Source organism: Vulpes vulpes, chromosome 9 (genome assembly GCF_048418805.1).
Source record: "Vulpes vulpes isolate BD-2025 chromosome 9, VulVul3, whole genome shotgun sequence".
Taxonomy (NCBI): Eukaryota; Metazoa; Chordata; class Mammalia; order Carnivora; family Canidae; genus Vulpes; species Vulpes vulpes.
In genome coordinates, this window is record NC_132788.1 from 21,382,419 (window position 1) to 21,645,247 (window position 262,829).

A 262,829-nucleotide genomic window follows, 5' to 3' on the forward strand; every position below is an offset into this window, starting at 1 on the left:
AAGGGGATTGTGAGAGACTTCCACTATTTCATCAACAAACAGCCAATCAAATTCTGCTGAGAGAAATTTCATCCTCCACTAGCAGAAGGAAGCAAGGAAAGAGAGGGCGAATGTGAACTTCAGTGTGGCCAAAACATAACTGGTGGCCAACATGGGAGTGACAGGAAGCCAGGGAGATCAATGAGAAGACCTTCAGTTATCTCCTTTTGGTGTTTCTCAAGCATGCTTTCAGTGGCTGCTGTCATGAAGTGCTCGCTGTGGGACAGTGCTCACAGGCATACTACATCAGACCTTTAAGAGGTGGGAATTATCCTCATTTTTACAGATGAGGACACAAGCTCAGGAAAGTAAAGAGTGTGCCCGTGGAGACAGCATGTACATGGCAGGACCAACATAACCAGAATTGACAGTATAATAGATGTTAAGGACATTCCAACCAAAACAGCCAGCTGAAAAACAAAAACAAAAAACCCAAAAAAAAACCAAACCAAACCAGACCAAACCAAAAAACTAGCCAGCTGGATGAAGCCAGGCAGCAGGATGAAGATGTCCTAAGAAGCATGGGCTGGCAGGACCTATGTTTTTGTGTAGCGGAGCAGGAACTGGACAACAGAAGGAGAGCTGGGTAATGACGAGCTCCAAACTCTGCCCTGGAGAAATGTAGGACAGCTAGGAGTGGGGTCATCACAGTGAGGTGTGACAATGAAGGATGGTGCTTCTGGCATCTACACATGGGATGGACTGAAGGTGGGAGAAGCTGGAAAAGGGGAGGCTGCCTTCAGCCTAGATGTAGTAATGAGGAGAAGACTGATGTTGGGACGGAAGAGTAGAAGGCAAGGGTAGGAGAGGGTTCCAAAAAAGAGGACACTCGCGCACCTGTCAACAGGTGAACTGCCCCATGCCTTAACCCAAATACAAAAAATTGATTTACATACCTGGGCTTTTATATACCTGGGCTTAAGGGCAGTGTCGAGAGGAAGATTCCTATGATGCACAAGTAATGAGAGAAAAAATAAGACTTGACATCATCTAAGTTAAAAACTTTGGTTTCAAAGGCCATTGTCAAGAAAGTGAAAAGACAACCCACAGAATGGGAGAAAAAAATTTGTAGATCATGTATCTGGTAAGGGACTTGTATTTAGAACATATAAAGAACTCTTACAACTCAATGATACAAGACAAGTAACCCAGTCAAAAAATGGGCAAAGGAGCTAAAGACAGTTCTCCTAAAAAGACATAAAAATGGTGAAGAAGCACATGAAAAGCTGCTCAACATCCTAGTCATCAGGGAAATGCAAATCAAAACCATAATGAGGTATCACTTCACCCCCATTAGGATGGCTAAGTTAAAAGACAGACAACAAGTGCTGACAAGGGTATGGAGTGAATGGAACCCTCATGCGCCTCTGAGAAGAATACAGAATGGCATAGCTCCTTTGAAAAATAGGCAGTTCCTCCAAAGGTTAATGAGAGTTCATGCATGATCCGCCAAATCCACTCACAGATATATACCCAAGAGAATGGAAAAACATATGTCCCCACAAAATATACATCCACACATTATTCATAATGGCAAAAAATAAAAACAATCTAAACATCCACTCGCTGAAGACCGGATAAATAAAGTATAGAATATCCACACAACAGCATATTATCTGATCATAAAAAGGGAATAATGTCACATTCATGCTACAACATAGATGAGCTTATGCTCACAAGAACACTGAAAGGAAAAGGTCAAAAGGAAAAGTGATTTTAGCTCAAATATCATTTTTATTTTTTAAAAAAGAGGCCTAGGCTATCCAAATTATCCTATTCAAAAACCCCTTTCCAATAACCTAAGTTGGAAATAAAAAACATTTTAAAAATTTATTGTAACTAACAAAATAATTTCAGGTCAAGATGATCATAGAGATTATATTTGGTGAGCTAGATAAATAGAGAACGCACATTGGTGTCAGATGTGTTGACCGCCAAAGTGCCTTGAGCTGCCACGTGCCTGGGTGCCTTCAGACAGGACCTGCAGATGCCCATGTGCCAATATTCCAATCCAGTCCCTTTTACCCAGTGGCATCTCCAACTGCGTCCCTCTCCATGGCCCCTCCCAATTGTACATGTCACGTTTATAACCACTTCATAGTTCTGAACTGTGCTTTTTTTTTTAAAAAAAAATGTCCATTTCTGTGAACCTGGAGCAGAGGCAGGAGAATGTATATGAGCCCTCGGTCGGGAACATCCCCCTGGATTAGACCACCACCACCCCTACAGGACAGTATTTCCTTTCACCCTGCTGTTTCCTGGGACAGGACAAGCTGACCATAAAGAACCCTCTGCAGGCATGTGTGGGGAAGAAAAGATGGAGGTACAGGTCCATATGTAGGCAGGGCAGGGTGGGGGCAGAAGAAATTCAGATGAAAACACAAAAGGCAATAGAATAAGCAGGTGGAGGCCAGCAAAGGCCAAGTGAGGTACACCTCCCGTCCTCCTCCCTCCAGGCACCCCAGTTCCTACCTCCTGAGTGAAAAGGATCCCTCTCTCATTATTTTGCAAGAATGAATCAGAGCTGTTTCTTCCACAGCAACTACAGGTCCATAGAAAGAACAGGTCTAAACTGTGATTTTTAAAATTGTGTTTTCTAAGTGAAATAGTCCAAGAAATGTAAATAGATAAATCAGAGCTGACCTCATGGGAAGCTTTGCCTCTGCCAGCAGGCTCCAGAGGGCTCTGTGGAGTAGTTTTAAAATACTGGTATTAAGTGACAGAAAGTTGAGCCTGGGCCCTATCCCAAAGTCACAGCAACAGTTCTGTAAGAACCAGATTGTTCTTATTTTCTGTATTTTTAATGCTCTGGCATCTGGGGTCTCAGTGACCACGAGAAAACTGATCCTCCCAGGACTAACCAATTTATGAGAAAGCAAACTCCCCTGGGAGCATGCCATGCCTTCCATATGCAAACCAACTGACCCAGAGCTAAACCCCCAGTGGCTTCCTTTACTTGGCTCTCACATGCTGAGCCAGGGTGCTCCTGGCCATCCCTGACAACTGGGGGCAGCCCCTATGCTCCAGAGCTCACCAAAATGATTCAAACTAGCAGACCCCTAACCTGTGTACCCACAGCCCTGCCTCACCTGGTCCTGTCACTACAGTCTCCTACCTGTGCTTCCCCAACTCCCTCTGCCTCCTAAGGAGCCCTCTGTGCTTCCCCAGGCAGCCGCTCTTCATGATGCTCCCCATGGCATGGCGGTGCCCTCCTCCTGGGAACTGTAAATAACAAACTCTTTCCAACTGCAGCCTCTCTTGATCTGAGAGAAAATAAAACCTACATTTTAAAACAGGCCATTCTAGAAGCAAACTTTATCCCTAGAGATCTGGGAATTAGGATTTAGAAAATTCACATCCTGAAGGTGCCATGACTCTGGAAGTGAGGTATCTCCTGGATGATTTTCAAGTGCGAGTGAAGAAGGGATCAGAAATGAAGGAGGCGGCTCTCCTGGAGCCACAGGAAAAGGATAAGAGTGGTCAGCAGGAAGATCCTAGCAAAGAGGCAGATGGTTCAGAGGTTACTGAGGTAACATGACTTGAGGAAGGACAGAAAGAAAGCTGGACCATGACACAAGTCCCAGGCACTGTCCGGCAGGCCCCGGGCTGGCCTCAGCCATCCAGCTCCTCCTTGACTGTGATGCGCAGGGGGCAGATGCGCAAAGGCTCGGGGGGCCCGTCCCCCCGTGTACCCCCCAGGTAGAAGTAGGGCCGCACCTCCCCAAAGCGGGCGTGGAAGGTGTAGAGGTGGCAGTGGCTCTCGGCATCATAGAAGGACAGCTCGCCCTCTTCACACTCCAGCTCCACGCGCAGGCGGCGAGGGATGGCCGGGACCAGAGGCGATGTGGCTGGGTCCGAGGTCACGCAGTGGTCCCCCTCCACCCCCTGCGTGCGGCACACGTACCAGAAGCCTGAGCGGGTGTTGTGGTAGCAGCTATGCGAGTGGCCCTCGGCACCGGCGTCCTGGCGCAGCCGCACAACGCCCACCCGCCAGCTGGCCAGCCCCCCCAGGTCCACCTCCCAGGTATGGGAGCCCTGAGAGAAGACTCGGGAGCCCAGCAGGCAGGGCGCTGAGGAGAAGCGCTCCGGGTTCTCCACCTGCACTCGGTAGCCTTGGTTGGTGACACTGGTGAGGTCATCAGACACAGAGAGCCAGCCGGCTGCTGTATTGGGATCGAAGCTGAAAGGCACTGCAAGCAGAGGCGAGAAGTGGGGGAATATCAGCAAACCTCATGTGCCGCCCTCTGTCAAGCCAGCTGATGCCTCCATCCCTCCAAAGCGACTGACCGGGTCCCACCTGGGCTCAGGGGGCAGAGGGAGCTGTCTAGGGCAGAGGGGATGTGTTACTGACTGAACCGTGTCCCACCAAAAAGATGTTGACATCATAACTGCCAGGACCTCAGAAGGCAGGCTTATTTGGGAACAGGGTCATGGCAGATGTGCTTAAGATGAGATCAGACCTTAAACCAGTATGACTGTTGTCTTTTAGCAAAAAAAGGACAAGAGACACAGACGCGGGAGGGGGGAAGGCCAGTTGATGACAGGGGCCGACATCACAGGGCTCCAGCTGCCCGCCAAGCACTGCCGGCAAACATCGGAGCTCGCAAGTGGCAAAGAAAGATCTCCCCAGATGATTCAGAGGGAGCGTGGCCCTGCTGACACCTTCATTTTAGACTTCTAGCCTCTGGAACTGTGAGCAAGTAGATCTGTCATGTGAAGACATCCAGTCCCAATCTGCAGTCCTTTGTTACAGCAGCCATGGGAAACCATAGACACGGGGGTCCCGGATGCTCACATAACTGACGAGTTAGAGAAACACGTGACATTCCTCTGGGTCACTGCCCTTCTCCTCTTCTTAAAACCATGATGTCTCAGTCAGCTTGGGTTGCTACATAAAAATACCACAGATCAAGTGGCTTAAACAGATGTGTCTTTCTCATAGTTTTAGAGACTGAAGTCTGAGACTGGGGTGCAGTGCCACTGGGCTTTGGTGAAGCCACTTCCTGGCTTACAGATGGCTGCCACAGGAGGGAGAGAGGAAGAGGAAGCCAGATCTCTGGTGCCTCTCCTTAAAAAGCCACTCATCCCATCATAAGGCTCCACACTCAGGACCTCATGTAACTCAAATCATCTGCCAAAGGCCCCACCTCCAAATGCTATCACATCAGAGGTCAGGGCTTCCACATACGAATTTAAGGGCACATAAACACTCAAATAGGTCGTTTCGTTATCCACGCAATACAGTTCTGCATAGAGAGGGCAGCCAGTTCCTCTTTCTGCAGAGGTGGCTGAGCGTCAGGACCCAAGAGGAAGGAGTTTTGCCAAGAGAGGTTTAAGCGGTGGGGCAAGGGGTGTGGAGGGCACCAAGGGACCTGTCTGACAGAGGCTAAGGAAGGTCCGACAGGGTGGGAAGCTGGAAGAGATGAAGTCAGCTGGCTCTCTGCCTGGCATGAAGTGCCACCCCTTCCTGGAACCCCTGCCCACACCCCCCCACTCACCAGATTCTACAGACGTGACCATCTTCCTCCAGACGCGGTACTGTAGGGAGTCTAGATACTTGCAGATGTCAATGAGCATGCCAGGCTGGATGGGCTCAGGCTCCATGGTGCAGAAGAGGCTGGGAAAGGAGAAGTGGGCCTGGTGGGCAGGGCCAAAGCTGTGCATCCTGGCCTAACTGGGTCAGCTGAGAACAGCCAACAGGACTTATTTCTGACCACCCTATGCATCCCTGATGATCAGCCAGGGGCCAACTAGGCTGCTCCAAGCTCCTTGGCATCCAGTACACAGACTCCACCTGCCCCAGTGGTGATAAATATAAATAGGAGGTTCTCAGATACAGTCCCATCCTTGTGGGCAAAAATCTCACTTATACATCTGCACATGGGATGTCTGAGTCAGAAGGGTCTTCTAGTCCCAATTCTCAAGGTTTCATTGGCCTTGGCCTGAAACACTTCCAGTGACAGGAAATTCACTATTCCCCTAAGCATTCTCTTCCCCCATCCTTGTGCAGCTCTGACTGGGATACAGTTCATCACTGTGAACCAAAAGACATCAACACAAACCAGTGTGCCCTGAGACTCTCAGAGGGAGATGTTAACCAAGAAACAAACCTCAATGTTAGGAGGACCCACTGAGAAATACAAGCTGTGTGCAGGATGACACATCCCTTCTCTGCACAGTGCATGATCATTTTCTACACACAGGAAAACAATACTTCACCAGTGCCAATCGAAGTGTCATGCCTTAAAAGAGGGCTCTCTCTACCTGGCCAGCCCCTGCCACTCCCTCTGTATGACACCCAGCTGGCATCATTACCTGCCTGGCCCTGGAGCCACTGCAGCTGGCACCCCTGGTATTTCTGCCTGCTTTTCCCCTCCCCTCCACCAGCCTCGGCAACTTACCGGCGTTTTCGGTTTTTGTGTTTCTAAAAGAGAAAAAAAACAAAAAAAAAAAAAAACAAAAAACAGAGACATAGACACAAGAAAAAACAAACAAAAAAAACAAAAAGCATGTAAGCTTCTGATCTCAAAAGGAGGCCTACATCCCATGTTCATGGATCAGAAGACTTAATATTGCTAAGATGGCAATACTCCCCAAAGTGACCTGCAAATTCAACAAAATTCCCATCAAAATTCTAGCTGGCTTCTTTGCAGACACTGACAAGTTGATCCAAAAATTCATATGGAAATTCAAGGGACCCAGAATAGTCAAAACAATTCTGGGCAAGAACAAAGTTGGTGGTTCCCATTTCCCAATTCCAAAACGTATTAAAAACAACAGTAGTCAAGATAGTGTGGTACTAGCATAAAGACAGACATAGATCAATGGACACGGAAGGTCAAGAAGTAAACCCTCATATTTACTGTCAATTAGTTTTCTACAGGGTGCCAAAACCATTCATTCAATGGAGAAAGAATAGTCTTCAGTAAATGGTGCTGGGACAACTGGATATCCACATGCAGAAGAATAAACAAGGATTTCCACCTTGCACTAGATACAAAAATTTTAAAAATTAATTCAAAACTTTAAACAAGGAGCTAAGCCTATAAAATGCATGACCTTGGATTAGGCTATGGTTTCTTAGATATGACACCAAAAGCACAAGCAGGAAATAAAATGCAGATAAACTAGACTCCATCAATGTGAAAAGCTTCCATACTTCAAAGGAAGTTACCCAAAAAGTGAACAAATAACCCACAGAATGGGAGAAACTATCAATAAATCATATATCTGATAAAAGTCTAATATGCTTAATATAGAAAAACCCTTATAATTCAACAACAAAAAGACAAGCAACCCAATTTAAAAAATGGACACAGGACTTGAATGCACAGGTCCCCAAAGATATATAGATGGCCTGAAAAGATGCTCAACATCATTAGCCATCAGAGAAATGCAAATTAAGGTCACAATGAGAGACCATTTCACACCCTTGCAATGGCTATTAGAAGAAAAATAAGAAAAGGTCAGTGTTGGCAAACATGTGGAGAAATTAGTCTTCACATACAGTTGATGAGAATACAAAGTCCATGTAGTTGCCTGGAAAGCAGTCTGGCAGCTCTTCAAATAGTTAAGTTACAAGTTACCATATGATTCCGTACATCTATTCCTAGGCACATAATCAAGAGAAATGAAAACTAAGTCTAGGGGATCCCTGGGTGGCTCAGCGGTTTAGTGCCTGCCTTTGGTCCTGGAGTCCCAGGATCGAGTCTCGTATCGGGCTCCAGGCATGGAGCCTGCCTCTCCCTCTGCCTGTGTCTCTGCCCCTCTCTCTCTCTCTCTCTCAAATAAATAAATAAATAAATAAATAAATAAATAAATAAATAAATAAATAAATAAAAAGAAAATCTTAAAAAAAAGAAAGAAAACGTAAGTCTATACAAAAATGTGCACATGAATATTTCCAGTCGTGTCATTCATAATAGCTTAAAAGCAGAAGCCACCCCAATGTCTGTCAACTGAAGAATGGACACATAAAATGCAGTATATCCACACAATGCAATATTATTCGGCCATCTCCTGATGCATCCTGCCACAGGATGTGGAGTGAAAGAAGCCAGTCACAAGAGGCTACATATTATACGACTCCATTTATGGAAATCATTTATGCAAGTGTCCAGACCAGGCAAATCTTTAGCGTTTGCTGAGGGCTGATGGCAGGGGCTGTGGTGGTGATAGCTAGAGGGTGTGAGGTTTTTTGTTTCTGCAGCGGATGGTGGTAATGGCTATACATCTCTGTGAACAGAGTAAAAAGCACCAAATTGTACATTTTAAAGGAGTAAATTATATAGTACGTGAATTCTATCTCAATAAAGCTGTTACATTAAAAAAAAAAAATTTCTGAAAGCACACTGGGTACTGGACCAAGACGACACTCCCAATATCCTAAACAGAAACAGCAAGGAATCTAGTTTTTAGAACCTACTAAATGATTTTGTCATCAGGGGCATTTTGGGGACAGGAGACATCATTGTTCAAAGCCCTGTATCAGGCAGAGAACCCGCAACAGTCCCTAGCTAGCATGTGACACCTGGCCTCAATGGAGGACATACCTGTCCCTTCTCAACCCACTCTCCAAAGTCTCCCCTTTCCAGACAGTTCAGCTGTTCTAAGTAGAGGAGATAGCTTGCTACCCTGACTGATTTCCAGCTACAGAAACATCTCCATAAAGACCCAGTGATTCATTGGAGGGGGAGAGGGGGAGGGAGGGCAGGAGGTGGGGGAGGGGCTATGTGAAAAAAAATTTTTTTAAATGAACTAAATATATATTTTTTAATGAGACAATGGAGTCATCCTCTTAAGGAAGCAATAGAGAATACCAAAACATCCTATTTAAATTTAAAAATTAAAATTAATTGTATAATTTTAGAATATTCCATTTTGTTTTCTTTATAAAATCCTATAATCCCCGTCTACTCATGAGAAAAACATCAGACAAATCCAGAGTGGAAAAACACTACAGGCTATCTGGCCAGCACACCTCAGGACTGCCAAGGTCATGAGAAACAGAGAAAGAATAAGAAACTGTCACAGACCAGAGGAGACTGACAGACAGGACAACTAAATGCAATGTGGGTCCCTGGATTGGATCCTGGAGCAGAAAGGGGATATTAATGCAAAAATTGGCAAAATCCAAATAAGTCTAGAGTTGAGTTAATTATAATGCAACAAGGTCAAGTTTCTACGGGCAAATGTGCCACAAGGCAATATAAGGTGTTAACAATGGGAGAAACCAGGAGGAGGGGTATACGGGGCACCCAGTACCACCTTTGCAACTTTTCCACCTTGTTTAAAAGGTACTCCATTGTATTAAGGAGAAGAGAGAGAAGAAATGAAAAGAGAGAGAGAGAGAGCAAGAGTGTAAGGGAGAAAGGAAGAGGGAGAAGGAAAAGAGAGTGAAGCAGAGAGAAGTGAAGAAGCCCTCAGGAACTCCGCTCTGATGAAAATCCCAGAGAAAAAAACCCTCTTGGATTTTCATCCATCACCTCTCCTGACAAGCAGAGCACCTCCTCTGGGGGCTCCTCTGGCCCAGCACCCCAACACTATGGGAAGACTGGGTGGGCCGGGGCCGCTGGTCTCCACCGGCTCCTGAACACCTGCTCCCTGTCCCTGAAGCCAGACGGTGAGCCCCTCACCATGAGAAAAGAAACATCATCCTCCTTCATCTCCACCTGCAGCCGCTCAATCTCACGGGCCAGAGCTTCCGTGTCTTCTGCCAGCTGCTTCATCTTCTCCTCCACCAGACGCTGCTTCTGCCTTGCCTCCTCGGCCATGGCGTCCAGGATGGCTTGCTCCTCTACTCTCAGGAACTCACGAAGTTTGTCAAACTCCTGCCGGATTCGCCCTTCCAGCCAGGTGGCTTCCACCTACAACACAGGGCAGGACAGAGCCACGGAGGGTCAGGTTCGGAGGGAATCTCGTAGGCAGCACTTGACCTCAGAACTCTCAGGTTTCTAACAAAAGAGCTCCATTTTTAAAAAGAAACTGTGGGTAGAACCTCAATAGATAAAATATGCAGTGTACTAGCACAAATCTGTAAGTTTAAATCACACAGCGTAATGAGGTCGTCTTGATAAATTAAAAAATCAGATCAAATCTGCTTATAGAGAGCACCTGTCATCTGGATCTTTCTCAATACCATGTTCTGTATCTTGGTTCAGTGCACAAGAGCAAGGGAAATCCTGAATCACAGAAATGAGCTGTTGCAAATAACGACTTTTAAAAATTATTTGCCTTCTGACCTTAGGACTTCAAATCCGTCTGATCCAGAGGCTTACCAAAAGAGGACTAGGAAGTATTTATTTTAAAACTAAAGCATTCACAATATATCATAACTACAAAAGGCTTTTAAAAAGTTAAAACAGGGGCACCTGGGGGACTCAGTCGGTTAAGGGTCTGCCTTCAGCTCAAGTCATGATCCCACCTGGGATGGAGCCCCACATCAGGCTCCCTACTCAGTGGGGAATCTGCTTCTCCTTCTCCCCACTTGTGCATTGTCATTCATTCTCTCTCTCTCAAATTTTTTTAAAAAGGTTTAAAAAAAAGTTAAAACAAAACCATAAATACACTCAAAGAAAAAGCAGAGAAATAGTTCTTGTCTTGGAATGAGACCTTTTGTAATAAAAAAACAAGAAGCCTCAGAGAAAAATGAGACCATTGAACAGACATAAAAGGAAGTTTTGAATTGCAGGAGTCTATTAATAAAGTTAAATACAGGGATCCCTGGGTGGCGCAGCGGTTTGGCGCCTGCCTTTGGCCCAGGGCGCGATCCTGGAGACCCGGGATCGAATCCCACATCGGGCTCCCGGTGCATGGAGCCTGCTTCTCCCTCTGCCTGTGTCTCTGCCTCTCTCTCTTTCTCTCTGTATGACTATCATAAATAAATAAAATTAAAAAAAAAAAAAAAAAAAAAATAAAGTTAAATACATAAATACAATTTCAAGAAGACCACTGGGAAAACAACTCAAAATTCGTGTTATAACAATTATTCTTCTTACATACAAAGCACTCTTATGAATCCACTAGGAGAAAAGGCAAATATTTCAAGAAAAAAAGCATGCGAGTTGGCATTCACAGAAGAAACACAAATGGCTTTATATTTTTAAAAAGTGTATAAACTAACAGTCAAAGAACTACAAATGAGAAGGGATGGATGGCACTGTTGAAACGTCAGGCCTAAAAGACTGACCATTCATGGTGGGAAAGACAGTGAAATCTGGGATGATCTTTGTCCCACAGGAAGATAAAAAACAGCAGGCAGGAAAACCCTGCCAGTGCAAAAGTTAAGTCCAATCATCCTTCCTGCTGGCAATAAAGGAGTAAGCTTTGGGGTACCTGGGTGGCTCAGTGGTTGAATGTCTGCCTCCAGCTCAGGTCATGATCCCTGGGTCCTGGGATCGAGTCCCACATCGGGCTCCCAGCAGGGAGCCTGCTTCTCCCTCTGCCTGTGTCTCTGCCTCTCTGTATCTCTCATGAATAAATAAATAAATAAATACAATCTTTAAAAAATAAATAAATAAAGGGGTAAGCCTCAAAGCTTACTCACTTCCCTCATCTACCTGCACTGATTGGATCTAGGGGAGAAGCATGAGCACATGGGAATCCTGGAATCTTTACACCAGGCACATCAGAGGGCTACAGTGCTTGGGACAGGCAGACAGGTGCTATCAACTGGACATACGGACATGACCCAGGCATTGCCACTGCAGTCCCACACAAGGCCAGCCAGGTGAACGGGGCTGGCCACAAAAGGAACTCAAGTGACAGAAGTGAAGCTCCATGATTCCATGGTGCCTATAGGGAAAGAAACAACATGTGCTCTGGCCACGACAGGCCAGTCACTTCATGTCTGGACTAGAAGCTCAACATGTGCTATGGCTCTGACAAGATGACAAAATGATTCATTGGAGAAGTGAAAAAACGCCTCTCAAATCAGTTTTTTGGTCTGTAAGACATGAGAAATGGCGAAGGACATGCATTAACCTCAAGGGAACATTTAAAAACTTCCCAATAAGACAGAATTGTCTTTTTTTTTTTTTTTTTTTTTTTAATAGATGAGGGGGTTAGCTTGGAGTGGGTAACGGATGTGCCTGGAAAACAAGGCTTGGGTTTGAAAGTAGCTCTGCTTTGCAATTTCTGCCCTGGCCATCCCAACATTTCACACTGGCACAGGTGGGTCTTAGCTGAGCAGTACTTAGTAGCAGTAGTCACCCAGGGAGTCACAGAGCAAAGCCAGCACAACCGTCAGAAACCCAGCTGCCAATACACACAAGACTCAGAGGAAGAGACCACACCAAGGTACAAACAATGAGAGTGGGGGGAAAAAGGGAAGTCCATTCATTCATTCAATTTACAAACATTTATTGATCACCTATCATGTACCAAGAACTCTCAGATACTAGTGTAGCCTGCTTTCATTATATTCTACTGGGAGTAAATTAAAAAATAAATAACAAAAAGTTAATTGCAGGTAATGAAGTATTCTGAAGACACCAAAATGGGTGATACAAGAGCAAGTAAAGTGGAGGACTACTTGGGTAAGATGATCAGGGAACGTTTCTCCAAAGGGATGTCTGAGCTGAGATCTTAAGGACAAGCTGCTTCTTATGGGAGATCCAGGGAGAAGAGACTTAGTTCATTTGAGGGAAAAGAAGAAGGCCAATGTGGCTGGAACCAAGCATTGGAGGAGACGAAGCCGAGGCGCAGGTAGGGGTTGGATCAGGGCCTTGGAGGCCATGGTGAGGAGTCTGGATTATGAGGGTGATGAAGCCACGGGACAGTTGTAAGCAGACGACTGATGCGATCAATGCATTTTTCTAAAAGATCAGTCTTCTCTGTGGAGATGGACTGCAGAACAAGAGTGGAAGCCTGGAGCCCAAGTAGGAGACCAGGTGAGAAACAATGGAGACATGGCCAAGATGGTGGGTGGTGATGGAAACAGAGCACTGTTGGGTGGACATGATGCATTTCGTAGTTAGAGAGGCCAGGACTGCTGATGGAGTGGACCCGGGGAGTAAGAAGGAAAGCAGCCTGAGCAGCTGGATAGATGGTCAAGTGCAGCACGTCCTGAAGTTATTCTGAAACCATAGTGCAGATGGCTTAAGTAACTTTTCAAGGCGCTGCGCTGCCAGGGCTGCTGGTATGGCCATGCCCAGCTATATATAGAGGCCATAGTGTGGCAGTGACCTAGGATGTGACTATATGCTAGCTCCCACGGTTAGGGAAGGCTGAATCTGTGTCAACACCCACAGCCTGGGCCAGCCCCGCCCCCCCGGCCTCCCCCACCACCATCTCCCCACCCAGCTGGAGTACTCACCTGATTGTGCTTGGCAATGGCCTCGTAGGAGCGCCTCATGGCCCAGAAGGCCTTGGCTTTCTCCCGCAGTGCGTGCTCCATGTTCCTGCACTTGGCCTGCCGTGAGGAACAAGGAGGAAATCAGAGCTGGTGACCAGGCAGGGGGAGGACATACTCCATTTGCAACTGGAGTCTCACTTCACTGTGGGTACAACTCCACCACATTTACTCAACCGGTCTGTCCATGCATTGTAGCACATAGCCCTGGCTTTGAATCTGGTTGTTAGTCTAAAGCCCTCTCAGACACCTTCTAAACGACCCCTTTGTTTTTTATACCTGGTACAGATGGGGAGACAGGGCCAAGGAAGTAAATGATCTGTTCCCTCTCAAGTTGGGCACAGTATGGCATAGGTCATCCCACTCAGGCCAAAAGCTGGTCCAGGCTGTCCATGAACCCCTGAGCTGTGTGTCAACTATATAAACAATGCACGCACAGGCTCCCTTTATGTCTTTCTAAATTGGACCGGCCTGCAGTCAGTAATGAACAGGTCTGATTATAGGGCAATCCAGTTATTTCTATAGGGCCTTATTTAAATGACATGTCTCCCACATCACCACCTTACTGCAATATTCCAATAGTGCACGGGCTATACAAAATACTTTAATCGCTGCTTTAATCAAATACTTTTGACTTCATAGTTTTGTTTTGTTTTGTTTTTTAAACTTTACCATTATTGCTCTGATCTCCTTGGACTCCTTGAAGAACCATTACCAGGTTTAGCTTGGACTTCTACCTTTTGTGTTCAAGACCTATCCGCTTCTCTCCATCTTTATCCTTTTCTCTCCTCATTCTGAGAAAGCCTACCAAGTGTGTCTTTGGAAAAATAGTAACAATTCTAATGGTGTTAATTATAAATGACTAGCATTTATTGAGCATTTACTATTTGCCAGGGAATGTGCTACTTATTTTACAAATTATGTCACTTCATTGTCACTTTATCCCTATTAGGTAAGTAATATCATTAGCTTCATTTTATACATTAAAAAACAATCACAACAACAAAACCAAAAACACATAAAAAGGAAGTGACTAGCCCCAGAGCCCACTGCTAGTATGTGGCAGGACGAGGATATGAACTTAGACAATGATGGTAGGCAGCCCCTAAGATGGCCCCTGGGGATCCCTCCCTCCTATCCAATAGCAAAGTTTATTGCTTTAAGATTCCAAATTTGAGGGCAAATTGTTATGCAGCAATAGATAATGCAGATCTGTCCTGAAAAGCCTCATCCCTACCTGGACCTGATTCAAATGATGAGATTTAAGAGCTGATGCTATAGTGGGGTAAGACATTGGGGGATCTTGGGAGGGGGTGAATATATTCAGCATGCTGGGGGGACAGGAACCACTGGGGAACAGATGGCAAGCTTGAAGGAGGCAGCCTCTAAAATGGTCCCAGTGATCCCCACCTCTGGGGGTTCATGCCCTGGTGGAATCTGCTCCCTGTGGGCTGGACCTGGTGACTTGCTTCTATCCAGCAGAATGTGGCAAGAGCAAAGGGATATCACCTCTCAGGTGAGGTGCCTAAAAGTCGGTGCACGCCCCTGCTGGCCTTCCACTGCTTGCCCACTTCAATGGAAGCCAGGTGCCACACTGGGATCCAGCCTATGGAGGGATGGCCGACAACCAGCAGCCCATGAGGACTGTCATCCTGCCAGCAGCCACACGAGGGAGGGAGCTTGAGTGGCGATCTTGATCCCCTTGAACCTTCAAATAAGACGGCAGCATTGGGGGAGATGTGAGGCAGACACACCCAGTTAGGTCATGCCCCGAGTCCTGACCTACAGGAACCATGAAATAATAGATATTTCTTGTTTTAAACCACGACTTTCGGAGGTGATCTGTCATGTGTCACTAGGCTGTTTGCCTGCTCCAGACTATTAACTGCTGTACTCCAGAAAATGACGACTGATTTCATTTTTCTGCAGGTTTTCTCTTCTAATCATTTTGGCTATTTTTATGATGTTGAGAACAGATTTGTTTTGTTTTCTGTATAATAGTATCTCTAAGGTGCCTCCTCAATAGCAAAATAAAATCAGTATGACTATCTCACAAGACCAGAGAAATCTCATCCTCGATGTTTTGTGGGACGAGATGTTTTGTTACAAAATCATATGAGAAAGTCCAAAACAATCCTGTGATTTGCCAAATAAGCATGGATGAGAGGAGTAAAGCCGCTGCCCTCACACATTACTCAGGGGTGTGCAGCCCAGCCCAGCCTTCTGCCTTCAACCTTGATGGCTTGGGTGTTACAGGTGGACGAAGATGGGAGGCGGGGTCAATAGGCCCTGTCCTTTCCCAAACTCCTGATGGAGAGTTCTGGTGTCCTACAGCAAAGACCAACCCCAAAATGAGGTGTGAGTTGATGAGATCCACCAATGATTCTATTAGTGACAAGCAGTCATTACTGTGCATGCACTATGCATCACATACTAAAGTACTTAAGAGGTATCACGTTATTCAATTCTTACATTCTTGTAAGGCAGGCACTACACTCCTCTTTTACAGAGAGAAAATAAGGCCCAGAGGAGTTGAGTAACTTGCCAAAATTATACAGTTAGACTTCAGCAGACCCGGGATTTGTATTCAGAACTGTCCAACAATAAAGGCCATGTTTTTTTTTCCTTTTTTTTATTTTTTATTGGTGTTCAATTTGTCAACATAGAGAAGAGCACCCAGTGCTCATCCCATCAAGTGCCCACCTCAGTGCCCACCACCCAGTCACCCCCACCCCCCTGCCCACCTCCCCTTCCACCACCCCTAGTTCGTCTCCCAGAGTTAGGCGTCTTTCACGTTCTGTCTCCCTTTCTGATATTTCCCACTCATTTTTTTCTCCTTTCCCCTTTATTCCCTTTCACTATTTTTTATATTCCCCAAATGAATGAGACCATATGATGTCTGTCCTTCTCCGATTGACTTATTTCACTCAGCATAATACCCTCCAGTTCCATCCACGTCGAAGCTAATGGTGGGTATTTGTCATTTCTAATGGCTGAGTAATATTCCATTGTATACATAAACCACATCTTTATCCATTCTCTTTCGATGGACACCAAGGCTCCTTCCACAGTTTGGCTATTGTGGACATTGCTGCTAGAAACATCGGGGTGCAGGTGTCCTGGTGTTTCATTGCATCTGTATCTTTGGGGTAAATCCCCAGCAGTGCAATTGCTGGGTCGTAGGGCAGGTCTATTTTAACTCTGAGGAACCTCCACACCGTTTTCCAGAGTGGCTGGACCAGTGCGCATTCCCACCAACAATGCAAGAGGGTTCCCCTTTTTTCGCATCCTCTCCAACATTTGTGGTATCCTGCCTTCTTAATTTTCCCCATTCTCACTGGTGTGAGGTGGTATCTCATTGTGGTTTTGATTTGTATTTCCCTGATGGCAAGTGATGCAGAGCATTTTCTCATGTGCTTGTTGGCCATGTCTATGTCTTCCTCTGTGAGATTTCTGTTCGTGTCTTTTGCCCATTTCATGATTGGATTGTTTCTTTGCTCTTGAGTTTAATAAGTTCTTTATAGATCTTGGAAACTAGCCCTTTATCTGATACGTCATTTGCAAATATCTTCTCCCATTCTGTAGGTTGTCTTTTAGTTTTGTTGACTGTATCTAAAGGCCATGTTCTTAGCCACACTACACATCCTATCTCAGGGAGCTATTACTATGTTTGTCTGCCTGCCTTTTATGTTTCTGAATGTGTCAGCTTATTCCTGAATTTGTTGTCAGTTTTCTTTAGTTCTAGAAAATCAGCTTATAATTCTGTCAATACTTTGCCCAATTCCTTCAATAACCTAGCATGTTCATGAATTTTCCTTCCACAAATGGCAAACTAACACATTTTAAAAACTAATGGATATTTCGGGCATCTGGGTGGTTCCATTGGTTAAGCATCCAACTCCTGATTTTTGGCTCAGGTTATGATCTCACAGTCCTGAGATGGAGATCCTTGTCAGGCTCTCAACTCAGCAGGGAGTCTGCTTGAGTTTTTCTCTCTCTCCTTCTGCCTCTCCTCAGGCTTGTGCGTGCATGCACTCTCTCCCTCTCTCTCAAAATAATTAAAATCTTAAAAAACAAAAACTAATGGATATTCCAAAACTGGAAACAAACCAAATGCCCATCAACAAGAGATGGATGAATAAATTATGGTATATTCGTATAACAGTAAACTACTCTGCAATAAAAAAGGAACTGCTGACACATGTAACAGGAGTACACCTGTGTGTGTGTATAAATTTTGATGGAAAGAAGCCAGATACAAAAGAATAGATATGTATGTGTCATTCCATTTATGTGGAGCTCAAGAACAAGCAGCATGAATATTTTCTGACAAAAATCAGAAGGTGGTTGCTTCCTGGTGGACTGACTGGGAAGAGGAGAGCTCTCCAAGGTGAGAGAAATGTTCTATAGTTCCTTTGGGGTGGCAAGTATAGGGTGTGGGTGACACTCAGAACTCCTCAAACTCAATAGTTAAGATCTATGCATTTTATTAATATAAATTATACTTCAAAATTTTAGAAGCCTCTAAAATGAAAACTTCAGCAGTTTTAGCCTTTTCTTATCATTTACCAAGAGCGTTCCTTCCTCAGTGAAATCCCTTCAATTTCTCTCGGGTTTAATGAGTTGTTTTTACCTTTTAATCTCTTTTTGTTGGCAAATTTGCTTTGGCATAAAACATAAACGTGCCTTAAATACACAGAAATGTGTCTTAAGTAGTTATAAACTGAACACCTCTGTAACCACACTCAGGATGTGTCCCTTCTCAATCTTTATTCCCTTTTTCCTTTTGAAGAAAGCAAAGATCCTAATTTGTATAACATTTCCTTGCTTTTCTTTATAGTTCTATCACCCATGTATGCATCCCTCATCTAAATAATATACTTTAGTTTTGTCTGGTTTTGAACTTTATATTAATGGAGCCATTCGGTATGCATTCTTTTGTGTGCTGTTTCCTTTTACCTTAACATTAAAGTTTGTAGGATTCAAATGTTATTGTATGTAAGTTCACTATTCATTGTTGAACTGTAGTCCGCACACCACAATCAATTCCCTATTCTGGTGTTCATGGACAGTTGGGTCATTTACAATCTTCAAGTAATACAAATAGCATGAATCTTCTTATAGACATCTCCTGGCACACGTGTACACTTGTCACTGTGCAAAATATTTCTGGGGGCAGGAATGGGCCACAGGTGTATTTTCAACTTCAGTATATCATGACAAACTGTTTTCGAAAGCATTTGAACCAGTTTATACCACATAAGCGATGTTAAGAAAAAATGTTTATTCACCACTTGTATCTTTATTTTTAAATACCTGTTCAAATCTTTTGATCATTTTTCAATGGATGTGCCTGCCGTTTTCCTACAGGTTTGTAAATTCATTATAAATGTGCAATGTATGTCTTTCATGGGTTATATGTATAAGTATGTTCTATTGTATCACTTATATTTAATTTCAATATGGTCAAATTTATCACTCTTTTCCTTTAGAATTAGGGCTCCTTGGTTTTGTTTTAAAAATACCTCCTCCCCTCCCAAACTGCTAAAAGAAACCCAAAAAACAAAACAAAACAAAAAAACCCTCTATATCCTAGGATCAAAAAGATAATCTCCTATATTATTTATTTTAAGCTCTATGACTTTCCTTTCTCACTTAGGTCCTGCATGGATAACCTGGAGTTTATCCTGTGAGTGGTGTGAGCTGGGAGCTCCCTGCCTCACAACCATTATTTGGAGTACTAACATTCCCCACTAACATACAGGCCATCTCAACCATATATCAAACAGATCTATTTCCAGTTCTCTAGTTTGTTTCCCTGGCCCAACTGTTTGTTTGTCCTCTGCCAACATCACAGAGCCTTAATTTCCGTGGCTGTAAAATAAACTAAGAGCTAAATGTCTCCAAAGAATGTTTTGGCATTCATTGGCCCTTTGAATTTTCATGCAAATATTAGAACCAGCTTGCCAAATTCCATGAAATATCACATTGGAATTTTGATTTGCATAGTACTGACTCTACAGATCAGTTTGGAGAAAACTGACATCTTTAAATACTGAGTCCTCTCATCTATGAACATAGTATATCTTGCCACTTCCTGTTTGATGTCTCTCAATGAAATTATATATTTTTCTCTGCCAGATAGTTGCACTGTTATATTCATTGTTAGATACCCAATTTTTATACTATTGTTTTTTTATTTTTGCTACTAATACAAAGAAATACAGTCAATTTTGGTTGTGTAAACAGCATTCTTCTAAACTCAGCTACATCCATAATTTATCTGTAATATATTTTTATTTTCTCTGCAACATAAATTTCTATGCAGATATATGCAATCATATTATTTGTGTATCACGCCAAGGTAGTTTCCCTCTTTCCTAATCTTATACCTTTTACTTATGATTCCTGACTTACTTAATTAGCTAGGATCTTTAGTACAAAACTAAATACATTAGGCCATAATGGGCATTTTTGTTTTTTTTTTTTTCTTGAACCCAATGAGAAAACTTTCAATGTTTTTTTTAAGGATTTTATTTATTTATTTATTTATTCATGAGAGACACAGAGAGAGGGAGGGAGAGGCAGAGACACAGGCAGAGGGAGAAGCAGGCTCCATGCAGGAAGCCCGATATGGGACTCGATCCCAGGTCTCCAGGATCAGGCCCTGGGCTGAAGGCGGCACTAAACTGCTGATCACCGGGGCTGCCCGAAAACTTTCAATGTTTTACCATGAAATACAGTATCTGCTGTTGTTTTTCAGTAGGTATCCTTAATCAGATTAGTGTAGTTTCCTTCTTTTCTAGTTTGCTAATTTTTTAAATCGTATACTGAATTTCAACAAATGTATTTTCATCATCTATTGTCACATATTTAAATATGTGACATTAAATATTTAAATATGGTTAAATATTACCATATTTAAGTAGCACAGAACTGGGTTGTTTTCCTATATGGCAACTTTTGTCATTCAACTGGAATATTTAACATAATTACTCAATACATTTGCTTTTAAACCTACCAACTTGTTCTGTGCCATTCGACCCACTTGTTCAGTTCTTCCTTTCCCTTTTTGGGGATTTATTATGCATGTTTTATTCCACCTTTTCCCTTTCCATACATTTAGTAATTAATCTAGGAAATACTGCACATAAAAAGTGTAAATTCAAATGAATCTAAACAATACACTTTTCATGTTTGCTTTAGATATTCTGATTTTAAACATACTTGTAACCACTTGGACGGACCATTCAGGGACTGCATGTAGTCCAGAGTGCCCCGAATGAGCAGAAACTGCTGGCTGACTAGAGGGAGCTCTGGTGTGAAGCCTGTCAGGACAAATATGGATCATCACTGCCCTGGATGGAGCTAAATGGCCCATGACACATGTGGAGCATCGCCCAGACCCCAAGCCCAAAACACCAAATGAGCTCTGATTTTAGTTTCAAATGACCACACTCAGGATTACTTATCTATAAACATGCAAAACAGAGAGTTTTTATTTACACTAAAGGATTCTGAATGTGATTATATAGTCTACATTGTTTATTTTAAAAAATTACAATTTGATTCCTTAAGCAAAATTTTCCAATAGTATATATAATACCCTAAGGATTTTACAAAATTGTTTTATCCAAAATGTCCATTAACACAAGTGCTACGTGGTATAACAGAAAATGAGACAGGTGTAGATAAGAAAAATAATAAATATTATTTCCCAAGATTGTCATAGCACCCCTGCGGTACCTATCAAAGTGCTAGTCATGTCTGTAGTCAGGGCTGTCCAGCCGAAGACAGGTTTTCTGTCCTCCAAGGCCCTACTACATATGCTGTCACTTCTGACCAATTCCCGTCTGCACCACCACCCGACTATCTCAACATGGCCTTGAAAATTCAGCTCAGGCTCTTTTCACTTCCTCCAGAGAGGCATTTTTATCTCCCCAGTAGAGGTCAGGTGCATCCCAAGGGCTCTCACAGTTCTTAGGTACACCTTTATCGTCCCACTTAGTACCCTAGGTAATCAACTCACTTCCCAGGAAAGGCTTCAGGCTTCCAAGAAAGGGTAAGTCCTCTGGGCCAGCAGAATGGTGCCCAATGAACCTTTGCAGAAAGAAAGGACGCTTGCCCTGCAAGGGTAGAAAGTGTCCTATCCATGCATCTCCCCAGGTCTCAGCAGAGTAGATGCTCAACTACCTAGCCACCCAATCAAGAAGTACATGAAACGCCTGTGTTGTTTCCCCTATACCACACTGCCTCCTGGACTCAAAGTTAGGAGACCTGATTTATACCTTTGTCTTTGTTGTTAACCACTGGTGAGAACTCTGGCAAAAGCTTGTTCTCTCACTGGCTCGCAGTCAGGCTCCATACCTTAAAAATGAAGTTATGAAAGGTTCTACAGACTCTTAAACTTCACCGTAAAGATGAAGAATGCAGTTGTCTGTTCATGCTCACCTAAGCCCATCACCAGGCTTTCCAGGATCTGCCTCTAACCATTTTTCCTACCTATTTCAAACATTTGTTTTCAGGCAAATTGACACAGCAGTGAAGAGCTCTGGCACTTGGCCTCCCAAGTTCAAATCCCCACTCCTCTGTTTAGTAGCATGTGATTCTGAGCAAATTCCTTCCTCATGTGGGCAAGACAGATGAGACTACCTAGCGTGCAGGATTGCTGTGAGGTTCCCACTGGTCCATCCACATAAAGTGCTTATAGGAGCACATCAGGCATGTTTTGGCTCTCACTACTATTAAATGCCACTTGGTGGTGGGTAATTTCTCTCTCCTACTGGTTATTCTCCAGTTTTCTTAAATGGATAGCATAAATGCATCCCAAGACAACTTGATCTTGCCCAGGTCCCTTTCTTATCCAACTCCAACCCAGTCTCCTGTTCTCTCTTTCCTCCTTGGGGTTCAGGCCTCCTCCTGAAGCAGGGGTCCAATACGATGCCTAGTGCCGGGGTCCCCTAACTCAGGAGCCTCAGTGAGCAGTGTTCAGTAAGCTCCCACCCCTGCCCCCTGGGCACATGCCTTATTAAGCAGGCAGTAAATGTCTTCCACACAACTTGGATGTAGTAGTACCCAGAACATAAGCAGGGGGATCCAGATGGGAGTGAGTTTGGGGGAAAGAAATGCCAGGAAGGTAGGGAGGAAAAACTTAAGGAAAACATGGAATATTCCTGAGGTAAGATTCAGCCAGACTAATTTTAAGAAGGGAACCTCAGATGGGGAATGGATTGGGGTTGGTACAGGAGGCTGGAGGGCAGAGATTGGCTCTCAAGTCACTCCACATGAGGAAGGGGTCTGGACAAGGCAGTTCAAGGCCTGGGATTTGGCAGGGGTTCCAGGCAGCCTTGTCTTCAAGATGCGAGGCAGAGCAAACGCCAGACTGGGAGTCAGGAAATACAAGTTCTGATCCTAGATGTACCCTTCCCATTCCCCACCACCACCATGAACTGCTGTATTTCTCCAAGTTTCTGCCTTCTCACTAGTGAAATGGAATCATCTCCCCACAGTGCTCCATGGCTCCGGGCTTATGTATTCGGGAATCTCCAAGTTTTCCAAGGAAGTTCTCAATTAGTGTTTTCATTCAATAACAACAACAAAAAAACCCGAAACTAAGGTAAACCATTTCCGCATCACCTTGTAAACAGTGCTGACACACGCTTTCAGTTCCTCCAACTCTGGTGCCAGCATTTGTATTTGTTAACAACTTCCTTGACACCAATCTATACTACTTTCATTGTCTTGGTCTAATAAGCAAAGAATGGAAATTCACTTAATGCGTGAAGGAGGTGCTAGATCTAAATGAAGGCCAAGTGTATCACAGGAAAAGTTTTGGATGTTTAATGAGGGAAATTTAGGCTGCCAAATCAAATAATCACTTAGAAGACAGTAAAGGAGTCTCACAACTATTGCCAGACTAGCCTCATAGCCACCAAGAGCAATGCTTTCATTTAAGCAAAATAAAGTCTTGTGATGAGTACTTTAGACCTGAATTGATTTTAGTTTTGTTTGTGCTTAATCTCAACTTTTGTTGTCACCTCTGTGTGCAACGAGAGGCATTTAAACTAGTTTAGTATTTATATGTACGGAATATGCTTTAAGACGCAGCGTTGGAACAGGTTTTCCTTTAAGAAGAATGGGTACATTATTCAAGGTTGAGAAACATGTGCTAGAAGATGTCCCTTCAAGCTCCAACATGCATTCCAGTGCTCTGGTTCAACCACTTTGTGCTCTGGTTTGGATATCTCAGCAGGTCCTTCCCATCAGTACTTAGGACAAAATCTCAGATCTTTAACATGGCCTGATGCCCCTTGGGATCTGCCCTGGACACTCTCATTCCTTATCCAGACGTCTCTGGACTACTGCGTACCCTGCCCTTGGCCCTGCACCCGCTGCTTGCTGCCCCTCCCTTAGCCAACTCCTCCTGAACCTTCTGGTCTCTGAAAATCACTTCCCACCAGACAAGAGTGGGCTTTCTTGTTACAGCAGTCTATAAACTCCTACACTGTCCTTCACAAGATGTCGGTGTGAAATTGTAAAACTAGTGGGATTATTATTTAGTGATGCCTATCTGACTCAAAGAAGCCAGGGGCTTCTCTACAGAACCTACAGTGCCACACACACACAGTAGGATAGTGGTTCCTATCCATTCAGGCCTCTTCAAAATCCACACATCATCAGTTGCCCTCACAGCTACCAGAACAGAGAGCCAGGAGGGAAGGTTTTAACCGGGGACCAGAGAGGTTTCTCTCCAAGTCCATGACCAGAGTAGGGGCTGAACAAGGCCCCAAGGAACTCTGTTGTACTTGCTCTGTGACTCTGGACAAGTTACTTAACCTGAGACATAGGGTCACTGTCTGTAAAATGGGGGAAGTAGTACCTACCAGTAGCAAGCTGAATAAAGATGTCCACACCCTAAAAGTTAGAACCTGTGACTGTATTATTTATATGGCAAAAAGGGACTTTATAGATGTGATTACATTATGGATTTTAAGATGATTATCGTGGATTGTCTAGGTGAGCTCAATGTCATCAGAGGATCCTTATAAGAATAAGTCAGTAGAGTCAGTCAGAGAAGGCAATGGACAACAGAAACAGAAGTTGGAATGATGTGCTTTAAAGACAGAGGAAGGAGCTTCTAAAAGCTGGAAAAAGCCTAGTCTCCAAAAGGCACATAGCCCTGCCAACACCTTGATTTTAGGACTTCTAACCTCACCTCCAGAACTATGAGAAAATATGTCTCTGCCATGTCAAATTGACATGTTTGTGGCAATTCATGACAACAGCAACAGGAAATTAATATGCAACCACATCGGGTTTTTGTGAGGATTAAATTTGTTGATGTGTAAACACTCAAAAGCACCTGGCACACAGTAAGTGCTCAAAAAGTGCTGGATAGTACAATTACTCTTGCTGGCTAGTATGATGCCTCTTTTTGTCAAATTCCTCACATGATTGCCAAACTGATCTTTCTAAAGCATGTCTCCTCACAAAGTCCCTATTTAAAAGCTTTTAGGGACCACCACGGCCCAGGACGGAAGCCCCTCCGGCCTCGTCTCATCTCTCCAGCCTTCTCATACTGCTCTGTGCCCAGTCACGCAGAACTACAACTTGTCCATATACTATCTGACGTCCCCTGCTATCCTATAAGCTCCACAGAGTCAGGGCTCCATCTTACTTCAGCAGCCTCAGCGCCCCTAATAGGTCCCAGAACACAACATAGCACATAGTTGTCTATCATGCTGAATGAGCTGCACCCTGCATCAGGCTGAGCACACTTGCATTCTCCTTCAATCTTTTAGGACTAGACTCCCCGCGTCTTTGCATGTCGCCCTGGGTGCCCATCAATCTGACGGCATCATAACCCTGCTTAAAAAACCCTCCTACTGGGGATCCTTGGGTGGCTCAGCGGTTTAGCGCCTGCCTTCAGCCCAGGGCATGATCCTGGAGTCCTGGGATTGAGTCCCACATCAGGTTTCCTGCATGGAGCCTGCTTCTCCTTCTGCCTGTGTCTCTGCCTCTCTCTCTTTCTCTGTGTCTCTCTCAAAGAAAAACAAATCTCCTACTGCTCCCTACAGTCTTTAGAATAAAGCCTGAGTCCCAGGCCTCATGGCTTCTTCTGCATTTCCAAATTCTTAGTGCCTAGAAAAGCAAGCCTCCCAGTTTCTGGACCTTTCATATGCTGCCGCCTCTGAGGCCTGAAATACCCTCCCTCAACCTCTTCACCTGGCTAACACCTCCTCAACCTTCAGGCCTCTGCTTGAAGTTCCTTGAAGGTATGAATTGTTGTTTATCTCATGCCTTGCAGTAGCCCTGGGACCTAGCAGCACAAGGCATCTGCTGAAGGAACATGAAGTTGTCATTAGACCATATGCGCTTCCTGACACCTGACTCGCTGATCTTAAATTCTGGATTAGCCAGGCCTGGGGGTTCTGCCTTAGTGCTCTTGGCCTTGACCCCTGCCCATCGTCCTGATCTGTACCTGTGCCAGCCCCATGGTGATCAGTCATGACTTGATCCATGGTGTGCCCCCCTACCTCGGTCCCAGCCCCCAGAACGCCCAGCACTTACTTTAGCTGTCCCAAATCAGGACCTGGCACTTCTGCCAGTGGGAATGGGGAAAAGCATTGTTATGGACCACTGTTAAACAAATAAGGCAACAGGAGTTATAGGGTCATCCCTTTGGCAAGCTACTGTAGTAATCAAACATGCATATTGGTGGCATTCCCCTTCACCTGAACTCTGTCAAGATGTCCATGAAACTCTAACTTTAGATATTTCTTAAGAAAAGCATTAAAGAAAAAAATGTCTGGAGACTAGGCATTAAGGGTTCTTGCAGTGCCTCCTTTTCAATACACTCAGCTTCCTACTAGCTGACCAGCGGGTCTGACCCAAGCATTAGTAGGTGAGGGAATAAATTAATGTCTCACATTCCATGCAATTTTTTAAAATAAAACAATACATAAATATAAAATAACAGAAAATGCCAGAGTACAATAGACATTTTCACAGAATTCTTGTTTCCGCTGATACTTACATTTGGGTGTTCTGGATCACAACGGAAAAAAAAAAAAATATGGTCTAAAGTCAAAATTTTTGAAAACTCCCAAGTTGGCAAATCCTTCTTTTCTGACCCCTTTTCCTTCGTATACCAAAGTATTCTCCACGTTACTTTGCCCTGTAAGTTGCTCACTCTATTATAGCCACAGGGGCTAGAGACATCGGGCGCTGGGAGTGACTCAGAATAAACCAGCTGGCCGAGGCCAAGAGCCTCTCCACTCCTGCACAATCATAGGGCCGGCTTGGGGAAGTACGTGACCTCTTCTGGGGACATCTTAAGGCTCCGCATCCCTGGCCAGGTCTGGGACTCCCACACCTCTAAAAGTGCGAAGCTCCAAGATTCCCGGGCGTGGCCCACACCTGTCCCCCTCACGCCGGCCGTGTCGCACCCTGCTGGCACTAAGGGCATTGAGGGTGCGCGGTCTCAGCCCTTCAGAAGCGGGTGGGGCCGTCTTGGGAGCATCGGGTAACCCGTTTCCACACTTCCTGCTTACGTTCTTTCTTCCCCCATCCCAAGCCCCCTGGGCCGGCCCCTCTGCGGGGCGCTGAGGGTCCCGGCCGCGGGGGTCAGGGCGCGGAGATCCAGGGCGGCCCCGGCTGCCACGTGCGCGCTCGGCCACCTCCCGCGCTGCCGCTCTTACCCGAAAGTCGTGGGCAGTGTCCTTCACCGGCTGCACGCGGTGCCCCTGATGCCGGGGGTCGGCCTGGCACGAGCAGCACAGCAGCTCCTTGTCGTCGAGGCAGAAGACGCTGAACTGGCCGCGGTGCGGGCGGCAGAGGCGAGGGGAGCGGGGGCCCGCCCAGCGCGCGCCCTCGGCCTCCTCGCGCAGCAGCTTCTCCACCAGGTTGTTGAGGGTGTGGTTGGTGCGCAGGTCGGCGAGGGCCGCGCGGTCCTTGCACACCGGGCAGGTGGGCGCCACCTGCACCTCCCAGCAGCGGGTCACGCACCCGCGGCAGAAGTTGTGGCCGCAGCGCAGAGTCACGGCGTCGCGGAAGGGGTCGTAGCAGACGGCGCAGAGCAGCTCCTCCTTGAAGGAGCGGGAAGACCCGGGGGACACGGCGGGGCCCCGCTCCATAGCTGCGGCCCCCGGCTCCCAAGCCCGCAACTTTCGCTCCGGCCCCTCCCACCCGCCTGGAAGCTCCGGGACCCCGCGGTTAAGCGGAGCCCCGCCCCTTCCGCTCGGAGCGCTGAGCGACGGCGGCGCCGGCCAATCGCGCGGGGCGCGCTCTGGAGGCCCCGCCCCAGTTCCGCTCGGCGCGGGAAAGCCCGGAAGCGCGGGGTGGATCCCTGCGCTCTGCGGTCCGCGCCGGTCCCCGCCGGTGCCCGCCGGTCTGACCCGGCTTCGGGAGGAGGAAACTCCCCGTTTGTGCGGTTAGGGCTTCCGTGTCACCGGAAACCTGTTTCCGATTTGGAACGCGACGTGAAGTTCTGGAGCCGCCTCTTCAACCAGTCCCGGGAAATTTCATGTCCGCAGGTTGGACAAGGGCGACCCGCGCGCTTCGTGGCTGCGAAGTAGAGGCCGGGCCTTGAGGACCGGTGCCCCACCCTGGCTTTGGCGGCTCCCCGAGCTTGGCCGTCCTGGCCCTGCCCCCTGGGGCGAGGAGCAGACAGGTGAGAGGAGCGGCTCGCGGGGAGACCTCCCAAGAAACCGCTTCCCCGCCCCGCGGCTGCACAGGTGGGCAGCGCTCAGGCTCTTCCGAAGCCGTTTCCTAGTGAGTAAAACGGTGGTCGTGCCTCGTCTACGTGACGTGAGGGTGAGGGTGAGGGTGAGGGTGGTCCCGCCACGGACGCCCCGTTCAAACGGAGGAAGCGCCTGACGTAGGACCCAGGCCCGCGGCGCCCCAGCCCCCGGCGCCCCAGCCCTACCTGCCTCGCTGTGATCTCTCCGCAGGTACCGGGCCTCAGCCCTGACGCGTCCGCGTGCCCGGAGTCTGTTGGAAGATCGTTCTCCATGTGTCGTTCTTCCCTCTTTGAGCCCGGACTGCCTCTTCTTGGAATATCGCCCTCCAGGCAAAGATCTTTTTTTTTTTTTTTAATTCATTCATGAGACACACACACACACACACACACGGAGAAGCAGGCTCCATGCAGGGAGCGCCGACGTGGGACTCGACCCCAGACTCCAGGATCACGCCCTGAGCCAAAGGCATTGATTTGAGATCATTCGTCCTTTTTTTTTTTTTTTTTTAAAGATTTTATTTATTCATGGGAGACACAGATATATATACACACAGAGAGAGAGAGAGAGGGAGAAGCAGGCTCCATGCAGGGAGCCCGATGTGGGACTCGGTCCTGGGTCTCCAGGATTAGGCCCTGGGCTGAAGACAGTCACCGAACCGCTGAGCCATCCCTGCATTCCCTCATCCGTCCTTTTTAATGCAGGCATCACAGCTATCACAGCTATAAATTTTCTTCTGAGCCCAGCTTTTGCTCTTTCCCATAAGTTCTGGTATGTTTTGTTTTTGTTTTCATTCCTCTCAAAAGTATTTCCGTGTCAGGCTTTCTTGAGGACTTTTTCTATCGGTTTAATTATTTTTTAAAGATTTTTATTTATTCATGAGAGACACACGCAGAAAGAGAGAGGCAGAGACACAGGCAGAGGGAGAAGCAGGCTCCATGCAGGGAGCCCGACGTGAGACTCGACGTGGGACTCGACCCCCCGGACTCCAGGATCACACCCTGGGCTGAAGGCGGCGCTAAACCGCTGAGCCACCCGGGGATCCCCTGATCTGGCCGACTTAATCCCTGTGATGAAAGAATGAGTCTCCCTGACCTTCTAATTCCTCTTGTATGAGGCAGCCTGCCATGGCCCTCATCACATCGGCTTCTGGGAATCGGGGCTCAGAAAAGTGGCCCCAAATAATTCTCGGATCGCCATTGCTTATTAGTATCAAGCTGCTTTGTCTCTGGTCCGGGAGTCTCCCCTACCAGCATTCTTGAACCTTTGACAGGCTACGGTGTCAATTTGCAAGCAGGCCAAAATCTCAGTCCTTTGACAGGTCTTGACAGTTGTCTTCCAGACTTTTCCTCAGAGCAGCCGCTTTGCCACAATGCCAGGGGGATGAACACCACCAATTTGCTGCCTCCTTCAGTGTTTCTCACACCAGGTTCACGGCCCTCCTGCATTACCTGGGAGCTTTCTAAAAGCGCAGATTCGTGGGCCCACTTTGATCTACTTTTGACAGGCTCTCCAGGTGATACCCGCTTGCGGCCCATTGTTCTAGATCAGATCTGGAGTTAATAGGGACTCAAAAACTAGCCTTAGAGGCAGTGTCTGAAACGGCCACAAGATGGGGCTATTAACCCTGCACTCCAGGTACCTCCCTGGGAATCACGTTTTCTAGTTTCCCTTTCTTTCACTGAGTTCTTATCTGTGTATCCCAGTGCCCTGTCCATCTGTTTGCTGTCTCTGTGTTTCATTATGTTCTTGCATGGTTTTACCTGTTTGTTTTGTCATTGTTTTGCTCACACTCTTAAGTGGGGCCGCAAATCACAACACGGGTGAAAAATAGAAATTAGGGCAGCCCGGGTGGCTCAGCGGCTTAGCACCACCGCCTTCAGTCCAGGGCCTGATCCTGAAGTCCCAGGATAGAGTCCTACGTAGGGCTCCCTGCATGGAGCCTGCCTCTCCCTCTGCCTGTGTCTCTGTGTCTCTCATGAATGAATAAATAAAATCTTAAAAAAAAAAAAAAAAAAGTAGAAATTAAATAGGTTTTATTTTCTTTAAGCACAATACAAAACTTAGCATTCAATGAGAACCAATGAGGTTCTCCAGGCTTTCTGGAGATCAGAAAGGACTTGGTTCTATTCCAAGCCCCACCATGAGCTGGAGGGATGACCTAGGGCACTTTTCTGACTTCCTCAACCAAAAAAAGAAAGGTCCAGATAAATGCTCCAGTGGCTTAGCGCAGACACTCTGAACTTTTTTATTCTTTGCATAATTTTGGTATAAAGGGTGACTAATACTTAACCCAGAGACCAGAAAAGAGAAATCTTGGTGACTATAAACAATCTGTATCTTCTTTCAGTAGAAAGGAACTTGCCCAGAGGACCTTGTGGTTCAGGTCCTCTGTTATACCTACTAAATTAATGTAAAAGTCCACTGGCTGTCCCTGACTTACTCCGTCCCATACCCCAGGCATTCTTGCTGGGCACTGCCACTTTCCTGACCCCTGCTATAACCATGAAAAATGTATGTAAGGAATTACAACTATTCTTTTTTTTTTTTTTTATCATAGTCACACAGAGCGAGGCAGAGACATAGGCAGAGGGAGAAGCAGGCTCCATGCACCGGGAGCCTGATGTGGGATTCGATCCTGGGTCTCCAGGATCGCGCCCTGGGCCAAAGGCAGGCGCCAAACCGCTGTGCCACCCAGGGATCCCCAACTATTCTTCAAATGTTGTGTTAGAGAAAAAAATTCCTAGGTGCAGAAAGATAGGTGAATTCTTTTTTTTTTTCTTTTTAAATCAGACTAGAAAGCGACTCTTGGAAATAAAAGACAGAGATTAGATTAACAAGATTAGATTTTTAAGAGAAAATCAAGACCCAATTGTATGTTCCCTAAAAAGAGCCCGCTTTAAATATAAGCATACATATAAGTTAAAAGGGTAGAAAAAGACGTACCATGTTAATGGGGTCAAAGCTGGAGTGGCTCTGTTAATATCTGAAAAGTAGATTTCATATCAGAATATTACAGGGATAATATTATGTACAATGGTCGCTGAATGCAGCAGTTGCAGAGCTGGCAATTGCAAAAACCACTTCCAGAAATAGGCAACCAGAGATGCAGACATGATTGAACTTATTCAACAGAAATACCATGGAAGTCTTTGAGGATATCACTGTAGTCTGATGCTTGATGTGGGCACCAGTGATGGCCTGGGACTTCTCTGAAGCCTGAACTCTGGGGAAAAAAGGAAGAAAGGGGCTCTGATTTAGTTTGAATAATGCAAAGAGAACTTCTATAAGAAATAGTGTTCGTGTAAGCTATTAGGCACACAGCTAGGGTAGTAAATCACCTGCCTCTGGGTCAGATTTTGTTGAAGACTTCTTTTATTTGATCCACATATTTTTCCCCTCTGTATCATTTATCATTTATGACCTAAACTCTAACTTCTATTTTTTTGTTTCAAGTTTTTATTTAAATTCCAGTTAATGTATAGTGTAATATTGGTTTCAGGGGTAGAATGTGGTGGTTCATCACTTACATACAACACCCATTTAGCCTGTCCCCCTGCCCACCTCCCCTCCAGCAACCCTCAGTTTGTTCTCTATAGATAAGAGTCTGTTCTATGGTTTGCTTCTCTGTTTTTGCCCCCACTATGTTCACGTGTTTCGTTTCTTAAATTCTACATATGAATGAAATCATACGGTATTTGTCTTTCTCTGACTGACTTAATCTGCTTAGCATAATACACACTAGCTCCATCTACATCATTGCGAAAGGCAAACTTTCATTCTTTTTATGGCTGAGTAATAGTGATATATATATCACTATTGATATGTATATATCAACTTCTTTATCCATTCATAATCAATGGACATTTGGTAAGCCTCAACTTTTAAAATGCAACTCAAAATGATTAAACAATAAGAGGATGGATAATCTTATATAACCGAATCTTATATAACAAAGTCTAGCAGTAAGAAGGCTATGTCCAACCCAAAGACAGTGAGACCCAGATTCTTTCCATCTTGAATGTCTGCCTATAGCTTCCTTTCGGTTGGAAAATTACTGCAACAGCTCCAGGCATCCTATCCTGATATCAGCCAATGTCCATAAATGGAATAGGGCCACTTCTCTCTAGTATGTCTCATTTTCAGAGCCAAGAAACCTTTTCTAAAACCCTTCAGAAGACTTCTCACATCTTGTTGGTCAGAACTGGGTCACACGCCCACCTCTGAATGCATCACTGGCAAGAAGAATATGACCACTATGGTTGCCTTGAACCAGTCAGGATTTACCTGAGTCATGGAAGTGGAGGGATGGTCACTGAGATGTATTTGAGACTTGGCTATTTATTATGAAAGAGGGGAAAATTGCCATTAGGTAGGCAACTTTAGGTTCAGGACAGTTGGAAACATTTGCAAATCAGGAGATTTCACATTAGTCAGATTTCTACCTTTGCTTTTTTTTTTCCCCAGTTAAAAAGATTTAATTGTGCTAAAAGAAACATAAAATTTACCATCCTAAACATTTCTAAATGTACAGTCCAGTAATGGTAAGTATATTTTCATTGCTCTATAATCAGTACCCATAACCTTTCATCTTGCGAAACTGAAACGCTTTACCTATTAAACAGATCTTGTCCCATTCTTCCCCCAGCTCTTGGCAACCAACCAGACTACTTTCTGTCTCTATGAATTTGATTATTCTAGGTGCCTCATATAAATGGAATCATACAGCATTCGTCTTTTTGTTCTGGGTTATTTCACTTAGTATCACGTCCTCAAAGTCCATCCATGTTATAGCCTGTGTTAGATTCTCCTTCCTTCTTGAAAGCTGAATAATATTCCATTGTGTGGATAGAACACATCATTGTTTATCCATTCATCCATCCATGGACACTTGTGTTGCTCCTACCTTTGGCTCTTGTGAATAATGCTGCTATGAACACGAGTGCATAAACATCTCTTTGAAGCTCTGTTTTCAATTCTTTTGGATATATGCCCAGAGGTGGAAGCTGTGAATCATAAAGGTAATTCTACTTCTACTGTTTTGAAGAACTGCCATACTATTTTGCATAGTAGCCGCACCATTTTACATCCTCACCAATAGTGCAAATGGGTTCCAGTTGCTTCACATCTTGGCCTCCACTTATTCTTTTCTATTTATTGTAGGCATTCTATTGGATGTGATGCTGATTTTTAAATTAGATAATTTTTTGTTGTTGAGTTGTATGAGTTTTTTCTATCTTCTGGGTATTAACCCCTTATCAGATATATAACATGCAAATATTTCCTACCTTTCTGTAGGTTGCCTTTTCACTTTGTTGATTTTGATGCATAGAAATTATTTATTTTGATGTAGTCCAACTGACCTATTTCTACTTTTATTGCCTTTTGATGGCATATCCAAGAAACTATTGCCAAATCCAGCGTCATGAAGCTTTTTCTCTAATGTTTTTCTAAGGCTTTATAGTATTTGGTCTTACGAATAGGTCTTCAATCCATTTTGGATTAATTTTTTTTAAGATTTATTTATTAGAGAGCATGCATGAAAAGGGCAGAGGGGGAGAGAGAGGGGAAACAGACTACCCACTGAGCAGAGAGCCCAGTGCTCCCTAGGACCCTGGGATCATGATGTGAGCCAAAACCAAGAATTGGACCCTTAACCAGCTAAGCCACCCAGGAGCCCTTCCATTTTGAATTTCTACATATGGTATAAGGGAGGGGTCCCCTTTCACTTTTTTGCATGTGGATATCCAGTTTTCCTGGCACCATTTGTTGAAGATCATTGAATAGCCTTGGCATCCTTGTTGAAGATCATTCAACTCTATACACAAGAGTTTATTTGAGGAGTCTCTCTTCTCTTCCATTGGTCTTTATGTCTGTTTTCATGTCAGCACCACATGTTTTCATTATTATACTGTAATAAGTTTTGAAATCTAGAAGTGTGAGACCTCCAACTTTGTTCTTCTTTGTAAAGATCATTTGACCATCAGGGTCCCTTAAGATTCCTATAAATTTTAGGATGGATTTTTTTTCTTGCATTAAATATTGTTGGGATTTTTATGGAGATTGCACTAAATCTGTAGATCACTTTGGGTAGTACTGACATCCTCACAACAGTATCAGGTATTCCAATCCATAAACACAGGCTATCTTTCCATTTATTTGTGTCCTGTGATTTCCTTCAGCAATGTTTTGTAGTTTTCAGCATGCAAATCTTTTGCCTCTTTCATGAGGCTCATTCCTAAGTATTTTACTCTTTTGAATACCATGGTAAATAGAGTTATTAATCTCTTTCTGGACAGTTGATTGTCTCTTGCTTTTAGAAAAAGAAAGCTCTTGCTTCATTGCTACATTAAGCATCTTCTGCATGGCAGTAAACTTGAGCTGAATAGCAGGTGCTCCCTGTAGGAGGGACATTTGTTCTCCAGTTTGCCACAGACCCTATCCAGCTAACTTCCCTCATATTCCCTGCCTTGCTTCTGTAGACATTCAGGCCTTTCAACACCTTATATGGATGTCCCCAGTGAAGGCTACACACTGCTGCTACTCTGTGAAAGAGGTAGGGTGGTAAAATACTCTAGTACATACAGGCAACAACTTGGTACTTGACAAAATGAAACCTAAATGGATTTTTCCATGTTCCTGAAATTTCTCTTTAAATACCCAATTATTTTATTGCAAATATTTTGAATAGACTTTTTATAAATGTGTGATTTTTTCCCTCTAAAATATAGGATGCAGGACATAATTTAAACTTCCCTTCATTAAAAAAATAAAAAAAAAATAAACTTCCCTTCATGACTTACCAAAATAGACAATAATTGCTGTTCTGGGTAAAAAAAGGGGCACCCTCAGGACTTAAACAGGATGTAGGGTGGTTTCTCTCTGTTCTGTAAATGGCCACAGATGCCTATGTTTTAAGGGTCCTTGCATTTGCTAGGCACTTTATTATTATTTTTTTCTTTTTTAGACCTTCTTACTGCTAACAACCAATCTGCCTGTAGCAGCCTGCTCTCAATTCCACTTGATGCTTCCTAGTGTGGGCGAGGCACAGATAGCCAGCCACATTTGTTAGAATTGCAGATGTCAATAATGGCAAGACAAGGCTCACTCACACAGTCATGCAGTTGCTTCAGAGCTTATCCATCACCTGTGGGGACCTGGTGAGCTCACTCACAGATGGGAGTAAGGGATTGAAAGTCAAGAAGGCCAAAGTCATAGAAGGCATGTTGCTGACTCGAAGTGGGCAGGGCAGCAGGGCAGGCTCTACTTCCACACAGGCACTCTGCAGGAGCACCCACAGCCCGCTGCCCTGCAGCCACCTTGGGGAGCTCTGGAAACTGCCTGGCCTCTGTGGCACTGAGGCTCTGCCTATTGACTTTAAAAGGAAAATAAAATTCTCCTGACTTCATCTTCTCTCTCTATCTTGGGTACCCAAAATTAATTTCTCAATGGATTTAATATGGTTTTATTTTTCCCCAAAGAGATTCACTTAAGATTATTTCCAGGAACACATTTCTTTTTCCTCTATGGAAAGATTTTATTTATTTTAACTTTTTCACTATGAACATTTTCAAACACAATATGAGAGGGAACAGCATAATTAACCCCCATCTACACCAGTAATCAAATTTGCTATTTTGGTCTCATTTCTCTCCTCCACATTTAGGGGGATGGGTGTGGTGGAGTATTTTAGGTAAAACCTTCCCCTCCCCCCTTTTTAAAAGTTGGCTCCACACCCAGCATGGGGCTCAACACAGGACTCCATCTCACCACTCTGAGATCATGACCTGAGCTAAGATCATGAGTCAGACGCTCAACCAACAGCCACCCAGTCGCCCCAGTGATGGAGGATTTTAAATCAACCATTATTTTTATTTCAGGAATACATTTTTAAAAGTTACAACAGGATATAATGTCTTCCAGCTATGAGCCATGGCACTAGCAGGGAAATTTACATGTATTATTTCTAGTCCTTCCGACAACCCTGCAGCAAATTATTCCCATTTTATAGAAGAGGAAATTGAGGTTCTGCCTTCATTTATAGACAAAAGAAGATAGGCTGAATGATACTGTATTAAGATACATTTGAAACTATGGTAACAGAAAAGGCCCAAATGCAACAACCTTAACAATTTAAGTGTTTCTTTCCTTCTGTAAAAGTTCAAGTTGGCCCAGACCAGGTCTGGACTAGCATTGTGGTGAATGGCACTAGAGACCCAGACTTCATTTCTCAACACCACAGACCAGGATGACTGCTCCAGTTTCCATCGTTCGCTGCCAGTGGAAAAGGAAGTGGTAGAGGTTTGCCCATTCCCTTGATGGGCATGATCTTGAAGCTGCACACATAACTACCACTCACCAGCCATTGCCCAGAACTTAATCACATGGCCATACCTGCAAAGGAGACTGGGACATGCAATCTATGGCCAACTAAAAACCAGGGATTCTTTTATAAGGGAATAAAGGACAACCAGCTGTGCCCTCATGGATAGAAATAGAGTCCTTTCGAAGTCAACAGTATGGTTTTGGAGGTTTGGGGTTATTTTTTGTTTGTTTGTTTTGGGGGAGGGTGGCCTCAACTGTGATCCATCTAGCAAACCCTGTGGTACTTGGTTTCATTAGAGGTAGATACCCTTTGGTGATGAAGGATTTCAGTTACTTTGTCTTTGTGCCTATGACTGTTCATTCATTTTTTTGTTCAGAACACTTATTCTTTTAAAAGAATACTATTTGTACTATTCTTTTAAAATGAAATGTATTCTGGTTTTGTTTTTGTTTTTTATTAAAGTAGGCTCCATGCTCAGCATGGAGCCCAGCGTGAAGCTGGAACCCATGATCCTGAGATCATGACCTGAACCGAGATCAAGAGTCAGATGCTTAACCAACTGAGCCACCCAGGCACCCCAAAATGAAATGTATTCTAATAATAAATGTACATTATGTGATTTCATTTCATTATCAATAATAGACCCCAGTGAATTACCATTATGTGCCAATGATGAGTTTAGATTTAGCCCTGCTCTTTCCCATATGGGTGGCTGTGGACAAATTGTTTACCTTTTCCAAGCCTCCTTTTCCTTTCTACAAAATAAGAATACTGTAATCTACCTCAATGAATTGTTGTGAAGGCCTATTAGATGATGGATGAAAGTTATAGTCACACAGTGAACACTTGACAGATTGTATAACAGATACGTATGTAATCTCTCCCCACTAAATGTGCCCTATTTAATTCCTATTATTATTATTATTCTAAGTAGGCTCCACACCCAACATGGGGCTTGAACTCACAATCCTGAGATCAAGAGTCACATGTTCTACTGACTGAGCCAGCCAGGTGCCCCTAATTCCTATTATTTCTAAAAATAAAATCATAGAATGTTATAGCATAATAATCACCATAGTATGTATATTTTCATACCTTTTTAATTAAATTTTAATTATTTGTTCATGAGAGAGGCAGAGACACAGGCAGAGGGAGAAGGAGGCTCCATGCAGGGAATCCAATGTGGGACTCAATCCCAGGGCTCTGAGATCACGCCCCAGGAGAAAGGCAGGTGCTAAACAGCAGAGCCGCCCAGGGATTCCCTATTTTCATACCTATCAATTGGGGCATCATAATACCTTATGAAATAGGTAGAGCAGGTAGTTCTTACTCCTTTACTCCCCTTGGTTAGGAAATACAAGCTCAGAGATATGGATTCATTTGCCCAAGGTCACATCTTCCTTTTTGACTGGATCCCTCCTATGTGCATCTAAGCCTTCTCTACTGGCTTAGACAAAGTTTAGAACACACAATGATCCATAAGTAGAATTTTTAAAGAGCATTTACACAGAATTCTAGGCTCCCGGAAGCATTTCTGAGAAGTTTATTAAAAGGCCGGTAACAGGCTGACATGTGTGACCCTATCACCTTAACTTTTCATGATCAATCCTTGACAGGACATAGGGGAGACCTATAGAGTATCCATCCCAGAGAGTTTCCCAAGGCTTTTATTCAAACAAAACAAAACGAAAAACCTGTTATCCTGCGATGCTAGGAGCTAGGTTTCGGAAATTTAAGGAAACATCTCTGAAGAATTCATTCAACATCCTCTGGCATTTTTGAGTATCTGAGAACTTTTCTCAAATTAGGGCCTGGCGAGGTTGTAGTTTATGGATTTGGCCACATGGAGGCAGCATACACAAACTCACCTTTCCTTAAACCAGCTTGGATTCGTTTTGCTTCTTAGTTGCCACTGCCTCCAGCCCAATACAGACCCTCAGTAGGTAGTGCAAGTACCCAACCTTGAACTGCTCAACATTCATCTCCTCATTCCTGTGCACAAGAATACAGGAGGGCCCCCATTTCTCAAGGCCCTCTGACAATTTCCTTGTGCGTCAGTTGGTCCCTTAGTCCTCCCAGATACTTTGCCTGCTAACTTCATCAGTTTACCCATCACACTTGCCTTATCACACCAAACCCTAGCCAAGTTTTCCCTGGACACCTTCTGACTGCTTTGCAGGTTGTCAGCATTACTTGGTACTAGGAACAGCATGAATGGGTGAACGGGATGGACAGGGAGGAGCTCCTGCAGTTGTGGCTATGAGCTCCTATCCAATGGGTTGTAAGTTGCCTTGGTTGGGATATGGGCCTCAGGCTCAGAGATTTTGATTGTCAGTTAACCTGCAGTGGCATCCAGGTATCTGCATTTTATAAGCTACAAGTAGTTTGCTGGTCACACTTTGAGAAACATCGACTCTCCAGCTTTGTGGCCTTGGACAAGTTAAGTAATCTAAATCTTTATTTTCTTTTCAGAAAAATGGGGGAAATTCGATGAAATCATGTAAACTGAATGCTTTCTTAGCAATAGTGGTTGGCATTTAGACATGTTCACCAAATGCTGGATTTTTCTATTGTTCTCCTGGGGTGGCTGATCCACTGAGTTCAGGGTTAGTGAGTGAGGTAGTGTCAGGGAGGGCCATCGTGTCTGCTGGACTGTCATGTGTGGCTGCACAACTCCAGGGGGCGCCATCCTCAGAGATGACCCTGTGAATAGCATGTTCTAGAACTGTGAGAGATCCCAATCCTTCACAGAACCCAGAATGAAGAAGTTTTGGGCAGGGGCTCTGGAGAGGAACTTTGAGGATGTGGGGCACATTGAGGACAAACCAGCTTTCTGACCTTATGCTAGGTCCAGTTCACCTCCTCCCACTCAGGGGAAAGTCTGGAATCTTTCTAGCCATAGGGGAAAAAAGGTTTCTAAATGCCCTTGAATCACTGCCTTGAATTTCACTGTCCAGCTGGCCTGAGTAAAGAGGTGAACCAGCCTCTTTGTTTGGGCAGCGAAGTCAGCTGATACGGGGATGGGGCTGGGTAAAGGCTGCCCTGCTTCTGTGACAATTCTTGGGCAGCCATCGGGTCCTCCCTCTCACAGCACAAGCACCTGGATCAGTTCTTCCAAAGCCCCTGGTGACAGTTCCCCGATCTCCAGGGGAGAGACCTGGAGGGGCACAGGTGCTGAAATTATGGGAGCCAGGTAACAGTCCCCCGCTCTGAAACCTGCCTGGACGCTGGAGAGGAAACCCCAACCCCTAAGAGTGGCCTCCACAAGCCTGCAAGTGGAGTGGGAGGGGGGGCGGGGGTGGTAGCCATCGGGAGGGGTCAGCCGCTCCCAGGGCTCGCGGGGCCGGAGACCCCTTCGCGGCTCCGGAGATGGGTCCCCAGGTGGGCACGTGCAGCCCAGGGAATTGGTGGCGGCGTCTATTTCAGGGTTTATGGTAAGAGGCTGGAGCAGGCACACGCTCAGCGCCACAGACAACACACCCCACCCTTTAAGGAAGTGAGGAGGAGAGCAGCAGGGGTGTGGTTAGCTAGGAGGAGGAGAGGGGAAAACACAAACCTGTCAGCCCTGTTACTCAGCAGAGGCCTCCGGAGCGGCCGCGAACCCCTTACCTGCCGCCGCCCCCGACCCACCTGTACCTGCCGCGGCGCAGCCGGCGCCTCACCTGGCCGACGGGGAGCCGGCGGAGTCGGCGCTTCCCTCCGAGTGAGTCCGCGCCCGCGGTCCGGGCGGAGCGCCCAGCCACAAGTTGGAGGCTGGCGGGGCCGGGGGGGGCTGGCGGGGCCGGGGGGGGGGCCGGGGGGCGGGGGCGGGGGCGGGGGCGCTCCCGAGGCGGCGGGTACCTGGGCGGCGCGGAGTTCCTGGAAGGGCAGCTCAGGGGGCGGGCGGCGGGCGGCGGGCGCCCCGCGCTGGGCTCGAGGGCCTTCCCCAGGGCACAGCACGTCTGTTGGGGAGTTACTTGGACACTGAAGGGTTTTCTCCGTCTTTGTCCTCTTACCGTATCCCGGGAGGGAGGCCGGGGTGGCGATGAGAAGGCACGGACCCGCCACCTGCCTCCAAGGGTCAGAGCGCCCAGCAGGGCTTCCCAGTCCAACTTCAGGTGCTTCCTCGGAGCCGCTGCCTGCGTCCCGCCCTGTCCCCGTCCTCGTGCCCTTCAGCACCCCACCCTGGTCCTATTCCCAGCACACCCCACTGCCCGGGCATGGACTTCCTGCCCTCTTAGAGGGCATCTTCCAAATCAAGCCCCGACTGGAAGCAAGCAGGGCTCTGGGAGGGGCACAGAGGCGCAACTCCAGTGTGTGTGTGTGTGTGTGTGTGTGTGTGTGTGTGTGTTTGGGGGTTAAAGTTCCCACTGGCTGCTCACTGGCTCTTTGTGAAACTACCTTCCAGATTCCACGAAAGGGTTAAGTTCTGTGCTGCCTTCTCCTGCTGTCAGGCTGTGCGTGGGCAAAGCCTTGGGTGGGTGAACAGGGAACATATGGGTGATGTTCTGAGCCCACCGAGCCCCACCACCTGCCCTAACCCTCAGCCATCTGACACTGGCATCTCCCCACACCCCAAACTTGGGGCCCAGTCCAATTAGGCTCTCTTACAGGGGCCAGAGGTGGGGAGAAGGGGAGCAGAGTTTGCACACAGAGGGGGCACGTGCCCGGAGGATTTGGAAGCTGAAGAGAAGTTTCCGCTGGCCTGTACCTAGAACTGAGCCCCCAGGGACAGTCGGTAGGGCACGATCAGGTAAGGGGCATGAGGACACCTCTCCTGCCTTGGCTGCTCTCTCCTTACCTGAGTCCTGGCCAGGACAAGTGGTTGTGGCCCCAAGCTCCAGCCTTTCACAACTCTGAGGGAGGGAGAGATGAAAAAGTGAGTAAGGATGGGAGGGAGGAAGGAAGTAGTTGCATTCAAGAGCTCCAGCTCTGCCTGGACACTCTCTAGCCATCCGTTCATTCATTCGATAAGCATCTGCTGACTTCCTACCTGAGGCCACGTGCTGGTGCTGGGTGTGGGGGCCCAAGGGTGCCTGTGACCCACCCCCGCTCTCTGGAGAAGCACGGTGGATGGTGAATGCAGCAGGCTGCGATGGGAGGGGGCAGGCTTCAGGGTACCGGGGAAGACTTCCTGGCAGAAGTGACGCCAAGTGGGGACTCTCAGGATCAATAGGAATCAGCCAGAGAGTGGGAGAGAGGGAAGAAGACAGGCACAGAGCACAGCGAGTGCTAAGAGCTGAGGCCAGAAGCAGCATGACACATTCAGGAAACTGAAAGTAGCTCAGCATGTTTGGAGCATGTAGAGGGCAGGGGCGAGGTGAAGCTGGAGAGGTAAGTAGACACAGCTCCAGAAGGGCCTGCTCAGGCTGCCATGGCAACTCCGGTTGGAGCAACACTTGGGACCAAGAGCCAGGCAGGAGACTTCCCAGCATGCCTCTGACTCTGGGAGGAGGGGGGCGGTGTTTGCCAGATTTAGCGAATAAAAACACAGGACACTCCGATTTGAATTTCAGATAAGCAATGAATATTTTTCAAGTATAAGTATAGCCCATGCAATATTTGGGACATACTTATACTAAGACATTATGTATTGTTTATGTGAAATTCAAATTTAACGGGATATCTGGTATTTTATCTGGCAACACTCTTCTAGAAGGCAGGTCAAGATGCTACCATCCTGGGAAGTGAAGGATGAGCAGTGCCCAGATGCCACGAGAACAGTCTCAGGGCATATCTATCTTGTAACCAATCCTCCTGCTTTCAGTTTGGGACTCCTTCACTGACTGACCAGGTTATTTCTTAAAAAAAAAAAAAAAAAAAAAAGTCTTGGTCTGCGTGTTTATCTACACAGCTGAAGGACTGTGATGCCTCAGAAAGAGATTGGGCTCTGGAGCCTGATGAACCTGGATTCAAGTCACAGCTTGGCCACTCGCCCACCGCAAGGCTCCATGTAAACCACTTAGTTCCTCAGAGCCCCCAGAATCTCTTTTCTGAAAGAGCACAGGAATACCTGTTTGTCCAGGTTGTTGAGAGCTCCGTGAGAAAGTATGTAGATGTGGTGAGTGCTAAAGGAAAAGTGGCAGAGAGTAATTTTTGTAACACCTTCATGGGGGTGACCAACGCAGCATCCACAGAGTGCTTAAGGCTCATTGATTTCTGTTTCTCTTTATCAAGCACTCAGAGGTCCCGGGGATGTGACCCCGGGTGTCCTGCTTCTACTGAGAGAGTAGGTTAGCTCCAGAGCAGAGAGGGAGAGCCTGAATTGGCTGTTTGTTCCTTTGTTTCCCAGCTTTACCTCTCCCTTCCCATATGACCTGCTTCCAAGGGAGGAGATACCCTGCTCTCCTCTTGGAGGAGGGTGGGTGGGGGAGAGGTGGTGGCTCAGGGCAGAATTAACTGAAGGGAAATATGAATGAATTGCAAGAGGGAATCCACATAAAACACTTAGCACAGCACCTGATGGAAACAAATGTGCTGTAAAATTTGGCTGCCATCATTCCATTCCCATTTTTTATGAGTACCTTATTAGAAAAATAGACTCATTTCAAGGGTAGATGAAGTAGGGGTGTCTTGTGAACCATGTTTTGACTTTATTTTTTTTTTAAGATTTTATTTATTTATTTATTTATTTATTTATTTATTTATTTATTTATTTATTTATAGAGACAGAGAGAGACACACACAGGAAGAGAGAGAGGCAGAGAGACAGGCAGAGGAAGAAGCAGGCTCCATGCAGGGAGCCTCACATGGGACTCAATCCTGGGTCTCCAGGATCACGCCCTGGACTGAAGGCGGCGCTAAACCACTGAGCCACCAGGGCTGCCCCATGTTTTGACTTTAATGGGAGCATTTGTGAGAGCAAATTAGCGGACTCCTAAAAGGAAACCAGAGGGAGTTAAGAACTTGTTAAGAAAAAGAGGAAATGGAAATTGGTTTCCCCTTTGGGGAGATCATGGAGTTCAAAATGGTCCCTTTCCAATAGCTGAATCTCCCCATCCCCCTGCCGAGTGGTAAGTGCTTTGTCCCCAGCTCTTTAGAGCAGCATTTGCCAGTGTTCGGAGAAACTCTATGCCATGGGATAGTTATTGGTGTTCCATTGGTGAAATGTTCAGATGAGCAGGCTTTGGGAGCTTTCTCATGTGTATTTGTATGGTCAACATCCTGCAGAAAAAGACTTCTGTATCCCTGGGTCTTCTAGCATTTTGTAAATTTGACTATAGACCCCTGGCAGGGGTCGGGGAGAAACCAATTATTGTCTCAAAGGAAATAGCATTTCATATCTAGTGACTGTTGATGTGGGTGGAATTTGAGACCAAGCAGGTCTTTCAGGGGACATTATTCATCCCATAACTCTAGCCAAGAGGGATCTAATTTATCCTAGACTCAGCAGTGTCCAACTTACAGAGGATCTTCAGGGACTGAGTGCTTGTGTACAGCTGTCCCGGCATCATATATCCACCATGGACACCAACCTCTACCCATGTCAGCCAAAATCTTCCTACTGCACTTTATACTCCTTTCTCATTGTTCAGAAAAGCCTGGAAACAGTATATCTCCTAGCGAGGGACCTCCATGGTGATGGCAGTATCTCCATGCGTCCTGAATACTGCTAAGGCAAAAACAGCTGGTGGTGAAGGAAAAGAAGGGAGGGAGCATACCGTGGGGGTAGACCCCGAGTGGTAGATCCCTAGATATCCCCCTGCGCTGGAGTCTTGAGCTCTGGACCATTTGGCCCTGACCTCCCAGATGAATGGAGCTCTGAGGTAGTCACACATGCTTGACTGGGGACCCAACTGTTGGCATGCTTAGGGCTGCAAGTATGGTAATTAAGAGAACTTCTTGCTGGCTCAGTGATTGAGGGTTTCTCTTAGAGTCTGAGTTGGTTTAGGATAAAGGGGGAGGAGTAAGGATGGGACAGTGGCCTGTAACCCTAACAGGGCCAGTAGTCTAGTGATCAAGTGCCAAAGCGTGGAGTTAGTTGCCCTAGGTTCCAACTCCAGCTCCCAGATTTACTGCTTGATGTCAGGCAAGTCACTTGGCCTTGTCTTCCTCATCCATAAGACAGTGGTGCTAGAGGAGGCAGGCACGCAGGCAGGCAGGGGGCCAGGGTGGCAGGCATGTACCAACCGGCATGGCCCTGTTTCAATATTTTAACATTCCAGATGGTCTTAAGCACTAGCTTCCTAATAGCCTCAACAGTACACAAAATTTCAGTCCTTCAACAGGCACATGGTAGACATTGCATAAGTGTGTCTCTCCTCATCTTTATATTTTTACACTTAAAGTTAATCCAAGCTGATGCAGAAGCCCCTGAGGAAAAAGGCCATCTTCTGAGGGGCAGCACTCGACTCAGGGCTTCTCGAGCATGCTGTCTCGTTGACAGGCAGCACGTCTCCAGCAGTAGGTGCTTGTTGCCCCGCGCTCCACCCCCAATTCACTGCACTGGATGAACAGCCAGGCCTAATGAGCTCTTTAGCTGAAGAGACTTCCTATGACTGCCCAGCAGACACTGGTCACTTAGGCTACGAGCCTTCACCAGCTGGCGGCTTCGTTTTCCAGGGTTCTTAGCACCCTGAACAAAGCTCTGAGCTGTGCGAGGGGGTGGGCGGGGAGGGGACCGCTCTTTGAGTCATTCTGCTGTTTCCCAAGGGATAATTATTACTCATGATGACAGTTTGATTAAGAGAGCAGGCTGGAGGCTGCAAATTCCAATGCCCTTTTTACCTAGACACAGCGGGTGGATGGGTGGGAATGCAGGATTTGTTTTGCAGGTAGGCTCCCGGTGGGCGGCAGGAAGGGACGGTGGGCGGCAGGAAGGGACGCTCCTCTGGTTCCCAGCACCTTCTCCCCCTGCTCTTCCCTTTCCCCAGCCCTAAGGGAATTGCTGCTTTCATAAGGCAGCCGGGCAACGGATTAGAACTGAGATCAACCACTGCCAACATCCACGGAAGGGCGATCCTTCCCCTTTTCTATCTCGACAAGTGCACTAACACTTTCTTCCTCTCCAATGCCCTTCTTGCCTTCTCTGTCTTGAAATCCACCAGCAAAGAATCTGGCCACATCACTCGCTAGCCAGGAGGGCCCACAGGAACACACCGCGCCATCTGTTGAGAACTCAGCGCTGGGTTTAGTTGTTGACTCCCTTCTGGTTAGGCAGATCCTCCCAACAACTTGGAGGGCCTAGGACTGTTCCCCCCTTTCCTGTGCCCCTTCTTTCCCTGAGGATCTGCCCACTGCCCGGCTCTCTCAGACTCCCCCAGCTGTTGCATCCCTACTGGGATGCCCAAAGGTCCAGGAGACTCCTCCAAGTCCTGCTGGGAATTCTGTCCTGAGTTTGGGCTTTGCTCCTGGAGGATGAGGAGGGGCAGGGATCCATTAACCATCCCCGAGAGAACAGCCCCTTCTCTGGTCCTGGCCCCTGGAGCATCACATCTTTTCCTGGTTTCCAAATTATGCAGTTGGCCCCGCCCCCTACTTCCTCCCTAGCCTCAAGTGCATCTTCTTTTTTTTTTTTTTAAGATTTTATTTATTCATTCATAAGAGACAGAGAGAGAGAGAGAGGCAGAGACATAGGCAGAGGGAGAAGCAGGCTCCATGCAGGGAGCCCGATGTGGGACTCAGTGCCAGGTCTCCAGGATCAGACCCTGGGTGGAAGGCAGACTGTCAACCACTGAGCCACTGATGTGTCCCTCAAGCACATCTCCTATCCAGGGGCATTTGTGGTGGGACCTTAGCTCCTCTCCCTTGCTTAGGTTTCTACTTTCCTCCCTCCCCATTCCTGCTCCAGGCAGGTTCTCGGAGATCTGACACTCAGGTACCTCAGAAGGTACCCTTGCTAGCAGCCAGTTACCTCCCTCCACTATTTACAGGAACCTGGGAATCCCTCCATACCTCCACCGATGTACAGTGACATCCATCTAGGCAGTGAGGTCCATCTAGGCAGTCCGAAGTGGCTGTGTGGGGTTTGAGTTCCCAAGCCCCCATTGCAGATAAGCTGGGGGCCTGGGTTAGTGAAAAGAGGATCAGGAGTCAGAAGACATTGCCCCAGTTTAGATTTTGCCACTCACTAGCTGCATGACACTACAGGTATGTTGCCTGACTTTTCCAGACCTCATTTTTCTCACTTGAAAGTGAAGAAAAAGTATAGTATCCCTGGTGAGGGCCTTGAGAGAAATCCTTGACATGTATGAAAATGCCCTAGAAAGTACCTCAGACACTATTCCTGGAGAGATGAGTGTTTTGGGATTGGAGAGAGGTGGGTTTGAGCCTTGACTCGGTCACTTTCTACCCAGGTGACATTGCCACACAGAGCCTTAGTTTTCTCATTTGTAACCTGTTCTAGAGATTTGTCTACTCTTTCTCCCCTCTTGACCTCCTTGACTCTCAGGGTCAGTCTTTCTTTACCTGTGAGGGACGTGATCTGTTCTCAGTAAGGTTATAGCCGGGCCAGGGAGGTAATAAATAAAGATACGTAACTGTAAGATGAGATGGGGACCTGCAGTGCCATAAAAGACACACCCATAAGATGCGATGATGTCAGAGGATAGGGAGCTTATTTCTGTCTGGGGAGTCTAGGGATGCTTCCTGGAGGAAGTGGCATTTGGAAAAGCTCTTGAAAGGGCAGGTAGGGGATGGCCATGGAGACTTGGGATGGTGCTTGTGGTCAGAGAAGACTGTAAATAAAAGCAGGGAGGTAGGAAGGCCTAGTCTGAATGACTCATTTTGGGCGGAGCTGAGGGTGTCAAAGGACAATAAAGATAAGGGTAGAAAGTAAGGTAAGTCATGAACCTGGCAGCTGAAGAGTTTGGACTTTATTCTGAAGACTTCAGAGAGCTGCCTAGAGTGAAGGGGCCCCTGGTCAAATTTGGGCAGTAGCGGGCTTGACATTTCAGGAGGAGCCAGTAAGACATGTTATAGCACTTCATGTCTTGAGTCTGGATAAATTATGTAATTCAGGATGATTTGGGGGTCCTGGAGATGTCTGTTAACTAATTAACTGGGGACTTCTCCATTCTCTGTGTTGAAATTGGTCCTTAGTTGAATTGAAAAGATGTAGGGTTGGGGGTGCCTGGGTAGCACAGTCGGTTAAGCATCTGACTCTTGGTTTCAGTGACTCAGGTCAAGCCCAGTGTGAGGCTCTGCACCGAACACAGAGTCTGCTTGAGATTCTCTCTCTCTCCCTCTGCCTCTCCCGCTCATGCTCTCTCTCTCCCTTTAAAATAAATAAATAAATCTAAAAAAAAAAAAAAAACCATAGGGTTTATGGGAACATCAAATTATTTAGGTTAGATCCACAATTTGCCATTCTCCTTAATCCTCTCCTTCTTCCAAGTCCTTGATTCACGGATAAGCCCTTTCCCGCAGACTTCATCTTTGCCAGGTATGCGCTAAGTGCTAGCCTGTCTTCAGGCCTAATAACAACCTCTGTACGGCAGCCTCCTCGGGAATCAAGGAGCAACATGCACTTCGATCCGCTGCCCCCCATCCACCCTCATCAGTTCACCTGACTCCTGGGCTCTACCTCCAGCCACACCTTCCTCCCTTCAGCTCCTCCTACTTCCAAGAGTCTATATATAGGGCATTTCTACCCGAGTAATTCACCTTAAGCGCTATATGTCTCAGAAACCAAATACATCTGTTTTTCACACCAAACCATCTCTTCCTCCAGGCAACCCTCCCAATAATGCAGTTGTCATTCTCCTAGAACACCCAGGTCAGATACCTTGAAGTTCTCTTCCCCTTCTCCTCTCTGCTTGTCTCTGCTCATATCTTATCTGTCACTAATCCTAGCTGTACATGATCTGCTTGTTGGGTCCCATCAAATCTTTGTTCAAGTCCCATTTTCCCGCCCAAAGCCCTGTCCACCTTCCCCAACCTGACTTTCCCAGAGGCTCCATTCATGACCTGCCCTCCTGGGAAACCTGTTGCTCCCACCTCAGCCTCAGGACTTCTTTGCATCTTCTGATCTGCAGGAATTTATCAGCTCATCCCTAGGTGAAATTCTGGGGGCAGGGAAGTGCTTTTCATTTTGTTCTTCTTAACTGCCTCTGTTTCCCAGGATAGGAGATCCTGTTTCCATCCTTCCCTACACACTGGTGCTTGGCTCACCCAACCAGGTGTCATTTTCCTCCTTCCCAGTACTGGTATCACTACTACCTATTGCAACAGAGCAAGGACCGCATTCTTCCCAGGGGTCAGGATACACTCCTAGCCTCTTCTGAACATAGAGGCTTCCTAGAGCTCAGGGAGAGGAAGTCTGGGATTTAGAGCAGGAGCTCAATAATCTCTATAAGCTACTCCTGTGTCTTTCTAATCCATGAATCCTTGCCTTTCCCTTCTCCTTTATCCTCTTGTGTGTTGAGTTCATCTAGGCCAGACTGTACGATGGGAGAAAGACAGGGTGTAGGGAAAAAGGTAGGTAGCCTTGATAGAGGGGAAAATTGCTTTGGGAATATGGAAGAGAGATTTGCAAGGCAGAAGTTGCCAGTTTTTAGTAACCCAGACCTCGACCTAACTGTGCACAGGCATAGGGCTTACCACAGTAACTGCACTCAGAGAACTTTTGGGATCCTGCGGTCCCAAGATTTGAAAGCACTTAGTACACATTGGCTCCTTTATCTCCACAGAGAGTGGCCCTCCACTGGTCTGAGTGTACCTCTGAGCCCTCTCCTTCTTTCTCTACCTGACTTCTGGGTAGAAAACCCCTTCCAGCTCCTGTTTGCTAAACACTTAGCCTCCAACCTGTGTTCAGTCCCAGGAAGAGGCATGAGGGAGAGCCCTGCTCTGGGCTGGAGAGAACTGGGTCTGGTCACTGACTGCTCTATCACTGTCCTGCAGCATGATCTTGGGTGAGTCACCTGGGTAAGCCTTCCCAAGTCTCAGGGTTTTTCATTTGTACATGGACTAAGGAGGTTTGGGGAATTGTTAACTAGTAGAGAGCTTTCTTCAAAATGGATCTCAGGCAAAAGCCCTATATTAAACCAGGTAAAAGTAGACTCTCTCGGGGTGGAAACAGGGAGGCAGATGCCTGTGGGGCCCTCAACCCCTCACACAGGGGTCCCTGGGCCCTCCCTGTGTCTCCTGGGGCCTGGGTCTTCTTGAATCCTTTCTGGGCCTCTGGTGCTTGAGGTCCTGATTGTTTATGTGTTTGGGGGCCTAGAGAATGGGTCCAGATTCAAGTAGATTCCATAAAGAATGATCTCAAAATAAGGAATCCAGAGTGGGGTGTGGCATGTGTATGCGTTGGGGTACCAGGGTACTGTGTACATGAACAGCCTGAGAGATGATGCCTAATTTCCCCCTCTGAGCAAATGTGCATAATTATGAGGAAAAAAGAATTAGTAACCCAGAATTTCACCCGAGCTCCAAGGAACCAAGGACACCCTGATATATTAGGAATGACCCATGAGGTTTTATAATCAGTTTTACAAACTTTTCATAGAAATTACTTCAAAATTGAGCTTTTAATCTAAATGAATGAGGCTGGAAGCTCTGTTGAGGTCAGAACCATGTCAGTACTAAGAGTCGGTGTTATATCCCAAGGACACAGATGGTGCCTTACGTACCGCCGGCATTTGATACGTACAATGTGTGCCTGAAACTGACCATATGTGTGCCTCCCAATAAGGAGGATTGTTTAAAAAAAAAAAAAAAAAAGCTGATGTGAATATGTAAATGTTTTAAGGTAATATTTAATATATTATTTTAGTGACATGTTTTAAATAACATACTGTATAAAATAATACATTAAATCAATATACTGGCTTTTCTCCAACTCCCCCTGTTACAAAACATTCAACACCTCATTCCAATCTTTGACATCAGTTTCCTTTTGCCACTGGAACCATACTCACATTCTAGCCTTTATCGTTGTCCCTATCATTTATCTAGTCTAAAGAGAGTTGGCTGTTTCTTTTTAATAATCCAGAAAGTGTTTCTTTATTTTTCAATAGCGGCTTTCTTGAGACCTAATTCACGTACCATAAAATTCATCCTCTTAAAATGTGCATTTGGGGGGTACTTGGGTGGCTCTGTGGGGAGCCTGCTTCTCCCTCTGCCTATGTCTCTGCCCCTCTCTCTGTGTGTCTCTCTCATGAATAAATAAATAAAATCTTTTTAAAAATTTTAAAAATAAAATGTATATTTGGTGAATTTTGGTATATTCACAGACTTGTACAATGGATGCCACTGTCTAATTGCAAAACATTTTTTTAAAATATTTTATTTATTAGAGAGTGAAAGAGTGCATGAGCACGTGTGAGCAGGGGTGAGGAGTGGTGGAGGGAGAGGAAGAAGCAGATTCCCCACTGAACAGCTGAGCAGGGAGCCCTTCATCATAGGGCTGGATCCCAGAACCCTGGGATCATGACCTGAGCCCAAGGCAGACACTTAACCAACTGAGCCACCCAGGCACCCCTAATTGCAAAACATTTTTATTGCCCCATAAGAAAGCTCATACCATCAGCAGTCATTCCTTCTCTCTGCCCAGCCCCTGTAACCACTAACTTACTCTGTTTTTATGATTTTATTCGGGACATTTTATATAAATGGAATTATGCAATATTGTGACATTCTTTGACTGGCTTCTTACACTTACCATCATGTTTTCAAGGTTCATCCAAGTTGTAGCATGTATGAGGACTTCATTCCTTTTTCATTGCCAAATAATATTCCAGTGCATGGATGTGCTGCATTTTGTTTATCCATTCATCAGTTGATAGACATCTACCTTGTCTCCATCTTTTGACCATTGTAAATAATGCTGCTGTGGAAAGTACATGTACAAGTTTTTGCGTGGGCATATGTTTTCATTTCTCTTAGTTATCTACCTAGGAGTGGAATTCTGGATCACGTGACTTATGTTTAACATTTTAAGGAACTGCCAAACTACTTTCCACATTAGCTGTACCTTCTTGCTTTCCCGTCAGCTTTCTCCTGATTCTCATCAACACTTATCATTGTCTCTAATTTTGATTTTAGCTATTCTAGTGGATATAACGTGGTATCTCATTGTGGTTTTCATTTGTATTTCCCTAATGACTAATGGTGTTGAGCATCTTTTCATGTACATATTGGTTATTTGTATGCCTTCTTTGGAGAAAAGTTTAATCAAATCCTTTGGAAGCCTTTTGATATAGATGTTCGCAATAAAAACATTTCATGTATTGCTTTTATAAAAGACCTTTTAAATGTTTTTGTTTGGTTTGGGTTTTAGTAACAGAATTCAGCACTGGTAATTGTGAGGATATACCCTCAAGAAGAATTATTGAATCTATATTACAGTGCCATGTTTCCTTTAAAAAAAAAATCTATTAGGTGGCCTTTGTAAGCCTTCTTTTGGAGGCATTGATTGAGGTGGTATCAGGCTAAAACTTTTTCCCAAAGAGTATATTTTTGTTCAAAATAGGGTAACTGAGAGGGCAGCCCACACTATGAAAGATTCTGTAAGGACTAGAATATATCCTTCTTTTCTGACAGATAATTTGGGGAAAGGAGGAGCTTTGCCTTATATTCAAGCATATATGATATATAAAAATGGATGGATGGATGAACAAATGGCTTTAGGAATGAACGAATAAACAGAAGAAGGACTATAAGTTAGTGAGTCAATCACTTAAGCAGCCATACCAATCTGTCCCTCTTTATTCTTTCTTAATTCCTGCTGAGAAAACCAGCACTGGTCATTAATTTACACTACCAAGAACCAAATATAAGATTATTGGGAAAAAAAAGTTTGCAGTTACAAGCTGGAAACAAGATACTGTATTTTCTGTTGCCTGGAATATCTTTATCAAGGGTCTTTAAAATGGGGGAACCTGAGTTCTTCCCAGTATCCTGGACGTGGTTGAGAAACCTAAAGATCATGTGGCATGACCACAAGATTTGATTCAAGGTTGTAAGTTGTTGGAGCAATACCTTTAAGGATGTGATTGTATACTCAGATTCCATCAGGCCTAGAGTCCACCACTCCCCTTTAATCAAGCATGAGGACTTCAGGGTTGCTGGTACCTCAGGCAAGGGCCTGTCACTGGAGGCTTTGCCTTTTCCATTCTCAGGGATGGAACACACCACAAACCACACTCCCCAGTGATTCACCAGCCAGTTCCACAGACAGAGACTGCCTCTTCCATTCTTCCCCTTTGGTCCCCTCTCAAGAAGACAGTGTGAGCTGGAAAAGAGTACTCTGGAGTTTAGGGTGAGAATAAGGCAAGGAAAGAGGAAGAATAGCATGTAAGAGAGCAAGAATGGAATGGAAGTTGTGACCAGACCTATGAAGAAGTGATGGAGACATGGGTGAAGGCTGAAGATGTGGCTTTTAAAGACTCAGACCCTGGAGAGGGAAAAAGTGACAGATGATATTGCTCTTTAGAAAGACCTTCATGGGGGCACCTGTGTGACACAGTCGATTGAGCATCGGATTCTTGGTTTTGGCTCAGGTCATGATTTCAGAGTTGTGAGATCAAGACCCATGTCAGGTTCCCTGCTCGGCAAGGGGTCTGCTTGTCCCTCTTCCTTTGCTCCTCCCCCTGCTCATGCTCTCTCTCTCTCTCTCTCTTTCTCAAATACGTAAATAAAATCAGAAAGAGGAAATAAAGAAAGAAGAAAGAAAGAAAGAAAGAAAGAAAGAAAGAAAGAAAGAAAGAAAGAAAGAGACAGAAAAGAAAGACCCTCATGGTAGCCACAGAAGGGCGGGTTCCTACGATGTCTACTCTGGAGTGTGTGGTTGGAGTTGGGGGTTAGGAAGCAAGGGGCAGTGAAGGGTGAAGGGAGGTGTTGACAGATTGACATGGCCTGGAGTTCTTGCTGTAGGCTTGGGTGTCACGTCTGCCCACACTGCTAGTGTCCAGAGAAGATGGTTGGAGGGCAGGCCCCCAGAATCAGCCCACTTCCTGCTTTCTTCTCCTTACTTCTCCATGCGGTGAGGAGAGGGAATACAGAGAGGTGCTTGGCCAGATAAGCAGGAACCAGCTTGCCTTGGGGGTGGGAGGAGTTCAGAGGATGAGGTGATGCTCAGTCTACAGGAATGGGGAATCTGTGAAGGGGACGCCTACTTGGAAAGGAAGAGGGCAGACGAGCATCAGGTTTTGCCTGACGGTACAAAAAGGGTATATCACAGGAACTATGAAGCATGTAGGATATTTAGGACTCGAAAAGTCTGGTGGAGGGAAAGGAACTGGGCATAGGACAGACACTCACATTCCACCTTCCCCAAGCACCCCTCCTCCAGAGTTCTTGGCTGTACCATCCGTGTATGCCAGGAACATGTTATCTTGAGATAAATTTATTTTTCACAAGTACATGCCTTGCTAATGGAATGGTAGAAGGCAGAGACCTTGTCTTGTGGCTCTTTGTCTCTTGATCCTATTCCAGCTAATGTCAGGATGTAAAACCTGTACTCAGTAAACATCTGTTCAGATCTGAGGAGGCTTTAGGAAGAAAAAGTGCTCATTTAGAGATGGTCTTCAAAACCTGTGGGAATGAGGGATATCAGAGGGATTCAAATAAACAAAATGCTCAGAATCTCATCAGCTGCTAAAAGACATGAGTGGGCAGAGGACTTCCTGATACCAGAATGAACACACTTTGGAAAACGTTCTAAGAGGAAGCAACCTAGATCCTCCATGGAGGCACAGAGTCATGCCTCTCCAACATCAGTGCCATCAGGATCACCCAGAAGGCTGAACACACAGATTATGAGGCTCCAACTCTACAGTTTCTGATGCAGCATGCCTGGGGTGGGACCCAAGAATTTGCATTTTGGACAGTTTCACAGGCACTCATAATGCTGCTGGCCCAGGGACAGCACTTTGCCAACCACTAGTATGAAGCCAATTCTATAACTTAGGGATGTGTATTAGCACCAGCTTCTGTCTGCAGCCAGAGTCAGGCAGCTATTTCCTCCTCTTTAGGTTTTGTTTTTGCTTTGTTCTTAACATGATAAAAATGGTTTCACCCTCACCCTGGGGGAAATCCGTATCTTGTCTCCATGGACTCAATCATGAAGCCCAACCTTTCATCTGCCCAAGGCTCCCTGAGAACTTGGTGGATTTTCCCAGCCTCTGGCCTTTTTTGGTGGTCTTCTCTCTCAGGACTGTTTCTCCTGAACTTCCCAAACTTACACCTCTCAGGCTCTAACCTGAGCACCACCCCTGCCAGGCCCTCAATCTGACTCTGATGGGATTTTCCTTCTGCCTCATTTTATTGTTAATTTTATGTGTGCCTCTGCCTTCTTCAGTGCAGACTGCCATAACAGAGTACCATAGCTTGGGGGGCTTATACAACAGACATTTATTTTCCCACAGGTCTTGGAGGCTAGAATTCTTAGATCAGGGTGCCAGCATGGTCTATTTCTGCTGAGGACCCTCTTCCTGGCTTGTGGACTGTTGCCATCTTACTACGTTCTCTCATGGCCTTTCCTCCATGTGTGTGTGTGCAAGGAGAGAGAAAGAGAGAGCTCTGGTTGCTCTTCCTTTTTTCGTAAGGACACTAAGTCTATCAGGTCAGGGTCCAACATTATGACCTCATTTAACTTTAATTACTTCCCATAAGGACCATATGTCTAGACACCACAGGCTAGGGCTTCAACATGTGGATTATGGGGAGGGAGGGGTCACAAACATTCAGTTCATAACATCATCTTTCCCAATTAGACTATGAAAATCCTGGCAGTCACATGAGTCACAGTGCCTGAATCCCCCCTCAGTGGGTATAGTGGAGGAGGTGTTCAATCAGTGTCTGCAGGATCATAGTGAAGGGCTGAAAAACAAACCAAAACGAACCAAGACCTGTTTCTTTGGCCCTTACTGGCCCCTGGTGCTTGAAATGTGTGTACAAAGGCCGAGGAGATGGAGAGGAGAAGGCATTTGCTGAACCCCGTCCATGGGATGCTGTGGCTGGGTGCCAGAGTTGTCGTGGGCTCATCAGCCTTGAAAATAATTTGATTACTAATCTCTATCACTCAGGGAACTACCACCCCCAGAGCTGTATTAAGAATGTTTTCCTCAGGCAAAAAATGTGCTGCCTTTGGAATCCAAGTCAGACTCAGGAATTTCATTTTATGATTGATCCCCCTTCCTGCTCCTTCTTCTTCCTGTAAGTCTTCCACATTCCGTTCCTTCCAGATCTCTCAGTTGATGCACAGCCAGGCCCTTACTCTGCCCTCTCCAACACTCAAATAACTTCCAAAAGTAGTTTATTTCCCCCCAAGGTTGCCTTTTAGTTCTTGCTTTTAACCCCATGTCTGTCCAGTGAAGCCACCAGGCTGATGGTATTCTCGTAGAAACCCTAAGGGACCCAGATACATCTCTGGGAACTCCTGTCCTCTGCTGTTTATTTATAGCTATTTAATGACAAGGTCCCAGAATGTGCCTCAAACAGGTCACAACTTATCTTCACAAACGTGCCGTTGATAACCGCTCTCCAACCTCTACCATATTCATTAATTGTGTTGCCTGCCTTCTGGGCTTCTTCTGTGTATGTGTGTGTGTATGTGTGTGTGTGTACCCTAAGGTTGGAGAGAGGACCCCAGGACTCAGTTCTTAACCCCACCTTTCACTTTCCAGGAAAATGGCAAGCACCTCAACCTACTTCTATGTGTGCCATCCCCCAACCCCTTATCCTTCCTTCACCCGCTCCTCTCCTCGCAGCACAAGCTTGGGCCTGATGGTTTTGCTCCTTTGACTATGGAGCAATCCAGTCTCCTGGTGGAGGCAGAGAAACATCCGGCCTGCACACAAACAATTCACAATCTATCAGCAGGCAGTGTTCATAGTGGTTGGGAGCCAGCACTCAAACTCAAGGTGTGGCTCCTTACTTCCCAACCACGTGGTCTCCAGCACATTCTTAACCCCTCTGATCCTCAGCATCCCCACGTCCAAATGGCAGTAACAGTAGTGCTTTTCTTAAAGTGATACTGCAAAGATTACAAAGAGACCATATATTTATGTATATAAAGCTCTTCGCGTTGGTGCGTCGGACGAAATGAGCTCTCGATACATTCGCTGGATATTATCAGGGCAGCAATGTGTGTTAACTGCAGTTTTGGGCGGGGCCCCTGCCCCTTGTCTTGCAGTGAGGCCTGGCAGAGACTCCTCTCCACAGCCTGTGGCAGGTGGCCCAAGGTCCTGTGCCAGGCTCTCTGCCAGGCCGGTTTCTAGGGTCACTTCCTTGTGCTTCTCGCCACCTTCATGCTGCAGATCTTGTTCGGTCACATCACACCACGCCGCAGAACTCAGCTCCTTCACCTATTACCCCGAGTAGTCTAACCACACAGAACATTTATAGCAGAATTAGAGGGAGGAAGATGAGTGTTATGAAGAGTATCATTCTACTCTTTCTCTGGACCCTTCCTCATCCTCCTTTCTGTCCCTCCCCCTTCCTTTTCCAGAGCAATGAACAAATAAATACCTGCCCGGAGTTCCTTGAGCCTCAACCCCTAATTGCAGTGATTTAGTGGAGTGTTATCTGGGTTTACTGGGGCCGCTATAACAAAAGACTATGGACTGGGTGATTTATAAAAGACGGCTGTTTAGTTTATTCCTCATAATTCCAGAGACTGGAAGTCCAAGATCAAGGCACCAGCAGATTCAGTGTCTGGTGAGGACTCACTACCTGGTTCATGGGCAGTATTTTCTGGCTGTGTCCTCACATGGTGGAAAGAGTGAGGGAACTTGGTGGTGGTGGTGGGGGGGGGGGTTCTTTCATAAGGGTGCTAACCCCATTCATAAGCTCCACTGTCCAGACTTTATCTCCTCCTAAGGGCCCACCTCCTGAAACCATCCCCTTGGGGGTTAGGATTTCAACATATGAATTTGGGGAGAACACAAACATTCACACCACAGCAGACATATTCCTAAACAAATACAGTTTTCTTCCTGGAGGAATTCTTTTACCCTCTCCTAAGGGAAGAGAAACCTCATCATCTTTGACATATGTTTAAGGAAAGAGGCTACCTCCTTGGGACAGGATTGCCTGGGTTGATATCTGAGTAACCCTGAAAGTGAACAGCGTGGTGAAAGTGGGGAGCTGCCCTCCACTGAGCGGACAGTGTGGCTGTTCCACACGAGGGTTTTAATGGCCTGGAAAACAAGGTCTGTTGGGAAGAGAAGCCTGTTTCCCTGCGAAGGCAAACTGAGCCTGGGCTGGGTTTTTACTGCTTGTGAGGGAAGCTGTTGCTTTCCAAACTATAGACCTGACCTCCTGACGGTAGGGTGTAAGCACTGATTCGACCAGGAGAGGTGGACATATTGCACACAGTTGATTCAGCCACAAAAAAAAAAAAAAAAAAAAAAAACAAGCAAAACCTATGACAGGGTTGATACAAATGTGGGAAGATGAGTCAAGTGAAAACACATCCTTTTGTGGAGGAGACCAGGAGCTCCGGAGCCCAGGGGTACGGTGAGGGTTCTGGGCTCTGTGGCCAAGTTTGAGAACCAGGGGAGGCTCATACCAATGGCTGCAACGTGACCAATCTGTCATGCACCAAAGGTGTCCAAACTCCCCGTTCCCCCAGATGAGGCTCACTTCTCACACCTTTGCCTGGAGAGCTCTGTGTTCTCACTCAAATGTTCTTCATTCCCTCTGGCCCCTTCACATTTTTGTTCTTCCTTTGAAACCTTCCCCAGCTTTCAGGGTGCCACCTCCGTGAGGCCTTCCTGATAGGCTCTTGCCTGTGGCCAGGGTAAGTGGGCTGTTCTCGCTGTTCTCCCAGCACAGCGCCTTGGGTGACGGTGGCCACCCTCCTCCTTCCAACTCCCAGTAGGCCCTGTGAGATCACCTTCACTGACCTCAGCTTGGAAGGCCTCTGGCCTGCAGGAAATTCTCCATATTATCTTTAAAAATCCATTAAGCATGCCATTAGGGGCAGTTCACTGCAATCCAGAAGCAAAGGTGGACCTGATTCAGCTACAAGTCTGGCTGCTCAAGACCGCAGCAGGTGTTAGGTGTAGTTTGCATTTCCCATTCGCAGGTGGAGGAAGAGAGAGCCCAAGAAAGAGGTTCCATGGATCCTTATTTTTACTCGATTCTCATAGAACGACTTGCTCTCTGCTCACCTTGCTGCTTGAGAAATGGAAGAGAGAATGGGGAGTCTCCCTGGGTCACAGAAAAGTGGAACTTCCCAAAGGACCAGACCTGCCTCCATGAACACAGAATGGCTTGGGAAAGGAGCAAGTGGACAGATAGCTCAAGTGACCTAGTCCAAACCCCATCTTATAGAGAAAGGTCTTCTTTTCTTTGGGCACCTGTGAATAGTATCTCATACAGAGAACTCATCAGTGTTGGCAAACTGTTATTGCTAGAAGGTTCTTCCTTTCACTGAGCTGAGGTCTGAGAGGGGCACCACCTACCTATTATTTTCTGATCCAGGCTCAACATGAAGAGCAGTTTTCCCTCTACCTTGCATGGTTCCCAGATGCCCTGCCCTCCTGGCTCTCTACCTCTGCATCAGTGATTTTGTCACCATTTTAAAACGTTTACAGCCAGCAGTAGACATGGCACTCCACGAGAAACAAACCCCCTTCACTGCGATCCCTACTCTCTTCATCACCGTGGGCATCTCTCCCTTCTATCTTTTGTTGAGAAATATTTTGCTAATTATACTTAATATGTAAAACCACTACAAATGCCTTTAAGCTTGAATTCTTCTGCCTGGCTTTCATGGTGCCAGGAGTCCTCTGCGTTTTGTCTCTGGTCTCCTCCCCCAGCCTTGCTTCTCATCATTCTCGTGTTAGTCAGCTCGGGCTACTGTAACAAATAGCACCGACTGGGTGGTTTCAACAACAGACACTGATTTTTCTCACAGTTCTGGAGGCTGGAAGTCGAAGACCAAAGTGTTGACGAGGTTGGCTTCTTCGAAGGCCTCTCTCCTTGGCTTGGAGATGATCCTCTTCTCCCTGTGTCCTCACATGGTCTGTTCATGTCTGTGCTCATTCCCTCTCTTTATTAGGACACCAGTCATTCTGGAGTGGGGTGCACCCTAATAACCTTACTTTATGTGTCTCCCAACACAGTCCCATCCTGAGGTACTGGGGGTTAGGACATCAGCATATGAATTTGGGGGGAATACAGTTCAGCCCCGTAACAGTCTACTTTACCTTCATGTAGCTAAGCTGATTTTACCTCTTCTTCTCAGAACACACCCTTTACTTTCATCTCTCATGCCTCTGTTCCCGCTGCTGCTTCTCTCCTGGCTTCCCCTCCTTCTCTTTCGAGGTCATTCTTCCAGGAAGCCTTCATGCCAAGTGGTTGTCCAGTCCAGTTTAGACACCCACAGGGATGGGGAATTTCCTTTCTCCTGAACCAGCCCACTCTGCTTGCTTCAGTAACATTCCACCTTAGCAATGTGGACCTAGGAAAGGCCTCAGGTTTCACACACACCAAAGGTGTTTTTCCTTTCATTTCAGATAAAATGATCTCCAGATAAATAAAATTATCTCTAGATGAAATGAGCATGGAGTAGCATCTGGGGAAAAAAAGCTTGAAATATCCCGGAAGTTGAAAACTAGGGAAACCAGCTGCCTGAAACCTGTGTACTCTGAGGTACTCTTCTTGGGGAACAGTTTTAAACAGAACTTGGTTGTCTTCCAATATTGTGAATACTTAGATGTTTCCTCCTTTGTTCCCCACAATCCAGGAGTATTGCAATCTCCTCCTTGTTCCCTCTGCAAGACAGGGCTCTTCTTAACCTCACCTGCCGAGATCTCTCAGTCAAAACAAAATCAACGAGCCTACTTTCCTTTCCACTCCACTCTACAGCTCTTCCCCAGCATGCACACCCTCCACCACACACACCTCCTAGAGCTTCAGCCTTGTACATCAGCTTAATGCTGTTGCTTAGCAACCAGTAAGGGAAGTGTGATCACACCTCCCAGCACTGTCCATGGAGCACTGCAGACAATACAAACAGTTCCCTGGCTTCTCTCTGCAACTGAGGAAGGTAACTGTCAGAGGTGGCCAGCATTATGCTCCAGAGATTGGCTCATCATCCGGGGGCCCAAATTGGTTGCTGCGTAGCTTTTACTTGGCATTGGGTAATGTCTTTGTGGGGGTGGCTGGGTAGGTGGTTCTTGAAGGGCCGGATCTCTCTGCTTGCACTTGTTCTCAGGATGCCTGTGATGCAGGCAGGGCAGCTTGCAGAATCCTCTCTGCTCCCACGCAGCCCTGCCCTGCACCAAGCCTGCATCCCCCCAGCCACCAAGCTCCCTGCATTCTCTTCCATTTAGAAGTTGTTCTTCAGTGTTCTGGCACTGTCCTGCCCACCTCTCCCCACTTAGCCCTCTTGTTCTTTCAGTCCCTGGACCCTCTGCCTCTCAGATGCTCCTCTCTGGGACTAGACAACCCCAGCTCCTCAGATTGGCCATGTCTCTGCCCCATCTCTGTCCCTTCCATTCCTTCCATCCCAGCCACAGACCATTGGGTCAGATGCCACACAAGTGGACTGAGGACCATCTTCTGCTCTCAGTTGGTGTCCTGATCAGAAACTGGATGATTATGACTTGGAATCCCTGGGTGTCATGGAAAATGAAACGGTAGAGAAGGCAAGAGAGTATGTAGTCTGAAGACATATATTCCAGATCCCCTTCCCTTTTTTGTCATTATGGGATTTAGGTCAAGTTTTTTCAACCTAAGTGTTTGTTTCCTACAGGGATTGGAATATTTGCTTCACCGGGCTACTATGGCAATTACATGAAATAACGAATAGAAGGAACCCAGTGAGATGTGTAGTATGTAGTTGGAGCACTGTAAGAGCCTTCTAGGTCTATGATCTAACTCTTCATTCTACCTTTGGGATCTGCTTCTTCCTTGGGTGAAAACCAGTATGCCCATTAGATTCTGAAGAGGCAGTGGCATGCAATGACAAGAATGCTAGGCACTCAGTATCTCTGATCTTGGGTCCTACACTCGACAACCCTGAAGCTTCTTATGTTCATCTGTATAATGGAGCTAAGAGCACCTGTTTTGTCTAATGCACAGAATTATAGTAGAGCTCAAAGGAGAAAATATGTGTCAGTATCTTACACATTTCAAGATGTTTTACAAATTATAGAATAAGAATTATCTTGGACAAAACCAGTTCTATTTCTTCTCCTATAAAATGAAGGAGTTAGACTCCAGAATATCTAAAACCCCCTTGACATCCTAAAATTGTAACAAACTGAGGCCTGACAGTCACTTGCCCTCCAAAGGCTTCATTGGACACAATGGAATCCTTTTTCAGAGAGAGAGAGTATGTGTCTTGTGACTATAAGAATACATTGCCATAATACTTCCATTCCCTTATCCCTGGGGCCCCATGACCAAGATGGCTGCTCATCACCTAGTCAAAACCTCAGCCCAGGAATGTTCTAGAGGTTTCTTCTAGTTCTGGCTTGGGAATGTATATAGCTCTGTTCTTTCAATAAGGAAAACAAATGAGTCAAAACTTGCCCAAGGCGTGATAGAGGTACTGGGGAAGCAATCACTGGTGTAGGTGTTTGAAGTTTATGTCATGGATACTTCCATGATGGTTATGTGTTTAGTAGTGGCCTGGAAAAGAGCTGAATTTGCAAACAGAGGATAGCTGAAACAAGAGATATTAGAGTGTGTAACATCAGGAATTTACAAGTAAGCCAAATGGAAGTATGACCAACAAATAGAATTTGGATATTGCTGAAATCCTAAAGGTTAGGAATTTCACAAAGGATGAACAGACTTTTAAGGCACATTAGCATGGCCTTCAGTGAGACTCCTCCAGGCCATTATAGGGTCTCCTTATAAAGGAATGCCAACAGGAAAGATAGGTGTTGCTGGCAGCTCTCAAAGCTCTGGCTTTGCTCGGAAGATCTATTTCTGAGCCCTTTGGGGAGGAATGGGGACCTTCACTCAGGGATTTTGCTGTTACCCACCCTCCAATCACTGGAGTTCAAAGGAAAGAATGAATAGAGTCTTCTATTATCTGTTAAGGAGTTGGGAATTCCTGCTTCATAATAAAGTTGCGAAAGGTCAGATATAAGATAAGTGTCAGTGGTTAAGCTCATCATCAATAACTTCTTAAAAATATAGGTATCTGGTGGAGAAGCACTGGGGAGACAGATATGATCTATGGTATGTCTGGACCCATTGAGTAATTAGTCATAGAATGGGGAGATGGTTATGCCAGAGGGACCTTGGCAGTGACCCAGTCTAACCGCTTTGTTAACAAATGAGAAACATGTTAACATGTTAACAGTGGCTGATTTGGGTTTGTGGAAATGCAGGTGATTGTTATTTTCTTGATTGTTTCTTTCACTTTTCAAATAAAAATGTAGACATAAGAAAAGGAAAAGGTGACTAGCCTGAGGTCCTGTAGCCATGTAGTGGCAGAACTTGACTTGCTCCCAAATCCATTGACTTTTTGTCCTCTGCCTGTCCTGGGGCATTGCTTCTGAGGCTAGGATTAGGTTTCCAAAAAGATCTTTTGCAATAAGAATGCAAATCATGCTGTTTATCAGTCTTCACCATTTAAAATTTAACTTTAAATTATCAGTATTTTACAATTACCAGGATAATTTCATGAACAATTTTCTCTCAATTAAACCTAGACTTATTCTATGGGGAATGTTAAAAATAAAATGTCAATTGTAAGTAAATCTCTCAAAACACACCTGATTCTACAGAGTTAAAACCGCCCGCTGAAGAATAATGTGAAAATGGAACCTCTGTTTGATTTTCTTAACCCACATCCCACGTAGCCCATCCACTGGAGGAAAGAGAAATGCTGTTAATGGAGTGGTAAAAGCAGTGTGAATGCCATCCCCCGCAGAGGCTCCTGTGTACAGCTTTTGTTCTTGTGGTCTCTTCAATAAATATGACTCAGTATGCTGTTTGGGGCCCACTTCCCCTGGGCAGGGAGCTAGCTGACAGCAGTGCTCTGCTGTGCCCATCATGGGTGACTCAGGGGGCCTGCTTGGGGCCCCACTGGTCCAGCTGCCTGCCTCCCCCTGGCTGACCACGCTCCCTCTGCTCAGCACTGAGATTCCTGACCCTTCCCAGCTTGCAACATGCTCACCAATTAATATGGGTGGAGGCTTCCCACTGCCCCATTCTTTTTTAAAAAGTGCCATACACTGATCTTGACAAACTGCCAAAGTGTTTTTTTCTCCCACCTACTCATCAATAGAGTTTGTGGTCTCCAGCATATGCATGAAACACAGAAGGCCAAGTAAAGGTCAGAATGTGTTCCTGTGTACAACAAAAACAAAAGACAGGAGAAGCCTCTCCTCCTCTAAATGCTTGTTAGAGCAAGAATATTGTATACTTCATGTGTATAGGGGATGGATCATCTGGGCCAGCCCACACTTGTGAATTGGTTTTGGCTTAAACATCAAGATAGGAACTTTAACTTATTTGGATGCACATTATTTTGATGCACATTATTCAAAGAGATAGTAAAATGCCCCAGCATTTTCTATGACAAGAATAACAGAAAGTATTGAATAAGAAGAATTGGCTCTCTTTCCCCACAGTCACCTCAAGGAGACAGAGAAGCAGAGAACTGCATGCTCATGGGATTACCAATCTAGCCTCAAGATTAAGTGGGATTTAATTCCAAAATATACTTATTTAGCACTGGAGAAGAGGCCTAGAGGTCTATAGCACAAATTTGCTATGGGCTGCATGTCAATGGGGTCATTGATGTTGGAGGCTGTGTTCTATAAGATGCAGAAGATAAATGCAATGGGGCAGGTGGAGGGAGAGCCACCACATTAGGCCAGTGAGTTACCCTTAGTCTGGAGGATGGCATGCCCTGTCCAAGAAAGTGGTGTCTTTGCCACAACACCTCAGATGCAGTGCCTGTTGCTTGCCAATCCGCTGTAGGATTTTTCTCCCTCATTCTCTTTTCATCTCATGAGATAGGAAGGACCCAGTTTGGCCTGGTTGTACATGTTGACCTATGCTCATGAGTAACAGAGCTTCTAACTCATTCACTCACAAGTGCTCTCTCTCCCTCATTTTCCCTCCCATCCCCACTGCTACAGGGATGTACACACACACACACACACACACACACACACACACACCCCTACACACACTCATGTGTGCATGCAATCATACTTTGGTTGCCACAATACATCCTTGTATCTACCCTATGATGGCAGATCAGACAAGACCAATGCTGGAATAAATGAGGCACCTTAGTGATAGGATTGTTCTAGGGGGACAGGAGGCTCCTGGGGGGAGGGAGGTGGACATGATTTCCCACTGTTCATCTGCCTAAGGATGAATGGGAGCACCCATTCATTAAAACTTCAGTCACTTAGACCTGACTAAGAGTGGCTTTGGAATATGTTTCTCCAGAGCAGAGAAATAAAGAGCATCAGCAGAAAAGAGCCTACTATTGAGAATGAAATCAAGAGAGGAAAGTGTCACCCTTTTTGTCAATGACAGAAAGCCAAAGAGGGGATACACTGGCTCACATACCCATACTGAGTAAGATTGGGAAGCAGCTCAACTCAGGAACAAATGGAACTGGGATCTTAGACATGGCCAACTGTCCCCGGGTCTTCCCTTCTGTCTTTCTGGCCCTCACTGCATGTTGACTTCATTCTTCCAAAACAACTTCTGCAAAACGCAGGGGACATAGGTGTTGATTGCTTCCAGGCTCTCACCTACGGCCTTCTTACCACAGGACAAAGCGTGTTTCCCTAGGCTAATGTTTAAAAAATGCCCCAAAACTCAGATTCATTTGGCTAAGACCATATGTCTATTTCTGGACCCATCCCCCCAACCCAGGCCAAGAAGGTGGGGTGCCATGTTTGCCCCAGCTTGAGTAATATGTTCCATGCTGTGGTCCAGAGCAGGGGGAAAAGGTAGAAGAGATGGTCTACCACAATGGGCAGTCCCCACGAGAATGACTCAGTTGCTGTGGAAGAAGGAGTAGTTCCCTGCAAAGACAGCGAGTGAAATTCTCTGAAGAGGAGGAGTAGGAGTTGCAGGCAGACCAAACCATCAAGGGCCCCTGCTTACCATTTGCAAGCTTTGGTCCTGTAGCAGCTTGTGCTCTGTGGCTAGCAGGTGTGCCTGTTGGGAGGACTGTTAAACTTGAGAAAAAGAGGGAAATGGTGGCATCTGTAGTGCTTGGAAATTGACGAGGCATAATTATGTTATGGCTAGAACTAAATAAAACTTCGCAGAAAGAGCAAGCGGCAAGGTCATGAATTACACATCAATAAATCATTTCCATGCTGCTGGACTGTTTGATAACAGTTAATATGTGAAAGAGATAACTGAGCTTGACTTCCTGGTCATGCTGTCCTGCTTATAGGATTTAACAGACCAGTTCATGGGTTGTTGGTTGTTCTTTCTTTCCTGGGCTTAGACGCCATGTCAACATCAGTGGCAATCTTCCCACAGAATCATCCCTGATTTTCAAGAATGGTATTTTTATTGAACTGCGTGTGCCTACAATTGAAAGCCTGCCCTGCCCTTTGGTCTTGAGTGAATAGTGTTCTTAGGGTAAATGCCTATATTTTTACTCTCCCTCTTAACTCTTCAGGTGATACGTTTGTTCAAAAAGCATCTCAGTCCTTTAATACTTGGCAGGTGGGTGTCCAATAATGGCCTTTCAGAGATGTATCTGTCTTCATCCAAAAATCTGTGGCTATTAACTTACGGGGTGAAGGAGACGTTGTAGATGCGATTAAGGTAAGGGTCTTGAGAGAGGGAGATATGCCAGATTATCTGGGAAAGTGGTGTGGCAACAGAAGGAAAAGTGACAAGAGAAACAGAAGTCAGAGAGACAGAGAGAGAGAGTTAAATATTCTGCTGACTTTGAAGATGGAAGAAGAGACCAGGAGCTCATGAATGCAAAAAGCTTCTAGAAGCTGGAAAAGACAAGGAAAAGGATTCTCTAGAAAGTCCAGAAAGAACACAGCCCCGCTGGTACCTTAATTTCAGTCCTTCTGATCTCCTGAACTATATGATAAATTTGTGTTGTTTTAAGCCACTCAGTTCTGTGGTCATTTGTCACAGCAGCAGTAGGAAACTAGTACAGCCACCTTTCTGGAAAGCAAGTTGGCAGCATGTACTGCGAAATATCAAAGATCTTATGCCTTTTAACTCAGTCATTCTACTTCTAGGACTGTCTCTTATGACACAATCAGATATTCAGAAATGTCCTTACATATGAAGATGCCCATTACAGTATTATCTCTAATAGCAAAATCTTGGAAGTACCTGAGGGCCCTCCTGGTGGCATTATCTTTATTATGGTTAAAACAGTGCTTGAGTAAGAAATATGGTCCATCAGGCGATGACCATCCTCCTTTATGACATTGCTTCAGGAATGTGTTGTAATCACAGAGAGGGATGGCCTGCTTTAGAAAATGACGATGGTTGTGAAGAAAGAAAAGACAGGGACACCTGGGTGGCTTGGTGAGTTAAGCATCTGCCTTCCGCTCAGGTCATGACCCTGAGGTCCTGGGATCAAGTCCCATAACAAGCTTCCTGCTCACTGGGGAATATCCTTCTCTCTCTGCCCCTCACCCCACTCATGCTCTCTCTTTCTCTCTCTCTCTCTCTAAAATAAATAAATAAAATCTTAAGAAAAAAGAAAGAAAGAAGAAAGAAAGAAGAGAGAAAGAGAGAAAAGAAAGAAAGAAAGAAAGAAAGAAAGAAAGAAAGAAAGAAACAAACACAAACAAACCATGGGACTGATTCGATGTTGCCTCTTAAGCATACTGATCCTGAGCCAGAGCTGAGGATACAGAGGCAAAAGACACATCAGGGATTATGGAGAGATGTCGGAGCCTGCCCCAGGAGATGGTTATCAACACAAAAACTTCTCAGAAAAGGTGATGTTCCACTTAAAACTTGAAGGACCAGTAGAAGTGAGCCATGGCTGAAAAACCAATTCCTGGAGTGCAGTTGTTCCCCCAGTCTGGGCAGGCACGTCACTGAAAGTGGAGATAGAGCCTGGTTGTTCACCAGGAATTCTAAAGGGTCTAGCCACCCTCTTGTGAAAGAGCTACAACCAACATCCAGAAACTGGAAACAACCCAGCATCCTCCACTGGGAACTGGTATATCCATACAATGAAATATTACTCAGCATTGAAAAGGAACAGACTGTGGGTGGATGGATCTCAAGGGCATTGTGGGTCATGAAAAAAGTCAGTCTCAAATCCTTCCATTTATTAAGTAACATTCTTAAAATTATAGAGATGGGGGACACATAAGTAGTTGCAGAGATGGGGGCAAGTGTGACCATCAAGGGGGTTCTTTCATTGTGATGAAACTATTCTGTGTCTTGGATGTGGAGGTAGTTATGCAACCATATATATGAGATAAGATGGCATGTGACTACACACACACACACACACACACACACACAAACAAATCCATGTTAAAGGTGGTGAAAATGGAATTAGGTCTGTCGTCTCATCACAGTATTATAGCAATGTCGGTTTCCTGCACCACTACGGGAAGATGGGTCAAGAGTACAGGCACTCTGTGTGCCATTTTCGCAACTTCCTATGAGTTTATAATTATTTCAAAATAAAAAGTTAAAATCGCAACAGAAAAAAAACTCCTCCATCTGATGACACTTTTTTGTCCCCAAGAATTGTTTCACCACCCAAAAGTTTCAGGTCAATTTCAATTGGTGTTTAAATATCTCAGTTGCCCCCTGCATTCTAGACACCTGCTAATGGCCATGCAGTATAGGGAAGTGATGGTAGTCCCTGATGACAGAGGATTCTCCCCCCAAATCTCCAGTGCTTTGGGCCACCTGGGCCTGCCTTCTCCCTCAGCGACCATCAGGAACATTTCTTCTCAACCACCAGCCTGTGAGGAAATTGTGTTCGTGAGACAACCTGGATATGTCGTGGGAACCTGGCTTTCTTCTCTCTCCTTTGTCAACTCTGGATAAGGAAGGGGCACTGGCCAGTGAACAGGCTGGAGAAAGGAGGAGCCTTTGTGGGAGGGGAGCTTTGGGTGGAGTGAAGAGACTCCAAGATTAAGGGTGATGGTGGAGCAGGTGCTTTGGCGCGATGGGAATGGCACAGGCCGGGAGTATCTGAATTCAGTCACTTAGTCAGCAGATGTCTTTGGGTTGCTGTAACAAAAATGCCAGACACATGGCTTAAACAACAGACATTTATCTCTCACAGTTCTGGAGGCTGGAAATCCAAGAACAAGGTGCCAGCAGATTCTACATCTGGGGAAAGGTTTCTTCCTGGTTCATGGACTGTCATCTTTGGCTGCGTCCTCACTTGGTGGAAGGGGTGCTCTCCGGGGTCTCGTCTCTAAGAATGCTAACTTCGTTCATGAGGGTTCCACCTTCATGACCTGATCACCTCCCAAAGGCCCCACCTCATAATACCTCCATGTTGGGGGTTAAGATTTCAACATACAAATTGGAGGAGGGTGGAACTCAAACATTCAGTCTATAGCAGTGGGCATTTATCAAGTGTCTAATCTATGCTAGGCCCTAGTTTCACAGACCGAGAGGACAGGGAGAAAAACAGTCCCTGACTTCATGGAGATTACCTTGGATGGTCTGAGTTCATTCGCTATTGCTCACTAGTCTTGTGACCTCTGGAAAATTACTAAATGTCTTTGACTTTTAGGTTCTTTTCTGTAAATTACAGTTACTATTCCAACCTCTTTGGATTTCTGCGAGGTTGCATAAGATGGTGTGTTAAGTGCCTAGCACAAGGTCTTAAATGTAGTGGGTGTTGAGTTTTTCCATTAGTTCTCCCTGTCCTCCCTCTTTACCCGCCTCTATATCGATGGCTTACAGCCATCTGAGTCCCACCAGGGCTGCACAGGGCTGTAGGCATAGCTCAGTCTCGAAGGTTCTGTTGAATTGAATGCACTCTACAATTCTGTAGCGTGCAGGCCCAAGTGAAGTTGGGAAATAGAAACTTCATTTTTTACTTCCGTTAATATTTTGCTTTACATTTTGAATTCTTTGCATTTTGGTTACTTATTATTATATCTTCTTGGCCAATTTATCCCTTTTAAAGTCAATTCCCTATAATCATGTTTTTATTTTATTTTTTTCAAATTGAGTTTGTTGCCTTAGATCTCTGCATCAACTCTCTCTTCATTTAGTGATTGTCTGGCTGATACTTTTTTACCCCCTTATTTTCAACTTTTCTATGTCTTAATGTTTTAGGTTTGTCTTTTGTGAACTATAGAGAGCTCGATTTTCAAAAAAATTGAGCCTGAGGTCCTTTGTCTTTTAACAGTCAATTCAAGCTTTTTAAAATTTATTAAGACCTTTTTATTTATTAAGACATTTCTGCTATATTATTTCATATTTGCCTTTTTTCCTACCTTATTGCTTCTCAGGAGATTGACTGTGTTTCTTTTATTTCCTTCTTTTCGCCCTCCTGACTGAGAAGTTATATATTGCAATTCTATTATTTTAATTATTTTGCTCATTCTTGGCACATGACTTGAAAATCTCCCATGGTCAATATTGTTGCTCTTCTCTCCAAGTGGAAAGACCTTATGAGGCTCTGACTGTAATCTTTTTCCTTCTGTTTTCCAAACTACTGTTAGCTCGTGTTTTCATGTTACCAACTTTCAACATCCCCCTCCCCAATGTACCCATGAGGATCATTAACTTGGACTTCTCATAATATTTTTTTTCTCTATTTGAATATTTTAGATATACTTCCTGTAGTCCTGGATTTTTCTTTTTTTCCTTTTAAAAAAATATGTTTATTTATTTATTCATGAGAGACACAGAGAGAGGCAGAGACATAGGCAGAGGGCGAAGCAGGCTCCCTGTGGGGATCCTGATGTGGGACTCCATCCTAGGACCCTGCAATCATGACCTGAGCCAAAGGCAGACTGTCAACCACTGAACCACCCAGGTGCCCTAGTCCTGCATTTTTCTATTAACTTCAGTTCTTGATTGTCTAGTCTATAATTTCCATCTGCTGAGCTTCCCTCAGTGATGATTGCCTACCTGAGTGGTTTATCATTCTGAATTGTGTGTGTGTGTGTACATGAGGGGGGGGGGAGGGGGCCCCCTGTACTTCTTCTGATTAAGCAAGTGTTGTGCGGAGTTGTGCTTTTTCAGAGGAAAAATCTGAATCACTTGTTACCACTTCTGGATTTGTTTTTATTTTAATTGCTAGGGTTAGGCTTCCCATCCCACATATGTAGAATGGCACAGGTTTGGGTTTTTAATTTCTTTCTTTTTTTAAACTGGGCCCTGGTGGACGTCAAGCTTTCTCACCTCCAAAGGCTGGTGAGCAGTGTTTCTGGTGCCCTTCTCATAATCACATCATCAAGGCAGCTGTTCATTCTCTGTGCTGAGTCCCTGCTTCTTGAGGATCTGCAGCTGGATGACACTACCCACGCATGCATCAACCCACAGCCCCAGCTCCCAAGGTGTCCATAGCCTTAATTTCCACTCAGTGCTCTAGATGTGAGACCCCTCTCTTTTCTAATACCTGCAAATTTCCTCTTTCCAGCTCTGGTGTAATTGCAATTATTTCTGTTATGACTTACCCAGCATTTCTAGATGTTTGGAGTGGGATGGGCCTCAGCCACATTAGGTCAATTTCTCACGGTGACTATAAACCACATGTTTCCACACAGGTGGAAGGTCACTTTTATTTTATCAATCAGCCAATGTCATCGAGTCAGCTAGATTCTAGGGTGAGAATCTCACAGTGCTGAGTAAAGAAACTCCATCTTCCCTGCCCTCCCAGAACTTAGCATCCAAAGAGAGAGACCAACTTGTGTCCAGTAGTCTAATAAATAAACGTAAATTTGCAATTCTGGCAAATGCTGCTAAGGAAAGGCGCATTGTTCTAAGGCAGTAGATGCTTCAAGCAGGGCCTAACTCAGCCATCAGTAAGGAAAGAAGAAGTCAAGATATCATGAAAACCAGAGGACAGCCTAAAAGAGGAGCTCATTACCAGGGGCAGGGTTGTCCCCAGGGCTCTCCCCAACCCCCACCGTTGCTGTATGAGCGTGATGACCTGGGAGCCAACTTTCTAGCTCAGGGTGATTAAACCTATAGGTACAGGCTACAGAGGCAGGGGTAAATGTGGGGGTGGGTATCAGGGGCAGGATTTCCCCTGGCTGGATGCCCTAAAGCGCTATGCACTATGAAAAAAAAAAAAAGGATGTGAAAAACTTGTGTGAAGACCATTGCACCTGGTATATTTTGACTAGCAGGAAGGAGGGACAGAAAGGTCAGAACTGTATTTCTTTTGCCCTCTGGGTCTAGAGAGGGGAATTTCTTCTTCCAGATGATAATCAGGAGGAAAGGGCCCCTCATTATTCTCTAAATACAACTTTTGGTCATTCAAATAGTCAGCGGAGTGATGAAGGGAAAAGTGATGAGGATTTGGCTTTTTAAAGGAAAAGAACCCTGGGCTGGGAGATGCAGGGCGCTAGCTCTCTCTCTGACTGCCTGGTGGGACCTTGCATAAGGGGCATCTGCTCTGGAAAATTAGAAGGTTGCTCTAAGGGAGCTGGAAGGACCCTTCTATCTCTGGGATCCAAGATGGGCTCCCCAGGGGGCATGGGGTGTTCATGAGGCCCCAGCTGCCCTGTTTTTCCAGGGTTCCCAAAGAGCTACAGCTCTGCAGCGCCTCTATACTCAGCTACCCTGGGCTTTGGAGGAGCCTCCCGCTCACCTCCCCACCCCTTACTTCCTGCCACTGATAACACCCACGATCCAACACCCTCCCTCGGGAATCTTTCTCCTCCTCACATCCATCTCCACAGCCAGCTCTGCCCAGTTGTGGCAAGAAAATGCAATCTCTGCTCACAAAACAAGAAGTTGAGTGTGCATCTTTTTGTGTTTTTGGTGTTCACTCGCCTGCCAGGATCAGGGTGGAGGGGAGGAGATGCCCAGATCTCCCTTTGGAACTTCCTTTTATGGATACAAATTGCTATCCAATCCGTGGTAGGCCTGTTCTAATCCAGGTCAGGCCCCGAATCTCCTAGAATCTCCTATCCATTCATTGACCGGGTTCATCATCCGGGAGGCAGGGCCAGTGGGAGTGGAAAAGGTAGAGCCTGTGGCAGTGCTGGGAGCCTGCAATTCCCAGGGTCTCGTCCCTCCTCCCCTCTCCCTCCCTCCTCCCTCCCTCCTCGGGGCCAACCTGATCTCTCCTCTCCACTTCCTGGGCGTGATTCACCCTCCGGCTCCTCCTGGCAGGTATGTGTCATTTCCTTATGCTGGTAAAACCTAGACTTCCAGGGCTCCCCCCTCCTGCCCTGCTATTACTCTAAGTCAGATTGAAAAAGCACCGAAACCCTGAAGCCCACCTCACCATCCTATTAGGGATTTATTGATGGGATGGATTTATCACCCTCGAGGGAGGCTTTCTGTGTATTCACTTAGGAATTTGGGAGGAGCTGGGGCCTTAGACTGTCCATTTCATCCTGTTTACTGCCACCCCTCCCCTGCCCCCCAAAACTGTTCTGCTCTCGCCTCACCTTCCCCCCATCAATGCTTTGGCCTTACAGGTCACCCCTTTGCAGCAGCCTGCCCCTTCCTGGGGAGACCGGTGGGTGGAAGCTGAGCCCTGGGATTGGGCAGGAGGGCCCCACATCGCGAGGCCGGCACTGCCATCCAGGTCAGGGCTTCTCTGTCAGACCAGAACGAGAGCCAGTGGCAGGCAGAGCTATTCGTGTGTGAAATCTAGAACCACTAGATGGAAATGAGGTTCAGTAAATGTTGGCATGTCACTGCTGTGCCAGCACTGACCCACTTCTTTGTGACAGAGCACACCCACGATGCCCACATGGCCAGAGTTTGGCTGGGAATCCTTGTTATATCAGCTCTCAAGGCAGCTCATCCAATAAGACCACTCCTGGTCCCTTCGTGGTGGAAAATGAGAGAAAGTACAGAGTATCCCACTGGCCCTGAGAGAAGAGTCTCCCTATTGGGGTAGGGACTGGGAGAAGAGACAGCTCATTCCATCAGGCCATGGTACTTCTGTGGTCTTGGATGCCACTCTGAGGGCACCATCTTCAACCAGTGGGACGGACCCTGCTGAAAGTCTCAAGGGGATTGAGGGATCTGAAGATCTTCTCTTGGGAGAACTATTTGAAGAACTGAGTAGTTTAGAGTAAAGAAAACCAGAAGGAGCAGAGAAGCAGTTTCCTCATGCTGATGGGCTCTTAGGTGAAAGAGAGATGTGTTTTGTAACATGTGTGTCCAGAAGGCAGTCCCAGGAAGTCACAGAGAAGTGTATTTGGGCTGAATATAAAGGAAGGCCTTCTTATCATTGGAGCTCTGAGCAATGGAACAGGCTGCTAGCATTTTGAGACAGCAAGTGCCTTATTACTAGAAGAATCCAGGGGAAAGGTGGCCGAGAGGGCCTCTCCTGCATAGCACTGAAGTCTGGACCACCTGGCCTCTGACGGCTCTTCCCACACAAACTAAGCCCGTGGAGTTTCTGATTCCCAGCTAACGCTGCCCTCTCTCCCAACTCCACGATGCTCCCGGAGCACACCTTCATCTTTCTCATCACAGACCCTCCCTGAGCAAGACAGAGCTGGGCTCTGTGCCTGGAGTGGGCTGTGTGATGGCTTTTGGCAGAAGCCCAAAGGGACCCCTGGCTGGCCCAGTCAGAAGAGTGTGTTGACTCTTGATCTTGGGGTTGTGAGTTCAAGCCCCTTGTTGGATGTAGAGATTACTTAAAAAGAAAATCTTTAAAAATAAAAAAAAAGAAGAAGCCCCAGAAAGGTCTACCACGTGCTGAGCTGGTACAGCCACTAAGGAAAGTGTTTCTGTTACATGTTTCTGTGGATTCTTAATGGTCATCTCACCCACCCCCGGTCCTGTGGGTCAAGATTACTCTCCCTCGTGCTGCAGAGGAGGAAGTAAGGAAATAACCAGACCACTGCAGGGCTAAGATTAGGCCCGGAGCCTGCCTTCCTGTTCCCGGCCATGGAGTGCCTGGGTGCCTTCAAGCTGAATCCTTCAGGCAACTCAAATAGCTGCCCATCGTTGTCCCATTTTACAGAGAAAGAAGCAAAGGCTCAGAATACCTGGAACTGATGCTGGCTGGCCAGGTCCGAGGACCCACAGGGGTTCCTGCAGAACCAGCCAAGAGGATCCCTGGTTGTGCTGTGCACAGGATAGAAATTAAATGCGAGCCAGCAGGAGGTGAAGGCAGAGTTGGCTGAAATGAGAGAGAGCGCTGGGACAGAGTATCTGGGAGACTCGGAAAGAAAAGGAGGGAGTCTTGTCTTTGTTCAGGGTCTGGGGTTTTTCTTGAGGATTGCAGGCTGGTGTACATGCTCTCTCAGGCATCCAGAACCAGTTAGAACAAAGACAAGGGCTCAGGTGCCCTTGGAGCCTGGGCATCTTGGTGTTGAGATGTCTAGTACCAGTGGCCTGGAATATGCCTATGATCACTTCCTCTGATCATTCTCCCCTGGTCCTTCCTTAGATGATATCCATCCTAGAGAAATCATTAGCTCCTTACAAGGAGTTATTGTTCTCCCTTACATGGATGACGTATACCGTTTACATCATGAGGCATGTATAAAGTGGGGGTGCGGTCCTAGAATGAACAGAAGCAGGAAAAGGAGCCCAAAGCAGATTTTTATGGAGTCCTTCAGTTTCCTTCTCTTGAGTACTGTGTTCTGTGACGCTCTAGTAAGGGACAGAGCTATGTCATACCTCCTCCACCAGGAGCAAGGGACATCCCACAGGCATGCAAGGAGGGGGCCCCATGTCCCCACAGAGCATGTGTACTGGGGGACTGGACCGGGGCCATTCGATTCCATACTCCTGGGTGAATGATGGCCAACTCCTTATATTCTAGTCCCATGCTAAATACATAAAAAATAAAAGTGTGTAAAAGGTATCTTCCTGGGAACCTGGGTGGCTCAGTGGTTGAGCGTCTGCCTTTGGCTCAGGGCGTGGTCCCTGGGTCCTGGGATTGAATCCCACATCAGGCTTCCTCATGGAGCCTGCTTCTCCCTCTGCCTGTGTCTCTGCCTCTCTCTCTGTGTGTCTCTCATGAATAAATAAATAAAATCTTTAAAAAAAAAAAAAGGTATTTTCCCAGTTTATAAGGAGCCTACGGTCCAAAAGAGTGAGCATAGCATGCTCACAATAAGCAAGGAAGGAAAGCTTTATGACACAGATGGAACTGGAAGTGTCATAAATTCACTCCTTTTGCAAAAAGGAGCCTTAGATAGGCAGACATAGGGGGACATGGATATAAGAGTCATTACATTCTGTGCCTCAGGCACCAAACAGAACTGCACCCATAGATTCTTGAGCTCCTATTAAGCAAGCATGATTAGCCCTCCCACTTTCTCTACCTATCCGGGGATGGGCCAATCCCAAATAGAACTTTCCAGCCCAACTTTTTAATCCTCCAACTTGATGAAGAGCCTCACCAGGCTCCAGTTGACTGGTGAAGGTTGTAGGTGACATGGGATTCCCCGTCCAGCAGCTACCAATTCCCGTGGATTCTATCTCAGACATCTCCCTTTGTCTCCTCTTTATTTTTTTATTTTTATTTATTTTTTAAAATTTTATTTATTCATGAGAGCCACAGACAGAGAGGCAGAGACATAGGCAGAGGGAGAAGCAGGCTTCCTGTGGAGAACCCGATGCAGGACTCCATCCCAGGACCCCAGGATCACGACCTGAGCAGAAGGCGGATGTTCAACCACTGAGCCACCCAGGCGCCCCTATCTCCCCTTTATTGTAACCTCCTATCCTGGGCAAGACTTCACTTCACTTTTTACCTGTTTGCCCGCATTCCCTCTCAATTTTGCTGAGACACTCCCTGCCCACCTCCCCCTTACAAACCTATCCAAACATCCGTGCTGCCCTCCCCAATCAGATGAGGGTACTCCTTTCTCTCCGACTGCTCCCATGTGTGTAATTTGATTTGTGCCTCTCCTGTGGCACTCGCCACACTCTGCCCTGTGGAATTCATCTATGGACGCAGCTGCCTGTCCAACTAGGTCCTTACGTTCCTGCCTCAGACTTTGCTCACCTTTGGATTCTTTGTCCTGTCTGCCCAGTTGGCGGTACTCACTGATGTTTGTTGACTGATAATGATCACTGTCCTTGTACCTCAGCCTCAGGCTGAGGGAGGACAGAAGGAGACCCTGGAAAAGTAGCTGACATAACTTAACCCGAGGCGGGCGTGATGAAGCACATGCTTTCTATGGGGGGAAGAAAAAAGACAATTTCGAAAGAAGTGGGACCTGCCAAAGCCCTGGCTGCTTTTCCCCACAATCTGAAAAAGTCCTATGTTTCCGTGAAAGATGGTGTGGTGTGCTGGGTAAGGAAGTACTGGTTGATGACAGATGTGCCATTTCCTAACTCTGACATTGAGAGAGTTATGTTAACTTCTGTATGCCTTAGTTCCCTCATGTGTAGCATGGCAGGAGAATATAGGACTGACCTTTCTGTTTTGTTTTGAGAATTAAGTTAGTCTTTGTGGCTAGTACATTAAAAAGTCCTGAGAGATGTCTATTACTGTATTGTGTTGTATAAGATATTATTTATTTGGGAGACAGAGAGAGTACAGGAAGAGGGAGAGGGAGAAGCAGATTACCTGCTGAGCAGGGAGCCTGATGTGGGGCTCGATCCCAGGACCCCAGGATCAACCTGAGCCGAAGGTAGACACTTAACCAACTGAGTCACCCAGGTGCCCTAGATATCTATTATTTTAAAGTTATCATTACTAAAAGCTTACGTCTCCTAGAAGGCAAGAGGCACACATCTGAAAATTAGGGAGGCAGGAAATGCCCCTCATAATGGGGACCGTTGGGCCAAATGGTTGGAAATCTACTTTCTGTCAAAGGCCACAAAATGACCCCCTGGAAGACTGAGATACGGGATACAGGAATGAGAGGCTGCAGAGTCCAGAGAGAAGGATTCCATTCCAAACAACCACCCCAAACATGCCTTATGTTTTTATAGTATTCCCCGTTGATACTGCCCCAGGAATATGAGAACTCTGGCCATCACCCCTGGCAACACCTACCACATCTCTTCTTTACGCTGCCTCGTTCCAAACATTCCAACGAAGCTTCTCAGATGCTTTTTCAAATAAGACAGTGACCCACCTGACATTCCACTTCCTACCATCTGCGATCTGCGGGAAATATGAAACCCAAAGAGGCAGGTCAAGACTAGGAACTTGAGTCTTAAGGATTATCCAAATCATATTCTAGAAGATCTCCGGGCACTCCTTTCCATCCCTGACCCTAGAATTAGTGCAGCCTCCCTGAGGACAGGCACCCTCTCAGCGCCTCCTACCCCCTTAAATCTCTCCATCTGCCACAATCTGAATGTGTACCCCCCTACAAATTCATATGCTGAAAACCTGCCTCCCAAGGTGATGGTGTTAGGAGGTGGGGGCCTTTAAAAGGTTATTAGGTCACAAAAACAAAGCCCTAATGAATGAGACCAGTGCTCTTATGAAAGAGACCCTAGTGGGCTCCCCTCCCTCACAGAGGACGCAAGAAGGAAACTGTACCCTGGAAGAAGGCCCTCATCTGACCTTTTTGGCACCCCAATCTCAGACCCCTAGCCTTTAGACTGTGAGAAATAAGTGTCTATTATGTATAAGCCACCTAGTCAATGTATTTTGTAGTAACAGCCCTACCATCTCAAGTGTTCTCGGGCAGGTCCACCTGCCCCCTGGGGGAGAGGCTGTTTACTTTTTTCCAGGGCTTTGGACTAATTCCCATCCCTCCTCCTTCCTAGCACCGCAATGTTTTCTGCTAATCTAGTTTGTTTCATAGTAAAAGGTACAGTCTCAGCAGGCAATATCCAGCTTCTAGATTTGGGTGCTCCGGGTCTTGAGGTGGCAGGCCAGCCTTTGCCTGGTTAAGTTGAGGAAGTCTTTCTACTGCCTAGACCGGGGCCTGCCAGAAATCCTACAGGGTTCATTCATTGTAGGCCAAGTTCAGGGCAGGCAGACTTCTAACCTCCTGCATTTCTCCCTCTGTTACCTAATCTCACTCCTGAGGAGACAGTTCCTGAGCAGGAGGTTCCTCTGCAGGTCATCCTTTGCAATATGCAAATAGCTTTGACTGAGTCTGTATCCCCAAGGGTGGCAGGAAGTCCCATTTGAAACTTCTGAGCATGTACAACAGAGGCTGGGAAGTGGTCCTGCCAGTTTGGGTGGTCCATCTCAGGTCCATCAGGGGGTCTTTTTGTTCATGGGTGTGTGTGTGTGTGTGTGTGTGTGTGTGTGTGTGTGTGTGTGTGTGGAGAAGAGAGGAGAGGATGCTGCCGGGCAGGAAGTGAGCTCAGGGACTGTGCCAAGGGGACTGGGTTGCTACTTTTAGTAACACTGGGTGCACAGAAGAGGGAAGGCGAGGCTAGATGGCAGCTTACTGGCATTTGAATCCTCAGTTCAAAGGGGTAGAAGTTCCCTGAAAACAAGATTGGAAGTCCTCTGGATTAAAAAAGAAGAAATATCAAAATAAGGCGACAAATATCATGATGTATTTTAAATGTTTATTTTCACCAGCTAATAATTTTAAACACACATACACAGAGTGTCTTCATGAATGGACTCATTAGGAAATAACATCAGGGGCCCTTTATCCTGTGTGCCTGAGCCCAAAAGCCCTTGTAGGCCTTGGGAGTGACCCAGGCCTCTCTGAGAGACCCTGTCAGAAACATAGGGAGGCTAATGGGGGACCTATAATTCTGACCTGTTACAGAGTCCAGAGCATGTGTTCTGGAAGGCAGAGATGGTGAGGGGCTGAAAGAATCAACCATGTGAGTGTCTGGGCTTGTCCAGGTGTCCCTTCTCAACCAGATATCCAGCTAGGCAGAGACACTTGCCCCTGCAACGAGCATACAAGGCATTGGTGGGGAATCTCTCGGCAGGGTCTTGTTGACTTCTCATGTGGAGCTGGGGGACTAAAGCAGGTCCTGCTGAATGGGACATGGTGGAGTCAGGCTCAGGTTGGGCCTCCCCGGTGGGTGGGATTGGCCTTTCTGTGGATCCAAACCCACACTGTTCTTATTACTAGGTGTAGGGAACTGGAGACCATCATCTCATCCTGGTGGTTTTCATGAGGACTGATGCCTGTGTTGGCTTGTTTCCAAGGGAGATAAGGAATGGGAACAGCTTTTCCCCCAAATAACTGATCTCTCTGCTTCCCTCCCACTGAGCCCTCTTCTCAGCTGGGCTTTACCCTTAGCCACTCATCCTTGGCCTGCCATGCTTCATTCTGTGGGAGCCCCCCATCCCTGACACCTAACCAAGTTCCTCCGGATGATTTTCCATCTGCTTATCCCCTTACCTTGCCCATTGGCTATAAACCCCCAGCTGGCCCTGCTACATCCAGAGATGAGGTTAAACTCCCTCCCCTATTACAATAGTACTGGATAAAGTCTGCCTCCTGGCTTAACTTTATCTGGTGCATTTTTTTTCTTTGTGACTGCACCTGCATTCACACAAACTGTTAACACAGCATGCTTCACAACACTGGTTCTGTTGGGTTGTCTCATTATCTCTCCTGTACACTGAAAGGCTGCTGGGAAAGGCTACTCAGGTCTGAGGAGAAGAAAGCCATCTGTCAGACCCGGCCATGGAACCTGCTTCAGGGAAGAGCTGAACGTTGTCACTGAGGCAGGCTGCAAGTGACTGAGGGGCCATGCTCTACTCTGCAGCCAGCCAGCTCCGTATTATGTCCTGGGGACTCTAGAAAGACCCACCAACTGCCTCAGGCTTGGAAGATGGAGGAAGGGAACTGGCAGGGTGAGAGAAGAAAGGTCCCCAGGAGTGTCTCCCTTCTAGGCTCTTCTCTGCTCCTGTCCCTTGGCAAGGGCTGTTCTAACCTTGGTTCCTGCAGAAGCACTCTGTCATTAGAGGCGGTTCTCAGCATATCTATTTTGGAGCTGCAGCTGGTTGCTTCTCAGAATAAACAGAGCTGTGATATTGGGATAAAAGAAGAAAGGAATATCTTCTCTTTATGCCCGCCCTCTTCTCAATGTTTTCCAACCTCCACTTCCCTCTTCTTGAAGGCCTTGCCCTGAGGCCCTTCCCCTTCACTCCCTGACCAGTGGCTCCCCTGCTGCCATCTTGTAATCATGAGATCCCCCCGTCACCAAGCACATAGGGGCCCCTGTTCTGGCCGGTCCCTGTGCTAGGCTCAGGGGCTCCAGGGCCTTCAAAGAACTCAATGTCGAGCAACACAGAGTTCATGTATTAAGGATTTGCATCAGAGAATGTAAGAGCTGGTCTAGCCCCAAGTGAGGGTTTGGATGGAGCAACCAAGATCCGTGCCGGGGGATGTGCTGTGCTTGGGGTCTCAGAGCTCCTGGCAGGTAAGGAAGGAGCTGAAACATTTTGACCATGCAGCTTTCCTCGCACCTTTACTATGTCATGACCAGAATGGTCGTGTTGTACGACAATCACTGAAATGGGAGCCTGATGCTTCAAGGACAGAAAGAGAAATCAGACTATTGTTTGTTTTGGACAAAACAGATGTGTATTTTTGGACTGAAATGGCTTCCGTGTGGGAGCAAGGCAATCAGGGATGTTTTCCAGATACTTGGGTGTGGAAGGGTCTGGTCATTAAGGAGCAGATGAAGAGACTTGTGTATGTGGCCCCATTCGACATCAAACTACTAATGGTCCCTCATTTTGCCTTCCACCCCAAGTGGGTTCCCATGATTCCCCACATGATTGTGCAAGCTCTCACCTCTGTTTTGGTCTCTTTGGAACCCTTCCTTCACTGCTTTTATCTGTCAACCTGCTGTGTGGTTTGACCCACATGGGGTTACAGAAACAGGGTGTAAGGAGGTAATAGTCTGCAATTTGTGCACGTTTCCTCAGAAAGTTCTTTCCATTGGGGCCAAGAGCAGTCAGCTTCACGTCTGTTATACTGACCTCTCAGCCTATGTGTGGGACCAGCTGGTTTCCCCTGTTACCTGAAGCAGCTCTGAGGAAAACGGGGTGAACCAAGATGGCTGTAGTGGGTTTCCTCTCTTGCTTTTGTCTTTATTTTTAAAGATGAAGCTGTGGCTAGACTCTCAAATTAGTCTTTAAAAACCTCAGTGAACGGCTTGGTAGCAGAGCTGCCAATGTGGGGGTGGGTGACCTGTTACCTAATTCTGTTTCTTTGGGAGACTATTTAGGACCAGGAAGGAGCTCTGCTCTGGACATCTCTGCTGGGTGAGAGAGCTGGAGGTATGAGTGTCAAGGCCAGGCAATGGAGAGGGTCCTGGCTCTTCCATGTGCAGCAGAAAGGGGCAGAGGACCAAGAAGGGGAGTTTCAAACTGAAGTGAACTTAGGCTTGTGACTCAACTCCATTTCTTACTCCTGTGACCTTGGGCTGCTGATTTAGTTAGTGCCTTTGAGATTCCATTTCCTCATGTGTAATAAGGGGATATTAATAGTACCTATTTTTAAAAAAATAATCCATTCCTTAAATCAATGCATAATTTATTGAGCAGCTCCTTGTGAGTACTGGTCCTGGGTCAAGCTACAGTGGTGGGAAGGCCTCTGTCCTCATGACACTCATGTCTTCTGGTAAGGGTACAGGGTCTTATGTTGACTATAAGAGAAAAAAAGTATATATATATATATAAATTCTTATAAATACATATTTATAAATCTATATAAATATAAAACATCATAAATATTTATAAATATATAAAAATATATTACTTTATATATGTATTTATTAATATATATGTTTATGTTGTATAGATGTTTACATTCTTATATATTTATAAATTTATATACGTTTTATAGATATAATATATAAAAGCATATTTATTTATATATTACTGTATAATATATAAATATTTGTATGTAATATATAAATAAATATATTTTATGTTTATATTTATAAATATATTTTATATATTTGTAAAATTTATGTTAATTTATACATATACATAAATTCTTTTTCTTTTATTTAAAGATTTTATTTATTTGAGAGAGGGAGAGCAGAGCAAGAGAGAGGGAGAGAACACGAGTTGGAGTGAGGGGCACAGGGTGAGGGACAAGCAAAACACCCCATTTAGCAGAGACCCCAATACTGGGCTCAATCCCAGGACCTTGAGATCATGACCTGAGCTGAAGGCAGACATTTAACAGAATGAGCCACCCAAATACTCCTGTAAATTCTTATAGATATGTAACTTAACACCATGCTTGAAACACCAAAAGTGCTTGATAAATGGTAGTTATTGTATTCAACACTGGAAATGTGGTATAAATGGTCAGGCAGAGAACAAGAAAAAGTGTTTTCATTTGATATAATGTTTAGTTTCTTCCTCAAATTTATAGCTCTCCTTTGGTTAAGGAGAGTGTTAGTCTCCCAAAGAAACAGAACCAATAGTATATATGGATCTGCAACAGCAAGCTGGAGACCCACGAGAGCCCATGGGAGAGTTTCAGGATGAAGGCCAACAGGCCCAAAACAGGAAGAGCTCAAGTTTTAATCTGAGTTCAAGAGGGAGGGAACTGTCAATGCCACTCTTGAGAAGGTGTCAGGCAAGAACAGTTCTCTCGTGTTCAGAAGAAGGTGAGCCTTTTTGTTCTAGTAGACCTTCCCCTGATTGGATGGGGCCCACCTACATTAAAGAGAGCAATCTGCTTCACTCAGTGTACTGATTCAAATATTAATCTAATCCAAAACACCTAGAAACACCCAGAATAATCTTTGACCTAATATGGATACCCCATAACCCAACCTAAGTGATACATAAAATTAACCAGCACAGGGAGCCATAGTCAGAGAATGCCAGAACTGAGAAAGCCCTTGGTGGTTGGGGTGGGTAGTTGAGCAACCACCCTGTCCCTAAGGGAAGAGTAATCCTGGCTGGGGTTGGCACTTGTGACGAGATGCAAACTATTTGTCCCAGTGCTCAAGGCATTCCAAAGACATGTTTTTGTTAGTTTATACTATGTTTTGTAGATTTATGACAACATTTAAAGTTAAAGAGTTCACATTAAAAATTTGAATGTCTAGCTTCTCAGGAAATAAGTGGGCATGTGGGGATCAGGTTCCGCTCTCACATGGCAACTATCAGCAGAGGCACCATGAATAGTAGTAGGAAAACTCCATCACCTCCAACTAGGGAGTAGTCAAGCTGTCAGAAGAATTAGCCTTGGGTGAGTGTCTGGAAGAGGACCAGCAGCTCCATGTACCTATCATGTTTTATAAGTTTGTACCAACATTTAAAAATTAGAGATTTCCCATTCAAAATCTCATGAAAAACTGGAAGTGGTCACATGGAGGTGAGGCATCCTTTTACATCAGGGTCCTATATTCTCCTTCAAGTCTGACCCTCAGAAATGGGCCTTAAAATGTGATCAATCTTCCAGAGCCATGGAATCATGAAAAGCCTGATTCTTAACTTCTGGGGCACAAGAAAGGAGCTGGGGTATTTAGACAGGAGAAGAAATGCTCTAAGGGAACCAAGAACTGCTTTGAAATAGCTGAAGGGTTGTCATATTGAACTGGGATTGAGTTCATTCTGAATGTCCCCAGAGGCTAGAGTCCAACCAGAGACCAACAGCTGGAGGAAGTCAGGTTTGTGGTGAGCACAATGCAGACTTCTCTAGCTCCTTAGAAGTAGAAAAGCCTAGTGCATAAGACAGTAAGGCCCCATGGCTGAGGGGCTCATGAGAGCTAAGAGAGGCATTCCATTGTCAGACTGCAAGTTGACTGGGTCAGAGGTTCCAAACCTTTTTTTATGGGTGGTACACAGAGACAATGAAAATGTTTGTACATAACACTGGGAGATAGACAGAAGGAGATGTGACCCCAGAAGAGGTTGCTCAGGGGCCGAGAGGTAAAGGACATGGTAGGCTTGATTTGAGGAGATGCAGGATTTGTTTTAAGAAGGATTTGTTTGAAGGTGGGCACTTGACGGGATGAGCACTGGGTGTTATTCTATATGTTGGCAAATTGAACACTGATAAAAAATAAATTTATTAAAAAAGAAGGATTTGTTTGATAAGACACACAGACACAGAAATGATTCATGAAAGAAGTTTATACTCACAAGCCCCAAGAAACAGGAGGCAGAGTGTGCCAAGAAGGACCACATAGAGAAGCTCCAGTGTAGGTCAGGAAGCCCAGGGAGAGGGGCAAAATGTGGCCAAGAGCTTCTAGTGTGGTTTCCTTGGGAAGGGATGTTGAAACAGGAAAGGCAGGTCTAGAATTAGCCAGTTGGGATCATTTGGCAGGCTCTGGGGCACAGAGGCTGTCCCTAGTAGTCTGGTACCTGGCCCTGGGGTGATTAGAGCAGGTGGTGGGTAGCCCAAAGAGTGAGACTCCAAAAAAAGGAGGTGATCGGGGGTTCTGGGGGCTCAGATTGGTTGGTTTACATACGAAAGTCATGCTCTCCAGTCCCTCCAGGGTCACCAGCAAGGCCCCACAGGTCAAAGTGCTAAGCACAGAAACTAGAAAACATGGTTATGACAGGGCCCTGCCCAGATGTCCTGAGGGGGATCCATTTCTCCAGGTGCACCAGGAAGATGTCTCCGTGGCCATCCAGCCTCAAGATGCTATGGTCAGCACATCCGGCCAGAAGCAACCTGAGAGTCCAGCCTTTCTCTCTCTCTGTACAGGAAGGACTCTAGGCTCAAAGAGGTGAAGTGACTTGGTCGCAGTCTCAGGGTTAGTTGAGAGTGACTGTCCTATGAGGGGAAAGGGGCTGGAAGGAACAGGCACAGAGTCTTCACTGTGAGCGTCCAGGACAGTATGACATGGACTAGGAAGTGCCTCTAGCCTGCAGCACTGGGGTTCCCAGGGCAGTGGGAGTGGATGAGCAGTGTAGTCCCTGCCAGGACAGCTCTCCCGGTTCCCCCCATCCTGCCCTGGATGCGCAAACAACACTTAGAGCCAGAAACAGCCTGGGTGAGGAAACCTCACCTATGTCCCAGATGCCCAAGCACCTGACTTGAGCAGCTCATTTCCCTCCCTGGCATCAGCCTCATCGACTGTGATGCATTCGTTCTCAACCTGCAGTTAAAATAAGGATTCCCATTCCATTGTCCCCACCCCTGACCATTTATTCTGATGAGTAGATCTTGAGTAGGCCTCCTGTATTTGCATGCCCCTGAGAAGCATCCGGGGTTTGGAAACCACCAGACCAGGTGATCTCCTAGACCCCCCTCCAACATTAAATCCTACACCATTCTGATCCTCTGGCCTGGTCCCTGCAGAGGGATGATGAGCACTGCACCAGGAAGGCAGTGGAGTAAAAATGACTTCTCAGAGTTTACAGCTACCAGGTAGGGGAGATGTGGGAACTAGAACCCAGATCTCCTGCCTATGTCAGGCTGCTCAAGCTGTGCTCACAAGATACCGCAGCCTCGGTGACTTAAACAGCAGACCTTTATTTCTTGCTGTTCTGGAAGCTGGAAGTTCAAGATCAAGGTGTCAACAGGGTGGGTTTCTCTCGAGGCCTCTCTCTTGGCTTGCGGATGGTGGTCTTCTCACTGTGTCCTCACACAGTCCTGTCTCTGTTTGCAGCTGGCGTTTCTTTGTGAGTCCAGGTCTCTTCTTTTTATAAGGACACCAGATTGACTTAGGGCCCACCCTAATGGCCTCATTTTACCTTAATCACCTCCTTAAAGGCCCTATCTCCAAATGCAGTCAATTCTGAGGTCCTGGGGATTAGGACTTGAACATGCAAAGCCTGGAAGCCTGCCTGGTGGAGCTGTGTTCTTTGCTCTGTGTCATGTACACCTCCCCTCATGGGTCTCCTTTCCCCCACTCTAAGTGACACACTTGGCACTGCTCCCCACCTTCAGTGAACCCTACACCTACCAAGTGTACCATGTCCATCTGTGTCTGGTGCAGTCTTCTGCCCATGTGACCTGTTTGTTTCCAGCAGGGCCATGGGCCAGGGCAGCAAGCAGGGCAGCCCATGCTCTGGGTTCTTGGCACACAGCCATGTGCAATTAGACACTTGATGATGGTGATACTGATGGTGATGTTGACAACCAAGAATAGAACCCAAGAGTGGGAGGTTAGTCTGCTCAGCTGGTGCTGTGGGGACCAAGGGGGCTGTGGTTGCCAGCCCGGCGCAGGGATGAGCAGGGACCAGGGTTCAGAGTAGACTGAGTGACCAGTCAGGAGCCACATCTATGATTGTAAGACTAGGGGAGAGCATCTTGGGGGATGTACCTTCAAAGCCTATATGCAGCTCTAAAGTCCTAAGAACCTAAGACTAGACCCCGATAGAGGGGAGCTTCAGGGCCAGGTAGGCCTAGGCAGGCCCAGGGAGGCTTGACTGCCCCCCACCCAGTGCTCCCGTTGGAAGACTGAGTAGCCTCTAGAGATGTCCAGTTGCCATCACTGATGGCAGCCTAGTTCATCCAAACTGACTAATATGGGTTCCTTGAAGTTGGCATTAAAACGTGTGTGAACAGCAGGTGGTCTCCTCGTATGGAATGATCTAGGAACACCCCATCCCACCTCAAATTATCATGTTTCTCTGCAGTCTAGTGTTTAGAACCAGGACTGGCTGTGCAAAGCAGGGGTGAGGGGGTTGCAGCTCATGCCTGGCAGCTCCGGAGGCAGGACTAGCACCTGCCAACAGCAGTTGTAGAAAGACTCTTTTTTACCACATCATAGGAAGAGACTCTCTGATACTAAAAATGGTTCAGAAATGGAACAAATGAGTTGTATTTGATAAGAACAAGTCCCTGTCGTTGAAATGTTTGTGTAGACGCTCGAAGCAACCAGAGGAGCACAGACAATTTGTGACCATGACCAACACTTGACGCTAGGGTTTCAAAGTTTGCCAGGTGTTGTCATGTACGTTATTTTTGTGAATCTTCATAGCAGTTCTAGGGAGGATATAGTATTAACACATCCAACTTCTGTGAGTGAGCTCTCTGAGGTTAGGTTGGTTATGGGATTTATCCCAGATGTGTGGATTGGGCAGGATAGCCCTGGAAGATGTGCTTCTTCTACTCCTAGTGTGGCACAAACTTGCCCCTTCTGGAAGTCTCCTTTGGCTGCCAGTTGAGAGGCCTCAGTTCCAATCCTTCTTCTGTATCCTGTTGACTGTGAACCTTCACCTTTTCTGAGCCAGCGTCCCCTGCCCTATGAAGGGGCAGTACCACCTCCAGAGAGAAGAGGGAGGAGACAAGGTATGTGCTTTGTGAACTGCCACTTGCTACTGCATGTGAGGGAAGATTGTCTACTTGAGGCCACCACTGAAAGTAGACGTCCTGTCTACATTCTGGGCAGGCAAGCGTTGGGCTCAGGTTGGAAGAAGCCTCTCCCAAGACGGCAGTCCATGGTGGGCAGGGTGAGGTAAAGATCAGAGAGGTATTAAGTGTGGGTGTGGAAGGTTCTAGAGAACGGAGGCCTCCTCCTCTGTGAACCTCTGTACCTGACTGGTGTCCTCTGCTTGGTCAGTATGTAAGGGACCACTTGGACTCTTGGCACCTGCCAGGGGATTTACTCTGGGTAACAGTGCTACCAACAAAGACTTCAGCCCTGTGGTTGTACCCTTCAGGGGGGCCCCTGCCCTGTTCCCCACAATCAAAAGTTCAGCTCTGTATCTTTGGGGAAGTCACTGAGCATTTCTGGCCTCATCTATAAAACAAAGGACATAAAAAAAAAAAACAAAAAAAAACACAAAAAACCCCAGATCGTTTATAAGCCCCTTCAGCCTTTGACTCTCACCAGTGATGAGTTTGTCATTTCTGTTGCCTTGTTTTCTCTGATAATATCTCTGATAATATTATCTTTGATAATATCTCTGATAATATCTTCTTTTTTTTTTTTTCTCTGAGCTTCTAATTTCTCCTCCAACAACCCAGGGGCTTTGTGTGGCCAATGATTTTAGACCCCAGAATTTGAGATCCAAGCAGGCACTTTGGGAAGCAGCTACTCTGGTCCTGCCAGCTTTACCTTGCTATTCAGGGTCCCCTGAAAAGTGTTTTGGGGGTTCTGCAAACATTGAAGCATTTTCTGCCAGACAATGCAGAGTTAAACCACCTCAGGAAGGAGGCTATCACGTTTAGCAGTTTGAAATATTCATGCTCAAGACTGTGTTGGAAACACATTCCTATCCCCTCATCTCTTCACTTTCTCTGATGAGAAACCTGAGGTCCCCGCAGGTGAGGGGACTTGGTCAAGTTATTAAAGGATCATTCTGGCATTGAAGTTGAATGTGATTCAAAGGGGTTAAATATTATCGTCTTTGTGTGTGTGCACATAAGGAATGAGACCCAGCTGTGGACACAGGGCCCTCCGGCCTCAACCCTGTGGGACGGGAAGGCCCCAGCGCTCCCTCCCCCTCCCCTCAGCCCCTCACCCCCTCCCTGTCCTCTGACACTGAGCACTTTCTGGGTTCTGCTGCGCTCTCTCCCTCCTGCCTCAAGCCTGTGGTAAAGCTGTGGAGAAATGGGTTGCTGTTCTTTTTTCTGACTTCCTGTATGCTTCGGAAACCTCAATGAAATAAGATTCAAGGCAGAAAGGGCTGTAGACTGTTAGATCAAACACAGACTCATCCCCAACATGGCGGGCAGCCAGATTCATGACTTCCACAGGCCCAGAACCCCAGATGGAGGCTCCCCGCTCCCCACCAGGCTGCCGGGGAACACCCTTGGCCCAAAGTAGGTGGCGGGCACCTCATTCTTTTCAGGTGTGGCTCAAATACATCTGTTCAGGTAGCCAAAGTGACTTTTGAGAACTATGCATCATTGAGGCCAAATCAGTTTAAAAGGAGAACTTAATTACCTTTCTAGTACAGCTCATTTATTTTCTCTATGTCTCTCTGCATACAACCCAGTGTCAGCCATGGCGGCGTATCTGTGTAGCAAGCGTGCGTGCGTATAATCTTCAGAGTGATTAGACCACTTGGGTTGCCTATGCCTGAGTGGTCTCCTTATCAATTACCTTTCAGGGCAGACAAGAATCAATTTAGGAGTAGAGCTCTGCGCCTCAGTGACAAGGCAGCAGGCCTATGGGGCAATGCCCTGCATTGCTTTTTTCTTTTTCTATTCCTTGTTTTTTTTTTTTTTTTTTTTGATGGCACATTGCTGAGCTCATAAACCCCCATTCTCAGGGCCTCCTACTCAAACAATGCCCCACAGTGGAGCCTACAGGTCAGCTCTTCCCCACCCCGCCCCCAGCCTGGCCACCTGGCTGAGTTTCTAAGCTTGACTTCAGGTGCATGAAACCTTTCCCTCCATAGCTCTTTTAAAAGGATCACAGTAAAAAAAAATAAATAAATAAAATAAATAAATAAATAAAAGGATCACAGTAAGGATGCCTGAGTGACTCAGTGCTTGAGTATCTGCCTTTAACTCAGGGCATGATGAGGTCCTGGGATTGAGTCCCTCACTGGGCTTCCCACAGGGAGCCTGCTTCTCCCTCTGCCTGTGTCTCTGCCTCTCTCTGTGTCTCTCATGAATAAATAAATAAAATCTTAAAAAAGGGATGGGGGTCACGATAATTTTGCCTTCCTTCAGGCTCAGAAAATTTGGGGTTGGGTTTTCCCTTCATGTTTTATTTTGGTTTTTTCTAGCCGGGGAAGAGAAAGATCCTCCTCCAGTTGGAGTACTGGCTGGGAAGGTAGCAGGAGAAGGGCTCTAGGGTGGGGGTTTCCTGCCACTATGCTCAGCATTCTCAACCATGGCTAGAGCTCTAAAAGACCAGAGGTCCCCCCCCCCAATTTTTTGAGCTCTGAATAACTGAAACCACCTGTTTTTTCCCTTTCTGTCCATTTCCCAATAATGGACTTGGGTAACAACAAGAGAATGAAACAGAAACCACTACTGTGCTCTGTCTGAAATGGGAGCCTCAGAAACACCCAGGACAGTCCTGTATTTGAGAACCGATTGTGGGACGCCTGAATGGCTCAGTGGTTGAGCATCTGCTTTCATCTCAAGGCGAGATCCACCGTCCTGGGATCGAGTCTCCCATTGGGCTCCCCATGAGGAGCCTGCTTCTCCTTCTGCCTGTGTCTCTGCCTCTCTCTCTGTGTCTCTCATGAATAAATAAATAAAATCTTTAAAAAAGAGAAAGAGAAAGAACTGATCGTAACTCTGTGTGACCTGTCCTGGTAGTGAGAGGCCCACAGCCAGGAAATCAAGAGACCTTGGTCCCAGCTGAGAGTCCTCCCATGTCGGCCTCTTTGAGACTCCATTCTCTCCAGTGAGACAAGGGCCAAACCTGCTTTCTCCACCTGCCCTCCTCACCCCTGCTGTCCACAGGCGGCTGGACCCAGCCCCAGAGGTCTCCACTTACTTGGGTGGGACCGAGCCTTGCAATATATCCATCTATTTATGTCTCCATGGTTACAGAACAATTATTCAGATACTTGCTAAAGTGGTAAGACAGACTTTAAGAGGACTACAACAATGGGGTTTTGCAGTAGGGGAAAGAAATAGAAAACAAGGAGAAGTAGGGATTTATAGCCAAGGAGCAGGGTAGGGGATCAGTGGATGGAAAATTGCAATGAGTGTAGGTTAATTCTTCTCTAAATGGACCTAATAAAATTGCTGCTGAAGGCAGGCCAGGGTAATCAGGTATTACCAGGGGGGTGGGGATGGAAGGGGTAAGAAATTTGATCAGATATTAAAATGATCCGCTGTAGAAGGTGGGGAGTTCTGGCGAGGCCCACCTACCAGGATTCTTGCTAAAGATAAGCTCCATGAGGATAGACATGGAAGCCAAAGCTTAGGCCTAGTCAAGCCGAGGACTCAAAGGAGCCTTCCTGAAATTTGGTCAAGGAGAGAGTCTTTGTCAATATATATATACTGATCCATGTGCGCACGGCCAGAGTGAGGAAGCCATGGGACCAGGCGCTGTTTGAGACCATGTCTCAGGTCCAACAGTCCATCCTTTACATGATTAGAATCTAGAGCCTCAGGGGACGCCTGGGTGGCTCAGTGGCTGAGTGTCTACTTTTGGCTCAGGTCATGATCCTGGGGTCCTGGGATTGAGTCCCTCATTGGTTCCTCGCAAGGAGCCTGCTTCTCCCTCTGCCTATGTCTCTGCCTCTCTATGTCTCTCATGAATAAATAAATAAAATCTTAAAAAAAAATCTAGAGCCCCTAAGGACAGTACCCTGGGGATGTCTGTGGGCTAAGCGGGCCTCCTTCATGGGCAGCCTGGGACCCTGCAGCAGGGTATGGGGGCAAAGAGCCTGCACCCAGTGCCCCTTGGGACTCCATCTGAGCCACAGCTCTGCTCTCTGCTGTGTGGACTTCAGGAAGTCACTCCATTCAGCCTCACCTTCCTCATCCCTGGGATGAAGGATAACCATACCTACCTTTTAGGTGTGTGTTAGGATGCTCGTTATGCATGTGAGGTGTTGGCCCAGGGTCAGTCTAGGAAGTGCTGTGAGTTCTCTGAAGGGAGCCCCTTGGTGAGAGCGCAGAGCTGGAGGAAGGAAGAGGACACACGCTCAGGGTCTCAGGGCGCAGCGGGGCAAGGCTCCCAGCAAGACTACTCTCTTAAAGGATTGTCTGCAGCTAGAGAAAACTCTCTGTAAAACTGGGGTTCTCTTGGCAGATTATATTGACATTTCACTCTACACGATTCACCCCAATACTGACTGTAGAAAGGACCCAGAAGTCTGGATTTCCAGGGCCTGTTTGCTTTGGGGCCAGAGAATTGGCCACTCTCTGAGCTACATGCAGAGTGCAGAAAGAAGGACTGTGTCACACAGGGAAGTCGGAGTGGACAATGGAGAGAGGACTGGCTTCCAGTTTTTAATATATTTAACCTATTTAACAGAAAAAGAGCTGAAGATCTTTTATCTCTTTGTCCTTCTAAATATAAATGTACTTTGGGGCACCTGGGTGGCCCAGTTGGTTAAGCGTCTGCCTTTGGCTCAGGTCATGATCCCAGGGTCCTGGGATCAAGCCGCACATGGCACCCAGCTCCCTGCTCTTTGGAGCACCTGCTTCTCCCTCTCCCTCTGCCTACTGCTACCCCTGCTGTGCTCTCTCTCTCTCTCTCTCTCTCTCTCTGTCAAATAAATAAATATTTAAATGTAGATGCATTTTTCTGTCATTATGACCAGTATATAAGCTTCACTCCCTGTAACTGCATATTTTTATACAAATATTTTCATGTATTTCTACTGCTTATATTTTAATCATAGAGTTGATCATTATCGATAGTGCCTAGAATACCCTGTACCCCAAGCAGTGCCCTGAGGATTTTGTTCTGATTTTACTATCTCACTGCTATAAATAGTACAGATAAGAACATCTTTGTGCAAATGACCCATGCTTTCCCCCTTTAGATATACGGGTTGCATTTCCCAAAGTTGGGAGACCAGGTCTATATGTGTGAGTTGCTTTATAATTAACCAGCTTGCCCCCAGAAACCCAGTTTTGAAGCAACAGGTAATTGTACCCATTTCATTTCAAGGCCATAAACATAAGATTTTATTATTTTCTCTTGGTATCTTGGCTTATTTAGTAGATTTGTAGTGGTACCTCAGAGTTCTCATTAGCATTTTTAACTCCTGAGGATTTTTCCATCTATTTTTAATTTCCTCAAGTCTTTTCACACACAAGTGGCATCCTGTTTGCTTGACAGGGCACCTAAATTGCTGTTTTATCCAATTCACATTAAAACGATAGCTGACTGCTGCAATGTACAGATGGGGGCCATCATCGTGTTTAACGGTTTTGCTATCTGTTTACATAAAGCAAATTTGTGTACTGGATTTGTGAAGAGGAGCAGATTGGGGTTGGCAGGTGGAGAAGCTTTTTCAAAAGGATGTTTTGGCTGTTTTCAAGGTAATAGATGAGGGAGACAATTGTTAGTACTGGGTTTGTCCTTTCTGGCTGAAAAAAAAAGTGCTCAATTTTTTTTTTTTTACTGTCAATTACTATTATCAATTTTTAACCTGTTTATTAAATGTGTCCTAAGAGATAACTTAAAAATAAAAGTTGACATTGCCATCATTATCACATATTAATATATCAAAGGTTGCATGGCTAGGAACTGATGAGCTAACATATAAGTTTTTGTTTGAGCAGAATAGTAGGCCCACACAGAAAAGCAGTGTTCATCTGAGCTATCCTGTCCGGCACAGAAATAACCTGGATGTGTGCAGACAAAGCCCAGAGGGGTGGGTTCACTGATGGAATTTGAACTGTAGGCACAAACTTGCATTTGTTGGGTTAAAATGGGAAATCTGAGTTCTGATCCTGCCTCTGCCACTTAAGAAAGGTGAGCCTAGACAAGCTGCTCAGTTGCTTTTTCTCATCCTCCAAATGGGAGTGACTTCTGCTTTGGGAGATACCAGAAAGATAGCAAAAGTGCAGTACTCTGGAAAGTATATGATCGACACATGTAAAGAGGATCGACACATCCTCTTCCTTCCCGTCTGTCCGTTGCACTTTTTTAAGATTTTATTTATTCATAAGAGACACACAGAGAGGGCAGAGACATAGACAGAGGGAAAGGCAGGCTTCCTGTGGGGAGTCCGATGTGGGACTCGATTCCCAGGACCCTGGGATCACAACCTGAGCGGAAGTTGAGTGAGTGGTTGTGACTCAACCACTAAGCCACCCAGGAGCCCCTGTTGCACTTTTTAAAATCCTTGATTTGGATGAAAGAGTTGGGTCCATCTTTTGCATGGCAGCCCAGCAACCATTTGGAACCAGCATCCTGTCCTCACTCCACAGGACTCCACTCTCCCTTCTCTTCTGTGTCACATGACAGAGTCCTCAGGCTCCCAGGGCTCTGAATGTCCTCCCCCTAGAATGTGGCCTCTCAAACCTCAGGATCCCTGGGCCAGTAGTGTTGTTGATGTGTGCAGAGCCCCAGAGAAATCCACTGTCCTTTTGGGATTTTCTAGTAACCTCAAAACTGCACTGATCTTTTTTGCAGCCATTTCATAGTGACTAGCAATGAGTTCACAGATGGCCTAACCCCCGTTTTTGTTTAACGCATGCTGTTGCTAAACCACATCTTCCTCATCCCAGATTGGGGAAGATTTTTTATTTTTTAATCTATGTGAGGAACTTCACATTTATCTCATTTAGCCAGTTGTGTTTTGTTACCCATGGCATGTCTCACCAACCTGTGCAGATTTCAGGGGTCCTCCGTGGCCTGTGATTAAAGTCACAATCTCTCCCAATCCTGTGCTTAACCCAGAGTTTCTTGTCTGATAACCATAAGCTCTTTAATGCCAAATTAAAAGGTGTGAACAAGGACCAATTAAAATAGCAATCAGTCCCCAAGTGAATATAGATGCTCCATCAGCAGTCGATGGAGAAACCACCTGACTGCTTGTGAATTTGCCTGCTTGTCATCTGCTCTCCTCATTAACCTCTCAAGAAAATGGGGAAGAACTTAATAAAATACCCAACTGAAGCCCTGATTCGTCACGGTACCAAATTTCCCTGCTCAACAGCTAACTCTGTCATGCACACAGATGGGGAAATGAGATTAGCTGGCGTCAAAGGCTGGGAGAAAAGGAAAAAGTTGAGATCATGACTCAAAGTGGAGAAGCTGGAGAAGAATTTAGTTTGGGGTTAGAGATGACAAGAATGTGGTTTTGAAAATTACAACCTTTAGGAGAGGGGAGAGTAACAGAGGCTCCTTGGAGGGAGAAGCACATCTTAAAACCTCATGCTTCCGTGCACCTTGTACATTGCTGTCTTGAAGTGCCAGGTGGGGAGATTGCAGGACCGGACGTGGAGGGTCAAGGGTCAGGTTGGAGGCAGGCTGGAGGCAAGTCCTCCGAGATATGACTCTGAAATGAGCCCCACCGCCCCTGCCCAACCACCTGTTCAGGCAGATGCCAGAACCAGCTCTCACAATCTGACAGCACCTATTTTTCCCCAAATCTACTTTGGGCAAAGTCCCACTGGCAGCTTGAAGTCAGCCATGGAAGCATTTACACCAGGGACATTGGCAAAGGCCACAAATCAGGTTCGCCTTTCCCCTGCCTTACCAGCTGTGTACCAGGGACCAGGGCTTCATCACCAGAACTGCCCGCTGCCTCCCAGGGCACACCTGTGCTTCATCCTGTTGCCAGGATTATACCTTTTAAATGACAATCTGCTTCTCCACCATCTTTTTTTTTTTTAATTTTTTAAAGATTTATTTATTTATGATAGACAGAGAGAGAGAGAGAGGCAGAGACACAGGAGGAAGGAGAAGCAGGCTCCATGCCAGGAGCCCGACATGGGACTCGATCCTGAGACTGCAGGATCGCACCCTGGGCCTAAGGCAGGTGCTGAGCCGCTGAGCCGCTGAGCCACCCAGGGATCCCCTGCTTCTCCACCATCTTGACTCATTTCCCAACACCCGTCAGCACCCTCCTTGCCAGCCTTATGTCACGTCACGTGACTTCTGATCTTGCTGTGTCACATTTTCCTGAGATCCCAGGGATCATAAGCAAATGCTCCTCTGTGCTCCTCAAGCACCAAGTGTGGGCCCCTATTAGACCTCATATGCTGTGGCTATTTTCTGTTCATCTTTTTTCTCTTTATTGGATTATGAGCCTCTGCGGGACAGGGACCCTCTTCTTGCTTCTGTTTATCTGCATATCTCTGGAGTCTGGCAAGCCTCCTAAAACATAGGAAGGCAGAAAGGTGGGGAGGAAAAGGGAAGAATAGGAGAAGGGAGGGAGGAAGGGGGAAGGGAGGAGGAGAGACAAAAGCAGGCCAGCCAAGATCACTCATGAACTGGCAAATAAGGAGCAAGGTGCAGGTGATTTTATCAAGGCTTGGGGGAGCCGTGGAGCTGAGAGGTCACACAGGAGGTAAGAAGAACCTGCCTAGGAACATCTGGGTATCTCAGTGGTTGAGCGTCTGCCTTCGGCTCAGGGCATGGTCCAGGGATCCTGGGATCAAGTCCCACATTGGGCTCCCTGCAGGGAGCCTGCTTCTCCCTCTGCCTATGTCTCCGCCTCTCTCTGTGTCTCTCATGAATAAATAAATAAAATCTTAGAAAGTAAAGAAGAATCTGCCTAGCTCGAGGAATCCAAGTCCTTGAACTAGCAAGAAGAATAGGAAAACGAAGGGCAGGGTAATGCATCTCTGCTGCTCTCCGTCTGCCCCCCTGACAGCCAGTCCCACGTCAGCTGGCCTCCGGGTTGGTAGGTGCTGGCTACAGAATGATCCTGAGTGGGTAATGTGTGGGGGTGGCAAGCTGAAAACGTGGTCGAGTCTCAATAAATGCTTTTTGAATTGCATTGAATTATAGCTGAGGATAATCACAACCTTTCTGGTTCCTTCCTTCCAGAGTTAATGGGGAGGGATGCTTGGAACGAAGGGAAGGGATTAACCAAGTGATGGATTGTGCAGACCTGGAGCAGGCACCACGCTGGCCTCCTGGGAACTGGGGGCTGAAAGGGCTTGGGCTCAGGGGGTGGGTGGGCGGGAAGGAGGGAGGGCTTGCATTGCGTGTCTCCAGAAGGGACCAGCTTGCCCAGAAACGCAGGCCTGGCTCCCTGAGACAGCAAGGTCACTGCCAATTAGTTAAGTGGCTGCTCTCAGCAGGCCTTTGCAGAGGAAAGGCATGTGTTCCCCATTTCGTTGATGTAGAAACAGCGAGAGGAAGTGACTCAGAGACAGAGTGGAAATAAAGTATGTCTCGTGACATTCTGGCTTCTGTTAGATCCCAAGGGCTTGTATTGTGACAGTCTCTTGTGAGGCTTCCCTTCATGCTTCTGAGGTGTTCTCAGGACAGAGGATGGCCCTATATGTGTACAGAGAGTGGTAGGTAGGGGTGAGCTTTCCAGGTGGGCAGGTGGATGGAGGAAGTTGGGTGTTGGTGCAAAGGCAACATCAGAGCAGTGGAGATGGAAGGAGCTGATCCTGGATTCACTGGGCCAGTCTCATGTTTGGCAAGTAGGGACTGGTATTGAGTTTCTGATTCTTTCTTCGGTCAAGTCACAGGCACTTAAAAAAGAAAATACACATGCCAGGGAGTTTGCAGAAGCAATCTCTGATGCTCGAGAAAATTCTGCAGGATAGGTAATGTTAACCTGAACCCCTAAGAGAGGAAACTGAAGCTTAGCAAGGTGACTTTGTCTGAATCACACAAACAGGCAGTGACAGAGGCTTTAAGACCACTGTATTGCCTGACTGAAGTGCAAAATGGCATGGCAGCCCGAGGACATAGTTTTTTGTTTGTTTTTAAGATTTTATTTATTTAGTCATGAGAGACACACAGAAAGAGGTAGAGACATAGGCAGAGGGAGAAGCAGGCTCCCTACTGGGAGCCCGATGGGGGACTTGATCCCACAACCCCAGGATCACATCCTGAGCCAAAGGAAGATGCTCAACCACTGAGCCACCCAGGTGCCCCAGGACACAAGTTTTAAACCCAGGTTTGATGAGTCAGGTGAGCAGATGAGCGCACCTTCTCTCTGACAGTATGCCACCTCTCTGACTAATGGTCCCTTCCCATGCTCCCTCAGATCCTGGGCAGAACCTGTAGTCCTTGAGACAGTGCATTTTATGCTCAGGTTTCCAGCATCTGTGTTCACATCTGATTCTCTGAGAGGTCAAGCTTCAGTGTCATTTGCCAAAGACTGTCATTGTCACTTGATAAACAAATGAGCATTGGAAAACCAACAAGGGTAGAAAGACGTAATGTTAGAATAAAAGCCTGCCCTTCAAAAAGAATACATGGAGCTTTATGATAAATTCTCTATAGTGTCCTTATTTTTCCCATTTCTCCACGGTCACTGGAAAACATCGGAGGCCCTCATCCACCTACTGACTGCTGTTTGGGAACTCTGACCTATCCGACCTGTTGTCTTGAGACCTCAGAGCCAGTTGCTGGCAAAGCTGGTACCCCCTAAGCATGATGGCAGGACATGACACCAACCCTCTAGTCTTTGGCATTTAATATGGAAACTTGGCCTCTCAGAGAATCAGATGTGAGAATGGATGCTGGGAGTCCTGAAAGTCAAATTCACTATCTTGAGGATTAGAAGTTCTGCCCATGATCTGAGGGAGCATGAAGAGGGGACCATTAGTCAGGAATGTGGGATGATGTCAGGGAGAAGGCACACATATCTGATTCACCTGACCCTGAGATTAAAACTCATGTCCTTGGGGTTTCCTCGCCATGCAATCTGGGGTATTACTCCCAATGGACTTCAGAGTGAGGCAACATGGTAGCTTTATGTCTCTGCCACTTACCAGCTGTGTGATCTGGACAAGGTCCTCTCACTAGTTCTGAGATTCCCTTTTTGGGGGTATAAGGCTAACATAACCTATCCTGCAGAATTTTCTGGAGAATTAGAGATTACTTACACAGTTCCTGACACACAATATGTGTTCAATAAAGGCACAACATTACCCTACAATGGCTTGAAGTGTTAAGGTTTATTTTTCTGTGATATTGATGCCTCTGACCTTGTCATCTTCTCCTGCTGGGAACACAGTCCTGGGTCCAGTGGTAACTCCAGAGGATCTAAAGGGGCTTAATCCTGCTTCAGGACCCCTTCCTTTCAGCAGGTGAATGTCTTGCCATTCAGGAAGAGTGTCATTTATTTTCTTCCTGAAGACTTTTGGGACTCAGAGATTATACAGCCTTCCTGGCTACCCTTTCCAGATTTTGGCTGAGACATTCTTACAGCCAATCAAAACTTTTCCTGTTTTAATTTAAGCCTATTTCCTTATGTTTGTTGTTCTTTGACTAGGACTTGGACAGATCCGAGTTGAAGGGGAGCTGGAGCCCACGATGGCTCAGAGCCAGGGTTTCCGCTGGTGCAATGGGACTTTCTCTCCTCTGACACTGCTCACGGGGCCTGGGGCAGGCTGGGATGCTGGGAGGGACTGCCAGGTTGTGCATCCGCATCTGGACTGGATAAAGGAGCAGCACTTTGGTTCACAAATTAAGAGTCAGAGGATTTAGGGATCATTAAAATAATAGAGACAAGCAAGTGATGAGAAACTCAAGTAATTAGGCAAAATCTGGAGATCTAGAAGACAAGTTCTGTTGTCAGAAACAGGAGCTAGAGTCATCAGATTGTTCTCGTATCTTCTCAACTCTGTGTTCAGTAACATATGCTGGTGGCTTGAAATTAGCCATAATGGAAATATTTACACCACAGAAATTGACAACTGCTGCAAATCTGACCTTTCTTTTTTTCTCTTTTCTTTTATTTATTTTATTTTATTTTTAATTTAATTTAATTTTTTTTTTTTTTTTGTCCCTGGGGAGCCATTGGCAGGGGGAACAAGATATGGGGAATATAGATAGACAAGATTTTGGAAAATAGGCAAGTGATAACAATGATGATAAAGCCTTCTGTTTGTGCTCAGCCTTATTGCTTATAATGTATTTTCGCTTATGTTTTTGCACTTCATCCTCACAAACCTTCTGTAAGGAAAATAGGGCAGATAGCATTGCCCCATTTTATAGGTGAGGAAAATGAGGCCAAGAAAGGTTAAGTAGCTGGCCCAAGGTTTTAGCGCTAGCCAGAAAATGAGCTAGCTAGCTCTCACTGTGACAGTGAGAGAAGTCTGTCCGTCAGGTCAAGGGCTATGTTCTCCAATTCCCCAAAGACAAGTGGCTGCAGCGTTCCTCACACACCTTTTAGTTACTCTGCCCCAGAGAGTTTTGGGGGATCCTTTAGCAGTCCATTGCAGATCAGTGCTGACAGGTGGGAGTTTGGGGTGCCCTTGAGGAAGTTGCCAGTGTCAGTGGAGATGTGGCACCACCTTTCTGGACCCCGGTCCTTTAACCAAACATATTGAGTCCTGCACCCAGGGACTCTCATGACTGAGTCCTAGCTTGGGGAAGGTAATGCTCCTTAAGCCAGAGGACCTCAGGATTCTTCACAGGCTGGGGATAGTCAGTGCCAAGTTGACACATTCCTCCTTGCATGGAGTCTGTGCCAACCTCAGTAGTATCAAGAGATAGTGCCTTCTTCAAAGGCAGATGGGAAAGTGGGAAAAACTTTGCACTTGAATTCAAATCTGCTCTGGGATCCAAGTTTGCTACTCAACAAGCAGGAATCCTTGACCAGATGGCTTCAACTTTGTTACATTTTCTCATCTGTATAATGGACACCGTCTTCCCTGCCCATCTCCAAGGGTGGGTGGTGCTACAAAGCACTTACACTTCTGGAATATATAGCCAGAGGTTACTACTGCAAAGGGTTAAAGACAGACCTGTGGGACTTACCTCAGGCTGAAGGTAGAAGGACATCTGGACACCTAGGTGGCACAGTTGGTTAAGCATCTGACTCTTGGTTTTGGTTCATGTCGTGAGCTTAGAGTCATGAGATCAAGTCCTGTGTTTGGCTCCGCACTCAGCATGGAGTCTGCTTAAGATTCTCTCTCTCTCTCTCCCTTGACTCCTACCCCTCCAGCCACCCCAACTCCCATGCAAGCTCTGTTTCTGTCTCTCTCTCTCTCTCTAAAGTAAATTAATAAATCTTTAAAAAAAAAGTAGATCCTGAGCAAACAAATGATTTTGCAAAGTTCCTACATGGGCTGGACACTGCATAGTCTGGGTAAGAAGGGATCAACTCAACAATCCCGCTGTGGCTTCTCATCATTACATTTTTTCTTAACAGACTTTATTTATTGTCCCAGTTTTACGTTCACAGCAAAATTGAGGGGAAGGTACAGAGATTTCCCATATACCCTTGTCCACGATCATGCACGGCCTCCCCCACTGAGGACATCTCCCACCATAGTACATGTAGTAGTAGTAGCAGATGTGGTACATCCATTATAATAGATGAACCTACATTTGCAACTGCCCAAGTAATAACTCTATTGATAACCCTCATATCACTATCACGCAGAGTCCATGGTTTATGTGAGGTTCACTCTTGGTGTTACACACTCCCTGAGTTTGGATAAATGTATAATGCTATCTATCTATCAGTATAACATCCCACAGAGAGTATTTGCAGTGACCTACATATCCCTATGCTCCGTCTGTTCATCTCTTCTTTCCCCCTAACCCCTGGAAACCACGATCTTTCTACTGCTTCTGTAGTTTTGTCTTTTTCAGAATGTCATAGAGTTGGAATCATCAAGTGTGTAGCCTTTTCAGATTGGCTCCTTTCAGTTAGATACGTTTAGATTTCCTCCCTATCATTTCATGGCTTGATAGAGCATATCTTTTTAGCACTGAATAATATTCCATCGTCTGGATGTACCACAGATTATTTACCCATTCACCTACTGAAGGACATCTTGGTTGCTTCTAAGTTTTGGTATTATGAATAAAGCTGCTATAAACATCCATGTGTAGGTTTTTGTGTGGACATAAGTTTTCAACTCCTTTGGGTAAATACTAAGGAGCACTATTGCTGGATCGTATGGTAAGAATATGTTTAGTTTTGTAAGAAACCATCGAACTGTCTTCCAAAGTTTGCACCAACAATAAATGAGAGTTCCTCTTCCTCCATGTCCTTATCACATGCTCACATCCTCTTGCCTGCTCGAATTGAAAAGCACCACGTTTCATTGCACCACTGGCTAAAGCTGCTAAAAGCACTATGGGGGTCTAATCCCTTTCCACCTGCCGGACTTTGCCCTGGCCTGTCCCTGGCAAAGATTTCTCACTAACCTGCTCTATCTCTGCTCTTTGTTCTGCCTGTCAGAAAGGGCTTACTGGCATCACTCTTAACTTCAGCCAGTGGCGCGCGTAATATGTAAAAATGGGGGGCTTATGGGCCGCACCAGGTCTTTTGACTTTTACTGACATGTTATTTCTACTTAACTCTTGTCTTTCAACCTCTTCTCCAGGGCTTCAGGGCGTCCCTGGCATGTCTGCCATATGCTCACTGGCATTAGCACCCTTTGGATGAGAATGCTGTCTGGGCTGGGGGCATCTCCTGAGTGGCACCCCATCCCCTTCATTGTGGATGCCCAAAGCCATATTGTGTAACCTGCAGATGTGGGCAGAGTCCTTCTTCCCAGCACTGAGTCCACGCCCCCACTGGTCAACATGACAGCACTGATTGTGTCCCTGGTTTCCAAATGGCCTTTGGAACATAGGCCCTTTGGCTTCCATCTGGTACATGGGGATGGATGCCATGCTCCACTCCATTTCCTTCCTGCCCCAACACCTGGTTTACAAAACTGCATCATGAAGTCCCTGCCTGAAAACTAGTTTATACAAAGAGATCCCAGGGGTCATGGGGCTCCTGGCTCAATAGACAGACACAGCAGTTCCTGAATCTGAGATCAATTACATGTATGTCTGGAACTGTGTGTGTGTGTGTGTGTGTGTGTGTGCACCTTTCTCTACAACCAGAGTGTATGCTTTTTAGGGGCAAGACACCCTTCCCTCATCTTTACATCCTAGAGCAGATCTGTCATTGTCCCATCTAATACCCTTTGGGCCTTGACTAATCCTCCTCCTTACTAATACCTACCAGCATCTGCATCTTTGTGCCTGAGGACTTTCTCTGGCTCCAATGTCTGATTGGCCTTTGTGTAAAACTGGCTGGAAATGCTGCAAATGACGACGGTAAGAGGAGGTGTATAGATGCCCCCGAGCCCCCCTGCCCACCCTGTCCTGGGTGGAATGGCTCCTCAGCACTGCCTGGGTCCCAGCAGGATGGCCCTGCAACTGCCCAAGTAATAACTCTATTGATAACCCTCCTCTGGCTATCTTCCCTTCCCTGTCACTCATTTCCCCCCCTCCCTAAATGGGATTCCTGGGATTGCTTCTCAAGCTACTTCCTCTGGACTCCTTATTGAGGGTGTAGGGAAACTGAGATACACGCTCAGCACATAGCACAGTATTGATTGGCACACAGGACATGTCCAGTTGATATTTTATTGAAAAACATGGCACAGATACTTCTAAAAATATATATTGGCCTCCAAAATAAAGTAGACTGGTCATTCTTTTCTCCACCTGTCTTGTCCCAAATTCTGGACTCGGAGTGGTGTACTGTCCCCATTGTCTACCTGCCCCTGATGGAAGGGGCATGCCCTGTTACTTCCCTGCTCCTCACAACATCTCGTTCATGCCCTCATAATACCACTGGCTGTTTAAAAGGAACAACTCAGGGCACCTGGGTGGCTCAGTTGGTTAAGTGTCTGCCTTTGGCTCGGGTTATGATCCCAGGGTCCTGGGATCAAGCCCCACAATTGGGCTCCCTGCTCAGTGGGGAGCCTGCTTCTCCCTCTCCCTCTGCCGCTCCCCTTACTTATACTCTTTCTCTCTCTCTCTGTCAAATAAATAAATAAAATATTAAAAGCATAGACATAAATAAAAGGAACAACTTCCTGAAGCAAATAACTGTCTCCATCTTCCCTTCTGGTGTCTAGCACAGTGTGACAAGTGAACATAACTTTGCTTCTGCTTCTGAAATATTTGCCTCTACATTTGTGTTTTCACCTTGCCAGCTCCATCCTTTTGCCCTCAACTCTTGGTCTAATATTGTGCCCCTAGAGTCACAGCCTCTTATTAGAAGGGAGTGGATTCAGCATGAGAGCTAAGGTTAGCCTGGAAAGGTGGCTAAATGTTAGAAAAATCTTTGAAAACTTAAAAATACCATTGCCAGGCCTCCCCACAGGCCAACTCAGTGGCCATCTCTGGGCACAGGACCTGGATTTAGGTTTTCTTAAAAGCTTCCCAGGGGCCTAATGTGGACCCAAGGTTGATACCATGCATCATCAGATAAACCTTCCTATTGTTTCCTTGGGGCACCCTGCTTTAGACCAGTGCAGAGTAAACCCCATGGGGTTGTGTTGGATCAAGAAGTCAACTCCCCATTTTGTGGGGACTCCAGGAGAACTGAAGACTCTTGGGATTCTGATAGTCTAGTAGAGTGCCATCCAAACCCATCCAAACCGGGCTGGGTGTTCTAGGGGTCCTGCCCAACTCTCTCCCACCTGGCAGAAAGACCTCCTGAATTGGGCTGTGGGAGTGCTGGTCCTCTTGAATTCTTCTGTGTGCTGGATTATGGGTTGTATGATGAGTTCCCGTGGGCCTGAGGCTGCCTCTCCAGAAGGTTCGGGCTGGCAGCTGCCAGTGGGGGCAGACCACACCATCAGCTGATGGACCAGCCCCCCACATGGGCCCTTTCCTGTATTGCTCATTCCAGCTCCCTCCAAGCCATCCATTCTCTACTTCTGCTTCTTCTCTTGTCCCTGTTTCTTTCCTGCTATTTTCTAGTGTCTAACTCTTTGCTTTCTCTGCTCAGCTGTGCCTTGGAACCATGCTGCGGCCGCCTCCTCTCACAGCTGCCTCTGAAAAGTGTGGGCCTCTTGCCTTGCAGCCTGGTGTGGGAGGAGAAATGTGATGGAGAGCGGGGGGGCTTCTAGAAGAGAGAGCTCACAGCCTGGGAGCTCGAGGGCCTGGGTTCATACCCGGATGTTTATACGAACTGCTCCTTTGTGTTTCAGCTTCCCCAAGTGCATAAAGCTGGATGCCTTTTAGGGGAGTTTTTGAGAATGGGGGGATGTGTGGTTTGTTAGGTCCTGGCACTTGGTGGGTGCTGTCCCTGGGGCATGAGGCATGTGGGCCTCCTCGGACTCATTTCAGGGCTGTCCCTCTGCTGTCTCCACAGGACTGCGATGTGCCGGTCCTAGCTGCGGCCTGAGAGGATGTCTGGGGTGTCCGAGCCCCTGAGCCGAGTGAAGGTGGGCACCTTACGTCGTCCCCAAGGCCCCCCAGAGTCCATGGTGGTGGTGCCAGTAGACGTGGAGAAGGAAGACGTGCGGATCCTCAAGGTCTGCTTCTATAGCAACAGCTTCAACCCTGGGAAGAACTTTAAACTGGTTAAATGCACTGTGCACACCGAGATCCAGGTGAGTGTGGCAGGCAGGACCTGCTCTCTCCATTTGTCTGTCACCCTCTCCTTCCTGGGCAGCTGAGCAGTCCCCCATCAGCCTAGCAGGATCCCCTCTATCTGCTCCCTGGGCTGGCATCACCTGGAGAGACGTTCTCAGCCTATAGCACCATGTCTCCTCTCCAGGGCTTGACAACCAACCTCACGGTAGGGGAAGAGGGGGGCAGATTTTAGAGCCTTCTTTTGAACCCCAGGTGATTTGCCTTATCTTCAACTTGTTTCAACTCATTAGAGATTTATGACATTTGAAGCTCTGCAAGAGATGTAAGAGTCTTCACCCTCAAGGAGTGTACACTCTGATAGAATTGAAATTAAAGATATACAGAAGTGACTGCATTGAAAATAGAGCAAAAATGTTGTAAGACATGTGCTCAGTACTTAGAGAAGGGAGGTTGGAGGATGATAACGAACGAGAGATGCCCTAGACCAGGTGAATGGTTGCCAGGCTCTTTATGAGGCAGTACTTTCCTTTGGCTCATTCTCATCCAGGGCCATGGAATCTGTTTTGTGGGTTTGGGTGCCCACCATCATCACAACACCTAGAAACCAGGAAGCCAGTTCACCTCAAACAAATGTAAAAGAACTTGTCATTAAAAGCAGAATTACAATACACTGATAGACTTTTTTTTTAATTATTTCTTTGAGGGAGAGAGAGGAAGTGTGCACATGCATGCACACAGGTTAGTGGGGGGACAGAGACAAAGGAGGAAACAGACTCTCCACTGAGCAGGGAGCCTAACATGGAGCTCAATCCCAGGACCCTGAGATCATGACCCAAGCCAAAGGCAGATGCTTAACCAATGGCTTCTGTCCCTATAATGGTCGATTTTAAACACTTGCATTTATTGAATAATTACTGTGTACAGCTTAGATTTACTCCTCAGCACACATTACCTCATTGAATCCTCCCAACAACCCCATGAGATAGAGACAACAAGGAAATCCTTTTCCTACAGCCCAGAGTATCCCTTTCTGATGATGTCAAAGAAAGCCAAACTGGTTTTCAAAAAGTGGCTTGATGGATTTGTCATTTGAACAAAGGAAGTAGAGGACTTTTGGGAAAACTATCAATGTTTGGGAAAGCTGGATGAACTATTTCCAAACTCTTCATCACTGATCCTTCCCCTGTCCCAAAAGCCAGTATCCCTCAAACTCAGTGAGTGTCTCTCCTAGCGATGCGGGAGGCAATCTCCATAGTTGCCTTCCATCCATTACAGCACATGCCATGCTTCAATACACCAGAGCAGAATGTAATTGATTAGTCATTGCCTTGGCCAGTTATCACAATTGATCACAGTTTAGTTACTCCCTCTCTTTCCAATCATTGATTTTATAAGAGTCTCATTTGCTCACGTTATGGTTCCAGACATGTAGGTAGATTTGTGTCCTGAGGGTAAGCTCTGGGCACCTTCTTCCTCCCTTCCAGGGAAATGTTTTCATATCTTCTTAGCTGTCTACTTCTTGAAGCTTCCTTTGGGTATATCATCTTCGCAGATAGCCAATGCCATCCACTGTGGGTTTTACTAGTTTAATTTTCAGAAGTTAACCTGCTTTCCAAGTCTAGAGCCATTTCCCTGCCCTTTTATGCTAAAAGCTTGAGAGCATCTGGTTGGCCCAGATTGGGACTTGCTCTACAGAATTACAGTGAAAAGGGACCATAAAAGGTAGGTACTTTCCAAGAGGAGGGAGCAGGAACAAAAGCACGGGGGGCTGCTAAACAGTGCATAGTTTGGTTGGGGTAATGAGTAATATTTAGAAAAGTGTCAAAGTCAAGATCAGAAAGGATAGTCAATGGTGGATAAGAGCAGAGCTAGAATGTTAGGCTGAGAGATTTGGACATGAACAGGCACTTGGGAGAAACAAAGTTTTTAAGCAGGAGAGTGGTTTTTCTGGAGCTGATGACTTGCTGAGTGCATAAGCGGAAAAAAAAAAAAAATACGGTGGGCCCTACAGCAAGGGCAATGAGCCCCAAGCTTAAGAGGAGTGGCTAGTACCCAAGGCATTATCTGCATGTGAGAACAAAGGTGAAGAAGTACAAAGAAAGAAATGATAGCCTCTAGGAATTTATGTCTGAACCTTTGATTTTCCTACTTCTCATCTGTCATGCAGGCAAACAGCCATGGCTTTCAAGCCACCTAGACCTTGAGCCAGATACTGCTCCACCCTTATTGATTATATGACTGTAGGACCAAAACTTAACCAACATGGCTTTGGTCTCCTCGCTTGGGGATTATGCCCATGCTTGGCTGTGTTGTAAGGTTTAGATGAGAAACATCTGGCTTATCGTAGGAGCTAGATCATTGAAAGCTACTGATTGTGTGAATATTGGGTCATCCCCCCACCTCAGGAATCTCTAAGAATTTTTCCTTGCTCATAGAATTAAGTTCAACTTGTCTTCTTTTAGTATTTATCCACTTATCTGTCCTATTTTCAAACAGAGAAGTAAGATGATGAGATTGATGTTTTCAAATAGTATATAGTGTCCTGCAAGGGGTTTGGCAGGGATCCCTGTGTGGCGCAGCGGTTCGGCGCCTGCCTTTGGCCCAGGGCGCAATCCTGGAGACCCGGGATCAAATCCCACATCGGGCTCCCAGTGCATGGAGTCTGCTTCTCCCTCTGCCTGTGTCTCTGCCTCTCTCTCTCTCTCTCTCTCTCTCTCTCTGTGACTATCATAAATAAATAATAATAAAAAAATTTAAAAAAAAATAAAGGGGTTTGGGAAATCCTTCATTAAACAATTCCAAACAGACCTTTTGTGACAGGACTTCTCAGAACCTTAAATATGCTGATATGCATGGTGGATCACTAAGAAAGGGCCAAAGAGGGGATGTTTTCTGAACTAAGCCATTTCTTATTTGCCTGAGAAACCCATCTTTTAGGGATGCCTGGATGGCTCAGTGGTTGAGTGTATGCCTTTGGCTCAGGGTACGATCCTGGGATCTGGGATCCGGGATCGAGTCCTGCATCGGGCTCCCTGGGAAGAGCCTGCTTCTCCCTCTGCCTGTGTCTCTGCCTCTCTCTTTGTGTGTCTCTCATGAATAAATAAATAAGTCAGAAAAGAAAGAAAGAAAGAAAGAAAGAAAGAAAGAAAGAAAGAAAGAAAGAAAGAGCCATCTATTAAAGGGTGGACCACCAGTTCTCTGGAAAATCATTTAGGAATCTGTTTTCCCTAAACTCTGACAGCAGAACAGAAAGGGCAGAAGAGAGGAAAGCCTGGAGACAGGAGATGGATTAGGGAGCTGTGGCCATAGTGCAGGCGGGAAATGATGAGGGCCTGAACTGAGGGAGTGGCATTGGAACAAAGACAAGTCAACACATCTGAGTGCATCTAAGGAGGCAGAGTTAAGAGAATTTGATGATTAACTGGAGGTAGGGAGGGAGAGAAAGGAAGGAGACAAGAATGACTCAAACTTTTGCTTGGGTAACTGAATGGGTTTTGGGGCCGTTCATTGAGATACCAACAGAGACAGGAAGGGCGTTCTGATATTTCAGCTTTACATGGGTTGTGTTTGAAGTGTTTATGAAACACCCTTGTGGAGGCACATGAGCCTGGAGCTCAGGAGGGAGGGAGGACTCAGAGAGAAGGATTTGGGAGTCATTATGCAATGGGTACCATGTGAATGGATGGGATGACCCACAGAAGGGTGAGTAGAGCAAATGAAAAGGAGTTGCAATTTGGAAATCCTGGGAAAGTGACTTCTAAGAGGCTGGTCGAGAAAAAGGGGCAGGTGAAGGAAAAAAAGAGTTATCTAGGGAAAGATTAAAAAAAAAAAAAAACAAGAGAGCAGGCAGGCAACATATAGGCAGAGGAAACTTTGAGGAAAGAGTGGTTAGCAGTGTCGGATGCTCAAAAAGGTCAAGTGAGATAAGGCTAAAAATAGGTTCATTGGCTTCAGAAACCGGTGACATGATCTTTCGCTGGGCAATTTCAATGGTAAGATGGGGGTTAGAAGCCATTGTAAAGTTGGTTGGAGAGTGGAGATAGCGAATATAACCAATTTTCAGAGAACTTTTGATCATAAAGGGAACGAAAGAGGAACAGTGGTGGTGGCAGAGGGAGCAGCCTAGGATGTATTGGCAGAGGACAGGAGACACAAAAACGAGGAAGAGGAAAGTGTCAAGAATGGCACCTCAAAGGTCCTGAAGTGAGAAGGTACATGGCAGGTTTGAGGCTAAGAGATGCCCATGGCTCCTATTTAAACTATGCTACAGATTTTTGGCTTCATCCTATCTTTTGTGGGAAGCCAGTGACATTGTTTAAAAATATGAATGACATGAGATTGCATTTTTAAAAGATCACTTGATTTACATAGTAGAAAATAGATTGGAAAAAGGCAAGAATGGTTGCAAGGAGATGTTAGGTGGCTGTTGCAGTGATCCAGATAAGAGATGATGGTAACTTAGATTATGAGTGGAGCCATGACAGTAATGATGATGATGATGATCTTAGTGATATGTTGAGGATGATGGTGGTGGCAGTATGATGGTGGGATAGTAGTGATGGTAGTGTTGATGATGGTGGTGGTGATGGTATTGGTGGTGATGGTGGCGGTGATGGTGAGGATAGATGATGATGATGGTGGTGACGAGGATGATTATGGTGGGGGTGGCAGTGGTAATGATAGCAGCTAGCCCCTTTGAAAGCACATCATATGTATTATCTTATTGATTTCTCAAAAGAACTCTATGAAGCACATACTATATGATCTCCATTTTGTACATAAGGAAACAAGGTACAGAGTAGTGCAGCAAATCACTAGTATGTAGTGGAGGCTGTCTTCAGACCCAGTCACCCCACCTCTGGAGGAGTGCCTGCACTCTTAACCACTATGATCTACGGAAAGAAGTGATTATAATCCAGAGAATCTAGGAGATGTAAATGAAGGTTTTGCTGATGGACAGGAGATGCAGGAATGAAGAAGAAGGTGGTGGCGAGAATGGCAGCCCTGGTTCAGGTGAACAGGATCCCTCTCCCTAAGACAAAGAACATTTGAGGAAAAACTGGACGAGGGGCAGTTCACAAGTTCAGTTTTGGACCTGTCAAGAGCAGTTGAGATGCTCTAACATTTTCACATGATAATGTGGAGTAGACTTTTTGATACACGATTCTGAAGAAGAGAACGGGGCTGGAGATGGACATTTGAGTGTTGTCAGCCTCTGGGTGGTGGTTGGAGCCATGGCTATGGGTGAGATCATTAATGAAAGAGTCCTGAATAATGTTGTGATCCATTCCACAAATATTTGTGGAGTACCCCATGTACCTGACACCATGTTGGTATGGCCTGGAGGTATCATCATACTCCAAAACGGATGCGCTTGCTGCTTTCATGGGGCTTCCAGGCCAAAGGTGAGCTTGACATTGACTCACAGTAATGAATGAAACTTTGCAAGAAGCATGTGCTCTGACAGGAAGAAAAAAAGGTCTATGAGAGTATAAAATACAAGACTTTGAGCTAAATGTCAAGGAACAGCTTTGCTCTTCAGGGCCCACTTATGGACTCTGTGTCTAGCTGCACACAGACTCGGACTCGGCTTCCTTGCCTGGGACTCTTGGGCAGTGGCTCCTCCCACCCTCTGCTCCTGACTTCTTCTTGCACCCTCCTTCCCTAGCAGACCTTTGTGCTTTGATGAGTTTTTCTGCTTCCAACTCCTACTTCTTTTGCCATCCTCCCTGTGCTCAGCCAGCCAAGCACTTGTCTTTCTACAAGAACACATCTGAAGTGATGACACCCCCACTTAGCTGTGTCTGATCCAGTAGAAGCAATGGAGAATCGCCTTGGCACAGTCCAAGGGGTAGCATCTCTCCCAAACATAGTTACTCCATGTGTACTTGCTGATTTCATGCTTTTCTTCCTATTCTCAACTGCTTTCCATGAGACTGCAATAAACTCATGAGGTTTTCTCCAGGCTGTTAAAAGCTTTGCAGATAAGCACTGGCCCTTGTGCCTAGGATCCAACAGAAACCGGACAGGTGTTGAAGGGAACTGAGCAAGTGGCGGATGAGAAATGTATTTTGCTCTTGTTGATTTTCCATTTCCCTTTTGTCTGATAGTCATAGGAAACTGTGTTTGGGAGCTCTGAATCTCTGTTGCAAGTGGAGGCTTCTATCATTATATACTTCTCTAACATGCTAATTTGCTTGTCTGGGAAAGAGGTTAAGATAGCACTTTGTAAACAACTAGCAGAGTGCCACCCAGACGTGCCCACACAGGGCGTCTCTCTTTGACGCTTAGTAGCTTCTCCTTCATTCTCCTTCTCCCCACCCTCCTCTCTTTCTCCTGCTCTCCCCCTCCCTCCCCCTTTCTCCTTCCCCTCCTCTGCTCTCCCACTGTCTTCTCTGTAGTGTCAGACAGGCCTGGTTTACACACACTGCCAAAGATGATTATGAGCGGTGCCCCTGCCAATCTCAAGAGCATCATGATGTGGAGGGTAAATTTACACGGTCACCTACTTCTAAGTGCCACATTCACTCCTCTCTTTGCCTGGCATGCTGACTTGCTGACTCATAGTGTTTTCTTTCTCTGGCTGACATTGGCTGACCCACTCTCTGCATGGGCCTGTCCGTTCATGAGGGGGCCTGTGTGTCTCAAGCAGAAAAGTAAGCACTTCTCTGTGATAGGGTGTGGTACGAGAGTGCTGGGGGTGGGGGCACATCCAAAAATCCTCTTCCTTGGCTGGCCTCTATCATGCTGGAAAGCCATGTTCAAGATCCATCCTTGTTTTGTCCTGAAGCATCCCCTGTACTAAGAATCCACATTGACATCCCCAGGAAAGACAGAGCCTGAACCAACCTTTGCCCTTTGCACCTGGTCCAGCTGCATCCCGTCCCTCAAAGCAAGGCCTCCGGGCTGCAGGATTGGCTTGTGGTGCCTCTTCTCTGATGTGTGAGCAAGGTAGAGTTTGGCCTGCCCCGCACACGCTTGTCCTCACCGACCTCTCCTATAAATCCAATGGTCATTGTATGTACAATTCCTTCAAGAATATTCACAGAAAGGTACATTTCAGATATTGGGACCTAATGTCCCTATACCTGTTAGTTTCAAGTTTAAACCTATCACTTAACCAGACACAGGGTGCTATGGACTGAATGTCTGTGCACCACCCCCCAACAAATTCATATGTTGAAGTGCTCATCCCTGGCATGATGGTATTAGGAGGTGAGACCTTGGGGAGATAATTAGGTTTAGATGAAGTCATGAAGGTGAGGCCCCAGGATGAGGTTAATGTCCTTTCAAGAAGAGGAGGAGACCAGAGTTCTGCTGGCCCTGTGAGGACTCCATAAGAAAGCAACCATCTGTGAACCAGGAAGAGCTCTCACCAGGAACTAAATCTACTGGCACCTTGATCTTGGTCTCCCAGCCTTTAGGACTGTGAGACATAAACGTGTGTGGTCTGTGGCTTTCTGTTACACCAGCCCGAACTGACTACAACATGGAGCCAGCAGCTCTATGCCATCAGAGGAGGTGTCTTCAGCCAGAACTTCACAGTCTCTGGTTCTTTGTTTCTAGAACTATCCCTGCTGTCCTCCCTCACATATCTCTAGGGGTGAGACCAAGGTTGAGAATGCAAGAGGAGGAGAAGGCAGGATTACCTGTCCTGGGAACTTGCTGTTTCTCAAAGAAAGGTTGCCCTAAGAAGAAGACACCAAGCCACCCAAGGCTAGGCTGCCATATGTGGGGACGGTCCCTGAAAACCTGAGAGGAAAGAGTTCAGCCAGGAGACCACAAATCATTACCAAAGAGACACTCACAGTGATTTTTAAAAAAAGATTAAAAAAAAAATAAAGGCAAGTGTACAAGCGCCTCCTCCTTTCTGCACCCCCCTCCCCATTTCCTGTGCGCCCTACCCCGCCGGCCCACCCACCCACAGCCGCCTGCAGAGGCGAGCGCCAGGCAAGGGCGCAGAGCTCTGAGCCTCTCTATTTATCTGTATGCCTACATTCATTATATCGACAAATTAGCAGGCAGGTGCCTGTGCGTACGTTTCTATTTTTAATCTGGCGGTTGCGTTGCTCAATGTCCCTGCTAGAGAGAGGCTTTTGTCACGTCAAAATGAATGCTCTCGGAGTGATAAGTAATGCTAACTTTTATTATTTTGTTCTGAAATCACTTTTTAAAAATTATCCCCAAGATGTGTTAAGAATTGGGGACTTACAGTGCTTTTGTATTTGTTTCCTGGGGCTGCAGTAACAAATTACCACACATCCCAGGGGCTTGAAACAACAGAAATGTGTTCTCTCACCGGTCCTGGAGGCCGGAAGCCCCATATCAAAGGGTTGGCAGGACTTAGAATCATCCCGTGTCCCTTGGAGCTGCTGGGGCTCCAGGCTTCCTTGGCGAGGGCCTGCTGGACTCCAGGGTCAGAATCTGTCTTCATGACCCCTGCTTTCCTCTCCATGTGCCTCTCATCTGTGTGTCTTTTAGAAGGACACTTGTCTTTGAATTTTTGAGCCATCTCTAGAATCTAGAATGATCTCACCTTGAGATCCTTAAGTACATCTGCAGAGACCCTTTTTCCAAATGAGGTTACATTCACAGGTTCTGGGGGGTTGCGCATGGACATTTCTTTTGGGGATCATCATTCAACCCTTTGCAGCCATAGGTTGGGATCACGGTGTCCATCACTGGTACCCCCATTCCGGTGTACACAGACCCATATGTACAGCATGCAGATGAGTGTGAGCACTGTGCACACACATGCTTACCCTCACTGAAGTGAGTGAGGCTAGTTGTTGGGAAATGACCCCAGAACATGGGCTCATGCCACTTTTCCCTACTGCTCCCCGGATCTTCAGTCCCTGGGTGGCCTGTGGCGTGCTTGTGCCCTGGTAGGATATCTCCTGTGACATCGTCAGGCTATGTGGTGCCACAGGCTGGTCCCTTGACTAGATCTCATCCAGTCACAAAGCTTGAAATTGGTGACCAAATTTGTAGCGCTAGCTCCATGACCCCCTCTCATGACTCCAGCTCACATGTCTACCTGCCTGCTTGCTGTCTCCACTGGACATATGACGTCTACGTGGAGGATCACACTCATAATCCCCTCCTCAAACTCTGCTTCTCTTCCAGGCTATCGCAGCTCTTGTAACTGCAGCTCTGTTCTCTCAGTGATCATGTCTCAGGCTGTAGACCTCAGAGTCATTCTTGAATTCTTTCTGTCTCTCACACTCTGTATTTAGCCCATCAGGAAATCCTGTCAACCCTGCCAACAAAACATACCCAGATTCTGACCACTTCCTTCTCACCACCTGTCACCTGGATGCGCTTGCCTCCTAACTGCTTGTGCTTGTAGCCTGCTATGGTTCATTTTGCAAGTGGTGACTGTGGTGAATCTTTAAAACATCAGTCAGCTAAAGAGATATATTTGAGGTATAGGTTAGAGCATATTTCACTGCTCTCCTTTATTTTTTTTCCCACGGCTCTCTTTTAAGGATTTATTTACTTATTTTTGAGAGAGAGTCCATGTGGGGAAGGACAGAGGGAATAGGAGAGAGAGAATCTCAAGCAGACTCCCCACTGAATGCGAAGCCCCATAAGGGGATGGATCTCACAACCCCGAGATCATGACCTGAGCCAAAATCATGAGTCCAGTGCTTAACCGACTGAGCCACCTAGGCACCCCCTCACCATTCTCCTTTAAACTCTCCAATGGCTACCTGTCTCATTCAAAATAAAATCCAAAGTTCTTACCTTGGCCTTCTATGGATGTTGGCAAGCAAGTGGCCTACAGACCAAATATGACCCACCACCCATTTTTGTAAATAAATTTATATTGGGACACGACTGCACTCACTGCTTACATATTGTCTACAGCTGATTTTGAGCAGAGTTGAGTAGTTGCCATAGAGACCACAGAGCCTTCAACCTAAAATATTTATAACCTAGACCTTTACAGAAAAAGTTTGCCAAGCCCTGGCCTAGCTCTCTCTGACCTTTCCTCCCATCACTTTTCCCAGGCCTCTCCACCTCAGCCCACCCGCTTCTTTAGAGTTGCTCAAAGGCACCAAGCGCACAGGGGCTGCACACCTTGGGAACTCCATATGATAATGGTTTCTTTGCCTGGAAGGCTCTGGGCCCACAAGGCCACCCAGCTCCCCCTTACTTCCTTTGAGGGTCATTCAAATGCCCCTTTATCAGAGAGGACTTTGCTGGCCATCTCTATGTGAAATAGCAGCCCCCTCTCATTCTGGTACCTATATCTGCTTTGTTTGTCTTCTTAGAACCTGAGATATTATTATATATATTTGGGGGTTTTTTCATTTTTAAATTTTATAAATACATACATACATACATACATACATACATACACAGAAAGAGAGGCAGAGACATGCAGGCTCTTTGCTGGGCACCCAATGCAAGATGCAGTCCCAGGCCCAGGATCACACCCTGAGCCAAAAGGCAGATGCTCAACCACTGAGCCACACATGCATCCCTGGGTTTTGTTTAATACCACCCCCCAGGGGGATCCCTAGGTGGTGCAGCGGTTTGGCGCCTGCCTTTTGCCCAGGGCGCGATCCTGGAGACCTGGGATCGAGTCCCGCATCGGGCTCCTGGTGCATGGAGCCTGCTTCTCCCTCTGACTGTGTCTCTGCCTCTCTCTCTCTCTCTGACTATCATAAATAAATAAATTTAAAAAAAATACCACCCCCCAGTAGAAAATAAGCTCCAGGAGAGAGGGACTGGTTCCCCTACCCCAAATTGCTGAATTAATTAATGAGTAGTCATTTAACAATGAATGGATTGATGGATGGATGATAGATTCTGGTTATAAAGCCAACAGAGATTTACTGGCTAGAATTCTGTGTCTCAATTCCGAATTCCATCAGGAAAGAGAAAACGCTTCCGATTGATCTGGTGTCTACAGAGGGCAATGTCTTCGGTCTGTAGCAGTAAATGCCTAAGAGGTGCTGTAAATAGGGCTGGTGGATTGGTTCATAGAACCACTACCATGGTCTTCTTAGATGAGGCAGACAATCTGAGTCACCAGAGAGTTTTTAAATACCAGTTTTCCAAGTCCCATCCCAAATTCTCTGAATTAGAATTTCGGGGTACTGGGACTGGTTGTTGCCTGAGAGCATTCACCTCTGCCATTTCCCCTATCCAGATTTGGCCAGCTGAATAGTGACTGCCTCCTGTCCATCTCTAAATGGAGGCGGCCTCTTAGAGAGCAGGGGCTGCATCTTATTCACCATTATGTCCCCTGTGCCTACAGAGAGCCTCACACAAGGTAGATGTTTGTGGAATGAATGAATGAAGAAACAAATGAAATAATGCCTGGAAAGTACTCAAATGAGATCGGTAATCTTTCGGGTCACTTGATGTAAAGACCACATAGGATGTTGACCAGAAGGAAGATTGGCATTCATAAATAATAATGTGTAGGAGGGGTGATAGAGTTTCATCTGGCTTAAAGGAGAATTCTCTGTATCACGTTGGGCAAGTCTCTTGACCTCATGGGTCTCACTTTCCTCACTTAAAAACAGAGTCAATGGGGAGCCTGGGTGGCTCAGTAGGTTAAGCATCTGCCTTCCGCTCAGGTTACCATCCCGGGGTCCTGGGATTGAGTCTGGCATCGCTCTCTGCTTCTCCTTCTACCCCTCCCCCACCCTGCTCGTGTTCTCTTTCAAATAAATAAATAAAATCTTTTTAAAAAATAATAAAAGAATAAAAATAAAAAGAGAGTCAAATTAGGTGACCTCTAAATTTACTTAAGATTCCAAAGTTCCAGCCTAAGATTTATGAACTTAATAAACATTTGAATGTTGGAGTACCCGTATAATTGGAGATTATATTTTTGTGCCTACCTCAATGAGGCCTGCTTTATAGGATCTAGAAGGCAAAATATCTGTTTAACTTCAGTTTCATCAGGAGCTGAATGAATTTTGGTCATTCTTCTTCTGTCTGGCTATGTGGAATTTACTGTCTAGCCAGCATTTTAATTTTAGAGTTTTATATTTTACAAGGAGTTTATTCACTCCTTCAAAGCTGATCCTGTACATAAGGTATGAAGTCTCCACTTGATAGCACATGAGCCAAGCACGTGAGCATAAACTATGGCATTTGTCTCAAGCTGGAAGATGATGTCTGCTTCTACCATTTAAGTATGATTTTGTTATGCCTACTCTGCACAACCAAGTTTATTATAACAGCTGAACTAAAACATTTATTTTGGAAGATTTTTTTTACAACTATAAAATGAATTTATGAGCGATATACATGAAAGGAAAGCTATAGACCAGCATCTCTCATGAACATAGATGCAAACATCTTCAACAAAATGTTAGCAGATGGAATCCAACAATTTATAAGATGAATGCGTGTTCATGCAGTATTAATAATAGCTTTCTATTTAGCACTACTGTGTACAGGCACTATGCTAAACTCTTCACTGTATCACCTCATTTAATCCTCATGAGAACTCCAGGAGATCGGATATGTTTACATTTTACAAATGAGGAAACTGGAGCAGAGAAATTATTTGTCCAAAATCACAAAGTGATCAGAAATGAAACAGTTTCTGATTCCTGAGGCCATCCTCTGATACTGTGTGGTATACAAAAGTTCAAACACAGGTAACCTAGAAGAATAAAAACATATGTATGGATATGCACTACCCCAAGACAGCACTGTTCCCGTTTTGATGTATTTCATTCTGGATTTGTTGGTTTCAGTTTCTAGCCACCGTCCTTCTTTGTATATGGTCTTGTATCCTATACCTCCCATTTATTACAAGAGAAGCATTTTCCAAAACTTTTCCAAGCTCTTTAAAACTCTGTGTGGCCCTCCCATTATTTCTGGGGCCGTTTCAAACTATTTTGATTGGCTACTTGCTGTGGGGATTTTGCTATTTAAAACATTCCTACAGTGAGTTTCTTAGTATACAGGATATTTCTGTATTTTGAGTCATTCCTTCAATTTATACTCTGTCCTTGTCTGGGTGGCTTAAACAACTGGAAATTTATTTCTCATGGTTCTGGAGGCTGGAAGTTCAAGATTGTGGTTGGGTTCTTTGAGGGCTCTCTTTCAGATTTGCAGAGGGCCACTTTCTTGCTGTGTACTTACATGGCAGACAGATATCTCACCTCTCTCTCTATTTTCACTTTTAAGGGCACTAATCTTATTCATGAAGGTTTTGCCTTCAAGACCGAATTACCTCCCAAAGGTTCCACCTCCAGATACCATCCCAGTGGGGATTAGGGCTTCAACATATGGATTTGGAGGTGATAAAACCATAGCATCCATAGCATGCTTCGAGGCATAGAACTAAGTCGAAGATATGAACACTTCTCCATTTCTCAGTATACCACATATATTCCTTTGATATCTGTCTTTGTACTGGAGACAAGAACTCCTCCAGGCAGGGACTTTGTCCTGTCCACTGCTATACTCACATATAACCACAGCACCTGGAATGGGACCCAATATGTGGCACCAGATTAATGTGTAATTGTTGAATGCATGGGTCAGAATCCCTGAGAGGCTTTCTTATGTAATGTTTTCTCCTTGCAGAAGAAAATAAATATTGATGAGTCAAGCAGTTCTCCTTGGGGAGCTGTCCTACACCTCCTGGGTGGTGGCCTTTGGAACTATTCAGGAGCCTCCTTTTTGGATTGTCATATTGTCATCATCATTGTCAGGATGACTAGGCCAAGGGGCAAGACATTCATTGGTGACAGCTATGGGTGATGATGAATGGTTCCACACAACCAAGAATCGTCCGGACGCAAGTGCCAGCTGTGCCCACTGAGATTCACGGATGTGAGCTATAGAGCATAATAGTGAAATGAATGCCCAGGACCCATCACCCTGTGTGAGAAATAAAATTTCACCAATCACGTTGAAGTGACCCACAAGATGCCACACAAACAAATCATAAAATCATTCCTTGAAGAGGTATATTATTAGTAGGGGGACTTTTTCAAAGAAGTGTGTGAAGTCCATTTGGTACTTTCCTGTAATGATCTTCACTCCTCCCAAACCTCAGCTGGGCATCAAAAGCCCTCCCTCGTGATTTATTAGTAAATCCAAACACTTGACAGAACAGTCTCTTTTTTTCACAGAATATTTTTATTTCTCAGAGGCACCTCTTATGTTTTGTTCAAGTCATTTAAAGAGAATACCTCTTGTTGCCTTTTTGACCTGCTTTTTGCACTTCCTCAGGGCTTTACTTCCTGACTCTACACGTAGCTGACAAGGGAAAAGGAAGGAGCCTGTTGTAGTGAGCTCTTGCCATGGGAACAGAAAACCCTTCATGGTTTTCTTGCTCCAAGCAGAAGGAAATCATTTTTATCTGCATTATTTCTTCTCAGCCAACTTCTTCATGGCCATGACCTGACATCCTACAAGGCTCATTTATCACACTTCAGCCTCCTGCTGCTGCTAATACTGGCTTCAGCTTGGAAACAGTATCAGATCCCTTTTCCAGAATTGACCTTCCTCAATCACCTGTGCTCCTTATTCAGAGCTCAATGGCTCTTGGAATCCTGGCAACCATGGCTTGCTTCTTCCCTTAGCCACTATCATGGGAGTGGGTCTCTGAAGATGTCAGTTTCCACTCAGGCGGAGAGAGTCTGAGGAGCCTCTGGCCGAGGCCCCCTTGTACTCCACTTCAGGCTCTCAAATTTATATCTCAGTTACAGATTTCTCAAATTAATTAATCCAGAAATGGCTTGCCCCTTCTGATCCCATGCCTCTCCCTTCTCCTTTGCCTGCCCATCACAATAACGATCACCATCTACTGAGACCTCCTCTGTGCCAACCACTGTGCTAAGCTCTTTGTGTATCTGTAATCCACATAAGCTGACCAGCTTGCTTTTTCCTTGAGGCCAGTCTCAGTATGGTGTCATATCCCAAATAGTATCAGTCTATCATCTAAAAAGAATTAATTGAAAAATCACTTTAAAATGTTATTCTCTTTAGGAGGAAAATATCATTGGGGTTGCACTTTCAAGATAGCAAAATTTCTTAAAATTCTCATAATTATTTCTTAATACCTATTTGGGTTGGCTGCTGTCCAGAAACATCTTCGCTTTCATTTTCAAATTCCTAAATTCGGGCCCATGCAATCTCTTCTCTTTCTCCCCTCTATTGTTCTTTTCTAGATCTATTCTTTTTCTTTCTTCAGTCATTCTTTGTTTCTTTCATTGTAAGTCAAATCCAACTGGATTGAGACCTCTCCACTTTTACCCTACCCATCACTAAGTTAATGGTCCAGAGGTGCAAGAGTTGGGTGGTGCACAGAAACCCCTTAGAAGATAAAGGAGGGGACAGTTAACATCCTTATAATTTAATATCTGCTCTTTTTATTTACAGCACATGCTATTTGATCTAATCCTGCCCAAAAATCCACAATGGAAGGGGTATTTTCCCATTTTACAGATAAAGAAACAAGGCCAAGACCACACAGCCATGGCCAGATCCAGTAGATGCCAAAGCCTGTGATGGTGTTGATCACAGCACTCCTGATCTCTTGAATATTTTTGACCATGGTATACTGTCCTTTTACCCCCAAGTTGTTATCCAGAGAAGCTGGTTCCTATTCATTTACTTATCAATTCTTTCTTCAAACATCTGTGTCAAGCACTGGGCTCCGAGTAGGGGATGATATTGCATGTCAGATTTGGCTTCCAACCTTGACTTGAAAGGCTGGAAAAGCAAACATGGACAAATGTCTTAGTTATAACTAGTAAATGTCTGTGTCAGTTTCTTAGGACTGCCATAACAAAGTACCACAAGTGTGGTAACTTAAAACATCATTGTTTCACAGTTTCAGAGGCTAGAAGTCCAAGATCAAGGTGTCGGCAAAGCCATGTTCCCTCTGAAATTTATAGGACAAAGATTCTTCATTGCCTCTTTTTAGTTTCTAGTGGTTTGCTGGCCATATTTTGGCATTCCTTGGCCCATAGATATATCACCCAAATCCTCCACCTTCATGTGGCACCTTCTTCCTGTGTGCATGCCTCCCTCTATGTTCAAATTTCCCATTCTTATAGGGACACCAGTCATATAGGATTAGGATCCATCCTAATGACCTCATTTTAACTTAATTCGTCTGTAGAGACCCTATTTCCAAATAAGGTCACATTCTAAAGGACTAGAGGTTAGGATTTCAACATATCTTTTGGGGGGCACACAATTCAACCCATAACAGTGCCTTACTAAATGTGTGTGCACAATTCTTTGGGGACCCAAGACAGGAAACAAACCCTATCAATGCAAGTCAGGGAAGACCTCACAGTGCTGACTGGCCCCAAAAGCTCACCAGGAGGAGAGCACAGAGAGAGGGGTGCCAGCGTCCTCCGGGTAGGAAGAGTATGCTGTGCTTGGAGAGGGAGGTGGGAACTGACAGCATACCATGAGTGAGAGTGGGAGATGAAACTTTCATGCCTCAAGCTAAAGAGTTTGCATCCTATCCTAGCACACAGCAAATGAGAGCCATTATGGTTTTCAACAAAAGTCATCCATTTAAGTTTGCCCTCAATCTCAAAGTGGAGCCTTTATAAATAGAATTTAAGCAGGATGTTTTTTAAAACTACGGCTTTAATTTATTAAAACTGTAAATTCAGTCATCTAAAAAGAGGAGGGTTGTGCCCTCCTTAGGGGTGCCTTGGGTGGCTCAGTCTATTAAGCATCTCGCTCTTGCACAGCTCATGATTTCAGGGTCCTGGGATCGAGCCCCCTGTTGGGCTCCCTGCTCATTGAGGAGTCTGCTTCTCCCTCTCCCTCTGCCCCTCCCCCCCCCACTCATATGCTGTCTCTCTCTCTCAAATAAATAAATAAAATCTTACAAAGAAAAAAAAAAAGAGGAACATTATGCCTTCATTAGGAACAGAGTAAGAAGAATGAGTGAGATCAAGCCAGGAAAGCCATTTGAAGGCCAGTGCCTCAGGTGGGGTCCCACGAAGCAGATGCTGCACTGTGGGGTTGCACTCAGGAGGCACGTCAGGGGGTACTCTCATAATACCCTCCTGGGGGTAGTGACCAAAACTGGATTGGGCAGAGAGAGAGAGGGTGGGCTGTGATATGGCCACACCACGGGGAGCTCCAGGGTTCCGATGAAAAAACAGGGCCTTTAAGTCCCTGGATACAGGCTGCCCCCAGTAAGGGCTGTGACCCTAGACAAGCCGTGGGCAATTCTAATGGGGGCGGAGGGAGGGGGGTGGCAGGCTGTCAACTCAGTTGTTTCTAAAAACCCAGCCACTAGCATGAAGATATTTAATAAGTTCAAACAACAACAACAACAACAAAATCAGGTGTTTTGTTTAAAAAAAAAAATAGGTGAACCTGAGAAAATCATGAGACTACTAAAGAAGTGATAAAATCGTGACTGAGATATAAAAATAGACCTTTAGATCAAAGGGACAGAAAAAGACACAAGAAGCAGCCCAACACATATAACGACTAATGTTAGACACCCTTGTGAAAACAAGTTAACTTTAAGCCATATCTCACGCTGTATACAAAAATCTATCTCAGATGGGGGAAAAAATGTGACTGAGTACCAATAAAGCAGAGAGAAAGTGGCCTGAGCACTTAATTGCTTGGGTGACCTTTCTCTTTGGGGAAATAAATGATCCTGGGCGCAGGACAAGCATTCATTCCTGTCCCTTCTTTGTTTCTGACTTAGGAGAGAGGAAATGCCAGAGACAGAGAGGCAGAGATGGTTTGGGGTCTTCAAGCTCTTTTTTTTTTTTTTTTCAAGCTCTTTGATAAAGCAAATAAGTCAGTGTTAGGCAAGTCTGAAGAAATGCCACAGAAATCCCACTGCATGCAAGAAGGTGTGAGCCAGGGGAAGTCTGAGAGCTTGTTTTTCAGTAACCCCCAAATGGGCAGAGGTAACGGTTTCCCTATAGCAAAAAATAAAATAAAATAAAAAATACATGCAGGGCTCTTCTAAATAACAAGTGATAAAATTAGGACAGCTTTTTTTTTTTTTCTATATTGCATTTGGCAATTTAGTGACTAGATAAATATCTTAAACTGTTTTCCTAAAAAGTGATTTAGTAATAGAGAAAGAAGTACTGAGTCATTAATGACCATTTATGAGCCATGGGCCGAGGGCTGGTTTGGCTGCTCCCACCATTTGCTTGAGAAGTTGTGTGACTAGCAGAGGAGAGGCAGTCAAGTGAGGGGGGCAGGGCTGATATAAGAGCTCTCACCTTCAAGTTCCTCTTCCTTTAAACCAATTAAAGAATCGCCCCCACTCTGGGCCCCCTCAAGTCAAACCACTTTCTTCCTCCTACCCTAAATAGAAGTTCCTTGGGGGTGGGGGTTGCTCTCTGAGTATGTACTGGGGCTCCCCACAGCGCTTTGTGAAGTGAGTGCATCATAGGAAGTTGCTGATGGTTTGAGTGAAGGAAGTGTTCTGTGCCTTCATACAACAAGGGTAGTGAACAGCAAGGAGACTGGCTCCAGGAGCTTGTCATCCTACTAAAGTGTGGGTCACAACCTGGTTTGTGTGACTCCAAGGTGCGTGCTCTATGTCACCCTTGGTGGGCAGCCTTGTTTCTCCCCACCTGAGCCTGAAGGATTTGCACACCTTGCAGTGCAGTTCCTGACATATTGCAATTCTGGAGCTAGCACAGACATTGCAGGCTGAGAGCAAAGTCCCCGACCAGCCCCTCCTCGAAATCCAGTCACAAGCTCCAGGCTTCCCAGACCACCCATACTTCTGACCAACTGGCTACCAATTTGGGGGTTCCTACTACTCACCTCCGAAAGTTCGTTAATTTGCTAGAATGACTCGCAGAGCTCAGGAAAGTGCTATACCACTGATTACAATTATATTGTAAAAGATGCAAATCAGGACCAGCTAAATGAAGAGATACTTGGGATGGAGTGCAAGAGGGCCCCAAACATGAAGTTTCTTCATTCTTAGGACACATCACCCTCTGGGCATGTCAATGTGCATCATAAACTAGGAAGCTCTCCTGAACTGGTGCTTTTATTGAGGTTTCGTTGTGCAGGCATGATTGATCAGTTGATGGATTGATTGGTTGAACCATTGGTGATGTAATTTGACTTCCCAGCTCTCTGCCTGTACCTGAAAGATAGGCTGATATCATGTGGCTCCAAGTTCCCAGCCTCTGATCACACAGTTGGTCCTTCCAGCAAAGTGGACCCCCATCCTGAGACTATTTAGAGTCCCACCATGACTCACCTCATTAGCATAAACTCAGGTATGATCCATGAGCCTCACCATGAACAACAAAGTCACTAACACTTAGAAAATCCCAAGGATTCAGAGGCTCCCACCCAGAAACAAGGACAAAGACCAGCCAAATTCTTTACTATATAACATACTTTCATTAGCAACCAGTGAGGTGATAGTGGTGGTAGATGGAGCTGCCTCTCTCCAGGAGCTTCAGGTTTGCTTCTCTGGGAAGAATGCTGCTCCCACAGGAACCTGCCAGCACCAGGCAGTCTCCCAAATCACACACTTTACGTTTAGAAAACACCCAACTTCTTCCTTACTGCAAGATGGAATCTCTCTTCCTATGAAAATCTGTTGGACAGAGTCTCAAATGAATTTCTATCCCAAGGACCTAAAATTACCCCCACCATCCTTACAACAGAAATTGGGTGCTTTTTAGAAAGAAACCTAGGAAAATGTCCCCTCAAGCTGTACCCTAGAGAGTTTCCTCCACCACAGAGCAAAGAGTGGGATTCAGTCCCACCTCTCTCAGAGACTCAGAGTGGAAGAGAAGAGGCCAGGCCTTGTCTGGCCTGATAGAAATCTTACTCATTCATTTGCTATGGTACCTTTATGTCTCATGTGCCTGGGCATCTCCTTCACCAGAACCTCTCTATTTATTTTGAAATTATTTTAAACTTATAAAAATGTTGAAAGAACAGTACAAAGAATTCCCAAAGTGCCTCCACTCCGATTCCCCAGTAGTTGTGTAGCCAGCGCTCAGAGGTGCAAGAGCACCTGGTCCCGCAGACCCCACACAGACCAGGCTTGGCCACTTGCCTCCACAAAATCCAAAGACAGAGAAACAAGTGGCGGTGAAACAAGAAGGGGATTTATTTCAGTGAGGCCAACACTGGGAGACAATAGACTAGTGTCTCAAAGGCTGCCTCCAAAGTGCTGAAAATACTTCCAGGTTGATGTAAGGAAAATGTGGGGCAAGGTCAGCGGGCAAGGTCAGCGGGTAAGGTCAGATAAATCACTGTCTTGGGGTCGGCTCAGGGCAGGTCCTATTGGTTGAGGGGGTAGTTTCCATTCCCATCACAGGATGCTTTGCCCATAGGGTCTTTTGCCTGAGTTAAAAGATAAGCTGGGGGAGGGGGGAGGAGGAGGGGAGAGATCAGCTGGAAAAAAGGACTTGTCATTATTCTTTTTCTGATTTATTTGAAAGTAAGTTGCAGCAATACCACCCCATCAACCAAAATACTCCAGTGGTTTTTTGTTGTTGTTGTTGTTTTTTTTTGGGGGGGGGGGTTGTGTTTTGTTTTTTTTTTATACTCCAGTGTTTATTCCCTCACAAAGACACTCTCCTACAGACCTAGCCTGCAGCCATCAAAGGAGAAAGCCCAAACTGCTATAACACTATCTCGGAACTGGAATATCCATTCAAATTTTACCAACTGTCCTTCCAGTGTCTGTTTTTTCTATCTGGCCCAGGAGCACACATTCCATTGAGTCACCATGTCTCTGTGGTCTCCTCCAGTGTAGAAGAGTTCCTCAGTCTGAAAGACTGCAGGCCTTTTCAAGGAGATGGTGAAAAGGGAACCCTCTTACACTGTTTGTGGGAAGGCAAACTGGTACAGCCACTCTGGAAAAAACAGTACAGAGCTTCCCCAAAAAGTTAAAAATAGAGCTACCCTATGATCCAGCAATTCCACTTCTGGGTATTTATCAGAAGAAAATGAAAACACTAATTCAAAGAGATATATTCATTCTTGTGTTCTTGGCAGCGTTGTTTACAATAGCCAAGTTATGGAAGCAATCCAAGTGTCAATCCACAGAATGGATAAAGAATGGATATATACAGTGGAGTATCACTCAGCCATAAAAAATGGAATATTATCATTTGCAATGATGTGGATGGAGCTAGAGAGTATTATAGTAAGTGAAATAAGTCAGACAAAGACAAATACTGTACAGTTTCGCTCTTATGTACAATATAACAAATGAAGAGAAAAATAAAACACAACAAAAAGCCAAGCTTATAGATACGGAGAACAGATAGATGATTGCCAGAGGGGAGATGTGGCAGGGAGTGGGCAAAATGGCCAAAGGGGATCAAAAGGTACAAACTTCCATTTATAAAATAAATAAGCTATAGGATGTAAGGTACAGCATGGTGACCATAGTCATAATACGATATTGTATATTTGAAAGTCACTAAGAGATTAAATCTTAAAAGTTCTCATCACAAGAAAAAAATGTTTGATGATGTGCAGTGATGTATGGTAACTAGACTTATTGTAGTGATCATTTCTCAGTGTAAACAAACACTGAATCATGTTATATCCTGAAACTAATATAATGTTATGTTAATTATACCTTAATTTTTTTAAAAAGGTAACAGTTACCAAAAAAAAAAAAAAAAAAAAGAATACAAACCTTTTATTCTATAGGTCTCTGGAGAGATTCCTCACCTTGGGTTGTATAACTAGACTTGGCCAAGAACTCTTGGCAAGAATATTTCAGAAATAATGCTGTGCTCTGCTTGGTGCATCAAGGTGGGAGGCGTGCTTTGTTTACCTGTTCCATGACTGATGATGTTAATTAACCTTGATGACCTGATCATTTATACACACATATGTATATCATATATACACACACACAGACATATATATGACTAGAATCTGAGGGAAGATATGCTGAGACTATGTCAATATCCTATTCATCATCAGATCTCCACCCTCCAGCTTTATCATCCATTGATGAATCACGCCTGAACCAACCAACACTGAGTTTGTTGCCAAATTTTGGTTTCCCGTTTCCATTCTTTCTTCTACTACATTTACTAGTTGGCATTCTACCATAACGAAGAATATTCCTTTCTGTCTCATTTCTTTGTCTATCTCAGATTCTGTTTTATTCAACGGGATGTAATCCATTGTATATGTAATGTAATCCATTATATGTGTGTGTTATTTTTAATTTTTTAAATTTTTTTACTACTTTTTAGATTTAAATTCAGTTAATTTAATACAGAGTGTTACTAGTTTCAGAGGTAGATTTTAGTGATTCATCAGTCTTATATAACATCTAGTGCTCATTATATCAAGTGCCTTCCTTAATGTCCATCACCTAGTTATCCCATCTTCCCACCACCCTCCCCTCAAGCAACCCTCAGTTTGTTTCCTATGTATTTCTATCACTATATATTTTTATACTTAAGTGTCCCAGATCTGTCTTATGCCAGCCCCTTTAAGCTAATACTGTTTCTTTGTTATATATCCCAACATTCTCTGAACACTTCCCTTTTTTCTAGGACAAAAAGATATTCTTGTACTTTCTTTGCCCCAGCCCTGGAATCAGCCATTTGTCTAAGGATCCCTGGATTTATTTATTTATTTATTTATTTATTTATTTATTTATTTATGAGAAAGAGAGAGAGAGAGAAAGCACGCAGCGGGATGGGGCATGCTCCCTACTGAGCACGCAGGGAACCCAAAAGTGTGGCTTTATCTCACCAACCCTGAGATCATGACCTGAGCCAAGATTAAGAGTCAGATGTTTAACCAACAGAGCCAGCCAGGAGCACACCCCCTCACCTGCCCCTCCCACCACCATGTCCCAGTCCTTTTAGTGGAGAAAGGTATTTGGAAACTAAGACCCAGTGTTTGGTATACAATGACCATCTGGATGTCATGGACCTCAGGCTCTTTCAGTACACATAGGGCTCTCAGTGGCACATGCTCACAACTCCTGTGTGCTCCTGGGCTCCCATGCCTTCTCCCTCTTCAGCCCTGTAAAACCTTGAGTACTCACCAATACTTCCAATTCTAATCCCTCACCTAAGGATCCACTCTAGATTTCTCCTCTCCATATTTTGAGTATGTTCTCCATCATCAAGAAGCTTATTTCCCATTATCTTTAATATATTTACTCTTTTGCTGGATCCCCCTGTAGGTAAACTTTGTCTTCACCTCTCTAGGATCTCTGCTCCTGGCCCCACCTCCTCCTTTGCTCTGTTCCTGGCTTTGCAGCCACTGCCAATCCCTCAGCCTCCCACCTTTGGCCTTGGCCATACCACATACTCCAAGAGGAGGGAAAAGTAAAAGAGACAAAAAGGTAGAAGAGGACAGCAGGGTTTGTTTGTTTGTTTTTCCAAAGCTTTCTTTGTTTTTACAAAAGCACAAAAATTTCCACTGGAGCTCTAAAGGTAGCTCTCTGCCTCCTAACCCTCTTCTATTTGCAGAAAATACAGATTTATTCATTTATTTTAATTTTTTTATTCATTTGTTTGATGTTATTCATTTTTTCACCATTTTATACAGAGATTTCAAAAATGGTGGAATCCCTTAGCTGGACTGATCTTCCTCCAGATAACAATGATAAAATCTGGACAAAATAACAAGGAAATTATCTTGAAAGCCTTGGACAGTAATCATAACCAGCAGAGACTAGAGGGAAATCTGCTCTTGAGAGCAGAACTGCAAGGAATGAGATTTGCAAATTTCTGGCTTTTTGCCTGAGGGCGCTTTCCAATCTGAGAGGGGTGGGAAGGGCAGAAAGCTGCAGCCTCACTTGGCTTGAGGCATCAAAGGATAGAATTTAGGGTTGATTGAGCAGCCAAAATATTGAGGAAAATCCTGGAGAAGAGGGAGCCCCCCCATGGAGTGAACCCCAAAATAGAAGATTAGTTTTATTTTTTTTTAATTTTCAGAAGCATCAAAATACATAAGCTATTTAGGAGTAAAGTTACAAAAGATTGCAAAACTACATACTGAAAAGTGCAAAACACTGCTGAGAAAAATTAAAGAAGAGTAAAATTAAGTGGAGATATATATTTGCAGATTAGAAGACTCCAAGCTATTAAGATGTCAATGCTACCCCCGCTAAGCTATTGATTTCACACAATCTCAGTCATGATTCAGCAGGCATTTTATTTATTTTTTTAAGATTTTATTTACTTATTCATGAGAGACACAGAGAGAGAGAGAGAACCAGACAGAGAAGCAAGCTCCGTGCAAGGAGCCCGATGTGGGATTCGATCCCAGGACTCCAGGATCATGCCCTGGGCAGAAGGCGGGCGTTTAACCCCTGAGCCACCCAGGAATCCCCTCAGCAAGCATTTTAAATAGAAAGTGACATGTGATTCAAAAATGTATATGGAAATGCAGAGACCTAGAATAGCACAATAATCTCGGAGAGGAGATGGTAAAAGGTTTATACTATTTGACTTCAAGATCTCTTCTAAAGCTACAATAATGCAGACAGTGTGGTACTGACAGAGTATAAACAAAGATCAATAGATCAAAAGTGAGAGTCTAGGACTAAATCTAAACTTACTAACCAGTTGATTTTGACAAAGGCAGCAAAACGATTCGATTGGAAAATGAAATTCAACAACCACTGCTGAACAACCATAGATCTTTATGAGAAAGAAAAAAAAATAAATGTTGACCCCTACCTCACACCATACAGAAAAATTAATTCAAGATGGTTCACAGACCTAAAAGGAAAAGTTAAAACTATGAAGTTTATAAAAGAAAATAGGAAAATATCTTCATGATATGGAGGCGGGCAAAGGTTTCTTAGACACAATGCAGAAAGCACTGACCATAAAAGAAAATTTTGATAAGTAAGGCTTTACCAAAAGAAACTGACAAGGAAATCACTAATAGGCACAGTGCAGACCTGGAGAAAATATTTTTAAAACACATAGAAAGTACTTTTATCTAGAATGTATAAGGATCACCTACAGCCCAATAATAAAAAGACAGCACAGAAAAATGGACAAAGGAGTGGAACAAATACTTCACAAGGGAAGATACATGAATGGCCAGATGAAAACATGCTCAATATCATTAGTCATCAGAGAGATGCAAATTAAAAGCACAATGAGATACTATACATAACCCTTAAAAAGACATAATACCAAATGTTGGTATGGATGTAGCTTAATGGACATCTCATATATCACAGTGGAAATGTACAATGGAATGGTCTGAGCAGTTTCTTATAAAGTTGAACATACATCTACCTTTGACACAACAATTTCCACTCCTAGATATTTGTCCAAACAAAATGACAACATTTGTACATAAGAAGACCTGTACATTAATGTTCATAGTACTTTTATTCACAGTAGCAAAAAATAAGAATTAACCCGGGTATCTAGAAACAGGGGAATGAATTATATATACTAAATGTTTCCATTTATATGAAGTTCTAGAACAGGCAAAACTAGGCAAAAATGGGAGGAAAACCTAATTGCCTGGAGTTGGGGTGGGCATGGGCATTAGGGTTGACTGAGGAGGAGTATAAGGAAACTTTCTGGCTATCTTGAAAAGTTCTGTATCTTAATTATTGGCATGCAGATTACACACAAACTGTATAGCTAAAATGTCTGCATCTTAATGTCTATAAATTTTACCTTAAAAGAACTGTAAAAAACGGTAATAGTTGAATTGCAGTTGTGGGGGGGGGGGTGTTGTCAGTGGTAGAATGAATGAAGCAAGAATGGTTGAGTGTTCATAATCGTTGAATATGGGTGATGTGTACATCGGGATTTATTATACTCTTTCCTTTGACTTCAGTGTACTTCATACATGTTTGAAATTTCCAGTAATTACAGGGATTCTAGTCCTGGAGAAATTAGACATAAGCCAGTAAGTTTCATTTGGGGCAGGGAAGTCTCTCCATTTAAAAACATCAGAGCCTGGGACTCCAGGTGGAGCTCAGAAGTGACAAGGGTATTTTGGATAATATAGTCATATGAGTGGGCAGAGCAGTACAGAGTGTCGGGGCAGGAGAAATGGGTGGAAATAAGGACAAAATGGTCAGCTTCACAACCATGAAACTCTCTCTCTTGTCTGTGTCTGTCTTGCTGTTGGTCCCATTGGTCACAGCCTTCTTCCCCATCCCAAGACCACAGTTCTGATCCCTGCACTGATTTGTTACAACTGTTAATGTGTGCTTTCTGTGCCTCAGTTTCCCCATCTGTCTCACAGACCAAGAGTTGACTTCTCTGATGGACATTTGCTTCCCTAAGGGAGAAGGGACTTTTTAGGGTGTCTTTTAGTTTTACCCCTGCATGGAGTTGAAGAGGGCTGGCAGGAGACAGAGCTGGATCAATGCATGTGGGTTGCCCAGCCAGACCAGTAATTTGGTATTCCTTTAAAACAGTACCATTTAAGTATGAGTTTAACATTTTATTAGTGAAAATAAGAAGAGTTTAAAAAATTTGCCTTTGATGGTACTTTCTGCTCCATTGGGAGTGGGCTCAATTCACCAATCATGTGTGTAACCATCTAAGAAACCTGAATTAAACTGAAACTGATGTGATTTCAGAACTAGGCGGGACCTTATGGATGGATTTCCAGGCAGCTGCCCAGTGGACCTCTTCTTGACCCAGCTCTGGCTCAAGGCCAGGAAACTATGGCGTCAGGCTCTGGGCAGGCCAACTTCTGATCAACAAGAAAGCAGGAATTGGAGGGTTCTTAATTTCTTGTCAACACTTAATTTCCTGTGGCCATGCTTCTTATGTGGAAACTGCGCCACTTAATTCCATTAATGTGAATCTCATCCTTCTGCCTTGCCTAGCTACAGCACCCCGCAAAGCAGCTTGGCCTAGTAGAAATCCTCAGAGTCCACTGGCCCCAGGTTTAAAACCCCCGCTTACTTCCATAAGCTGTGTAACCTACATTAGTCTGGTCATCAGAGCCAAAAGGGGGTGTAACACCTACTTTCCTGTGTTGTATGGATTCCATGAAATAATGTATGCAAGATGCCTGGAGTGCCTACTACAGACCCTCGGTAATGCTGGTTAAATTGGAAACCATTCAGAGGGTGTTTTTACATGGCCGATGCTCAGTAATTATTAATCAGTTTAGTTGGGGTGGGCTGCAGAAGACTCTTTGCTCTTTGCCTTGCTGCATTTGCTCCTACTCTCTCCTTTCACAGTTTCTCTGTCTCATTTTACCAAATTATTCATTCATCAAATCCAACCCACTGTGCACTAAGCCTTGCGCTAAGTGCTAGAGAACCAGAGATAAATGAAAGGTTAAGATGGAACCCTACCCTAGAGAATCAATATACCAGGGGCTGCGTGAGAACCGTGGCAGCCTAGAAGGGGGCACCCCTGAATTGTGTCTCTCTGTTCTCCTCCCCAGGAGGTCATTGCCTCCATCCTGCTGAGCGGACGGATCGGGCCCAACATCCAGCTGGCTGAGTGCTATGGGCTGAGGCTGAAGCACATGAAGTCGGATGAGATCCATTGGTTGCACCCGCAGATGACAGTGGGTGAGGTGCAGGACAAGTACGAGTGTCTGCATGTGGAAGCCGAGTGGAGGTAGGAGAAGAGCCCTGGGCTCTTGAATGGGGGGAGATGAGTATGGAGTGGGGAGGCCCTAGGAAGTCCATCTTTGGAGCACTTCCCAACCCCTGAGAATCTTCTAGAAAATCTGAGTGGCATTTAGGCTTAGTCTTCTTACAGCATCCAATGCATGTATTGGCCAAGGCCTAACATGGGCTCACAGCGCATCCCCTTCCCTGGGCAGATATCAGGAACATCCCTAGACAGGATGTTCTTGGTGTTATGGAGAAGGAGGAAGAGTAGGGCAGGGAGGATAGAGAAGCCAAGTCAAGGGCTCATCTGCAAACCTAAGGAAAGCAATTGCCAGGATAAGGAAGAGTTGGAGAGTCAGGACTAGTGTTGCCTACCACCTGCTGGCCACCCCTCTGTCCTCCATGGTCCTCCACAGTCCTCCACCTGACCACAGACGAGGGAAAGAGGAAGCAGGTCCTGAATGGGTTCCCATGAGCCTCATGGGCAGACCCTTACATGACCAGCTTCCCTGTGTCAACCAGAGAATCTGAACTTCCTATCCCAGGTATGATCTTCAAATCCGCTACTTGCCAGAGGACTTCATGGAAAGCCTAAAAGAAGACAGGACAACGCTACTGTATTTTTACCAACAGGTAGAAGTATTTTATCTTCTTGTCCCCAGGGTTCTACTACTCATCCTCTCCTGAGGAGATAGAAAGACAGAGCCCAGATTTTGGAGGTCCCAGTCTAGGAAACTTCTCTTTGGGGACATACATGCCTTGGTCCCTTGGTCAGGGGTTCCAACCCTGGTTCTCTCATGGCTAATTGAGTGCTGGCTCACCCCGCCCAAATGCACAGGTCCTTTTGGACTTTGCTGGTGGCTCTTTACAGCCCAGGAGACATGGTGGTGAGCAGATAGAGCAAGTCCAAAGAGGAGTGGTAGTCTTAGCAAACAGACTCTGACACACCTGGCTCCTAGCCCAGCTCTGCCACCTACTAACCCCATATCCTCCTAGGGCTTAATTTACCTGCCTGAAGCTGTTTCCTGTTTCAAAAGATTGAGATGATAATAATAACATTTACTTTATAGGGTTGTTATGAGGACCAAATGGTATCATTAGCCGGGTGCTGGTGAACCTCCTCTCCGAAGAAAAGAATCTCTGATTTATAGCATGTGCCAATTTCCATGGTGTAAATATTTCCCTACTATGGCATTTTTTAAGCCACCAGTATGATATCATATGGCTTGCAAAACTACAGAAAATTTAATAACTGGCTTTCATGAGCTGTTTGGAACTGCAGTAACCTGCCACCGGCTGTACTGCCGTTAGCATGCCTAGCACAGGACATGGCACCGTGAGTGCTGAGGACACGTGAGTCTGCTGCCACTATCATCTGTCTGGTCTCTGCCCCCTCCTGGTTTGCTGGACACAAAGCCAGACTTTGATTGTAGAGTGGATGACATCTGCCACTACTTACGAACAAGACTGAATAAACGATTGGCTCATCCCCAAATTCAGTTTCTTTATCTCTAAAATGAAGAGTGGAGAGGAGAATCTGAGCTCCAGCCTCGTAAAGCCATGAGAGAATGTGTCTGAAAGTGCCTCCAAAAACCTGAAGGCCTTGGCTTGTAGAGGCATGATTCTAGAGGGCTCTAGAGGGAGGCAGAGGCAGAGCAGAGGGGAGTCTCCCTCTCTGCTCTTCATCTGCTACATGTTTGTGTATGGTGGGGTATGGGAGACAGAGACAGTTCAGGGCTTCAGGATTGGGTTCAAAGCACCCGCCATCTTCCAGGGCCTCTGTTCAGGGACATAGGGAAGGAGGGCATGACTCTCAACCTTGGCCTTTCTCCCCCACCAGCTACGGAATGACTACATGCAACGCTATGCCAGCAAGGTCAGCGAGGGCATGGCCCTGCAGCTAGGCTGTCTGGAGCTCAGGTATGTGGGCTTGAGGACCCTCCAGGGACTAGAGTTCTTGGCCAGCTCAGAATTGCTTCCAGGGTGGGAAACAAGAGTAAGTATGTGGGGGAGGTGGGAGGAACAATGGATGAATGATGACTAGAAGGTAAGGTGCTCACCAACTGGTCCTTAGAATAGAAAGGCCAGCCCTATCTCTGGTCAGTGTCCCCCACTGCCCTTGCCTCTAGGCTGCCTGCTTCTTCCATCTATCCACCATTCAAGTGATTCAGTAAATGTTTCTTTGAGCCCTAGGCAAGGTCCTGGGAGATATTTGAATGTTGGGTCTCCATCCTTGTTGCTCACTGCTATGTCCTCAGCTGCAATAGGCACCGATAAAAATTCATAGAATTAGAAAGTCTTGCAGAGCTTCCCTCAAACTTCTGGGTCTGGGAGGTGACAGGTGTGTCCACGGTTGCTTATAATACAAGGCAGAATGAAACATGTGCCAAACTCACACGCTTCTAGAAGCCCTTAATCCTTCCTGAAGAATCAGGAAGAGGGGATCTGAACTTCTCAGGAAGGAGGATACATCCCTTTGGGAGATGATGGGGGGAGCTGGGAGTGAAAGACAGTTCATTCCGGACTCAGGGATCAGAGGAAAGAAAAGAACAGACTGGACAGTAGTGGGAGTAAGCAGAGGAGGACCACATTGTGGAAGACTTTGAATGACAGTCTAAGAAATAGGCCTTATTCTTGGTCGTGGAAGCATTCGGGGTGGAGGAGGGTGGCGTGGTCAAAGCTGTGCCCAGCACTTTCTCGACCAGAGTACTTTTCAGTTTCACCATTTGTCGTATCCATCATTTCTTTCATCAGTAAAATGGGAATGATGATAATAGTAGTGACCCTATAGGATTATTATAAGGAACAAATGAGCTAATGTATTTAAAGTACTTATAATGATAGGAACAGAATATTCAGTAATTATTTATTGCTTGTATTGTTTGTATGACTTTTTTTTCTTTACCCTTACATGACTTTTTTCTTTACCTTTATTCATTATTTATTTATTTTAATAGACCTTTTTTTTAAGGATAATTTTAAATTCAAAGCAAAATTGAGAGGAAAGTATAGAAGTTTCCCATATGCCCCCTGCCCTACACTGTGCGAGCTCCCCACTATCTATCAGCACTCCCACCAGCGTGGTACATTTGTTACAATCAATGAACCTACATCAACACATGATTATTACCCAAAGTCCATAGTTTACATTGGGGCTTATTCTTGATGTTGTGCATTCTATGGGTTTTGATAAGGCTATGCCATTGCAGTGCCATATAGAATAGCTTCACCACCCTAAATCCTCTCTTCCTTATCTGCTCATTCCCCCTACAACCTCTGGCAACCACTCACATTTTTACTATCACCATATTTTGCCTTTTTCAGAACACCATATACTTGGAATCATACCTAATTAATTTTTTATTCATTTCTTGGAAGTCCTTTGTAAATGCCAAATACTTTATTTATATTTCCCCCTCTAAATTAAAATGTGAAGTTCTTGGGCCACATGCTAGCAGTTTTTTTTTTTAAGATTGATTTATTTATTCATGAAAGACACAGAGAGAGAGAGAAGCAGAGACATAGGCAGAGGGAAAAGCAGGCTCCTCATGGGGAGCCTGAAGCGGGACTCGATCCCAGACCCTAGGATCATGACCTGAGCCAAAGGCAGTCACTCAACCACTGAGCCACCCAGGCATTCCTTTTTTTTTTTTTTTTTTTTTAAGATTCACAGGCTAGAAGTTAATACCTTCCCAGTGTAAGGAACCACACAGCTTCCCCTTCACCTGAGACACCCAGGACCACTGCCCCCTCCCGGCAGAGCCTCTGAACACTCTGACCTAAAAGCTCAGAGTGAAAGTGTACACTAATAGTGGTTGAATAGTAACTGGTAATAAGCAAAGATTCAAGAAAGAACACTCAGCTTGCTTCAAAAGGCATTTTGTCTCATAGTTAATTTATAAATGTTGATAATGAGCAACTTATTATACTGCTTTTTAGAAGAAAAACAGAGCCAACTGTATTTTACATAAATGCTTCTTTACTTTCTGCTGGTTTTACCTGGGCATCAGTTATGGGCCTGTGCCTGCCCATGCCTAGCTTTCCACCGAGTGTTAGCCAGTCAGAATGGCAGACCTAGGCTTTGCAGAACCAGCCAAACACCAGGGCCTCTCTAGAAGGTGAAGCCTCATTCAGTGATGGCACTGGGGCAGGTTGGGGACTATTGAGTGTTCACTGACAGCAGCTGAGATGGGACCCAGCACAGAAGACTCTGAAGCTCAGTCTCTGGGGACACTGGTACATACGATAAGCAATGGTGACTGGTCCTCTCAGTCATCCCAAAGATGTTCCACTGCCCCAAATGTTAGAGACACACAGATCATGACACATCAAGTGATGGGGTACCTTTGTCAAAAGCAACATGGTAACTGATCTTCAAGGGCAACCAGTGATAGAGGGAGTGGTTGGATTGCAGGAGATAGAAATGACCTAGGTACGCTCCCGAGTTTCCTAGTTTTGTTTTTGTTTTTTGTTTTTTTTTTTAGATTTACTTATTTATTCCAGAGGCAGAGAGAGAGAGAGAGAGAGAGAGAGAGAGAGAGGAGGGGCAGAGGGAGAGAGAATTTTTTAAGCAAATTCCACACTGAGCATGGAGCCCAACACAGGGCTAGATCCCACGACCCTGAGATCACAACCTGAGCCAGACACAAACTAACTGCACCACCCAGGTGCCCCGAATCTTCCCTTTTCTAAGAAAACATTTTTCCCTGTACCAACACCTCCATCATTCTAACATTATTATTATTTTTCATGTACTTTAATTCCTCACTGTTCATTTCAAAATTTATTTCCCCTTCCATTTAGCTAATCCCAATTTTTTTTAACTAAGGCTTATTTAAATATTCTCATCCTCAGAACTCCTTCACCCATCCCCAGTCTCAAAGCTTATTCATTCATTCAATTGCCATAAGCCAGGAGTGATGTTAAGAGACCGTTGTCATTGGGGGTTGGGAATCAGATCCCACTGTGTGGCATACTCTTCTCGTTCCCTTTTCAATCTGGTAAACTCTGTATTCTGAATCTTTAGAAAGTTTTCTGAGCCAATGTTGCCTGCTAGCCCTCTGTGTTCATAGAAAACCTCAGAGGATGCCTGTGAAGTGTCCATGACAAGCACCATAGTGGCCATAGGTTCTTCCCACTGAGCCAGCCCAAGGGTCTTTCCATCTTGAAGTCTCCCTTTCCTCATGCTCACCCCACCTTCCCTACCCTGCATGGATCTGCTGTACCTATGCTTCACTCTGTCAGGCAGCCATTGGCTGGCATGCACTAGATTGCGAAATCCCATCAAATCCTTGAAGTCGGCATTGGCATCTCATACTCCTGGCACAGAATGAGAGTGCAGTATTTATTTGAATGAATGGATGATGCTGAAAGATCTAAAATCCTCTTTCCTGATGGGCACTTGCCAACATTTATTCTTTTAGAATTAAGTAAGTGCGTACAGCAAGCCAATTTGTTCAGCTCCCTAGGAGGACATTTTGCAGCTCCCGCAAGCCAGCGGGAATTGCTGGAGGCCATGTTGTCTGTAATCAACACACCACAGGCATGCTCCTGAGGTTTTCTGTGAACCTGGGGGGCAAGCAGGTAACACTGGATTAGAAAAAAGCTTTCTAAAGCTGCCATGATTGGCCATGTGAAAATTTGGGATCTTCAGCACTTTCAGGTAGAAGTAGGAGGAGAAGGACCATCCATCCAGGGGAGAATCCTGGGTCGGCTCCTCATGTCCTACAAGTGAATATCATCCCTGCTGACCTGTTGTTTGGTTTCCAGAATGCAGGCCTGCCTTCATCAGCTACCATGCTCCTCCAGGATCTGCTATCTCACTCTGTCAGATACCCGCTAGAGAGAAGTGGGTCAAGGAAGAGCATTCCTCCCAGATTCCTGAGTTCTCTCCTTGGATCAAAGTCCCAGGGTTTCTCCATCTCAGCAAAGGGACATTTGGGGCTGGATAATTCTTTGGTTGGGGGACCATCCTGTGAATTGTAGGATATTTAACAGCAGCCCTGGGCTCTGCACACTAGATGCTGGTGCGATCATCTTCCTCCTAACCAGATGTAACAACCAAAGATTTCCAGAAACTGCCAAATATTTCCAGGCAGGAGTGGGAGGTATAAAATTGCCTCTGCTCCGAGAACCACTGAACTGGACCATTATGGAGCCGTATACTCAAGCTACTAAATGCTAGGCCTTCCAACAATCAGTATTTGCTGCCTTGGGTCATTCATTTTTAGAGGCCACAAATAGAACTGCCATCTTCTTCCTCTGCCCTAAAACTGAGCAGTCCCAGAACTGGGCTTCCCAAAGCACAGAGCTGGAGTCCTTCCTAGGAATGAAATCTGTGGGTTTTCTTTTTCTTCATAATTTTATAAATGTCAAAAATTTTTTAATATTCTCTCTTCCCCTGGCTACCACATTTGGAAGGGTTAAGGAGCTTCAGACCAATGTGTGGCATTGGGTGACCCCAGTCTAACAGTCTTGTTCTCCAAACATCAACCTATTCATGATTTTTCTCTCTGCAGGCGATTCTTCAAGGACATGCCTCACAATGCACTTGACAAAAAGTCCAACTTTGAGCTCCTGGAGTAAGTTCTGACACTGGCCCTTGCCTTTCCCATCCTTCTTTGTGTTCTGCTTTTCCTACTCAATCCCTACTTCATTTACCTCAAGACCAGAGCCAGGCAGGACCCATCTCCTTGGTCCTTAAGCCATCTTGCCTCTTCCTTATTAGCCTGAAGTCCTAGGTTGGGGATGAGGAGGCGAGGGTCAAATGTCACTCCCCCCCACCCATTCTTTCAGGAAGGAAGTGGGACTGGACCTATTTTTCCCAAAGCAGATGCAGGAGAACTTAAAGGTAAGGAAACCACTGGGCAAGGAGCCCAGAGAGACCCCCTTTGTGCTGGCCTCCTGGACTGGAGCTAATGGCATTGGGCTGGGGATCCTTGGGAAAGCAAGGGCCTCTGTGCTATCTTGGACCATCTGGGCATAGCATGATTAAAAACATCTAGCAGGCCCTTTCTGTGGCTAGCAATTAGGAAACCTGGCTCCATTTCCTTATCGGAGGCCAATTAGCTTTGTGGCCTGGGGATGCTACTTTCCATACTTCCCTACCAGGGCTATGGTGAGCCTCCCTTGAGATAGTAGGTGGGTGCTTTAGGTAAGAGATGGCTGCTGCTCCCATGAGAAGGCCTGAGGACCATCCGCTGGCAGCAGAGTGGCTCTGATGAGATGAAAGAAGGAATCTGAGCTTGGAGCAGGGCCCACTCACCAGTGACCATCCCCCTCCAGCCCAAGCAGTTCCGGAAGATGATCCAGCAGACGTTCCAGCAGTATGCATCGCTCAGGGAGGAGGAGTGCGTCATGAAATTCTTCAACACCCTCGCAGGCTTTGCCAACATCGACCAGGAGACCTATCGCTGTGAACTCATTGTAATGACCGTCATCTTTATTCTCTCCCTGACCTGAATTCCAGGCCTCTCGGGGAATGGGCCCAGGAGGCCAATGTGGGGGGCAAGAAGGGGTGTGGTTGCTCGTAGGAGCCCACAAAGCAAAGATCCTTTGGCAGCTGGGCCTCACCAGCATACCCTCCAATGCCAACTAATGTTAATCTATTTGCCTGAGGAAGGGAACTGAAATCCGGGCTAGAGATCTTGGAGGTGGGCAGAGTAGGCAGGGTTTTGGGAGGAGGGTAATCTCTCTGGCAGGGCTTTAAGACTGAAGGAGCTGGAGGGCCCAGGAGACAGTGGCCTGTGTCTAACTTAGTGAGCTTGTTTTGAAATTTCTGAAATATGAGGGAGACTGAACTGAACCAACAGTCCTCTCTCTCCTTTTATTCCAGCAAGGATGGAACATTACTGTGGACCTAGTCATCGGCCCTAAGGGCATCCGCCAGCTGACAAGTCAAGATGCAAAGGTAGAGACACCAGGGGTGGGGAGGGGGGGCAGGCTGCACCTGGCCTCGAAGACAAGAAGGCTAAGCAGTCTTCCCCTCTCTGCTGCGTCCTGCCTTGTCCTGCTTATCAGTTGTTCATGCCCCTTACTGAGAACAGAGAGGCTCTTGGTATGAGTAGCCATAGAGAAAGTGTTTGGAGCATGGGGCAGATGGTTATTTCCCTTTGACTATTAACCCCTGCACAGAGGCTGGGGGGGTAGGAATGGTTTGGCAGGAAGAGAAGACAGAAGGACAGTATCATTGCTCTTCTGGCTCAGATAAGAGAGTTACTCGTGCAATGGCAAGATGGGGCGATAATTTCCCCTGGAAGTCAAAAGACCTGGGCTCTATCACCAATATGGCATATGATCTTGGGCAAGTCTTAACTCTCTAAACTCCTCTTCTGCAAAGTGAGGAGCTTAGACTAGATGATCCTTTCAGTCTTAATTGTCTTTGGTTCTCTCTTCATCGCACTGAAAGGCTCTCAGGTCTTCCTTGCAACCCCTCCCCCAAGACTGACCAATCTTCACGGCCTGACCCCTGGAGCGGGATAGGCTGAAAGGCCCCCTTCTTTCTTACAGCCCACCTGCCTGGCCGAATTCAAGCAGATCAAGTCCATCAGGTGCCTCCCTCTGGAGGAGGGCCAGGCAATACTGCAGCTGGGTATTGAAGGCGCCCCCCAGGTGAGCATCTCTGGGCACCTGGAAGCTCTGGAACGAGGGCATGCAACTGCAGGGCAGGATTTGTTGCTTAGGCCCTCCTGGCTTCTGGGATCTTGCTAAGAAAACTGCATCTATTTCTCAGACAAGATACCAGGTTGACAATGAAATTATAAGGGAAATGTATCAGGAAGCAAAGCTACCTAAATAAAAATGTTGAGAAATAAGTGGGGCGAGTTTTTAGGGCGCATGAAGTGACCGGAAATCAAGGTACCAATCAGAAGTCTAACTCTGAAAAAGTGAATGATGCCTCAGTAACAGGACCTCTGGGGACCTGGGCTTTTTGTGGGGGGAAAAATCAGAGAGAACTCAGACTGGAGACTGATTGTCTACCTCCCCTTTCATCAGTCTGTCCTGCCCACTCCGAGTTTCTGCTCTTACCTATTGAGCACCTACTAGGTACAAGGCATTGTGCTCTGCACTCAGAGACCAAAATGAGTCTTAGCTCAGAGTGGCCTTCCAGGGTTTAGGGCAACCGGCGGGGAGGGGTGACAAGTGCGCCCCCTGGTGGCTGTGGGGAATGCACGCCCAGCCCCAGGAGAGATGCTGATGGGTTCCCAGGCAGGGGATGGGTGGCACCGTCTGCTCCTTCCAGTCCTGTGGGACAGACTCTAGCCACGGCCCTCGGGTCTCATCCTTGGCTGGTCTCTTCTCTGCAGTCCTTGTCCATCAAAACCTCCTCTCTGGCAGAGGCCGAGAACATGGCTGACCTGGTGGACGGTTACTGCCGGCTGCAGGGGGAGCACAAAGGCTCTCTCATCATTCATCCCAAGAAAGGTGAGTTTCCACTTAAAGGCAAACTGACCCAATGGGCAGATGTGGCACAAGGCCCCAGAGGCAGAGCAGGGGAAAGCTAAACCATTGAGCCATATGTGAACCAAGAGGCTCTGGAAGGGTGAGGAGGGGCTCCCCAAGCCCTGCCCGATGCTCCCTGTGGCCCCATCCCGGGTCCATAGCTGTGGGCCCTGGTGAAAGGCAGAGTGGGGGTTGGCTTCTGGGGCAGAGGTGTTTGTAGCCCAGAGAAGAGCAAAGCTCATACTAGAACACAACTGGTCCCTCCTGTGTAGATGTGTCTATTTTGGGATGGGATCAGCAGGCAGGGGTCCCAGTTGGAACATGTGGGTGGTGGCAGAAAGAAACTTGAGAATTTCTTCTAAAAGGACTTGAATTCAGGCTAGCTTCCACTCCGACTTTCAGAGGCTACAGAATGGCGGGAAGGGGTCCCCCTGTGTTGGCTCATAGGAGCAGTGAGGGCAGCCATCCACCCAGGACCCTGTGTCCCTGGCTCCAGCTCCCCCTCTTTCTGCCCTCTCCCCAGATGGTGAGAAGCGGAACAGCCTGCCCCAGATCCCCATGCTGTGAGTACAACGGGAAGGCCGGGGACAAGCCTGCGCTCAGCCGTGGATTCCGGGTGCCTACGCCCCAGGGGAGAACACTGGAACCCCGGCATTTCACGAGCGGCAATTTCTCACCAGTAGATTTCACCCCATGAATTCCTGCAAGGGTATTCCCGTGTCCCGATGCTGTCTGCAGCATCTTAGGGAGAATTGCTGCTGTCCCGTCTTCCCTGCCCACTGACAGCCTGGGCCATGCTCCAGGACAGGCTGCTCCTCCAGGCAGGCAGGGGACACTGTGCTGCTGGCCTCCAGGAGGGGCGGGAGGGGGGGGCGGCAGGAGACCCAAGCTGCCCGGGGTGGGGGCACATTGCCAGGCCCTGAGTTCACCAGGCTCCTGCCCTCTCATCTCATCCTACAGAAACCTGGAGGCGCAGCGGCCCCACCTGTCAGAGAGCTGCAGCATAGGTAAGCCTGCCCATCTGCAGTCCTCTGCCTGAGTCAAGAGTCTCTCTTCTCCCTGCTTTTGTGACATTGTCAAGGATTCCCCCAAAGCCACAGAAAAACAAACTTCCCCTATAACTTCTCAGTGACAGCTCCAAATGTCACTAATCATAATTGCCAAGACAGTTAATACGTGGCACCATGTGTGTCTTAGCCGTAACAGAGGACCACAGCCTGAGGGGCTTTAACAATGACATGTATTTCTCATAGCTCTAGAGACCGGAAGTCCAAGATCAAGGTGACAACATGGTTAGGTCCTGGTGAGGACTGTCTTCCCAGCATGCAGACGGCCACCTTTTCTGTGTCCACACATGGTGGATAGATGGAGAGCTCTGGTTTCTCTTTTTCTTATCAGGGCACTAATCTCACCTTGGAGGCACCATACTCCTAACCTCATCTAAACCTAATTGTCCCCAAAAGGCCCCATCTCCAAATACCTTCACTCTGGGGGTTGGGATTTCAACGTAGGAACTTGGGGGGAGATACAAACATTCATTCCCTAGCACTGTTAACTGTATCAGGTGTTATTTTATTTGATCCTTATGAAAGTTCCTGTAAACACTCATTTCACAGAAAGAAAAACTGAGATTAGGAAAGACTAACTAACTTGCCCTAAATGATGCAACCAGGCAGTAGTGAGCAGGGATTCAAGTCAAGGTACCCTAGGCTCTGTGTCCACACCAAAACCTAGGACAGAAACGCCAGTTCTTGCCTAGTTCCCATCCTTCCCCTCCCCAGGATGTCAACCTTGGTTTTGCTGGCCTGCACGTAGGGGCCACATGCCTGGTTCCTGGAGGTGCCTGCTGAGGGCATCTCACCCATAGGATGTTCTCTTTCTGTCATTCCAGAATCAGACATCTATGCAGAGATTCCGGATGAGACTCTTCGAAGACCTGGAGGTAGATCTCTAGCTCCACCACAATGGCCACAGCCCGAGCCCAATGAAGTGACATTGTGGGGATGCCCATGACACCATGGGGGGACTTTCTTTCCTTTCTTCATCCTCTCCCATGTGTGCCTCAGACAGGGAAAAACCTAAGTGAACCACCTTTGATTTGAAAGCTGAGATCATTCTTTTATCCCCACATTATGGGCCTTTTGTGTGTCTGTGATGTATGTTGGGATCCTAAGAGTGTGGATATGGGACCCAACCTTCAGAGGAAACAGGGTAATGGTTTGTCCCCAAGTCGGAGACAATGGAACTTTCTAGAACCCATTTTCCAGGCCAACTCCTGGAATCTAGCTGAGATTTTGTTGAGGGGTCTGGTGATACCTGGACAAATAGGGAGCAGAGCCTGGTGCTGGGGCCTGCAAATACTCAGATTCCTGGGGGCACCAGTGGTTTCCGTGCTCTGAAACTGTCTCTCTCTCCATCTGCCCAGGCCCGCAGTATGGTGTCACACGGGAAGATGTGGTCCTGAATCGGATTCTTGGTGAAGGCTTTTTTGGGGAGGTCTATGAAGGTGTCTACACAAATCACGTGAGTTCCAGACTCTTTGAGGACATTCCTCTCCTGCTTTTCCATAGAGCAAAAGGGGAGCTCGTATACTCTGGGGTTGGAGCAGCCACCATGATACATGGCTCTTCATCCACTTGGCATTTGCAGTATTTATGAAATACCAGAGAGTGAAAGAAGCAAGAGTCATTTCCCAGAAGGAGAGCAAGCCTAGAGAGCAAAATGGAGGCAGGACCTGGGGAAAGGTTGGCTGAATCTTGGAAGGCAAGGACATGGGGAAATATGAGAAAATGTAGCTCTGAGAAAAGGAAGAGCAAGTTCTGGGGGAGGAGGTAATTTTGAGGCCATCAATAGGGCAGGAGCCAAAGAAAAGAAGTAGCAAAAATGTAAAAGCCAACAATAAAAAGAGAGAAAGAGACCAGGACACTGCATCTGATGGCTTTGCACACACTCCACACATGCCACTAACGATGGGCAGTGCACAGGGCCTTAGCCTCAGTGTCCTGATCTGGACGGCCAGAGGCTTGAGTCTCAAGGGTCCCTTCTGGGCCTGACATACCCTGATCAAGAAGCAATGAAGTCAGGGCACCTGGGTGGCTCAGTCAGTTAAGCATCTGCCTTCAACTCAGGTCATGATCTCAGGGTCCTGGGATCAAGCCCCACATCGGGCTCTCTGCTCAGCGGGGGAGCCTGCTTCTCCCTCTGCCCCAGCCCCCTTGTGTTCTCTGTCACCCAGCACTCTTGCACTCTCTCTCTCAAATAAATAAATACAATCTTAAAAAAAGAAAAAAAGAAAGAAGCAACGAAGTCAGGAGTCGGAGAGGAGTGGGGAAAGACAGTGGAGGGCAGATGGAGGAAGGGGAGGAATGTGCCTTGCAGAGACCAAGACACCCAGATGTTGTCTGTCTTCCCTCAGCTGTCACCCAAGCCTGTGGGATGACCTGGCAATGCTGGGGAGGGGACACTTTCATTTGAGCACTGGGCTGGCCCAAGGGACTCTGAACAGACTTTTATTACAGAAAGGGGAGAAAATCAATGTAGCTGTAAAGACCTGCAAGAAGGACTGCACTCTGGACAACAAGGAGAAGTTCCTGAGTGAGGCAGGTGGGTGTCCCCTGGGAAGTGATGCAACCCCCATATGAGTGGGAAAAGACCCCTGGGACTACACGGATCTCCAAGAAGGGAGCGGGACCTGAAACCCGGGATAGAGAGGGTGTGAACAGCTCAGGGACCTCCGTGGGGAGGAGGGGTTTCACTCCCCATTTCTCCCAGTTGGGACAGGCCAGCGTGTTTCTCACAATGGACCTTAGAGCCATTCTGGTCCATCCCTCCTTCCCCCAATTTCAGTGATCATGAAGAATCTCGACCACCCGCATATTGTGAAACTGATCGGCATCATTGAAGAGGAGCCCACCTGGATCATCATGGAATTGTATCCCTACGGTGAGGTGAGCTGGAGGTGGCCGAAGCGGAACCCTGTGATGACAGCTAGGCCACAGCTGAGCAGGACTTCGGGTGGGATGCATTTAGAGCATGGGCCCTTAACTCTTTCCTGCCCTCTGTATTTGGCTGAAACAACCCCAAGATGGTTTGTAGAAGAAATTTCTGGAACATCTTGCCAACTTGGGTTTGCCAGGGAAGGGCTTGGTGGCTGCCTGCTGAGGCTGTGCCGGGGTCTTGATGGCATCTTTCACCTTCCTACAGCTGGGCCATTACCTGGAGAGGAACAAGAACTCCCTGAAGGTGCTCACCCTCGTCCTGTACTCGTTGCAGATTTGCAAGGCCATGGCCTACCTGGAGAACATCAATTGTGTCCACAGGTGGGGATGGGAGGAAGCTTGGTTCCTCCACCTGACCATAGAGAGGTTGTGGTGCTGCAGGCCTTGGAGTGGCACAGACAAGCGTTGAGACCCCAGCTTTGGTCCCACCTAATGTGAAAACTGGAGCACCGGCTAGGGACCCACTGTCCCATCTGAAAAGTGGAATCGCCATATGTCCCTCAGCATTGTTATTAAGAATAAATCTAAGGTGCCAGGCAACTGATTGTAACTCTGTGCAATCTAGCCTGCTTCCCTATGGGGCCTAGGAAATTGCTTGCTCTCCTCAAGCTCACCCATTTGATGGTACATGGCCCAGGTTGGGGGATTGGACTGGGCAGTGCAGGGAGGATCCTGGGGTCTGGGCCCTTCCCAGCCTGAGGAGCTGGCCCCCCACTGGTCCTCAGCACCCCTGAGCTGCCAAGTCCTATCCTCCCTTCGGCTATGGAGTGGGCCCCTTCTCCACCTGGCTTTGTTCCCATCCCCTGAAAGAAGGTTCCAGCCCCAAAGGATGTGATCCCCTGGAGGAGACAAAGAGGTGCTCCCAGACATTTAGGGTGAGCAGGTGAATTCTTCAATCCAACACCATGGACATGGGTTATGTGGCTTGGGGCTGATACTATGCTAAGTAATGTGTGGGAATATAAAAATTCATTCATTCAGTCCATTCACTCACTCAACACATATGGAACTTCTACCCTGTGCTTTCAGGCACTGTCCTCAGCTCTGAGATAAAGTTGTAATCAAAACAGACCAAAAATCCCTTTCCTTGTGGAGCTTTCCTTATCTAGCACGAGGGTAAAATTCAAGATGTAACTGATCCTGAGGTGAAGGTGGTGGGATCACAGATCTGTTTCCTTTGGTTGAGTGAAGTTGTCATGCTTTGAAGTCAGCTTTTCAGTAATAAAGATAAATGATAGAAAATGGAGCCTGCCTGTGAGAAGTGAGCAGATGAACCTGGGGTTAGAAATGATGCCAGGAACATGAGGTAAACTGAGTCAGTGAGTTAGCTCTGGAGTTAGGCTGCCTGGAATGACCCCTTCCCCACCCCACCCTGGGAACCTACTGAGCAAGTTCCTTCAGCTCTCTGTATCCCCATCTCCTCTTCTGTGCTGGGCGGGAGGGGGTGGTCCTGAGGGGTCTCTTTGTCACAACGCAGGGTGTGTGTAGCATTTGGGTGGTCCTGACTGTCCCGTGCTCCATGGAGGGTATCTGTGAGCCGTTGTTCTTAGCCATGACAAAAGCCTACAGTCCAACAGAGTTGCAGAAGCAGGGGAAAAGCAGGAAAGTTGTTGGGCGCCCCCCTTGAAAGTCAGCAGGGTACAGCATCCCTGGCAGAGGGGAGGAAACGGCCAACAGGGCAGGTGTGTGGAGCAGGTCCTGGGAGCCTGAACTAGGCTTCATACTGGGGCCACGTGAGAAGGGGTGATGGGAGATAAAGTTCACCAGGGACATAGAAGGAGGTGGTGATGGGGCCTCGTGTGTGGTGGGACCTGGACGGTCAGCCCAGCCTCCCGCCTGAGCGCAGCTTCAGCAAGATGACTTGATGGGTCGGCAGAGCGCTGAGCAATAAGAGCAGCTCCATTCTGCTCTGGAAGCTGGGACCCTGGCCAGTACTCTCCTCCTTTATCTCTCTGTCCATCTGTCTGTCAGAATGAAACATTCTGAACCTTCACGTCTCTCTCCCAGGGACATCGCCGTCCGAAACATCCTGGTGGCCTCCACTGAGTGTGTGAAGCTGGGCGACTTTGGCCTTTCCCGGTACATTGAGGATGAGGAGTACTACAAAGGTGAGGGAAGTTTGGCTCCTGCCTTGTCCCTGGAGGGGTCGCTGTAGGCCCACCCTACCCTACCCCCCAAAAAAAGAAAGAAGGAAAGGCTACAAGCCCAGGCCGAGGGTCTCTGGAGAGTAAGCTGTATTTCTGAATCATTCTGGATCTTTCTTCACTAAATAACCTCTGTAAATCTCTTTGCCCCTGCAAAGCCTCTGTGACTCGTCTCCCCATCAAGTGGATGTCCCCTGAGTCCATCAACTTCCGCCGCTTTACAACAGCCAGTGATGTCTGGATGTTTGGTGAGTGGAATTTCAGAAGAGTATGGGAAAGAGTTCTGATTCTCCCCTCCATGACCAGGCTAAGACGGGGCACAGGGGGAAGGGGTCTGGACCCCCACCCTTGGGTTGCCAGGGTTCTGTTTAGCTATAGCCACTGAGAAGTCCCAGAAGTGGGGGAGCTAGTGGTGGGTTGGGAGCGACAAACACTAAGAGCCTGCCTGGGCAGTGTTGGTTAATTTTCCTGGAAAAGTCTCCTGAGGTGAGTGTACTCTGCACCAACCAGTCCTGGGGCTGGCTTGGGGACTCCCCAGAGGGGATCAGACTATAAAGACCAAACTCTGAGGTTTGTTCTGAAAAGGAGGTCTAGGGATAGGTGAGAACAAGACCAGGTGATAGATGGGCAACCCCTAGCAGAACACACAGCCACATCCATTTTCCCTCTTCGTTCTCCACAGTCAGCCCAATAAAAGCTCATGATTATTATTCCCATTTTCCAGATCAGGAAACTGAGGCTCAGGCCGGCCAGGGGCTTGTGTTGGCAGCAAGTATGGGTGCTAGGCTGCAAACCCCCGCTTTTCCATAGAGTCTTCACTCCCTCTTAAGAGAAGGCGCTGGTGGTCCCAACAATAAGCCTTTGACCGTTCCCTCCTCCTTGTTCCATGAAACTTAATAGCTCCATGTAGAAGGGGTCTAGGGAGGGGAGCCTTAGTTCACTTGCAGATGCAGGTGACTGGTCCCTCAGTAAACCACCACTGTGACCCCAGGGATGCTAGAGGGGGATGCTAGAGGGGGATGCTAGGGAACTTGGATGTCCCTGGCAGGGACTGTGTGCTAATTGCCATGGTTTTTCCTGAGGAGGGTGGACTGGCCTCTCCAGGCATGAGTCCTGCCCAGTGCGGGTCCTGAGCTCTCTCTTCCTGCCTTCAGCTGTATGCATGTGGGAGATCCTGAGCTTTGGCAAGCAACCCTTCTTCTGGCTGGAGAACAAGGATGTCATTGGGGTGCTCGAGAAAGGGGACCGGCTGCCCAAGCCCGACCTCTGCCCACCTATTCTCTACACCCTTATGACTCGCTGCTGGGACTACGACCCCAGTGAGAGACCACGCTTCACTGAGCTCGTGTGCAACCTCAGGTGACCATGGAGGAGGGGTGGGGGCTGCAGGCACAGGGACTCTAGAAAACAAGTCTCCTCTTCAGCTGTTCTTAGAAGCTTACAACAAATGTACTTCCCTAAACAAGAGGTAGTTGGTGTCCTCATGGCACCTTACAGATGAGAGGAATCCGGTTCAGAGCTGTGGCAGTGATGGATGGGGCTGGGACTTGTACCAGGACCTCCCCTCTGAGCAGCACAGAGCCATGTGTCCAAGTGGAATTGGCTGGTCCTCCCAGCAGAACCATGGTGCCGTACATGTCACAGAGGCTCAGCAGCTCTGCCAGAGGACAGGGGATCGGAACCGACTTCACTGTCAGATTGGAACTCACAGAGGTAGCCTGGCTAAGCCTCACCATCTTTTTGTTTTGTTTTGTTTTTTTATTAAAGATTTACTCATTTATTTATGATAGACATAGAGAGAGAGAGAGAGAGAGTGGGAGGCAGAGACACAGGAGGAGGGAGAAGCAGGCTCCATGCTGGGAGCCCGACGCGGGACTTGATCCCGAGTCTCCAGGATCACGCCCTGGGCCAAAGGCAAGCGCTAAACCGCTGAGCCACCCAGGGATCCCCTAAGCCTCACCATCTTGATATCTGTCAGCCCTGAGCACAAGAGGTTGCTCCTAGTGTGTGCTCCAAAAATATTTTTTTTTAGGATTGAGCACAAAGTCTAAACTAGACTTTCACTGACATGCCTGTGCTCTTTGCAGAGATTTGAGGGGTGCCTTACAGGAGACCCAGCTAGGGCGTAGGACCTGCAGCACCCTTGTCCCTCTCTGCCTTTGATTGTTTCTCCCAGATAGCAAGGAAGGGAGTGATTAATTTTTGACCATTAAGACAGTGACCCTGGGGGTCGCCTCTCCTTTCTGAATGGAGCATGGGCAGCCTGAAGGTCTGGTTTTTCACCCAAGAGCCATTATTCTCTGTGTATTAGGAGGTTCCTGGTGAAGGGTCAGAGTATCTTAGAGGGTCTCCCTATTTGCATCCCAACAGCTCCTCCTTGGGTGGTCTGACTACCCTCCTCCCTCCCCCACCCTCATCCTTTAGGGCAGGGATCAGCAAACTTTTTCTGTAAAGGCCCAGATAGTAAATATTTTGGGCTTTTTAAGCCATATGGTCTGTGTTAAAACAACTCAACTCTGCCATGATAGCTCAAAAGCAGTCATAGACAATTCATAAATCAAAGAATGTAGCTGGGTTTCAGTAAAACTATTTGGGGGCACAGAAATTTGAATTTTATATAATGTCCAAATGTTGTGAGATTTCTTCTCTTTATTTTTTTCATTTGTTAAAAAATATAAAAAATATTCTTAGTTTGGGGCCATACAAAAATAGATGGAGGGTTGGATTTAGCCTGTAGGCAAAAGTTTGCTGACCTCTGCATTAGGGAATCTAGTGCTTAATTAATGTTAAAAACAGTGACTTTGAACACTGAAGTCAATGGGTTGGCATTTTTTTTTAGAGAAAGAAAAGAGCCCCTGGCAACTTCTTTGCAGGGAGATACCCCAAGGGAGAAGCTGGAGCAGTGGGAATGACACCTAATTTGCTTGTTGGGACCAGGGTTTCCAGCACAGCCTGCAAGGCCTCCAGCTTAAAAGACCTCTCTGTACTTGTCTATGCCTTGGTTGACACCCCTGATCAATTCTAGTTTCATATTTTGGTTCTTCATAAGGGAAATTTGAGAAGCCAAAGGGTTCTAGGAAAAGTATTTGAAAGATGTAATTTGAAAGGGCCAAACCTCTGGGATGATGAGGGTAACAGGGGGACCTTAATTCATTCTGGGGAACTATGAGGAGTTGTGACAGGTGCTTCTCCGTGGGCTGGGAAGCATGCCCCTTTAGAGGAGCCAGGCCAGCTCCCACCATGGATGGAGTTAGGAGCAGGCTTTCTGGTGTAATTGGAAGGCTATCCAAAGACGCCAAAGACCCCAGGATACCTCCCTTATGCTATATCCTGGCAATCCTCCATTAGAGAGAGGATTTGATGAGTATTTCCCAATCCTGTGGGCATAAGAGGGGCCCTTTTAATGTCAAATTTTGAAAATTCCTCCCTGCAACAATAGTTACATTTTCAGAATTTATTGATTGGCAAAATGCATTAAGCTACACAATGAATTTTTTATATAATGGGCAGTATAATACAGGTACACTTGAAAATACAATACGAATATTACATACTCAGTAGCACATAATACTTGGTCTACAGATGATGCTTGGTGTATATATATGGACATGTGAATTCAGGGACCCCATATAATCATTCCAGAGTCCTCTAGGGTCTGTGATTCCAAGACTAGGAAACACTGGATTGAGTAAGAAAGGCAAGAAGCGTGCACAAAGCTAACCTGGGAGTTGAATTCACAGCCATTTCTCATTAGTACACACCAGGAATGTGTTGGTGGGTGGTTTAACAAAAAATAGGAGATGTAGAACACAGGTCTTGGTCATGAAGTTGGCTGGGATATCAGAAATCTGTATAGGATGTTGGTGCCAAATAGCAGGCACAGGAAGGCAAGATGTGTGGGGAAGTGGGCAGGAAACACATTAACTGCCTTGTTGGACTGGCTCTCCAAAGACTTTTTATCCACCATATATCCATTCCTGTGATTCTCCTAACTTTCCTGTGGGAGAAGCAGCTCAGGGTCCATCTTCCAGCTTTCTCAGAGGAGTCTCCCCAAGCCACTCTGCTGAGGAGACAAAATGGGATTCAGCAGTCCTTCTTTGGGCCTATCGAGGCTTCAGAGCAAGAAGTGCAGAAAAGAATCCCCAAGAGCATCTTTAACTTTGTTCCTCTTTCTTTATCTGACCTGACTCCTTGGCAGTGACATTTATCAGATGGAGAAGGACATTGCTATAGAGCAGGAGAGGAATGCTCGCTACCGACCTCCCAAAATCTTGGAGCCCACAGCCTACCAGGAACCCCCACCTAAGGTAAATCAAGCCTGGACTCTTGGATCCCGTAAATTAAGCAGAGCTGGGTCTCCATCTAGCCCACTCCTGGCCTAACTATATACCTCCTCTCTCTTCCTCCAGCATAGGCAGGATGTGCTCCTATGGTCCTCTTGGCCCTCAACGCCACTGTCTATAAGCACTAAATTCAGCCCCCATTACATGGATGTCCTGGCAGGTGTAATCTGAGTCCCCATGAGAGCAGACCCCTTGGAGGGCAGCTAGGGCAGAGAATCACCCTGGAAACTCTTCCCTTGAGGGGCTGGAGCACTTTTCTTTCTGGTGTTTTTAGATGTCCTTGAGAGCACATGAATGGGGAATATCCCCAGGTCCCTTATGTTCAGTTTCCATGTCCACAGCCTCCTTGACATCTCTGGGCTCACAATCCAGTGCCCTGCTACCATGCCATTAAGTGGATTGATTTTTTTTTAAGATGTTATTTATTCATGAGAGACACACACAGAGAGAGAGAGAGACAGAGACAGAGACAGATACACAGGCAGAGTGAGAAGCAGGTTCCATGCAGGGAACTCGATACAGGACTTGATCCCAGGACTCAAGGATCATGCCCTGGGCTGAAGGCAGGTGCCAAACCACTGAGCTACCCAGGGATCCCCAAGTGGATGGACTTTTAGGGATAATGTCTGTATTAGTCAGCTCAGGATGCTATAACAAAATACTGCAGACTGAGTATGGAGGCTGGAAAGTCCAAGATCAAGGTGTTGGCAGATTGATTGTCTGGTAAGGACACTCTTCTTGGCTTGTACATGGCCACCTTCTCACTGTGTCTTCACACAGCAAACAAAGCAAGAGCTCTGCTGTCTCTTCTTCTTCTTTTTTTTTTTTTTAGATGTTTTTTAAAATCTATTTATTCACAAGAGACACAGAGAGAGAGGCAGAGACATAGGCAGAGGGAGAAGCAGGCTCCCCGCAGGGATCCCAAGACCTCGGGATAACACCCTGAGCCAAAGGTAGACGTTCAACCACCGAACTACCCAGGCATCCCTCTGCTGCTCTTCTTATAAGGACACTAATCCCATCATGAGGGCCCCACTCTCATGACCTCATCTAACCCTGATTATCACCCCAAGGTCCCCCTTCTATATACCATCACACTAAGGGTTGGGGCTTCAACATATGAATCTTGGGGGTGGGGGGGAGAACACAAATATTCATTCCATAACAAAGTCCTATGTGATCCAAAATCTTTTTTCACTGTCCCCTTTTGCTTGGCATACTGTGATCCTTCCCCAGTAAGGACCCAGCTCAGTTTGCATCTCCTCCATGGAGCCTCTTCAAGTCCCTGAGCCCTCAGTTATATGTTACCTCTGAAAGTCTATGGCTTTTGACAGCTGATTTGATGGGTGTTCCCATATCTAAAGAGGTTACACACCAGAGATCGGTAAACTCTTCAATTAGTGATGGCCCCTGGGAGGGCAGAGAGACTGGCTTCTTTATATCTAACCGTCACTCAGCACATAATGGGTACTCAGTACATGAATGCAAATGATTTTAAAAATAACTTTGCCTCTCATCTCTCCTCCATTCTGAATAAACCTTGACCTGTGTCCAACCTGATATTCCCCTTGGCAAGCTCTGCTCATTCAAGGAGAGAGGCACGGACTGACTCATTTCTGTGTTTTCTTTCCAGCCCAGCCGGCCTAAGTACAGACTCCCTCCACAAACCAACCTCTTGGCTCCCAAGCTACAGTTCCAGGTAAACATGTAACCAGAGGGCTGGGAAAGTTTGGGGCCATTCCTTGTCTCGGACCTTCCTAAAATTCCATTCTTGTGCCTTTGGGGACTAGTAATTGCTTGTTTGGGTTAAGGAGATGGATTGACTGCATTGACTCTTCTTGGTACCCACAAGAGAATTTGAAGTGAGAGTGTCCAGATCAAAAGAATCAAAATACAATTCTAGTAGGCTGTCCTCAGCTAAAAGACTTGCCTTACGCTCAGTCCATCTGTCCATAGTATTTGTTGCTCCATGTCCCTGCCTATAGCTACTTCTCTATGCCCAAGGCCACCCTGGCCCCTTCCTTGAGCAGAGCTTTCTGAGAAGGAATTTCAAGCAGTTGGGGACAGTTGATGTTCCTCAGAAAATGGAATTACTCCCTGGGGCTCCCCACGGAGGCTCTGGGCAGAATCCAGTGGCCAGAAGCTGAGAGTAAGTTTCTGTCTGTGCTTTCCTCATGCCTCCATCATCACCAATCATGGGATCTTCCCAAGCTGTTGGTCCCTGTCTGAGAATGTCTCTGTCTTGTGTCTCTGTCCAGCATCTCAGTCACAGGGAGCCAATGCCCATCTCTTTTCTTCCCTTACATCTCTCAACTCACAATCACTGTCTAACAATGGAGCATCTCAACCAGTAGAAATGATGTCTGTTTATCTGGTACTCCTTACAGAATGGTGGTGTCCCACGGTCATATGTTTCTCAAGAAAATGCTCCAGTACCAAAACAATGCTAAGAACTAACAGATAAATCCTTGTGTGAAGAAAAAAACCTTGATACAGAAGATAGAAGCAATATTCCTAAAAAGAATCATATCTTTTTGTGATGCTTAACATAGTGATTAAATACAAACACACAAACATTTCTGTGGGCTAATCATATCTGTCAGTTTGTGACATGCTTATGAAATAAAACTCTTTTCTGAAGAGTCCTGAAGGATGAGGCATGGACTCAGTAGGTCAGTGACATATGAAGACCCCATTGTATGCAGACTGTCATGGTATTTGGCTGTCATGAATTAGAGGCCACAGTGGCTGCACTAACTCCTAGCCAAGAGCTGTGTGTGCTGCCCTGCATGTCTCCCAAACAGGACCAACGAAATGCCCACACCACATTCTTTGTTAATTCCTGAAGAGCAAGTCCTGTGTCTCCTATGGTGCCCATTATTGTTTCTTTGTGCTCATGTTTGTGGCAGCTAATTGTTCACCTTCTTGCCTTGTCCCTGTGCTGGTGCTTCTTTGCTTCTCCTGAATAGGTCCCTGAGGGTCTGTGTGCCAGCTCACCTACGCTCACCAGCCCTATGGAGTATCCATCTCCTGTAAACTCGCTGCATACCCCACCTCTCCACCGGCACAATGTCTTCAAGCGCCACAGCATGCGGGTAAGAGGGCTCTGCATGCTGGTTCCTAGCCCAAACTCAAGAGACTGCTAGAGGGAGGTGTCTGGGACACTAGGAAGCCCACATCCTCTGGCTCAGGAGGTACCAAGTTTTAATGCACCAAACAGCCCACCAAGGGGCTCTGTAATTCCCTCCTTTGCAAACACATTGGAAGCTGGGGGTCAAGCCAGGCTCTTCTCCCAAGGACACCAGATGAACCTGGACCTGCCCCATATTCTGATGCTGTGTCTCAGGGCCCTTTCTGCAGCCCTGGGGGGGTAGTGCAGTGTCTTGTGGGCAGAGGGCAACCAAGCCTGATGGTGCCAGAAATTAAAAGATCCTGGAGGCTCTGTTTGGTTCTGCCCTTCCTACCTGATTGCTTCAATTGCTAAATCTCTCCTCAGTCAAAAGATAGGTTTCCTTGTGGCTGCACTTCTGCTGCTTTTGTAAAAGTTGATGTTGTATGGGAAGGAGCTTGGGGGTTAGTGTGGAGCTAAGCCACCACCTTCCCAGTCACGTCTTTGTGTAACTGCCAGGGAGACCCTGAGTAATTCATGGACAGTTTCTAATTGTCAAGTCTTTTTTTTTTTTTTAAGGCAGATTTACTTGTAAAAGAGATACTACTTGTCACTTCTCAGCACCCATCTTCTCCTTCAATGGAGCTATGGTCAGCTACATGAATATTTGATTTATTTTACTGAATGGAGTCTTGGTATGTGACAAAACAAACCAAATGCATTTATTTTAGTTCTAACTTCATATACATGCATGATATTTCAGGCTCAGTATACATGACAAAGTTTTTAGAAAAACTGCATATTTATTACAATAGATTTGAAAAATATAGGAAAGTTATGTTGATATATTCTGTACCATTATTTTTAATTTAGAAAAAATTTAAGGGGATCCCTGGGTGGCGCAGCGGTTTGGCGCCTGCCTTTGGCCCAGGGCGCGATCCTGGAGACCCGGGATCGAATCCCACGTCGGGCTCCCGGTGCATGGAGCCTGCTTCTCCCTCTGCCTGTGTCTCTGCCTCTCTCTCTATCTCTCTGTGACTATCATAAATAAATAAAAATTAAAAAAAAATAGAAAAAATTTAAAATGCATAAGGTAACTTAGAATTCTAGGCAGCAAGATCTATTGTGGACTAAATATTCCCCTGACCTAGCTAATTTTCCTCTTTTAAATAAACTTAACCAATTTATATCTTAACATATACTTAACAATAATAAAACTGCATTTTTAAGTATACACTATAATTTAGGCAACATTCAGTTCCTCCACCTTCCTGTCGTTGACTCCATTCATAATTGAGTTTTAGTGAGTTTTGCTTTAAAATGTGCCCTTTTAGATAAAAGCTATTTTGTACGTTTCCGGGGTGCCACTGCCTTTGTCTAATCTCTGCTTCACCATAAGGACTTTGTTCAGTTCCATAAAGACATACTGTGCAGCAGGGAAAAAAAGACCTTTTGTGTCAGAGATTTAGAAGTACTTGCTGTAAGGGAGGTCTGCCTAAAAGAATATGATGAATGTTTCTTTAAGTAAACAACAACAAAAAAAGTAAAAACATAAAATCCATTTTATGATATCCATCAGAAAGACTGAGAGAACTTCTTTCAGGTAGAAAGAATGCTGGAAAAGTATAATAGGCTTCCTGCAAAGCATCTGAAAGCATTTAGCAAAAATCAGAGATGGTTTCCACACAAAAACAATTTTTCTACTGACTGACTCTCTTGTCTGACGCATCTGGGAATCTTGCATTCCACACAAGAGTCAGGATGGCAGCAATCTCCCTCTTGAAGACCTCACAATTGAGGTTTAAAATAATACTAAAAGTCAAGGACTACCTTGGGCAGGAATGCTTTTGCCAGGCACTGTCCTAGGTGCTGAAGGGAGAACAGGGCGGGTGAGGGGAGGTTCTGCTCTCAGTGAGCTTCCAGCAGCCAGAAGGAATAGGGCAGGTGCACACCTATCTGTAATGCAAACTTAAAGCTGTGAGTGGCACACAGAGGTAATGCAAAGGTACAGTGGTAGTTCAGATGAAGAACAGCTCTTTCCAGCTTCTTTTTTTCAGCTGGGCCTCGAAGGATGGGGAAGATTTAGACAGGAAGAAACTGGGGTGTGAGGGATAAAAGAAGCAGAGACATCAGTAGGAACCAAGACTGAGTGATGGGAAGCCACAGGGCAAGTGCAGGAGCTGTTTGGCTAGAACACAGGAGGATGCATTTGGAGGTAGAAATAAGGCTGGCAAGATGGGAAGGGGTAGTCAAATTATGCAAGAAGCCACAGCTTGCAATAATCATTTTAGGACACCACAAGAGCCTGATTCCTTTTTAAAAGTGACCAGCAATGTAATTATCCATTGCCTGGTAAGAGTATCTGAGGCACCTTGTAGACAAGCCCTAAAGTAATCAATTTTTAAAAAACATTATTTTCTCTTGAGTTGTATTATGGAATTGTAAGACATAGGAAAACATTTTCAATCCATGTTGAAATATTTGGTGAGATGATGATCAGACCTAGGGCATCCTAGACAGTTGAATAGTGGGAATTTTGCTTTAACACTTACAAAACTATACCGTGTTTTCCTGAGTCTACTAACTTCCTCCACCAGTATTTAGTCTTTCTTAGTCTAATCTAGTCTCACCTGGAGATTCCTAGCTCAATATTCAGAATATTTGACACTTAGTTCCCGTGTGTCGCTAGTTGTCAATAGCCTGGGGTAGCCATACTACTGTGTTTATAAGTATCGAAATTTAACTACAGATATTTATAACCTTCAAATACTCTCATTTTGGAGCATCAGGCTCTGTGAAATAAATCCTCCTTATTTTATCAATTCTGTGATTGTAAAATACTCTTACATCCTGAAACTCATTTTCTTAAAATAACTCAGTAGCCTTCAGCTGAGATGATCTTGCCTCCGAGGGGACATTTGGAGATGTCTGGAGGCATTTTATTACAACTGGAGAGATGCTAAAGGCATCTAATGTGTGCACTTGCTGCTGAGCATACTACGACTTACAGGAAATCTTCTCCAATAAAGAATTATCTGGCCCCACATGTTAATGGTGCTGAGGTTGAGAAACCCAGTCTAACTGTTGCTTTTACTTCACCCTATGAGAACAGGGACATTGCATATTTTACCATTACTGCCCTCCCAGCACCCAGCCCTATGCCTGCCACATGGTAGCTCTTTAATAAGTAAGTGTTGAGTAGAGTAACAAAGAATATTGCAGCAAGAAATCTAACTTGCGGGGGGATGTATTGTTAGAAATTGAGATCCCTGATTGAAGCTCAGTGAGCACTAGGAGAAACAGACCAATATAACTAATTTGAAACTGTGTTGTTATATTCCAGTGTGTTTTAAACAGTTTGGTGAGGAAATCTTTTTTAGAGGCTTGGCAGAGATTATGACTTGCTAAAGTAGATAGAGAATAATTTTTAGCATTCTATGCACTATGCAAGTGACTTGTATGTAAAATGGCCACTTTAAAAGCAAAGATCTAAAGAGGCTGCTGGTTTGGGTGTCATAGAAAGGTGCTGCCCCTGACAAAGGCCATCCTGGGCTTTATGCAACCAAAAGAACAATAATAGCACTCATGAGTCCAGGAGGCCAAGGCGATCGTGTGCAGCAGAAAAGTTTGAAGGGATGGAGCAGATAATGATATAAATGAACTCTGGGGAGGACTAGAGGAAAAGAAGTAGTAAGAAAACATGTAACACCTTCTGTTTAAGAACTCGCAGGTAAAACTATGGTTCCAATACCCTATAAATGAGTTAAAGGAGGTTAATAAAGTTAGATTAATAAAGTTAGGGAGTTACTGCACATCCATAGATCCATTATTTAAGTCTCGTTCATCACTTTCTCTTAGCTCATGCATTTCTTTTAGCCTTTGGTTAAATAACCCAAGTTCTTAGCTTAATGAAGAGTATATTGTCATAAAAAGGCACAATCACATGGGTGTGCATACTGTCACTCCTTCCCTCCGCCTGCATTCCTCTGTGGACACCTTTTTGGGACTGCACAATGGTGAGGTTAGAGGTAGCACCACAGCCCTTCAAAGCTCCCAGACCCCTTGCCATGGTGTTCAGATGGCCATAAGGACCCAAGGCTTCCAGGAGGGCTGGCTTTGCATTTTGAAATTTATTAAGTGACAGCAACCATGACAAATGCCAACTGAGAAAATAATATTAGGGCAGTAATTTGAAAATGAAGTTGTATGAGCAGATCATGTAATTGCTTAACTACAGTGCATATTCAAAGCTGTGCTCTCGGGTTTGACAGCAACACAGCCAGATGCTCAGGGTTGACAGACCCAACAACTGTCTGCATATACGACTGTGGATTTAAGAACAATCTTACAAGAAAAGAAGCAGCTGGTGAGGCCAAGGCTCGTGGCTCGCACAGGCTCTTCAGAGGACTGCCCTTTCCGGGTCTGGGCACTGGACTCATTGTGTCCCCTCCTCTCTCCCTGCTGTCCTCTCAGGAGGAGGACTTCATCCGACCCAGCAGCCGAGAAGAAGCTCAGCAGCTATGGGAGGCTGAGAGGCTCAAGATGAGACAGATCCTGGACAAGCAGCAGAAGCAGATGGTGGAAGATTACCAGTGGCTGAGGCAGGAGGAGAAATCCTTGGTGAGCAGCCACTGAGCCTGGGTGGGAGGGGACTCCACTCCCTGCAGCACTGCTGAACACATTTTGATAAAAAATGCTTGAATGGGAGAGATATCTGCACAACTACATGCATTTGTGTCCTCTTGCCTCCTCCACTGAAGAGAGCGGATGCTCCCTAAGCATCTTTAGGGTTTTCAGTTCTAGAATCCTAAGTCATTTGCATTTATTTCCTCCTATGCAGGACCCCATGTTGTACATGAACGATAAGTCCCCACTGGTAAGTCACCAGGAGATGTCTCTGACTTAAAGTGAAGGCCTGGGAAGGCATTGGAGACAGCGGGACCCCAGCCCCAGGCCCCCTGCCTGCCCATCCTTGCCTTTGGCCTCTCCCTCTGGGAGCTTGACTTCTCCCTTTCCTTTGATCTCCATGAAGCTCTCAAGCTCCATCCCTGATTCCTCAGCTCCCACTTGATCTACACCCACAGGGCATCCTCCCTCTGCCACAGGGCCCTTCAGCCCTGAGATGGGAGCTTCCTGGTGTCCCCCTGACCTCTGACCTCTGAGTCAAGGGTGTGGAGAACAGGTCAAGGAGGGGAGGGGGCTGTCCCCAGAGCTGCATTGGTGATATGTTCTCTTTCCTCCCTTCCAGACCCCAGAGAAGGAGGCTGGCTACAGTAAGTGTTCACGCCCTTCCTTTTGGAGTGAGCTTCTGTCTGACATCCTGTGCGGAGCCACCATCCGTGCTCGATGCCCGTTGCAGGGAGCTGCACAGTCTGTCTGTCATCTTAAGACACTCTGCCTGTTTCAGTTCAGAGCGTGCAGAGAGGGCCCTTTTGGGAATTGAGATTTACCCTCTGCTCCATCTACCACCCCCACCCTCTCCCTACCTCAGCCTGCTCTTTTCTCTCCCTCTTGCCGGGGTCCTCAGCCCTCACTTCAGTGGATCTCCTCTTGCATTTATTTGGAGGTCTTGACAGTTCTTCCTTCCTCTCTCCCCCTCACTCGGTTGGAGACACTCTGTGGGGGACAGTAGCTCTGCCTGACTTTCCCAACTGATGCCTATCTTCCCTAAGCCCCAGGGGATGGAAGAGAGAGGGAGGGGCAGCTGAGGCCACAGGGTCTTTCCAGAAGCTTCTGCTGGAGGAGGAGCAAAAAGAGCCAGCAGTGAGCCAGGCTCATCATCAACATCATCCTAGGGAGGGTGAGGCTGATGATGGTGGTGATGATGATGATGTCAATGATGACAATGACAGCAACCAATGACAATGACAGTAGTCACAGGAAACCTAACACTAGCCAAGCACAGGCCCACGTTGCTTGCAAATGTCAGCTCTACCCTCACAGCAACTCCATCAGATAGGTACAATGAATCATTGTGTCCATTTTACAAAGGACATGAAACCAAGGTTCAGAAAGGTGAAGTAACTTATCCAAAGTCACACAGCTAGTAATAGTAGAGCTCTGATTTGAGCCCAGGCAGTCTGGCTCCAGGATCCCGTCTGAGCTAACCCTCAGATTTAACAGAAGAAAAGTAAGGGCCAGGAGTGTAAATGAGCTGCCTCGGGTCACACAGCTATCTGGTGGCAAAAGGAAGAGTAAAACCAGTTTTCTGGCTTCCATTCCAGCTCACTCTCCCAGCACCTGCACAGGGTTCAGACATGTCTTTGCTTTTCAAAGTGTGGGGTGAATTCCTTTGCTGTTTCACTTCCTAACCCCCAAATGCTCAAAGTAGACCATTAGGGATTCCTCACAAACCTACCCTATTAGCTGCTTTAATCACCAGGGCAGGGGCTCCATGGCCACCTACCGATTCATAGAGTGAAGTTTCTTCCCCATGAATGTCAAGGCCAGAGTGTGTGCTCAGGGGCCAGTGTGCACCCAGCAGAACCTGGAACAACTGCTATAATCATTCCGTCTCTACTGCAACTTTGGCTCCTTCTTTCTATCAAATGGATCTCAGTGCTTGACTATGGGAGTACCAGGGAGACCAGAGATTATTTTCCCAGCCACCTTCCTGGAAACACCTTTCACCTTGGTTTCCCTGGGTCTCCCGGTAGCAGAGGAGAGGGGGTTAGCTTGATTATCAGCAGGTATGAAGGGAAGGGCCAGGGTGCCAAAACCTCTCCCCACACTCACTCTCCCTCCCCCTTGCAGCGGAGTTCACGGGTCCCCCACAGAAGCCACCACGGCTGGGCGCGCAGGTATGTGTTGGCTGTGCCAAATTTGGTAATGAATTTGAATCAGGGCTCCTCAAGACACAAGGCCACAGGCTGTGAAGACTTCGGAGGCCCTCAGAAATAATCTAGTCCTACATCCTCATTATATAGCTGAGGCCCAGAGAGAAGATGTACCTTATCTAAGACCACACAGTGAATTCATGGAAAAGCAAGGGAAAGCCTAGTCTCCTTGTCTCTCGTGCCCCCTCCCTGACCCCTGAGGCAAGCTCATTGACTCAGCCCTGGGAGCCAGAAGTGTGGGGACCCCCTTCCTCTCTCGAGTTGTCCCCTTGGCTTTCTGCACCCATACTGTTCTGACTATAGCCTGGGACCAGGTACTGGATTTCCTCACTCAGGAACAGTGGTTGTGAGCCTTGGCTACCCATTAGAATCTTCCAAGGAACTTTGAAAACCACCTGGCTCCCAAACCCAGGTGATGGCTTAGTTGGTCTGATGTGACACCAGCCACCAGTATTTTTTTTAAGACTCCCTGGTAGACTCTAATCTGAGAACCACTGCTCTGAAAGCAGAAGGGAGGGATGCACCCCCAGGACAGGGCACTATTATGTCGGAGAAGAGTCTTTTCAGATTGGACTGATGGCTCTGTTGGCACCAACAGTGCCTGCCCAAAAAAGAATAGCAGCATCCCCCAGACTCATGACCTACCTCTCTGGCCACTTGATTTCGCCCCCAGTCCATCCAGCCCACAGCCAACCTGGACCGGACCGATGACTTGGTGTACCTCAATGTCATGGAGCTAGTGCGGGCTGTGCTGGATCTCAAGAATGAGCTCTGTCAGCTGCCTCCTGAGGGCTACGTGGTGGTGGTGAAGGTGAGAGCCATCGACGGGGCTGGTGGAAGCTGCTCATCCTGGCCCTGGGTGGAGGGGGGGTGGCACTGAGCTTCCTTGTCTGCCCAGCTGGTGCCTATCCCAGAAGGACTCCCTTTAGTGTGAAGTGGTCTGAGGGAATTTAGTGCCAGGTAGTCTTGGAGGGCAGGTACCATCCCAGGAGGGCTCTTCTCCAGGGACACGTGGCTTTCTCAAAAAGCAAGAGATGATAGTCACCCTACCCCTTTCTCACACAGAACGTGGGCCTGACCCTGCGGAAGCTCATTGGGAGTGTGGATGATCTCCTGCCCTCCTTGCCGTCATCCTCTCGGACAGAGGTGGGTGTCCTCATCCCAGACAGTGTCATCAGTTGTCACTTCTCCCCTTCCCCTGCCCCAGCTGTGCTTCACACAGGAGACTCCGAAGGCCCACATGGGCAGTCTCATTTCTGTCTGCCCAGCCTTCCACACGTGGGCCTGCACAACAAATCTGAGCAGGACTGAGAGGGGGCTAAGTCGGTGCCTGGGGATCTGACCAGCCTCCTAGGGGGAATTTCCCAGTCTAGGTCTTAGAGAGTTGCAGTGATTTCATAATGCATGAGAATGTGCAAGGAAGAACAGACCTTCCCTTTCCCTTTCCCTTCTCCCGTCCTGTGACCCTTTATCTAATCACCTGCCACGCTAAGGCTAAAGTGAATGGATCGTCCAAACAGCAGTTAAGGTTTCCTCGGTTGATCATTTAAATAATCTCCCTTTTTAAAGTGAGAAACAATTACTGAAAGCTGAAATGAAAGTCTTGGTGCTCTGCACTGAGATGGCACCTGTGGTGGACAGAATAACAGCCCCCTCACAGATGCCCACGGCCTGATCCCCAGGACCAGTGACTATGTTACCATGCATGACAAAAGGGACTCTGCAGGTGTGATTAAGGATCTTGAGATGGGGAGATTATGCTGCATTATCTAAGTGGGTACAATGTAGACACAAGGGTTCTAGTGTAAGAGAGTAGCAGAAGCAGACATCCTATAAAAGTCAGACAAGGAGATGGGATGACAGAAGCAGAGAGTGGAATAATGCCCCTGCTGGAAGGATCCACAAGCCAAGGAAGGCAGTAGCCTTTGGAAGCTGGCAAAGGCAGGGAAAAGATTCTCCCCTAGAGCCTGTAGAAGGACCATAGCCCAGCTGTCCCTTTGACATTAGCCCCATAGGGCCCATTCCAGCCTTCTGGTCTCCAGGAGTGTAAGAGACTAATCTGTGTTGTTTGGAGCCACCCCACTTGTCATGGGTTGTTACCGCGGCCGTAGGAGGCTCTGAACACAGTTGAATGCTGACAATAGCGCCTCTGAACCTGTGTTGGTTGTCTGCCTGGAACCAGCCGTGGAAGTAGAAGAACCCGATGCCCCCTGCCAGGCTGTGTGAGCCACCATCTCCCATTGGTCAGCAGCATAGCCTAGGTGATGGCTGCGTCACACCGCTGTCCCCATAATCTGTGACTGTTCAAGACAAGGTCATGCAGGAGGGCTTCAGCATTTCCCAGCCCCTCTCTGGGTGGCAGCAGCAGCCTGTAGAGGAGCCCCAGCTGGAGCTGTCCCTTCTGATGTGAGATGTCATTACCCTCCATATAATGGCTCTGTCATTCACTCGGTAAATATCTCAAGGGCCAAGGATGTGCTCAGTAGTGTGCTAGGCTTGGGGATATAGTGGCAAACAAAACCCTAAAGCTCAAGCCCTGGTCCCTGGTCTCTTGATTTGAAGGTAAACAGCCAACAGACGAATGTGTGCACTTGTTCCCTGATCACTCACCCTAACCTTGGGCCAGCACGAGGGATGCAACAGTGAAGGGATGGTCTGTGAGGCTGCATCAAACTGAGCTAGCACGGGGTGGGCTGGGATCCGGGGCTCTGCAATGTTTGTCCTTGCTGACCTGGCACCAGCCCACTGGGGCCTTAGACTCAGCCCAAGCCTGGATCAGACCTGTCACCCAGAGAACTTCTGACTGCCGCAGCCAATACCAGAGGGGACACCTGCATGGCTTCCCCATCCTCCAGGCTTAAACTTTGCAGCCCCTCAGACTCCCAGCCTCTCCCATGTGCTTTTCTTACAGATTGAGGGGACCCAGAAACTGCTCAACAAGGATCTAGCAGAGCTCATCAATAAGATGCGCCTCGCCCAGCAAAATGCCGTGACCTCCCTGAGCGAGGAGTGCAAGCGGCAGATGCTCACAGCCTCCCACACCCTGGCCGTGGACGCCAAAAACCTGCTCGATGCCGTAGACCAGGCCAAAGTTCTGGCCAATCTGGCCCACCCGCCTGCAGAGTGAGGGAGGGTGGGCGCCACCTGCCTGCGTCTTCTACCCCTGCCTGTAGTGTTACCTCCCCTGCGCCCCGGCCCCTGCCTTGCCTTTGGTCATGTGGGTCTTCTCAGGGGGAAGGCAGAGGGGAGTCCTTCTTCCCTTGCCACTTTGCACGAACCCCTCTCCCCACCCCAACCCCCAGACTGTGCTGCTCAGGCTGCAGCTGGACCGAGGGGACTCAGGGCTCTAGATGCCAGGGGGTGACAAAGAGGGCTCAGAGGGAGCACTGCTGCCGCTGGCCACTCCCTCCTCACACCCGCCTGCCCCCCTGGGGTGGGGGTAGGCGTGTCACACTGGTGCCCCTAGTGGCCACGATGGCTTTCTGCATAGACATGGCAGGCCTATTGGAGCCAAGCCATTCCTTCTTCTTCCGCCCACGGAGGTCCCCTGATGCACAGAGGAGCTGGGGAGGGGCTTTCCTTTGGGGGTGGGCGGCTGGCGAGATGAGGGACGGGCCTGGCTTTCTTGTACAGTGTATATTGGAATTTATTTAATGTGAGTGTGGTCTGGGCTGACAGCCGTGTGCCCCCCTGAGGGGGGACCTGGGACACAGTCCAAGAACAAGCTATTGGGAGTCCGGGCACAGGACGCGGTGTTGTCAACACGCCAAGCGTCGGGGAGAAGGGGAGAGACGAGGCCAAAACAGGACTTGGACCACAATCTACTCTCTTCCCCGTGCCCTTTCTCTCTCTCTCCTTGACCTTGCCCCTTCCTTCTCTCCCTCTTTTCTTACTTCTCCTCTTCTCCGCCCTCCTTTCCCACCTGCCTCACTCCTCCCTCCCTTGTGTTTGTGCAAAACACTCTTTTACCTTCTTTCTATTTGACTTGTGGATGAATTAAAATTGTACTATTTGCTTTGTGGTTTGATTGTTTTGTTGGCTTGACCTGTTCTTTGTAGGGGAGGGGACAGTGACCTTGGGCCACCACCCTGGAAGAGATCGATTGTACCCTGTTGGGTGCAGATCAAGAGCCGAAGCCAGGCTCAAGCACAGAGGGGTGTGTGGTGACACAGGGGCAGTAGGGTCAGGTGTGTGCTCCAGCCTCTTCATCCCTGCACCTGACCGAAGGGTGACTTTCCAGTGGGGACCCAGGGCAGACCTTCCAGGTCCACATGAGGAATGCCAATGGCACCCTCCCAGCTGGCGTGCAAACATCTGGGGCTCCAGCAGGGCTTGAATGATGCTGGGGATGCTAAGGAAGGGTCCCACAGCTGAATGAGCACCGGCCTCAGCTTTATTTCATCTCTTTACTCACATGCAAGGGGGATGGGAGATGGAATAGCATGAGGGAACATCACTGCACCAGGAGATAAGGTCTGGGAGAGCCAGGATGGGGAAGGGAAGCTGGGAGGAGCTGGAGGGAGACAGAAACCACATGAGTCATCATGTGGGAGTCTTGGGAAGAACTGAGGACTGGGGGTGTCTGGGCCAGGCGTTGCAGGTTTCATCTGTGTCTGTCAGGCAGGGTCGAGTGGGGTACCCCAAAGGCTAAAGGGAAACCGGAAGTTCATCCTACTCAGCTTCCTATCCAGGGTCCCCATACTATCCGGAGAGCCGATGTCCGCATCTATTAGCTGCTGAGGTTCTGTCCTCAGAGGGCTGGACAGGCAGGGGTGAGGCCTGATCCCCAGGCAGGAGCTCCTCCTGCCTCCAGCATGTGGCTGAGGGCTGTGCATTGTTGGATTCCAAGGTGCAAGGAATCCAGGGCCGTACAGAGCAGCTCAGAAGCCATCACAGGACTTCAGGAAGGACCAGGAGGCCAAGCTGGAAGGGAAGCAGTCCTACAGCTTCTGCATTTACACAGCAGTCAAGGTGCAAAGCCATCCAGTGGCTTCTTTTAATTCACTCTGTGCAAACATCCTGTGTGCTGGCCACCACCTGCCCTATGGACCGGAGGGAGGAGCAAGCTGCAAACTTGAGTCAAGGATGGCCCTGGGTATCTTCCTGGTTTGCCAATGTGCATTCAAGGACAGATGGTAGGAACTGCAGCATGGCCAAACCTCTTGGGACCAGCTGGTGCTGAGCCAGTTTGCGGAAAGGAAGGTGAGAGAAAGCCAGGACTTCAAATGAGTTTCCAGAAGGGTGGGATGGCCCAACTACCTGCATCCAACCACACATTCTTCCGCCGTGCAGGTCTGACATGTGCCTCTACCCCCATGTGGCCCTGCTACCCCTTCTCTCTTTCCAGGGGAGTCTTTACCATTGTTAGACCCTCAGGATTAGACTCTGAACTTTATTCTGTGTGGTTTGAAGACACCCTAACCTGCCTTTCCAAACTCCTCCCGCGGCTCCCACACAGGAGCCCTAGCTCACCCTGCCTGTTCTCCTAGACACCTCAGGCTCATTCCTGAATCCAAACTGTTGGTCACAGACCTTCTACCCCCTGGGGCATCCTCTCTTCTCTCCGCCCCCCCATACACCCATTTTTTGAGGTCCTCTACCCCCTGGATCATCCTGCTTGCTCCTCCTGTTACCCAGTGTCTTCATTGGCCCCTGCAGGAGAATCCTACAGGGCTTCATATTGTCACCATCATATCGAAAACTTCTGCAGAGCAAGTTCCTTATTTCTTCATTCCTCAGCACCTAAAACAGGGCTCTGTGCCCAGCAGATTCTCTGCATGCAGTACAATAACGTCAAGTGAATTAATTGACCCAAGGAGTCTTCGATGACTAGACCAGTGTAGGGACTCCACAGAGAAGCACCTGCAGTCAGATGGCGTTGACCCCATAGGCGTACTCTGAAGGAGGCAGTGGTTACAGATGTCAGTAGTGCCACCTTTGTGTCAAAGCAAGGAACAGGAAATCAGATCATTCCAGCCAGGAACGGAGGAAGAAAGAGTCCAATGGTCCCCAGGAAGCAGACGATGATAAACAACCAGAGGAATATCCTATCAATGACCATGGCCACATACTTCCAGTCTTCCTTCACCTGCAAGTAGAAATGGGCTCACAGTGACAGAAGCCCATTGGGAAAGGGGAAGCATCCCACCTGGGCACAGCCTCTGGGGGCAGCAGTGGCCGCACTGAAACCTTGGGAAGCTAAGGTTGTCTCAAGACTCAAACAAGCCTCTCCTAATGAACTCTGCCCTATTTCACCCTTATGACATGACCCAGAGCCTTTCCAAAGACTTTCAAGTTCCAGCTAAAGGGGGCTAAGGTTCTAGAACCACTAAGGGGCATGGACCTTCCCAGGTGGCCTGCAGTGATTTAAACTCAATTCCTGGCAGGGGCAGCTGGGTGGCTTAGTCAGTTCAGTGTCTGCCTTTAGGGCTCAGGTCATGATCTCAGGGTCCTGGAATCAAGCCCTGTGACTGGCTCCCTGCTCAGTGGGGAGTCAGCTTCTTTCTCCCTCTCCCTCTACCCTACTAGTGCTCTCTTTCACATTCTCTCTCTCTCTTTGTCAAATAAACAAAATCTTTTATAAAAATTTAAAAAATAGACAACACCCAGCAGTTACAAAATGGTGAAGACTTTGCCCCCATGTTGCCTCCCTTCCCAACCCCACACCCATTGCAGGAGATAGAGAGGAAGAGGTAGGTGAGGGTAGGTGTGGCCCAGGGAAGGTTGGGACAGTCAAGGGGGGGTGGTGTGCTTTGTGGAATTTGGGCTTACAGCCCAAGCAAGCAGGTCTGGATTCCTACCTGCCCCCAGATTATATATAATGATTTTTTTTTATCCACTCAACAAGGCCACCCGCTAATAACCATCTGGCCTTCCATCCTTCCCTAGGTGAATAAGAAGACATTTGTGTTCCTAAGCAGTGGCCTGCTGACCTAATAATACCAGGCACAGGAGGCACCGGGGCAGTGGGGGGGAGAGTTCACCTGGTACAACCAAAGTTCCCCAGGGTTTGTGGATGAATAGTGAATTCCACAAAATGCCCAGAGCCCAGTAACAAATAAGATAGGGGGGAAACCAACAGGACAAATGAGGAAGGATGCGGAAGTAGCAGCATGATTTATCTGATTTATCATTGGACAATAGTCCCTCCACCTCCCTCTGTCTCCTTCCCCACCACCTATAGGGCAATGGTGATAAGGATGGCACGGGGACTTTCAGCACCCGAAATCCCTCCCTCTCTGGCTTGCTGTTCCCCAGTTAGCCTTAGCTGGGCATTCTGGGCCGCTAGTCTGTCACCTGCCAGCTAGACTTTATCACAGTTTAGTCCAGACTCCCAAGGGCCACAACTGAGGGAAACAGGTCCTCATGGAGGAGACTAGATGGTCTACACTATCACCTTGGGATGAGAGGTGGTCACCAAGAGGAAGAGCCCCTCTCCCGGCCCCAACTCACTGAAGAGTCAGCATCCTCAGATCGCAGGTGATCAGCAATGTAGTGCACACCTTCCAGAGCCTTCTGTATGCGAGGTGACAGCAGAAGCCCACCCTCCTGCAGCTGGGCTTCCGCCCTGGGACCTGAGGCCCTTTGGTGCAGACCGCCATGGCTGCAGAGGGCACCCACGGCCGGGGATGAATGAGCCGCCCACACCCATCTGTCTTCCTCTTCCTCCTCCCCTTCCTCCTCCCTCTCCTCTGCATCCACGTTGGTCTCCAGCCAGTGATAAGAGGAGCTGGGCTTCAGATCCGGGGCGTCGTGGGGCTCCAAGGGGGGCAAGGGCCGGTTCATCAAGAGCCACCGGGGCACACAGCCCAGAAAAGCCACCCGCACCCAGCGGGGCATAGTGTGGGTGCTGGGGGAGCGGTGGTGGACGTTGAGGACAAAGACCGTGATGACAATGGAGAGCGTGACGAAGATCATGGTGAAGAGCAGGTACTCTCCGATGAGCGGGATGACCAGGGAGGTGGAGGGGATGATGTCAGTGATGAGCAGGAGGAAGACGGTGAGCGAGAGCAGCACGGAGATGCAGAGCGTGATCTTCTCGCCGCAGTCCGAGGGCAGGTAGAAGACGAGCACAGTGAGGCAGGAGATGAGCAGGCAGGGGATGATGAGGTTGATGGTGTAGAAGAGGGGCAGGCGCCGGATGACAAAGTAGTAGGTGACGTCGGGGTAGATCTCGGCACAGCAGTCATACTTCTTGGTGTTGTAAGTGCCGGTGGCGTTGACGATGGCCCACTCGCCGCTCTCCCAGTAGTCCTTCAGGTCCACCATCTGCTCCATCTGCTCCAGGTCGATCTTGGCCTTGTCATAGGTCCAGGAGCCGAACTTCATCTTGCAGTTCTGCTGGTCGAAGGGGAAGAAGGTGACGTCGATGCTGCAGGAGCTCTTGTAGATGGCAGGGGGCACCCAGTGCACGGTGCCCGTGGAGAAGAGGTGGGCCTTGGTCATGTGGGTCACGGCAAACTCCCCGTCTGCACTGGGGAGAGGAGAGGAGCTGGGGGAGCCGGCACAGCCCACCTGCCCACCCACGCCAGGCTGCTCCAGACGGCCAGCTGCGGGGGACCCCCAGTAACGAAGCCGGGCCCGGCCAGGTTGATTTACACAAAGGTATGAGGCTCTCCCAGCACACACATATCTAGAGCTGCCCGAGTTGTCTTTCAAATGCTATCTTTTAAAGCGGGGATTTTGAAGAATATAGGAAAATACCAAGAATTCAAAAAACCATCGCTATTAACATTCTGATGTTATATATATCATACGTATTTGATCAACACACAGATCATGTATATAATTTTTTACATATTTATAAACGCATGGAACGTGTAGTCTTATGGCCTGTTTGTATTCATTTAATATTTTAGGGTGATTATATTTTCTCCCCCCAGCAGATAGTGAGCCAGGCCCTCATCTGCAGAGGGGGTCGCGTCTTTCCCACCTGGGACCCTTAGTTGCTCAGAAGAGACCTAACACCTTTGCTGGTGAAGGGAGATACCTCCTTGGCTCCATCCACTTACTGGGCATTTCTGCACCCAGCCTCATCCCCTAGGGCCTGGGCAGGAGCTGTGGGGGATGGAATGGGAGACACAGGCCTGCCCTCAAAGAATCATGAGGAAATGCGATGTGGTCCCAAATGCCTGTAACACAAGGGAGGCAGGCAGTCTGGCAACAGTACTCCCCAAAACCCACTGAGGGTGGGGCGGGGCGGTGGGGGTGGAGTGAGCAGGGTCACCCTGAGAGTTGCCAGTAGGATTGGTGATGAGATGGAGTGGAGAGCCTACTAGTGCAGAGCAGCGGAGGGAACAGAGCAGAAAGACAGGACTCACAGTGTGTCCTTGGGCTGGGGCAGGTGCAGGGCATAAGAAGGGGTGGTGGGAGATGACACTGTGATGTCATGGGACTAGGCATCCAAGAGCCCACTAGGGCTCTGGGAACACTGGAAGGACAGTGACCATGCCATGGGGCTTGCCGAGAGCCTGAGTCCGATTCCCTGGGGAAGTGGTGCTGTGGGCTCCACGCCCTAGTGTTTAAGGGCACAATTCCTTAAAGGCAAGGGAACCAGAAGAATACAGGGGAATATAGGCTCTTTCCCATGGAGAAATCCCAGGCTAGAGATTGGGAAATGGGAAACTTTAAAAGAGAAGGTTGGAAACAGGAAACTTGGTGGACAGTAAGAAACGGGTCAGTGTAGAAGCTGAATTTTTTTTTTTTTGCCACCACACAGAATTACCACTAGATGGCAACAGGTACCCCATTTTTGAGGAAAGAAAGGTGCAATTTCCTCGACCCTCCCTGTTTAGTCTAGAGTGGACAGTCTGGATATAGGAGACCTTTCTTTAAATGTCTGCAAGAATTGGTTTTGGACTTTCATCCTATCAAAAGAATGTTCTGTTTTAATCAGGGAACACTGGTCGAAGCTTTCTGGACAATCTCAAACTTCAAGTCATATCTGATGCTGGGACTTTGCTCCTGATTTCTCCCAGGAACAAAGGGAACAGGAACTAGAAGGATCCTGGGTGCTAGTCCAGGGGTCTATTAGTCCAGTGACAGGAGCCAACACCAGGCTTAGACCTTCTGGTAATCTGTGCTGAATGTGTGCTTGTGGACATGGCTCAGGGCAAAGGGCTTTGGGTCTCACCAGGATTGGGCGGTGTGAAGGGGTCCTTGTATTCCCCTTTGACCTATCTGAAGATTCCGGAACTCAAAGGTGGATCTGTCTCCCTTTATCTTATTGTTTAAAGGCAGCTCTTCCAAATTCGGGTCAAATGAATTGAGAAGGCCCAGACTACATGGGTCTCTTGGCAGGATAGCTTCCAACAACATTGAAAATGCTGTCTTGTGCTAACATTTTCAAAGGACTGGGGCCGGGGTAGGGGACTTCACAGCATACAATGTTATTATCCAAAATTATTTGATCACATGACTGCTTTTCACACCTATTCATATCTTGGAGAACTGGTGCTCCTTAGAACCCCAGGTCAGGAAACACTGTTAGACAAGCATAATGCCAAACATCTGTTAAGTTCTGATTTTTAAATGAACAATTACCTGACACCAAACACACAAATGAAAGACTAGATCTCTATATCTTCTTTCTAAAAATATTGTGCTGTGGGTGTTCACCGGGACTCTCTTTCTACTCCCCTGCCTTTTATTAGCTTCTCATCATTATGTTCAAAGATGGCTCTTTTGGTCTTAATGCAAGGAAGCTATAAATAATACAAGTTTAAAAAACATACCCATACCAAGTGAGTTTGCTCCCTTGAGGCTGTCCTCCCACCCCCTGGGGTGGCCGTTTACCTGCTCCAACAGGACTGCCATCCTGCAAACTGCCAACTCTTAGGCAGTGTTTCCAGAGCCTGCACCAGCTACATTTTTCAGATACTACTCAGTGTTGGCAAATCCGTGTGCCAGGAGTACAGTACCGTGCACTAATTCAGAGTGGGTACTCAGTAAATTTTGGTGTATGAGTGAAAGCACAAAACAAAAGAAAGAAAGGAATCAAGAGGAGAGGTGGAGGGGGTGAGGATGAGCAGTGAAGGAGTTGAGAGGGAGGCAAGGAAGCGAGACACAAGGAGGCACCTCCCAGGTCCAACCCAGCCCAGCTTCGTTCTACCCACCCCTCCCAGGGGCCTCCTAGACCCGAGGCTTCCTACTTGTTATAGAGGACAATGTCAGGGATCCAGATCATCTCCGAAGGGACCCGGAGGGATGTGATGTTGCCGAAATCGGCCGGGTTCCAGTGCAATTTGTAGTCGGTCCACTCCTGTGCGTGGGGAGGGGAGTCGTGTCAGAACCGGTCCTTGGGGTACACCTAAGGCTGCCTGGGGACCCCCTGGCAGCTGGCTTCGGGAGCACCCCAAGTGCCTCCCCTAACCACATGGAAGAGAAAGGGCTGTGAGGCCGAGACTGGGCTCTGAGCTGGAGATTGGGAGTCCAGCCTGTGAGAACCAACCCCCTGCTTTTCCCCAACTCTAATACTCAGAATCCTGGACACACCGGGGCCACAGGTCATCCTAGCCCCACCTCTGGTCCTCATTCTGCTGCCCTAGTGGGATGACCCCAGAGAACCACCTCATCCACTTGTAGGAACAAGGTTTTTTAGTGCCTTACAGTTTACAAAGGATTTCTTACACCCTCTGTCTAGGAAGAGCCTCCATGGGAGAGCTGGGGAGGGATGCTGAACGGGGGAGTATTTCCCCATTTTAACGGGTAAAGAAACTAAGGACAAAGAAGCGAAAGCATCCCTTCCCGGGTTATGCAGCTGAGACTGGGGAGTCCACAGTGACTTCCAAACTGTGCTCTGCTCCAGAGCGCCCCGTGGGAGGCCCAGCAGGGAGGGGATGCTCTGGGTCCCAGGCTTGCTGCCAGCTGCTGGTCCAAGTGAATCCTTCTCAAAACCAGGTTTGTATTATTATAATGTTCCTCTTTGGCATTATCACAAGTGGTGATCAATGTGGATTTGCCTATGTATTTATTTAATGCCACTGTAAGCTCCACGAAGCCAGGGACAACAGCTGGTTCAATTCTGGCACCCTAGCACCACGCCCCAGGTAAATGCTCAGTCAGTGTGTAGCTGAGCAATGAAAACAATGCCTCCTCCCTCCAACGGAGTCTGGTTCTATTTCTGGGAGGGCTTCCCACATCCTTTCTGGACCTGAAAGAAACAACTAGAAGATAATGATTGGGGTCAACACAAAAGGCTGTCCTTTGCTCCCAGGGGCTTTTCACAATTAAAATAATAGCTACTATGTTTATGAACCCAGTTTTGTTACAGGCTCTTATAGATGATTCTTTCTAATCCGCACAACAATCCCACCGGTTAGGGTGAGGAAAGTGATGTATGGAGGGTACGCTGCTAGTAAGTGGCAGCACTGGTATTTGAATCCTGGCCTCCCTGACTCCAAGCCTGACCTCATTCCAGGGGCCATTTTTCGTGTGTACATCTTCACTAAAATAGTGCAATGATACACTTTAGTAAAGGTAAATCCCCTGCATGATGCCTTTTCCCGTCTAAGGATAGTGGTGTAACGTTTACACAAAGTATCAACCTGGTAGGAATCCAGGAAGGAGTGAAGGGAAATAAGAGCATTTTCAGGAAGCAGGTACATGAGAACAAAAGCACTGGTCTAGCTCAGTGGTTCCCAAGCTTCAAGCACCTAAGTCCCAGTTTGATACTTTTTGCTAATACATGTGCTCTACCTGTATCATCATGTACTTGGTATTTTCCTTTAAGTTGGCTCACTCTTTTTAAAATTACATAAATTTTGAAATTTGACATCACTGACCTAAACTAGAAAATCAGGAGCATTTGAAAATATCCGCTAAAACATAAATAGAAGACTATTACAAAAAGATTAGCAAAGCAAGTAATACCATCTCACGAAACACTGCCATCGGTGCCCAAACCATACTTGGGAAGACACCGGTCTTGGAGCAGTATTGGCCGCTCACCTGTAGGGGAAGTCTTAGGTGCATAGAGGAGCCAGGGTTGCAAAATAAGGAAGGTTTAAAAAGTTTGTAAAATTGTCAGGGCTTCTCAGGACGTGGATGAACAATTTTGAGATTGGTCTTCATAAATGCATCCTCTTCCCTCTAGTCCATCATCTGTCAAGCTTTCAGACTCAATCACCATTTGGAGGGTATCTACACCCATGGGTTACTGTCATTGACAATGGGTTGTCAACGCAGGCAACAGATTATACTGTTCCCATTTAAAAGATGAGGAAATGAGACCGTGATAGGTTAAGTGACTTGCATCACAGGGTAGGCAGAGGCAGTGCTGGTTGGCATGACTCCTTCTCCGGGGCTCCTTCCTCTGCTCCCTACCCCAACCCTGAAGGCCAAGGTGACCTGCTTGTGGGGACAGTTATGGCAAGCCAGGTTCTAGGTCTGGCCCCTGCACTGAAGGACCGTGTGGCTTCCCAAGTCCCTTACTGCTAGGGCCTCAATTTGTACATCTGTAAAGATGGGCCATGTACCCCCTCGCAGCTGCAAGGGGAACAGTGTCAGAGGGGTGCCGTCCACATGTCTCACCTAAGCATCCCATTGTAAGCTAAATGGCCAGTAGAGAGCCCTGGGGCCAGGGAAAGTAAGGTGTTCATTCAAAAGACTCAAAATAGAGATGTCAATAAAAATTTTGACCGTTGTGGTTTTCTGAGTGCCAACCTCTGAGATAGGAGATGGTCAGGTTACCAGTGGGGCAGGAAGAGGGAGGAGTGGGGGGAAGGTAGGCAGAGGGCTAGTTCCTCTTTCTCATGTTCCCCCACCACCTCTACTTCCGAGCCTGGGGAGGGGCTGGGCAGAGCATGAGGGGGTAAAGTGGGAAGGAATATACTCAGGCTGTAATACAGCCTATGCCCCCAACAATAGTACATCAAAAAGGGATACATTCTTTGCCAGAAGTGATGGTAGGCCTGGAGGCAGCTTCCAGACATTGAGAAACCAGCAGCTTCATTTCCTGTCTCTTGGGACCCTTGCTCTGGGGTCCCTGACCCTCCAGGGGAGGCATCCAACTGTGTGCTGGAGAGAACTCATGAAGAGACTCAGTATGCCTCAAGAGGGTGAAGGGGCCAAGTGGGCCCAGCTTCCAGACATCCCTGCTAAGGAATGGACATGAGTGAAGCTATCTTAGATCCTCCAGAGCACACCAGCCAAAGGTTGAGTAGCACCAAATAACACCACTAGTTGCCATGCAATGTGGAGAAGGCATCCAAACTCCTGGCCACAAAACTATGAGAGTTGACAATGTTGCTTTAGGCCATTACGTTTCAGGGTAGTTTGTTAGGCAGCATAGACATGGAACACCCAGCATTCTCGTGCAGAAGGAGCCTAGGGTTCCAAGTTGAGCACACCGGGGGCCCCCCCTTTTCTAGATGAACTGTACCCGGCTTCAGGCTTTCCTCAGCTGTCAGATGGGCAGAATGAAACCTCCCATGGGTTTTCAGTGACTACTCAGAATGAGCAGATCTGCAAACACAATAGCCAGCATGCAGGAAATGCCTCTCCCCAAAAGGGGATGACTAGGTTGTAGGTGACATTCTCAGGTGCTGGACTCACAGTCTCGCGGTACTGCCCCTATGAGAAGCAGTCTGCAATCAGCTGGCTTTGGGAATGTCCCAAGTGGCAACGCTTACTTGAAACATGAATCCAGAATCCCACTGTTTGTGAGACAGTTCCTGGGAGTGTCTGGGGTCAGTGGACTCTCACCCCTACTCTTGCCTCAACCAGGGAAGATGCTCTCACCTGCTTTAGCCAGACGTTGGTGGTCATCATCTGGTTCTTCTCATCCTGATCAGTAGAGAGATTAAGAACAATATTGTGATGGAGCCAGCCCCCACCCCTAACAATGTAGAGTGGGCTGGGCTGATGCAGGGCCCCTACTCACCAGAAGAACCTCTTACATGACACCCCACGCCCAGCCCAGCCTGCCACCCTCTTCTGACACTGCTACATTTACTCGAATTCTTCAGGATCACAGGGGCCCCTTGGATCCTCAGGGTTCATGTCAAATAGAACACACAGAGCTCCTAGACAGCCCACTGCTGCCAATCAAGGCCCTGTCAGGAGGGGCTGCAGGGCTGGGAGAGTGGGAAGGAGGAGAACTGAAGCTGGGAAGGGAGGGAAGAAGGACTCAGCAAAGGGACCTGTGGTCTGGGGGATGATCCCAAGGGGGAGAAGCATGGGGGGACAGGCGCACCACATCAATGAGTTGGGCAATAGACAGCCCAAAGCGCACGATCACCACATCCGAGGTGTTGGGCACTGGCCGCGCCCAGCGGTTGTAACCCTTAAAGAGGTGTTTGAAGAGGCGGTCCTCAGCTTGGGTATGGGAGGCTCGCTGTGCTGACCCTGTGAACAGGAAGGAAGAGTGGGGTGTCTGGGAGTCCATGGTGGTGGGTGCTCTGGTCCCTCTCCCACCAAATCAGAACCACTCAATCTCGGTGTCCTCATCTGTAAAATTGGGGACGCTATCCAGAACCTATCTCAAAACACTGTTGAGGATTGAATATAAGAGTGTATAATGGAGGGGGTCCCTGGGTGGCGCAGCGGTTTAGCGTCTGCCTTTGGCCCAGGGCGCGATCCTGGAGACCCGGGATCGAATCCCACGTCGGGCTCCCGGTGCATGGAGCCTGCTTCTCCCTCTGCCTGTGTCTCTGCCTCTCTCTCTCTCTCTCTCTCTCTCTCTCTCTCTCTGTGTGTGACTATCATAAATAAATAAAAATTAAAAAAAAAAGAGTGTATAATGGAGCTTAATGAAGCAAGCAGTGCACGCTTAGAGCTCAAGAAATGGCCATTACTCTGTGACTATTAGATACAAAGGCAAGGAAGTAAGAGCTAGAGAGGAAGGAAGAGGCAGTGGAGTGGAAAGGACGCCAGACCTGGAGAAAAGATGCAGCCTTGAACTGAGGAGCCCCAAGGGACAGCAGTATGGGGGAGATACTTGGTCGGTATGGGGTGAGCAGCAGAGAGAAGGGCTTCATGAATCTCAGTGAGCCTTTCATTCCCATCCACTTGTCAATGAACCACTGGCTAATGCCAACCACAAAATCCTCTGCCACTTCAGGCATCTCCCCCATTTTTGCTCAAACCACTGGCTTTTGCTCCTTCTTATCAACCAGGCCAAGTGTCCCAAAATTGATGAATCGCTCAAGACCATTTTTCACCATGTTTTGCAAACAGTTTCACCCTGCGTGCTTCTGCTGCCTGAGCAAGCCAAGGTTACTGCGCTAAAACCCAGAAAAACACATTAACAATAGTTGCCATGTATCGAGCGCCTACTGCATCCCAGGTGCTAGTCACAGACTTTCATTTCATGTGCTCCTCACAACAACCCGGGCAGCTTCACACTCTGCAGATGAGCAACACTGAAGCTGGCAGACGTTCAAGGTGACGCGCCCAGAGCTGTGAGCACCCAGTCACCTTCTCACTGCAGAATGAGCTACTGGAAGTTCCCTGGCAGTTGCTGTGAACCCACCTGCAGGAGTCTCCTCCATGCTGCATGGGAGCCCACAGGTGTGACGTGATGTCCTAGTGATGACACCCACTCACCTGCTGGGATCAGAAGGAGCCACCACAGACCAAGCTGTGTCATGGATAGGACTGCAGAGTGGGAGGAGCCCATGGCTTCAGTGGTCCGGGGTCTGGCTTCCCCTGGACATCAGAAGGAGGGCAGGCTGGGGCTTTGCTGTGGGTTGAGGCTTGGACCTGCTTCCCTAGTAAGGCTTCCAGGTGCTGACACAGCAGAGCTCCCACTGGATTCCGCACAGCTCCTCTCACTGTGGAACCTGAACAAGCCATAGAAAGAGTCTTAGGGTCATGCCATGGAGAGGGACTCAGGTCGTTTGTTTCTCACAGGTCACAGAGCTATGAAAGGGGAGCCAACAGGCCTCCCAGGAGTTGAGGGCTTTGGGCTCTCCCTGGCTTAACTGAGCAACTAACATCTTCTTCCTCTGGCATCAACCAGCTACTGTGCCCTCAGATAAGCCCTGACCCACTGGACAGAGGGGGTACAAGCTGAGAATGAAGTTCCCATTGTTCTGGACTCGGAGCTGCATTTCTAAAACAGAGATGACCATACTGCAAAGGATGGTCAGTAGAAGACTTCAGGTGCTATTCACAATAGCCCAAATTGGAAGCACCCAAATGCCAGTCAGCTGATGAGCAAACACACAACAGATGGTATGTTCATACAATGGAAGCCTGGGTCATAAAAAGGAATAAAGTGTTGACACCTGGTACAGCATGGATGAACCTTGAAAACATGCAAAGTGAAAGATTCCAGAAACATAAAAACCACATATTATATGATTCAATGTATATGAAATATTTGAAATAGATAAATCTGCAGAGGCAGAGAGCAGATTAGCAGTTGCAGGGGCTGGGTGGGGGGAGGGAGAAGAGGGAGTGATCACTGATACAGGATTTCTTTTTGGGGTGATCAAAATGTTCTGCAGTGATAAAGTGGTGTCCATTGTACAACTCTGTGAATATACTAAAATTCACCAAAATGTCCATTTTCAAAGGATGAATTTTATAGTAACGTGAACTGTACCTCAAAAGAGTTATTATTAAAAAAATAAATACCTCCTGGATTAATAAAATAAAATTAGCCAACTTTCTTTAGACAGTAGGGACAATGACAAAGGCCAGAATGTGAATATGGTTCTTGTGGCGAGAATAACACTAATGTCAAAGGTTGGAGTGAGTGTTCAATGTTTTGTAACAGGGGGAGTTGGAGAAAAGCCACATTTTTAAGTTAATGTATTAATACATATAGTAGGTGATTTATAACATCTGTTAATAGAAAAAAAACATTAAATATTACCCTAAAAAGTTTACATATTCAAATTAGCACTTTTTTCTTTTTAACAGCACTTCTTATTGGCAGAGTGGGGATGTCTCAGGTTCAGGTACACCTTGCATGTATCAAATGCAGACTCTGTGTCCGGCACCAGCCATGTCCTCAGGACCGGGCGCTGACTCTCAATACAGATGATGGGCATGGGCTTTCTTTTTGGATGATGATAATATTCTGGAACTAGATAGCAGCGATGTTTGCACATTTTGAATGTCACTAACGGTAAATTTTTAGGTCATGCATATTTTACCACAATTTAAAAAGAAAAAAGAATATGAGTGAGAGGGATGTTAAAATGTAATCTCCAACTGTGTGAGGGGAATCTGAATTATTATTAGTGGAGGAGTCACGAAACCTCTTCTATCTGCTTCCTTCACATCCGCCAGCGCACTCTGTCCCTAGTCTTAGAGCAGTGATTCCATCACTGGTGTTCCATCTCTCCTCAAACCTGTCACACCACCCCAGCTGCCCTCCCAGAGTTTGTGAATGTGGCTCTGAGTCCTGACCAATACACTCAGTGACTCAGGGCTTGGACGGGGCACTCAAACCCTCTGGAGTTTTGTCTTACCTATGGTTAAGGATAGCACACTCTCTCCCTGCCTACCCCTGAGGACGGGTGCAGGGAGGGAGCAAATGGGATCGTGCGCACTACAGCTCCTGAGAACTGCAGGGGCCTGGATAGGGGAAGTGGTGGCTGCTAGAGTTATTGGGGCCTAAAGACCCCATGACCTCAAGCATTGGTGGTTTGAGCCCAACTAGAGGAAGAGGGGGTGTGGGAAGGGTTCCACGTGAATTTCAGCATGTTGGAATGTACTTATTTTAATAGGCTTTTCCAGGGTGTGTTTGGGAAGAAAGGCCATCCTGTGTTGGTTTTCTCAGGTTTCAACTCAAAGACTCATGAGAAATTGACAATTACATTGATCTATGGTGCCTTTCGGGAGAATCTGGCCCCTGACCACCAGCCACCCTCACCCTCAGTGCCACATCATACCTCATGCTTGGCCCACATTTCCTTGGTTGGGGGCTCCTACCTCACTCAGGGGTTCTGCATTTCTTCCCAGCCCCCAAAAAACCCCAAAGGGCAGGTGGAAAAGGCTGGTAGTCCCCAGTGGCTTCTCTGGGGACTAGAAAGAACAGCCCACAGCTCTCCCAGGGGGCCCACGGGGGGCGGGGGTGGAGCAGGGGATCCTGGCAATGAGAAGCTTCCTCCATAGATTTGCTGTCTCAATACAAACTCCCTCTAGAGCTGCTTCTGCCCAAACCACAAATTCTGGAGCCTAATTATTAGGAGCTCTCTAATGGGAGTGAGGCTTTATATGTACGTGAACTAACATCTCCCTGTGCATCACGCACATGCATGAGGTCTGTGTGCTGCCTTTGCTTCTCCAGCTCCCGAAGCACACATGGGCTGCGGCGACTGGGTCTGGGGGCTCATACCCTTGCAGGTACAGAGACTGCCTCCTGGGGGCTTCCTAAAGCAGACTCAAGGAGAAACAAGAACAGCTAATTTATTTCCAGAGAAAGCTATTATTACCAGTACTATAGACTGAATGTTCATAGTCCCCTCTGCCAGTAAATTCATATCTTGAAACCCTACTCCCTGATGTGAAGGTATTAGGAGGTGGGGGGCTTTGGGAGGTAATCGGGTCTTGAGGGTGGAACCCTCATGAATGGGATCAGTGTTCTTATCAAAGAGACCCCAGAGGGCTTCCTCCCTGCTTCTATCATGTGAGGACATAGGGAGAAAGCATCATCTCTGAACCAGGAAGTAGGCTCCTATCAAACACCGAATCTGCCAGCACCTTGGTCTTAGACTCTCCAGCCTCCAGAGTGGTAAGAAATGAATGTCTGTTGTTTATAAGCCACCCAATCTGTGCTATTTTTTGTTATAGCAGCCCCAGTGGACAAAGACAACCTAACTGCTCTTTTCCAATCCTTTTTTCTGTGTATATACAGATCACCTGTGTTATATCCGGGTGTGGACATTAGAGGCAATTCTTACTTCTTTTTGACACTTTGCTATATTTTCCAAACTTTGTACCACAAGCATGTACTAGTTACTAAATATTATTGTAAAGTATTTTTAATTGAGTGGTGACATCTGCTGGTGTCTTATGTGCCTCTCTCCATCTCACGGTGGGAATGGGGGAAGTGGCTCTCATCCCCCAAATATGTGTAGATTGAAGATTCCATTCTTCTAGCACTGAGTGTTGTATATAAGTGATGAATTACTGAATTCTACTCCAGAAATGAATACTGCACTGTATGTTAACTACCTAAAATTTCAATTAAAAAGCTTTTTTTAAAAGGACTCCTTTTCTCCATCTGCATGGAGTGCAAGTCATCAAAGTCACTGTGAAAAAGGTGGAAGCAACCCAAATACCCATTGGTGGACGAGTGGATAAATGAATGTGTTGTATACATACAGTGAAGTATTATTTAAACTTAAAAAGGAAAAAAATCTAATATGTCTATGGACATAGCTGAACCTTAAAGACAGTATGCTAAGTGAAATAAGCCAAATAATAAATAATAATAAACCAAAGTGCAAATATTATGCTTCACTTATTTGACTACCTAAGAGTAGTCAAATGAATAAAACAGTATAGTGGCTGCCAAAAGCTGGGGAGAGGTTGGGAGTGGGGAGATAGTGTTTAATGGGGTCAGAATTTTGGTTGGGGAAAGTGCAAAGCTCTGGAGATGGATGGAAGTGATGGTTGCACAATTAAGTGAAGATTCTTCATGTCACTAAACAGTACAATTAAAAATGGTTAAAAGAGTAAATTACGTATATTCCGCTACAATAAAAAATGACTTGGGAAAAAATAGGTAATAAATACTCAAAACTCACCCCCCCCCCAAAAAAAAAGTCATCTGTGTTCCTGGGAATCACCTTAGGGCTGAGACAAAAAGGAGAACAGAAAATAGATCCTAGCACTGAATTCCTCACATGGGCTCCAAAGTGGAGACAAAAGTTGACAGGGGCTTGGGAAGAGAAGCAGAAGTCACTACTGTGAGCTCTTTGTGGATGGGGATTGTGTCTCATTCACCTGTTCTCTCAGCCCCAAGCACGGACCTTATAATAACAGGGGTTTGCTTTATGGGTTCTAGGTATGTAGGGTCACCCATGAATGTTACGCAGGAGTGAAAGAGGGTTCTAGAAGAATCTATGAAGGATTATGGCTTAGTTTAGGAAGCAAGATGACATTGAATACTTGTTCCCATAATCTGATTATTTATGCTTTCATTCATCTTTCCACTTCCTCTTCCACTATAGGGCCAATAATATGCCAGGCATTAGGCTCAAAGAATTGAGAACATGTGGCCTTGAGGGAGACACAGTAGAGAAGAAAGGATGGAAGAAGAATTCTAATCTGCTCATCCACCCCTGCTATGAGGCATGACTTTATTCATTTAGTCCCATTGGTTTCAAAGCCATGCAGAGACATCCCAAGTTCCAGAGGTGTCCCGTGCTTTTTACAACTCCTCACACTGGGAAGCTCTTCGTTGAATCTGATGTTGTATAAGCACCCGAGAGATGCTTGAGTTGAGTTGAGTTGAGTTGAGTTGATTTTGGAGATAGATCCTGGTGTTGACAACAGAAACAAATTTCATTAACACCCAGGGGAAGCTGCAGAACAGGTGGGTTTTTATAGGGTTTTTTTGTGGGTTTTTTTTTTTTTTAACCTTTCTACATTCATTCAAAACCTGACAATCACAGGACTCCTTTTCTGGTTCCTCTTCTCTCTTTCATTCTCTACCCAGGATGACACAGGAATCTCACGTGTCCCATGCTTCCCTAATTGACCTGAGATGTCAGTGACAAATTATTACCTGACACCATCTCCATCATCTAGAAGTTTCATTTGCTTGTTAAAATGAAGAGGAGCTATAAAATTCAATTGTTTCTCTCCACCAGGACATATCCTGAAGATTCACTGCTTTGAGTTAGCTGTGACAGAATAAGAAGGGCAAGTGCAGGGAAAGAGGATGCCAGGGTCCCCTTTGATGATAACGCCCAAATCTTTTTAAGAAAACTTGCACTTTGTAGTTTTAAGGTTTACAAGGTATTTTCACACTTTTGATCTTATTTGAGCCTCATATCACCCCAGAAGGGTAAGCGGAAGAGATTTTTTTTTATCTCTTTCACATATGTAAAATAAACACTAATGCTAAGAAAAGATTTGATCAGGAATGTATGGTTCAAAATCGACACAGTTGGGATTCAAACTCAAGTCTTCAGCTTCCAAACTATAATATGCTGAACTTTTACCCAGCGCCACCAACTAGAAGGGCAATTTGTATGGGCAACTTGGTCCATACTTCCATGTGTTCTATAGATCCTGGCACTATTGACTGCACTGCTAAGCCACTATCAGTACTGAGGTTGGTGGCAGATGAGTGGTGAGAAGAGAAAGCTGTGCCACCCCAAAGCCGTGTTTGCCTGGATCCAGGGTTCTAGGAATTTCCTCTCCGTGCAGATTCACTCCCTCCTCCTTCTAACCTGTATCATGGCCACAAATCCCAAGGCTATGACTTGTTTCACCTCTCAGTCAAGTGCACTAAATAAAATATTTTTTTCCCCAAGCATGCTGAAATTGCATCATAAAAGAACCAACCAGAGATGTGCTGGGCCCTCTGTAAGAATGTGCAAATGGAAGTCAATCGAGGGGCACCTGGGTGACTCAGTGGTTAAGAGTCTGCCTCTGGCTCAGGGTATGATCCTGGGGTCCTGGGACCAAGTCCTGGGTCAGTCTCTCTGCAGGGAGCCTGCTTTTCCCTCTGCCTATGTCTCTGCCTCTCTCTGTGTGTCTCTCATGAATAAATAAATAAAATCTTAAAAAAGAATAAAAGTCCATTGATTCTAGAGGATGTATTCCTACAAGATGCCTCAAATTTGCCTCCTTTGTAATTAGCCCACAACAGTAATTTCATTACTTTGTCACTGGAAACCACAGGAGAAATTATCCCGGGCAATTGACAGTAATTAGAGTTACCTTCCACCTAAGAAAGATATTAAAAGAGAAAGAACCTGGGACCCTTTTATCCTTTAAGCTGCTGGATTGCAGATTTGGGGGAGAGGATGGCTGTGGGGTGATGCCCCTGTTTGTAAAGCGGGTGAATGGGATGCACATGGAAATCTACCCCAAAGACACTGTATTTAAGGGCTCAGACACCAACACCCCACTATTGCTGCTGACACACTTTGGTGACCAGATTACCCTCCACCCCCACGCCGACCTCCTGAGTCCTGGTTCCGTAAGTCAAGGTAATTTGGCCTCTTTGTCCATCTTCCTACTGCAGCTGATTTTCATCTTTCCACCCACCAGGCCATGTTCTATTATTTTTACAAGCATCACCTTCTCCAGAAAGCCTGCTTAGATCCTGCCAGCCCGTCTCTGCCATCCAGCACCCTGTCCCCCACCCCCCCATATGAGAGTCCCAACTCTGTCCCAACTGTCAATATCCCAAAGAAGTCCCTTGATAAGAGGAAATGATACTGTTTCTTCTTCCAAATAATTTCATTCCAGGTGCTTAGGGGAGAGAGAGCATATTTCTAGCTTGTATATCTGCTCTGCTCAATAAATTGATCAATCACAGAAGCTTAACACCTCAAGGTCATATGGAATCTTAAAGGTCATCTGGATTAGCACATCAGCCGATGTAGGAATCCTCTCCAACAAATTTCAGCCTCAGAAAACCCCAGCAATGAAGAACTTGCTACCTCCCAAGTCAGTATATACTATTGATGTCTGTTAGTCTTTACTAAAGGATATAGAATGTTTATTTCATGAATAGAATAATGAAGGAATAGTAGTAATAAAGACATAGAAGCAGACTTAATATAGAAAAGCAACTAGCTCCTGAGACTGAGCTACCATCAGTGGAAGGAGTTGAGCATCACTAGGCTCTGAACAGCCCTGGCAGGGATAATCAGAAGATGAAATTTTTTCTATGAGCAGGTGACTTCCAGCACTCTGACATACTCCCCTCCTAAAGTACCCAGAAGCCACCAATCTGCTAGATCCCCTTGATCTCCCCCCCCACACACACACACACAATGTTCCCACCCCCACATCCCCTGACACAAGCTTTGAGAGCACCTTTCTTACCTGTGGCCACAGAAGAAGAGAGGTCTTTGAAAGAACACAGAGCCAGCCTGGTTTGGAAATCCTAGTCAGTCAACAAAAGTACCCCCCAAATAGAAAGGCAGGTGCAAAGCAGAGCTCGGTGACTTCATTTTATGGTCCAACAGATGCTGGAGCAGGACACTCCTTGGCAGATGAGGGTGACCTGACTCTGAGAGTCGAGTAGGCTTCCTGGAGAGGGCTGCACAAGTTCTGCAGACAGGTCACTTTGCCTGGGGCTCCCAGCTCTGTCATTCAGAGAGGCTTCATGCAGGTGCTACAGAGGAGGGTGTCATGGAGAGCCTGGCACAAAGGCTTCTGCAAGTGAAAGCCAAGCCAGTCCACAAGAGGGACTGCTGGCTTGGCAAGCACACAGACTCATGCTCTCATTCTCTCTCTCTCTCTCTCCCTCCCCGTCTCTCTTTCCGTCTCTCTCTCTCTCTCTAACACACACACACACACACACACACACACACACCCTCTCTGGAGGGGAGGAGGAGCCTGTGACTATTCAGCCTGTGTCCAGTGGGGACAGACAACAGATTTGCTTTCCCTCTGTCCAGTTATTAAGGTGCTTTTCTCTTTGCTCTGAAGGATTGTGTGCTCTGGGATCGCTGCCTGGACCCCCTGACCTCAAAGTGGGGGATCTCCTGGGTCCTGGGTCTGTGTATCAAGAGAGCAGTATAAGTTCAAATAGAATAAGACTGAAGACAGAGTCCTGAGTCAGCCAGCCTATGGATCTCTCCTTCCTTTTCTCCTCTGGAGGAAAACCTCTCTCCCCGAGCCCGCTGTCCGTAGGACCAACAGGACACTCATGCTGCCACCTGGTTTGGCTGCAGCTTGCCTGTCACCTCCTCAGCTTCCTTGCCAGTGAGTTTGCCTTTGGTTTCCCAGAGAAGCAAGGCCATCCTCCAAACCGTAAACCGTAAACCGACCTCTTGCCTCCTGTCTCACCAGGAATCTTGTTCCTCTTCCCTGTACGGTGAAGCTTGGCCTCTGTGATCTTGATAGAATCCCTATCTACTAAATATCCCCAGGCTTTCTCTTATCTTCACCACTCCTCCTGCTTGATCCTTTTCCTCAGCCCATAAATAAGCTCATTTTCCATCTTGAAAACACTCTTCGAGGTCTGCCCCCTATACCAAGCTACTTGTTTTCTCATCTCCCTTATTTTGTTAAAAGCAAAGGGCCCCAAGTATAACTGCCAAGGTTTGACGTCTGGCTTTGCTCCTTAAAAGCTGGGTGGTTTTTTGCACAGTGAAGGAAATCCTCAACAAAACGAAAAGGCAACCTACTAAATGAGAGAAGATATTTACAAATGATATATCTGTTAAGGGGATCCAAGTATATAAAGAACTCAGAAAAAAAAACCCCAGCCCTCATAAATAATCTGATTAAAAATGGGCAGAAGAATCAAATAGAAATATTTTCAGAGAAGACATCTGAATGGCCAATAGACACGTCAAAAGATGCTCAACATTGGGATCCCTGGGTGGCTCAGCAGTTTAGTGCCGCCTTCTGCCCAGGGTGTGATCCTGGAGTCCCGGGATCTAGTCCCACATTGGGCTCCCTGCATGGAGCCTGCTTCTCCCTCTGTCTGTGTCTCTGCCTCTCTCTCTCTTTCTCTCTGTGTCTCTCATGAATAAATAAATAAATAATCTTAAAAAAAAAAAAAGAGACGTTCAACATCCCTCATCATCAGGGAAATGCAAACCAAAACCACAAAGAGATACCACCTCACACCCGTCAGTATGGCTAGAAAAAAAAGACAAGAAATAACAAGTGTTGGCAAGGATATAGAGAAAAAGGAGCTCTATGCACTGTTGGTAAGAATGTAAAATGCAGCCACTGTGGAAAAGAGTATGGTGTTTCCCCAGAATATTAAAAATAGAAATACCCTACAACCTAGTAATTCTACTTCTGGGTATTTGTGGGAAAAAATGAAAACACTAACTGAAGAAGATATATGCACCCCTATGCAGCATTATTTATAGTAGCTAGGAAATGGAAGCAATCTCAGTGTCCATTAGAGGATGAATTGATAAAAAAAAGATGAGATATATACATATGATGGAATATTACTCAGCCATAAAAAAGAATGAAATCTCAGGATCCCTGGGTGGCGCAGCGGTTTAGCGCCTGCCTTTGGCCCAGGGCGCGATCCTGGAGACCCGGGATCGAATCCCACATCGGGCTCCCGGTGCATGGAGCCTGCTTCTCCTTCTGCCTATGTCTCTGCCTCTCTCTCTCTCTCTCTCTCTCTCTCTCTCTCTCTCTCTCTCTGTGTGTGTGTGTGTGTGTGTGACTATCATAAATAAATAAACAAATAAATTAATCTAAAAAAAGAATGAAATCTCGACATTCACAACAACATAGATGGAGCTAGAGGGTATAATGCTAAATGAAATAAGTCAGACAAAGATGAACACCGTATGATCTCACTTATACGTGGAATCTAAAAAACAAAGCAGATGAACAAGCAAATAGAAAACCAAACAGAAACAGACTTATAAATACAGAAAAGAAACTGGTGGTTGACAGAGGGGTGGGGTGGGGGATGGGTCAAATAGGTGAAGGGCATTAAAAGGGATAAACTTCCAGTTATAAAATAAGTCACAGGGATGTAAAGTACCATAGGGCATATACTCAATAATTTTGTAATAACTTTATGTGGTGACAGATGGTAACTACACTTATTGTGGTATTTTGTAATGTATATAATTGTCAAATTATTATGTGGCACACCTAAAACCAATATAATATTATGTGTCAATTATACTTCAAAGAAAGCTGAAAAAAAAAAAAAAAAAAAAAAAACAAAGAAAGCTGTGTAGTTTTGGGTAGGTTTCTAGAGCTTTCTGTGCCTCAGTTTTCTTGTAAAAGGAAGATGTGACTACTGGTTCCTATTACACAGGCTTGTTGTGGGGAGTGAATGATTTAGTATAAAGGACTAGAACAGTGAAATAATACATTATATATATGTGTAAGTATGTGTGTATAAATATACATGTGCGTTTACACATATGCATGTGATTGCTAGTATTATCTTCTGAGAAAATTAAAAGACATTAAATACAAAATAATTCACTAAACACCTATAGTCTCACTATCCAAAATTAACAAATGTTAATATTTCACCATATGTACTTTCATATTGAGGGGTGTATGTATGTGTGTGTGTAAGGAAGGAAATAACCATAGCTTACATCAACTAGGGTTCTTGGTTGTAAGTAATAAAAACCTGTTAATGAATTTAAGCAGAATCAGATTTTATTAAAGGACAATGGGTAGTTCAAAGAAGCACTTAGAAAGCTGGAGAACCCGCTTAGGGCACAGGTGAGGAACTAAGAACTAGTGGGACATCTGCCAGACCAGCCAAAATCACAAGCCATTAACCTGCACGATAGGCCCTGCTGTTGTAGAACTGGATGGAAAACTTTGCAACATCTGCTACTGGTACTGCTGTCACTGCTGTCCCTGGAAACCAGCCATTCCTGCTGCTGCCAGAATTAATTCTCCTCTATCCCTGCTTCCTTGTGTCACTAGCCCCCAATACAAAGGTCGGGACAGATGCATCTGATTAAGCATGTGCCCATGAATGAGGTGCAAGGAAGGTTGAGGAAGTAGGAATCCAGTGTTTTGAGCTCCTTGGGGAAAGTGAGCTCTGTGACCTTCAAGATGGGAACATTTCCAAAATATCTGAAATGAGTTTAAATGCTAAAAAGCACCCCCAAATCCAGCTTTTGGGCTCCTAACATCATGCACACCCAACTTGCCATAATTACACCTTGGAAAAAAATGCTTACATGTAACTGTTCTAAAAGTTGTCCCTGGAATTTGTTTTGATTCAGTTTGGCAAGACATGTAGACTCAGGAATGATTGTCATAAAGGAAGAAGTTAATACTTACAGGTCTTTAGAAATAAAAACCACAGTGTGCCATGCAAGCCACACAGGGAGACACCAGGGCCAGCCAGGGGGCAGAGAAGCCTAAAGAGAGAGCATCGCCCAGAGTATTTGTTAGAGTTTCTTCAAGAGAGGCAAGGCAGGCCAGAGTGAGCAGCTTACAGTTGGATAGTGCGAGGCTGTGGGTATAGGGACAGTCTCTAGTTGTCCAGTACCTGGCTGTGGGGTTCTTTTGTACAGGGGAGTGTTGGCTTGGTGTGTGAGAGACAAAGGAAGTGATTGGGGATGTTGACTCAGGGTTGGTTAGAGAGTTTATACAATTATTTTTTTAAGATTTTATTGATTTATTCATGAGAGACAGAGAGAGAGAAGCAGAGACACAAATAGAGGAAGAAACAGGCTCTTCACAGGGAACCCGATGTAGGACTTGATCCCGGACCCAGGATCATGCCCTGAGCCAAAGGCAGACTCTCAACCACGGAGCCACCCAGGCGTCCCTGTAATATGATTTTTGTACCTCCATGAAAACTGGATCCCAGGGATGATGCAAACACTGTGGCCATTAGTTTGGCCCTGTGAGTAATAGTTGCCAACTAGACAAACACAGAATCTACATATAGTACACTAACATCAGGCAGCCATTCCTCACAGACAAAAAGTGCTCGTTCTAATCCCATATCTCTAGGCTCATCAGTTACTCCATCCAGCTCGGTATCTAGCCTCTCTGTGCAATGCCCATCCTTGCTCTCATCCTGACACAATGTCATCTGGAAATTCTGTTTCCTATAGAGTAAATCATAAAGTTCATCAAAAGTATACTGTGTATAAAGTAATGGGGTGGGCAGAAAATAAAATAAATTAACCAAGTAAGGAAGAAAATGTTGGCTGGTACCACCCTCACTGTTATAAAAGATCATCAGGTTAAAGCTGGTGTTTATAGCTATCCCCTTCACCCATTCTCCAGAAGAAGCATCTAGTCCATAAAAGAAAAACTGCTGCCCTCTCCATTATGGAAGGATTTCGATGTAATTGGCTTGCCACCAAGTGACTAATTTAAGCCTCTGGATGTGAGCACCCTATCTAGAGCTCAGGATTTGGCACTGCTGCTGGGGAGCTGGGCATTTGGCAATGGCAGCAGTAGGGATCACATCAGGAATGGCATCTATAGCTAGAATCACCTAATCAAGTTACAATGAAGAATTGACATTCTTTAAGACCCATCCATCTTAGGTAAAGTTTGGTGGTAATCAAAGGTCCCTGCATGATTATGGTCTTTGGTGGTGGTTCTAACCCTTGTGATTCTCCCAGAGATATGCAATGGATTTTATTTAGGAGGCTTCTTCTTGATTCTTCCTCTCTTATGTACTGAGAAGTTTCCTTAACTCAAGTATCATCACCCAAGGTCCAAACCACTTCCCATGGCCCCTGTAATCAAGGTGATAGTCCTCCCACACCAATGTATTTCTCAAGGCCTTGGAGGAGTGTCTCAAGAGTTCTCTTACATTAGGAAGAAGGTGGAGTATCGTACATAGAAAAATCCGTTCCAACATTTCTATTTCCCAAGTGTTCCCTTCCTCTATACCAATTTCTGGTGTCTTCTAGTAACTTTGCATGGGCTACCATTGAACAAACTGTGAATACCACTCTGTGATGGTTAATCTTTTTTTTTTTTAATTTATTTATCTGAGAGACAATATCTAAGATAAACATTTATCTGAGACAGCATGGGTTGAGGGGTGCAGAGGCAGAGGGAGAAGCAGATTCCCTGATGAGCAGGGAGCCCAACTCAGGGCTTGATATGAGGACCCTGAGATTATGACCTAAGCCAAAGGCAGACACTTAACCAACTGAGCCACCTAGGCACCCCTGTGATGATTAATTTTATGTGTCAATTTGGCTAGATTAAGGGATGCCCACATAGCTGCTAAAACATTCTTTCTGGGCATGTCTCTGAGGGTGTCTCTGGAAGAGATTAGCATTTGAATCAGTAGATGAAGTCAAGAAGATCACCCTCCCCAATGTAGTTGAGCACCATCCAATCTGTTGAGGGCCTGAATCAAACAAAAAGGTGGAAGAAGGGTAATTCATTTTATCTGCTTGAGCTGGGACCTCCATTTTTCTCCTGCCTTTAGACACCAGTTTTCAGACTCAGACCAGGACTTATACCACTGGCTCTTATCTCCCATTCTCAGGCCTTCAGATTCTGAACTCTTGTTGTATTTCCCTGGAGAGCTCTGACATACACATTCCCAGCTGTTTAAACTTGTAGACTACACCAAAATTTCTAAGAAGTATACCCCCATCAGTCTGCCAAATCTTATTTCAACTTCCACTTCTTGGTCTAGTACCTTGACAATCTACTTTTTTTTTTTTTAAAAAAAAGCTTTTATTTACTTGAGAGAAAGAGCATTAACAGGGTGAGGGATAGAGGGAGAAGCAGACTCCCCACTGAGCAGGAAGCCCTATATGGAACTCGATCTCAGAACACTGGGAGGATGACCTGAGCCAAAGGCAGACGCTTGACCTACTCAGCCACCCAAGCACACTTGACAATCCATTTCTGTGCATGACCACCAACTTGCAGACATCAATGAGCAGAATCTTGTAGATTTGGGGTGTGTCTGTGTCTTCTCCCAAGATTGTCTCTGGAATCTGTCTGCTGGGACATGTGGAGACCTAACCCTGGTTCAAGTCTAGAGGTAATGAGAGGGTTAGGGTGGGGCATGAAGAAAGTTGGCTTACCTGGCTCATGATAAATCCTTCAGGTGAGGCTGTTGTAGGATTTTGGCTAAGGCAGAAACAAGTTCATCAGCTAGAGAAGGAGAAATATCTTCCCCTGTTTCCTGGTATTTGCTGTGGGACGCATCTCAGTCCTTAGAGTCTCATTTCTTTCCCATCAGAGCTATGAACTGAACTGATGCGGTAAGTAGGCAAATCACAGGATTTTGAAATCAAATTCTTTTGAACTTGGATGGTAGCCATCTTGTCAGTTATCCATTTATTGCCTGTCATCTCTGAATGTACCTTCAATATATTTTTTTTTTTTTAAAGCATGTGCAATACTAAGCTTTCTCAGTGAAGAGCGCCAGTGAAGAGAAAACCATGTCATGGTACAATTTTTACAAAGCCACCATTGTGCCCCTCTCCATCCATATTGAGTATACAGGACTAGACTGCAGAAGCTCCATATTATCCTTCCCAGAAAAACCAGATCCTTCTACTACTGCCCTTGCTGGAAGAAAGTTCCAGCTGGCATATCTGTTGCTTCAAGTTGTTCATTCCATACCCAAATCTCAGCCCAGAAGGTTAACTCACAGAGCCCACGTCATATGATCAGCATTAAGGAAGCCCAGGAAGCATGGTATTTGTGGAGTCTAGCTTGAGAAAGCAGAACTCAAAATGTGAGAACTATGAAAGCAGAGAAGAGATCTTCGAAGGACATCGTGCATCTCTGAATGACAGATGTCCACTGTAGAATTTTTCAAATGTAGGACAAAGTTGTAGATGTTTGGTAGTCAAAAAAAAAAAAAAAACAACAACAAGAAAAATGAAAAGTAGCCATCACAAATATTTCTAATGTCATTCTCATGGCCCCAGAAGCAACTAGAAATTCCTCGAACTCATCATTCCACTACAATGGGAGGTTCTTAGTCCCTATTTTTGTCTGTTTTATTTACCAACAAATCCCAAGTGCCCAGAAAGTGCTGAATACAACATCTATTAATTAAAGAAATTCATTTGCTGCACCTACGAAAGACAAAGCTTCAGGTGGAATGTGGGTTTAGAAAACTGCCAGAGACAACTTTAACTTTGCTTGATTCAAACACCTACAGCAGAAGAGGCAATAGGGTTACACAGAGTTTTAAAATAGCATTGGAAAACCAAGGTCTAGCAGGTTCTGGGAAAGGGTGGCGGTGGCAGGAAATCCAAAACAAAACTTGATGAATTTACTGTGAGTTCACTGTAAACTTAGTGATTGACACGAGGTATAATTTCTGAATCTGTGCTACTACATTAGCCATATTTTATGATTCCATGCTATTACCTCAAACATATTTTATAAATATTAAAATTAGCAGACATAGGGGTTGGGATTTATATTTCAAAAAGATCCCCCTTTCCATAGCCCAGTTGAGTGAGCTCTTAACCTTCCTCTACCTTGGTTTTGCAGAAAACCTAGGGGAAGTGTGACCCATGAGAAACAGAAGAGCACAGCAAAATGCAATTGAGACCTCTAAACCTTGCCTAGGCAGTTCAGTAAGGAAGTTCTGTAACTCATAATGTATTATAAAATATTCCAGACTAGATCAATTTACTAGCGTACCACCTCTGAATAAACAAAGGTCTGTCATAGTTTCACAGTTTCCTCTTAACTGGCAATGATTCCCATCTTAAAATGAAGTCTCATGTTCTGTGTTTCTTACTTTCCTTCTCAAAGGGGGTATTTACAAAATCCAATTCTGTCCACGTGTCCTTCTTTGCTTTGCTATGTTTACAAACATATGCATATATGTATTCCTAAATGGTACCACACCAGTCAAACAGCAGAAATCACTCGAGGTAATTTAAATAGAAAGATATTTAATACAGGATATTAGGAACTGACAAAACCTTTGAAAGCAGTGGAGAAGTGAACTCTGGGGTGAGCCTTTAAGAAAGACTCCCAAAACTCACCACTGAACTAGAAGCTATTACCTCTGCCCTAATCAACCTGACAGCACTGGGACTGAGTTCAAGAACACACAGCTTAGCCGGGACCCAGGGATCCAGAAGCAGCTCCAAGTTCTTTGGGCTAAGTAACTGAATGAATGGGGGTGCCATTGAGTAAGACCAGGAACGTGCTGGGGGAAACAGGCTTGAGAGGTGGGATGCAGCAAGAGTTCTGTTTTGGTCATGATAAATTTGAGATACCTGTTGAATATTCAAGATGAAATATTGAGTAAGAGGTTAGATATGCAAGTTTGGAGACCAAAGGAAAATCTAAGTTGGAGAATTAATTTAAGAGAGTTCATACTCTACAAGTCATGTTGCAATTTTATTTCATTATTTTTTTTAAAAAGCTCAATTTTGCTTTTGAGATCACCAATTTCTTGAGAGACTGCTGTAGTCACTTTACCTTTCTCTGTAGGTCTTCAAACCTGGGGCAATCTAGCTTTTATCTCCAAAACCTAAAAGCGTTCTGAAAGAGGTTGTCCCGTGTCATCCAAGTCCAAAATCAAATGGCTTTTTTCCCCTTTCTCTCTGCTAAATTTGCCATTGTTGACTCTGCAATTCCTGCTTTCTATTTTGCTTTGTAGGAGTGGATCTCAGCACCAGTAACAGCCTCAGGCAGGTCCCAAAAGAGGTTATGAGGCAAGAGGAGTAAACATGGTCATATTTCACCAGAGCAAAACACCCAAAGTAGACTCATTTTTCTTCTTCACCAGATTGATGATTTGTAGGTACAAAGATTGTTGTAGATCAATGCCTCTTGATTTTAGTAAGGTATCTGATGATCTTTCACAACATTCTTCTAGCTAAAGGAGGAAAATAGCTTGGATAAATTCACAGACGACACACTCAACAGAGAGGTCTTTAGTGTTTGTCTTGAAGCGTGCTCCTGGCAAGCTATGACACAAGGTCCAAAGGATGTTTTATTTTTATTTTATTTTATTTTTTTTCAAAGGATGTTTTAATTCACAGAGCTAGGGGCACCTGAGTGGCTCAGGGGTTGAGCGTCTGTCTGCCTTTGGCTCACAACATGATCTGGGGGTCTTGGGATCGAGTCCCACATCGGGCTTCCCACAGGGAGCCTGATTCTCCCTCTGCCTATGTCTCTGCCTCTGTCTCCGTGTCTCTCATGAATAAATAAACAAAATTTTAAAAAGATTCACAGAGCTATAGTACAAAGGCGTGAAGAGTGCAACAACCCTTAGGCAAGTACACCTCAGACACTCCTAAGCAAAGTCCAGAAACAAAGGAGCCAATAATATGGAATTTGATTTCAAACAAAGCTGGAACATTTTTAGGCAGCATTAGTACAAGTAGAATGTACAAAGGGGTAATAAGAACTCCCAATTTTTACTTCTAAGCCTCATTCCAACAAGAGATCAGAATAAATGTATTCTGAGTTGGCGGACGGTATCTGGAGCATATTTTATTCTTGAAACACATTCTGCCTTGACAGATAACGTGTGTGAGGAGCGGAGCGAGCTCAGCATAGGGAGGGATCTGTAAATATATGCATCAAAAGGAGGGGCAACAAAACTATTAGTTTAGTGGCTATGCCAAGCGAATCAACAGAATCCAGAATGCCAACCGAAACAAATATCACAGGATCCAGATACAGAATGAAGCTTTTGGCAACACCCACCCACACACACACACACACACACACACGCATGCTTCAAAGGGTCTGTGGCCTCTGGCTCTTTTTCAGACTTTCTTTTTCTGAGGCCTGCGCAGGCTGGTGAAAGTCTGGCAAATTCGCTGGAAGTGGTCAGCGGTCCAGGTTTCGGTGCCTGCAAGGGGTGGAGATAGAATCCAGGCTTCCGGGCTCTGGACCAGGATAGGGGGCGGGGACTAGGCCGGGGGGCGTGACCCGGCCGCGGGCGGCGCGGGGACTAGGGCAGGGGGCGGGGCAGGGGGCGGGGCCGGGAGGGGCCCGGGCCGACCAGTGCGGTGGAGGCTCGGCGGCACCGCTCGGGCTGCGCTCCCGGGGCGGTCATGGCGCTGCGGGCGGCCGTGTTCGACCTGGACGGGGTCCTGGCGCTGCCCTCGGTGGTCGGCGCCCTGCGCCGCGCGGAGGAGGAGCTGGCGCTGCCCAGGTAAGGGCGAAGCTGCCTCCCGGGACTCCCGGGGCTGTGGGGCGGGCCCTGCAAAGGTGGAAGCAATTCCCCGGGTACGCGAGTGGACCCATCGTCTTTCTAAATGTCAAGGAATTAGATCTCTCGAAAGACTCCAAAATTGCTCTCTATCCTGGATTCCACTGCTGTCCCCGCGTTCTGTGTAAGGGGAATGGGTCTCTCTCTCTCCCTCTTTTAAGATTTTATTTATGAGAGACAGAGAGGGGGGGGAAGAGACCCGGGCAGAGGGAGAAGCAGGCTCCATGCAGGGAGCCCGACGTGGGACTCGATTCAGGGTCTCCAGGATCACACCTGGGGCTGCAGGTGGCTCTCAGCCGCTGGGCCACCCGGGCTTCGCGGGAATGGGCCTTAAAGACGCGCTGAAGTTGAGCGGGGGAAAAAAAAAAAAAAGTTCTGTAATAGCCAACTAGAGAAACAGCCCTAGAGCCTCACCACTGGGAAATAAACTAGGAAGCATCACCGGTAAACCAGTAAACAGGATGTTCAGAAGGAGAGTTCAGTAACATAAGAAAAGACCTGTTATGATCATTGAAAAAAAAAAAAATCCCCACCAGAACGTACAACAATGTAATTGAAACATAGTTTCAATTATAGGGGCAGGGGCGGGGGGGGGGGGGGGAGCTACATGCAGAAAACTGTGTGGAAGAAATACCCCAGAATGTGTTTGGGATTATTAATCCCAGGTGAGATTATGAATGATTTTCTTCATTTTTCTACTTATTGCGTTTTCTGGGTTTATCTACTTATGAATATATATTTCTCCTATACTCAGAAGGAAGACAAGCATATTTGTTTAAAAAGTTAAAAGGGGGGCGCCTGGGTGGCTCAATCATTTAAGCACCTGCCTTTGGCTCAGGTCATGATCTCAGGGTCCTGGGATCCAACACCCCATCGCGGTCCCTGTTAAGAGGGGAGCCTGCTTCTCCCTCTCTGCCTCTCCTCCCATTTGTGCACACCTGTGAACACACTCTCTCTCTCCCTCAAATAAATAAGTAAATAATATTTTAAAAAATTAAGAAAGATAGGTCACACTGGCAATACCCAAGGAAGACTAAATTCTAAACTACTGGCAAGAATCCGGAGCAGGGTGGAAGCTTTGAGAGTACTGCCTCTATGTTTCATGGCAAATTCATGCTCAGAAGACTGTTTCTCTTGGCAGCTATTTCTTTAATCCATGCTCACTGCAGGTATTTCACAAGCCAGTAGCATACAGGACAATGTCCTTTCATTACACCAATAAAGAAACAATATACTCCCAAACAATGATAGATTAATCCCGTTATTGTTCTGGTCAAGGGGCTCTGAAAGAAAGTCCAAACTTTGTACTTGAGAGAGGTGGCTTAGCCAATTGAGAGCTGCCCTCCCCCTTGGCTGTTGCAAAAGTAAAAGTCCCCTGTTGCCAGAACATGTTGCTAGGGAACGATGGCACCAGCATGAGTGAGCAAGAGGACTTTACTCCCCAGCTGGTGGCTGCTCTAAAGAGTGAAGAGTTGCCTTTGCCCAGGCAAAAGCTAATTCCCCCAAGGGCTTTGGAGGGCTGTTTAGATGAGCCCAGTCCCCTGGCCCAGACCAAACACTCTTGGATAGTCCTCACAAACTCTTGGTAATGCTGCTTTATGTTTTAATTGATAGACACCCAGGGAGGCCATCAGCAATTGAGGCACTGAGTTCTTATCAAGAGCAACGGGACAGATGACCAGATGTTGACACGCTCTTCCAGCTTACCTCACTCTCCCAGCAAAACAGCTTTACTTCTCACAACAACTTCATGGTTTTTAGTCTTTGTCATGAACCAACAAGTGGATCTGAAATCATATCAGAGCAATACAAACCATGCCCCATTCTGGAATTCTGGTGATACCAAAGACCAGCAGGGCTTTCTAACCTGTTATACTATATACATTATATATTATAAAAGGCTTGGGTCTGCAAAGATGACAAGCCCATAGGATTCTCAGAATCTAGAGCCACCCTTACTTTTACAGATACAGAAACTGAAGCCGAGCAGGGAATTAACTTGATTGCATAATAATTAGTCATTAGTCACAGGCAGCTAGAGAACCTAGTTTTTCTGACTCCTAGTCTAGGACTCTTTCCTCTATGGTTCATCCTGACTTCCTACCTCCCTCAGTTATTTTTCTGGGAAAGATATCAATCTGTCGGGGGTAACTAAGTACATAATAAGTATATCAATAGTAAATTGATAATAATATATCAACAGCAATAGTAAGTATATCAATAATTATTTATTGTCAATAAACACAAAGTGCCTACAAGGCCCACAGTCAGAATAATCACATCCTAGGTAATTAGGATTTGAAAGCAGTATTGAAAATAGAGGACCGCTCTCAATCGAGACTTGTCCAATTCAGATCATTTGCAGGAGGAAAAGCTGAAGAAGGATTAGTGAGCTTTTTTAGAAGCCCTTTAACCATAGTGTTGTTTTACTTCCTTTTGACTCATAAATTTGATTTTTTAAAATATATAAAAAGAGCTTACTCTTGTAAGCTGTGAGGTGTATTTGTGCATGTGACCTCATCAATGTAGAGGTGAAGGTGACTTGTGAGAAAAAGTCATAAATATACAGGTTTGCAAGTGTGGGGTATTTAAATGAGCAATGGTCTCTCAGTCACACCCAGATTAAAAATCTTAGCTCTAACACTTACTCTTGGGTAACCTCAGTTAATCTGTTTTAGTCTGAGCCAACTCCTCTGAAACCTGAGTATTAGTCTTAAGATAGGAAAATGCCTTCCCTTAGACATTTTTGTGAGGGTTAAATTAGGTAACACATTAGGATGGGCAGCTGTATTCCAACACATTTCTTTCCTTATAAAAGTCTTGTGCACATGCAAGGTGATGCATTGGGCATACTCTGTTTATCTAGTGTTGCACAGACTCACACCCTCCCTCCATGACCATGATTTGAATTGTTCCCAGCAGCCATAAAATGGGTCATAGCAAAGCTAGCTGATATCAGGAGGTTAGAGTCCATGGTCTTGTTAGCCTATGGAGTCTGTGAACCAACCATGGAGGTGTTGGTTCAGAAGGTGAACCTGAAAGGCCTGCCGTGCATGGGGCATTTTCAGCATGTTGGCATCTGGTATGTGAATTCAGGCATCCACTGATAGCCAGAGTATAAGATGAAGGCAGTGTCTTAAATTGAACAAAGTTCTTAGGTGGTTCAAAGAAGGGAGAGATTAGGTCTGAGTGGAGAACCAGAAACGCCTTAATGGAGGCAGAGCCTGAGAAGATTGATAAGGGGCTGATGGGAAGAGATATGAAGAGAGAACATTCCAGGTGAAGGAAGCAGCATGAGCAAAGGCTGGGGGCAGAAAGCATGGAATGCACACTGGAGTATTGCATAGTCCAGTGGGGCCAGGGAGGAGGGGAGTCATGAGAGAGAAGTGGGAGGAGTTGCTTATCTTTATCTGTCCCACTACTATGAGTAGTCACACCTTTCCCTAGAAATTTCCATAGAAATACCAATCACTATGATTAAGAGAGCTACCCCATACCCTCCTAGAAATGTTACTGACTTTTGAAACTCATCTGGTTCTGAGGCTTCAGATAAGGGATTGTTGGGTGGAGAGGTTACTTAAAAACAAGATCTTTCAAATAAATAAGTAAATAGATAGATAGATCCATCCATCCATCCATCCATCCATCCAACTGATGGCAAAGGTGTGGCAATGCCATTGCTATTACTGGGACGTTGAGGAAGGCTACAGTAGTAAGAATATATCTTTTTACATTTTGTGCAAAATCAGTAATTGTTACCTGTGAGAGGGTTAGTCAAATGGAAGATAGTTGATTATTTTCAGAAATAAAACTCCCCGATTAGAGATATTTGTTGTCTAACTTGGGAATGGTAAATACTTCAACTGGTTTGCTCATTCAAGTCCATTGTAAATATTTGCCTGAGGCACTGTATTAAGAAGGATTGCACATCTGTGTAGTGGAATCGGATGTAGTGATGGATTATCAACATCAGCTGGGGGTGTGGGAGAGCAGAGGTGTTTGTGCATGCCACTTATGCACCATATTTTATCCGTCTGATTTCACCCAGCTGGCCATGTGAGGGTAGCTGATCCACTCCTGGGGGTGGGAAATTACCAAGAAAGTGGAATGGAAACTTTTATTTTGTAATGTGAGAGGGTAATTAGCTGGTCTCTCTGTGTGTCTGCTACTCCTTGGGTCTGTGTATAAGGGATAAATATGAGTTGAGAGGTATTAGATGGCTAGGGCTGCCATAACCAAGTACCATACACTGGGGGGCTTCAGTAGTAGTTCCAGAGGTCAGAAGTCCAAGATCAAGGTGGTGGCAGGGTTGATTTCTCCTGAGGCCTCTCTTCTTGGATTGTAGATGGCCATCTTCTCCCTGTGTCCTTACATGGTCTTCTCTCTGTTCAGGCCTATGTCTTTTTTTTTTTTTTTTTTTTTTTTTTTTTTTTTACTTATTTATGATAGTCACACAGAGAGAGAGAGAGGCAGAGACACAGGCAGAGGGAGAAGCAGGCTCCATGCGCTGGGAGCCCGATGTGGGATTCAATCCTGGGTCTCCAGGATCGCGCCCTGGGCCCAAGGCAGGCGCCAAACCGCTGCGCCACCCAGGGATCCCCAGGCCTATGTCTTGATTTCTTCCCTGGGACACCACTCATCAGATAGGGCCCACGTTAATGACCTCATTTTGATTTAATCACATCTTTAAAGGCAAATACAGTCACATTCTGAAGTACTGGGGATTAAGACTTCTACACATGAATTGGAGGTGAGGAGAGGCACAATTTGCCTCATGACATGAGAAAACTGTTTAAAAATTAAACGAGGTCAAAATGAAATAGAAACTATATACTCAGAATCAAAATCAGAAAAAAATCTTTCATTCCCTTTGAATGTGTACTGATAAAGCAGTCCTTTGGAGCACTGCCTTGTGCAAACAAGCTGAAGATGGAAAAGGATCCATATCATAGTCTTGATTTTGTACCTTAAGTGGCAAAGCCAGAAGTCCTGCCAGTTGGAAAGTGTCTGCTAGGTGGTGCCCCATGAGCTGCTTCACCTGCCAGCATACTCATCATTTAAATTATGGTCTCATGTCTTTGTTAGATGGGCTCTTTCAGGCTAAGATCCCAACTTGAACTTTGCCTTTCCCCATCCATAGCAGAATGCCTTTCTAATCAGAGTTTGTGGATAGAAATAGTGTCTGTCCCCTACATGCTGCTGTGATGAAGTCATCTGAATATACATGCTGTTGTTTCTTTGTGTCTTCCAGAGGCTTTCTGAATGAAGCTTCCCAGACAGGGGGCCCAGATGGCTCCAGTGCCCGCCTTATGAGGGGAGAGATCACATTTTCTCAGGTAAGGCAACATTTCACAGACCCCCTCAAGAACGCTCTGAGCCCACATGACCATCTCCCACACTGACTAGAAGCTCTCTGAGGGCAGACCCATGTTTGTTTCACCCACTTACCCCATATAGTATTTACTTCATAAGACTGGGATGGAGGCTCAGAGACACACAGAGAGATATTTAAGACTGGTTTATTGTCTCTATGGGCCAACCAGCAGGACACACCCCATGACTGGAAAAATTTCTAGCCCCTTGAAGACCTATGCCAGGGAATTACAGCAGCCAGAGTAGCTTTTTTTTTTTTTTTCTTAAATTGTGGTAAAATACACAATACAAAATCTACCATCTTGATCATTATGAAGTATGTAATTTTGTAATGTAAAGCATATTCGCATTGTGAAACCATCACCACCATCCATCTCCAGAACTCTTTTCATCTGGCAAAACTGAAATTCTATACTCTTTAAACAAAAACTCCCCATCCTTCTTTTCCTCCAGCCACTGGTGACCACTACACTACTGAATTTCCTATCTATGTATGTGGCTACTATAGCCACATCATATAAGTAGAATCATGCAATATTTGTCCTTTTGTGCCAGGCTTATTTCACTTAGCATAATGTCTTCGAAGTTCATCCATGCTGTGGCATGTGAAAGGATTTCTTTCCTTTTTAAGGATGAATAGTTTTCCAGTATATGGATAGACCACATTTTATCTGTTCATCTGTTTTTTTCTTAATATTTTATTTATTTATTCATGAGAGACACAGAGAGAGAGAGAGAGAGAGAGAGAGAGGCAGAGGGAGAAGCAGGCTTCATGCAGGGAGCCTGATGTGGGACTTGATCCCGGGTTTCCAGGATCACGCCCTGGGCGAAAGCAAGCGCTAAACCGCTGAGCCACCCAGGGATCCCCATATCCATTCATCTGTTGATGGATACTCAGCTTGCTTCTACCTTTCAATTGTTGTGAATAATACTGCTGTGAACATGGGGTACTAATGTTCTAATACCTGCTTGACACATTGCTTTCAATTCCCCTGGATATAGACCCAGAAGTGGGATTATTGGATTATAGGGTAGTTCCGTTTTTAAATTTTTAAAAAAGATTTTATTTATTTATTCACGACAGACACACAGAGAAAGAGAGAGGCAGAGACACAGGCAGAGGGAGAAGCAGGCTCCATGCAGAAGCCTGACGTGGGACTCAGTCCCGAGTCTCCAGGATCATACCCCGGGCTGAAGGCAGCGCTAAACTGCTGGGCCACCAGGGCTGCCCTGTTTTTAAATTTTTAAGGAAACGGGATCCCTGGGTGGCGCAGCGGTTTGGCGCCTGCCTTTGGCCCAGGGCGCGATCCTGGAGACCCGGGATCGAATCCCACATCAGGCTCCGGGTGCATGGAGCCTGCTTCTCCCTCTGCCTATGTCTCTGCCTCTCTCTCTCTCTCTCTGTATGACTATCATAAATAAATAAAAATTTAAATAAATAAATAAATAAATAAATTTTTAAGGAAACTCCATACTGTTTTCCAGAGTGGCTGTACCAGTTTGCATCCCCCTGAGCAGTGCACAAGATTTCTAGATTGTCCACATCCTTGCCAATCCTCATTAGTTTTGTTTGGGGTTGTTTTTGCGTATTTGTTGTTTGTTTTGTTATTGTTATCGATAATTGTCATCCTTAGAGTAGCTGTTTTCAGACAAGGGCAATTGTGGAGAGGAGTTTTTTTATTAATAACTAAGTTATTTATTATTAATCATTCCAAAGTCAGAGAGCAGGATTTGAATCACAGCTCCCATTTACAGACTGTGTTGCCCCATCAAGTTACTCAAACCCCCAAAGACTCAGTCTTACCATCTGTAAAATGAGAGTGATCTATTGTCTACTTCATGGGTTGTTAGGAAGCTGGGAAAGTGCCTCACACAGTGCCTGGCACAGAGTAAGTGTTCAATAAATAGCAGTTACCATTGTGACTACAATCTCAGTTGGTTTTTAACAAAGTAATCAGGATCTGAAACCACTTGGATTCTCAGTCAGTGTGTGGAGGAAGAAAGGCTATTGAGAGTCTATTCTATAAGCACACAGAACACATGGTCTATATTTTAACACTTTTTATGAATTACAGCCACCTATCAGTCTGTCAGAAAACTTAGGGCTGGGACTCCTGGGTGGCTCAGTGGTTGAGCATCTGCCTTTGGCTCAGGTCATGATCCCAGGGTCCAGGGATTGAGTCCCACATCAGGTTCCCCACAAGGAGTCTGCTTCTCCCTCTGCCTATGTCTCTGCCTTTCCCTGTCTCTCGTGAATAAATAAATAAAATCTTTAAAAAAAAAAAAGAAAAGAAAAGGCCTACTTAGGGCCTACTGCAGTAGGAAGTAAAATCCATCTTTTCTGTGAAGGCACCTCTCTCTCTCTCTCTTCCTCTCTCTCTCTCTCTCACACACATACACACACACACACACACACACACACACACACACACACCGGAGTGGCCCCTGGTGAATGAAAACTAATGATACTGTTGAAAAGAAATGTTAAATCAATAAGAAATCTGCAGTTAATATTATTGAAAGAGAAGGAAAGAGGGAAGTGCAATGTGGTTTCAACTAACATAGGAATTATAGATTGAATTTCTAGTAATTACTGTGAAAAAACTGCACCTATTCTGACTTCTTTTGTCTTTGTGTAGCTTCTAGAAAACTTGAATGGTTAGCAGATGAGGCTTGAAAAAGCAAATTGCAGTTGACCCTTGAACAACATGCATTTGAACTGCATGATACCATGATACCTATACATGGATTTTTAAAAAAATAAATAACACAAGTGCATTTCCTCTCCCTATGATTTTCTTAATAACATTTTCTTTTCTATAGCTTACTTTATTATGAGGATACATTATATTATATATTTAACATACAAAATATGTGTTAATCAACTATGTTATTGGTAAGGCTTCTGGTCAACAGTAGGTTCTTAGTAATTAAGCTTTTAGGGAGTCAAAATTTATATGTGAGTTTTCAACTATGCAGGGGGTTCACATCCTCAACCCCCACATTATTCAAGGGTCAACGATATACTATGACAAAGGCTATGGCTACTTAGGTTCAATTTGTCTTTTTAAAAATTGTATCTTAGAAATCAGTGTCATCTTTTAATTTTTCATTTGTTTATATAGGGCACCTGGGTGGCTCAGTCAGTTAAGCATCTGACTATAAAAATTTTTTTCACTTGTGTATATAATACAAACAGAAAAATACACAAAGTATACAGCTTAATGAATTTTCACACAAATTGAGTGCACCCATGTCACCAGCACCCAGATCAAGAGATAAAACATGATCAGCACTGTAGGCACCCCACTTCACACCCCTTCTAACACTACCCTTTGGAAGGTAACTAACCATCCTGATTTCCAACCTTAGAGATCACTTTTACCTATTTTGTACTTTATGTAAATGGAACCTAACAGATGAATCTTTTGAATCTGGCATCTTTTCCTCAACATTGTATTTGTAAAAGTCATAGATGTTGTTGTGTGCAGTCATAGACGGTTTTATTCTCATTGCTGCACGATATTCCATTGTATGAAGATACTCCGATCTATTTATCCATTTTTTTTCCACCCTGAGATGGAAGGGAATTGGGAGATTTTGAGCAGTGAAGTGACATTTATGTATATGTATTTGCAGGAAGAAAAAGGTTTATTTGAGAGGCAGCCAAACACGAAGATGGGAAGGCAAACAAGCCTCAAATCCACCTCCTGACTGATATTTTTAAAACCTCATTCTTCTACTGCATAAATAGTCCAAAAGGGCAAGGATCATTATAGATTAATTAAGGAAGCTATTGGAAGATCCAGGTGACAGATGGTGGTAGCTTAGACTAAAGTAATATTGGTGGGAGTGGTTAAAAAGTGGTCCAAGTCTGAAATATTTTGGCAGTAGATTCAACACGGTTTCTTTATAGATTGAGTGTGAGTATGAGAGAGGAATGAAGGATAACAAACATTTCTGGCCAGAATCAGTGGACAGTATCAGTCTCTGTTCACTGCTATGGGGCTGGGAAATCAGATGCCAAACTTGGGATTTTTAAAATTTGAAATGCTTATTGATCCCCAATACAGTATAGAATAGGTAGCTGGATATACAAACCCAGAGCTGAAAGATGTCCAGACTGAATACACACACACATATACACACACAGCATATAAATGGCATTTTTAATGCCATTGGACTCAGTGTGATCACTGAAAAAGGGAGTATAAATGGGAGAATCCAGAGTCCTGGGTACCGTAATATTAAAGGTCAGGTTGATGAGGACGACTCAGGACTGAGGGTTGGAGAATGAATCTCCACCCATAAGAGAAAAATCAGGAGGGTGTGGAGTCCTGAAAGCCAAGAAATTATCAAATTTCTGATGAAGATGAAGTGGTCATCTGTGTCAATGCAACTGATGGGTCAGGCAAAACAAAGGCTGCTGAGTACCCATTAGGTAAAGCAGCACAACATGGAGGTCATTGATAACCTTGAAAGGAGAAGTTTCTGTGGAATGTCGAGGTAAAAGCCTGATCAGAGTATGTTCAAGAAAGAATTGGAGAATAGGCTTGAAGACTATGTGAAGTTTTGATGCAAAGTGAGGCAGAAAAATGGGGCAGTAAAAGGAGGAGATAAAGTCAAGAAAGAGGTTTTCTTTATGATAACCACATGCTTGCATGCTGATGGCAGTGATCCAGTAGGGAGGGAGATGGCTGATAAAGGAATAAGGAAGGGAGACCCACTGGTGCCACATTATTCAAGGGTCAACTATATTCTATGACAAAGGCTACTTACGTTCAATTTGTCTTTTCAAAAATCGTATCTTAGAAATCAATGTCATCTTTTAATTTTTCATTTGTGTATATAGGGCACCTGGGTGCCTCAGTCAGTTAAGCATCCGACTCTAAAAAAAAAGAGAAAGAGATGGAATCTAATTGGAAGAGTTGAGCTTGGATTAGAATAATGTACCATTATCTCTGGCAACAGAAGGGAAGATGGAGCTCTTGGCCACAGATGCTAGTAGGTAGCTATTTGTGATGGTGGGAACTTGCTGGAAGATTTTTATTATTTTTATGAAAAGGTGAATACTTTCATTATTTTACCAATTTCATTAATGGTTTTAGTCTATTCATGTTATATATTTTATCTTGCATCAGTTTTGGCATTTGTATCTCATTTTTCCTTTTTATCTTTTGGCCCCCCTCATCACATTTCTCCCACCCTGTCCCCCACCATCTGCCTCTGGCAACCATGTTCTCTGTATCTCTGAGTTTGGCTTTTTTTTGTATTTTGTTTTTGTTTCTGTTTTTAGTTTAGTTTCCATATACAAACGAGATCATACAGTATTTGACAGACTTTCTCTGTCAGAGTTATTTCACTTAGCATAATGCCCTCAGTGTTCAGCCAGATTGTCACAAATGGCAGGATTTTGTTCTTTTTTGTGGCTGAATAACATTCCGTTAAATTTATATACCACATTTTCTTTATCCATTCATTCATCCATTGTTGGGCATCTAGGTTGTTTCCGTATCTTGGCTATTATAAAAAATGCTATAGTGAACATGGAAGTGGAGATATCTTTTCGAGTTAGTGTTTTTGTTTTCTTTGGATAAATACTGGAGTGGAATTGCTGGATCATAGGGTAGTTCTATTTTTAATTTTTGGAGGAACCTCCATACTGTTTTCCACAGCGACTGCACCAGTTTACATTACACCAGTTTGCATTCCATGAGTGTTCCCTTTTCTCCACATCCTCACCAACATTTGTTATTTCTTGTCTTTTTGATAATAACCATTCTAATTGGTTGAGGTGATAGCTCACTGTGGTTTTGATTTGCATTTCTCTGATGATTAGTCATGTTGAGCGTCTTGTCATGTACCTGTTGGCCATCTCTATGTCTTCTTTGGAAAAAATGTCTTTTCAGATCTTCCATGCACTTTATAATCAGGTTGTTTGCTTTTTTTTTTTTTTTTTCCTGTTGGGTTGTATGAGTTCTTTATATATTTTAGGTATTAGCCCCTTATCAGATGTATGATTTGCACATATTTTTCCCATTCACTAGGTTGCCTTTTCATTTTGTTGATGTCTTCCTTTGCTGTGCAGAAGCATTTTAGTTTGATATGGTCCCACTTGTTTATTTTTGCTTTGGTTGCTTTGCTTTTGTTGTCAGATTCAAAAAATCATCACCAATACCTATGTCAAAGAACTTATCACCTATGTTTTCTTCTAGGGGTTTCATGGTGTCAGGTCTTACGTTCACGTCTTTCATCCATTTTCAGTCGATTTTTGTGTGTGATGAGAACAGTGGTGAAATTTCACTGTTTGGCATGTTGCTGTCCAGTTTTCCCAACACCATTTATTGAAGAAATTGGCCTTTCCCCATTGTACATTCTTGGCCCCTTTATTGTAAATTAATCAGCTTATATGTATGCATGGATTCATATATGAGCTCTCTATTGTTCTGCTATTGGGGTTTGGGTAGTTTTCAGTTTGAACTATTACAGTTAGTGCTGCTATCATAGTGTGTAAATATATCAGAATCCATTTTGCTGTTAACAAGTATAATGGTTAGCTAGGGCTGCCATAATAAAATACCATAGACTGAGTGGCTTAAATAATAGAAATTTATTTTCTAATCAGCTCTGGAGACTAGAAGCCCAAGATCAAGGTGTGTTGGCAGGGCTGGTTTTTTCTGAGGTCTCCCTTCTTGTAGTGGTCATCTTCTATGTCTTTGCTGTCTTTCCTCTGTGGGGTACACACCAGGTGTGTGTATCCTAATCTTACAAAGACACCAGTCAGATTCAATTAGAACCCACTCATGACCTCATTTTACCTTAATTACCTCTTTCAAGGCCCTACCTCCAAGGATAATCACATTCTGAGATGCCAGGGGTTAAGATTTCAACTTGAATTTGGGGGGAACACCATTTAGCCCATAAACAGGGGCATTTGTGTAGTTTGTAGTTTGGGGTTTTTAGAAATAGTGCTGCTGCTGTGCACTATTATAGTGTATATATGTATATGTCTTTTGGGGAACATCTGTAGACATTTCCATGGGATGTGTGTCTAGGAGTGGAATTGCTGGATCACAGAGAATGCATACGGTCATATTTAGTACATGCTGCCAAAATCTTTTCCAAAGGATTGTACCAATTGATAGTCCCTAATCAATTCACTTTTACAGTGGGTGCCACTCATGGAAGAAGGCTGCAGGAAATGTGCTGAGGTCTCTGGAATCTGCCTCCCTGGGAATTTCTCTATAAGTCAAATCTTTGGCAGAGCAGCTGCAGCAAGAAAGATCAACCACCCCATGCTTCAGGCAGCTCTTGCTCTCAGAAAGAAGGGTAAGGATCCAATACTGGCCATTCTCTGAATCAACCACACCAGAACCCTTGGGAGGGTTAGGTTCGAATGTCAGAATACATTGAAATGTGTATTTCTGGACCTTGATGGGAAGCCATTCTTAAAGCATAGCCCCGAAGTAGGTTTCATCAAATGGCCAAAAGTAGCACTATCAGAATAGCTAGAAAAAAATGAAAGAATTTTATTTAATAAAGCAATTTGTGCCAGAGACTGCCTTGTGAGCAGAATTCTTTCCCTCCAGTGACACTAGTAATGACCAGAATGACCCAACCTCTTGTCACAGTGATTGAAAATGAAGGCCTTTTAAGTAATTGTCTCAGCCTCTGAATGTCAAAGTGACTGAGCTGTGAGCTGGCTGACATGAATTCAGATGGTGTCAAATGGTCTGGGACATGGGATCATGTTCATCCAATAGGCATTTATTTACTGTCAGAGCCCAGCTCTTCTTTACAGGTATTTTCGAAATCATTCTACCCACTTATCAGTAGACTTACCTGGTTGTGCCTAAGCCATCCCATGTCCATGTTTCTCACTCATGTTACATGGAAAGAGTCTCACCACTTGTCTCATCAGTGCCTCGTTTCCAGCATCTCTTGGTTCTTGCCTTCTTGGTTAGAGAGGGAAAGCCAGGGGATAATGCTGTCTCTGTTTACATTCCTCTGGTTTTGAGATAGGAATGCAGCCTCTGACAGCTAAGGCAGGTGTTTTGAAAGATAGCCGAGCAGAGTTTTCAGTAACATAGACTGGAGTGGCAGTGCAAAGACAGGAGTCTGGGCCTGGCCCAGTTCTGCCTTCACTGTGTGACTCTGTGAAGCTCATAATTTGTCAGAGCTTCTGTTTGCTCATCTGTAAAAGTGGATGGTAAGATCTACCCTGCCTGCCTCAAAGGTGGTGAGGATCATAGGAGTTGATGAAGATCGCAACCTCTTGCTCTGCAGCTGCAAGGAATTAAAGGATGTAGTGTTTCTATCTGCTTCTGAAAGCCCTTAATCTACCCAGTTAGCTTATTCTGGTGTCTCTGTGGCAGGAGGTGCTAATGGGTAAAGATGATTCTTTTCCCATCTGTGAGTTTAGAAGCTGGGCATGGGGAGTCTGATGCAAATAAGAACCCTGAATGGGCCCTTCTTTGGGGTTCGCTGTGGGGTACCCTGAGCTTCTCGGAGCAAAGTTCTATATCTGGTCCAGTCACTGGTGATTTCTCATTCAGGATTCACAACCTGCATCCTCACCAACAACTGGCTGGACGACAGCTCTCAGAGGGGCAGCCTGGCCCAGCTGGTGTGTCAGCTGAGTCCACACTTTAACTTCGTGGTAGAGTCATGCCGGATCAGCATGGCCAAGCCTGATCCTCAGATCTACAAGTTTGTGCTGGACACCCTGAAGGCCAGCCCGAGTGAGGTATGTGAACACTTCCTTTTAGTGAAAAAGAATGTTCTGGAGATATTGCAAATAAGAAAAATTGAGGAGTGAGCATGTGGGGACATCTGGGTCATGGTAGTTTGATTCTAGGTCCAGTGATAGGGTCCCGTTCTCCCAGGCCAGGACTTCTGAAGGACTCTCCCTAACCCTTCAGCCTAGAATATTCTACAAGAGATGGGCATCTGGCCCCTCTCTGGGGCTTTTGTATAGGCCAACAATCCCAGAACACTTCCTCTCTCCTCTTAGACTTTGCTCCTGCTCTTCTCAGCCCCTGGATTAAGCCTTGTGACAGTGCTCTGAATTTTAACATGCACATAAATAAACATCTTCTCATTTCTGGCTTTTGAGTTGGATGAGCCACTTAGAAGTCTGGGCCTGCCTTAATCCAAGATGATAATGCACTTATGCTCTCTTCTACAATTTTAAGGATTTTTTTAATTTAAAAATTTAAATATTTGATCCATTCAGAATTTATTTGGGGGGAAGATGAGAAGGAAGCATTCAATGTTTCCCCCAAAACAGTTGACATAATTATATAATATTTTAAATACTATTTTTTTCCTTGCCAGGTAGACAACACAAGTTATCATTTATATTTGGGTTCATTCCTTGGCTCTCTTCTATTTCATCAATATGTGTCAATTTTTCCTCTAGCACCCCATTTTAAAAAAAATTTTACCTTTCGTAGCCTCATTTTAGTATCTGCCCTTATTACAGTTCTTTTCCAGACTTTATGGGGGATCTATTCATACATTGGATTTCCTAGATGAATTGTAATATCACCCTGATAAGTTTACCTTCCTTAATTTTTTTAAATTAATTTATTTTTTTTTCCTTAATTTTCTTACAGTTTCAGAATTCAGGCTGAAGCCCACACGTATATGGGGGAATACGTACATCTATCTGTGTGTTTTTGTGTAGGCTTATGTAATTCAGTATTTTTAGTTTAAAGAGTAAACAAATATATGGAGAAAAAAAATAATTCTTCACTTTGTTATCAAAAAAATAACCACTAATCACATTTTCCTGTGTGCCTTTCCGGTGTTGCCCATCACGCATGAGTTTTGCTGTGGCTGAAGTGATGCTGGTGTCTGTGTTATCTGGATTCAGGTTGTGTTCTTGGATGACATTGGAGCTAATCTGAAGCCGGCCCGTGACTTGGGGATGGTCACCATCCATGTCCGTGACACAGACCCAGCCCTGACAGAACTGCAGAAAGTAACCGGGGTGCAGGTAACTTTGTGGGTTGCGCCAGGGTGGGTCTCCTGCCACTCTTCTGTGGTTGGGTGTATAGGCGACCCAGCAAGTGAGAGGGGAGCCGTGGGTCCCCTCCATGGGTCCCCGCCATGGGTCCATCGCTGTGCACCTCTTGGGTAGAAGGCCATCCCCCTCGTTGTGCCATCAGCATTCTGTCCTTGAAGAACTTCTTGTTTCTTTCTCCGCAGTCATGAGCAGAGAACCGATGCTCTGAGAGCAAGAATCCGTACTCATCAGAGTCAGATGAACCAAGATCCAAGACAAGGGTGGAGCTATCAAAGCCATCAGACCTTTCTTTCTTTCTTTCTTTCTTTCTTTCTTTCTTTCTTTCTTTCTTTCTTTCTCTTTCCTTTCTCTCAAAATTGTTTAAAAAAATTTTAAATTCTTTTTTTTTTAGAGTAAATACTGAGAATTTAGCTGCTAGGTCTGCCCGAGTAGGGGTAAGGAGCACAATCCTCCCCTTGTCTGCCTGGTTATACTGCTGGCACTCAGGTGGAGTGGTTTAGTTTGCACCCTGACCTTAAAACCATCCCTCACAGAGAAGGAGGGGACACTCTTAATGATGCCCCAGGGGGCTGCCTGGGGATTAGTTTGCTGTACCAGAGCTGAGGCACTTTTTATTGTCTTGAGATTACCTAAGATCATGGATCCCACTGAGCCCAGGAGTGATGGCTGCACAAGGCTTTTCCAGGAATGCCATGCTTTGGTTGTGTCAGTGTGGTGGGGGGAGGGGCATACACCTGGTGGAGCCAGCTGGAAGGCACAACCATTCCAGCCTTTTCTCAAAGGGAACTGTGTCCGTTTCCCTGAGCTGCCATAAAGTACACAGCCTGGATGGCCAAGATTACAGTGTTGGCAAGGGTGGTTTCTTCCAAAGCCTCTCTCTGTGGCCACATTCCTCCTGTGTCTTCACATGGTCTTCCCCTGTGTATGTTCAAATGTTGTCATCTTTATGAGGACACCAGCTAAATTGGATTCTGTCTCCAATAGGCTCACTCCAGTGACCTCCTTTAACTTTAATGACCTCTTTAAAGACCTTATCTCCAAACACTGTCACATTCTGAGGCTCTGGAGGTTAAGACTTCAACAGATGAATTGGAAGGGGACACAATTTAGCCCCCCATAATAGGAACAATTGACTTCTCATCTTTCTTTTTTCTTTTTTTTTTTTCTTTTTTTTGTAGATTTTATTTATTCATTTGAGAGAGAGAGAGAGAGAGCATAAGCAGGGGGTTGGACAGAGAAGGAGGGAGAAGCAGGCTCCCTACTGAGCAGAAAGCCCAGCGTGGGTCTCTATTCCAGGACCCTGAAATCATGATCTGAGCCAAAGGCAGACGCTAAACTGACTGAGCCACCCAGGTGCCCCTGAGTTTTCATCTTTAACAAACAAATAGAAATGTGTATCTGATGACTTCACAGCCATAAAGCTTCTTGCCCAAGTTTGATTTGTCCTTCTACAAGACTGGAAGTTCCATGCAGCAGAGAAGAAAACATCCCAGACTTGGAATCCCAGCATCTACCTGCTTGTCCCACTTACTAATTGTCCCCTCATCACATATGAGTCACAGGTTACTGACCTGTAATTAGGAAAGTTAAGCCATGCCTCACCTGTCTTCTCTGGAGTATGGGGAAGTTATAAAGAAAAATTAAAATTATTCCCTTCTAAATGGAGGAGACTTACCTCTTCTCTCTCAGGAAAAGCTATGGGACTCAGCCCTGAATAGGCTTTGTAAGTTGTAAAAACAGCAGGAGAATCGTTAGAGTAGGAAACCCCTTTCCCCACCCTGGAAAGAGTGGGACGTCCCCTCGGAAGCTAGGGATATCTCAGCAGAAGGACCCCAAGGGACACGGACTCTTGGTTGGTATCTTGGCTCCCTCAGGCCAGACAAGGCTCATTGCTATCACAGGGCACCCAATTGCCCATCCCTCCAGCCACACCCTGAATCCCCGCCAGTTGCCATAGAGGTAGGGGGCTTGACTTCTGTTTCCCCCTCTGGGGAGCCCAGGCAGACTGTTCCATGTTTTAAAAAGGGAAGCAGATATCATGGTTTATTTCTCCCACTTTAGAGGTCAGAGCTAAGACTTCTTCCTTAGGTTGCATCTTTGGGACTAACTATGAGCGATCTAGCAGTTGGAGTTGCTAATATGTCACTTCCCACAAATAAGTTCACTTACATGTGTCAGCATCCTGTCCTTTGTCATTCCTGTCTCAAGAAATCTGACGCGAATAAGGTAAAGAAGCCCCTTAAGGACCCTTTGTGCAGGGATTTTCTTCTTTACCCAGATTTCATACAAGGATGGGTTATCTGACCTCCTGGAACTCCAGAGGACATAACTGGGGACTGTAGGCAGAAGGCTCTTGCTGGCTCAGCTCTACCCCCGCCTACCCCCAATTCATTCATGTTAAAGCCTCAGGAACTCAGAATGTGACCATGTTTGGAGGAGATAGGGCCTTTAAAGGGGGTGATTAAGAGAAACTGAGGTCATTGCAGTGGGCCCTCATCCATATAACTGTGTCCTTATGAGAAGAGATTGAGATACAGACATACAGAAGAAAGACTATTTGAGGACCCAGGGTGAAGGTGGCCATCTGCAAGCCAAAGAGAGAGGACTCAGGAGGAACTGACCCTGCCAACACCTTGGTGTTGGATTCCCAGCTTCCAGAACTGAGAGCCCTAAATGTCTGCTGTTGCAGTCACCCAGTCCATGGCATATTGCTATGGCAGCTCAAGCAGACTGATACAGAGGCACAGAGAGTTTGCTTTTGGTGGCCTGAAGGAGAAATCCTTCAGTGGAGCCATACAGTGATGGGATGGATGGCTGCTTTGTGAACTTTGTGTTCCTGGTGGTGTCCAACATGAGCCTGGGTGACCACTTGAGGAACTGCCATAGAGGAGAATTACAGTAATAGAAGTACAAAATCTCAGAGTTTTAGAGCAAGTGGTGTTTATTTCTTGCTTGTGTGAAGTTCAGTTGGTGGTGGCCAAGAGCTTTGCTTCATGCAGCCATTCAAAGGTCCTGAGTTGACAGAGGACCCCCTTGTCTTCCACTGTGGTTTCCCAGGTCACACCAGACTCTCAGCCAGTGGTTAGAGGGGTGTGCAGTAGAGAATGTAGAGAATCGTGCGGGGATTTTAATGGGTCAGGCTGATGGGCCATACTCTTCTGTCCTAAGGCCTCAGTCCTGGGCTGCACTGAACTGAAAGTGAGGGGTGGGGGAGATAAATAGACCTGTGTGCCTTCAGGAGAGGGATGTGGGCTGGGCAGTCACCGGGAGGATTCAGGAGGCCATGGCACAGGTGCCTCTAGCTCTCTTCTGGTGCCAGCAGTCTCGACTTTTGCAAACTCTCTGAGAACTTCTCACAGAAGGAGGCTGTCTTCTTTTTCTTTCAGCTTCTCCAAACTGCAGCCCCTCTGCCAGTCCCATGCAATCCGAGTGACATGAGCCATGTGTATGTGCCAATAAAGGTATGTGAGCACTCTCTCACAGGCAGCGGAGTACTCCCTGACCAGGCCACCTACAAGAATGCCCTGCAGAGACATTTGTTAAACATCAAGGATAGCTGAACATCCACTGTTTATAGGGAAATAATATTTCTTCATAAAGTTGTTCTTCAAAAATCAGAAGACATGGATCCTTCCTTAAGACATGCAAAGCAGTGTATGTAGGTGGTCAGATTCCCATGGAAAAACAGGTTACACAGTGCCTTGAGTAGCCCAGGGGTGCTAGAGTCCATGTGTTATCTGGCCTGTGTTCTGGGGAGAACTTATTTTTATCCAGCAGATAGTTATTGAGCACTGCCTTGTGTCAGGCATGGGTCAGATACGAGCGATGAAGTGAGGAACAAGACAGACCCATCCTCAAGGAACCCATGGCAAGAATAAAGAGACAGAATTGGGGACACCTGGGTGGCTTAGTGGTTGAGTGTCTGCCTTTGGCTCAGGTCGTGATCCTGGGGTCCTGGGATTGAGTCCCACATCAGGCTCCCCACAGGGAGCCTTTTTCTCCCTCTACCTATGTCTCTGCCTCTTTCTCTGTGTCTCTCATGAATAAATAAATTATCTTAAAAAAAAAAAAAAAAAAGACAGAAGTGGCCAATAAAACACCCAGTGACCAGGACTACAACAAAGCCAAGGCAGTGTGCAAAGGGGCCCCAACTCCCGACCCAGCCAGGATACAGAGAAGGATGTTACAGTGTCTTTATGGATTCACTTTGGAATCTTTCTTCATTTGTCATTGGTCCCATTTAAATGGGAAGGGACCTAGAGTGCCAGGTCAGCTCAGAAGCAAACCAAGATGGGACAGTTTCTTTAGGCCAGAGAGAACCAGTGAGAATCCTGGCTTTGGCACTAAGTTTGCAAATTTAGGTCCATTTTTTATCACTCTGAATGTCAGTGTACATAGCTCTGTGACGAGGTGATGCTAATACCTCCCTTCAGTGTTCTCGTGTGGATTAGTTGACCCTTGAGCAACATGGGTTTGAACAATGTGGATCCACTTACTTGAGGATTTTGAACAGCACAGTGCTATAGATGTATTTTCTCTTCCTTATGATCTTCTTAAGATCATTTTTTTCTCTAGCTCACTTTATAAGATTACAGTATGTGATATGTGTTAATTGACTGCTATCGGTAAGGCTCCCTGTCAACAGTACAGTAAGCTAGTACTAGTTAAGTTTTGGGGGAGTCAAAAGTTATATGCAGATTTTCAACTACACAGGTAGGGGTCAGTGCCTCTTATCCCCACATTGCTCAAGGGTCAACTGTCATTGAAATCCTGCATGCGGAACACCAGGCATAGTACCTGGCATCTCCACGCTCCATAAACGGTAGCTGATGGAGAGGAGAGCTGGTGGCCTGAGCGGTGTAGGTCTGCAGAATGAAGGGAAGCCCAGCTGCTGTGGAGGACAGCCCCTCAAGGATTTACTGAGTATTTGTTGTTTGCGGGGAACAGAGAGAAATACGGAGATGGATGGAGTGTCTTCTATCTTAGGAATTTTACAGTCTAATGAGATAAACATTCCATCTTAGGAATTTTACAGTCTAATGAGATAAACATTCCCAGCCCCTGTAGTTACAAACCAGGATGGGGTCCTTGTCTAATAGTGGAGTCCTGGAACACTGGGGATGGTCTCTGTGAGAGCAGAGGCTGCACTGGTCAATGTTCAGCAGCCATGGCGAAGTAGGCACGAAAGGATGAGTGGGAGCTGGATGGTAAGAAAGAGCTATCAGCGTCAGCCCAGCTCCTTCTGTAACCCTGGGTGGTCCTGAAAGGGTGAGCATTTCACAAGGTCCCTTCAGCCTTCATCTTCAGTGTCAATGAGAAGCCTGGGGCCTGGGGTCTGAGGTATAACCTTGTGTCTTAACCCCATGGACAGGGTTATTCTCATAAGCCACTTGAGGCTTGCAGGTCCAATTATTTTCAATACATTTCTCACTTGACCAAGAAGGAGAGTGATCAGAATTGCTTTATCACCCCCTCTGCCTTTACCCCAAATTAAAGACCTAGGGCAGCAACCTCTGGGGAGTCCCAGCTGAGCCCCACTCTGGGGAGTGCTAGTCCATTGATCTCCGTGGAATACTAATACAACTCAAGCTGGGTTAGATCTTGTTTTCTGGCTTTATGGCAATTTTATTAACATACCATTTAAAGGATGGGAAAGGACATGCATTTGCTGAGCTACTCAATGCTGAGTCAGCTCTGAAGCAGCAAAATGGAGCCTTCTGGTTAGGATCCTTTTAGAACAGGGGCAGATTTGGATTTTACTGGACATTAATACTACCACACTTTTCAATATAAGCAACAGAATTGAAAGTTAAACCCCTTCCTTTGCTAAGTACTCACAAGAAGACTATGGAACATGTTCTGAAAAGAAGATTGTAGACCATAAAAGAGTTTGTGAAATGTCAGCCTAATGTTTTCTTGAGCAGAATAACTCGTTGGGAATCATGAATGAGACTTCCGACTTGGAACTCGGGCATGAAGTAATCTGAGATGCAGCTACATAAAGTTGTTCCAAGCGAATTTCCATACACACAGCTTATTTTTCCCATTTATTTACATTAAAAAGTTGGAGATACATTATTTGGGAAAATAGAGCACTCTGACTGGATACCTCATGTGCTTAGACCATGTGGCAATAATTGGAGTAGGTTAAGTACTAAAACAAACCATCCCAAGCTTCCAGTGGCTCAACATCAAGTTAATTTCATGCTTCCCAGACAGTCCAAGGTGGGGTAGGAGGGGGCTCTCTCCATGCAGTCACCAAGCAGCTCGTCCCCTTCTTTCTGCTGGCTGTACCTTTCCCAAGGCCCAAACCCTTCAGGGCCTGGATAGGAAAAGTGTGAGAGCCACGCGTGGGAGATCTCTATGGGCCCAGAAGGTAGCCCACATTTCTTCATTCTCATAGGCCATTGGCCAGAACTCGGTCACATGGCCACACCCATTGCAAGGAAGTGAGGAGAGGTCTGGAGAATGCTGTCGTGTGCCAGGAAGAACAGAACACAGACACTGAGCTCTAGCAGTCTCTGACACACAGCCCAGAAAGCACTAGAAGTGTAGCAAAGCTTGGAAAAGATTTTACATTCAAGAGAGAAAGAATTTTTAACAAAATAATCCTGGTACTTGGCATGTTAACATGAATATTATGCTGTGCATAAAATCAGGCCCAGTTTAAAATATGGAAGACCTGTCAAACAGTACCAGAAACTCCGACAGTATGAGGGCCTTTTAGGGAGGTAGGCAAAGTTGTTTTGTTTTTATTTTTTACCAAACATAACCTCCTTTTCAGGCTTCGTATGTTCCTCTAAGAGCTGCCAGGTTTATTGTAGTTTGACCAGTTGTGTATTCTTGAACATTTCCTAGCATTAGGGTCTTGAGCTGAGAAATTGTGAGGTCTGGCAGTACATGGAGATGGCCTGGGGAGGCCTTCTGCAGAAGACGGACCTGGTTCTGTCCAGCCTGGCACTGTGGTCATTAACTACTCACCTCTCTTTTCAACAGCCTGGGGTTCGTCTGCATTTTGTGGAGCTGGGCTCTGGACCTGCTGTGTGTCTCTGCCATGGATTTCCTGAGAGCTGGTTCTCTTGGAGGTACCAGGTAAAGGAATACAGGGGAAGGTCTGCCCCAGTCAAGGTGAAGAGAGAGGAAAGTCTAGATGGTGTGGCCCTGCATAGAATGCTGTTGAGAAGCTGAAACTGTAGAGTGAAGTATCATCTCCAGTGATGACCATGATACCTCAGAGATGGATCCAGACCTCAGAACTGTGCTAGCCCATATACCACCTCTGCAGATTAGAAAAAGGCAGATACTTCAAGATGCTCTATGCCACCTTCTGGGACATCTTCATCATGCATATAGAAATCTGCAAGGTCTTTGCTAGGAAAGATGCTCTCTTAGTTGTAGCATGACATGTAGTACACAGACCCTACCACTGGCCATGGCAGCCCTATCCAGAACTCATGCCAAGGATCCCAGGTAGTGCCACCTGACACTTTAAGTTGAGCCATTTACAAGAAAATGGATAGAAGGAAGCAAAGACGGAAGGTCTGCAAAAGACTCATGAGACCACACTTGAGTGTACCTGAACTGTTTGTTTTCCAGATCCCTGCTCTGGCTCAGGCGGGTTTCCGGGTACTAGCTCTGGACATGAAAGGCTATGGAGAGTCATCTTCTCCTCCTGGTAAGTTAGCTGTCTCACAGCTTCCTCTGTTGGTTATGCCTTCTGACTGTCTGAGCTCCCCAACTGCACTGGCTGCCCCTGGTCCCAGGTCAGAGCAGGCAACCCTTCAGGGGGGTCTGGCTTTGCCCCTCCCCTCTCTCTCAGTGACCCTTGTCTATATACTTTGGGCTCAGATGTCTCTGCTCCCTGTACTCTGGATGAATACAAGAAACCCAATGAATGACCTGTGCCCTGAGGAAGTCTCGTGCTGGATGTAGGGTATAAGATGTGCCATCCAGCTATAGAACTTTTTCCATCTTGCAGAATTCTGTCCCATTAAAGCATTAGTTCTCTGTTCCCCCTTCCCTAGCCCCTGGCAACTACCCTTCTGCTCTCTATCTATGAATTTGACTACTCTAGGCATCTCAAAGTGCATCTCAAAGTGGATCATACAATATTTATCCTTTTGTGACTGGCTGATTTCACTTAGCATCATGTCTTCAGGATTCATCCATGTTGTAGCATATATCACAATTTCCTTCCTTTCTAAGGCCAAATAATATTTCATTGTATATATAGACCATGTTTTGTTTATTCATCCACCCATTGATGGACATTTGGGTTTCCTCCACCTTCTGGCCAATGTGAATAATATTGCTATGAACATGGACATGCAAATATCTGGTCGAGTTCCTCCTTTCAGTTCTTTGAGGTGTATACCAAGAAGTGGAGTTGCTAGATCATATGGTAATCAGTAGGCCAGGTTCTTAACCCAGTGTCTATGGATCCAGATGGTGTCTATCCAAGGATGGGCATTAGAGGCCTATGAACCTGAGTCCATGTATGGGTTTATGAGGACTTTCCCGGGGTGAGGATGTCTACTGCTTTTATCAGTTTCAAAGGGGTTCTCAGGGCAGCCCGGGTGGCTCAGCAGTTTAGCACTGCCTTCAGCCCAGGGCGTGATCCTGGAGACCCAGGATTGAGTCCCATGTCGGGCTCCCTGCATGGAGCCTGCTTCTCCCTCTGCCTGTGTCTCTGCCTCTCTATCTCTCTCTGTCTCTCATGAATAAATAAAATAAAAATCTTTTTTTTAAAAAAGGGGGTTCTCAGTTCCAAACTGTTAAGCACTCCAGGTGGAGATAGGAACGTGATACAGTCAGACATGCAGCAGAGTCCCTGTCCCTCCATGTGTCAGCCATACTGCTGGCAGTGGTGGCTCAGTGAGCCAAACCAGGGGCTTACCACCCTTTCTCTGAGCTGCTTTCCCCATATCCACATCAAGTCTGAGGAGTTTGAAGCCAGCTGACATGAACTGGCACTCAGGTGGCCACCAGCCAGGCCATTCAGCCAGTCACGGCCAGGGTGTCACTCCATGATTATTCCCTAATTGTCATGGTACCTACTCAGTGGCTGCTTACTATCTCTTAAATGGTCCAGAGGCATTTTAGACAAAAAGAAAGTGTCTAGTCCAGCCATCCAGGAAAGACATTAACAAGTTTTTTTCCCCAAAATTTTATTATTAAAAGGTCTATTTTCATTCATCTAGACTATGATCTTACCTGAATCCCCTAGGGATAACTTAGTAATTAATTTATCATTCAAACTAGAACACCATTAAAAGTACAAGAAACACTTAATAATACACATAAACTGAACAGTTCTGAATGAAGTGGGACCTAGGGCTATACGTACTGTAATTATAATTATTTTTTGAGAAAACAATAATTTATGGGGCACCTGGGTGGCTCCAGTTGTTGACCAAATGACCTGGTTTCAGTTTAGGTCATGATCTTAGGGTCGTGAGATAGAGCCTGGTATCAGGTGATGATCTTAGGGTCGTGAGATAGAGCCTGGTATTGGGTTCCATGCTCAGCACAAGTCTGCTTCAGATTCTCTTTCTCCCTCTCCCTCGGCCCCTCTCCCCACCCCATGCTCTCATTCCATCTCTCTTTCTCCCCCTCTCTAAAATAAATAAATAAATAAATAAATATCTTTGAAAAAGGAAAACCATAATTTACATGTTAACTATTGCTGAAGATTATATATTACATTAGTTTTAAAGCCAAGCATGAGGGCAGCCCCAGTGGCGCAGCAGTTTAGCGCTGCCTGCAGCCCGGGATGTGATCCTGGAGACCTAGGATCGAGTCCTGCTTCGGGCTCCCTGCATGGAGCCCACTTCTCCCTCTGCCTGTGTCTCTGCCTCTCTCTCTCTCTCTCTCTCTCTCTCTCTCTCTCTCTCTCACTGTGTCTCTAAGAATAAATAAATAAAATCTTTAAACTTCCTATTTAAAATAAATAAATAATTGATTAAAAAATAAAGCCAAGCATGATGATTTGGAATGCATACATACACACTGCAGATCATTTGTGTATAAATTTCATATCATTTGGCAATAGATTTTAAGTAACAAATTGCTTTTCCTTAAAACTGTGAAGCTCTGGTCCCACTATTCTCTGTCTTCCTTTGTTGCTATTGCCAAGTCCCATGTCATTCGGATCAACGAGGCTATCTATGTTATTGGTTTTTTTTCCCCTTACCCTTAATGTCTTTAGGATCTTCTTCTTTAGCTTCTGTGTTCTAAAATGTTATGATATTGTGCAGTTATGTGGATCTCTTTTCATCCACCTCTCTGGGCACATTTAGCTTTCAGTTCTTGGAATTTTTCTTGAATTATTTCTTTGATAATTTTTTTCTTCTGTCTTCTCTGTTTTTCTTTTTCTTTTTTGCTTCCTAGAATTGCTGTTATTGTTAAAATATTCATACTACCCAAAGTAATCTACAGATTAAGTGCAATCCCTATTAAATCCCCAATGGCATTTTTTATAGAAATAGAAAAAAACAATTTTACAAATTGTGTGGATCCATAAAAGACCCCAAATAGTCACATCAATCTTCAGAAAGAACAAAGCTGGAGGACTCATAGTTCCTAATTTCAAAATACATTGCAAAGCTACAGTAATCAAAACAATGTGGTATTGGTATAAAGACAGACATAGAGCCAATGGAACAAAATAGAAAGCTCATAAATAAGTCCACACACATACAGTCAGCTGATCTTTGACAAGGGTGCCTAGGACAAAAGGGGCCCTTTTAGTTTGTTGGTAATTTTCAACCATGTGAATTAAGTGTATTTCTTTTATTTTTAATTGCAGAAATAGAAGAATATTCCATGGAAGTGTTATGTCAGGTAAGAAAGGTCTTTGGGTGACATTTGAAACATTTTTTCCATCCTAGTGTTTTTACTTATATAAGACAGAAGTGTGGATATTCATTTAAAATCCTAGGAAAACATTTCACAGCATTTGGGTATAAAAATCTTACTAAAAGTTAAGATGGTATTTCAAAATGATAGCCAACATTTACTGTCTATCAATTACTGCTCTAAGCCGTTTGATGGAGGAGGAAACTGAGTCATGAGGAGGTAAAGAAATTGCCAATGGTCAACAGCTAGTAGAGCCAGGTCTGAACCCGGCAGTAGCTCCCATGTCCCTCCTCTTAGCCACTCTACCATCTGGCCTTTCCATCCTAAGAATTTAAAAGATCATTTTATTTCGGTAAAGATGTTGTTGGCCAGACCTAGGGAGTCAGTTTGTGGGTTGGTAGCTCTAGTGGCACTTCTATTCTAAGTGAAGCATAAGTGCCATTGGGGAGGGGACCTTCATCTCAGAGCTTGCCAAGGCTGGGGTAAGGAGACTGTGCCCCAAGCCTCCATCAGCCCTAGGGCAAAAGCAAAGGCTGGAGGGGCTCAGGGGAAGAAACAGCCTCTTAGTTGACTGTAAAACTGATGATGCTGCTAATCATGCTAAAAATTACAAAAAGGCTCCATATAGAAGTCATAGCTCTGTTCAGACCACCCACAACCGGGCCTGGAAGTAGGCTTTGGCCCCTCGTAAGAGGAGCCTTGACAAAATCTGACTTTCCAGTTGTGGTTGTTCCATCTTTCCTCAGTTTCCAAGTCTTTACCTCTTCCATTCTGCACCTTCTTATCATGCTCCTATATCTGACACAATCCTGCCAAAATCTCACTAATAACCTCTCCCCATCCCCCCAATGTCCGTTAACTGGACCTCTGCCTTGTTTCTGTCAAAATTGGTTCTCAAGATGGGTAAATCAGGTCACTTGATCTAACTGGCCTCCAAAAGAAAATCCTTTTACTGAAACAAGCAAGATAAAATGGGATGCTCTGGTCCTCCAGCTCCACCCTTATAAAAAGTCACTAGTATGTCCGCTACTAGGTATTCACCCAAAATAATTTAAAAAATATGTCCACCAAAAACTTGGACATGAACGTTGACAGCAGCATTATTCACAAAAGCCAAAAAGTGGAAACTACCTAATGTTCATCAACTGATGAATGGATAAAAAAATGTGTGGTATATCCATACAATGGAATATTATTCAGTCATAAACAGGCATGAAATAATGATGCATGCTTCAGCATGAATGAACCTCGCAAACGTTACGCTAAGACAAGCCAGTCACGTAAGGCCACATATTGTATAATTGCACTGATATGAAATTTCCAGAAGTGATCAATCCATATGGACAGAAATGAAGTTAGTGGTTTGTCAAGCGCTAGGGGAAATGGGGAACAGGAGTGACTCTTAATGGGTACAGGGTTTCTTTTTGGCGTGATGAAATGTTCTCTAACTACACAGCAGTGATGACCTCACAATTCTAACTACATTAATATCTGCTGAATTGTGCATTTTAAAAGGGTGAATTTTATGGCAGTGAGTTGTATCTCAATAAAGCTGTCATTTAAAAAATTAGCACAATATTTTTAATGTAAAATTTTATTTAAAATACCCGGTATAATCTTTTTTAATAAATAACCTGTATAATCTTTGAATATAGGGTTATAGGAAACTGAATGAAGATCCATAATACTGCTTACCCTCAAATGCCCACAAAAAACCTTTTCTCAACTACATCCCTCCAATTATATTGAAATCTCTTTTCTCAACCACAATTCCTTAACTTTTATGCCAGCTCATAATACAACTATTATTTGTTTTAGAATAGGTACCTTTAAGGCACCACGAACCTATTCTCTGTATGACTATAGTCAGGATTCTAAATTAGAGGTGTTGGGATGCAACATAGCAATAGTGGTATCTTCTCAAGTTCATGAACGTAGAGAAACTTAGCTACACCCAGTTTTCTCTTTCACTGTGTGTGACCTTGGATAAGTCATTTAATCTTTCCAGGTCATGCCATCAAGTATAAAATACAATGAGTGGATGGACTTCATGCCCTCCAAGACCCCTCCAGACTTGAGTGTGATTCGTAGTTTGTAGCATTCAATAGCAAAACTTCAAGCAAATAAATTGTAAAGGTCCAATTGGTTTTATGAATCAATTCAGAAATCGGGCAGCACCCCATCTAGCAAGTAGAGGGGAGCTCCAAAGAGCTACAGAAAAGAAAAGGTTTTTAAGGGTTCTACCCTTAAAAGGGAGTAGAAAGTAGGGAATGATTAGCAGAGAATCTATTGTTTTAGGCAAGGTCACCCTTGTGAGGGGAGCGGAGGAGGCCTCTAGGTAATTTCTTCGTGCTGACTGGGAAATTCCTGTGTTGACTGTGTAGAGGCTACATTTGTAGGAGGCTGAAGATACAGTCAGGCTGGGGTATTAAGTGACTTGGGGCCTTCACCTAAGTGATGCCATTTTAGGCCTGTGGCTTCTTTTTAACAGTAGGAGGTGGAAGTCACACAGAGCTAATCTTTAGTCTCTGTGATTAATTGGAGAGTGAAAAGCAGCTCTCTGATGTCTCTTTGATGGACAGGAATCCTATCTGATCAGGGCCCCACCCTCATAACCTCAGTGAACCTTAATGACTTCTGTAAAGACCCTGTGGTCTTCAAATGCAGCCACACTGGCGGTTAGAGCTTTAACATGTGAATTTTGAGGGACACAGACGTTCAGTCCAGAACAAGACTTCCTGACACCATCCAGTAATCTGTCTTTGCGGGGGAAGGGTGAAAATAAAAACTGCTAAAATAATTAAACTAAGTAATTACATCAATGCTGTGTGTCTATCTTGAAGAAAAAAAAATAAATGGTGCATATTTTAACCAGTGGAACCTGTCACCTCTTGCCTTCGGATATTCTAGTGGGAGCAGTGAGGGGCTTGCCCATTGTTTCCTGAACCAATGAGGCCATCAGTGTGGCCCTGAGTTTGTGGGGCAGGCATGGGCCCAGAGGTAGCCAAAGGAATCAGAACACCTTTACAATTCTTTGTCTTTGAATCTGGCACTGGTTGTAGGCAGAATTGTATGTCCCCACCCCCAGCCTGTCTCCCCCAGAAAAGGTGCCCATATTTGGTGCATTTCCCCCACAGAATTGAGACCAGAGTGGAGAATATCTGTATACTTACTTTTTAATGCTCTTAGGATAGAGAATACAAGGGCTGTGGGAAGCCCTTTGTCTTTGCCCTGCCTCCTACGGTCCTGCAATTTCCACCTCTTTGCTTAATGTGGAAGAACAAAAACAGAGCCCTAGCCCAGAGAAGGGAAAGAAAATTGCCTTTCATTTTGGAAGCACCTTAAAGAGTAGATGATGAAAATACAGTCACATATATTTTTTTAAGTTGTCAGCCTCTTATGGTGCAATCTCTGCAGCCCCCAGTGAGAGCCTCCATCTGGGGAACCAAAAAGCAAACTAGGATTACTTCTCAATTGGTAGAAAGAGAGGTGGAGTCAAGGGCCTGGAAGCTATCCAAAATAAGGCTGTGTACATGGTAAAACAGGATAGCTTTGGGGCACCTGGATGACTCACTGGTTGAACGTCTGCCTTTAGCTCAGGTCATGATCCTGGGGTCCTGGGATCGAGTCCTGCATCGGGCTCCCTGCGAGGAGCCTGCTTCTCCTGCCTATGTTTCTGCCCTTCTCTCTGCCTCTCATGAATAAGTAAATAAAAATAAAGTAAACAGGATGGCTTTGTACGTTCTGATGTTGAATTTTTGAAATCACATAGACCTCGAATCAATCCCATTTCTACCACTACTAGTTACGTGGCCTTGGCCACATCATTCAATCTGTGTGAGCCTCAGTTTACTTATCTGTAGAATGGAGCTGCCGCTTCCTCCCTGCAACTCTAAGTGAGGGGAAAGGAAGTGATGAAGGTGAGGGGTGTGGCACAGCACCTCTGGCCACACTAGGGATGCACAGATGCAGCTTCATAGATTTTTTTTTTAAGATTGTATTTATTTGACAGGGCACAAGCAGGGGGAGCACCAGGCAGAGAGAAATGGAGAAACAGGCTCCCTGTAGAGCAGGGTGTCCAGTGTGGGGCTCAATCCCAGGACCCTGAGACCATGACCTGAGCCAAAGGCAGACACATCACCCACTGAGCCACCCAGGTGCCCTGGCTTTTTTATTATAGCAAGCAGAAGTTCCTCATATGGGCGCAGGTGAATGGGGGTAGTGTTGACAAATTAGATGGGACCATTTAGGAGGAATGGGGCTTCAGAACAGGGAGCCAGTGTGGCTTTCTGCAGAGGTTGACAGGCGCCTGTTGGTCACTGATTCATTCTCTCCACACCTCTGCTCTGTCCTCCCCTCCACCCCTGTCCCCAGCAGAATTCCCCTACTTGCCCATTCTGTACCTAGCCCAGTATGACAGCCCTGGCCCTGATTCTGGATGCCCCTCATCACCAACACCTCCACACATCATAGACACCTTCCCCAGACTCCCTGCTGGCTAGCTGGTGTGGCCAGGTTTCCTCATCAGTGCTGCGGGATGGGGGCAGGAGCTTGCTGTCCTGGGGTTCTCTCTTTGTCCCCAGAAGAAGCTGTGATTTATAATGAACATGGCCCCGTTGAGTGCTGTGCAGTAACAGACCCTGAATAACTTACTCTGAGTGTCTGGGATCTGCCTCGTTACTGAGATGATGCTAGAAAGGGAAGGGAGAGAATTTACAAGCTGGGAAGTGACTGTACGTCATATGAGTGCACTAGGGCTGCCATACCAAAGTACCACAGACCGGGTGGCTTCAACAACACAAATGGATTCTCTCACCATTCTGGAGGCTTGGAAGTGAAAGGTCAAGGTGTCAGCAGAGTCTGAGGCTTGCTTGTTGATGGCTGTTTCTCCTTGTGTCTTCACATGGGCTTTCTTCGGTGTGTCTGTGTCCAAATCTTTGGTTCTTATAAGGACCCTGGTCGGCTTGGGATCATGGCCTGCTCTAATGACTTCATTTTAACTTAATCACCTCAATCACCCTATCTCCAAGTAACAGCCACATTCTAAGGTACTGGAGGGGAGAGGTCAGGGCCTCAGCATGTGAATTTGGGGAAGACACAGTGCAGCCCCTAACAAAGGAAGACACAGGAATTCTGTGTGTTTCTGATTTTCTTGTGTGTTTTCTTTCTTAGGAGATGGTCACCTTCCTGGATAAGTTGGTAAGTAATTGTCTTGGACTGATCTCTGGAGAGTTCTGTTTGGGTGGGCAATTAAAGATGTAGCCTTTGAAAGTGTCAACTGTTAGAGCCCCCCAGGTGAGTGGCAAGGGCAGGAATGGCACCCTTTGGGGCAGCGGGAGGCAGGGTAGCTGGTCAGGAGGAATTACAAGCACAGGGATGGCAAAATGTTCGGAGAACAATATAGTGCCAAGTTTGGGCTTTTTTGGTTTTGATTGTTTGTTTCATGGAAAGTATTTTCCAGGGAACAGGATTATCTCGGGTTTGAGTTAGGGGTAGAGAGCTTTGCTGGCATCAAGAATTTTGGAAAATAGCCTATAGGCTAATATTTCACAATTTTAAAAAATTGATGCCCCTTTAGAAATACCTAACATCAAATGCCTTCACTTAACATTGTTTGGAACGTCAATGACAAACACAACACAGACCAGCGATGGTGATCGGAGACTATACTTTTGCTTTTCACTCACAGAAGATTGAGATTGTAATTAGGTAGGACACTTCTCCCATCCTGAGTTAGGTCACGGTGGCAGGGTGAGGACACTGCTGCTAAGCCAGGACTGTGGCAGTGGAGGGATAGCCAATAGAGGACCTCAAAACTATGGATTTAGTCCCTATTTGTTGGATCTGAAGTCAGGAGGAGAATTTGAGATGACTGGTGGGTTCCAGTTCAGTAGCAAGGCATGGTGGCAAACACTGTAGGAAATGAGGCAAAGACATCGTGGTCTCTGCCCTCTGCAGATTCTCAGTCCCACAGAATTGGCTTTGGATCTTTGAGAATGGTGGGGACATCTAAGAGGACATGGCCTAGTGTGGCCACCCCAGTTCTGACTCTAGAATGACCTCCTATCTAGAAGACTTCCAGCTGGCTGAGAAAGTCTCTTACTCTGATTGTTGAAAGGGAGCCCTGTGGTTGTTGGCCGGGTAGGGTAGGTGTCCCTCCCTGGCCCAGTCATTCCTGGGACCCAGGGGAAGGAAGCCGGGCCCATTGCAGGAGAGGTGGTCATCCGCCACCTGGAGACAGCCACTGAAGCCATCGGGGTCAATGTGTTCCCTGAGGACAGGCCTTCAGGTTGCACCATGAAGTACTCCCATATGACGGGGAGAGGAAGGAGTAGACTCAGTGAAGTGAGAAAAAGAGTCTGGAAAGCATAGTGTCACAGAAGCCCAGGGAAGAACATTGCAAAGGAAACGTCTGATGCCACAGAACAGTCAGAAGAATGAGAGCCAAGAGGAAAAAAAAAAAAAACTATTATGAATTATGAATAGCCTTTGAGAGGGAAGTTTCAGTGGACTCAGGGATTGCAGGGAAAAGGCTTCAGAGATGTATGGCAGTTACCAGAGAGGCCACTGGGGTAGATCATTGTGAGAAGCTGGACACAGAGAACGGAGGAGTGGCAGGGAGCTGAGTTGGGAGCTGCTTTTCAAGATGATGGTGAGGCTGGGCAGGCTCGGGGAGGCTCTGATGTGGCTAAATGCAGCCAACAGGGTGGGGTGGTGGGGAAGAGCCCGGTTTTAAATTGGAGAGGCCTGGGTCTGAATTACCATCCATGTGGCCTAGGAAAGTCATCTAACCACTGTGAGCCTGTCTCCCTATTTGTAAAATGTGAGTTAGGTTATTGGAGGAATTCCAGATGGTAGGTATATACACTTAGCACAGTGCCTGTGACATAGTAGGTCCTCAATAAACAGGAACTGTTGTCATTCCTTGTTAGCAGCAGCAGAAGAAAAGAAGATGCTGGTAGAGAGGGGGGCAATAGAGATGCCTTTGAGGTTTCAGTGGTTAGTTATGGGAGGAAAGATCCAAAAAGAGTGGGGAGTAGAATCATTGGGTGATTACCCAATGAAAGATGAATATAGAACACAGGGACGTAAGTCATACTAACTTTAAGACAAAAAGTAGAAAAAGAGGTAAGACAAATTTTGATCTGAGAGAAGGTAGAGAGGGAGAGGGAATTTGGGGTCAGTGGCTTTAGGGTTCTGAGAAAATATAAAAGATCAGTCACCTTTGGAGGCTCTTGAGGCTGGTCTGTGTGGGAAGGGAGGCTTGAAGAGGGTGGACGTTGAAGTTGCTACTGTGGGGGCGGTGGAGGAGGAGTCCTAGGAAGTGAACAAAGGGATTGCTGGCTGAGGCTTTGGGCCAACAGGGAGCACAGGGCCCCAGGGCTCTCACCTCCCCATCCAGGAAACTTGCCCACATTCAGCTCCCTTCTTTATCCTTCACTAGGGCATCCCTCAAGCGGTGTTCATTGGCCACGACTGGGGAGGCATGCTGGTGTGGAACATGGCTCTCTTCTACCCTGAGAGAGTGAGGTAATTAGGCTTTAGGCATCAAGAGTTTGGATTTGAATTCCCCTTAGAATCCTTCCTTGGGTCTTGACCTCCAGTAAATTCTTGAAAACAAATAGGTTATCTGGGAGTGCAACATCTAGCTTCCTACTACCCATTGACCCATTAATAAGGAGGACTTAATGAGCTTATGTCTTAGGAAGCAAGGCCTGTCCCAGTTACTGGTAATGGGACTGATAACTCAGGGCCTGGGTAACCAGTGGGAAGGCAGAAGAATGGTGGTAGATTTTGGAGATAGTGGGTGAGGCTTCAAGGGTGGTGGGGTCATAGAATTGAGTGCCAGAAGAAACTTCAGTCCTGGACTGGGAGTTAGGAAGCATGGCTTTCAACTTTGCCCTGACCCAGCTGTGTGACAAATCACTTCACCCATCGGGCCTTGGTTTCCTCAACCACAGAGTGGTAACTCCTTTCAACTATCCAACATGGAAAATGCTATGCAGGTGTCAGGTTAGAATGGCATGTTGTGACCACCACCACATCATTCATAATCATTCTTAGAATGACACCAGGGCACCAGTGGGAGCTTTCAGAGGACAGGTTTTGAACCCAGAGAGCCAGGTGGCCTTTGTGGCCACACCCAGTTGAGCGGGCAACTGTAGTTAAAGCCTGTGTAAACTCCCATTTCAGCCTGGGTTCTTAGCATATTAAATAAACATTATCCTTCACAGCCATCTGTATTTCCCTAAATGATCCATTCACTTTCTCTTTGGTGGGACATATAAGAACAGAAACAGTGGAAAATTATGTTCAGCCCAACATCAGTTCAAATGGTAGGATGATATCAAAGACCAAAAGGAATCAAACACTTCCTGAAATATTTTTAAAGTTTTTGCACTCTTGTGTTTCTGATCTCTTTAGCTTCTCTGTCTGTCCTCTCTTTCATTCAGAGTCAAAATAAGAGCTCAGTTCTTAGGAATCGGGTCACTAGAAAGTTACTGTACAGACTGTATTAGATGCTTCTTAAAGAGGACAAAAGGAAATAGAACAACAGGCTTATGATCTCTACCTTGAGGGAAGAGAAACACCTTCCTGTTGTTCTATTAACAACTTAGTCTCTCCCTTGAGAATTTGAAAATATTTAACATGAGCCCAGTGAAGTTATATCCAGAATAACATTAAGTCTGACATACACAAGCATGCTCTGGATTCCTGTTCCTCCTCTCATTGTTCTCTTTCCATCCCATGTGTCATTAGTTTGGTAGTAGTTGCTCCTTCTCCATCTGCGCTCATCAAAGCAGCCTTGTTACTACACTCCTGGGGGGTGGGAGCAAGCCAAGACCCCCTTCCAGGGCTGTACATAGTGGGACACAGCATCTCTGGCCCTGGACAAAGCTGGCTTTTAAGAATATTATTACCATTGAACATCTTTCTGGCCAGAGAATGAAAGAAAGTTCAGGGAAGAGCCCACCTTTAATGTGGATTTTTTTTTAAAGATTTTATTTATTTATTCATGAGAGACAGAGAGAGAGAGAGAGAGAGGCAGAGACACAGGCAGAGGGAGAAGAAGGCTCCATGCAGGGAGCCTGACATGGGACCCAATCCCAGGTGTCCACGTTCAGGCCCTGGGCTGAAGGTGACGCTAAACCCCTGAGCCACCCGGATGTGGATTTTTTTTAAAGAATCTTTTATTTTTATTTTTTTAGAGAGCAGGGGGGAGAGAGAGAGAGAGAATCCTAGGTAACCTCCACACACAGCATGGAGCCCATTGTGGGGCTCAACCTCACAACCCTGAGATCATGACCTAAGCAGAAATCAAGAGCTGGAAGCTTAGCCAACTGAACCACCCAGGTGCCCCCTGGAACATTTCTTTAAATCCTTGGTTTTGGCATTCAACTGAGATATACTATAGGGACATATTTAATGTAAGGGTCTTCTTACATGTTTGGCCAAGAATACTTTTTTTATCTCCTTTCTTTGACAATCATCTAGAAATTCTCCCATAGGAGACTGTGGTTTAGCTTTCTCCAATCTTTATGCAGTTGGCACCAGCTTTTATATGCTAACATCTCATGTGATGATGATAATTTTTTTTATATATGGAATAAGCTGTATGTCAAGGCAATTGAAAAGAAAACCTTCATCTGCTCAGAATATTTAGATAAAGCTAGAGTTTCTTGACTTGTGATTTAAGTAATGCTTAAAATAGATTCACTGTGGTAACACTAGAAACCTTTAGGCATTGGTATAATTTATTTTATAGCCTCAGCTGCACTGTCTAATGGTGGCTACTGAACATTTGAAATGTGGCTGTTTGAATTGAGATGACTCTAAAGGAGAAATACCTTCCAGATTTCGAAGACTTAATACCAAAAAAAAAAAAAAATCTTATTAATATTTCTGTATTGATTATGTGTTGAAATTATTATTATTTTAGATATATCATGTTGAATATTAAATTATTTAAATCAACAGTAGATTTTAAATTTGTATTAACAATATTAGTATAATTCAGTTAATATTAAGTAATATTTTAGATTAATCTCACATGCTTCTTTCTACCTGTTTTAATTGGCTAGTAGAAAATGTTAAATTATGTGTGGCTCGCATTATGCTTCTTGGTTGGCACTGGCTAAACCTCAGCACTGCTTTTCCTGATTATTTCATTTGTCCTAGTTATCTTGCTCCTCCTAGTTTATATCTCCCCAAGATATTTTCTCCTTTTTATTTCCCTTTTGGGAAGGAGTTTCCCTAGGATCAGAGTAGGTACGGGATCCCTTACTGATGAGCCAGACTAACTGTGCTCCTGGCTGACTTCTATCAGCCCTGACTTCATGTGGTCACTCAGATCTACCCCTCTGTTCTTTTCCCATCACTGCCATCCTGTTCCTCTTGGGTGACTAAAGTAGTAGTGTGCTGGGCCTCTCCTTGCTTCTGGTGTCCCTCTCTGCATCTGTGTCATGTATCCCTGCTTGATACATCACTTCCTGACTGCAATTTCAGTCTGCTCCTCCCCTCTTCTCAGAAGCCCTCATGGTTTTCTTGACTTTCTACAGCATCTGATCCAGACTCGCAGCCCTGCATGTCTAGGCTCTCACCTGCCTTGCTGGCTTTATTTCACAAGATGCCTCATTAAACACTTGGCCTGGGCAGCCCAGGTAGCTCAGTGGTTTAGCACCGCCTTCAGCCCAGGGCCTGATTCTGGAGTCCCAGAATCGAGTCCCATGTCAGGCTCCCTGCATGGAGCCTGCTTCTCCCTCTGCCTGTGTCTCTCTGTCTCTCTGTCTCTCATGAATAACTAAAATCTTAAAAAAAAAAAAAAAAAAAAAAAACTTGGCCTCTCATCACATAGATTTTTTTTTTTTTTTTTTTTGCTCTGTCAAACTCAACCCCAAACTTTGCCCCCTTCTAGAATTTGCTAATGCTACCCCATGGTATTTCCCTTACAGTATTGTTTCCCCTTCCCTACGCTCTTCCACCCTTAAAAGGCAAGTTCAGATGCTCTCTTTTTCATGAGATTTTCCATGATGCCCAAATCTAGAAACTCTTTGTCTCCTTGAACTCCCATGTGCTTGTGCTATTCTTATGGCTCGTATCACAGTTTGTTTTGTAATATAGTCATGGGTATATTTGTCTAGCCTTTTTAAATTATAATGAGCTCTCTGAGTATTGATTTTATATCTTCTCTCCCCTGCATATAGCATGGAATTAACACAGTGAAGCGAGTGAAGGAAGCAAAGAAGGAAAAGAATGAATGCATTTTTAGAAACTATAATCTAATGAAGGTTGATATACTGCACATAATGTGTGTTTGTGTGTGTGTGTGCGTGTCTTTGTCTAAGGCAAGAGGGTGAGAAATACTGCAGTTTAGTGGGGAAAAAAAACAAAACAAAAGCCATAGCCTGGGAGTCAAAAACTCAGAGTGCTGACCCATCCTCCCACACACTGCTAGTCAGAGATCTTATGTATATCCCTTTCTTGCTCTGAACTTCCATCCTGATGTGTAAGGTCCTTTCTGGTTCATACAGACTTCTTACAGGGTCTGTGTCTTCGTGTCTTCTTTCCACAGGGCAGTGGCCAGTTTGAATACTCCCTTCGTGCCAGCAAATCCCAATGTGTCCACAATGGAGAAGATCAAAGCCAATCCCGTTTTTGATTACCAGCTCTACTTCCAAGAACCAGTAAGTTTGGGACTCAAGAGCTATGATCCCACCAAGGTTTTTGTTCTTCTTTTTCCTCTATCTCTCGTTCTCACATTAGCTTGATTTTCTCAGTGCCCTTTCATTTTCCATGGCATTAGTCAGAAATGATTTTACACATGGGCTCAAGTGAAACTGGCTCCTCAGCTCAGCTGGCCCTTCCTGGGTGATGACACATTTCTGTGTGTGTGTATTTGGGGTGGCAAGGGGAAGGGCATAGGGGTGATGGTGCAGTGAGTTCTCCTGTTTCTCCAAAATTGTGGAGTGGGAAGCTGAGTGCTGGTTTGGAGCTGCTCTTTCTCAGTTCCATAGCTGAGAGGCTAACAAAGGCCACTGATTGTTGATGACAGCTCCTGAGCCCTTGCCAGGGACCTGGTACCTCACTTGCTGAGGACTGGTTTGTGATACAGGGAGCAGCAGAGCCTAAAAGCAGGCACTAGGCCCCAAGTGTGCTTTGAGATATGTATTCTAGGTATCACTTCATGTGCCACAAAGCCCAGGGTGCCTTTCAAAGATGCCCCCTGGACCTTGGGTGACACCTGTGATGGAGTGTCACTGTTCCCTTTCAGGGGGATTCACTGAGGGCAGCATTGTGAGTCAGAATCATCTGGCCTCATCTGAGCAGGCACTGCCACTCATCAACTCTTAGGTTCTGGACCCCAATGTCCAGCTACATCTGGGTAATTCAGAGAGGATAAGAGAAGTTTGCTTAGCACTCTGAAGAGAGAAGGATGGATTGAATTAATAAAGAACACAGGAACATACCCCCACTTCTCTCACCCAGACTTTGCCCTTGCTGCTCGTAGGAGGTACCATGCCCAGCAAGGGTCACAACCATCCCAGTTTCAATTTTCCAAGTAACTCTTCTCTAAGAATGATTTTAGGGATGCCTGGGTGGCTCCATCGGTTGTCTGACTCTTGATTTGGGCTCAGGCATGAGCCTTAGGGTCATTGAGCACCAAATCAGTCCTATGCTCAGTGGAGAGTCTGCGTGGGATTTTCTCTCTCCCTCTCCCTCTATTCCTCCCCCTGCTCTCTCTCTCTTCTTTCAAATAATCTTTAAAACACAATAACATATGCATACACACAAACAACAATTTTGATTGATAAGTTGATACCTTGGAAGAGGAACTTTTTTTTTTTTTTAAGATTTTAGGAGCCCAACGCAGGGCTCAATCTCACAACCCTGAGATCATGACTTGAGCTGAAACCAAGAATTGGACACTTAACTGACTGAGCTATTCAGGCCCCCCTAGAAGAGGAACTTTTTGATTCAGGGAACACTCATTCAGAAAGACATCAGAAGCCTCCGGCAACATCATGAAAAGATGCTGAATATATCACATTCTCCATTAAAGCCAGGCCTTACTGTACCCAGAGTGCAGGAAGTGGTGGGCTCCCTTTGTCTTGAATTGAATCAACACATCTTTAAGTAGTGTACTTAAACATGTTTGAAGTACTTTCAACACATTTGAAGTGGTCTTGAGCTTGAAGGGTGGATTAGATGGTGTATTAGTCAGCTGGGGCTGCCATAACAAAGTACCATAGACTAGGGGGAGGGGGGGAGCATAAATACTAGAATTTATTATCTCATAGTTCTGGGGGCCAGAAATCTGAGATCAAGGTGTCTGTCTGGTTGGTTTCTTCGAAAGCCTCCCTCCTTGGTTTGTGGATGGCCCCCTACTTGGTGTGTCCCTACATGGGATATCCTCTGTGCGTGTGTGTTTCTGTGTTCAAACTTCCTCTTATAATGACACCAGTCCTAGTAGATAAGGGTCTAAGGTAAAGACCTCATATTAATTACCTCTTTAAAGACTTAATCTCCAAATATCGTTACATTCTGAGGTATTAGGGACTAGGGCTTCCTAAGAATTAGGAGGAGATATGGTTCAGCTTCAGCCTATAACAGATGGGTAGGGGGAAAAGGAACAGTGCCCTTGTGAAAGAAATGGGAGGAAGGGGACAAGATGGGGATGGTGAGGGGGAAGGGGAAGGGGGCAAGTGAGAAGTGCCCTAGTGCCCTCTTTGGAAGGTTTGGTCAAGTGGTCACAGGAAGGAGGTGAGTGTCCTTGTGGCCTGGACACTAAACTCTGAGCCTGTAGTTGATGTCAAAAGCAGTAGAGAATCCTTGTAGGTTCATCGTCTGGTCATAGATAGCCCCATGAAAATTCTTCCAGCAGGACTGGAAATCCGAATCCCAATCTCAGATGTAATGTACTGCCTGCCACCCTTTCCCAGGTGTTTGCTTCACCCCTGTGCATCTCACACTGAAGAAGGCTCTGGTGGTGGGGAGAAAAACAAAGTGTTGGTTGTAGGTGCCTCAGTGGCAGCTGCCTCGGCCTTTGGGAAATGGGGGCGGAACAAGACCCCACCCAAAACTGGGAAGCTGGTGTCTGGATTCCTCTCACCTCTTATCTGACCCTTTCTCAATCTCTGCCTCTGCTCTCCATACCCCCAAGAGCCCTATCCCTTCCCACCACCCTCTGTGTGCCCAGAGTATCCCCTTTCCAGAGGACATGCCCACCCACAGGTCCTTCCATCACCAGCACCTCATGCTTCATAGTTACTTCTCACCCTCTTCCCTCTTCCCTAACCCAGCCCCCATGCCCCATGCCTGGGCAACAGGCCCTCAACACTCAGGCCCTAGCTGCCAGGCTGCACCATATGGGGGATGCACAGGGGTAGGGATGGCATGGGCATGAAAGCCCTTTCTCATCCGTTTGGATTCACCATTCAAAAGACTTGTATCTGCTACGGAACAGAGGTACCCCACGACGCGGGTGAGGGGCTGAGCATGACAAATACACTTAAATGTCAGAAATGTTTTGACTGGTGTTTCTTATGAGGAATTAATATCCATTAATTCATATAGCAGATGCATCTGCATCATCTCTTATGTGCCAGTTTCAGAGATGAGGTACAGTGTCTGAGGGTTGAAACTGTTCTTGGACAAAGAGTCAGGTAACACATAACTGTAGAAGAAGTCAGGTCCTAGGACCTTCATGAAGGCACAGCTTATTCTGGGATCTCAGAAGAAAACACAGTTAAATTTTTACCGAACGAGAGACATTTGAACTGGCCCTGGGAAGATGAATAGGATCTGTGTGAGTGATAGAAGAAGGAAGGGCATTCCAGTCTGAGGGGACAAATGGCAGAAAATGCATATGAAACTTGCTTAATGCAGGCAAGTTATTTATCTCCCATAAATATCATGGGACATAGGGAGGTCCTAAAAAAAATAGTCAGTGATCCTTAAGGTGCATTTCAGAAGGTCTGGAACATCTTGAAATGTCCCGCACAATTTACTGTATGCATGCATTTCCCAGGGAAGGAGTTCCTTCCTCACTTCCCTTAGAATCGTAAGAATTCAATACAAGCTAGGAGCCGAAGGGTTTGGGGTGTCAGGCAAGGTGCAGGAATCAGGGGCATTGATATCACCTGGGAGTTTGCTAGAAATGCAGACTCACAGGCCCTTCTGCGATCTACCCAACAAGACTGCTTTTTAACAAGGTCCCCCTGGGTGACTCTCGTACACACAGTGCCCGAGGAGGCTATCCCAGCTTGGACAGCTCTGTTCTGTGACTCAGTTTCTATGATTCTCCAGCCTGATGATTCTCAGATGTCAGCATGCATCAGAATCACCTGGAAAGCTAGTTAAAACACAGATCACCAGGCTACACCCCCAGAGTTCTGCGTCAGTGGGTTTTGGTGGCACCAAAGGATTCACATTTCTAACAAGCTTTGAAGTGAGGCTGGTGCTGCTGGTCCTGGAGTGTAGCCTCAGGAAAGGGGCTAATCTAGTCATTTTCCAGGTGGTGGTAGGCAGATAGCCATCCTTCTCAGTGAATTGGAAACTTCTGGGCAGCTATCCCAGTCAAGGATTGCTGGAGCGGATCAAGGAAGCCATTGACCCTCTCTCCAATAATAGGTTCCCTGCAATGCAGTGGATCTCAGACTTTCTGGTCCCAGGCCCCCTTACACTCATAAAAGCTATTACAGACCTCAAAGATCTTTAGTTAATGTGTGCTAGCTATGTCTACTGGTATTTACCATACCAGATATTGAAATTTTAAAATACTTATTATTTCACTTAAAAAATAATAATGTGCCCATGTCGATGTAAATAACATGTTTTTATTTTTTAATAATGTTTTCCTTAAAAAATATAGTGAGGGGGCGCCTGGGTGGCTCAGTCAGTTAAGTGTCTGGCTCTTGGTTTTGGTTCATATCATGATCTCAGGGTCGTGAGATCAAGCCCTGCATTGGGCTCTCCACTGGGCATGGAGTCTTCTTAAGATTCTCTCTCCCCCTCTCTCTGCCCATCCCCCAGGCATTCCCTCTCTCTCATTCTCTCTCTCTAAGTAAATAAATACATAAATAAGTATAAAATAAAGTAAAATAAAATAAAAAGAAACTCAAGGCCCCAAGTAAGTAAACCAATACTCAGTACCCAGCCTGACTGGAGCTTCAGCCCCCCACAAATGTAACCTCTATGCAGTCAACACCCTGAATTCCCTGGTCAACACAAGGAAATCACCGAGAGGCCCCCTCCACTCCCCTCAGAAGGGCGACCTTGCCTAAAACAGTGGATTCTCTGCTTCTCTTTTCCTTCTTTTTACTCCCTCTCTACCCTTAAAAACCTTTCCTTTCCTGTAGGCCTTTGAGCGCCCTCTACTGGCTACAGGGGATGCTGTCCCATTCATGAACCCATTAATAAAGCCAAATAGATCTTCAAAACATACTTGGTTAGATTTTTATTATTTAACCACGCACATAACATAAAATTTACCATCTGAACCATCTTTAAGAGTACAGTTCAGTTCCATTAATAACCTTCGCTTTGCAAAAAAAAAAAGAACTTTCGCTTTGCTGTACAGCCATCAGCACCATTTGTCCCCAGAACTTTTTTGTTTTCTTTTATATATGTATAATATATATTATATATATATATTATATATTATTGAATTTCGATTTGCCAACATATAGTATAACACTCAATGCTCATCCCGTCAAGTGCCCCGCTCAGTGCCTGTCACCCAGTCACCCCCACCCCCTGCCTGCCTCCCCTACCACTACCCCTTGTTCGTTTCCCAGAATTAGGAGTCTCTCATGTTTTGTCACCGTCTCTAATTTTTCCCACTCATTTTCCCTAGTTTCCCCTATAATCCTTTTCACTATTTTTTATATTTCCCATATGAGTGAAACCATATAATGATTGTCCTTCTCCGATTGACTTACTTCACTCAGCATAATACCCTCCAGTTCCATCCACGTCAAAGCAAATGGTGGGTATTACTTTTTCATCATGCAAATCCAAAATTATACCCAGTAAACACAAACTCTCCATTCCCTCCTCCCTCCAGCCCCTGACACCCAGCATTCCACTTTCTGTCTCTGAATTCGACTATTCTAGGGACCTCGTAGAAGTGGAGTCATACAGGATTTGTGTTTTGGGGGTCTGGGTTATTTCACTTTATACAGCATCCTCAGGGCTGTTCCACGTTGTAGCATGTATCTGAATTTCCATCCTTTTTAGGGCTGAATAACATTCCACGGTATGTGTAGACCACATTTGGCTTATCCATTCCTCCTTTTATGGACACTCAGGTTGTAGTTACTACTTGTTTTGAGCACGGTATGCCAAGTGGTCCTATTCACAAGCACACTCTGGCGTTCTCCTGTCTTTCAGATAAGCAGACAGGGGCTCTGGGGTTCACTAACTGGCCCAAGACTAGGTACTGACTGGGTTTGACCTAACTTTGACTTTAAAGTCTACGTGCATCCTCCTAAGCCACACTGTGAGGGAGCTTGGACTTTGTTGTGTGTGCCTGGCTCATCCAAACACAGCAGGAAGGAGCAAACCAAGATAAGCTTAAAGGGCTGATTAATACAAGTAACCTCAGGGGAAAGATGCTTACTAACTGCCCCTTAGTAGGGCAAAGGTTATTATAGTCATTGTGGAAAAATCATACTCCTACTGTTATGTTGTTGCTGCTGGGTTTAAAATCTGCAGGAAGAGTTGGGAGAATCAAGAGTTTCCTCTTGATTAGGAAAATGTTTAATATTCAAATAAGTGAAGGCTGGGGGTGGGAGTGCATTTGGGGTGAATTCAGCTGCTGAGGCTGGTCTGGTTGGGCACAGAGCTGGGTCTCTAGGAGAAGCCCTGCACGGGGGTCCTGCCAGCATGTCTGCTGCCTGTTTGGCAACAGGGCAAGTCCCTTCCTATGTCGGGCACTCAGTGTCCTCATCTGAAAAAGGATGGTCTCATTGCATGGTTTTCAAACAGGTGACAGCTTCAAACCGAAGCCAAATTCAAGCCTAACAAAGCATAACGTGTGGGGCACCTGTCTCATTCAGGGGTGGGTGCTGGAACCCCCTCCTTCCTGCCTCTCTGCTCCCAAACCTGTCCCCGCCACTCCCCAGCCAGGAGGAGTGACCCGAAGCGCTCACCGTGGATGCATTCAGCCTAAGGAAGCCTCCAGACTGGTGTCCCTCCCACGCCTGGTTCACGCTTGCTGAGCAGGACAGGGTGTGGCCTAGGTAAACTCCCAAGTTTAGATTCAGTTCCTCTAGCTCTTTGAACCCTGAGCCATTGTGTTTACTGTCTCTCGTCCTGCTTATTTGCCAAGTCTGGTGGAAACCAAAATGAAAAGGCATGTTTTTCTTTTTTTCTCAGCAAAGAGATGACAAGCTTTGCATTTGTATAGTAGGAAAGAGGAAGAGGAGCTCTGGGCAGCAGAGTCAAATAGAATCAGCTGGGTAGTTTGAATGTGACAAGTTCCGTGTCTTAATCCTTAAGATTCTTCACTCCTTGCTTAGCCTGGCGATATTTCATAGTCCCTCTGTCCCCGAAATCAGAACATGGTTAGTGCGTGTCCCCTTCTGTCTGCCAACACCAGTGCCTCTTTACTCCTCCTTAATAGTATATATGTATTTTTATTTCTTTGGAGAAGGGTGTGTGTGTGTGTGTGTGTGTGTGTGTGTGGTGTGGGTGTCTGGAACCATACAGCAAGCTATAGGCTCTGTAGGCGAGAGCAAGCCAAAGCCCACTTTTAAGTATTTAACCAGCTGAGAAACTAGGTAATAGAGAGAAAATGTGGGGAAAGGAAATTATAGATAGCAGTCAAGAAGAGATGGTTTCGCCAGGTGGAAGGGCACCCCCACATCCACAAATGGTTTTCTTCCTTCTCCCTCATGGTGTTCAGGGTCCCCCTTAATCCCCAGAACACACATAGTAGCCCCCCACCAGGCCACCAGACTACAGGGACAGCTGGTGACTTGCTAGTGCCTGTATGTTGCAGATGATTTATGCTTGGTGCTTTAAAAAAAAAAAAAAAAAAAAGTACTGAGTCGTATAAAATAAAAAGTTGAATCCCCTTTCGCTCATCTAGAAGTAGCTACTATGAATAGTTTAGCAAGTATTTCCCAGACATTTTTTAAAAATATGCTTTTAAGTGTGGCGGGGGAGGGGGCATGCATATGTGCATATGAGTGTATGTGTAATTTTTATATAAATGGAATCATGCTGCTTTTTCATTTACTAGATCTTGGACAGATTTTCCTGCCAGGACGTATAGGTTTACCTCATTTGTAGCAATGGCTTCTTGGTGCTGCAGAATACAGGTGGACCATCATTTATTTTATTTTATTTTTTATAAAGATTTTATTTATTTATTCATGAGAGACACAGAGAGAGAGAGGCAGAGACACAGGCAGAGGGAGAAGCAGAGGGGAGCCGGATGCGAGACTCTATCCCAGGACCCCAGGATCACGACCTGAGCCGAAGGCAGACGCTCAACCACTGAGGCACCCAGGCGTCCCTGGACCGTCACTTATTTAACCAGTCCTCTACTGAGGACAATATTTTGGTTGTTTGTCACAGCTGAATAATACATCTTAGAAGAAAGTGCCGCTGTTTGCATCTGCCATGGAAGAAACTCTTATTTTATTTATGTTTTCGTAAATGGGTAGTGTTACATTATAGTAAAGAGAACTGGATACAGGGGGTTTTGAAGTCTGGAGTTCTTGTCTCCAGCTTGGCCATTTATAATGTGCCTGACTTTGAAGGAGGTCACACTCCACCCAAGAGTCTCCATCTGTAAGGTGGCCTTTGAAACTCAGTGCCATGGGAAAGAGCGAAGGAGCCCACCCAGTGGAAGTGGGTCTTCTCATGGACTTACCGTGGGGCCTGACTCACCTCTCTTCTGAGTGTATGTGTGTGCATCTGTCTGTCTGGCCGAACACTGAAGAATAATAAACCATTTTCTCTTTTTGCCCAGATTTCAGATAGCATTTTCCATCTCAGGGGCAACCACCCCAGCCATGAATTTTCTGACCTAGTTTGAGAAAACCCTGCCCCAGAATTTCAGAGGAATCTGAGTGAGGATTATCAAGGTAGACAGAACATGAAGCAGAGATGCTGGCACCAACCCCCTGATGAGATGGGGCCTTCTTCTCCCCGTGATGCATCTTCTAGTGGTAGCTGTAGTAGCTGTAGGGGGACAGAGGCCGTCCGGGCTTGTGCCCTTTGATTTCAGTGGCTGTCTCCACTGTCTTGGTAATGAAACAGTAGAACCAATTAAGAGCATCTTCTGAGGCTGACCTGTCCTACATCTTGGAAGGAGCAAAAGGGCAGATTGGAGAAAAGAAACCCCCTGGAGTAGCTATGAGTTTCTGTGATTTCAAGTTTAAAATAAAGAGTGGGAGGAGGCAGTGGTAGTTAGTTAGAAAGGCCAAGAAATTCTAATGAATTCTCCAAAGTGGGTTTCCTTATGTTTCTAGTCATTCACACCATGAGAAGACCTCCTTAAACAGCCTGGGAGTACTCTTGAGACCAAGCTCCAGGATCCATGGAATTCCAAAGGCTTTGTTCTAGGAGCTTCTTTTCCTTTTTTTTTCTTTTTTTTTTTTAATAATAAATTTATTTTTTTATTGGTGTTCAATTTGCCAACATACAGAATAACACCCAGTGCTCATCCCGTCAAGTGCCCCCCTCAGTGCCCGCCACCCAGTCACCCCCACCCCCCGCCCTCCTCCCCTTCCACCACCCCTAGTTCTTTTGGAGCTTTTTTCCAAACCCAGGGCTGTCTTCAGTTTGCCTGCCCCGGGGACAGCTTTGGGTCACAGGAGAGCGGATCCTCTCATTTGTCTCCGTTCTGTAGATTACTGCTCAGCCTCACCTCAAGCTGGGGCTGACTTGCCTTGTTTGGCAAATATGAGCTCACAATGGAGGGTGGAAAAACAAGAGCCAGGATCATTCCGAAGACACTCCCACCAAAGTCTTTCTCTCCTATTCCTGCCCCCTTTGCACCTCTCTTCCCTTTCTCCTTCCTACCCACCCAGCCTTTGCGGGGTACCTACTATTACCATGCTATGGCCATGGGAAGAAAAATATGAATACGATACTGTGCGTGTCCAGGAGACACTCACAGGCTGGTGAGGGGACCAGATCCCAAAATAGACATTTCTGGTGCAATCCAGTAACTTTAAGGATGGGGATACTAATAATAACAATTATTACCATTTCTTGGCATTTCTCCTGAGTGTCAGACATAATACGCATTATCATTATCTTGTAGAAATCCTTACAAAACTCCCGTTTTATAGATGTGGAAATTGAGGCTTGAGAATATTAAGCTGCCCAGTTAGTTAAGTATCAGGAGAGGGGCTCGCAGTCTTGTTTGCCTTGTTAGGGGTGAGCCTTGTTAGGGGATTCCAAAGTCCATCCCCTAACTGCTGGGCTCTGGAGCCCAGAGGGAGGAGCCGCCTCCCAGGGGGCAGGTGGGAATTTTGTCATTGGTCTGCGGGACTTAAAAATACGTTATCACCTTTTAAAACTTACGGAGAGTCAGGTGATATCAGCAGGGCACATAACCAGAGGACAAATGTTATCATCTTCTCCGCTTCCCGGCCCTCACCTTTGTCCCCGTTCCCCCTGTTGATCTGATGTACTTTCCTGTGTGCGGACAGACTTATTTACCTTTATGATCCCTTTGATTTTTTATTGACCCATTTGGCATCCATTTGCTCTTCTAAGGACCATTGGCGGGTCAAAGCCCCGTCCAGACCTCTGCGCTTGGGGAGGCTCCTCCAGCCCCCGGGCTCGTGAACGGCTGCAGTTTCTGGGATGAAGACAGTTCCCAATGAATAAAAACGATGACCTATGTGACATGCGGGCTGACCAGGGCTTTTATCGATCACTTAAAATGCACTTCCTCCCGCGGCTCTTTCTTGCCGAGCTGTTCATCACGATGCAGAAGGTCACGACCGAAGCTGCATCATAACTGGACCTGACAAACGTGACGGGGGTGTAATGATCACATCGGCGTGGCCCGCATCGGAAATTCCCAAACTGCAGACCCAGCACCGTGGATGATAGATGCTGCTTTTCGTGCCGCTGCCTCATAGATCCAGGGCTCTCAGGATGTCGGTGTGCGGAGCAAAGTGCTGTGCAGCGGGGCCTCTTAAAGTGCACACACAGGCCTGAGGGCCGCCGGGCACGAGAGCGCCTTAGAGACCTGCCCTGCGGCCCCTTCCTCTCTGAGATCATGAATTTATGTTCAGCCCCTGCTGTCCTAGGATCAGTCACAGAGGCTTCCAAGTGGATGCTTCCCTGCCTTGAGGGTAGCCCGGGTGGGGGTTGGGGGGGTGGCACATTAAAGCTCTCTGGGATCCAACAAGAATAGAGTTGTTTTATTGGGATGGTGGAAGGCGGGATTTCGTGGAGGCAGTTTTGGGGAACAGGTAGTGGAGGTTCTTTGAAGGCCACAGTCAGGAAGCTAGGGGTCTGTTTCTTAAAAAGATTTATTTATTTGCTTTATTTATTTATTTTAAAGATTTTATTTATTTATTCATGAGAGACACAGAGAGAGAGAGAGAGACAGAGAGAGGGAGAGAGAGAGAAGCAGAGACACAGGCAAGGGAGAAGCAGGCTCCACGCAGGGAGCCTGATGTGGGACTCGATCCCGGGTCTCCAGGATCACGCCCTGGGCCAAAGGTGGCGCTAAACCGCTGAGCCACCCGGGCTGCCCTATTTCTTTGTTTAAGAGAGAATGAGCATAGAGACGGAGAGGGAGAGAGAATGTCTCCCCCACCCCTACCCTGATGAGTGCGGAGACGGACCTGGGGCTCAATCTCATGACCCTGAGATCATGACCTGAGCTGAACCCAAGAGTCAGGTGCTTAACTGACTGTGCCACCCGGGGGGCCCCAGGAGCAAGGTGTTCTGATGCAAGTTCCAGTATTCAAACCAGGGAGGTGAGAAAGTAAGAGTGCCCAATCAGAAAACATTCTGCAGTCCATTTCAGCTGGTTTCTGTGTACGTTCAGGAAAGCCACTAGACAGGAGGAGAAAAAACTAGGTTGGCACCGTGCTATAGACTGAATGTGTCCCCCCACATTCACATATTGAGATCCTGATCCTCAATGTGAGGGTGTTAGGAGGTAGGGCCTTTGGGAGACGATTAGGTTGTGAGGGTGGCGCCTTCGTAAATGGGGTGAGCATCCTCTCCAGAGGGCACCCCCTCGTCCCTTCTGCCATGGTCACACAGCCAGAAGACAGTCTGCAGGCACCTGATCTCAGACTTCCTAGCCTCCAGACTGAGAAATAAACGTCTGTCTATAAGCTCACTGACATATGGCATTGTGTTAGAGCAGCCTGAATGGACCAGGACATACCTAGTACTCTTTCTCAGCGTCCAGCCTTAGCTCTGGTCTCCTCAGGACTGTTGGAGAAAGATCTTGATTCTTTCTGAGCAGTTGCCTCTGGTGGGTCCCTGCCTCGGGGACAGCGGTCTTTCTTTACACAGGTTTTATAACAGTTTTCGGGTCCAATTTCGGGTAGAAGTACGTTAGTTTGGACTCTTTTCGGGTCCAGACAAGGAGAAGGTACAGATAGAGCAATTACAATGCTTTAAATTTCCAAGAAAGAAAGTCTGGATTAAAATGTACTTTTTATACCCCCCAAAAAATCACATCCTGAGAGACTAGCCAGTAGAGTTGCATCCACTGATGGATCTTGAAGCCCCTTGCCACCCTATCTTAGTGTCACAACATGCTCCTGGATGGAGGATTTGGATAAGAAGGAAGGGGAGCTGAGAAATCCAGACCCTGAGTTTCCAGCAAGGATGTCTTCCCCTGGTCTCAGGGTATATCAACACCTCCAGCATTGTCCTCAGTCCACATCCAACCCTCACCCCCACCCTGGGGACCTCTATTTTGTACATTAGCATCTCTTCTTAGACCCATTTGCAAGAGAAGGGGCCCAGTATCTGTGGAACTGATGAGGCAAGTTCAAGTCAGAGAACTTTCCAGTCGTGCACAAGCCAGAGACATGGAAATGACCGAAGAACCGTGTGTGGATTGGGCGTTATATCTAACAAGGCTCCCATGAGTGCAGAGACCTGGCAATTTGTCACCACAAAGGATATGGGTCTTAACCCAAGCAACCTTGCTGCCCTGTCCTTTGAGAGACAATCCATAGGCATGGAATAATAATCAGTCTGTAATAATTTAGACCCAGCTCAAAGAGGTTGGGTTTGAAGTTACCATAGCAAAATGAGATGCATGAATGGAACAACTTTTGGCTTTTCCACTTGGCTGCTTGGAACCCTTGGAACCATTTGCTTTTCACCAGCAAAGTCCTCCTGTCCAGTCCTCTCCCATTCCTTTGAAGGGCTTATTACAAGTAAGACATTCTCACTGTAGGAATTTTGAAAAACAGAGAAGAAAGCCATAAATCCATCTCCCACGGGGGGACCACTGTTAGCATCTTGTGTTTTATTTGAAGTTTTTTTTTTAAATATTAATTTCCTATTGCGAGAGAGAGTAAGAGAGTACGCACATGCAGGGAGGGGGCAGAGGGAGAGAGAATCTTAAGCAGACTCCTCGCTTAGTATTGAGCCCGATGCAGGGCTTGATATCAAGACCCTGAGATCATTGAATTGAGCTGAAATCAGGAGTCAGCTGCTCAAGTGACCGCACCACCCAGGTGCCCTGAAGATTTTTTTTTTTTAATGTGTTTCAATCAGAAAATCCAAACTAACGTACTTCTAATGAAACATGGGCTAGATGGGGCTTCATGGGTCAGATTGAGGCAGGCTCTGGTTCTCACAATTTCTATGGAGTCCCTCCTTTTGCTTTCTTAATTTGTTTTAGGGAGTAGCTGAGGCCGAACTGGAACAGAACCTGAGTCGGACTTTCAAAAGCTTCTTCAGAGCAAGTGATGGCAAGGTGAGTGTTGCAGAGGGCAGGAGGGCAGGAGGGTGGAAGGGTGGAATGGGATGCTGCAGAGGTACGAAGGCCTCTGGAAGGCTTCCCTGGGAGGGAAGGGTCCTGGAGCATGGCAGGGTCTGAAAATGAGCAACTTGGCATTGTTTGACTTCTGTAGTCAGGGTGACTGAGGTCCTCACACTCCCCTCCTTGTGGGGAAAGGTTGTATCCTCCCTATCACATCCCAGTAGGGTTTTGAAACATATGTGCCAACCGTCCTGCCACTGCCGTTGGTCATATAGTCAGTGCTGCCGAGACGTCCCCGTGTTTGCCAGCGCCTTTGCTGGTCACCTCTGTGTCTTGCTCCTTTCTCTTTTGTATAATTTCTTTCTTCCTGAAGTACCTTCTTTGGTAGTTCTCTCCATAAGAGTCTATTAATAACAAAAGTATAATTTTTTAACCTGAGAATACCTTAATTTTGATCTTCAGTCTTGTAGACTAGTTCATCCAAGTCTAGAATTCTAGGTAGAAGCTTCTGTCATTGTTTTTGAAAAACCAGCCTGAAGTCTGCCCTCTTCCTTGTATTTGGTGGTGTCAGATCTGCAGCTTAATACATCTCTGAAGTTTTCTTTTTAATTTCCATGAACAAGGTGTTTTTTTTTTTTAATTTGGCTCTTTTGCAAATCATTCTAATGTTTTGTGATAGAGTCTTGTTTTATTCTTATGTTCTATTTCCTTTATGTCTTTAATCATGTTAAGCATACTAGGTTTTCGTTCTCTCTCTCTCTCTCTCTCTCTCTCTCTCTCTCTCGGAGTTCTATTATTTGATATTTTTGGAGACCCTGGCTTTACTGTTTGCTATGTTTGCTACCTCTTGCAATGGGGCTTGTGTGTGTGTGTGTGTGAAGGGGCTGAGATGTGGGGGAGAGTTTTGTAGTTTGAGTTTGTGAGCTCATCTTCAGCAGCACTGAATCTGCCCAATCTGCTTCAGTTGGGCTTGAGAGGATGCCTTAGCAGTTGCTGGTTCTACCAGGCCTCCTGGGGGCATTACCAGCCTAGGCTCACTTACCTTGTTGTTGTTTACTTTGCATCTTGGAGGTTTCCAGATCCCACAGATAGAGTAGGTTTAAACTGAGATACCTGTGAAGGCAGGCTTATAGCTATGAATTCCTAGGGGAGTTTTCTGTGATTTCATCTTAGTACCAAATGGAAGTGAAACAACTCCTTTGACATTGCTCTGCATGATGGGTGGATATTTTTCTAGTCCACCCTTTCACCGAGGACTACAGATTTGCTGGATTTGCAATGGCAGGGGGGTAGGGTGTATCTCATCTTTAACTTACCACCCACCATAGGTCTGGGGTCTCATCTCTTGTTCCGATGGGTTGTGTCAACCCAAGTCCTTACATGACCAAGACCTGCAAGCTCCTAGGAGCAGCGTGAGTGCAGAGCTTTGGTTGTTAGCTGCCTCTGCTTTGACCCCTGAAGATTCTCTACCTCTCTTGGGAGTTTAGCATGTTTGCATCACTTGATGGTGTCTTTGGTTGTGGTCTTTGGTTGTGACAGGTTTACAGATGACCTGTTTCAACATTTTTCCTTTACTTCACCCATGACGACATTTCTAACCTTCTTCCCTACAGCCTTTTCTCAACGTGGGCAGAGTCCGTGAAAGGGGTAAGAGGTTCTCAGGAGGGAAGGGGGACAAGAGGGTCATGGCAGGAATCAGCTAAACGTTAAAGGAGTATCCCTAGGACTGCTCTGAGCAGAAGCAGCCACTGGCTAGCTCTCCACTCTGACTTGCTTAACAAAAGCCCCCCCCCTTCCTCCTCTCCAACCCCTGCTGGTGAATAGCACACACCCTCGCCCTGGGCTGACCTCATGACCTTGGTTCCTTTCCTCCAGGGAACTTTGGGTCCAGGATCTTAAGCCCTAAGAGCTCAGAGGAATCTTAGAGCTCATCAGGGCAATCCCACCCTTCGCTGATAACGGCCAAGACCTAAGATACTAATTGACTTCTACAGGATCACCTGGGGCACACAGCCAAAGTCAGCCTTTCCTCCATCCCTATACTGTGTTCCCACCATTTCCAGAAAGTTTCTCCATATGAAGACCGTGCTTGTTCTCCCTCCTGGGTTGAATACAAGTGAAGAGTCAAAGCTGAGAGCAGTTTGGAGCTCAACCCCGCAGCTCCCACATCCATCACTGCTCCCACAGAACCTTGCTTTGGCCCCAACACTGTGGCCTTGCCAGTGTGCACTTGTATTAATAATAATGATCGCTACCACTTGTTGGAGCACCTACTGTGTGCATCAAACACTGGCCCAGCCCCCTTCGGATATCTTATTTATAGTCGTCATGACATGACATCGCTACCACTTGTTGGAGCACCTACTGTGTGCATCAAACACTGGCCCAGCCCCCTTCGGATATCTTATTTATAGTCGTCATGACATCCTTTAAAAATCCCACTGTTAATCACTGTTCCACAAATGGGGAAAATAGATCCCAAAAGAGTTAAAGACCTTGTTCAAAGAGGTTAGGCTGGACTTAAACTCTTCCTACCCTAAGGCCATACTCCTCTCACCGGTCAAGAACGCTTTCTCCCTCTCTCCCTCTCTCCCTCCTCATCTTTCCTCTTTCATGCAGTCTCTTATTGATCCCTTCATTCCCTGAGCATTTAGAGCCTGCACTTAATATGAGGCAGGGGCAGATACCCAAATGCACAAAGCACAACCGCTGCCCTCAGGGAGCCCATGGCCTCTTAGAGTGGCAGACAGCAGTGGTAACAAGAGGAGAGCAGGTGGGGGTTCTTCTTCCAGAGGTGCTGAGCAAGCCTGGAGCGCCAGGCTGGGGGGAGGCACTCTGATCACCGCTTTAATGCATCTCACAAAAGTTCCTGTGCCTGAAAATGGTGAGTCAGCCATGTTCAAGTGCTGGCGTTAACAGCCCCGTGGCTGTCCCCTGTGAAATAGCAGTTGTCCCTGGGCTGCCTGTTGTCCTCAAAAGGTCGCCACCAAGGGAACTGGGGACTGCCAGGACACAGTGTACCCCACTGAAGACCAGATAGGATTCCACACTGTGCAAAGAATACAGAGCATGCAGAAGGCAACAGAATGCATGCTCTCTTTCCTGGATTTTCCTCCAACTAAGAGAAAAATCAGAGTGCATGCTTCCAAAAATTCCAAGAATCAGTGGAGATATCTAAAGAGGAATATTATTAGTTAAGCTATTTAGAAAAGGTTTATTTGGGGAGAGAGGGTAAGGGAGGGTTGGCAGGGCCTGGTAAACAGTAAATAGTGTCATCCTGGAACCACTTGGGGAGTTCTTAAAGGCAAGAGATATGGTTTGTCCTAAAGTTCATCCTGGAAGGGAAGGTCCATGAGCATGACGTCGCTGGGTTCCAGAATGACAGTTAGGGCACAGATTTGCAGCTTGAGAGGAGATGGGCTCATGGTGGAGAAGAAAGATGGAATGAACGAAGGAGCACAAGACCTTTCACTGTGAGTTCAGATATGACCTGAGAGGCAATTCGATGCCCAACCTGAGTTGGCCCAGGTCTGGGAGAGCAAAGCGGTGGCTGTTTGCAGGAGGACTCCTTGTGAAAACCCCAGAAGAGCCCACTCTCAGCAGCATCGTCACTGAGGAGGACATTCAGTTCTATGTGCAGCAATTCCAGAAGTCTGGTTTCAGGTAAAGAGAACAGTGCCCCTAACACAGAAGAGAGATGATCAGCAAGGAGGGGCTCTTCTGCTCTTGGGGTGCAGGGTGAGGCCTGCTGTCCCTCCTGTGAATGCTCAGCCAGCCTCTGCCTCAACACCTCCTGTATCAGGAGGCTCCCTCCTGGAGATACTCGGCCTGTACTAGTTTGGGATAACTCAGCTTGCTTCCTGCTTGTGCTTGTGGGCCCCCTCAGAACAGATGGCCAAAAACATGTTTTCAGTCATAAGCCCCTAAGAGAATCAGGCGACAGCCCTGGGATCTTTCTTCAGAAAAACACAAAAAGCCTACATAGACTCCAAAGTTATAGACCTCTACAGGGGAGAGTTACAGGCCTCTCACGTTCTTGATTTTTGTTGCTTGGCTGGTTGGTTTGTATTGAGGATTGGGAGAGTGTTCAGGTGCAGCCCCTGGCCATCCTCACCTGCTCAGAGGGGCATCTTTGAGCCACCACCCTATGTCCCATTAGAAGGAGAGCGCCTCCGCACCACGTCCAGCTCCTGAAGTTCCTTTGCAGTAGGTTCAGTAGGTTCCAGGGGCAGGAGAGTGGCTTCTGGCTGGCAGCAGAACTAAACAAAGCTCCCCATTATCTAACACAACAGCCCTCAGAGAATATGGAGAGTCCTGTAGGGCCAGCAACCAGATGTGAACCCCGGGCTCTGTTCTCTTCCCCGCTGCAGGAACCTTGGCTCCCACTGGGCAGACTGGCTCTGTGCAGGGCTGGCTGCCCGTGAAGTCTGTAGCATCATCATCCACTAAAATCTTTCCTATCTTTGTTCCCCGATCTTCCCTACCCCCAGAGGTCCCCTCAACTGGTATCGCAACGTGGAAACGAACTGGCGGTGGGGCTGCAAAGGTGTGGGGCGGAAGGTGAGTGCTGATCCAGCGTGGTTGCCCTCCCCAGTAAGCCCCCTTCACTGGCCCAATTCAGCTGCCCCTGGGTCAGAGGGGGTGGGGGGATAGGCAGGACAGAGTGACTTGCCATCCTTGTCCTTTATGTCCTTTCCCTCCGCACAATGGGGGGAAAACTCTTAGGACTTTTGCTGATGCTTCCCTTGGAATGGTCAGGGTGGCACTGGGGCAGAGCAGGGGTCTGGCCAGGTGTCTGTGGTACCGGTGTGGAAGGCTCAGGTGTGGAAGGCTCAGGTCTCCTGGCTGTGCCCCAGGTCAGGGCAGCAGATAGTCCAGGATGACTCCCGAAGGTGAGGAGGATCATGGAGCCCCCATTTCTCAGAAGGAGCATTAGGTGCTCTCAGACAGGCTTTAGCTTCTGGCTGTGTCACCTTGTCCAAGTCAACCTGCATCTCAGTGTCCTCGTTTGCCAAGCAGAAGATACATTTCCAATCTCTAAGTCTGCAAAGGGAATACAGGTATACGCCCCGCATTCTGAAAGTTCGCTTTTACAAAAGGCCTACATTAGTAGCGGTTTTCTCTAGCCAAAAGAAATCCAAAGAGGATTTTCCCTTTTAGGAAAAAAAGGCAAAAAGCAAAAGTATCATTCAGCATTTCTTTTGCAGCGAGTCATTATAGAGTCAACACACAAACCAGAGGGGCCTCGCCAAGCCTCTTCCCCAGGAACTCCCCTCAGCATCAGGCCACCATAGCTTTGAACTGTGTCTGTGAGCATCTGGGCTTGACTTTGGTCTCTTTTGTGCCTCTGTTAGCAAGATGTTTCCTAAGGTATCAGAAAAGCCAAAAAGAGGTTATTGGGGGGGGGGGGGGGGGTCTGGGAATGTTCAAAAATTTTTTCATATAGATTACTGGTGATTGCTCCTTCACTCTACATCATTTTGGCTTATGGCAGTTTTCACAGTAACACACTACATTTGATAGCAGGGGAAACCTGTAACAGATCCCCAGCTTACATTCAAAATGTTAAAAACCTACGGGAAATTTCATTTTCGTGTTCCTCAGCTCACTCAGTAGCCCCTGGTTATCTCATCGGTCCACTGGAATATGAACACCCTCTATGTGCCAGGCACTTTGCTAGACCTTAGCAATACCATGGCAAATAAAACAGATGAGATCCTGACCTCATGGGTGACGTGGTGAGGCAGTAGAACATGGAATACAGTAGTTAAGAGCAGGTTGGGCAGCAATTTGGCCTCCGTTCTAATCCCTGTGTGACCTTGGGTAAGACACCTAACCACTCTGTTCTCCATTGCCGCTTCTGTAATACCGGACTGACAAGAATAGTGCTTACATCCTAGGTGTGTGTAAGCATAAAATGGATTAATGCCCACAAAATGCTTAAAACAGTGATAAGCACATAGTAGTAGCTCAGTTAAGGCTCATTATCTTTGTCTCTGATCTGTGACTGACAAAAAAATGACAAAGGCATAATTTGATAGGCAAAATCCTTCACAGCATGGAGGGACATAATGACAGAGCCTTTGGGAAGGCTTCTGTCTTCTACAGCTACCTTCCGGGTCTTCCTCCTCCCCCACCTCCTCTCATGCCCCACAACCAGTTACATTTCAACTGGGAATATTCTAGAGTTTACAACAGCCTAGGACAAGTTTCAGCAACCAAATCACTTTTGAGCGTTTCCTAGTTCTTCATCATTTGGTGGGTTTCCTAGTTCTTCATCATTTGGTGGAGGGGCTGCAGCGAGAAGCACAGGTTCTGCATGTAGGGAGGAAATAGTGCAAGTCAAGTCCTGGAGCAAGGACAAATCAAAGCTGTTTGAAAATTATAATGGTGGAGGGAGAACAAAGAGGCTGAAGGCGGCTTTCTCCACCCCCCAGTGTCCTATCTGTCGGCAGATGAAAGCGGAGTCATTTCTACCGCCGCTCATGACACATTGATAACAGTTGTGGCTGGCCCATTCACTCTGGAATCCTGGCTGACCTTCTTAAGCATTCATTTAATTCAAAGAAAAGAAATATTGATCTCCGTTCAAGGGCATCTTTCCTCCTTTCTGGTGTCATCTCTTCCGTTCTGTTAAAAAACAAAATTCGACTGAGTCCATTTGAAGACCTAACACTGGCTTTACTAAATGATTCCTGAATCGGGCAGCGTCCTGTCTAGCACGGGGAGAGGCGCTCTGAGGAGTTGTACCAAGTGGAAGGTATTTTATAGGAAGGAGAGTGGGGCAAAAAAGTTCTAAGCGAAAGAAAAGAGAGGATTGTTTCAGGCAAGGTCTCCTTCCCTTGAGGGGGCAGGGGGCAGAGGTCTTAAGTACATTCCCTCATCTTTCTAGGAAGGGTCGGAAAGGGCCCAGGTGACAGATGACCTCATTGGCACTAGTCAAAAAATTCCTGCCTAACCAGTTAAGACATTTCTGGGGGAGGTTGGAACTGCAATTAGGTTAGGTATTAAGCTCTGGTTTAGTGACTTGGCCTGACCCAAGTGACACTATTTGGGGCCTACAGTGTTCTTTTTACAGTTCCGTGAATATCAGTCACACGAGTGGGCCAGCACATGGGTTCTTACTTATACACACACACGTGCACACAAAACCTGTGTTGGTCACTCCACTGCTAACTCCATCTATATTAGAAAAACCCAGTCTTGTCCTTCTGTGTGTCTGTTTTACTTTCACATAAAATACTTCCCCAGAAGTCTGACATTCCTGGTCACCAAATGTATGGGTTTTTTCCCCCCACCAGCCAATTCTCTGCAACAGCAGTCGGATGTCCTATAATTCAAATCAATTCTGACAATGTCTCTAGGGAGACAGTGTCAGATCCCACATATAAGGTCCCAGTCCCTCAAGATACCCCCACTCCAGATGCCAATCACAAGTCCTGGTTGTCACCTGTGCTTCTGACCGATCGGCTGTACATCTGAGGTTCCCACGACTCCCTCCTCAGTTCGATTAATTTGCTAGGGCGACTCACAGAACTCAGGGAGACACATTTGCCAGTTTATTAAAGGAGATGACAAAGGATACAGATGAAGGGATATATAGGGTGAGGTCTGGCAGGGTCCCAAGCACAGAAGGGGCTTCTGTGCTTGTGAAGTTGGGGTGTATCACCCTCCCAGTGTGGATGTGTTCACCAGTGTGGAAGCTCCCCAAACCCCACCCTATTGGGATTTTTTGGATTTTTATTCATAAAAGCCTTCAGGCTTAGATGGGCACGATCAATTATTAACTCCATTTCCAGCCCCTCTGCCCTCTCTAGAGAATGGGGAGGGAGGCAGAGCTTCTAATCTTGGCTTGGTCCTTCTGGTGACCAGCCCCCATCCAGGAGCCCACCCAGAGAGGCCTCAATAGAACAAAAGAGGCTCCTATCACTTTGGAATTTACAAGGGTTTTAAGAGCCCCCCCCCCCCCCCCCATGGCTAGGATGGGATGGAAAGATACTAATACAATGAATACTAAACAACAGATACTTATAGTGTCCTTAGCACGTAGGAAGTTGTAAGGGTTTCAGGATCTCTGTGCCAAGAACCTGGGGCAGACATGAATATTTTCTATCATCTCACACCATCATTTTAAGTCTCCAGTAACAGCAATGCCTCCTTACAGCCTGGGGAAACAAAGCCAGGACCACACAGCAGCACCATGAGTGGTCTTTGGCAGGGGAGGTGGGGGAGGCACTGTTAATAGTGGAGGAAGACACAAAGCAGAAACATGAAGTCCTGTGTGTGTGCCCTGAGAGTCGTGGAGGGGGGATGTTTCCTCCCTCTGGATGCTCCTGCTTCCTGTGACCCTTCCCCAGATCCTGATTCCGGCCCTAATGGTAACCGCGGAGAAGGACAAGGTGCTTGTTCCTGAGATGTCCAAGCATATGGAGGACTGGGTAAGAGAATGGTCCTGTACTAGGGTCATTGGTACTTCCCAGCAGAGGGCACGGGTGTCGCAGAGGAATGATGGCAGCTGAAGACACAGAGCAGGAGACCTGCTTGAACCAGTTGCTCAAGGTTCTCCGTCAATAGCTTCACCATCAGCTCTTGGGAGCATCAGTCATAGTCATGATGCTTCCTTTGCCGGGCACCCACGTACCCTGTTACACACACATGCATGCATGCATGCATTCATTCATTCATTTCGTGGGCTTTTACTGGCACCTAAGTGTGTCGGCTGTGTTAGATTGTGGGACGGTAAGGAAGACTAAGATACAGACTCCGCCCTTGGGGAGCTCACTGTCCAGCAGTTAATCCTGAACCCAGGAGATTGTGAAGAGGAAGACATAGTTGGGAATGAGGTCTTTGCAGAGGTGCTGACCATTGCCTCTGGCCTTGGGGAACAGCTCAGGCTTGACTGGCAGAAAGAACAGGAGACAGAACGAGAGACAAGGAGCATTCAGGGCATGCTGAGAGGATAGCAGGAGTGCAGAAGGCTGGAAGAGTCTACTGAACCTACTGGGCCAGGCTGAGCTCTGTATGCCCAGAGGCCTGAGCCATTGAAGGGGATTGACAGGGGCCACCCTGTGAGTTGGAGGCTCACTCTGCTACATACATGGAGGTTGGTAGGGATTCGGGAGGCCTGCAGCGGGGGGTGACCGTGGGCTGGCTCATTTATCCTGCCTAGCTGCTGGGAGCGGTCCATCCATACTTGGTGTTGTGGGCATCACCAGACACAGTAGACCGTGTGTTAAGTGGGATGTGGTCAAGGGCACCCTTCCTGCGGGCTCTAGAACCAGCTGACAGAGGGCTGTGGAAAGCCATGAGCCCATTGAGCGAGCTCGTTCTCTCTGGCCCTATCCTTTGAAGGTTTCTGTAGGATTTCCAGTTCTGCAGCTGGCCCTTTCCAGCCCTGGCAAACTGACTGCTTACCTGATTGAGGTTTATGCTTGGAAGGGGCTGCTCTTGCCCCTGGGAGGGAAGCCACATTTTTCCCCAGCGTTTTCTACATCATGTTGCGCTGTTCAAGGCTTGTGTCAGGAGGGAGCCTGCTTGTGCAAGTGCAGTGCTGCCACTCGCTCTCTGTCCATGGTCGCTGCTTGTTGCTGTGATGCACTGTGAGGATTTCAGGTTCAAAAGGGAGGGTGGACAGCCCTGCATGCAGACCACCAGGGAGAAGGGAGGTAGCCCGAGAGGGGGACTCAGTCATACCTTTGTGGCAGGAGCCAAACAACCAGGCATTTTCCAGACAGTGAACAAGCTGAGTGTTAGTGATTCTAAAGAGAAGCAGCTTGTTGTGATGAGTACAAGTCAGCCCTGAATTTGAATCTAGCTCAGCCGCTCTGTTTGGCCTTGGGCAGGTTACCTAACTTCTCTGAGCCTTCATCTTAGGGGTTATGCTCAAGGTTAGACAGTGCACTTAGGGTACCTGGCACATAATAGGAGCTCAAGAAATGTCCACTGCTTTCCTTAATAGTGCAGGGGTTTTCAGGGGGTGGCTTGTGTGGAGCACTAACCTAAAACCAGACCCACTTGTATTCTGCTGTTTACTTTTCTGGGTGGGGTTTTCTTCCAGATTCCCTACCTGAAAAGGGGACACATTAAGGATTGTGGACACTGGACACAGATGGAGAAGTAAGGAGATGTGGCGGTTCGTGGGGCGGGCGGTGTGGATCCCTCACCGGGAGGTGGGACTTCCTGTTCACCTCCAATAGGGCTTTCTTGGCTTAGCCATTCACTTCTTCACCTCTGCTTTTGTGTGGGGTGAGTAGATCCGATGCGTGTGAATCCACCCTTTATTCCCTTTCCAGGCCCACCGAGTTGAATCAGATCCTCACTGAGTGGCTGGAGACTGATGCCAGGGACCCACCAGTGGTCTCGAAGCTGTAGGCTGTGGCACGTGCCAGCCCCCAGCAGCCCTTCCTCTGTTGGCACTGCTCTTGGAACCCAGAGGAGGCCTTTGCAGCATCTCATAATCAGCAGTGTCAGTCCAAGGGGGTTTACTCCAAAGAGTGGTTTTCTTTCAATGACGAGAGTCAAATCTGACATAATGGTAGATACAGGAAAAATCACCTATGATTCATTCATTCATTCGCTCTAAGGTGCTACTTTAGGAGTGGCTAATGTTTAGAGGGGACAGAATGGGATGGTGAGAGGTGATTTCTCTTTGACTAACCAGTTCATAGTTGGTAGCAAAATCAGCAGTTGATTTGGGAGCATGTCAGCTGAGATTGGAACTTGTTTGTTTAATAAAGCTTAAACAACTGTGGTACTGGTGTTTGTGTTCTGGGAGGAAGGATTGTCTGTCACCTTTGAGTGAACATGTTTCCCTCTGCTCTTGGGTCTACGGGGCACAGCATGATCTAGACCAGCACTGTCTAGTGGAACTTTCTTCTGAGATGAGATGGTCTGTTCTGTGCCATCAGATGGAGAAGCCAGGAGCCACATGTAAGCCATGTGCCCTCTTCCTGCCGTCCAGGCCAGTATGCTCCCACACATGCATATGACCTGAGCACCTGAATGTGGACAGTGGGCATGAGGCTGTGAATTTCTCATTTAGTTTTAATTACACTGTTCAAAGGAATTCATCTAGCCACAAATGATAACATATGTTCTTCATGGTTGTAGACATTTCTACTCCACCCAATTGTTAACTGTCTGCCCCATGAGCCTGAAAGGCCCATGAGATTGACTGTCTAGCTGATTTGTTCTCGATCCTAATCCAGCAGCAGATGCCTGACATTTTATAGATGCTCATTAGATTTTTGCTGAATGAATCAGAGAATGGAAGCATAGATGGATGGATGGATAATTGAGTTCATTTCAGATTCTTGATTTTGATGTCCTAATGGGTGAGGTGGATAGCCAATTGCATGACTGTGTCCACCATACCGAACCTTGATGGAATAAGACTCTTGGGGCACCTGGCTGGCTCAGTCAGTAGAACGTCCAACTCTTGATCTCAGGGTCGTGAGTTCAAGCCCCATCTTGGGCATGGAACCTACTATAAAATAGATAAATAGGGGCGCCTGGGTGGCTCAGTTGGTTAAGCATCTGCCTTAAGCTCAGGTCATGTTCCCACGGTCCTGGGATTGCTAAGTGGGAAGCCTGCTTCTCCCTCTGCTGCTCCCCCTACTTGTGCTCTCTCTTTTTCAAATAAATAAATAAAATATTAAAATAAATAAATAAATTGTTTAAAAAAGACTCTTATTAAGACTCCCATTAAATACCAACTCCCCATTCTCCCTCTCCCCAATACACAGCAACCCTCATTCTACTTTCAGTCTATGAATTTGACTATTCTAGCTAATTCCTATAAGTGGAATCATACAATATTTGTCTTTTGGTGATTGGCTTATTTCACTTACTATAAAATCCTTGAGACTCATTTATGTTGTTGTAGCCTGTGTTAGGTATTCCTTCCTTTTGAAGGATGAATAATAGTCCATTGTATGGATTTGCCACATTTTGTTTATCTCTTCATCCATTGGTTGACACTTGAGTTACTTCTACCTTTTGGCTATTGTGAATAATGCTGCTATGAATATGGTGTACAAATATCTTCGAGTCTTTGCTTTCAGTTCTTCTGAGTGAATACCCAGAGGTGGAATTGCTAGATCATGTGATAATTCTGTGTTTAATTTTTTGAGAACTCACTAGACTGTTTTTCCAGGGTAGCTGCACCACTTTACATTCCCATAGTGATGCAAAGGGTTTTGTTTTGTTTTGTTTTTTTCACCAACACTTGCTATTTTCTGAGTTTTTGAGAATAGCCATCCTCATGGGTGTGAAGTGGTATCTCTCTGTAGTTTTGATTTTCATTTCCCTAATAGTGATGTTGAGCATCTTTTCATGTGCTTGTTGGCCATTTGTATATCTCCTTTAGAGAAATGGCTATTCAAGTCCTTGCCCCATTTTATTTATTTTTTTTATAAACATATAAATAAATAAAAATAACTAATTCTGTTTCTCCCCAAATTTCTCTTTATTTAGAGCCAACATAACTTTTTATCAAAAGACATGGATAATACATTTATAATTTGTTTTAAAATTTCGTGTCCTTATTTATTTATTTTTTTTAATTAATTTTTATTGGTGTTCAATTTACCAACATACAGAAAAACACCCAGTGCTCATCCCGTCAAGTGTCCACCTCAGTGCCCGTCACCCATTCCCCTCCAACACCCGCCCTCCTCCCCTTCCACCACCCGTAGTTCGTTTCCCCGAGTTAGGAGTCTTTATGTTCTGTCTCCCTTCCTGATATTTCCCAACATTTCTTTTCCCTTCCTTTATATTCCCTTTCACTATTATTCATATTCCCCAAATGAATGAGAACATACACTGTTTGTCCTTCTCCGATTGACTTATTTCACTCAGCATAATACCCTCCAGTTCCATCCACGTTGAAGCAAATGGTGGGTATTTGTCGTTTCTAATGGCTGAGTAATATTCCATTGTATACATAAACCACATCTTCTTTATCCATTCATCTTTCGATGGACACCGAGGCTCCTTCCACAGTTTGGCTATTGTCCTTGCCCCATTTTAATCCATGTTTGTTTTCATGTTGAGTTGTAGGAGTTCTTTATATATTGTGGATTTCAATCCCTTATAAGATAAATGATTTACAAATATTTTCTCCCATTCCATGGGTAGTGAACTCATTTTAAATCAATTAAAAAATAACTTGCAAGTCTAAAAGGCCTTGGATAAGACCTAATGTGGGTTTCTTATGCAGTTCATCACTCTTTTTTATGATGTTCATGCCAAGCCCCGCCCCCCCCCCCCCCCCCCCCCCCAGAATGGGGCAGAATGTATCAGCACTGGACAGTAGGGGTGACTATCTGACTTATGTCAGAATCTCAAAGACAGAAACAATTCTTGGTTTTTGTAAATCAGAGTTAGAAAAGTCCAGAGGAAACCACCTCCATGCCCCAAACAATAGTCTTTTTTGGCAGTTGAATAGATTGAGGAGATGGATATTTGGTCCTTCTCTCCATTAATTATCCTGGATTCAGGTGGAAAAAGAATCCTGAGACACAGAGGACATTAGTGCCATCCCTCTTTGTCTTATGTATTGAGCGAACTTTATGCCCTACATTACATTTTAAAGAGAATGAATGGGACAAAGAAGTAATATCTACAGATGAGAAATCATTAAACACGCTTCCCAGTGTTCACATTACTTCAGAGAAGTGTTACGTTACCACATACAGATTTTATATTAAGGAGCTCATTCTGATTGATTAACAAGTATGAGTGGAGAAAAGGTCAAAAAACAAGCTTCAGTGACCATTGAAACAGTTACATTAATTTCCCTTGCCAACAAATGTTTGAAAAAAAATAAGACTCAGCAATTATTGAACTAGCTGAGCCCTTCAGGCAAGAGGAAATAAGCACTAAATTATCAACCTCAACCATGAGATGGTGGCAACAACAGATTGAATTAACTGATACACAGTGTTTTTGCTGATTTTTATATTCATGTCATTTTATGTTTCTCAATAAAGGCAGTTTATAAGATTGATGTGACTGGCTTGTGGGGGTAGGGGAAAAAGCCTTCCATCCAAGGGCAGTCGCAAGAGGTGAAGAAAGAAAACTGCATGATTCCCCAGGCTCTGGGAAATCTCAGCAGGGGAGAGATAGGAGCCCCTGGGGCAGTTCTGAGGTACAGCCCAGCCTACCTGCACCCCACAGCACCTGGCTTCCAGAAAGTGTCAGCACAGAATGCATTCACCAAAAGGAGAAACCTTGAGTCTTGACTGTGATTGAATGGGGCATTCAGTGTGGGTGGGAGCAGGACATACTTGGCCTGAAATTGTAGGGACAAACCTTAAGGGTGAGTGGGAAATAAGTTATTTATCAGGGGTAACACCAGGCTAACCCTCGGGCTCCCCTCATCCCTCAACCCACCTGTCCCCC

The 262,829-nt window shown here is 46.0% G+C and overlaps 4 protein-coding genes across 15 annotated transcripts; 2 read left to right on the forward strand and 2 right to left on the reverse strand.

Moving 5' to 3' along the window:
* Positions 1 to 1,753: 1,753 nt before the first annotated feature.
* Positions 1,754 to 27,673, reverse strand: TRIM35 (tripartite motif containing 35). Its single transcript, XM_026007888.2, has 6 exons — positions 27,091 to 27,673; positions 13,355 to 13,450; positions 9,675 to 9,905; positions 6,441 to 6,463; positions 5,538 to 5,656; positions 1,754 to 4,229 (listed from the first exon to the last, which is right to left on the reverse strand). The coding sequence occupies exons 1-6, from the start codon at positions 27,523 to 27,525 to the stop codon at positions 3,652 to 3,654; spliced, it is 1,482 nt and encodes a 493-aa protein (XP_025863673.2). The 5' UTR covers positions 27,526 to 27,673; the 3' UTR covers positions 1,754 to 3,651.
* A 35-nt stretch (positions 27,674 to 27,708) lies between these two features.
* On the forward strand, positions 27,709 to 166,494 carry PTK2B (protein tyrosine kinase 2 beta). 3 transcript variants are annotated; one of them, XM_072719531.1, is made up of 31 exons: positions 27,709 to 28,061; positions 104,856 to 105,096; positions 132,434 to 132,612; positions 133,154 to 133,241; positions 134,449 to 134,528; positions 139,127 to 139,189; positions 139,404 to 139,458; positions 139,893 to 140,033; positions 140,443 to 140,517; positions 141,117 to 141,218; positions 141,914 to 142,031; positions 142,573 to 142,612; positions 143,010 to 143,056; positions 143,941 to 143,991; positions 144,475 to 144,572; positions 145,568 to 145,652; positions 145,896 to 145,996; positions 146,253 to 146,368; positions 148,055 to 148,155; positions 148,350 to 148,439; positions 149,346 to 149,550; positions 152,390 to 152,498; positions 154,168 to 154,233; positions 155,504 to 155,629; positions 160,117 to 160,263; positions 160,484 to 160,519; positions 160,892 to 160,916; positions 162,397 to 162,443; positions 163,153 to 163,290; positions 163,545 to 163,625; positions 165,391 to 166,494. In XM_072719531.1, exons 2-31 carry the CDS (start codon positions 104,893 to 104,895, stop codon positions 165,604 to 165,606), a joined length of 3,030 nt encoding a protein of 1,009 aa, XP_072575632.1. In that variant the 5' UTR covers positions 27,709 to 28,061; positions 104,856 to 104,892; the 3' UTR covers positions 165,607 to 166,494. The 3 variants fall into 3 exon arrangements, with proteins under 3 accessions (XP_072575632.1, XP_025863672.1, XP_072575631.1); XM_026007887.2 differs by lacking the exon at positions 27,709 to 28,061 and adding an exon at positions 37,348 to 40,157; XM_072719530.1 differs by lacking the exon at positions 27,709 to 28,061 and adding an exon at positions 72,362 to 72,586.
* Positions 166,495 to 166,850: 356 nt separating this feature from the next.
* On the reverse strand, positions 166,851 to 186,985 carry CHRNA2 (cholinergic receptor nicotinic alpha 2 subunit). 6 transcript variants are annotated; one of them, XM_026007883.2, is made up of 7 exons: positions 186,447 to 186,985; positions 179,025 to 179,260; positions 177,673 to 177,824; positions 177,219 to 177,263; positions 173,630 to 173,739; positions 169,932 to 170,952; positions 166,851 to 168,567 (listed from the first exon to the last, which is right to left on the reverse strand). In XM_026007883.2, the coding sequence occupies exons 2-7, from the start codon at positions 179,095 to 179,097 to the stop codon at positions 168,442 to 168,444; spliced, it is 1,527 nt and encodes a 508-aa protein (XP_025863668.2). In that variant the 5' UTR covers positions 179,098 to 179,260; positions 186,447 to 186,985; the 3' UTR covers positions 166,851 to 168,441. The 6 variants fall into 6 exon arrangements, with proteins under 6 accessions (XP_025863668.2, XP_025863669.2, XP_072575636.1 ...); XM_026007884.2 differs by having other exon boundaries at positions 177,433 to 177,824; positions 186,447 to 186,917; XM_072719535.1 differs by having other exon boundaries at positions 169,932 to 170,816; positions 186,447 to 186,876.
* A 10,006-nt stretch (positions 186,986 to 196,991) lies between these two features.
* On the forward strand, positions 196,992 to 259,176 carry EPHX2 (epoxide hydrolase 2). 5 transcript variants are annotated; one of them, XM_072719537.1, is made up of 21 exons: positions 197,001 to 197,172; positions 198,844 to 201,621; positions 201,833 to 201,979; positions 202,481 to 202,565; positions 209,772 to 209,931; positions 211,158 to 211,348; positions 212,480 to 212,602; positions 216,019 to 216,093; positions 219,629 to 219,724; positions 220,229 to 220,307; positions 223,440 to 223,474; positions 228,662 to 228,688; positions 230,934 to 231,019; positions 235,062 to 235,173; positions 248,346 to 248,420; positions 250,040 to 250,073; positions 251,987 to 252,089; positions 252,917 to 252,986; positions 256,784 to 256,864; positions 258,484 to 258,542; positions 258,719 to 259,176. In XM_072719537.1, the coding sequence occupies exons 3-21, from the start codon at positions 201,969 to 201,971 to the stop codon at positions 258,795 to 258,797; spliced, it is 1,581 nt and encodes a 526-aa protein (XP_072575638.1). In that variant the 5' UTR covers positions 197,001 to 197,172; positions 198,844 to 201,621; positions 201,833 to 201,968; the 3' UTR covers positions 258,798 to 259,176. The 5 variants fall into 5 exon arrangements, 4 of the variants coding, with proteins under 4 accessions (XP_072575640.1, XP_025863666.1, XP_072575638.1 ...); XM_072719538.1 differs by having other exon boundaries at positions 197,017 to 197,172; positions 198,844 to 198,982; XR_011994169.1 differs by lacking the exons at positions 198,844 to 201,621; positions 201,833 to 201,979 and having other exon boundaries at positions 196,992 to 197,172; positions 250,040 to 250,673; positions 250,765 to 252,089.
* Positions 259,177 to 262,829: the final 3,653 nt, after the last annotated feature.

Coding starts and splice junctions, on each gene's coding strand:
- CHRNA2 (XM_026007883.2), bottom strand. CDS start 179,097: ATGGGCTCCTCCCACTCTGCAGTCCTATCCATGACACAGCTTGGTCTG. Junction 173,740..177,218: donor CCAACGTCTGGCTAAAGCAG/GTGAGAGCATCT, acceptor CCCCACGCACAG/GAGTGGACCGACTACAAATT. Junction 168,568..169,931: donor CTGAGGATGCTGACTCTTCA/GTGAGTTGGGGC, acceptor TTCTACTTGCAG/GTGAAGGAAGACTGGAAGTA.
- PTK2B (XM_072719531.1), top strand. CDS start 104,893: ATGTCTGGGGTGTCCGAGCCCCTGAGCCGAGTGAAGGTGGGCACCTTA. Junction 148,156..148,349: donor GGATGAGGAGTACTACAAAG/GTGAGGGAAGTT, acceptor GCCCCTGCAAAG/CCTCTGTGACTCGTCTCCCC. Junction 154,234..155,503: donor CTCCCAAGCTACAGTTCCAG/GTAAACATGTAA, acceptor TCTCCTGAATAG/GTCCCTGAGGGTCTGTGTGC.
- TRIM35 (XM_026007888.2), bottom strand. CDS start 27,525: ATGGAGCGGGGCCCCGCCGTGTCCCCCGGGTCTTCCCGCTCCTTCAAG. Junction 9,906..13,354: donor CCATTGCCAAGCACAATCAG/GTGAGTACTCCA, acceptor CCTGTGTTGTAG/GTGGAAGCCACCTGGCTGGA. Junction 6,464..9,674: donor ATGATGTTTCTTTTCTCATG/GTGAGGGGCTCA, acceptor TTTCTCTTTTAG/AAACACAAAAACCGAAAACG.
- EPHX2 (XM_026007881.2), top strand. CDS start 197,072: ATGGCGCTGCGGGCGGCCGTGTTCGACCTGGACGGGGTCCTGGCGCTG. Junction 197,173..202,480: donor GAGGAGCTGGCGCTGCCCAG/GTAAGGGCGAAG, acceptor TGTGTCTTCCAG/AGGCTTTCTGAATGAAGCTT. Junction 252,987..256,783: donor GCAAAGGTGTGGGGCGGAAG/GTGAGTGCTGAT, acceptor ACCCTTCCCCAG/ATCCTGATTCCGGCCCTAAT.